This window comes from Aethalodelphis obliquidens, unplaced genomic scaffold, assembly GCF_003676395.1.
Source record: "Aethalodelphis obliquidens isolate GAN/ISIS:26980383/991018 unplaced genomic scaffold, ASM367639v1 scaffold8, whole genome shotgun sequence".
Taxonomy (NCBI): Eukaryota; Metazoa; Chordata; class Mammalia; order Artiodactyla; family Delphinidae; genus Aethalodelphis; species Aethalodelphis obliquidens.
The window spans coordinates 14,301,555-14,526,789 of NW_020837952.1; the positions used below are offsets into that span (position 1 = coordinate 14,301,555).

Here is a 225,235-nt window from a genome sequence, read left to right on the forward strand (position 1 = left end):
AAAAAAAAAAAAAAAAAAAAAAAAAAAATTCAGCCCTATATGTGTGTGTGTATATATATATATATATATACACACAAACATATACATATATATACACATATATATGTATATATATATATATAATTTTTTTTTCTCCTAAAGTATATGAGGCAGGACCAAGATAGCAGATATAGACTTGGAGGCCAATAAGCATGTTCACAACAAGCATTTCTGTTTTGCTGATTCTTACTATGCTGATGATCAAATGTAGCGACCTATGCATCCGGCACGTTAGTTAAATCCTGAATAGTCTCTCAAGCCACTTAAGGCTGGATACATGAAAGTAAGCCATGTCTGCTTATATTGACATCAACAAGTATTTGAGAGAAGGCCATCTACATAATTGTATCATTTTGCTCGTTGGTGTTTGTAAAATATTATTTGTAATATTATTTGAAAACTCCCTCCAGTCAAGGAAGCTTATAACTGTGGGGATGTTTTATTAATTTATTTATTGACCAGCAACCTTATGCACACTGCTACATGAAACAGTAGAGGAAATGTGGTCTCTGCCCTGGAGGACGGCACTGCTCAATCCTTGGACTCTCTTATGTCTCAGGACCTGTTATAATGTTTTGGTTATTTTTCTTAAGGTATTTCCAAGTAATTAAGATGCATGTCTGAAAAATTATGTATAATGTCAGAGGCCCAAATCCTTGGGACCTAATGCTGACTAGATTTCTATATGCATCCCTGGGACCTCTGGCTGCATTTTCATCAGAAAACTCATCTTTTGAAATTACAGTTTTTTTAAGCCTCCTGCATTCTCTGTAGATCATCATTTAGCTCGTTGGTTAGTCACCTGGTCTTTTAAGTTGGGCCATACTTTCTCTGCATACAAGAATGATGTCAAAAGTAGATGTTTACAGACATCTGATCCACGCTGTATTGCTTCAAATCATCACGCACAAATATTTTAAAAAATCTTATCTCGGTATATTTTCAAGTGTCTATGCTAGGAAATATAGACTGAAGTCAATTTTTTTCCAATTGAATTTAGAATCAAAACAGACTTATGTGAGTAAAACAACTGAAAGTGTAAAAGTACCTATTGGGTTGAGAACGATTTGCATGGGGAAAAAATATCTTATGCTTTGAAAATTGGAAAGATGTCTGATCTGGATGGACAAAAAGACATCCTGCCAGAGGAGAGAAGATTTGCTTTCATGTGTGGACACTGGGCCTTGTGGGCATGACCCAAAAGGAGGACAGAGCTGTCTGCACATTACTCTTGTTTAGTGCCATTGTGAACTTGTTGATAAGATGTTTTTTAATTGTTCTCAAGTCAGCCAGTATATGAATATTTTGTTTGTGAGTCAGTAAGAAACAGAATTTTCATCACGTTTCTTTAGGATTTCCTCTCTTTTCTTCACCTATAAGTGTCTAATAAAATATTTTGTTTGGTACTTAAAAAGTATTTATTGATGAATGACTTCACTGTTTCAATTAGCTCATTGGTATATCTACTGAGAATCAAAAAAAATTGCATGAACTTAGGCTTATAAGCAAAAAAATTCTGGAGAGAAAATTTATAGCTTCTAGAATTGTTTAAAAGAGAATTTATATAATGTTCTAGATGAGTCCATTAGCATTTCTTTCACGTAATAACAATCTGTCAAGAAATCAATTGGCCCAGTGATCACTTTGTCCACTTAATGATTCATAACTTTTTAACAAGTAATAAAGTAACAGGAATGTGTGTTTCAGTCAGGCTGCTCAATATACAGCTTACTTAGGGAAGAGACAATTTCTCGGGTTTTTAAAAATTCTGGTATCAGGCAAGATGCTGTCAGCAATCTCAATGATATTTTAAAATTGTACGGGGAGTTTTTATCTTCCAATATGTTTTCATCCCAGTCTACTGCTTTTCCTATTGCTCTTGATTTACAGATTTTCTTTCTTGACCAAGAGGGGAAGGAGTTGGATTACAAGCAATTCACTGGGAATGTTTTTATACATGGATGGGGAGGGATCTTTGTGTGCATGTGATAGTGGGTGTATGCACTGATATAAGGAGAGTGTGAAGATTACAAGTGTGAAGATGCCCAACAGTGTTAAGCTTGGAATTTTTTCAAGCAATTATGCTAATCACTATAAAGCAACAAGTTCTTGGTGAATCGATAATGTTGAAGAATTGGTCTTTTGGCAAACTAGTTCTTTGATGGATTGGTAGTCAATGACTTACTACTTGGTCGATTTTCTGCACACTGGTCTACTTCTTATAAAATCATCTTCTGCCTCCCAAGAGAGACCCACTTGTGTGGAGTGCCAAAAACAGTCTCATCTAGAAGCAGGTGGAGGAAGCTTCTGCCATATTTTCCAGCCATATAGCTTTAGAATAATAAATTGTTGCACTCCACGTAAAAGAAAAATTCTCTTAAAGTGTCTTTTTGGAGAATATGAGAAATCTTTTTAGTTACTGAACATTTCATGTGATGGCATTAAAAAAGAAGCCTTCATTTTAATCACAAAAATGGCTTTGCCACAACTTCCAGTACAGGTATGGGCTAGGACGTGAAGGAGAAGAGAACTTGGATATGCATGACTGGAAGGGAGAGAGAAGAAGAATATATGTAGAAAAATGAACAATGCTTAAGGCTGCAAGGAGTAGAGGAAATATGCCTGAGGAAATAAAACAGCACAGGGCCATTAGACTTCAGTGGGTGCTTACGTACACGATGTGTGTCCTAATGTGAGACAAAGAAGGTTATGTGTATTAAAGAGATAAGGTTCATCCTCCCCAAATAGTCAACCTTCCTGAAATACTCAGCAGCAAATAGTCGGTAACAGATGTAAGCAATTTCCAGGCTTGCTCTGTCAACCTCATCTTGTCCATATATTGATACCTTAGCAACTGAAATGGGACATGGGTCCAACTAAGATAGGACATGGGTTCTGACATTCCAATGACACTGCACAAACCACTCCACTGATGTTTTCAGTGGTGACAGCCACAGACTGATGGTGAGAGGGTACCAGAATTGACTATTCAAATAATGAAAGGTACTAGGTGTCACTGTTGAAATATTGATCTACATTCTTTTCTCTGTTAATAGGATACTGGCATCCATGGAAGAAAGGTCTGTAGAAAAAACTCAAATATTACGTTACCAAGTTTCCCTTTGCAACATGTGTGAGGTGTCCAGGGTTTTAAATAGAACTTTCTGTTCTTTACATAAAAAAGTGTTAGCTCTCTTATTCCAGGTATCACTGCAGAGCCCCAATTTCTCACCAACCTGTCTTCCCAACACAAAGGAACTAAACTTGAGATCCCTGGAAATTCTTGGTATGAGTCTTTGTCTTTCCATTTCTTTTTTCTTTCACCTCCTCTTGCTTTCACTGGATGGAACCCATGCCTCTCTTCACTGAAAAAGGAGTACATCAGGCCTAGGGAATCAGGAAGAAGTTTTTATCACCTCCATGATTTAGGTAGCAAGGCAGACATTGGGCAACAAGGAGTTATAGAAAACTTCTCCACCCTTTCTTTTTTTCTTTTTTTAAGGGAACCATTACTTCAGGTAGAGGATATTAGCTAGCTTATTTCTGCAAGCATTGGGCTCTTTCAAGACCTCCACTGGTGATCAAACCAAATGTTTAAAAGGACATTTGCAGAAACAAAAGCATGGTCTGCATTCACAAACCATTTTCAATAAGATCTCTTTCCAGTCAAGACTCTGACCATCTGCTGCCTTACATTTTTAATATTATATTAAAATTATATATTTTAATATATATTTATATCTTTTAATATTATTCTGTCAAATATATGCTCTGTTAATGCAGGTAAAGGAATACTTGAACAATCTGATCATACACAACTCATTGAGTCCAGATGACATGAATCCTGAAGTCGGGTGGGAATTAGTTACTGCAGCCTTACATATACTACCCCAAAACAGAGCAGCTTCACAGTAATATTTTAGCAAACCACCCTCGTTTCAGGAAGTACACAGGTAGTAAAATAAATACAATCAACTTTCTCTTAGGCTCTCCTGGAATAAACTGTTACCTTGGACAAGTTACTATTTACAAGGCCACACATAGGAGCTTACTCTATCACTAAAGGAAAGAAAAAAGTAGCACATCACCAAGAAAGAGCAAAAGATAAAAACAGATTTGCAGGATGGTATTTTTCTAAAGATTATAGAGGAAATCTGTAACATTATCTACTAAGGGTGGCTTTTCAAGATATAGAAAAGGATAAACCGTATATGTGATGTAGCTGAGGGGGCCTACTCAGGACTGGAAGCCAGAATGACCCAGATTCTTATCCTGTTTGTCATGTGGCTGTATAATTACAGCTGTGGACCTCACATGGGCCAAAGGTAGGGATCTGACTATCTCTTCATTGAATATTGTGGTATATTAAGAAATGGCTTCAAATTCTTTGACATCCCTCTCATTGAACGCTGGGGTCTATTTCCCCTCCCCTTGGATCTGGCTGGCCTCTAACTTCCCTGACCAACAGAATCTGGTAGGAGTAACTCTATATACACCAGCTCCAGGCCTAGCCCTTAAGAAGGTTTCCATCCTGGCCTCCTGAAAGCCATGGACAAGTTGGATTGCTCTAAGGCTGCCATGTTGTGTGGAAGCCCAAGCTCCTGACCCACAGAGCCATGAGCTAAATAAAAGGGTTGTTATTTCACATCACAAACTAAGGATGGTTTGTTACATAGCAAGAGTTAGAAATAGCAGCTCCCCTTTGTACTTCAGGAAACTTTACTCCTTTTCCTTTCTGTGTTTTTCACTTCCTTTTTCCTCTTTTCCTTTTTCTCCCTCTATTCCTATATATTTTCTTATAGCCACCACATGAAGATAATTAAGCATATTTTTATGTTTGTTTGTTTGTAAATGAAGTCGATTTTGGTACTGTTTTTCCTCCTTGTTCATTACTTTAGAAGAAGGTTAGCAGTGCTTAAAACTTTCTCTCAAATAACAAAATTATTGAGGGCAGAGTCAAGATGGCATACTAGGAGCACATGGAATATTCTTCTCCTCACAAATAGGGCACCTACCGGGCACTGGTGGGGGACCATGGTCACCTAAGGGGACAGGAGGAACCCCCAGCCCAGGTAGGACGTGGGGTGTGGGGGGAGTGAAGGGAGAGCAGAAGTGGAGGCGGGAGGGGACTGGCACCCCTGAGGGGCAGCTGGTGGAAGGGAAGGGATCCCACGCCAGAAGGGGTAAATTGGGGAACCATTGGGAGGGCAGACGATCAAAAGGGACTGTGGCCAGGATTCCCCTGCCCACTTGGGCCCCCACGAGCCTGCTGAGATCCCGGGCCTGATCCTCTGCCCACCAAGGCCCCCTCCAGCCATGTGGGTCCTGAGGGAGTGGGAGGGAGAGCAAAAGTAAAGGCCGGACCTCTGGGACCAGCATCCCGGGGGGTGGCTGGGGGAGGGGAGGAGTTCCTACACCCAGTGGGACCCACCCACAGTTAGGGGTCGAGCGGTGACAGGGGAGACCCTGGGGGAGACAGTGGGGGAGGGACGGGAAGGAACGGAAGGGAACAGGGCCAGTGCTTTCCCTGTCCACTTAGGCACCAGGTAGGCTGTTGGGCTCCCAGGCCTAATCATCGGCCCTCGGGGCCTCCCTCATGCCCCGCAGAGCCCAAGCCTCGCCCCTACACCCCCACCCAGGGCCCTACCTCGATACTCGGAGACCCCCACTGAGACCCCCTCCAACGCCCTGAACCTAAACCCCACCCACACACCCTCACTCAGGGCCCTACCTCCAAACTCCCTAACTCCACACTCCAGACGCCCTCCATTCAACGTGCTGCCTCACCCTGTCTGGCAGGTCCTAGGCAGAGGTCCAACCCCATGCTTGAACGTCACCCCACAATTGAACGCCGCCCCACCTAGGGCCCACCCCCAGGGCCTTTTCCGGCTATGTGGGTCCTGAGCTTAGGCCCCGCCCCACACTCAAACGTCCCCCCGCCCACCTGCCTAGGTCCCATCCCACCCTAAACCTCGTCTCTGCCTAAGTTCCACCCAGGCCTAAACTCCACACCCATAGCCTAAGCTTTTTTTCTTTTCTTCCTCTTTTAGATTGGTGTTCTGTTTTACCTTGTTGATTCATTGCTATTGATTCTTCTATATTTTCATCTCTCCTAATAAATCGTTTATTTTTCTAATTTTATTTTATTCTTTATACTTTGTTATTGTTCTCTCCTTTTGGCTCGTTCCCCTCTACCACCCCTCCCACCCCCGCCCTTGTTTTTTCTTTTTTCTTCTTTTTTCTGTTATGGTTTTATTTTACCTTGCTGCAGTTGTTTCCATTATAGTTTTATTTTTCCTAATATATTTTTGATCTTTCTAATTTTATTTTTTTTTTATTCTTTGATATTATAATGCTCCTTTCTTTCTTTCTTTTTTTTTTCTTTTACTGCACCATGAAACTTGCGGGATCTTGGTTCCCAGGCTGGAGGTCGGGCCCAAACTCCTGTGGTGGGAGCTCCAAGTCCAAACTGCTGGACTAACAGAGAACCTCAGACCCCAGGGAATATCAATTGGAGTGAGGCCTCCCAGAGGTCCTCATCTCAGCACCAAGACCCAGCTCTATCCAACTGCCTGCAAACTACAGTGCTGGATGTCTCAGGCCAAACAACCAGTAAGACAGGAATACAGCACTACCAATCAAAAAAAAAAAAGAGAAAGAAACAACAAAAAACTGTGTTACAGACAAAGGAGCAAGGTAAAAACCTACAAGACCAAACAAATGAAGACAAAATAGGCAACCCTCCTGAAAAAGAATTCAGAGTAATGATAGTAAAGATGATACAAAATCTTAGAAATAGAATGGAGGAAATACAAGAAACATTTAACAAGGATCTAGAAGAACTAAAGAGCAAACAAACAGTGATGAACAACACAACTACCAAAACTAAGAATACTCTAGAAGGAGTCAATAGCAGAATAACTGAGGCAGAAGAACAGATAAGTGACCTGGAACATAGAATGGTGGAAATAACTGCCAGGGAGCAGAAAAGAAAAGAGAATGAAAAGAATTGAGGACAGTCTCAGAGACCTCTGGGACAAAATTAAACACACCAACATTCGAATTATAGGGGTCCCAGAAGAAGAAGAGAAAAAGAAAGGGTCTGAGAAAATATATGAAGAGATTAGAGTCTAAAACTTCCCTAACATGGAAAAGGAAATAGTCAATCAAGTCCAGGAAGCACAGAGAGTACCATACAGGATAAACCCAGAAACAAACACACAGAGACACATATTAATCAAACTATCAAAAATTAAACACAAGGGAAAAAATATTAAAAGCAGCAAGGGAAAAGCAAGAAATAACATACAAGGGATTCTACATAAGATTAACAGCTGATTTTTCAGCAGAAACTCTGCAAGGCAGAAGGGAGTGGCAGGACATATTTAAAGTGATGAAAGGGAAAAACCTACAACCAAGATTACTCTACCTAGCAAGGATCTCATTCAGATTTGATGGAGAAATTAAAACCTTTACAGATAAGCAAAAGTTAAGAGAATTCAGCACCACCAAACCAGCTTTACAACAAATGCTAAAGGAATTTCTCTAGGCACGAAACACAAGAGAAGAAAAAGAGCTACAAAAACAAAACAATTAAGAAAATGGTAATAGGAACATACATATCAATAATTACCTTAAATGTAAATGGATTAAATGCTCCAACCAAAAGACACAGACTGGATGAATGGATACAAAAACAAGACCCATACATATGCTGTCTACAAGAGACCCCCTTCAGACCAAAGGACACGTACAGACTGAAAGTGAGGGGATGGAAAAAGATATTCCATGCAAATGGAAATCAAAAGAAAGCTGGAGTAGCAATTCTCATATCAGACAAAATAGACTTTAAATTAAACACTATTACAAGAAACAAAGAAGGACACTACATAATGATCAAGGGATCAATCCAAGGAGAAGATATAACAATTGTAAATATTTATGCACCCAACATAGGAGCACCTCAATACGTAAGGCAAGTGCTAAAAGCCATAAAACGGGAAATCTATAGTAACACAATAATAGTAGGTGACTTTTAACACCCCACTCTCACCAATGGATGGACTGACCAAAATGAAACTAAATAAGGAAACACAGCTTTAAATGACACATTAAACAAGATGGACTTAATTGATATTTATAGGACATTCCATCCAAAAACAACAGAATACACTTTCTTCTCAAGTGCTCATGGAACATTCTCCAGGATAGACCATATCTTGGGTCACAAATCAAGCCTTGTTATATTTAAGAAAATTGAAATCGTATCAAGTATCTTTTTGGACCACAATGCTATGAGACTACATATCAATTACAGGAAAATAACTGTAAAACATGCAAACACATGGAGGCTAAACGATACGCTACTAAATAACCAAGTGATCACTGAGGAGATCAAAAAATACCTAGAAACAAATGACAATGAAAACACGACAACCCAAAACCTATGGGATGCAGCAAAAGCAGTTCTAAGAGGCAAGTTTATAGCAATACAATCCTACCTCAAGAAACAAGAAACATCTCAAATAAACAAACTAACCTTGCACCTAAAGCAATTAGAGAAAGAAGAACAACAACAAAAAAAACCCCAAAGTTAGCAGAAGGAAAGAAATCCTAAAGGTCAGATCACAAATATATGAAAAAGAAATGTAGGAAACAATAGCAAAGATCAATAAAACTAAAAGCTGGTTCTCTGAGAAGATAAACAAAATTGATAAATCATTATCCAGACTCATCAAGAAAAAAAGAAGACTCAAATCAACAGAATTTAGAAATGGTAAAGGAGAACTAACAACTGACACTGCAGAAATACAAACGATCATGGGCGATTACTACAAGCAACTCTATGCCAATAAAATGGACAACCTGGAAGAAATGGACAAATTTGTAGAAAAGCACAACGTCCCAAAACTGAACCAAGAAGAAATAGGAAATATAAACAGACCAATCACAAGCTTTGAAATTGAAACTGTGATTTAAAATGTTCCAACAAACCAAAGCCCAGGACCAGATGATGGCTTCACAGGTGAATTCTATTAAACATTTAGAGAAGAGCTAACATCTATCCTTCTCAAACTCTCCCAAAATCTATCAGAAGGAGGAACACTCCCAAACTCATTCTACGAGGCCAACATCACGCTGATACAAAAACCAGACAAAGATGTCACAAAAAAATAAAACTACAGGTCAATATCTCTGATGAACATAGATGTAAAAATCCTCAACAAAATACCTGCAAAGAGAATCCAACAGCACATTAAAAGGATCATACATCATGATAAAGTGGGGTTTATCCCAGGAATGCAAGTATTCAATATGCAAATCAATCAATGTCATACACCATGCTAACAAACTGAAGGATGAAAACCATATGATAATCTCAAAAGATGTAGAAAAAGCTTTTGAAAAAATTCAAAACCCATTTATGATAAAAACTCTCCAGAAAGTAGGCGTAGAGGGAAACTACCTCAACATAATAAAGGCCATATATGACAAACCCACAGACAACATCATTCGCAATGGTGAAAAACTGAAACCATTTCCTCTAAGATCAGAAACAAGACAAGGTTGCCCACTCTCACCGCTATTATTCAACATAGTTTTGGAAGTATTAGCCACAGCAATCAGAGAAGAAAAAAAATAAAAGGAATCCAAATCGGAAAAGAAGAAGTAAAACTGTCACTCTTTGCAGGTGAATACTATACATAGAGAATCCTAAAGATGTTACCAGAAAACTACTAGAGCTAATCAATGAATTTGGTAGAGTAGCAGGATACAAAATTAATGCACATAAATCTCTCTCTAGTGCATTCCTATACACTAACGATGAAAAATCTGAACAAGAAATTAAGGGAACACTCCCATTTACCACTGCAACAAAAAGAATAAAATATCTAGGAATAAACCTACCCAAGGAGACAAAAGACCTGTATGCAGAAAACTATAAGACACTGATGAAAGAAATTAAAGATGATAGAAACAGATGGAGAGATATACCATGTTGTTTGATTGGAAGAATCAACATTGTGAAAATGACTCTACTACCCAAAGCAATCTACAGATTCAATGCAATCCCTATCAAACTACCAATGGCATTTTTCACAGAAGTAGAACAAAAAATTTCACAATTTGTATGAAAATGCAAAAGACTGCTAATAGCTAAAGCAATCTTGAGAACAAAAAAAGGAGCTGGAGGAATCAGGCTCCCTGAATTCAGACTATAAAGCTACAGTCATCAAGACAATACGGTACTGGCACCGAAACAGAAATATAGATCAATGTAACACGATAGAAAGCCCAGAGATAAACACACACACATACGGTCACCTTATCTTTGATAAAGGAGGCAAAAGTACACAATGAGAAAAGACAGCCTCTTCAATAAGTGGTGCTGGGAAAATGGACAGCTACATGTAAGAGAATGAAATTAGAACACTCCCTAATACCATACACAAAAATAAACTCAAAATGGATTAAAGACCGAAATGTAAGGCCAGACACTATCAAACTCTTAGAGGAAAACATAGGAAGAACATTCTTTGACATAAATCACAGCAAGATCCTTTTTGACCCACCTCCTAGAGAAGTGGAAATAAAAACAAAAATAAACAAATGGGACTTAATGAAACTTAAAAGCTGTTGCACAGTAAAGGAAACCATAAACAAGAAGAAAAGACAACCCTCAGAATGGGAGAAAATATTTGCAAATGAAGCAACTGACAAAGGATTCATCTCCAAAATTTAAAAGCAGCTCATGCAGCTCAATAACAAAAAAACAAACAACCCAATCCAAAGATGGGCAGAAGACCTAAAGAGACATTTCTCCAAAGAAGATTTATAGATTGCCAACAAGCACATGAAAGGATGCTCAACATCACTAATCATTAGAGAAATACAAATCAAAACTACAATGAGGTATCACCTCACGCCAGTCAGAATGGCCAGCATCAAAAAATCTGCAAACAATAAATGCTGGAGAGGGTGTGGAGAAAAGGGAACCCTCCTGCACTGTTGGTGGGAACGTAAATTGATATAGCCACTATGGAGAACCGTATGGAGGTTCCTTAAAAAACTACAAATAGAACTACCATATGACCCAGCAATCCCACTACTGGGCATATACCCAGAGAAAACCATAATTCAAAAAGTGTCATGTACCACAATGTTCATTGCAACTCTATTTACAATAGCCAGGACATGGAAGCAACCTAAGTTTTCATGGACAGATAAATGGATAAAGAAGATGTGGCACATATATACAATGGAATATTACTCAGCCATAAAAAGGAATGAAACAGTTATTTGTTGTGAGGTGGATGGACCTAGAGTCTGTCATACAGAGTGAAGTAAGTCAGAGAGAGAAAAACAGATACCGTATGCTAACACATATATATGGAATTAAAAAAAAAAAGGTTCTGAAGAACCAAGGGGCAGGACAGGAATAAAGACGCAGATGTAGAGAATGGACTTGAGGACACGGGGAGGGGGAAGGGTAAGCTGGGATGAAGTGAGAGAGTGGCATGGACATATATACACTACCAAATGTAAAACAGATAGCTAGTTGGAAGCAGCCACATAACACAGGGAGATCAGCTCAGTGCTTTGTGACCACCTAGAGGGGTGGGATAGGGAGGGTGGGAAGGAGATGCAAGAGGGAGAAGATATGGGAACATAGGTATATGTATAGCTGATTCACTTTTTTATAAAGCAGAAACTAACACACCATTGTAAAGCAATTATACTCCAATAAAGATGTTAAAAAAAAAAAGTATCGGTTTCTTTGTACACTTGAAACTAATAAATTATTATAAATCAACTATACTTCAATTTTAAGAAAAAGAAATACTAGTTGTCATTTCCTAGCTCTAATCTAATGTACGGGAAGTTTCTCTCAGAGAGTTTTATGGTAGTCTTTGGGTCTATCTAGCTTTTGGATAAGTCTATCCTCTCCTCTCTATAGAAATCATGCATCCTAAGTTAAAAAAAAAAAAAAAAGCTACTCCTCATTTTCCCCTTTCAGATCCTTTACTGAATGCAAGCATGATCCAAAGGCCAAAACTCTCTCAAAGTCAACAGTCAACATGGCTGCCATAAAATACCATGAAAGTCTTTAGGGACTGTGATTGTTCTTCCAAGCTGCATCTGCTGACCTTGATAGAACCGGGTGGGAAGTGGTGGACCATACACCAACTCACTGTGTTCTCAAAGAGCAAGAGGTAGCCTAGGCCACAACTTCTCTTTGGAAAACTTATTTCCAGACAGGCAATACCTTTTTACACTCACCATAAACTATTATGATTACTTGTCTGTGCATGGACAACTTATAGGTACCTCTTTGACTTATTCTTTAAATGCCCAGCAGCTAGCCTAGGGTGGGGGGCAGTGGACTTTAAGTAATATTTACTAAATTAATGAATGAATGATCCAGGACCAAATATCTGATTCAAAGGGCTCCTATCTAAAATGCATCAGGGAAAACACAGTGTCATTACTGTGATTATTTTCTGCAAGTCCGTTTTATTTAAAATAATAATTCCCTCCCAGTATAACAGAGGGAGAACTCTTTTTGTACAACAGTTCTGTGTGTCATAGACCTTTGTTTTTTTACCAGACTCCAAAGATATCTGATAACTTCTATTACAGTGAATGCCCTAATCACAAGGATGTCTCAGTTGAATCCGTGTCCTTAAAATAGTATTTTCCCTTTGGTTTGCATTATAACCTCAGGGAGATTTTAGTCTTATTCTAATGAAGCGGCTTTAGTTTTAATATGTTTGTCATTCTCCCAAGAAGATACATTCAGACTCTTTTTGTAATGCAAATTCTCAACCCCTAATTTATATGTTGTCAAGTTTGGGTGTTAGTATCCTGTACTTGACTTCCTTAAAGAAGGGCACACCTGAATTAGCTTTGGGGATAAAAAGAATACAAAGAAAATTGTAAGCAAAACATCTGATATAGTTTTACTTGCAAAGTTCAGATTTTCTGAATGGGATCAAGATGGCATGGCTTGAAATGTGGCTGAAGGGAATAAGAGAAATATGGTAAATATCTACATATCTGAAAGTGGTGGTGGTGAAGATCCTATACCGTATTTCCTGGTATATTTCTCCTTAGATATGTCCACATATGTACACACGCATTGGAGAAAGCAAATGGAGAATTTCCCTGTCTCTTCCCTAGAATCATTACTGTCCCATACATTCTTCTGTTATGTGATAATGGCTACTCTTGCCAGCATTCCCTTTTTAAAGTAGATTTTGCTTAGACTTTACCAAACAAAAAAAAGGATTGAATTTAAAAAGCAATGAAAGTCTGCTTGCTACTGGGGGAGGGACTGTCCTCAAAGCTCACCCCTCTGGTCCTGCAAAGGCCTCTCACTCCGCAGTCCAGTTTTGCTTTGTCTTTTCACCCACATAGCAGACCTTTATCCAGCAACTGCTAGGGGCTGGGGGCGCTGTGGTCAGTCTGAGTGGGATTGGGGATGGGCAATGCTGTCCCTGCCCTCACTGAGCTTATAGTCCAAGGAATGTTTGATTAAATTAACCAGTCATATCAGATAATACAGCCGATGATGGATCCAGATCAGACACTCACCTCAATTAAAAGTGATACTTATAATTTGTCCTATATTTTATCCATATCTGTCTTTCTAGAGTTTTCTTCCTTGGAGCCACACCGAATAAGGCTTATCTCTCTTCTGCAAGAAGTTGAAGGTTTTTAAAAACAGCCACCTTCTCCCTCTGAGTGATCTCTCCTCCAGGCTAAGGAGACCCAGCTCCTTCAATGCCCTGACATGATTATGAATTCCCCAAGCCTTTGTACTAGTTAGGCTTTGCTACAAGTGACTGACAACCTAACCAATAATGGTTTAGACAAGATGTGAGTATGTTTTTATGTCTAAAATTTCAGGGAGGTGATCTATGACTAGTATGACCCTGCACAACACCACAGACCCAGGCTCCTTCCAGCTTGTTCTTTTTTTGTACATAGCTTCCATCTCAAGATCTGAGTGATAGCACCCAACCTCTAAGCAGCAGGATAGAGAAGGGGGCAGAAAGGCCCAAGTGCGCCTGTGTGCTATCCATTAGGAAAGGTGTCCAGAAATCGCCAATCCTGCTTCTATCTCATTGATCCAAACTTAGTTGCATGCCTGCACATCTAAGGAAGAGAGATTGGGAAATGGAATATTTTCTAGAGAGCCATATGCCCTGCTAAACCTTGGAGGTACTGCTGCTTTAGAAAACGAGTTAATGGATACTGGGGACAACCAACTGTATTTAGCATCCCATCCCGTTTTTCCCTTTTGTCACTCACGAAGTGCTGTGGGCAAAGCTAGCTGAGTCACCCATTTCTGCCTTCATTATCCAAGCATATCCTTTGATTTCCCCACGTCTGGATCAGACCAGCATCATATCCCCTCAGGGGCCTTAAGGAAAATAATTTTTGCCTCTTTTGGGGGGCTTGTGGTAGAAGGAAATTTAGGCACCAATTTTTATTGCTGTTGTTCTGTTTTTGTCTTGCTTTGTGTAGTCTTACCCGGGCACAGAATATTTATTAATGCAGTCTCAGATCACCTGGACCATGTTCATAATCACATTGTACTGCTGACCAGTATCAGGGATTGAGTTTCTCTGCTAGTAGCAGATATCCAACTAGCAGGATAACTAGTTAAGGGTTTATTCTTTCATATAAAGGGAGTCCAGAGGTAGTACACTTCAGAGCTGGTATAGAGGTCCATAACAGCATCAGGGACCCAGTGCTACCTTGTTGTTTTTCTCTGACAGGCTTACTCGTGTCCATCATCGGTGATGATGGACACGAGCCACACAATGTGGCTGCTAGAGCCCCAGCCACTACATCTATTCTAGGCAGGAAGAAAGGGTAGGGCAAGAAGCAAAAGAGATATCCCTCCTACATGAGTCAGTACCCTTTAAATAGTTATATTAAAAATTATTTACAAAGAATCCCATTTATATTTCATTGTCCAAAACTTTTTTGGAGGGAAGCTGGAAAATATAGTCTTAGCTAGGCACTTTGTTGCTGCAAATAAAATTCAGGTTTTATTATTAAGGAAGGGAAAATAGAAATAGTTAGGCAACACACACACAGTCCCTGCCTACTGCACATTATTGCTAAGTCATGTGTCTGTCCTCTGTCTCGTACCTACAGTTAAATACTTGTACCCAAGCAGAGGACCCTAAACCTTATCTTATTAGAAAGTGCTCGTTTCAGCCTATGAAAATCTTTTTAGATCCAATATACTCATTATTCTTCAGAGCTAAATCATCTATAAATGAAAGTTAAGTGAGCCAGCTGCTGAAATGCTCTTTCTGACTTTATACCAGTTGGTGAAATGATGAAGAGATGGTAATAATCTATCTCCAAATATTTTTCTCTGATGCCTCAGCTTCAAAGATTTTCATCTCTTATTCCATAACTCTGAGATCTTTTTGAACGATTTTGCTTTTTCTTTTTGCAGAGACTTTTTATTGCTAGGAAGATGCAATTTTTACTTCAAAGAAAACTTTTTTAGTTTATAGTTTATCTTCCCCTTTTTTTCATTTTACCAAGTGTAAATGGCAATGCTATTAAAGTGTTACTGGCATCCACCTCAATACTGCTATGTTCTTAACACCCCCCGCCCCCCGCCTTTTCAGAAAACCTTTAAACTAAAGCAAGAATTTTTTTTTGCAGCATAAACTTTGCCTGGTCAATTATCAAGTCTCTGCTCCTTTCTGAGAGCTTTGGAATAATCTCTCTCAATGAGTATCTTTTTTTTTTCAATTCGAAATTTTAGTTCAGTATATAATCCTCTGGGTAGGGAGTTGTTTCATTTTTTTCTTTTTAATTGAGGGTTAATAATGTCATTGATCTTGTTCCATATTTTGAGGTTTTTTTTAAGATATAGAAATAATGACATTGCAACAATAACCACAAAAACGAATGGATTATTTTGAACCTTAAAAATAGCCCTAAATAGTGGGAGAAACACTGCAATCACTAATTCCAGACCCTCTCTCTGGAGTCCTTATTTACAAAATATTCTTTCAGCTCCTTTTCTCTCACAATAGGAATTGATGGCCCTTTGCAACATTTTAAAATCTGTGTACTCTCTGTTGAGGGTAAAAGGGGCCCAGCCTTCTCCCTGAGGGGAGGGGAAATTCTTTGCATTCCTTCCTGATGAATCACACACACACACACACACACACACACACACACACACACACACAAGGCATAGTTTCTCAGTGGCTCTATGGTGGGATACCCTGTTACAGGCTGAGATCTCCAGTCTTGAACTCTGCCACTTATTCACTGTGTGCACTTGGGCCTTAGTTTCCTTGCCTCTTCAAAGGGGATGGTGATACCTACTGTGCAGGGTTTTTAGGGTTAATAAGATAACATAGGAAGCATCTAAAATACAGGAGATCCTCATTAAAGATGAGCTAAGTAGGATGAGCTACATCTTTTTTTTCTTTCCATGTCCCATTGTCAATGCACCATGTCGAATACCGTAGTTTACAACACACTGCTTTGTAACTATTATAACACAAGAAATATTGAGCTGACCTGGTGTACCTGCATGCAGTGGTGTATGCATGGGCAAGCAGTGGCGGGAGCGGGACAAAGCATTCACTGAATGAGTTTCTTGTGTCAAACACTGTCCAGGTGTTAGCACTTTTATTTCTCACAACCGTCTATGAATAGTATTGCCCTAATCTTGAGGAACAAGAGGCTCCAGGGAGTTAAGTCACAAAGCTAGTTAGTACAGAGTTGACAGTAAATGTCCTCTTTGTGTGTCAGAGGCTTATGCCCTATGGTAGGCAGAATTTTGAGATGGCCCCCAAGATTCCTACTCCTCTGATGTCCACATTCTGTATAATCCCATCCTCTTGAGTGTGGGTGGGACTGTGAATATGAGGGTAGAGTCAGTCCTGTGATTACATTATGGTGGTTAAGACTACTCCATCTTGGCAGAAATCAGGGAGATTCTCCTGCTGGCTTTGAAGAAATAGGCTGTCATGTTATGGCTAAGACCTGAGGGCAATCTCTAGGGCACTCTCAGCTGGCTACCCCTGGCCAACACCTACCAAGAAAAGGGACCTCAGTCCTACAACCTCAAGTTACTGAGTTTTGCCAACAATCTGAAGCTGGGAAGAGGATTCAGATGAGAGCCACAGCATGGTCAACATCTTGACTTCAACCTTGTGAGACACTAAGCAGAGAATCCGGACTTGCCATGTCAGGACTTCTGACCAACAGAAACTGAGTTAACCAATGGGTGTTGTTTTAAGCCTCTAAGTTTGTGGGCATTTATTACACAGCAACAGAAAACCAATACATACTCTTTCTACTAGGCTCTGCTGGACCCACAGTCAGGAAATGGGAGTTTCGGATTCTATCTTCACCTTCACTGGCTAGCAGCCCAGAGAGCTAGGTCAATTTATTTATTTATTTTATTAAATAAATTTATTTATCTTATTTATTTATTTTTGGCTACATTGCGTCTTTGTTGCTGCACTCAGGCTTTCTCTAGTTGCAGAGAGCGGGGGCTACTCTTCACTGCGGTGCACGGCCTTCTCATTGCGGTAGCTTCTCTCGTTGTGGCTCACGGGCTCTAGAGTGCAGGCTCGGTAGTTGTGGCACACGGGCTTAGTCGCTCTGCAGCATGTGGGATCTTCCCGGACTAGGACTCGAACCCGTGTCCCCTGCATTGGATTCTAAAGCACTGCACCACCAGGGAAGCCCCTCAATTGATTTTTAAAGAGGAGCCAGTAATACTTGTCTTGCCTCCTTGATATGTCTTGCCTTCAGTCCTCTGAAATGGTGGACTTTAATGTTCTTGGTGGGATATAAAGGGCTACCCAAAGTGATATTTGAAATGTTTAACAACCAGTCCAGTGCAGAGGGCAACCAATCAGAGAGGATGCTGGCCAGAAGCAAAAGGCTCACACTGGTGCATGCTGGGAAACATACCTCATAGGGCAGGTGGAAAAGGTATTTCCAGGTTCAGATATTGATGTGTGGGAGGGAGGTTGAGCACATAAAGGAGACACCTCCATTCAGCAATTCTCCTGTTCTGTATGTCTCATAGTTTTGCTTTCACATTATTTTCTGTAAAGTCTCTCATATTTTCAACAACCATCATGTCAACATATTCCTCCTAGAATAGACTCCACTATTAGAGAATGAGCATCCCTTACCCTCGCCCCACTCCTGAGAAACGATGGGGTCGTTAGCTCTTCCCTGAGTCTGCTTGAGCAGACGGAAAGATTATTTAATGCTCAAATATATACTATTGAACAAGAAATGAGAGGCTGCTTCTTTTACAGTGTCATTCATTTATTCAATTTGACTGCGTAGATGAAAATTCTAACCTCCAAGTTCCACCTTTTCCCTGTAGATACTTTGCTTTTTTCCTGCAGGTATTTTTGTCTTATTTCCTAGGCTCAAGCTTCCCAAGTATCTCAGTTGCTTTAGTGGCTTAATTGTGCAGTGGCATATTTAAAAGTCATTATTTTCATCATCTATTAAATACAGCCCAGAACTGTTTAAAAAATTGGGTGAGGCATTTTTGCAAAAGCATTTATGATGTGGGCTGCCAAGGAATGTGCAGCTGCAGGAGCTTCTTTCTCTAATCTCAGCCTTTTACTTGAAAAAGTATTAAGGGTGGATACCTGCGAAGAGGACCCAATTTGATCTCCCAAGAGCTAAAAGCACTGGAGAGAGACACACACTTTGTTTGAACACGCTGAATCTATTGATCCCGGGAAGTGTTAGCACTTACAAAGTAACCGTTTTATATTGAAATGAGCTGCCTTAACTTGGACTGCACCTGCTATCTTACTAGTTCTCAACAGCTTTAGAGTATATCCCGAGCAGTGGGGTATTGGCAAATGTTTAACAACAAGATGGGGAGTGGGGGGAGGCGCACCTGATTTGCTACCTTTGCCAATTTCCTTGGTGCGAACACTCCTACCATAGCTGATTTCAACCTGCCAAAGTGAGACTGCTGAACGCAGCACTGGGAAGAAACGTGCAGTGGCACCTCATCGTATAAAAAAAAAAAAATCTCAAGAGCAGAGATAATAGTAAAATGAAGCGAAGTTATTAGGAAATGATGATCTTTAAGTATTTGTTACTTTTTAAAAATATACAGTTTATTTAATTGTAAGTTTATATCATTTACATTTTAATAATGGCCATGGTTAATAACCAGCTCCAGCATACCACTGAGCCAGAGTGAAGAGGATTGACTATGTAACTGGATGATAAAATTGGCATCATTCTGCTTCAGTGTTGGTAGAAGCACCAAACTCCAAGAAAAAAGCAATTGGTTCCAAGGATCCCCTGTTAACATACGAGGTGCTAGACCACCCCTGTGGGATTTGCAAAGGGGCTGACCCCAAGTTGGCTCTGCCAGCATCACACCTTCTAGGTGGGTGGAAGAAGTGGGAGAGAATTTCTTTGGAAAAGTTGTGTGTGTCAGAACAAACAACAGGGACTTCCTGGGGATGTCTCAGAGAACTTATAAACGCCCTTGGAGTTTGGAAACATAAGGACTGATGTCTGACACCCACTAAGAATGGTAAGTGTAAAAGCTGTGGTGGTGGACACACCACTGTGTCTGGTTGCAGAGTAAGGAGGGCTGCAATGGGACAAACTTCACTCCAGGTGATGGTGGGAAAAAGTGAGTGTTTCCTGGAGCTCAGACTGGACCATGTAAAAGGGAGTCAGCCTCAAGTTGCCTTAGAAGGGGTCCTCCCCAAATAGCTAAGTGGCTACCTGGAGGGATGATGTGGCCCTAACAGAGGAGTAGGTGCCCAAATGTCCTCCAAGGGGCAGTGTTAATCAGACTGCTGACTATGGCATGGTGGTGGCAGTCAGAGGTCCCAGTCAAGGATCACTGTGGAGCCAGCAACAACCAGGCCTGAGAGGAAAGAATCAGTTTTGAGCACCTGCCTTGCCTGGGCCACCAATGCCATGTCTCAGCTCTTCCTTTCATCTTCTCTAGCCTTTGATCCAACCCTACCAGGGTCAGAAACAGCAGCTAGAGGGAAGATGAGAGGAGAAAGAAAGCAAGGAAGGGGGATAAAAACAGCGATGTCCATGTCCAAATAAATCTACACAAAAAGCTTTAACTTGGATAAAGATGATTTTTACAGTGCACTGGACTATAGTCATCTAATTATAGACGGGATTGTTTTAAATGCCAAAATGAAGGCACTATTCATTTATTATCCAAGAGCAATAGAAAAAGCTAGACAATATTTTACCTGGTGGAGGGAGGGAAGAAATCCAGAAATTAAATATCAAGAGTGGTGGAAGAACAAAGCTAGAGGTTTAGTGTCTCCTTACAACCTATTAATGTGACATCAGTCTGTCAACCAATTACAATGTATCTTTTTGAAGATTTTATTTACTATGTTAAGATCTTAGATACTATAACCAACTGCTGTTTAAAAGGATGATAAGTTAAGTCACATTTGTCAGTATGGAGCCTTTTTTGAGAACAAACGACAATAAAAACTTAGAGTCACTTTTGGAATTAAATATTGAAGTACTCCACAAAGATGAGTGCCAAACTTGTCATCCTCAATTCCAATTGTAAATCTTAGTCCCAAACGGATAATAGGAAAAGATAAACTGAATTACAAAAGTTAGAGTGAATGTAATTTTCCATAGACTGTCTAAACACTACAGAACAAAGAGTTAAAAAGTGAAAATAAAAATACATAATTATTTTCAATTACAGAACACTAAGTAACTAATTCCTTCTGAATTCCCTAAATTACAGTTTGTTTGGAACTGTACAGAATTACAGAATACACAGCCATAAAATTCTTGCTGAAAGGAATTCAACATTTACTTACTCAGTTTCATGAATGTAAATGTCATTTTAGGGTAAAAGAGTTATTTTGGGGGTATGGGCTGGGAGCAAATGTAAAAACTCCCAGGTTCCATGAAACAGTCTTATGTCTGTTCCACTCACTAGTAGAAATTATATTTGCAACAATGACTAAGCCCAGAAAATTCTGTGAGGTTACTGGTCACAGAGGCCACACATGGTCTTCCCAGGAGAGGTATGTTACCAGGTGAAAGCCTTCACTCAGACCATGTTGTCTAAAGAAGGAAGCAGGTTGGTAGTAACAACTGTGTAGTGACAGAAGCCAAAAGTGGAAGGAGAAAAAGTGATATAACAACACTGTGAGGTCCCTTTCAATTTGCAAATTGATGGGCATGCAAACTGAAATGCCCCCATGGGCTAGGAACATTAAAAGAAAGACAAGCAGGCAGTTATGAGAAAAGACAACAGTACAAATGCTGCAAAAAAATAGCAACTGACACTCTGCTTCAGTGGCAGGGGCAGTAGGAAGTAGGGAGGAGTGTGGGGAACTGAAGACCGTGTGGCAGGGGACACTTGGTGACGGAGCCATAGGAGAAAGTGGATCCAGAAGCCGAGAATCCAAGATTTGTAATGCCCTGATTTTTTCAATGTTACCAACTAATTTTAAGAGTTGAGGGACTTTCCTGGTGTCTCTGTGGTTAAGAATCCGTCTGCCAATGCAGGGGACATGGGTTCGAACCCTGGTCCAGGAAGATCCCACATGCTGCGGAGCAACTAAGCCCGTGCACCACAACTACTGAGTCTGCCCTCTGGAGCCCGCGAGCCACAACTATTGAGCCCGTGCGCCTAGAGCCTGAGCTCCGCAGCAAGAGAAGCCACCACAATGAGAAGCCCACGCACCACAACGAAGAGTAGACCCCGCTTGCCGCAACTAGAGAAAGCCCGCGCACAGTAACGAAGACCCAACGCAGCCAAATAAATAAATTAATCAAAAAAAAAAAGTTGAAGATACCATGTTGACCGAATAAAAAAATGGCTGCTCTATGATCCGTGGTATGTGATCAAAATATTTTTTAGATAACAATAATGCTAATCATAACAATTTGGTATTGTTCAGATTCTTTTATAGTGCTTACTAGTGCCTAGAACTGTGCTTCACATGTTTTAATCTTTTTCATTCAAATTAACACACAGCACCACACTAACAACAAAAGTGTCGAATGTAAATTTCATGGCTTTGTTTTGTGCTTCAAGAGCAAAAATAGTTGACACATAAATAATTCTGAACATCTGTCCTCAGTCCCTGTTCATTATACCCTTAACCATTTGAGGAGGCACCTGGAATGGAGAATAGGTCAAACAGGGCCTTGTCTACCCTGATAAGATGAATATGGAGAACTGGTGAACACTCAGGGAAATACTGTGGAAATCAGACCTATTTATTAGCCGTCAGAACCCCGTGCCTTTCATCAACTTCTGCCAAACACTACATTAGTTGTAGGAAGTACATAGGGATATAAGAAAGATACAATCTGTAATTTCTGAGAATCTTTTTCAATGCAGTATTGTCGTCTTGGTGTTTGAAGCAAAAACTCTTAAGGAACCAAGTTCACTCTTGTAGAAAAGATCTATGGAGACTATTTCACTGAAATATCAAAAATCTTAACCAGTGGGAATTAAAATGTCCCACTAAGTCATCTTTTCCCTAAATTTTGCCCATTTAAAACTCTTTTTACATAAAAACAAAAAGTGATTATTCTTTGAAAAAGATATAGCAAATGCTGAATATTATAATATGGCCTCATTTTTCTGGGTTCTCTGAGATATTATTTAAAACAGGCACATAAAGTTACTGGAGGCAAGTTAGGTTGAGAAAAGAAAAAGTTGAAGAGGTGAAGAGGAGAAGGGGGAGGACAGAGACTGAATGTATGTATTTTACTATTTTCTGTAAAGTCAGCCTTAGATTTCCTATTTTAGGAACTGAGGTCCTTATGGGTCAAAAAATTAATAAACACACACCCAGAGACATACAATGAAAATAGTTTTCTTTTTTTAAATAAAGGGCTTTTGTTTCCCAGCAAACAACTCTATAACTCTTTAATTGAATGCGTTTTCTAAGAGTACCCACAGAGATAGCATACAGAGGCAAAATTCTATTTTAAAAGTTTTTGTGGATTTTTCAAATCAGTTAGTCATAATGGAATTGGGTTTAATGGCTATAATGGAATCATCACTAGAAATAATTGTTTTCAATTTAGAGGCCTTGGAGATGAATTAGACTTGATGTCCAGTTGCTGAAGTGAGCTAGCTGGGAAGTATATTGATCTCAGTAGGAAATATACAAAGAATTCAAACATTCTTGCCCTCCCTAATTTCTGTCATTTCCCTGGGATACAATATTGCTTTTGATTTAATATTTTGGCTGGGGGGAGGGGCAGTTTCAGAGACTTCTACTTGGCCTTTCTCTGGACTCTTTGATAGCTCTGACCACACGGGCCAATGCAGAAATCAGCCAGCTACCAAGTATATATCTATTCCAGTTACATTTGGGGACCAGGAAATGACCACTGGATGGGTCCATGGTCCCAGTGGGCTCACCGGTGGCCAGGACTCCATTTCTTACCTGGCCTGCATGTGACCACATGCTAAAAGGGAGCTAAGGGCAATGCTTTGGTCCCTGGGTATCAGTGTCCCTTCTCCATAGTAACTGGCCACAGATTTCTTTAGGGAAGGACGGAGGAGTCATTAGTGTGTTCACTTGCTGTGGTGGTGTAGGGTTTTTCTTCCTGGGGACCGAGCCTCTTCTTTAGCCACTGGGTTCCAGATTTGAAAACTGGCTCAGGTTCAGACACATTTTATTGGGATGACTGCCCTTAGCTTCCTGATTATCCATCCTGGATTTCTTTTGACTTTATGGATTGAGTTGTACCCTCCTTGGCTGCCCATCTATTTTTCCATCAGAGATACTGTATTCTAACAGTATCCATAATACACTGAGCACAGACCCCTCTGTCTGCCTTTATGACTTTGCCTCTCATTACAATAATTGTGTCTACTTGGGGGGCCTATCACACCCATGGCTACCAGAGATGGTCTCTCCTACCATCAGTTCTGGCCTACAGGGGGCAGCCACCACTGAAGTTCTTAGGGGTGCTGGTGCCCCTCTCACCATCATATCCCTCTTGCTTGGCAAATGATGCTCTTCCCTTGTTCCTGTGGAACAAAGGCCTCTGGTGGTTTCCTGGTGTTACATAGCACACCCACTGCAGCATGCCCATTTCCCCGAGCTTTTAAACTCCTTCTCCCCCGTCACAGCAATTCTGGCACACCTATCTCACTTAATGTGCTTCATTGCATTTTCCAAGAGGCATCCAGGAGCCATCTCGCGGGGGCCTTGCCAGGGTGTTAATCTCTATCCTGGGTAAACACTCCCTTATTCAACCTTCCATTCCGCTACCCTTCAACAAGCACTCACAACATCCAGGCACGTGCACCTCTATCGGCCCCAGCCCGTTCACCTGCTCTTTGGGGGTCTAGTCCCTTTCCTCCCTCATCAGGTCCAATATGCCCTTGGCAGGGTTATGTTGTGACTGAATTCTACCTACTGACCTCGTAGAAAGCCAGGGGAAGGGCTACCCTTAAATAAGAAGAGTGGGCCCCTTGTGGAGGCTCAGTGGGTTCAGGGGAATCTGGGAATTCATGATTCTCAAGCAAATCAATCCAGATGTCCTGTCCATGTGCCAAGGTCACTCCCCTCCTTCCCCCTCTATCCAGGGCCCTGACCTTGGCATAACAGATCTGCCTTGTTTGGGAGCTTAACCTCCTTTTGAGCTCTGCTACTGTCATGATTAAGTACTCTGGTCCTCAGCTTTCTCTGCCCTCCCTCCAAAAGATGAGAGCCACTTTAGGCTGCCAAGGAGGCTGTCTCTGGCTTTCATTCTCAGCTTTTAAATGTCAGTCACTCTTGGTGTTTTGTCCTAATTGTTTTTTTCGAGAGTGTCAGTTGAGTTTGGGTATAGCCAACCAATTCCACCACCCTCATTGTTACCCTTTCTCACACATTTCTCAAACTCCTACTACACCACACCAATTAGTCACCAGTTTACCATCCTAGTTCACCACTGGCAAAGGTGTTAACAATTGCAGTGCTGCCTTGTACCAGAGGTTCCCTGGGTACCACCTACCCCGGTGATGGAATTCGAATTGCCAGCCAAGCACTCCAAAATTCCATCCCAGCCTCTGCTCTCCCGACAGTTCCTGGTACGAACCGGCAATGGTTGGGTTCTCCAGGACACAAACTCTGAGATGGAGATTAGAATTCGAGCGTTTTACCATGGAGCCTCTTGGGATCACCTCGCAGAAGAGGAGAGATGAAAGCAGGATTGAGCAGGGAGAGAAGTCAAGCAACCAAGTCTGCAGCTGACTCTACAGGGCTCTCTAGAGCTAGGATGACCTTTCTACGTTGTCCTGAGTCGACAGGAGAGGCCAGCCTTTATATCCCAACACTGATCAGTCATTGCACGCAGGCATCCCGGAAAAGGGCCTTGACCTTGGGTGAGGCAGCTCTCTTCAGCCCATGCAATCCCCAAAGGGGGCTGACCGTTGAGGGCTCTCTGCTGGAAGCACTCCCAGCATCTGGGAGAGTTAAGCCCTTCATCCCTGAAAGGGGTTCTGGGTGGTACATCAAAGTGTCCACCACACCCCATATTCGAGACTATCTTAAGACAGATATTCCTGGCTCAACGGATCACTCTTTGCAAAGGTGGATATTCACATGAAACATTTGCAGATAGGAGCCAAATAACACTGTGGTTCTGAAGTTTACTTCCCAGGTAATTGCCATTGACTTTTTAGCTTCCTTTCCCAGAACCCTCTATCATCTGCGGTGCTCTCGATTCACACCAGCATTCTCTAAACCCACAATTCAGGGGCAAGACTCTGTGCCTTTAGGCACACTAGGTCCTAAGGCTGAAACTGCCTTTCTTCCTTCTCCAACTGGTTACTCTTTAAGACCTAGCTCAAATGTCACCTCCACGGTGACACTTTCCTCTAGTCCCCTAGACCAGAGCTATTGGCAATCTTCTTTTCTACAAGAAAAGAAGCGATAGTATAGTACTTAGCGGGCCGTATTCATAATGCAAAGAGCTAAACTTGAGAGCCAGACTCCCCCTCAATTTGAATCCTAGCTCTGACATTTAGTAGCTGTGTAACCTTGAGCAAGTTATTTAACCTCTCCCTGTCTCCGTTTTCTCATCTGTAAAAGAGGACTCTGCCTGATAGGGTTATTGTGGAGTTTAATGAGGTATAGGCACAAAGCACTTAGAACCGTACAAGGCACATAACTCAGGCTCTATGTCTCTGCTGTTACCTCACTGTAACTACTCTAGACTGTGCTTCATTTGTGGGCTCATCGGGGCCCAGGACCATTTCTTATTTGCCCTTTAGTAGACAACTCTTAGACAGCGCCTGGCACACAGAAGACAGCAATAAACACCGTTGACTACAGGTGACTATCTAAGGCCTAGAAATCTGTATCTAGCACCAGGAAGATAATGAATTGTCATCACTAAAAGCTAACAATATCATACATCACAAACTCAAAGAAATACATTTACCTTGTGATGGCAGTGTTAAACCAGTGTCTCCCAAAGGGTCTTTAATGAAACACCAGTCCTGCAAAATAATCCACAAAAATGAATTCAGTGGGCAAATAAGCTTGGGAAATGGTACACACACAATTGGATTCACATCAGAATAATAAAGGCTCTGAGAAGTTCTGTAGGGATGTGGAGTGCTAATAGACAGGCACAAGTTCTTTGATATTTCTCCCTTTAAGAATTAGAGTTTATCTCCCCTCCTGTTGCATAAAGGTTGAACTTAGTGACCAAATTCTAATGAATAGATTATGGCAGAAGTGACAATGTGTTGCTCCCTGTCATGAGGTGAGATCATAAAAGGTTCTGGAGTCTTCTCCTTGTTTTCTCGCTTGGATCACTCACTCTGGGAGAAGCCAGTTGCTGTGTGTCAAAGAAAAGCCCAGGCAGCAAAGAAGGAATGCCTCCCTCCAACAGCTTCATGAGTGAGCCTTATTGGAAGTGAACCCTTCAGTCCCAGTCAAGCCTTCAGATGACTGCAGCCCTGGGCTGCATCTTGACTGCAACCTATGAGATACTCTGACCCAGAACCACCCAGTGAAGCTGCTAAATGTGGGGGAAGTTTGTTATGTAGCAATAGATAATTAAAGCATAATGAAGCATGTTTAACTGTATATATTCCAGTGTTTGACCCTGGACCCTGTTCCATGCAGTACTCATTAACACTGCAGCCCACACACTTGTTAGAATGTTAAAAATCACTTTACAATTACATACTATCAAGTTTCTCTGAAGCTTGTTTTAAAACTTTTAGAAATAAACTTTTTTGTCTTTTTAAATTGTTCTACAATTGATACTTTAAAAAAAAAACCCACTGTCATACTATTCTCTCTAGGTTTTTCAAAGATCAGATTTAACATCTTTGCTTTGCTAAAATGCCACCTTCTCCTTAAGAATAGTTTACTTTACTTGCATTAACCATAAATTCATGTGTGGCTTTAAAAATACATTGCAAATTTTATTACTGAAGCGCATTTTAATGTGCCTTATTTAAATTATTTTCAATCAGATTCAAATCAAGTATTAAATATTTTATCTAAAATAAAAGAATTTGAGCACTTCCTAGAAGTGATTCTTTCTCAAAAGAAAAAAATCTTTCCAGTTTAATGATATTACTATATCAGCTTTTTAGATGCTCACTTAAAAAGAAATTAATACCTCTAAATAAATAATAACATCAATGGTGCAGGCTTTGTTTTAGTATGTTCAGATCTACGCCTCATAAATATTCAAAGGACCCTGAGGTTAATCAGTATTGTCCTTGGGTGGTTTATCAGTTTTAGGTTGTCTATAATAGGCTTGCTTTCAAGTTCAGTGCAGTCAGTGTGGCAACTGCTTAATTATAGCTTTTTAGACATTTCAATTTCCTCTACTTACTTTGCGTGAAGAGAAGCCCTTTGAAGCTCAAAGACTTAGCCACCTCCCTACTTTATAAAGCAGTTTTGAGAGAGCACAGATTTTCACCAGTTAAGGGAAAGCAGACATTTTCTGCCATTGCATTATGAGAAGAGATGGATAGAGAGGCTGAGTGGGGAGACTGGGCATCTTTCTCTGTTCCTGAACTACATCTCCTCAATTTGTCTTCATCATTGGCTTTGAAATGAATATCTAGACCACCAGACGTATCAATGTTCAAATGTAAGAACCAAACACATCCCAAAGCCAAACGTAAAGAATTTTTAGTTTTACTACTTAATCTCTGATCTTGTGTTTTACATTAACTTAATCTCTGATCTTCCCAAATAGTTTGAATAATTGAGAGGACCTAAATGACAGTTAAAGGGTACAATTTCTTCATAGTTGGTTAACTTTATTGAGCTACTTTTCTTCAGTTCCACAGTGAAACTAATGACAGTATAATATAATATGTATTTCTATTATTTATGGTTGTGGGCCTTAGAATTTTATGGATTATCAGGGAAGAGGGATAAATTAGGAATTTGGGATTAACAGATACACACTACTATATATAAAATAGATGAACAACAAGGACCTACTGTATAGCACAGGGAATATATTCAATATCTTGTAATAACCTATAATGGAAATGAATCTGAAAAAGAATATATATATGTATATATATATGACTGAATCACTCTGCTGTACACCTGAAACACTGTAAATCAACCATACTTCAATTTTTAAAAAATAGATAAATAAATAAATAAGAACTGTACGGATTCTAAGACAGCACTACTAATAGACAGCAATGAGTTAAGCACAGTGTTAGACCATTTACATATATCATCTGTCTTTATCCCCAGCACAGTCCTAGGAGATGAGACATATTTTTAGCTCTGTTTTACAAGAAGGAAACTGAGGCTCAGAGAAGTAGCTTGTATCAGAGCTTATAGTTGAAAATAGATTTGTCTTGACGTCAGAATCACAAATAACTATAGGAGCTATTATAACTTTGTTACAGTAATTTTTGTCCCTTAAATTATAAAAACATCTGTTTATAGGACATCTTTTAATTCAATTGTTACCTATAACCACAGACTCCAATATAAAGACAGAAGGTGCAGCTGGCATTAAAGATTGTATCTGCTTTCCCATTATACCTTTAAGCACATCAGGTATATCAGTTCTACAATCAACTGTGATAACTAGAGAAACAACAAATGCCCCAGAGGAAGCATTTTCTAGTGATTATATCATAGATACATAATAATATCTTTATAAGCTAAGCAGGAAAACATTCTCAGAAGCATATTGTTCAGGTCAGTGATTTTAAAAGAATTCCATAGGATGAATAGCCCCTCTGTCAGAATAAAAGTTGTGGAGCAAATTCCATTATAATTCTCTTTTCTCAGTCACTTGGAACTTTCTCAAAAAGTCTCTTTCCAAGTGAAGCTGTCCCTGGTGGCTGCCTCCCAAATGTGATTTTTTTCTTTAAGTTAAAGGAAAGTTTGTTTCTCCATCCAAGAAGGAAATAGTTATTCAACCACTTTTTTCAAAGGCTTTTAAGTATAAATACCTCAAAACTCCCACTTTTAAATATTTAAGATTTCATGTAAAATTAGGTAGCACTCGATTATTCTTTTTGTTACGTCACATGAGAAATCAGGAAAACAATTCATCTAGAATTGTACAAAGTTCAGTAAATTGTTCCTATATTCAAATCTGGAGTAAAAGTAGGACTGGTTTTATAGAGCTACAGTTGGATTGAACTTCACTAAACATTTGACTGAAGTTTCATTCACAGTGGTTTATCTATATAACCAGTCATGGAGTCAAGATAAAGCATCACAGCTTCCTCTGTTCACATGCCATTAAGGCCTGTGACATAGCTGGCAAATCTATCCCTGTAGTATCAATATTTGCCTCTGTGCCTTTGGTAATATGCCTCTATTGAGAGGTTTTTTTTTTTTTTTTTTTTTAAGGTGATCTCAGCAGCTGCTTAGGAACTCAGATGTCAAGGTCTCCTCTGGGCCTTCAGATTGACCAAGTAAACATCTCTACCCCACCTCCCTAACCAGAGAACGCAGACGCTAGGTCTCTGCATGCAAATGAATTCCCAAGTATCGTTTCAGAAAACTTTGTAAGGTAAGCACACACATGCAGCTATTTCAAAAAGCATTTCACTTGCAAAATCTGTTGAACTGGACATTGTCAGATATTATTCAGAACAAAGTTTAAAAAATCACTTTGTAGCATGTAAAATATAAGAAGTGTAAACCAGCCAGCAAATTCATAAACAATCCAAACTCAGCAATCTCCTGATCACCTGAGCTGTTTGCTTGTGCCTGCTACCAGAACTCTAAAACTAAACCTTGCTGCCATTGTTGCAGCACTTTATAAGCAATACAGATCAAATGGGATTGTAAATTGTATATTGCTTTAGATAAGCTGGTTTGGCTGCAAATTACCAAAAAAAAAAAAAAGTTGATTGAACAAGCTAGAAATATTTCTCTTGTGTTTAAAAAGTCTAAAGGCAATTGATCTTGGTTGGAATGGCATTCCCCAGTGGCAGGAACCACCTCCTTCCAGGTGGCTGCCTGGCTGTGTGAAGCTTCCATTCCAAGATCACTTCATGTTCAAAGATGGCAGCTAACGCTTCGGACATTGTATTTCCATTTCAGTCTGTGGGAAGAAAGCATGAAGAAGGGGCATGCATTGGCTCCTTTCTCCCAGCACTTGGACTAGAACTTACTCACATGGTCACACCTGGCTACAAGGGAAGTTAAGGAATGTAGCCTTTATTCTGGAAAGACATATGTCTAGCTAAGACTCAGGACTTCTCTTTTTGAGAAGAAGGAAAGAATGGTTATTTGAGGTAAAACTGTGATTAACGGATAAAATAAAATAATAAAGTTATAGTGATTACAGAAAATGAGGAGGAGTGGTAGGCTGAGATATTCGAATTGAATTAAGCAGGAACACAAAAATCTATGATTGCGGGCTACTTTCTTTTATCCGTTACTTTCACAAGGTCTTCTAAAGGTCTTGGAAGTCGAACATCTTGAAAGTTAAGATCTAGCTTAAAGATCTGCACATTCCAAAGCAAAGTGGATATTTGTCGATTAATGAGAAATTCAGATTGTGTAGTTAGCAATCTCAAGGTTGAGAAAATTCCACATTAAATCAAGAGTTGTCCTGGTTGCTACTCTATGGTATGTTTATGCTTAAATATTTATGATCTCTCAGAAAGATCTTATTCCTAAGAAAATATGTGTCATGTCATCCTAGCTATTTAGCACTTGGCTTTAGTGTACATTGTTCAAATATTTTAACAACCTAAAATTCTCACTTTCCCTACATTTTTCTATTTAAACAAGAGAAAAGGTATTTTGTTCAATTAAATATAAAAAATAGAGTACATACTATTTAAGAATGCAAGTGATTTCCTTAGAAAATACATAATGAGTAATTTGAATGGTCTTTAGATGGCTGTGGTTAAGAGTGCAGATTCTTCCATTTACTAAAGATGTGATGTCGGGTGATCTAACTTCTCTGAGTTTCAGGTTGTTTGTTTGAAATTTGGAAGAACCTATTTCAGAGGCTTTTCATGAGGATTAATGAGCTTATGTATGTATATTTGGCATACACTAAGAAGTCAATAAAATTTAAGGATGTATTACAGACCAGTATTGTCTGTTTCAATCCAACTACTTATAATTTTATGCTCACGCTCAGCTTTTCCTTTCAAAAATTTCCAAGAAGTTGTCAGATTAAGAGGTTTCAAACTAGGCTTATGTTTTAAAATTTGTTTAATATTTATGAAATATTATATAATTATATATAAAAGCACACATTACTATGCTCTAGTAACAAAGTAAACAGGTGGAGGTTAGAGATACATAATTATGGGGAGTGAGCGCTATCATTCCCAGAGCAACTAAAATATAAAAAGTCAAAATCAATATGCCTTTTTCTTTTAACGTTCATTTAATTTTTTAGAATTACATGTTTATAATTTTCTCTTTGCTGCAAAGGATGTTCTCTTCAAAGATACTTTAGTAGTTAGTGCATTGAAATATATCTATGTCTACATCGATATTTACATCCACGTATTTTAAAGATTTTGCCACTTGCATGGAAATTATGTCTTTTAATAACTCATCTGTGGTCCAAGACCTACAAAAGAGCCTTGTTCAAGATATAATGAACACAGGTACCAAGACTGCTTTAGCTTCCAGTTCCTAAGCCCAAGTTGTAACCGCATTTGCTATAATGGAGCAATATATTATCTTGGAATGAACTGTGGAAGCACTTTTCTTTGTTGCACTAACATAAAATTTTAGAGAATAAATATATCACAGCGAAGAAAAGGAAAATGTGAGACATTGCATCATTTGTTTGCATTTTATATAAACATCAATATTGCTTTTTCCAAAGAAAATATGGAAGAATATTAATTCTGAAAAAAATAAGTATTGTTAGGGAGCCAAGCACATGAGATATTTGTCTTACAGTTTTATTAAATAAAAAACTCCACTAATAAAGAATATGGTGTTACCTTTGGTTTCTATTCTGCAATTTTTTACATAGGCAAAACCTCCTCTGCTTTCCTGGAAACATGTTTCAATTAAGCACGATGAGCATATTTCAATTAAGGTTTATATTTCGTATGTAATTTCACAGATGTTAATGCCTACAACCATAAATACACTCAAGAGTCACATGGCTGTAAAAGAGGGTTCCATTCTCTGTTTCTGATAGTGCATATATGTAACCCCAAATGTGTACATAGCTAGCACTTACAATTGACAAGTATTTCTTGTTGAAGTCATGTCAACATAATGCCAAACCACTAAATGTTCTTGTCAAATTGTTGCCAGCTTTCCAGTCCAAAAATCTAAGCACTGCCTCATCTTAAAAGTCCCTTTACATAAGAATTAACATTAAAAATCCCACTCCTGGGCATATATCCGGAGAAAACTCTTAATTCGAAAAGATACATGCACCCCAATGTTCACAGAAGCACTATTTACAATAGCCAAGACACGGAAGCAACCTAAATGTCCATCAGCAGATGAATGGATAAAGATGTGGTACATATATACAATGGAATACTACTCAGCCATAAAAAAGAATAAAATAATGCTATTTGCAGCAACATGGATGGACCTAGAGATTATCACACTAAGTGAAGTCAGAGAAAGACAAATATCATATGATATCACTTATATGTAGAATCTAAAATATGATACAAGTGAACTTACTTACAAAACAGAAACAGACTCACAGACACAGAAAACAAACTATGGTTACCAAAGGGGATAGCATGGGGAGGGATAAACAAGGACCTACTGTATAGCACAGGGAACTATATTCACTATCTTGTAATAACCTATAATGAAAAAGAAGATATATATGTATAACTGAATGACTTTGCTGTAACTAACACAACATTGTAAATCAACTGTATTTCAGTTAAAAAAAAGAATTAACATTACAGCATCAATTTTAACCATTTTCTGGCTAATGGTTGTAGGTTGAAATGCTCCTAGAGATAAATGCAGAGAGAGGTAAAGTCAGCTCTTAATGATCCACTCTGTTGGAGGGATGCAGAGGCATAGGTCATCCCAAATGACAGACATTGGGAAAACCACTTCAGCAGCAGGCATTGTTGTGGTCATATTTGAATATGGGCTCTAAGAATCAAATTCCAAGTTAAGGTCCTATTAATACTACTTGCCCCAGGAACTTGAAGTAGTTGCCCAATGTCCCCAGGTTTCAGGCTGATGCTCACTCAATCATCTTCTTAAGTATTTGCTTTTCAAAGGACCTATTGGGACTTCACTGCATACAAAGTCAACAGCTGAGATGTTGACAAATATATTGGGAGGAAGATGTGGGTTTTCACTTGAAAGTAGCAAATGTGTTCCACTGGGTAATTGAATAGAAATGTCAACAACACAGGAGTCTGCAAAGACTGAGCCATCCACAGTCATAAGAGTGTGCTGGCTGGCCTGTCCACAGAAAGGCTAATCTATTAGAGCTACTGGCTTATTTTCTTTTCACTCTGAGGCAGGGGTATAGCATGATCATAACATTAGAAGCATGAAAAAGTTATGGTCTAGCAAAAGCTTTCTGGTGATTGAATGAAACCTATCATTTGATTTTAGTTTAGGATTAAAACAATGAAGTTGACAGGTTTCTTTTTTTCCAAACTGACCATTTGACTTTTGTGTATTAAAACTGCTAAACTGATTTCATCACTACTACTCTTGACCTTCCTCTGAATGGTGTCTCTTTAGTGAAGCCACCCACATGATTTTTCTCGTGCCGTCTTTTTTTTTTAGTAAAACTTTTGGAAGCAACACAACAACCTTGTTTTCTTTTATTTGGTTTCCAAATGATTGTAAACATGACATCAGTGTTTAAGGAGAACACCCTTTACAAAACTCAACGGAAATCCTTGTAGACAAAAAGATTGTGGCAAAAGAAGTATGTTTTCTCTTTTGTTCAGTAACAAGCTCAAAATTTCTTTCTCACTGGCTTAAATGTTGATTTGGTTTGCAGTCACTTTACAGATTTTAATCTTTGATATTTTTGTTTTAAGGTACCAGTGTGTAGTGGGTTGTATGTCCCCAAAAAGATATGTTCCAGTCCTAACCCCTGGAACCTGTAAATGTGACTTGATCTGGAAATAGTGTCACTGCTCATGTAATTAATTTAAGGATCTCATGATGAGATCATCCTACATTCAGTGTAGGCTCTAAATACAATGACGGCTGTCTTTATAAGAGAAAGGAGAGGGAGATTTGAGACACAGATACACAGAGGGGAAGATGGAGGCAAAGACTGACATGATGAGTCTGAAAGCCAAGGATTGCTAGTAGTCACCGGAAACTAGGAGAGAGGTATAGAACAGATTCTCCCAGAGTCTCCAGAAGAAACCTTCCCTGCCAATTTCTTGATTTCATACTTCTGGTCTCCAGAGCTGTGAGATAACAAATTTCTGTTGTTTAAAGTCCCCCAGTTTGTGCTCATTTTTTATGGCAGCCCCAGGAAACTAACACACAGTGTATGCCTATACAGATCTTGGTCCAGGTCTTTCTTTCCAGATGCTGTCAGAATATGTTAACTATTACAGCCACAGGAGGCAGAACAACTGATGCTTCACCACCAGCTGCTTTATCACAGAGATGAGTACCCATACAACCATTTGTTGGCATCAGTTGGTGGAAACACGTAGCCAGATAAAAAGCCAACGGTAATGAGGGGGATGGACCTAGAGTCTGTCATACAGAGTGCAGTAAGTCAGAAAGAGAAAGACAAATACCGTATGCTAACACATATATATGGAATTTAAGAAAAAAAAATGTCATGATGAACCTAAGGGTAAGACAGGAATAAAGACACAGACCTACTAGAGAATGGACTTGAGGATATGGGGAGGGGGAAGGGTAAGCTGTGACAAGGCGAGAGAGAGGCATGGATATATATACGCTACCAAACGTAAGGTAGTAGCTAGTGGGAAGCAGCCGCATAGCACAGGGAGATCAGCTCGGTGCTTTGTGACAGCCTGGAGGGGTGGGATAGGGAGGGTGGGAGGGAGGGAGACGCAAGAGGGAAGACATATGGGAACATATGTATATGTATAACTGATTCACTTTGTTATAAAGCAGAAACTAACACACCATTGTAAAGCAATTATACTCCAATAAAGATGTAAAAAAAAAAAAAAAAGAAAAGCCAATGGTTTCCCTGAAAATATCATTGTTGAGGACTAACAGCATGATTTCTCCTATGCCTTCGAAGTACAGATTTCCTTGACCAGGTAAGGCCAACACTAACTACTACAGTTACCAACATGACTTATGACAAACCCTTGTTCTCTGTGACAATGTAAGTCAGATAACAACATCTACCATGTCCTGAAGGCAGCACGTTGTTTGCCGAGCATAATATAATTCTTCTTTCAATTGTTCTTAACTTGCACGCTATGAAATGACTTACCGCCCCTGGAAAAGAAGAATAAAGTTGAAAGGAAGGAAAGAGAGAAAGGAAGAAAGAAAGAACGGAGAAGAGGGAGGGAGGGGGAGAAGAAGGGAAGAATGCACAGAAAAAAGAAGAAAATCCGAGGGAGAGGAGGGAAAAGGAAGAGTCCTACTGATATGTGGAATGTGGAAGATACCTCATTAAGCATTAAAATCACATTGCTTTGAATATGTTGTTAAACCAAACCTCTGCTGTCTTCTTAGTTGACTGCCAAATGAATTGGCACAGTTGGCCAATGCAAGATACAGGAGCCCCAAAGACAGCATTGGGAGGGAGGCCAGCAGCCCAGCCTCTTAAGAGAAGCAGCAAGTCATCACAGACTTTAACTCAGACTCAGTCCTGGGTAGCAAGGCAGGTGGGCCCCTTCCATCAGCACATTAGGCTGAGATTTAGTGCCATCACAAAGCACTTCAACGTGCTGTTGAAATTCACGCAGTCTATATTTCTCCTTGCATAGAAGAAGTGAACCAGTGCCAGCTACCACACTGCAAGCTTCTGGCTAATCAGAAATTGTCTTTGTAGTGGTATTTACACTAACATATTTTTCTTTTATTTTTGGATGAGGTCTTTAGTAAAACAGAGGAACTTCCTCTGCCTTTTTCCTCTTCTCCCTCTACGCCGCCCGCCCCCTTCCCTCTTAATCTCATGAGTAGGGGAGGGGAAACCACAGGACAGGATATCTGGCTTTAGGCCACTATGTCCTGCAATTGAACAGTCAGCAGATGAGTCGAATGACGGTACTTAAGAACAAACAAAAGGAAAATATAAATCCTTTAGGCAGCAGATATGTGTAATTTACTCTAGTTTTCTGTTTCAACTTTTGCAAGAATGCAAGATCTTAGACAATAGCAAGTCAGAAATAGACCAGCACTAAATCTCCCTCAATTAGGGTCATAACAAAAACACTATTTATAAACATATGGTGCAACTTGATAGGATGAAAAGAATCGTGGATCCAATTTGCCATCTTCATCTACAACGTCCCAGGAGTAGTAAAAACCCTCTTCCTTGCAGAGTGAGCCATCTGAAACATTTTCAGCAAAATGTTCGGAATCCCTGAGTTCCCCAGAATGACTAGATTTGCGGCTATTAACTTGGGCTTCAGACTCCCTCTCTTCATTCTCCATCAGCCCCAATATTTATGCCTGCAAAAATGTCATTTAATGGCGCACCGGCGTTGGTGAAAACCGTAGGTATCTAAGGAAAATTAAATATCTGACATAACACCGTCAGTTATAGTGCCTCTGGTTTGTAAGCATTTGTATTCCATTCTGAGCAAATCTGCAAGATTAAAACCCCCCAAACCCAGATTTGATCCTTTGAGTCCCCATAAATAACCTTTGCCTTTGTCAACCGTGAAACGGTTAGGTGTGGCCCAGCCTACTCTATGCCCTCACCTGCCACTGCTCCTTTCCTTACAGCCTTCTAGACGGAAGAATTCAAGTCACACACAGGCACCCGGCTTTCCTACTTTCCTCTTTGACTAACTGTTCCTTGTTTGGCCTGGGCTTCTTCTCTCTCCCTGCCCCATATTTAGTCTCTTTACATTATATTTTAGAGTTATTTGTACATTGGGTCTGCTCCTAATCAACTGTAAGCTCTTTAGGGGAAGGGGCTTACTCACTTTTGTTCCCTTCTCTCCCCCTTAGCGGCACCTAGCACGCTGCTTTGCACATAGCAGACACGCCACAGTTATTTTTTGACTGCATACACAAGCAAATAAATGATGAGTAGATTAAAAGTCAGAAGATGAACATTAAATAATTGAAATAATGATTTGGGAAAGCAAAAGCAGGGAAAAGTAAATTTGAATCGTAAGTAGTTAGTACTTCGTGAGAAAAATACTTGTCCTGTGAATCATTCTACATCTTTATCCTGCGTTAAAATTTAAACTGGAGTGTTCCCACTTAAAATGTCTGTGTACATTACATGTTCCAAGGGAAGTCAAATTCATAATCAAGACTGTATTGTATTCATAAAAGGATATTTTATTATATCAGTATTAATGTCATTTTATGCTGTCTCTTGGAGAAATGTACATTTTAAGGCTAAGACTATACCACAGAAGAAATTCTACCCTACGAGACTTCCCTGGTGGTCCAGTGGGTAAGACTCTGCTCTCCCAATGCAGGGGGCCCAGGTTCAATCCCTGGTCGGGGAACTAGATCCCGCACGTATGCCACAACTAAGAGTCCACATGCCATAGCTAAAGATCTGGCAGGCTGCCACAAAGATCCCATGTGCCACAACTAAGACCCGGCACAGCCAAAAATAAATAAATAAATTTAAAAAAAATAAAGAAATTCTACCCTAAAGTTCTGATGCCAAGCCACTAAAAATTCAGTTGTCTCTACTGTGAAGCGACCCAAACACCTCAATGAATTTGTTTTCCTTGTACTACATGGTTGCTCATCTGAACAAAGAGGAATGCTTACACATTATAAACACTTGATGGAAAGATTTATTGGAAAAGGGAAGTACAGAAGAAAGTGTAAAATAGTATAGAGTCCTTGGTAAATAACTGAATCAAAAGGAAGAGTGATCTGCCTTTCTACTAGATGTCTTTTCAGGGAGTATGGGAGCCCTTGCATGCTTTCCCAAATAATGTGGTAAAACATGATGTTAACTTTTGATTTTTATTTGCTTATTAACAACAAAGGCTTTGGGTATCATGCCTCTCAGTACCAAGAAGGAAGAGAGAGAAATTGAGTATGAGACAAAAAGAGATCCAGCTTAAAAAGGCACTGAAAGCACTTTCATCACCTCCCAGAGCTTCTCTCCCTGATTCTAAATTCTGCATCCACAAACCACTTCAAGTTTCAGGAAGGGAGAGAAGGTGAGAAAGATGAAATGATGGGGGAGAGGACAGGAAAATGGGAAGAAAGTGGGATGAGGATGAAGTGGGGATATTCAAGAGTGGTTAGAATCACACAGAAACGGGGAATGAAATAAAAGCTGCTGGGACCACCAGAGACGAACAAGATACACGGAAGATTTGTGTGTCATGTATGACAGACTATGCCTACTACTTCTGCAGCCATAATCTAGTGGATGCCACGTACAGCACAATTCTAAGCATTTTACATATATTAAATCATTTAACCTATGACAGACCTACAGGGAGAGAAGCACAGAAAGCCTGACCTAAACTATCTCAAACAAAACAGGGAATATATTGGGTCGTACAAATGAACGGTCCTTCAGGCAAGGCTTTATCCAGGGCTCAAAAAATGTGTCCCTCTCTCCATTTCTTTGCTCTACTGCCACTACATTGACCCCAACCCCTGGCAGGCTGCTCCTTCCTAATACCCCAAAAGCTGCCTACAGCTGTAAGTTTAGGTGCATATTTCTTGCTCAGTCCTGGGTGGGGGCAATACAGTTCGAACAAAAGTCCCATAATTTGTTGCCCTGATTCGCCAGATTTGGTCTCGTGATTATCCCGTGAACCAAACCCAGTTCTGAGGAATGTGCTGATTGTTTTAAGCCAAGTATAGATTAACCCTGAAAGCTGGGTGCGCCCAATTCCACCCGAACTAGATTGATGAGAAATTCATGGAACCATTAGAAAGGGGGCAAGAAAGGAATATTCAGAAAGATAGACTCCAAAGATGGTAAAAATGGACATGAAAATAAATAAGTAGCTATTCAAAAAAGCAAAGACTCAGAATCTAAAATATTTTTATGATTCAATTTTTGTTAAAAGTATACATGGGGCTTCCCTGGTGGCGCAGTGGTTGGGAGTCCGCCTGCCGATGCAAGGGACACAGGTTCGTGCCCCGGTCCGGGAAGATCCCACATGCTGCGGAACATCTGGGCCCGTGAGCCATGGCTGCTGAGCCTGCGCGTCCGGAGCCTGTGCTCCGCAACAGGAGAGGCCACAACAGTGAGAGGCCCGCGTACCGCAAAAAAAAAAAAAAAAAAAAAAGTATACATGTATTTAAAAAAAAGTATACATGTATTTTAACATATGTATATATGCATGTGCTTGTATCTATCTATACTGAATTGCAAGCAAGAGAAACCATCCCAGGCTAATTTAGGCAGAAAGGGGGAATCTTTAAAAAGGGTTTTGACTGGTTCAGAATCTCCAGGAAGTTGGTTGTCTCGGGTCAGACTGCTGAGAAGTGGACCCTGGAAGATTCGTATGCTGGTGATTTATTCAGTGATACCAGGAGATGCCCACTGGGAGTTGGGGAAGCAGGACAGGGAAGGGGGGAAAGCCCAGCAAAGGTGCAGTCTCAAGCCAAGGGACCCAGAGTAGCTATAGCCTGATCCCACAGAGAAACTCTGTAGTGGAAGTTACACCTCAGTATGGCCCCAACCCAAGGCCTAGGGTTGGGCTTTCCAACTGTGCACCTCTAAGTCACTGGATAAGGGCTGTTCCAGGAAGGCAAACTCCCAGGACTTCTGGCTTTCCACGCATTCTGGCAAAAGCTAATTCCAGGAGCTGCAGGACAGCCCTTGAGAAAAAGATGTAGGTGCTGCTTTTTGGAAGTGAAAGAGCCTCAAGATGCTGGGGAGGAGAAGCACACAAAACAGTAAAAAGGGATCCAGTGAGATCTGGGCAAAGCACAAACACAGTGCACTCCTTTGGCAGAACCAGCTTTGAGCTACGCAGACAGTTACAATGCTGCAGACCACACCGTGCAGCTGCCCTGGGAAATCTTGAATGCTGCTGGTGCCCTGCCATTAACCCACTGCTGCTTCCAACTGCTGACTGCAGCCACTGCCCCCGTCCTCATCAGCATGGATTCCTTGTGGTTCCTGCTCTTTGAGTTCCTAACTTCTAAAGTCTAGGGGGCTAAGTGATGGAGGCTAGAATGTGTGTTTATACCTCTGCTGCAAGAGATACCAGAAAAGGGAATAGCTGGCATTTTTACCTTCTATATTGAGAGGCAAGATGTGCCCCACTAAGTATTAAGTGGGAGTTCCCAAAGCACAGGGAGAGGATGCTCACCTTGTGTAGCCAAAAAGAGTAAGAGGTGTTCTCTACACATAGACTCACAAAAGCATAAAACATTTAGAATTAACAAGACACTATTAACAGACATTACCTCTAGAGAATGAAATTAGAACATTTTATATCTTTCTGCAGTATTTGAGAATTGTATAAGGGACTTGTTTTTTTTTTTTAATTTTAAAGAAGTGGTTTGCTTCTTAAAAGATCTGTCCCTTTATTAAGAACGGCTGGGCTTCCCTGGTGGCGCAGTGGTTGAGAGCCCGCCTGCCAATGCAGGGGACAGGGGTTCGAGCCCTGGTCCGGGAGGATCCCACATGCCACGGAGCAACTAAACCCGTGCACCACAACTACTGAGCCTGCGCTCTAGAGCCCGTGAGCCGCAACTACTGAGTTACATTTACTGAAGCCCGCATGCCTGGAGCCCGTGCTCCGCAGCGGGAGAGGCCACTGCAGTGAGAGGCTCACGCAACGCAAAGAAGAGTAGCCCCCACTCGCTGTAGCTAGAGAAAGCCCGCGAGCAGCAACGAAGACCCAACTCAGCCAAAAGTAAATAAATAAAATAAATAAATTTATATAAAAAAAAAGAATGGCTTTTAGGAGGCCAGAATGTTTTAATTAAATTATGTACTTTCTCCTTTCAGATTTGGTGGCAACCAATCATTTTTTTTTCATTCATTTATTGAAGATTTACTGAATCTTATGCAAGGCCATGGGACATAAAGGTAAAAGACACAGCCTCTGCTCTCAATGAGGGAATGAACGGCTGTGACAAGGAGTGGGAATGACATGTCTTTGAATATTGGGGCTTTATTCTGTTTTATTTTCTCAAATATCAGCCAGACTTTAGCTTCAGATAATGTGTCTCAACTACGCAGCTTTAACTAGCTTTGTTTTTTTAATTTTTAAAATTTATTTTTGGCTGCATTGGGTCTTTGTTGCTGCACACGGGCTTTCTCTAGTTGCGGTGAGCAGGGGCTACTCTTCCTTGCGGTGGACGGGCTTCTTATTGCAGTGGCTTCTCTTGTTGCAGAGCACGGGCTCTAGGCGCATGGACTTCAGTAGTTGCGGCGCGTGGGCTCACTAGTTGCGGTTCGCGGGCTCTAGGCGCGCAGGCTTCAGTAGTTGCGGCGCATGGGCTCAGTTGCTCTGCGGCATGTGGCCTCTTCCCGGACCAGGGCTCAAACCCATGTTCCCTGCATTGGCAAGTGGATTCTTAACCACGGAGCCACCAGGGAGGTCCTTAGCTAGCTTTACTTATTTTTTTCCCTATAAAATGGAATTGGGGACTGTAAGTTGTATGTCTTCATGATGATTTCCAATCTAAATGCTGTTGGTATATTTGAAAGGAGTTGCTATGGAAGTATTTACACTCTCGAACTTCATTTTTTAAAGATTTCATAAGAATTAGGTAACATCACCTTACATTTTGTGTTGGATTGCAAAAGACTTATTGCTATCCAGATGTATTCCTTTAGCTGATGGTAATATAAGCATTCTCAAAGCTCCTATTTCTAAGCCTGGGATTTAACACAGAACCATAGGTAATAAAGATGTATAAAATCTAGCATCTGAATTATTCTGTCTTCCTGACATCTCGTTTTGATTTATGAAATGTTTATGATATGGTCAAGCCAGTGGTAGCTTGAAGGGAGGTGCTTTATGCTACCACTCACTCTCAGCTCCCCAAAGCCAGCTTAGGCAGGCAGCTTGCCATGTGAATGCAGCAGCAGTACCCAGCCCCTTCCTGTAATCAGCTTACCTCCCCTAAGTCTCTCCTCTCTAGAAACTCTGAAACTCCATTGCTTTCAAAAGTCATCCTGGTTGACAATGGTCCAGCTGGTTGACATAAAATAATACACTACTCTTATAGGTTGCTAAAACTATATGATTTGGAATTAATTTGTTATAAAAACCACGCTTGAAATCCATCCTTACAGTCTGAAATATTACATGTCAATTCAGTTGACTAAAGCAATGGTTTCCAATCTGTACTCTGTGGAACCCTAGGGTTCCATGAAGGTGCCTTGAGGCAATGAAAACCAGAGGCTGAGAGTGAGGCCGAGGGGTTAGAGCTTCAGAGCTCTGCTTCCCTGCCCAAGATCAATGCATTTTCTCTCTTAATTTTCTACATATTCGGCTTCCATGTAAAGGTTTATTTGGAAAAAAGGTTTCTACTAATTTTTTTTAAGCGACTTTAAATTTAAGATGTGCATTCTCTTCCACTCAGAAATGTAACTTTTAAAAACTACCCTGCAGAAAAAATCGCACACATGCTCAAAGATGTATATATCAAGAACTCTGTTACCATTGCTTTGTAATAGCCGTACATTGGGAACAATCTAACATTTTTCAATAGGGGAATAGATAATCAAGCTATGATATAACCATACTATAGAAAAACACTGTACAGCTGATAAAAATGAATGGAAAGATCTTCAAGACATGTTAAGTTTTTTAAAAGCAAGTTTCAGTACAATGTGCTTAGTATGGTCCAATTTATGTAAAAATAAGGCTGTATACTTGCCTATATATTTAAGCAAATGCTTAGAACAAAGGACTAGAAGGTTATAGTATGTCAATTTTTTCCAGTGATTATCTCTGGGAGGAGAATATGTAGCGTTGGTAGGCTGGTAAAGAAAGATTGTCACACTTTCATATTTTCCTCCAAATTTTTCTGAATTGTTTGAATGTTCTACACTTAGATTTTATTCCAGTATAGCTTGTGAACATTATTAAAGGAAATATTTTTTACAGAGCTTGAAACCAACTGGGTGAGATCATCATGGTGCTAATGAAACCACGAATATCTGCCTTTTTCCTACATAGGCAAGTTAGCGCCACATACAGAATATCTCCATTTGGCAAAGACTGCACCTACTAACCCCAGACCAGCTTTCACAACCACATATGCCATTGTCACAGTCAGATCAGGTGAGAGAGTGTGACTGGTTTATTGCCCTCAGCTTACAGCATGTATCTTATTGACAGGTTTGTGGCTTTGTCCTTTGTTCTTTGTTTTAAACCATACCGTACCATTTATCCATTTACAGTACACAACTCTAGTGTACTCACAGAGTTGTGACACCATCACCACAATCGATTTTAGAATACCTTTATAACCCCCAAAAGACACCCCTTACCCATTAGCAATCATTCCTTATCCCCCTCCCCATCCTCTGTAAACCACAGGTCTATTTTCTGTCTCTATAGATTACCTATTCTGGAAGTTTCATATAAATGAAATCATAAAACATGTGACCGTTAGAATCTGGCTTCTTTCAGTTACCATAATGTTGTCAGGGGTCATCCATGCTGTAGCATGTGTCAGTATGTCATTCCTTTTTATTGCTGAGTAATATTCCCTTATGTGAATATACCACATTTTGTTTATTCAGTCACCAATGATGAACATTTGTGTTGTTCCCACTTTTTGGTTATTGTGAATAATGCTGCTCTCCACCTTCATGCATAAGTTTTTGTATGGACCTATGCTTTCATTTCCCTTGGTAATACATCTAGGAGTGGAATTGCTGCATCATATGATAATTCTACTTTTAACATTTTGAGGAACAACCAGACTTTTCCAAAGAGGGTGTACCTATTTACATTCCCACTAGCGTATCCTTGCCCAAACTCGTTTTACCTGTCTTTTTGATCAGGGTCTTCCTAGTAAGGGAGAAGTAGTTCCCATATGTTCTTGTGTATTTGAGAATGACCACATGTATTAATTAGGTTTCTGCTACAATAGCATTTCATAATAAAAACAACCTCAAACTTCAGTGGTTTTAACCACAGGCATCTATTTCTCCCTCATGAGTTCACACGTTGCCTGTGGCTCTATTGGGCTTGGCTGGGCATTGGTTCTGATCCATTTCATGAGTCCTTATCGTAGGACCAGGGAGTGCTCTTCTCATAAGGGAGCTGAGAATCTCAAACAGCAAACAGAAATACCTCATGGCCTAAAACTGGCACATGTCACTTCTGCTCTCAAACCACTGTTGAAAAAATTCATGTCACCAAACCCAGCTTCAGTGGAGCTGATAAGTAAACTTGGTTTCCAATGGCAAAGGGTATGAATGTATAATTCTATTAAGTATAGAGGTAAAATGTTGGGAACAATAATCCAATCTACCTTACCACTCAACTCTCTATCTCCAGTTCTCTCCCCTTTCTTGTTTTCTAACATGGCTTAGCCATAATGTGTTATATGTTGCTGTCACTCAAAATTTAGTATGTCTCAAATCTCAGAAACCCTTTTCATTTCCCCAAAGAACTCCTCCTCCCAACCTCTCCATCTAGGCAAGAACACCCAAATTTGGAATTACTGGAAGCTCAAATAATTAAGAATTAGAGTGCCCTCGTCTCATCAGGCTTTCTTCTCTTTTATATCAAACGCTGCTAGCTTCTACCCAATATTTCATTTTCTCTTCTTTCTTAAAAAAAAAAAAACTGATTTTATTCAGAGTAGCAATGTGCCTTTTTCACAGCCTCCCTCATTTTGTAGCTGAGGTTGATCCTGGGACGAAAATCTGCTGTGGATTTCTGGAAACCTTTGGTTTCGTTGTCATTTTCTCCTTATCGCTGTTGTCTAGGACATGGATGTGAGACTAGAGGCAGAGTGGCAAAATTTTAGCCATGAGGGTGACCATAGATGAAAGCCACATGCTAAGAATCGGGGTGCAGAATGGAAGAAGGAACATGGAACACTGATAACCATCACAGAGTTCCGCCTCGCCTGGCCTGCCCACTTCTGGAATGTTTGTTATGTCATTCTCTTGTTGATCAAGCTTCAGTGTCTCTACATGGACTACCAAATAATTTAGAAATTTTTAAAGTGGTAAGATTTCCAAAATTCTCTCTCAACTTCTAATCTTTCATGTCATGCTTATTCCTTGTTCTTTCGACCAACCACCCACCCAATTTCCATTTTTTGTCCTTCTCAGGCTTGCTGGTGCCCCACCTACCTGGAGGTCCATGCTGGTGGCTTAAGTCCTCCAAGTTCCCTTGCTTGTTGGCTTCTTGTTGAGTTTGGCCACGGGAAGCACTGATATAAGAAAGCAGAGCAGAAGGAGAAAGAGGTCAGGGTATTTCTTCCCGTCTATTCGCTGCTTTGGTGCCTCTTCTCTGGCAGGGGTCACGGGCCTCTGCGACCTCAGCTCCCACCAGATAGCCCTTCCCCCAGGGCTCCAATGTTCAGTAGGGTCTTAATGTTTTTTCCTTTGCTTGCTTTGCTTAACCCTTCAGTCCTAGGGTGGTAATGGCTCCCCAATATTGCTAGTGTCTGGGGGCCTCAACATTCCTTGTTCGTTCCTATAACTCTGCCCAATCTCTATATGTGGTCCTTCCAGTCCAGTGCCTTCCCAAGAACCATCTGCAGTGAATTGTTTCCAGCTGGCCTCTGACTAATGCAGTAAAACCTCTCTTGGTATAAGTGCTTCAGTTTGCATTTCAGCAATATTTTCCATAATCTTCCCTTTGCTTGAAATCCCTTTCCTCCCATCTCTATCTAGCTGTCCTTCCAGGCCCTCTCAAACACCACTGCTCCCATGTAGCCTCCCTTAATTCCCATACCATGGAAATCTCTTCTTTCCTTGAACTCACTCAGCACATACTTGAAAGTGATTATCTTTTTTTCTGCTTTAAATTATAGTGATTTTTGTACATGTAACTCTGGCCAGTTTGTAAATTCTTTGAAGACTGAACCTACACCTAGGTCTGATTGTTTTTGTTTTTCTCTCTCTCCTTAATGTTCCTCCTTGAACTCTGCCTCCCTCCCCCCAAAGCACCTGAAACAAAGCTTGGTACCAAATGGGTGTTCTATCATTCATTTTTATTACTATTTATTACTACTTATTACTATTATAATAGATACTAGTTACTAATTTATTACAATGTACACTTTACAAAAACTTATGGACATGATGGCACAGACTATAATTTCCCTTAGGTGGTAATGCAGTTGTTACATTTAAAATGCACAATAATCATTCACCTATGATACATATACGACAGGGAATTTTATTTTTATTTAAAAGTTTTCTGATGATAAATCTGGTTTTCTCCCAATACTTTTCTTGGGTATCAAAGACAAAAATCATGTATGGGCAAATATTCATTGGTAATTGAGGTTTTTTAACATTATGAGTTGGAATTGGAGTTACAGAGTTATCTTCTAATCCAGTCTTTTAAAGCTGTGTCCTGGGAAGTGCCAGAGAATCTTTCCAGGAGTGGGGTTATACTGAGAAGGCTTCAGTAGGCTTTCACTTGAAGAAGGATTCTGGTCTTCAAAAGGAGTGAAAACAATTTCTCTAATCTCACCTCCTACTCCAAATATTCCCACAATGTACTTTGTTTAGTCGCTAAGTCTCTGCGTATAAACATCTCCATAACTCGGAGTTCACTGACTGTGCATTAAGATAATACAGTGTGGATTCAAACAAGCCTAAATTTGGAAAGATCTAGCTTATATTTGGCTGAAATCTGATGACCCATCCTTCTTCTGCTTGAAGCAATAAAGAATATATCTAAAGTTACTTCCTCAAAATGGCAGTACTTTACAAGGGTGATCATCTTACCACAAGTCTTTCTTTAGGCTAAAAAACCCATTTCCTTCAAATGGTCTTTGTATGACTTATTTGGAATACCTACCTGGGTCACATGTTATTAGTCAAAATCGCTCTTAAAACACAATGCCTAGAACTAAATATAATTTTCCTGATGTACACTGACAAGGGCAAAACATAGTGATATTATTATCTTCTCTATTCTGAGTATTTAAAAGCCAGTTTTAGGAACTCTCGGTTTCTGAACTGGCATGTAAGGAGCTTATAAGTTGCTATTCTGTCCTAACAAGTAAAAAGCTGAACAAACTAAGAAAAAATTATTCTTAGATGCATAAGAGCAGTAAGATCACATGGCAATCACTACCTCAAAAACTGGAGACAGGTGAATATAGAGAATGACAACTTCCCAGAGCAGAAACCTCTGCAGAACCAGTACTGGGGTAAGAAAATCTGAAATGTAGTTGATGAAGTGCTAAAACAATAAGACAAGAAAAGGAAATTAAAGTATACAGATTGGGAAGGAAAAAAATAAAACTGTTTTTGTTCATAGATGATGTGATTATGCAGAAAATCTAAAACAACTGACAAAAAAACTCCAGGAACTAATAAGTGACTAGGGCAAGGTTGTAAAAACAAGGTTAATATATAAAAGTCATCTCTTTGGGGCTTCCCTGGTGGCGCAGTGGTTGAGAGTCTGCCTGCCAATGCAGGGGACACGGGTTCGAGCCCTGGTCTCGGAAAATCCCACATGCCGCAGAGCAGCTAGGCCCGTGAGCCACAACTACTGAGCCTGCGCGTCTGGAGCCTGTGCTCCGCAACAAGAGAGGCCGCGATAGTGAGAGGCCCGCGCACCGCAATGAAGAGTGGCCCCTGCTCGCTGCAACTAGAGAAAGCCCTTGCACAGAAACGAAGACCCAACACCATCAAAAATAAAAAAATAAATAAATTAAAAAAAAAAAAAGTCATCTCTTTGTTATATACCAGCAGTGAACAAGTGGAATTTGAAGTTAAAACCATTTTACCGTTCATATTAGCACCCCCCAAAATGAAATACTTTGGTATAAATCTAATGAAATATGTACAAAATCTACATAAGGAAAGCTACAAAACTCTTCTGAAAGATATGAAAGAACTAAATAAATGGAGAGATATTCCATGTTCATGATTAGGAAGACTCAATATAGTCAAGATGTTAGTTCTTTGTAACTTGATCTATAGATTCAGCACAATCCCTATCAAAATCTCAGCAAGTTATTTTGTGGACTTCAACAAGCTGATCCGAAGTTTATATGGAGAGTCAAAAGATGTAGAGTAGGGCTTCCCTGGTGGCGCAGTGGTTGAGAGTCCGCCTGCTGATGCAGGGGACACGGCTTCGTGCCCCGGTCCGGGAAGATCCCACATGCCGCGGAGCGGCTGGGCCCGTGAGCCATGGCCGCTGAGCCTGCGCGTCCGGAGCCTGTGTTCCGCAACGGGAGAGGCCACAACAGTGAGAGGCCCGCGTAACGCAAAAAAAAAAAAAAAAGGTAGAGTAGCCAGCTCAGTATTGAAGGAGGACTCAAAGTCAGAGGACCGACACTATTCTACTTCAAGATTACTGTGAAGTTACAGTTATCAAGACAGTATGGTGTTCACAAAAGAAAAGACAAGTAGATCAATGGAACAGAATAGGGAGCACAGAAATAGATCCACACAAATATAGTCAACTGATCTTTGACAAAGAAGCAAAGAAAATAAAATGGATCTAAAAAACAAAACAAAACAAACAAAAACAGACTTACAGATACAGAGAACAGATGGGTGGTTGCCAGAAGAGAGGAGGTGGGGGATGCAAAATAGCTGAAGGGGTTTAAGAAGTACAAACCTTCACTTATAAAATAAATAAGCCATCAGGATGTAATATACAGCATACGGAATATGGTCAGTAATATTATAATAACTTTGTATAGGGACAGATGTTTACTAGAGTTATCGTGGTGATCATTTCATAATGTATGCAAGTGTCAAATGATTGTGTAGTATGCCTGAAACTGATATAATATTGTACGTCAGCTATATTTCAATTAAAAAAAAGAAGTACAACGGAGCAAAGACAGTTCTTTCCAATAAATGGTGTTGGAACAACTGGACATCCAAATGGAGAAACCTCTCAGTTGAGTCAGTCCCCTTTAAAGAGCTTTCCCAGAAGTACTTCTGAAGACTTCTGCTTATATTTCATTGAGCACCACACTCTAGAAGGGAGGCTGGGAAATGTAGTTTCATGGTTGGGCATGTTGCCATACTCAACACTGTAAGTGTTCTTTTACAAATTAGAAGGGCAGAATGAACATTAGGTGGGAAACTAGCAATATCTGTTTCTTAGTCTGATATGTAATCCAAAGAATTGTTTTTAAATCACTGTTTCCACCCTATACTGATATGGCTGATTTTTCCTCCTTTTGAGACTAATTCCCCTCATGAATACTTCATATTCATCATCTCAAATTATAGTATGGGTTGTTGAGACCTTTTTCAATCTTAAATTTGGGCATCAGTAGAGTTAGCTATCCCTTCTACCTTTAGGATATCTGAAAATCTGTAAATTATGCCAGGATGCTGATAGAAAAGACTACCTTGGAAGTTGATGTCAGCACAAAGGAATACACAACATCCAAGCCATTTCTTCATCTTTTCACAAGGATGTCATAAAGATTTTTATCAAGTGCTTACTTAATTCCAGGTATTCTATTTTAATATATATATACAGTAGAATACAGTGAAGCCATTAGAAGTGGTCTTGTAGAACATTCATTGACATGGAAAAAAATTCTTGATATATTATTTACATAAAAAATAGGTTATGAAACAGAATGTGCAACATGAACCTATAGTAGTTCATTTAAAGTCTAGAAGGATTCAAATGTTACAGGGTTATCTATGAGTTGTGGGATAATTGGCAATTTTTTTTCTTTGCTTTTCTGTCACCTCCATTTTCTAATATAATAAATATAACTGATCCAAAAAAGAAATAGATCCTTCTAGAAGCATTGTAGAAAATGGATTTTTTAAATGTAAGACTGACCGTCAGGAGACCAGAAAAAAAGACATTGGAGTTGTCCAAATGAGAAATGGAGAAAGTTCTAGCTAGGGTAGAGACAGTGGAAGTACAGAGTAGACAGATTGAAGGAACATTTAGAAGGCAGAACTGGAGGGACTTGGTGATCTTTTAATGTGCAAAGAGGAGGGTTTAAAGTGAGTCCCAGCTAACAGTGATTTCTAGCTAAGAAAATCACTCATTTAAAGTTATTAATTGGTAAATAAAAAAGAAATTAGCTTTAGGGGAAAAATCATGGGCCAGTTTCTATGGTTATATAACAAACCACCTCAAAATTTAGTGGTTTAAGAATAAAAACATTTATTTGATACTAATAAAATGCAATTGGGGCAGTGCTCAGCAGGGGTCTCTCCTCTCTGAACAGCTTCACATTAGTTTGGGGTGGCTTAGAGGCAGGGGTTGGGGGGGGCCTAGAATTATCTGAATGTGTGACCTCTCCCCATGTCTCTCCAGTATGGTGGCTTCAGGAATTTCAAGGTACTGAGAAGAGACAGAGATAGAGGTAGAGACAGAGATGGAGTGGGGGTGGAGAGAGGGAAAGAGGAAAGGATGGAAAGCAACACAGATGATGTGTTTCCATGCTGGACATTACTTCACTGTCAGCCCAAAAAGTTACAGCAGGTGGGTGGCTTGGTAGGTGTAGTGCAAACACTTAGGACATACAGAGAAACTGTATGAGTAATTGTGTTTTTGAAGCAATCCATGGAATGGAGGAAGGGAAGTTTACCTGACCTGATCCCTCTTGTATCAGTTTTCTATTGCTGCACAACAGATTACCACAAACTTAATGACTTAACAGACCATTAAAATACCCACATACTAGCTCACAGTTTTGTAGGTCAGAAGGCAGGTATAGCTGGGTTATCTGCTTGGGGGCATCACAAGGATGGAATCAAGGTGTTGGCCTGGCTGAGTTCTCAGTGGAGGCTCTGGGGAAGGTTCACTTCCAAGCTCATTCTTGTTGGCAGAATTCAGCTCCTGGTGGTTTTACAAAGGAGGTCCCTGTTTCCTGGCTGGCTGTTAGCCTGAGGCTGCCTTCAGCTCTTAGAGGCTCCCCACATCCCTTGCCATGTGTCCTCTCCATCTTTGACAGACAATGGACAGTCAAATCATTCTTGAGCTCCAAATCTCTAACTTCCTCCCCTAAAGTCAACTAGAGAACATGCTCTGCTTTAAAAGCACACATATGATGAGGTCATGCTCATCAGGATAATTTCCTTATCTTAAGGTCAACTGTACCATCTAACAGAATCTAATCTTGGGAGTAAAATCCATCAAATTATATTCCCAGGGATTATGCACAGCACGTACACCAGGAGGGCAACCATTCCTATATCTGACTTTAAAGCTGCTGGGTTGTATACCTAGACCAAGATTGTTTGGGGCTGACAGTACAATGTCAACAGATGAGACATGGAAATGAAACTATGCCACTTCTGTTCCACTTCCATGACTTTTGTCAAAAAGAATGTTCTGTGAATCCTAGCGCTTTTAGGTATTCAATAAATGTTTGTTGAAGACACTATGTATTAGACGGAAGAGGATCAATGTTTGTAAGGGTAAATGAAAGGCTTAATGTAAACAGGTAAATAGATTTTAAATGAGCACCTAGCTGTTTCCAAAGAGATTCTCTCCAGTTCTGAATGAATCACAATCCTGAGTCCTGAGAGAATAATAGGTGAGATTACTGCAAAACCAATTCAACATATGTTTGTAGAGTGAACGAGGGGACAAATTTATTTTGTTTGGTGACCCTTTGTCTATGGGACTAGAAGGCCAGTCCAAAACCACCATCCCGCCCTCCCCTACCAAAATGTTAACTTGGCCCTGTATATTCTTTCTTGGTGATTCCGTAGGGAAACTCCTAGAGATTATCATTCCTGCATTTCGTTAAATACTAAGCATCTTTTAAAAAACAAAATCACTAAAACTGTGAGTTTGAGCAGTACAAATGAGTTCATGTTAAAATACTGGAAATATTTTTCAGAAATATGTGTTTGCCTTGTGCTATACTGAGCTGCTATATGCTGAACATATATATGTGTGTGTGTGTGTGTGTGTGTGTATGCTATTTCTGTTCAATAAACATTAGTTATATTTTTTCTGTGACCCTATATAGATTCACTTCCAAAGTATCTGGTTTTAATAAATCTCTGTTTAATTATCCATGATTAATTCAATCAGTTATAATTGAGAAATTCCTTTAATCATTCTTTAACTCATGAATATATTAAAGGTTAAATATGATAAAGTACAATGTGGGAACCCCAATATTTTCATCACAGATGCATTTTCTTTTAATCAAAATAATTCTGAAGTTATTTTAATATATGTAATGCTTTTCTCATCCTGTGGTACATTTGTAAAATAGTAACTTATTAAGAGTAACAGTTGGGCTTCCCTGGTGGCGCAGTGGTTGAGAGTCTGCCTGCCGGTGCAAGGGACACGGGTTCGTGCCCCGGTCCGCGAAGATCCCACATGCCGCGGAGCGGCTGGGCCTCCGTGAGCCATGGCCGCTGAGCCTGCCCGTCCGGAGCCTGTGCTCCGCAACGGGAGAGGCCACAACAGTGAAAGGCCCGTGTACCGCAAAACAAAACAAACAAAAAAAAAGAGTAACAGTCACAGCAGTAAATTAGTAAGTACCGAAAATCTATTATGAACTGAACACTACCTACACACAACTGGTGCAGAAAAGAGGTGTTAGAAATACTACCTGCTTCCATGGAATTTACATGCAGTTTACATCCAAACAGGACACAGAGAGCAAGATATTATACATTTTTTAAAGTCTATTAGAACTGGAAGAACTCAGAGATGATAGTGATCTTTCAGTTGAGAAATGAGGACAGAAAACATACAGTAACTAGAAAACAAATAAATATAGCTTCCAGGAATGAAAATATATAAAACTGATATAGACAAAACCTGCTGCAATATTTGTTTCCTATCCTTCTGGTTATAAATTCAAAAAGGGTCGAAGAGTCTGATAGCAAAGTGACAGTAGTCTGAAAACAAGTGGCTCTCACCCCCCTTTTTTTCTGTGCTGTTCTTCCAGTCAAGGATTAATGCAAAAATAAAATTCTGAAATCCCTTCCTTGCCGGCCTCTGCATATTTTAGAAAAATCCGAGGATATAAGGTATCCCAATTTCTAATTGGCTGGCTGAAATCTTCGGTGATTTCTCCTACATTCACCCTCAGAATTTTATCTCTAGTCCTTGCAAAAACAAGCAAACAAAAACAAACGAGAAGCCCGTTTTGTATGTGTATGTAAAATGTGCACACCACTGTGCGAATGTGATCACATTAAAGCATGTGCAAACTTGGCAGTTAGGAAACATCCCTGCAATCGTTAGTACGTGAAATTTCAATCTCTTTGATGAAGATACCATCTTTCAGCCAAGTCCTGGCAGAAAACCTTTGGTTCCTGTGAGACCCCTCCCTCCCCAGTCAGCGCAGGGCTCCATCCGGAGGGATGGGGGCTTTCCTTCTCCATCACTGTTAGGCTTTCCCAGACCCAGGAGAAACCCTGGGTTTCTGCAGGGCACTCGACGCGCAGCTAAGTGTCCCAGCTCTGCAAAGGGCAACTGGAAATGGATTTAAAATGGCAACGCGGACCAATCAGCGCTGCCGCGCCTGAGGCGGACGTTTACATGCGCCTCCTCCCTCCACAGGCACAGAGGAACCTGGCGGTGCCGAACGCCTTACTTAGGACTGTAAAGTAGGCGGTTTTTATTCCACGGTGGTCTGTATTTGGGGGAAGGAAAAAAATTCTTCCTCGGGTGAAAGTTTTTATTTTGGAATTGGTCCAAAATAATTTTGGGTGTGATGTGTGAAAATCTCAACCTAATTTTTTCAGAGCTTTTTGTTATTCAAGGATGAAAAGAGGTACATTTTAAAATGTACTCCACCTTTTTAAAACGGACTGTGGTCATTATGGTGTTCACATAACTCAGAAACAGTCCAGGCTATAAAATTAGGACTTGGCAGAAAGGGAGTTCCTAGGGAGAAGGTTAAATCGAGGTAAATTGAAGGGAGAGTTGGACAGTTGGCTCAACTGTGGAGTTAGGAAGCTATGGGGTCCCCGCGTTGGGCAACCCCTCTACCCTGCGAGCGTTGGAACCCGGGTGCATAGCGCCAGCCAAAGGGAGACTTCGCGTCGCCTCCAGTTTTTCCCGGAGAAAAAAAGCTCAGGAAAGAGGCTTGGCGCGCTCCGTGTGCCTGTGTGCATATTGTTTGCACGTGTGCCTGTGTCTGTGAAAGTGCATGTGTTTCTGCGTGCATGTGTGCATGTAAGTGCGCGCGTGTTTGTTTACATGTGTGTTTATGCCTGCATGTGCTGTGGGAGTGTGCACGTGTGTCTAAGTGCACGTGTGTGTGTGGATCTGCGAGCATGTCTGTGTATGAGTGTGTGTGTGTATGTGTGTGTGTGCGCGTGTGTGTGTGTGTGCGCGCGCGCGCGCGCGACGGGTCGTGCGATCTGCGAGGAAGGCATTCCAACGCAGAACAGGGCGGCGGGGGCCTGCTTCTACTCCTCTTCAGTCGATCCCCACTCCTAGGAAACGAGAACTCTGCCGCGCGTGCAGCCAGACGCTTCCTGCAGAGTGTTGGCTCCGCATCGTGGAGGTGCAGGTAAAGGCCAAGCCCGTAAACGCGGCTCCGGGGGCAGCCACATTTCCGCGCCTTCCTAGGACAGCCGGCCAGGGGCGACCTCGGGCGGCGGGTGGGGCGAGGCCGGTGGCGAGCCGGCCCGGCATCCCCGGCCTGTCCCTTTAACCCCGCCGCCGGGCGAGAGCACGTGAGCGGGGCTCCGGGTGGCACCCGGGCGCCGCCGCCGCGGAGGCAGCTGTATTTCGAACGCTGCCTCTGGCCCATGGCCAGGCGCCTTGGCTCGGCGGTCCGCCTGGCCTCCCTCCTCCTCATACTTTTCCTAGGGCGCAGCCCCCTCCCCTTTATCCGCCCACGATTAGAGGTGGGCACTCCCCCCCATCCCGCCGCCCCCTCCCCAAGCGCGCGCGCGCACACACACACACATACACGCACACGCACACACACACACACATACATACACACTCTCATCCCGCTTGAATCCTGGGGCAGGAACTCAGAAAACTTCCAGCCCGGGCAGCGCGCGCTTGGTGCAGGACGCAAGAGCAATCAGCCCGTCCCCCTCCGACTCCCCGGTGCCGCTGCCGCCCGCTCCCGCCACCCGAGGAGGCGCGGTGCCACCCACCGCTCCGTCCCCTGCCCGCGCTCAGTGCCCGACCCGATCCCGGCAGAATCTCCCCATCCTCCCTCTGCTTTCCGACTGCCCAAGGCGCTATTTGTTTTCTCTCTCTTTCTCTTTCTTGCTCTGCGAGCGCAGAGCGAGGGGGAAGAGGAGGAGGAATTCTTTCCCCGCCTAACGTTTCAAGGGACACAATTCACTCCAAGTCTCTTCCCTTTCCAAGCCGCTTCCGAAGTGCTCCCGGTGACCGCAACTTCTGATCCCAAACTGAGAGGGTAGCCTCCCAACTTGAAACCCTCTTTTCCTTCTCCTTCGCTCTCCGCCTCCTCTCGCTACCTCCACCGTCACCTCCACCTCCGGCACCCACCCACCCTGCCGCCGCCACCAGCAGCGCCTCCTTCTCTCCTCCTCCTCCCCTCTTCTCTCTTGTTGGCAGCCGCTGGACGTCCGGTGTTGATGGTGGCAGCGGCGGCAGCCTAAGCAGCAGCAGCCCTCGCCGCACGCCAGCTCTCGCCCAACCCGCCTCGTTCTCCAGCCCTACCTCGCAGTCTCCCGAAAGGTGCTGGGCAGATTCCGGGCGTCAGAGGCGAAGCGGCTGCAGCGGCGGTAGGAGCGGCGGCGGCAGCGGTAGCGGCGGCGGGAGGCAGGATGAGCGCACGCGGTGAAGGCGCCGGGCAGCCGTCCACTTCAGCCCAGGGACAACCTGCCGCCCCGGCGCCTCAGAAGAGAGGACGCGGCCGACCCAGGAAGCAGCAGCAAGTCAGTACGCGGGCGGGGTGCGGGCAGCAGCCCACCTCCGCTCCCTCCGCGAGGGCCCCGCGACCCGCGGCCACCCGAGCGCGGGAGTCCAGCCGCCGCGGCCGCCGCACGCCGCCGCGGGGGCGAGCTACGGAGTCCCGGCGCGAGTGCGCGGCAGAGCCCCGGGCGCCCGCGCCCCTCTGGGCCGGGAGGTGGGAGCCACGGCGGGCGGGCGGCCGGGTGCGGGCTGGAGGCGGGGTCGGGCGAAGCGCGTCTTCGGACTTTCGCTATTGTGCCCGGCCCGAGTGGCGCGGTGTCTCCTGGTGACGGGAAGCGGCCGGGTCCGACAAGCCGGGGCTCGCCAGGCACTTTCCGAGCCGCTTTGCAGTGGCCCGGGGCTTAGGGGTACTCTGGCGGGTCAGGGTTGGAGGGGCTGAAGCCTCGGGGGCCGGAGGCTCTTTCTCCCGCCAACTGGGGCTGCTCGCTGGCCGGGGACTGGCGCGCCGCAGCCGCCCCCTTGGCGCCCTCCCCAAGTTCTCGGTGGCCTGAGACTCGCGCCCTCCCGACAAAGAACTCGTGGGCCCGCCCGGTTCTCCTAGGGCTCTTTAAATGCGGCCGCTGCTGAGGTGTCCCAGGAAAGGGGCTGGCTACAGGAGACCCTGGGTCCCCACGGGATAGGATTAAGTAGTTCAGCCAAGGGCGCGGTGGCAAGCAGTGTCCGAGAGGGTGCACGGTAGCTAGGGTCACTTCCTCGCCAGGCGCCCAGTCCCCCTTTTGCCTTGGGTGCCGCGCCTCAGAGCTGCAGACCTGAAACGTCCTTCTCCAGAGCGAGTGACTGGGGGTTGGGAGGGGACGATCGAGGGGCGCCCGGGACCCCGCGGAGTGGAGGGTTTTGTCTGCGGATGCAACCAATTAAGCGTGTAGCCTGCGCTTGCGGAGCTGCGCGCAGCGCCCGGGGTGGAGGGGTTTTGTTCGCAGCAATTTCCAAGACTCCGCGGGCAAGGATGGAGCGGGACTTGTCTATTGAGAACATTTAAACTCCGCTTCCGTGGGGTTTAAAGCTACTTCTTCGTTCTTTAGCCTTAAAGCGCTTCCTTCATGGCAAATAGGCCTATTAGAAAATAATCCTAGAGTCCCAAAGCTGCCCGAGAGCAAGGTGGGGAAGGCGAACAATGTTTGCTTGCCAGTGCGTTTTAGAAAAACTGCTGTACCTTTTTGAAATCATCAAAGGAAACAAGCCAATCTAGAGGCCCCTGAGTTTTCCCGCTCTGCCCGGGCGACACTTTACATCGCGTTAGGATCCTGTTTTACACCTCCCAGGAAGTCAGTGCCCTTCCCCCCGCTCTTGTTTCCCACACGCCACCCGGCTCACTCTAACTACTAATTGCCCCCCACCTCCAAAAAATAATCCAAAAGAAATTGCAGTGGGGTCTGGAGGTGATTGGAGGTTTTTACCTTTGAGTTAAGGCAGAGTTCACAAAGAAAGAAAAATGTGTCTCCTATGTGTTTGCTCCGGATGTGCCCACTGGAGCTAGTGGTCCCACAGAAGCTTGCAGGAAACCTTCCTCAGAATCTCTAAATAGGATGCGAATTTTCATTGAAGACTTTTATGCATTTTAAGCTAATTCTCATTTAATAACCGAATCTGAATGAGATGTAAATTGATGATTCACTGGATAAATATTTAGAATCTGGAATATTAATCATCGCATTCTCTTAACCACTTGAGTATTTACTACTTGGCACAGACGCCGTTTAAAGTTTTGCTAAACCTATTGATAGTTTCAATTTCTCCTTCCCAGACACTCCCATTCCTCCTTACTACCCACCCCCCATCCCTTTTATTAGTTTTCTTCGGTACACCCCCATAAGGGTTTTCTCAAAAGAAAGTTTTGGAGAAAATATTTATTTTTATCAAAAGACATTTAAATCTAGACTGGAGACCATTCCTACATCTCCAATTGGCAGTGAAGAATTGAAGCAATTACCTAGATAATTCAAGCAAAGCCTCCCACGACAGATTTACCATAATTATTTGGAAATTTCAGGAGGAATGGAGTTATTTTAAGTTGAAGAACTTGGATAATTGCTCCAGTATTTCACTCAGTGTGTTGATTGAGTTATAACTGACCTACAATATAGATATACAGAATGATCAAAAGCCACCTTTTTCAATATGGGAGATTGTTGAAATATTTCTGATGTTAGCTTCATATTTCTGTTGTTTAAAATGCTGGTATAGTGGAGAGTAGTATTTGTGTAAAATGCTTATTATTTCTATGCGTTGCCAAATACACAGCCTTGCATATTTTACACCTTAAAATGTATAACTTTCTTTCTAGAACAAGCAACCTTTGAACAGTCAGCCTTTGTTACCTTTTTCGGGTTGAAATAGAATCTAGCTTTCATATGCGAAATAGAATTTCCTCTATGAATTCTTGGATTACAAGTATAGTTATTTCCCCTTTCTGTAAACTCTGTACCATCATCATCCGTTTATGCTTGAACTGAATGTGTTCCAACAGTTCTGTTGAGCAGCACAGGCAGAAAATACAACTATAGAGTCAGGGTCAATTTCTTTCAGCCATTCTTGCCACAGCAGCATTTTTTTTCCCCCCGAAACTAGGAGCCAACCGGTGAGCCCTCTCCTAAGAGACCAAGGGGAAGACCCAAAGGCAGCAAAAACAAGAGTCCCTCCAAAGCAGCTCAAAAGGTGAGATTTCTTACGTCCTCCCAACTTTCTCAACGCCCAGAGGAACCTCCCTGTAATTTTCCCATTCTAGATCCGCACCTAAGGATTTCTCCCAAGTGGGTAACCCAAGACTCATTTCCTACCTTTAATATTGGTGAGATTTTCAAGCAGATACTTAGTATAAAAAGTTCATGAAGATGCTTACAGTGCTGTTTTTAAACAATCACCAAATAATAAGAAACTTAAAACGGAGATGGGAGGGGGAGGTGGGGGAGTGGAGAATGAACAATTAAGATTTGCACCAGTTGTGAAATAGTTAAAAACAAATCAGAGCTATAGATTTTGTCTGGTGGCGAAGTTTTTGCAATTTCCTTAAAAAATAATAAAGATTAATTTACTTTGTGCTTATTTACATGATTATTGGAAAACCAAATCCCACTATTAAAGTTAAGTACTTTGCCAAATAGATGATAATTAGAAGTAAATCCAATTATGGGATTCTGGAAAAAAATTTTCACTAATTTTACTGCTTTAAATGTGCTGATAAAGTACCTTGTTTGTTTACAATAAACCTACAATATAATATATCATAATCTCTCAAAAGGCTTTCCACCTCAGGTGATAGAGAAATGTTCCGAATAGGACAATGAGAAATATTTTAAACAAGTATTTGACTCATTTATTGTATATTTTTGGGCAGGATAGAACCCAACCAAGTGTAATTTCCAGTGTTTTTCTTTATAAATTTTAAATTGCAGTTTAAAAACTTCATGTTTGGTGGTATTTGAGCTAACAAAGAAGAAATATCTCAGGATCAATGCGTAGACAGAGAAGGGAAGGTGAAGATAAAATTCACATTTTTTAAACTTTACAAATAAATCAGAAAAAAAGTTTCTGTATTTTATTTGTGGGTTTGTATGCTCGTTAAAAACAAAGGTTCAAAATTCAGAAGTAAGTTTTGATATATCTTTACAGTCGATTTGAGTACACCATGTACAGTATTTGTTGAAAATGACTGTATGCTCATCTCTTGAGGATTAATGTTTTGTGTGGTTTTCTCTGTGAGTGTGAGCACCTACCATATTATATTTGATAGTTTTCAGTGTTGTAGACTTCCATAGCAACCAGTGATACATATAAAGTTATTTAGGGAGCAACTATGAGTTCTTCTCTGTTTTGTTTTAACAGTCTTGAACAGAGTTGAAAGGGCAGATTTCTGATATATTTAAATAGAACTGCTTCTCAGAGTGAAGATTTAATTGTACTCATATTTAATCACTAAACATTGAAGTAGCTCTAAATTATCTTGTCATTTAAAAGTGCCTGTGTAATCTGATATTACTAATATGAATACTTACTATTTGTTTTTTTACCTGCTTTATTCAATTTTAAAAAAGGGCCAATTTAACATAGGGTTTTTTTTTGTTGCATTAAGTTAATTTTATCTTACTTTTACTCTAATGGAATGGCAAAGAAATATCTTGGTAGCTAGCTGACAAACATTTAAACTATGATGTAATTGCTCTGAAAAATGCATCATAACATCTCCCAGGAAGAAATCTGTAAATCTCATCATAAATAAATTATTTAAAATTCAATACAAAAAAAGGGAAAATGAATTACCTCTCATATTTTACTGTATTACTCTTTTTTTGGAACGAGTAAAAAGGTGCTTCCATCACCTTCTCTTCAGTTTGAAAAGTTTGCCACTGACTAGCAAAATCTTTATTGACAAAAGGAAAGCTGAGACTTGTGCCTAATTTACCACCTAAAGCAAAATAACAAAAAGTTGGTTTCTTCCCAAGTAAGGTTTGACTTATTTTTAGTTACTTTGGTGATAGGCATTTATAAATGACCCTTAGGCTATTCATCTTTCTGATAATTCTTCATGTGTATGCACATAGTATTACAACTTCCAAAACAGAAGTAGGCTTTCTTTTTCCGAAAGAAATTTTTCTCTGAAATCTTTCATTCTTCCAGACAAAATTATTTCACACAATTCTGTTATAAAAGTCCCCTTTCTAATAAAAATGGATACGTATTTTTGCTCAGAACCTGACTGTTACATTTCTTCAGTTTTATAAATTACGCTTCATCTGGAGAAGATAACACTTTGCAAAATAATGAATGACACTGATGAATTGTTCATGGCATGTGTAAACTTAAGGTATTTTCACTTTCGAATTGGTATTTATTGAGTTTGCTACTACCCTATGTAAACATGATTATCAAACATATATTTGTTTATTAAACATATGTTGTATTCTAACAAAACATATTTTTGTTAGGACTTTGAAAAGTTATCTTTTTTAGAAAAAGTTACATTGTTCATAACATGCTAGACTGACCAGAGTAGAGATGAGAAGTCTTCTATGATTAATAAATTGGGAATTCTCCTGCAAACTGAGACTCACCAAAATGGAAACTATATAACAAAACCTGGTAAGTATATAAGAGAACAGAACTCTAAAATTAGAGGAGATACAGTGTACACTGGGATACTGATGATGTTGTATGTTTAAAATTTCTTGCTGCTTGGAGTTTCTTTACTTACAAAGTTTGTGTTTGGACCCAGTAACTGGCCTTGGGGCATTTGAAAACAAAACTGCTTGTTGGAAAATTAGCAGTGTGACACTTGACAATGCATGAGGAAAGTTGCAAGACCAAGTGGAGGACTACTAAATTAGCAATCACTTTAATTTCAGGTCATATTCAATATAAACTTGATTTGTGTAATATATAAAACAAACATTTATAAAAACATAATTTGTTATGCCTGGAACTTTTGGAAGAGAAGATAATTATTCTTCACTTTGCTTCTATTCCGTTATGACAAATTCCCATGGATAACCATTATGTAGAAATTCTAGTTATTCCTAAGAACACCAATCTGAGTGCTCAAAGTTCATCCCTGAACCAGTTTCATATTGTTATCTTAATAAAAGAAATCAGAAGTTAATGTTTTCCTGAATAAATAATTTATTCGTGTGAGTATGTGTGTGTCTGTGTGTGTGTCTTGACCCTTTTATTTATGTCTTAGTTTGAGGTATACCTGTGACCAGTTGGCTCTTAATTTCCTTTTTGTTTTATTTTGTTTTCCTCTCCTGTTTGTGCTGGATGGAAATACTTTGTATTTTCACATTTCTCATGTTTGGAGAGAAGAAAGATACCATCTCCTTTATGTTTAGTTTAGGGTTTTTGTTGTGCCTGTTTAATGAGAGAACACTGGAGGGGTTTCTTTCACTAATTCTCCAGTTTTTAAGGTCACAAGTCAAATTCATCTGTAAGTCAGGCCAATTGTCATTCAGGTACTTTTAGGGAAAAAAAAAATTCTGAGATTGAATTAATTTTAATAGGAAGAATTGCGTATAAAAAAGATCTCAGGTGTGAGATAGCCCTACTTCATGATATCACAGATTTGCTTGAACTTCCTTTTGACTTTAGGTTGTAGTGAAGAGAAATAAAGAGCAAAGTACAAAATGAAAATACCATCTAGGTAAAGTATACTTCAAATAATGTGTTCAGGCAGACACCTAATTTATATTTTCCACTTGCCTAAACAAAGAAGACTTGATACGAATTGGATACTATAGAGGAAGATTTGTGCTCCTTTTCTAATCATGTTCCTAGGAGGTTGGTTGATTTTTCACAAATGATTACTAACACCAAGCACAGATATTTTAGGATGAGAGAATGGGTTTTCCTCACCATTTCAGTTAAATATTAGCGCATAGATGCGGAGCAAGGACATGATTTTTTACGGGATATAGTAGGTCGAGCTGAAGAGGGGAACCAAAGGCATCGTTATAGGTAAGTCAGGGAAAGATGGTATAGGCAGTTGTCATACAATTCCAGCCTATGGCGTCTATGTTACTAGTACGAGTTATTTTGAGTTCCTCTGTGTTTTTATGGGCAAGTAACTTCCACTGGGACTCAGGGCTCTATCTAAGCATACAGATAAATCCAGTCAGGTGGAATTATGTAAAGCCCAACTGTTGTCTCCATTATCTTGGTATTTTAGGCTGTCTTACCTAAACAGTTGACTCTTTTTTTTTTTTCACTTAACTTTGCCAGAGAGGACCGAGCCTTAATGTATATCAGTAAATTCTCTCTCACAATGCCTTTGAGTCATCGTAGATTATGATCCAAATATGGAAGATTCAAATACATTTGAGTTATTTTCTGAAATCACTTTACTTCAAGGAACCCAGAGATCTCATTCTTTGCCAGTTATTCTTCTGAACTTTTTCATCGAAAGCCCCTCATTACTTTGACTGACTTCCAGCTCTGGTTCATTTTTATCTCAAGGTCTCAACAGATCATTTTGCTCAAGAGAACATAACAGATTGGTATTCTGTTGCATTTCAGTTCTTTTTTGAGACTAGATGGATGCTGAAGAGCATTTTATGTCAGTTAAATCATTCAGACCCATCTTATCTTGTTAGCTGACTTTCTGCAGTTTCCAGAGCTTGCTCTGGAACCATATAGCTTGGCACAAGGGTGGAACAATGAATTTTATATCCTAGATGCTGAGAATTTTAGCTCTGAATTTTTATAGTGCCAACCAGGAGAAAAAGGTGAATGGAGAACTGATTCCATTTTAGGCTGCTGCTTTATTATTCTATATTGCTTTAATCCACTGAACAACGCTGAATGGCATCTTCTAAATGATTTAGCAAGGAGTAGTCACAGCCATTTTTTTCTCCAGGATGATGTAGGGAGTAGTTTGCTCGGAAGGTCGCCCTTATGAACTCTCATATCATTGCTATTGATTTTTCTGATTACAAAGGAGGGAGAGGAACAGTTAAAGAGGAGAATCCTAAACTTTGAAAATAACTTTTCCTGTTATTTTGGCCTTGGCTTTAATTTCATGTTTGTATAGGTGAAGACAGGCATGTGTAAATAATGACATGGGAGTTGACAACAAGGACTTCCTTGGGGAAAATGAGCATGAACTACAATGGATGACAGAATTCACTTTTATTTCTTTTTTGGAAAATATGTAGCGATGGCAAACTTGTAATGTCTTTTAAAGACTAAAAATAGTTGCATGTACAGTTTGGAAACCCATAGAACTAGATGAGCAAAAAGGTGAAGTGACAATTACTTAACATTTAATGTGACTGATTAGTCCAGTTGATTTTGATGCCAGTGCACATTGATTTACACTCTTTATATTTTTGAAAGAGCTACTAAAAGAAATAAAATGTGACTCTACACTGTTTTTCGATGGCTCCCTATGCTCTAAAGTCAGCAGGTCTTAGTCATATATACATATACATGGAAAGATACATGAAAACAAAGCCAGGTACTACTAAGCCCAAATCTTTTTCTAGCTCTTTTGTGTGTGTGTGTATACAGATGCACTGATTGATTTGGAGTGGGGCATTCTGGTTTTTATGCATTATCACAGTATGATGTGAGCATTTAGAATAGCAAAAAATTAATAGCTATCTAAATTTGACCCAGAAGTCAGAACTGGCTAATGCGCTTGGTTCCCAATCTCAGCTCTTGTCTATGTCTTTATAGGAAACTTGGAAATATTTTACTTTTAACTACTCATTTGATTTCCACCCTAGAAGTTTTTTAAAAAATTTCCCCATGGCTACTTCATTTTGTACGGGACTGTCTCCCAGAAGAACAGACCCTTTATTGCCTTGAAATCAGATGGGGTCTCAGTTCCACCACTTAAGAACATGGGCAGATTGCTTAATCGCCCATATAAACAGGGGTAGTAATAGCTGCCCTACTTAAATAAGATAATGCTCAGAAAATCACTCAGTACTTTGACTGGAAACTTACAAAATTGGGAGGTACTCCTTTTAAGGGTAACATTTTAAAATATGGAGGGAGTTAAGAAATTACATTTGACTACCTACTAAATGCTGTAGCTTTTGTCAGGCTTACCTTCCATATACATTAGCTCCTTTAATCCTTTGATGTAGGCATTATGGTCTTCATTTCACAAATGAGAAAACTGTGATTCAGAGATGTAAACTGTGACATGTCTAATGTTCAGCTCCAGTAAATGGGAGTACCTGGGCTTGAGTTCAAATCTAATTCTAAAGCTTATGATCTTTCCACTGTTATGCGGTGTCAAATATCTCATAAAGTATTTGCTACAAGGTAGATTATGTTTTCTCCAGTAACCAGAAATGTAGGTTGTAAGTTAGGTTTTGAGAAATCTTCGGAGGGGAGTTCACTACAAGCTTATAAAGGGATTGGCAATATGTGCTTACTGCAACCCATTCCTGGCCCCCAAATAAACCAGAAGGCTATGACGTTGGAGATCATGGCACACCCAGAAGTTGTTTTATTTGTTAAACGAAGGGGCTGGATGAAATGTCTTCTAAAGCCCTACCAAGCTGTAGAATTCTAAAGGTGAGAGGGAAACAACAGGGAAACACACAGGTGATATAAACACCAGTGTTTCTTTCTTTCCTTCCTTCATGCAATAATTATGCAGTGAGCACATCTTATGCACCAGACACTAATGCTAAGCACTGTTTCCAAGATCAAGAGTTCTATTTGCTAGATGAATTTCCTTTTTTAATTAATTTTTTAGTGCTCATACATTTAAGAGCCTGGAGTACCAAAACTTCTTAGAGAAAGATATAATTACATTTCCCATTTAATAGTCTCCCCAATCCTCATGAACTTGCTTCTAAAGCATCTTATAAAATTAAATACACAGTTCTGAACTTACACTTTTTTTAAAAGGCAAAAATAAGAATGAAGACAAGCCAGGAGGGAATAATACTTTTAACATATGATCGTTGCAGACGTTAGTATAACAGGGCTGATAATAGTCTGAAATTCAGTTCTTACAAATGCAGAATTCCCACCCTCTCTCCCTACTCCCCCGCCCTGAGATAAGCAGTAAGTACTCAGAATAAGTTATTGTCTGAATTATACATGGGTTTGTAGTGTGGAACCAAATTCCACTCTGGCGAAGGAAAACCAAATATACACTTACACAGTATTGCATATGTTAACATATTAAAAACAAAACAAGCCCCCGAAATGTTTTGTTTTCTATTGAAAAATAATATTCCGAAGAGCATTAAACACAGGGAAAAAAGTTAAAGCCAGTGTTTTCCAATATGTAAAATTCCTGGATCTATGCTGGTTCACGAAGGAAAATCCTAACTGGTTTTGCAGCTTTTGTGAAGTTTGATCAGAATGATTAAATAATGTGGGTTTTAAGGAACAATGAAAACCTCCCAGATCGACGACACACAGCACAGCTAATGTGTTTCTTCTAGATGTCGTCTCAGAAGAGGGTTTCAGTTTACATGTAATACTGGCCCCAAGACCAAGGAGCAAGTTTGCTTTTAACAAGTCCAAGTGATAATCGTGATATTTTGCCCTTTAGTTAATGGTGCGAATTTTATTTTTGAATAGACTTTTTGTAAATGGGAGGCTCGTTTTTAAGTCCTCTTGTTTGCAGGGCTTTCTCTCTCTTATGAGAGGTTTGCTTTCTCTAACTTTAAAATGCAGTGAAACCCTCTTAGAAGACAACCCTCTTTTTAACAGACTTTAGATACACCCGGATCACGTCATGGCCCCGGTACATAACCACCATACAGAAAAGCCTGGTGTAGCACTGTTAGCTTTTAAGATCAGCAGTCTCCTACTCTCAACCCCACCTACAATCCCCATGCCCATTAGAAAGGATTTCTATCTTCCATGTTTGTATTATTTACTACTGAGTAAACTGTGCAACCTTACAGTTGCTCCTAAAGGGTAAATCAGACACTACTTCTGTATTAGGGAATTTTGTACTCATATAACTCGTGATGTACTAGCCAGAGGGTCTCTTAAGAGCTTCATTCTTAAGGTGATCTATGGGTGTAATGGAATATTTGCATTGATTGAACCTTCTATGAGATTGGACTAATTTAAAGGAAAACTTCCCCTTTAAGAGTTCCATCTGGTTAGGAGTGAAAGAACATTTATTGAGCACCTCATTTACGGCAGCCACTTCACTCCTCACTCCTCACCGGAGGTGTTATCTCCATTTCACGCCTGAAACCAAATTAAGGTTTTCAGGGACCTGCCCAAAGTCATAAAGCTAACATGGCGGAGCAGGGATTTGAATCTAAGCTTTCCAAAGTGGAATCTGTGTTCCTTTTGAGATCTCCCTCTCTCCCTGAGACAACACTCAGAAAGAGGGTGTGATTCACTGGGCCCTCCTGGCTTTCACTTAATTTAACTCATGCCCTTATGACCGAAGGTAAGACAGGACCACTAACCCTTGACAAGGAATGATTCCTTTGTGGAGCCATTCAAAGTAGTAACCCCTACTACTATGATTCAGAGTGCCCAAATCTGACTCTTAGGTGGAGCTGAGGCAGTGACAATTTTCGTTAACTAAAATATCTCCTCATAGCAGCAAATGCATGTAACCTAAAGGGAGGTAGCGTTGTCAGGACAGTGAGAGCCCTGGCTTCAGAGTCCAACAGAACTGGGTTCCAATCCCAGGCTTGCCATTTACCAGCTTTGTGTGTGACCTGAGTTATTCAGCTAGCCTTTCTAAGACTTAATTGCCCGTTTGCAAACTAAGAGAAATAATAACAGCTACCTTACATGGAGGGCTGTTGTAAAGATTAAAATAACACATGCGAATGACTTAGCCCAGTGCCTAGGGTATTTTAAATGCTCAATAAATGTGAACTAACATTATAATCATACAAAGTTTGGGTTAATTCATGGAACCTGTTAGATAGGTCAGGAAGATATTTGGTGAGAAATCTTGTGACATAAAAATCTTATTTTGTCTATGTACCTGTGTATCTTTGTATCTCTCTGTGTATCTATCAATCTGTCACCTATCTCCATCTATTTTTACCAGATTGAAGGGAGAAAAGAGAGTCATTTGGCAGTGTAGACAGTTATAATAGGTAATTTTAGTATCGTTGTACCAAGTACTTGCTGCTAACCCAGGTAACAAAAGTAAAATGCAAAATGAGTTATCCTGGCTCAGGTTACCTGTATTTTTGTGTTTATATAGCCTTGAGATGATTCTCATACACAGAAGAGGATGTACTAAGTTTTCTTTACTCTGAAAATGGAAATTATAAACATGTATTTTTTTTTTTTTGGCTGTGTTGGGTCTTTGTTGCTGTGCGTAGGCTTTCTCTAGTTGCAGTGAGAGGGGGCTACTCTTCGTTGCGGTGTGTGGTCTTTTCATTGCAGTGGCTTCTCTTGTTGCAGAGCACAGGCTCTAGGTGCGTGGGCTTCAGTAGCTGTGGCACACGGGCTCAGTAGTTGTGGCACACGGGCTTAGTTGCTCCGCGGCATGTGGGATCTTCCCAGACCAGGGATCAAACCCGTGTCCCCTGCATTGGCAGGCGGATTCTCAACCACTGCGCCACCAGGGAAGTCCCTATAAACGTGTATTTTTATAGAAAGTGCATGTGATATGTGTGTGTTGGTGTATTTGGGGATTGGAGTAGGCGTGATAAACACAGGGAAATTATAATATTAAAATTTTACTCAAAAGGGAAAAAAACAACTGTGATACCAGAAAAATCTTCTGTGAAGTAAAGCAATGAACAAACTGTTAAGATAGTTAGAAATATATTCATGTCAGGTTTGTGTTGAGTGTGGAATTGTTAATTGTTAATAATATACATTGTTTATTAATTATTATTTTTAGCATCCCTTGTTTCCATCTCAGAGAAAAACATTGATGATTTCAGCTAGCTTTTTTTTTCTCTCTCTGCTTTGGGTGAACTGATTGACAGGTGTTTGTTTGGGGCAAGGAATAGGAAATTAACTATGTAGAAGTGTGCTAATATTTGTTTTTTTGAGTTAGAAGCCTATATATTTTCACTCACATTTAGATTTGCTTTGCCTAACAATGTGGGTAGAAGTGGTTTGTAAATTGTACAGTAATATATCAATGTTAATTTTGGTAATTTTAGTTGTGATATGGAAAGAAAAATCATCATTTAAGAAACATTAATTTTCTAAAAGTCTCCTTTACATAATTATGGATATGTGGGAATAATTTTTTTTAATTACAGGTAGAAATAAGGGCAAAATGGCTTTTAAAAAGCATTTTCATGCATTTCAGAGATTACTCCAGGGGAGTCTGTTAGGGTGAGGGCTGCATAGATCTCTCTCTGCATCATGCAATGAAAAATGGAGAAGATGAACCTTCAAGGAGAAAGAGATTCTTAAAGCAATCTTAATACCTTATCTGCAAACCAGAACATTCTTACTTGAAATGTGTCCCTTGGTGCAGCACTGATAAGAAATGTCAGGTAGGAAACGATATAACTTCCTTTTTCATTTTGCAGAAAGCAGAAGCCACTGGAGAAAAACGGCCAAGAGGCAGACCTAGGAAATGGGTGAGTAGTAAGATAAAATTTCTGTTCTTTTTTAGTACTGAAAAATTTCTGTTTTTTTTTTTAATAAATGACTTTTATTTTATCGATTCCATGAATTTCTAGCTTCTGATATGACGCATCTTTGAAAGGGTTAAGGCAAGAAGCATATTATCACCACCTCTTACCCTCAGGCTCCAGGAGTTTCCTCAAAACACTTTTCTTTCCTGGGAGTGTCTCCTTTTTCTATCTCTTATCAACATGAAAAGAGTCTCCACTCTTCCTTCAAATGGGGTAACAATGAGATGACTTGTTCCCTGGGTTGAGTAACTAAGGTTAAAGGGTATTATGAAACATTGGAAGTTGATTACAAATGGTGATAAAATTCAGATGAAATGTGTATGAGGTAACTTTTTAACTCTTTCTTTTCATTTCTTTTTGTTGTTGTTGCCGGGATGGTTTGGCCTTGGAAATACCTCATTTTCTAGGTGGTTTGTGTTTTCCTTTTCCCGTTGCCTTTGTTAGGAAACCAGGTTTTACGCACCGGTTTTTCTTGCTTCCCTTAGTAGTGATTCTTACATACTGACGGTGGCTTCCATGCAGGTGTACCTGACCCCATAGGCACACAGATCCTGTATCTTTCTGAGGCCAGAAATTCACTGACCACTGAAGAGCTTTGTTAATTTTACCACTTGAACCTGGTTCTTTATGCTGCTACATTACCATGTTCTTCTGGTCTGTCTTTCCCACTGACCGAGGAAAAAAGTCTTAAAAACGAATAAAACCATTTCTCAAGAAAGATGAGGGCATCCTCTCTACCCTGGGTCATCTATGATGGCATCTTTGGCCTTGCTTTTCTCTCTTCCATGGTTCCATCTTCATGCTTCATCTTTTTCTGAAGTCCCTTTGCTGCTCTGCTGGATTGTATTTTCCTGTTAGTTTCCATTCTTCTCTCCTCCAGAGTTCTGCATCCCTTTCTATTTATACTTTGGTATTGCCTTTCATTCAATTTATTCATCTTGTATTTTTTTCCCTCTGCTCAACATGTGTTGGGATTAGATTTCTTAGCACAAGGAAATGGGGATGATCTTTAGATTAAAAACATCTCAGTGTTACAGTGTGACCTTAAAGTAAGAGCATTTTATTCAACCTTCTGGTCAATAAATGAATTCTCTCCAAACTTACCCACCAGGTGGTGATCATCTAGACTGCTTGATTACCTTTAATGTTAGGAAACTCACGTCCTCTTAAGGCTGCCTCTTCTTTCCTGGAAAGCTCTGAACTTTAGAAAACACTTCCATCTGACTCCCTGTAACTTCTGTTCACTGTTCCTAGGCCTCCCTCCTGGGAATATACAGAGTAATTGTTATTACTTTTACTTGTGATAGCTCTTCAGATATTTGAAGGCAATTAACATATACCATTTGTTCTCTTTTCTGATTTGAATATCTCTAAGCCTTTCAGCTTTTTCCCACGAAGGAACATTCTTCTTCTTCTCCTCTGAGTATGCTTGTTTTTTTTTTTGTCTTTTGTAATATGTCACCCAGAACTAAGTATCATATTCCAGGTGTGGGCTCCATAACCAATGGGTTTATTACCTCTCTTGTTAGACATATGGTTCCAGTTACCTATTACTGTTTCATCAACCACCCCAAAACTTAATAATGTAAAAAAACAAAACAACAAAAAAGCTCAGATTCTTTGGGTCAGGAATATGGACAGGGCACAACGGAAAGGCTTGTTTCTGCTTCAGGATGTCCTAGGGCCTCAGCTGGGAGGACTCAAGCAGCTGGGCGTTACCTCTCATGCTTGGGGTAGAATTTGGAGGCGTCTTTACTCACAGGTGCTTTTGCAGAATTGGCTGGAAGTCTGGGTGCATCTGGGGGTGTCCTGTGGAGCACCCACACACATGGCCTTTCTAACTTGGTGGTCTCAGGGTGGGAAGTCAGCCTTCTGACATACACTCAGGGCTCCCAGAGAGGGTGTTTTCCCAAATGAGGAGAAAACTGCAAGCAAGGCCTTTTTTGACCTAGTGTCAGAAGTCAAAAAGTCCTATTCCATTATACTCTAGTGAGCACAGTGTTGACTAAATTGGTATTGGCATACATATCAAATATAGGTCTGCCATTTTCTAAGCATCACAACTAAAAGGACATCGTATCCCATTGAACTCATCATTAAGAGAAACCTATATAAACTTTCTTATAGGCAACAGAATAGGAAATAGGTAAGTTCTTTGAAGTCATGAGATTAATGTTGCTAAAATGAAATGAAACGCATTGTAAGCAAATACAGTGAGATTTAACCAGCACTCAGCTTCCATCAATTGTCCCCCAACCCAGCTTTATTGAGATGTAATTGACATATAACCTTGTGTAAGTTTAAGGAATACAGCGTGTTGATTTGACTTATGTATTGCAAAATGATTACCACAGTGGCATTAGTTAATACCTCCATCATCTCACATAATTACCATTTCTTTTTTTGTGGTGAGAACATCTAAGATCTATTCTCTTAGCAACTTTCAGGTAAATAATACTGCATTGTAAACTATAATCACCATGCGAGATCCCCAGAGCTTACTTTATGACTGGGAGTTTGCACCCTTTGACCAATATTTCCTCATTCCCTCCGCCCACCCCAACTCCCCCCAAGCCCCTGGCAACCACCATTCTACTGTCTGTTTCTATACATTTAGTATTTATAGATTCCACATATTAAGTGATAGACAGTATTTGTCTTTGTCTGACTTATTTCACTTAGCATAATGTCCTCAAATTTCATCATGCAAATGGCAGGACTTCCTTTTTTCTCTGGCTGAGTAATATTCCATGGTATATGTCCACCACATTCCCTTCAGGCACTTATCCGTAAATGGACTCTTAAGTTCCATATCTTGCCTCTTAACTGGTCTTCCTACCTTTCACCTTTTCTACCTTTGGCTCTCCTATGTTTGCCAGTTAACCTGCATAGGGTACAGTCACATCACTGCTCTTCCTAGAAACTTTCTATGGATCCACAGCTGGCCACTGAATTGATTACAACCTTCCCTAGCTCTTCGAAGTCCCCACAGTTTATACCCACCTCCCTTTATGCCTTTATTTCCCACCACTCATCCTCACACAGCCGATGTTTCAGCCAAGCTGGAATAAAATATGTAGTAGTTAAAGGATCTCTATGTGTTTAATTTTCTCAATGGATTCTTGCTCATTTGGGGGATATCTGGATTCCAGGCACCTGATCTTCATGCTGAATAAGAAGCCCACGTGAAGCACCCACCACAAATCCCTTGCCTTTCTGGGAATAATTGGGCCATCTTCATTGACCCTCATGATTTCTAGTTTTTACTGGCTGTGAGAATGGAAAATATTGTGTAGCTAATTGTTATAAGACCCCGATTTGTTCCCCAAAGAAGAGTTGTTCTACTTAGAAAAGGAAATAGAAGGAAATTGTGTATTTTTTTTCTAGACAGCGTGTTTCCTTTTTGCTTATATATATTCTGTTGGGTAGAGTGTGCGGCCAGTCACAGCAAGGCATTCAGTTCAAGGGCATTCTTTACTGGAAAGCTTGTACTAAAGAAATAAATTATTGCATTTTCCATAGGAAATGAGCCTTGTACTTTACAGTAAGTTCAATTCTTTCCAACAGTGTCATTCACTGATTTCCTTATATTAGAGATATATTTTTGAACTGACAGGATTTACTAGGTACAGGGCCTACAAGCCAAACTGGTCCCCTTTTATTCTTCTAGGTGGTTTTGTTTTATAAAGTTCTTTTGCTTTTAAAAAGAAGTCTTGTACATTTTATGGTGTCATGTAATAGGGCTGGAAGAAGATATCTACCTTGTAACCCTCTCATCTGATGTGACTGGGATCAGTACTTGGTAGGTTACTCCAAAGTTGATTAACCAAAAGTATGTGGACATAGGAAAGAAGTTTGTGCCAGTCTTGCTTCTGCAGGGGATGGAGTGTTGACTAATCCAGTGAGGACATTAACTAGATTTTGGTTAAGAACACTTCTCTTATTTACTTTATTCCCCTTTGTTTTTTTGGTTTTTTTCTGAGTTTGAATCAGATTTCAGATCTATTATTTTGATGAGTTGCTTTGGACTTTCACATTTTTTTGGTCTGGACGAGGTGAGAGGTAAAGGAAGGAGAGAGAAGAGGGACGTAACTTTTCTACTGGTCTTAGAGTCGGGAGCTCAGGATCTGGATTCAGGTGGCTTGGGTTCAAATTCTGGCCCATCACTTGACTAACTAGAATCTTCAGCAAATTACATGACCTTTTTAAAAGCACTTTTAAAAATTATTTTAACTGAGGTATAGTTGATGTACAATATTATATAAGTTTTAGGTGTATAACATAATGATTCAAAATTTTTAAAGGTTATACGCCATTTATAGTTATTATAAGATATTGGCTATATTCCCTATGTTGTACTATCTATCCTTGTAGCTTATTTATTTTATTCACAGTAGTTTGTACCTCTTAATCCCCTACCCCTATCTTGCCCCTCCCCCCTTCCCTCTTCCCACTGGTAACCACTATTTTGTTCTCTATATCTGTGAGTCTATTTCTTTTTTGTTATATTCACTAGTTTTATTTTTTAGATTCCACATATAAGTGATATCGTACAGTATTTGTCTGTCTTTATTTCACTTAGCACAATACCCTCTAAAACTTCATTCATTTTTATGACTGAGTGATGTTCCATTGTGTATATATAGGGGTGTGTGTGTGTGTGTGTGTGTGTGTGTATACACCATGTCTTCTTAATCCATTCATCTGTTGATGGGCACCTAGGTTGCTTCTATATCTTGGCTATAATAAATAATGCTGCTCTGAACATCGGGGTGCATGTATCTTTCTGAATTAGTGTTTTCATTTTTTTTTTGGATAAATACCCAGGAGTGGAAATGCTGGGTCATACAGTAGTAATGTTTTCAGTTTTAAAGGTCCAATTTCCTCCTCTTTAAGAAGGTGGTAAGAGTGGTACATTTCTAATAGCATCGTGTGAGGATTAAATAAGGCAGTGATGCAAAGGGCTTAATAGAAGGCCTGGCACATAGTAAGTGCTCAAGAAATGTTTAACATTATTATTAATTCCACTGTACAATTTCATGTAGATATCACTGACAGCCTAAACCCTAATAGCTTATAGCTACCTGTAGCTACACATGGAGTGAGGTGACAGTTGTGCATCAAACTCACCGAGTACCCTTGGCGGTATCATTATATCTTCACTATATCTATGCTGAATATCATCAAGTTTAAGACTTGCTTATAAATAATACGAAGGTACATTTTAAATCTATTTGTAGTTAAGGAAAATTATTTATTTATTTATGGCTGCACTGCGCAGATCGAACCTGTGCCCCCTACAGTGAAAGCGTGGAATCTTAACCACTGGAGCTTCAGGGAAGTTCCCAAGGAAGAAAATTTAAATTGCAACTTATAAGCTTTCTAACTGTAGAGGTTCATGCCATGTGTTGTTCATCAATTTGGAAAGTAGTATTTCTGGTGTGTGCCTCAATAGGCACATGCAGAGATGTTCTGGCCTCTTAGAACCTATATAGATTTCAGTTAGTCAGTCCTTCTGCCAGTTGAAACTAGGCATTTCATATTTATTTGCATTTCTCGATTTTGGCTTTAGAATGGAGCCCATCACGTAACTGATTTAGCGATGGAAAATATTTGGAAAAAGTTTTAGAGAGTAGAGCTAAGGCTCAAGAAAATACAGTGCAGTAATAACAATGTTAACCTTGTGTATGAAATGCTCCATCCAGATGTTGCTTAGTGAAGCAGCCAGTGCTTCTGGAGGAAAAGAAGGAAGGACAGAATAATAAAGAATAAATCAGTGGGAACCAGAGATGTTTTTAGGTGTTTTGTTTTCAGAATATCTTTATGAGAAAGGAAATTAACAACAGAAGGGAAATACTCCCCAATATAAATTAATGGTTTGTAAAGAAAAAAAAAAGAAATCATTCTGGAGATACTGAAATTGACCTAGAAATTGATCCAAGGACTAGATGCTGAAGCTTAACTTCAATGGGTCACTAGAAAGTTACTAACAAACCCCAGCTGTTTTCTGGGGTTGCTGATTCTCTTCATTTGTAATGGGGTGTGTGCGGTCTGTTGATTTAAAAATATGCATTTCTATTCCATATCTTTTGGGGGACAGTTCCTTTATTAAAGAACTTGTGATACACAGGAAAGTGATGTAATTTCATTTGTTAGTCAAACATTCTAGATAGGCAACAAGAGCTTTTTGTTTTTCTAAGTTTGTAGAAATCTAGAAACTTACATGATGATTTTAAAATCAAGTAGGAGGAACTAAATCGGAATAAAACCTGTTACAACTAGACTGGTTGAAACTCTTTGGATTTCTTCTAAAGCTCTCAAGCATTAATGTATTGAGGAACCTGGAAATCTAATGTTGAAGTTAAAACATTAGGTTTTCATTTCCATTACTTTTCCCTTCCAGATGTTTGTTACTTTTTTTTTAAACTTTTAGCCATTTGTAATTTAACACTTGCTTTGTTTAAACTGAAAATATTTCTTTGATGTTTAGAGAGGAATATCCAATAATGCATATTGCAGATAATTGTAACTTTTTACTGGAGTCAGAGGGAAAGAAATGACTTTGATAGAATATCAGAAACTGTCTACTAATGGAGTGTGTGAAGACAAAACCATTTTCACTTAGAAACTTGGAAAAATAACATGCTTTAAAAACCGGGAGATGCTTCCTCTAAAGCACATGAGCTTTTGACATATGCTTAATAATTAAGATATAAATCTTCTGATGCTTATAATGTGCTCAATATCGGTAAGCTATATTTTCTGAAACTATCTCCTTTGCAATATTTTGTGATAAAAATGGAGTTTTTTGCAAACCCTAATAGAACTCTGTGGGGAAAAGTGACTTAAGTTGATTTTCTTTTTTTAATAGCTCACTGCAAAATTCCCTAAAATGCTTATATAAAATTGCAAAATTAAATATGAAAACACTAATAACTATATCATACTCAGAAGGCAAGAATTGGATTTGATCATTAGCATTTTGATTTAGTCTCTTTTTTTCCGCTTGTTTCAGTATTGAAGTCCTGTTCTTAATTATTCGGTTAATGATGTCTTTAACAAAGAGACTGATAACCAGCTCTACTTGGTCATCCAGTTCAGTTTGGTATTACCAGCTTCTACCAGATCCTGACCATTCAGGATTATTCAGACATCGACCTTGGGGTCCACTGCTCAAGTGATGCTACCACAATACCACAATAGCCAGGTGGTCTTATTAAACTATAATCAAGGAAGAATATGTTTTTCTCCCACTTGTGGATGAGTGGCAGATTATAGACAGGAGGCAGATCAAATAAATGTCCTGTTTCTCGACCCAAATAATCAAATCAGTAAAATCCTGGCCAAGACAGTTATCTCAGTTTCACTCTAATTAAATGACAAGTACTATGAAATTCAGTGACCATTTTATATGACAGTAAATGTATTTAAGACTTTATCCATGCTACCATACACATATTTACCTATGTTCCCCCAAATCTGAGTATTTATGGATGGCAGTAAATATTTCTAAAACACTGGAAACCCTCGTATCATATATAAATAAAACTAATATGCCATATATATATATGTTTTTAACTAGGTAAGATAGGTAAAACTATTACTCCATATTTCAAGAGAACATTTTTGTTCTGTTTTTAAGAGTGGAATCTGTTTTTATTTTAAGATTTTTTTTTTAACCAAGGAATTCTTGATTCTAAACTCTTCCATATTTGACACAGATATTTCACTATTTTTTGGCAAAATTTCAATCCAGCGGGATTTAATCAAGCCTACCGTTTCTTCTCTGGACCGAGATAAAGACTGTTTTGATGAGCTGTGTACCTTTGGGCAGGTCGCTCAGTGTGCCCACACTTTTTCTCCTGATAGGAACATTCTTTCTATAACTAATGGCTGTCAAGCATTTCGAGTTGTAAAATACAAAAACCTTTATTGCTACCACCAGCTCTATTGTCCAGGGACTGATTGTTGAGTTTGTAAAGGATCCAGCCTCCTGTCTCCTTTTTTGTGTTGTTTTCCCTGCTCCCCCCTGCTGCCTGCCCTTTGGCCATTTCACTGCTCATTAGCGCCTCTGCCAGATGGGGGGGCAGGCCCAGGAACAGGGGTCAACTCTGGTAAAAGGCTTGGTGGGAAGGAGGCTGAGAGTAATGGCATACATAAGGTTTTCAGATTATCTGTCGACTTGATACATCCAAGCCACCCCCAAACCCTGTCCTTAGGGGTAAATTAGTGCAGCCATGACACTGAAATTTGTTTTTTAATTCATTATTTATTCATTCTTATAATCAATGTGATTTTAGAAGTAAGGCATCTTTTTCAGGATGCTATAGGAAGCAAAGTCTCTTTTTTATATTTCCTTAGTATTAATGAGTGGCTGCAGATCAGGCTTGATTTAGCAAGGCTTTGACCTTGTTCAAAGCCAGAAGAATTGCGCTGTCTGCTCTTCCGTTAGACTCAGGTTGGGGAATGACAGTTCTTTAAATTCTGGCAAATGGAGATTGCCTTATGAAGCGGAAAGTGCCCTGTTGGGGTGTTAAAAGATCATAAAGCTCACCCTAGTTGTACGACCAAGGGAAGCCGTGTCATCACTTTGTGCTGTGGTTTCAATGCATTAACCCAGAAAAGGCACTTCGAGTGTCTCTTTGAACATAATATTGTGCAGAAGGCTCAGCGTGTACGATGGACACTGTGGATATAGAAGAAACTTAAGCACTTTGGTTCACTTGTTTGTTTGCTTGTCTCTTGCTTGGCCGGACCATTTAAACCCTAGGGCTCCAATTCCGAGACCTTTGATTCTGTGATTTTCCATTTGTCTAAACATTTTGCTAAAGTCTTCTGGCAATATTATGGATCAAGCCCTGTGCTAGGTCCTGGGAATGTAGAGGCCAACAAAATAGGTGGAGGCTGCCTTTGAGGTGCTCACAACCAAACAGGAAACCTGATGCCAGCCTGTTGGATTAACTACTCTGTGCTTCAGATGTTGGTGAGGGTAAATTAAATTCCATTTCAAGTATTTTGAGCTCTTCAGAATTTGAGTCCTTCTATAGAAGTGATTATGTTGCTTTCCCAATCCTAATAACTCTCTATATTATTATTTGAATTTAGCTGTATGTATAATTTATGAATTAGTTGTACTAGTGGGCCTAGAGTTATATCCTCTCATTATCACCATAGCAAATATCCAGGCTAATATCACATATAGACATGTTTGATTTATCAGCATAGTTCAGTTTTATCCAGTTAAGGTAGACTTAAAAAGATAGGTATTAAATTATTAGATACAGGCTCCAAAAAGCGGAGGAGAAATGGAATCAGAACGACGAGGATAATTCTCTTGAGCCACCATATCAGCATATGTTGATCTTGTTTTTCTCTTTGTTCATGCTGTGTGTGTCAAATAATTTAAAAATCACTAGGTGTTAAAACAACTTGATTGTATGCTTTAATGTTTCTGAATCGTGCTACCATTTGTATTTAAAAATTATCTCTGTGAGGTTAGAGAGCACATTGCATTTATCTTTTTTACCCTCAGCACCTAGGATATAGGAAGGAATTCAGCAAAGTGATTAAGAGTTCAGACTGCCTGGGTTCCCTTATCAGCTTATCAAGGCAAGTTGCTCCTTGTTACCAGCCCAGCCTCCCTGTGTGTAAAACAAAGGATAATAATAGTTCTCATCTCATAGGATTATTTTGTAAGCATTAAATGAGAAGCCATCCAAAATTTTTATTCGTCGAGAGGCAAGCACTCAATAGATCATCGTCATTGATGTTAGTATAGTTTCAGACCCGTAGCTGGACTTAATAAATGTTTGGTGAATAGAATGACAGTATTTCATTAGTGTGTATAAAGCATGGCCTTTCAGTTTTTGTTTCCAGTAGCGAATGTGGATTTGAATTGCATTCTTTGGCCTTTTTTTTTTCAATTGGATGATTTGTATTTTCAAAGAGGCCACACAAGGGTTAAAAGTACAACCTGTAGGCATCAAAGCAGTGTTTATAATAATTTTGAATTCCAGCCTATGCCTTTCCACTTAAGAAGTATGCTGTGAGCCACTATCACCCAGGCCCAATGCAGACTTTGAATGCCTTGCCCTATGTTAATGTTTCCATTCCCTCACTCCTGGAAATAGCATTCTGCTTTCCAAAATAGACTCTAGTGCTGTACCTTAGAAGAATTTTTGTCACAGCTTTGGATCATCAGAAACACAGAAGAGAGCTTTGTTGGCAAAACGTCACAGGATAATTTTGAAAAGGTAGTTTCTCATTTTTTTGTATAAAAACTCATTTTAACTGCCTGTCTCCCATTTCCTTTGGTCCTAATTTTTAGTACTAACATGCAAATAAAGACAGAGGAAAATCCGTTAATAACTATTTGTTTCTTTGACTTCTTTCAAGGATATTCTGAAGCACTTAAAGTGACACATAAAGCCGTGGGGTTTATAGCTAGGGACTCATTGGGGGAAAATCTAATACCCTAGGTTTACGTCATTATAGGAATAAGGACTTTACAGTCAGAATAACATAGGTAGCAATGTCACATCAGAGAAGTTTAAGCACTAACATTACCAATAAAGGAAGTGCAGGTCGGCCAAGTTTCCAGACAATGCAAATATTTTCAGTCTTGAGGGAGCACCCTATTACAGGAAGCACCAAAGCCCAGGGAGGTGTGGAGGAGCAGGGAATCAGAAGATTATAACTAATAATGTTCTATAAAATACCATTTGTTTTGCAGTCTTTTCTCATTCCCTGTTCCAAATGATTCTAATATCAGAGAAGACATCCATCACCCAGTTTGTGTCAGAAGCTGATCCCGGAGTCTAATTTCCTAATTACAGAATCTCAGTTTCAGCATTTTCTTTCCTGTCATTATTCTCTCAGACAACCCAAAAGTTCTTTAAATTCCCTAATGGATTTTGATGAAGGATTTGCAGGCCTGGGCCCCCTTCTCAGTTGGTAGATCTGGGGTGGAGCTGGAAAGTATGAACATGACCATCTCGGTGGTCTCCGATCCTCTCGAGAGACTGACATTTGGTGAGTAGTACTGTTCATGCCACTGAACTAACTGTCCATCCTATTACATTTTCATTCTTCTGTGCTCTTACTCAATTTTACATTTCTTTTCTGGGAATAAGTAATGTTTGATTTTTTTTACAGCCTTGGTTCTCCTTTCTTAACTTTGGAATGTATATTTCCCACATGTATTGGATGAAAATGAACTCATTCCCAATCTTATTCTCTTCCTTATAATTCTTTTCAGAGCAATGGTATAGAGTTTACTGACGTTCCGTTTAGATTTGTCATTTAGAGTGCTCATTTCCAGCCTATCAAACCAAAACAATGGCTTGTTAAACCTGTGTTTTTATTTCGTCATGCTCCTCCTCCAGTGGTGACCTACTTCTTTTGTGGACATTAAAATCGATCAGTGAATCAGCCAGGCTTAGGGTTTTGTGCATTGCTTTGCATGCTGTTTAGACAACTGATGAGCTACACAAAATTGTTTAAACTCTGTAATTTTATAAACAATAAAATGGTGACTTTGTCTAATACATAATCTTAATCTGCTTTGCTGTTAAATCACTAATCTCAGTGGAGATCAATTGGGACCCTTTTTAGTAGTTATAGGAAGAAATTTTCTCTATTTTCTTACTTGCATTGTAGAAAACTTCTTAGGGTTTCCTTAGTATTCACAGGGAACTAATTCATGTCTTACTCATTGGCACCATATGGTTTCCTGCTGTGGTAAAGCGAGTGGGCTTACGTACATTATAGGATTAATAGGATACATGCATCCTGTTAATACATAGATTGTATAGTGTGAGAGGGTTTGGCTGTACATGGTCACGGTATGAAGAATTCCCTTGTGACTGACATTTGTTTTTTTGCTAAAAAAAGTTTTCTGCCCGAGATTATTAAAATGTGGTATGTATTCAGCACTACTATTTGCTGTTGGGTTTTTCTTTTTTTTTAAGATTTTTTGATGTGGACCTTTTTTTTAGCAATGCAGTTGGAAATTTAATTTTTTTAAATATCATTTCCAATATCACCAAAAATGAAATACTTGTGTATAAATTTAACAAAATATATACAAGATCTGTACATATGTTGAAAACTACAAAACACCAATGAAAGAAATCAAAGAAGACCTAAATAAATACAGATATACATATTTAATGATTGGAAGATTCAATATTCTTAATGTGTCAATTCCTATCAAATAGATTTTTTTTAGCTTTATTTTTATTTATTTTTTTAACTACTTTATTGGAGTATAATTGTTTCACAATAGTGTGTTAGTTTCTGCTTTATAACAAAGTGAATCAGCTATACATATACATATATTCCCATATCTCCTCCCTCTTGCGTCTCCCTCCCACCCTCCCTATCCCACCCCTCTAGGTGGTCACAAAGCACCGAGCTGATCTCCCTGTGCTATGCGGCTGCTTCCCACTAGCTATCTATTTGACATTTGGTAGTGTATATATATCCATGCCACTCTCTCACTTCGTCCCAGCTTACCCTTCCCCCTCCCCATGTCCTCAAGTCCATTCTCTACGTGTCTGCGTCTTTATTCCTGTCCTGCCCCTAGGTTCTTCAGAACCTTTTTTTTTTGAGATTCCGTATATATGTGTTAGCATACGGTATTTGTTTTTCTCTTTCTGACTTACTTCACTCTGTATGACAGACTCTAGGTCCATCCACCTCACTGCAAATAACTCAATTTTGTTTCTTTTTATGGCTAATATTCCATTGTATGCATATGTGCCACAACTTCTTTATCCATTCGTCTGTCAATGGACACTTAGGTTGCTTCCATGTCCTGGCTATTGTAAATAGTGCTGCAATGAACACTGTGGTACATGACTCTTTTTGAATTATGGTTTTCTCAGGGTATATGCCCAGTAGTGGGATTGCTCAGTCGTATGGTAGTTCTATGTTTAGTTTTTTAAGGCCCCTCCATACTGTTCTCTAGTGACTGTATCAATTTACACTCCCACCAACAGTGCAAGAGGGTTCCCTTTTCTCCACACCCTCTCCAGCATTTATTGTTTGTAGATTTTTTGACGATGGCCATTCTGACTAGTGTGAGGTGATTGTAGTTTTAATTTGCATTTCTCTAATGATTAGTGATGTTGAGCATCCTTTCATGTGTTTGTTTGCAGTCTGTATATCTTCTTTGGAGAAATATCTGTTGGGCCATTTTTTAAAGTCGTTCTTGAATTTGTTACAATATTGCTTCTGTTTTATGGTTTGGTTTTTTGGCCCCGAGGCATGTGGGATCTCAGCTCCCTGACCAGGGATCGAACCCATACCCCCTGCATTGCAAGGCGAAGTCTTAACCACTGGACTGGCCAGGGAAGTCCCTGCTGTTGTTTTAAGTAATATGTTATGATAAGATTTTAGACCCCCATGTGAGAAGCTGACATTTTATATCCATAAGGCAAACACAGCTTTTTGAATCTGTGTGAAAATTTAGGTGTCTCTATTTTGTGGTTTTATCTTTTTAGGAATTTTTTGAGTCCGAGAAAACGTTTAGACTGATTTACTTACAGTATTGAAAGTCTCTTTGGGAGCAAATTTTTATATATGTGAAAAAGCCATCTAGAAAGGAGGTTTCATGAGTACCCTTGGTAATGGTGCAAGTTTAATCACTCTGCCTGTGACAGGAGGGTCTTAAGACATTCAACCTAAATTACTCCTTATACGGTTTTCAGTTCATTTCCTCTTGTCTTGTTCTTAATGGTGATAGAGAACATCTGGTATGTCCCTTTTCAAAATAAACCTTCCTACTTGGGGTAGCAGAAAGTATACACATGTTGGGTCCTAGCAGATCTGGGTTTGACTCTGGGCCTTATCACTTACTAACCTTAGGCCATTGTTACCTCTCTGAGCCTAAATTTCTTCTTTTGTAAAATGAGGCTGATAATCTTTCCCTTGCAGTTTTAGCTAATGTGTCCCGTTCCCGGTAAAGGCTCACAGTATGGTATCTTGTATCATTATTGTTCAAACCTGTGAAAATTTATTGTCAGCTTTTCATTTTTCCATAATAACATTCCCAGATCTTTCTGACTAGGTTCTTTTTTTCCAACCCACTGATCATGGTTCTAAACGAGACTTCTGATGGTATGGTAGATGGAACACTATGTTTGCGATGAAAGGCCTCTCTGACTTGTTTTCTGACTTAATGAATTTCTAGCTATATGACCTTGGACAAGTCACTTACATCCTTGAGCCTGTTTGCTCATAGGTAAGATGGGGATAATAATTATCATGTCTTCTGTGCCTTCCTCTCTGAGTTGGACTGAGGATAACATAAAGAAGTAATTTATAAGTCAGAAAGCACCACACAATCTTAAAGTGATAATAGTAAGGGTAATCAGCAATTAAAATTTAATACTTTACAATAGGGTGAATGAAATTGGTCTTGTCATTTATGTAACTTTAAAAAGGTAGGTCACTCTCCTCAGCCTCACCGTTACCCTACATAGCAGTTACAGGGCATTTACTCTTTTTTCATTTCCGCTTTCATCAGCTCTTATGGTTGGAAGGCTAAAACTGACAACTTTCAGATGTATGACAGACACAGATTAAAACAGTTCCAGCATTACAGGGATTGAGTTTGTGTGCAGAGAGGCTGAATCAGTAAGCAGAGTTAGGTGAGTAAAGAGAGGGCCGGGTGGTCTAAGTGGGAATAAAGAGGTGATGTGACCCAGGAGGGGTCAATGAGCAGCAGAGATCTCTCCAGTGATGGACATTAAAGGAGAGGATTGTTAGACTTAAGATAGTCACTGCCAAGTTCCAAACAAAAGAATGGCACGGTCAAGCACATCTGAATAGGAAGAGAACTCTGACTGGGGTTTTGGGGATTGCTTGGAGTGGAAGTGACCTTGGAGAGTACAGCGATCCCAGACCGTAGAGGACATAGCAATGTTGAAATGAAGATTTACATGTTCTGTTAGTTTGTTAAACGTCTTGAATATAAGGGTTTGCAGACACAAGAAGCCTTCCTCCATACTTGGATTCCTCTTTTTGTTTTGTTGCCTCAATTTAGTTTGGTTTCAAGTTTAATTATGGGGCTGAAAGTACTTAAGTTTGGGTAGTAGAGAGTGGAATTTGGTTAACTATCCTGTTGATTACTTTACCTGTTTCTATATTCTAATAAAACTAGCCATAGTGATCCAGCTGTCCACTTAGGATTTGTGGATGCTGCCCTCCTGGAGCCCTTTCCTCCATGGCTGTCTGTGACCTTAGCCATTGAATCATGTAATCGTTTTTGGCCTCCGAAGTCAGTGCTTCTGACTAGGCAGAGTGGTGGTGTGATGTCATGTCTGGGGTGTGAGCCTGTACCCTCACCACACAGGGGTTCCACCCTTCCTGGTCTCGGCAGCTCAATACACAGTGCTTGGCGCATCTTGAGCGCTCAATAAATTTAGTTACTTTTCCTGTCTCTCTCTGGATCTCAAATAGGAATGTCCACATTTGAGAACACCACCATAGTATTCGACTCTCCATTTAAAATCCATAAGAGAAAGCTGAGGCAGATGTGTGGGAATGTAGTTCCAGACCCTTTCGTTAGTCTAGGAAAGATGATCACCCTGGTTTACAGTGAGGCTTCCCGTGTTCGTGAATCACAAAAAGACCTCTTCCAGGTTAACTTAATGCAAAATTGATAAGCTATGCATAATATTGTGACATCTGAAAGTAGTCGGTATGAAAAATAGCTGATGGGCGTACATAGTTTGAGATGCTTGGTGTTCTACCAACGTTGTCAGGATTTTTATTGACCTCCCTCTGCCCCCCAAAAAAAGGTCAGAAGGAAGGCCCTCCACATTGTTTCCAAATTTCTAAATAGGAAAAACTTCGAACTAGAAAGGGAGCTTTTGATAGCCTTACACATTTATATATTTTTTAAGTAAAAAATCTCTTTCTTGCGCTTTCTCTGGTAGAGAGAAAAATTAGACCCCTTTTCGTCTTCTTTCCTCCTTTACCTCAAACTCCACAAACTATATCCTTAGTTTCCTTTTAAATTTAATTTTTAATTTCAGATTCACATGCCCTTATAAGAAATTCTACAGAAAATCCCTTTCACACTTTGCCCAGTTTCTCCTAAGTAGTGGCATTTTGTGAAACTGTAGTACAGTATCTCAACTAGGATATTGTATGAGTACAGTCCACCCATCATATTCAATTTCCCCACTTCTGTGTGTACACATTTGTGTGTGTATGTGTGTATTTTAAGCTCTGTACAATTTTACCACCTGTGTAGATTCATGTATCCACCACTGAAGACTGTAGGTTGCTTGAGAGTGTCAGCACATCCCGTGATGACAGACATCAAGATGTGTCTTCTCTTCTAAATACACAGGGACTTTGTGTGGCTGTAGGGAGGTGGAGAGTGGAAATCTGGCCCGTGGCTCCTGTCTGTGGCTGTGCAGTCACTCTTTCACGTTCCCTCATTAGAAAGGGCTGGCTGGCCCAGGCAGCATCATAGGTGGGCTAGTCGCACAGCTAACCGCTTGCCTGGAGGAGCTTATGCTTTTGTACTGTGTTAAGAGTTCTGCCAGTTTCAGAGGCCAGGAAGCAAAGAGTTGGCCTAGGGCTGTAACACACCTGCTTTTCCCGAGGCCACATGCAACAGGCTGATTTGAATACCTGTTTGCCCTCTTTGGGATATATTGAAACGTGTCTCCAGAGACCCGAGGTTGTGGATAAATGCTTTTCTCCCCTCCTAGAAATTTGTTTCACACAGATTTTAAATGTCCATGAGGACAGATATTCATTGGGGGAACTGTCCTGTTAATTGTTCTTTGGCTATCTGGCTCAGACTCTAGAATGAACTATAGTAGAATCCTGTTATCTTGAGACCTTTAGGAATATCCACGTTTGAGAATGCCACAATAGCATTACATTCCCTAATTTTAAAAAAGATTGCAACCATCTGTCACACACACACACACACACACACACACACACACACACACAGAGCAAAGCTATACTGAGATGCAAACACTAGGCAGATGGCCAGGCTGCCTCACCAGCTAAGTATCCTGTACTCCAGTCTGAGAAAAAACTGGATTTGCAAAGAGCTCCAACTGTGAATATTAAAACTGAGAATGACAAAGGCCTGTCGTGCTCTACTAGTCACTCCTGGAATCTGAGTGTTTGATCAGATGACCAAAATTTATGATTATGATGATGGTGGTGGTGATGATGATGTTTGGGCATGATAACCAATGAGCAAAAAGCTGTAAACTTGATCACTGTGGCAACCATTTGGAGGATAAATTTACTATATTTGTTGCCACCGTCCTATTGGGTCCTAAACCCCAGCTATGGCACGGCATATAAAGTGCTTCTTTTCCTCTTTGGATGAACGCTTTTCCTATTGGCAAAATAAAATTTAAAAAATCATGATTTGCAAGTGACATCCTTTGTTTTTGGTGGTAACAATGATCTTATCTAAACAAAAGCTTACTTTTGAATCATTTTGAAAATCTTGAAAGGGCAGAAAAAACTATATATCAAAAGAAAGCATTATAAAAGAATATCAGGTCAGGCTGCAATTACTTCCATAGCAAACTTTGGGCCTGACTTGATCCAAATAAATGTGGTCAAATTGCTGGTGTGACCATGGAAGTGGCAAATGGGAGCCTGCGGTTCTGATTCCTGTGTCCTGTTGTCTGTCACTGAGCCCTTTTCGAAGCAATGCCAGCAGAGTGATTTCTGTAAGTATGAAAATGTTCGTCTGTTTGGTGCTTGATCTGCCCATCAGTAACCCTAGACTTAGTTTAGAGATTAAGTAGTTGAATTTTCTCGTATTCTGCAGGTGACAAAATGAAAGCTAAGAACAGTTAAGTGTCCAGCTCAGGGTCAGACAACCTCATTAGCTGGGACGAGAATCAGGTTTCCTGACTCCTAGTCCATTGCTTTTTCATTGTAGGGGGGCGCTTCCTGTCACCCACCAGTCTTTTCTTGGTTTTCCATTTGTAATGTTGACGGTTCTTCTGACGCACCTCTTCCTTCAGGTCCTGTGTTCGTTTCCTAGGGCTGCCGTAACAAAGTACCATGAACTTGGGTGCCTTAACACAACACAAATTTATTCTGTAACGGTTCTGGAAACCAAAAGTTTAAAATCAGGGTGTCAGTAGAGCCATGCTGTCTCTGAAGGCTCTAGGGGTGAGTCTGTTCCACGCCTTTTCCTTGGCTTCTGGTGTGGCTGGTAACCCTTTATGTTCCTTGGCTTTAGCTGCATGGCTGCAATCTCTTCCTCTGTTGTCAGATGATATTCTTACTGTGTGTCCGCATGTCTCTTCTCCTCTTAAAAGGACACCAGTCATGTTTGATTAGGGCCTACCCTAACGACCTCAGCTTCACCTGATCACATCTGCAAGGACCCTATTTCCACATAAGGTCACATTCATAGGTGCACAAGGGGTTAGGGCTCCAACATCTTCGGGGGGAACGCAGTTCATAACAGGTCTCGTTAGCTTCCAGATCATACTTAGAACCAGGCAGGTATTTGTAACACCCAATGAGAACTTGCAGTGAGTTTCATTAAGTGTAAAGCATCATATCCAACATTTGTAGTTTGTTACAGTAACACACTGAAAAAATTTATAGACTGTTTTGGGTGTGATTTTTTGGATTGATTCCCTGCTTTGAAACCATTTGTTGGGTCCTGTTTATTTAAAAGAGGGAATGAATAGACCTGAAAACACCTAATTTTCATTTGTTTTTTAGCCTGGAAGCCAGTAAAAAATTTTTTAGAGAACTGAAAACTATGTTGCAGAACATTAGCACTATATTTGTGTATTATTTCGATCTTATCTTCAGTTATTAGATGCTTATTTGCATGTGCTAAAGCCTCCAGCTAAGATAAAAAAATCAAAATTTAAAAAAATTGTTTCGTGGTAGTAAAGTCTAGAACAAAATGTTTGCTGGATAATATTTCATGGTGTGTGTACAATTTTTAAGTAAAAATTAAAAAGAAAGAAATCCTACACGCAGTCAGCACTCTCAACTGTATGCATTTCCCTAAACTTTCCTAGTTGAATACAGTCATCTGTGTTCCTAAACATTCTTCCTGACCTCATTCTCTGTAGCATTATTTGATCAATTTGGGAGGAAATGTCCATATAACCATAACTTGTACCTTTTTAAAAAAATATTTTTTTAAATCAAGTAATGGGAGTGGATGCTGTGTCTTTTATTAACTTTTATATATGTGATTCTAAATCTCCCTTTAAATTAATATCTTTTAGCTTCGAATCTACTTCTTCCCATAAGGCTAGTCCCCATTTCCTATAATCTTACAGACCTAGGAGAACAACATTTTCCCTTCTGTCGTTTTGATAATTATGTCTTCTGTGCTCAGTGGTGACCTATTAACTAACATGAATACCATGGGCTTGCAAAATAGCCTCAAATTTCCATATATTAGAACTGTGAGAATTTTCTATAATGGTGCTTTAGCAATAATGGTGGAGGTGCAGGCATTTCCTGAGGATTAATGACCAGCTGGGAGGAACCAGTGGCCCTTGGCGCTGCCTCCCAGCCAGCCATTAATTCCAAGGAAATGTCTTTTGCTGAGGTCGTTATTGCTATTACAAGCTTAAAATGGAAAAACATGATAGGCGTATGAGTTATTTTTATGGGTTGATGCAGTTTCCAATGGTATGTACTAATTCGAGAAAATGAATGTGTGTACATACAATAGTAAGTCAGATTGTTTGAATCATCTTTCAGTATTCCATATGTTTTATAACTGACTTTACAGTTCCCTACCTTTCCCACTCAAAAAAAAAAAAAATTGATTCAGTAATTTCTACATTGGTTCAAGGCTTAAAAGTGTTGTATTCACTGACATATTTAGAAACACCAGTTTCTGTTATCAATTTCAAATAATATTCAGGTTTCACATATGGGCTGAAAGGAAAGAAGTTTAATCTCCATTTTTGTGATAATACTTCTTTTAGAATAAAACACTGCAAGAAAAGTTTTTAAACCATGTAATAATTTACTGTGCTTCTTTGAGTTTTTTGTGTCATTTGTATAAGAGACAGCCTTATTTATACTTTTACATAGTGAATCTACCAGAGAGCAATGCACAACTTAGTTTTTCAGGATTGCAGGGTTTTTTTTTTTTAGTGTATATTAAATACTGCAATCATGGGAAAACCTTTAACACAAAACACACACGAAAAACTCTTAAAAATGAAGCCAAAGTGTCAAAATGTTGCTCACCGTGCTCCTTTCTGATTCTTTTAAAAAGGCGGCACAATACCTGGCCAGTATTGTTATTTTTATCTCAATTATTAACAAATCTAACCTAGAAATATCCTGAAAAGTCATAATCGGGAAAACCTGGACAATTCTGGAATACTGTCATCCTTGCCCTGATGCAGAAGTGTGGACAGCATCACCCAGGCATGATGCCTGTGCACCAGTTTTATCTGTCTCACCAGTTAGTGACTCTCCACGTTTATCAAGCTTCAGATATAGGCCAGGCTCGGTGGGGCATCTGAAAAATTGCAGAACGTACAGATCTGCACTAAAAGCAATAGGAAGCAAGCTAAGAAATCTTGTCCTGTTTGGCTCTCAAGTTCCTGTCCCACTTCTCTTCTTTACCAAATTCACTTACAGCCTTCAAGTGGTTGTTCACGTCGGTGAACTCATTTGCAATCAAACTTTCTTGAACCGTCTTTGTCAAAAGTGTCCCCATTCTGCTTCTCTCCATCTCCTCGGCTTTCGACATCCACGAAAAGTTTAGATGCCACTCTGGTTCTCAGACCTACCCCTCTGCTTTCTTTCACTTTTGTTGAAGGTGCTAGGATTCTCCCAGTTCTTCTGGAGTAGCGCTGCCCAACAGAACTCGCTGTAGTGATGGAAGTGTATTTGTGCCATCCAATATGGTAGCCACTAGCCACATGTGGCTACTTGGACACTTGCAGTGTGGCTCGTGCGTTTGAAGAACTGAATATTTGGTTTTATTTCATTATAACGAATTAAAGTTTAAATAGCTACACATGGCTGGTAGCTACTGTATTGGGCAGCACAGTCACCTTGGGTCCATTATGTCTTTGCCTTGCCTCCATATCTGTCCTTTTCACCTTCATGATACCTTGTATCAATTCTATTCTAACTGCCTGTTTCCCCTGGAGGAGACCTTAATTCCCTTCAACTCAAGTTTTGCCATATTCTGCCTTTGGTCTCTTGCCTAGTTCGATATGACAAAAAATCAAGTAGCTATTCTATGCAAGCCACTGTGCTTGGACCTGAAGAAGTAGAGAGATCAAGAAAACATAGTACGTTCCATTTCCTCAAAGGGCTTACCGGGTAAAAAGAACCAGGGTTTTCCATGTGACAGTGAACAGACAGTTTATGATTTAGCATTAACCCTGAGTAAGCCATCTGTGGATTTTCCTGAGTTTATGTCTTTGAGCTGGGAGGTATAGCAAAAAAGTGTGATTTTATTTCTATAAAGGTTGACTTTCAAACCATTTTTAAATGAGGTACTTTGTAAAGTATAACACTATTATCTCTATTTATTTATTTATATTTATTTATTTTTGGCTGCGTTGGGTCTTCGTTGCTGCACGCGGGCTTTCTCTAGTTGCGGCGAGTGGGGGCTACTCGTCATTGCAGTGCGTGGGCTTCTTATTGCAGTGGCTTCTCTTATTGTGGAACATGGGCTCTAGGTGCGTTGGTTTCAGTAGTTGTGGCATGTGGGCTCAGTAGTTGTGGCTCGTGGGCTCTGGAGCACAGACTCGGTAGTCGTGGCGCATGGGCTTAGTTGCTCTGCGGCATGTGGGATCTTCCCAGGCCAGGGCACAAACGTGTGTCCCCTGCATTGACAGGTGGATTCTTAACCATTGCGCCACCAATACCACGCTATTGGTGGGAATGCCAGTTGGTAACAGCCACTATGGAGCACAGAATGGAGGTTACCAGGGGTAAGGGGAGGTGGAAGGGATAAATTGGAAATTAGGATTGACATATACATACTACTATATATAAAAGTGATAACAAATAAGGGCCTACTGTATAGCACAGGGAACTCTATTCAATACTCTGTAATGACCTGTATGGGAAAGGAATCTAAAAAGGATTGGATATATGTATAACTGATTAACTCTGCTGTGCAGCAGAAAGTGACACAACATTGCAAATCAACCATACTCCAAAAAAATTGAAATTGAAATGAAATGAAATAAAATAGAGCTACCAGATGATCCAGCAAGTTCACTCCTGTGCACATATCTAGAGGAAAGCATAAATCGAAAAGACACATCTTCCCCAGTGTTCACTGCAGCACTATTTACAATAGCGAAGACATGGAAGCAATGAAAGTGTCCATCAACATATGAATAGGTAAAGAATATGTGTCTTTTCGACACATAAAATAAAATAGAAGAAAATAATGCCATTTGCAGTAACATGGATGGACCCAGAGATGATCATACCAAGTGAAGCAAGTCAGACATAGCAAGACAAACACTGTATGACACCACCTATAGGTGGAACCCAGAAATTGTTGCAAATGAACTAACTTACAAAACAGAGAGAGACTCACAGACTTGGAAAACAAACTTACGGTTACCAAAGGGGAAAGGTGGGGGGGTAGGGATAAATCAGGAACTTGGGGTAAACATACGAATAGTGCTATAGATAAGCAACAAGGACCTACTGTATAGCACAGGGGACTCTACTCAATATTCTGGGAATACCTTTATCAGAAAAGAATCTGAAAAAGAATGAATGTATGCATATGTGTAACTGAATCACTTGCTGTGCATCTGAAATTAACACAACATTGTAAATCAACTATACTCCAATAAAATTTAAATTAAAAAATAAAGAAAATCACCTGTATTTCAAAAGAAAAAAAGAATTCCCATATATTTTTATAGCTTGGTAGCTTACTTTTTTAGTGCTCAATATTATTCCATTCCCAGAATATATTAGTACTATATTGTTGCATTCACCTGTTGGAGGACACCTTAGTTTCATTCACATTTTGGCAATATTGAATAAGGTGCTATAAATGTCCATATGCAGGTTTTTGTCTGAACGTATGTTTTAAACTACTTTCAGTATATATCCATGAGAACACTTGCTGGATTGTATGGTAAGGGAGTGTTCAATATTAGAGCAAGTGTCAATCAGACTACCAAAGTAGCTGTAATTATTTTTCATTTCCACCAATAACAAATGAGATTTCCTATTGTTCCACATCCCCTACAGGATTTGTTCCTGTCATTGTTCACATTTCGGCCATTCTAAGTGTTATGTAGCGGTATGTAATTGTATTTTTAATTTGCTTTTTCATGACAGCATGTAATCTGGATTATTCTTCTGTATACTTATATGCAAAGTGTCTGTTTTCTTTGGTGAGGTGTCCATAACGTATATTGGTCCACATTTTATTTAGGCTGCTTTCATTTTTTTCTACCCAATCGGTATTTATTTTATTTATTTTTGTGCCTTACTGCATTAGCAAGGACTTGGAGTAAAATATGGAGAAGGAGTCATGAAAGGGGACATCCTTGCTTTTACCTGAACTTAGTGGAAAAGCTTCATGTTTTTTACCATTAATCATGGTGTAAGATAAAACTTTCTTGTAGATTTTTGTTATCAACTTGAGAAAGCCTCAGTCTGTTTCTTTAACTGAGAGTTTTTATGAAGAATGGTTGTTAGATTTTTTCAAAGGTCTTCTGAATCTATTGCTATGCTAATGATTGTCTTCTTTAGGGTGTTGATATGATGGATATAATGTCTGATTTTAGAATGTCGAACCAGCCTTGCATACCTGGGATTATTCCCTCTCATTCATGATATAAAATTCTCTCAAAATATTGTTGGATTCGATTTGTTAATATTTTGTTGAGGATTTTTGCATTGATGTTCCTGAGAGATATTGGTCAGTTTTCTTTACTATTCATATGTTCCTCTGAGTTTGGATGTTGTGGTTTTGGTGTCAGACGTTCATTTGGGGAAATTCTCAGTCATCTTTTTAAAATATTTTCTGTTTTTTGTTATCTTGATTCCCCTCTTGCTATACCCATTACGTATACGTCATAGCATTTTTCATTGTTCCACAATTACTGATTACTCTGTTCTGTTGATTTTGTTCCTGCCCATTTTCTCTTTTCTTTTGAGATTTGAAGGTTTCTCCTGATATGTCTTCAAGCTCACAGATATTTCTCCTCAGCCCAGCTCTTTACTGCAGCTGACTTAGTGTCTGGTGAGGGACCAATTTCTCGTTCATAATGTGGGTCTTCTGGCTCTTTTTTTTTTTTTTAAGATTCCACATATAAGCAACATCACACGATATCTGTCCCCCTATGTCTGACCCACCTCACTTAGCACAACAATCTCCAGGTCCATCCGTGTTGTCGCAAAACCCCTAATGGTTAAGGATAACTCTCAATGTTTTCCAGTGTCATCAGCAATTCTTTCTGGCAGACGTGTGATAACACTTTTTAAGCAGGGATATCGAGACCAAGGCTCCTGACCTATTCTGTTTCATGAAGTCGTATCTCTCACGGCATCTCATCCAAAACAACCAGAAAGTTCAAATGAACATGACAGGTATTATCAAGTTTGACAAGAATGTGTATAATCCTTGAATCTCATTCACTGCTGCTGAGGATGAAAATCCGTACAAACGTTTTGAAAATATTTAGAAGTCTGTGGCTGTAAGTCGGAGGCCTCAGTTCCTTGCCACGTGGATCTCTCCTTAGGGCTGCTTGAGTGTCTTCATGACATGGCAGCAGGCTTACCCCGGGATGAGCGATCTGCCACAAGGTGGCCATCCCTGGTTTCACATCAACATGATCTCAGGCACAAACCTCCTTGTTTTTCCATTTTGTCTTTAAGTTACTTGTTGAAACAACTGGCCCGTGGTCCCAAGGACTGTCTTGGCCTTGGCTGCTGGGGCCCTTCCAGAGCCGGCAGCCTCAGTGAGGCCGCCCTCCCCTTGGGCTCCGGAGCAGTTCAGTGACGGCTGAGGGAAGAGACCCCGAGCCAGGAGTTCCAGCTCTATGGAAATGCAGGCTCCATTCTGGGCACAGAGGGTAACACTATTATCTCTTAAAATGTCACATTAGTGCCTCATAAGTAAAATGATGATATATCACGTTTATTTCAGTACAGTTGCAGTTTACGCCTGTTGTTCCAATGTAACTACCAAGAGCACCCCTGCCAGTCCCCAGAGTGTCCAGCTTGGGAGGGTAAATCCTATAATCCCCCTACCTACAGTCTACCTAAATTTTCCACACACACACACACACACACATGCACACACACACACACACACACACACACCCCTTGTACCCGCCCTCATCTTGTTGCATTTGTGTTCTTAGGTTACTTCCAGATTATTCTTTCAGGTCATTTCTGTATCAGGTCATTCCTCTGTTCGGAAACTGCCAGTAGCTCCTAATTAGTGACTGAATCAATTATAAATTTTTCAGGTCTCATAAATAGAACTGTTGAGCTCTCTGTTTACCATTTTCCTCACATACATGTAGCCAAGTGAATAAGCTTCCTATTCCACGAACAAGACAGACACCTTCTCACCTTCACTTTGACTGGAATCTCTTTCTCCCACACCCAACTGCTGAAAATCTTCTCCAGTCTTCCACGTCCGGTCTAGACACCACTCTTTTATGAAGTAGTCTCCTGGTCAGAAGAGGGCTGTCTCACCCCTGAATATGAACATACATTGTTAGTGCCTTGCTTAGAGCATGATCCATGTTCTCTTGTACTGAGACTTTTTGAACAAATCCCATCTTTGTTTACCAGTTTTGTAAACTCCTTGAGAAGAGGTACCCCATGTTTTGCATTTTCTTCAAAACCTAGGACAGTGGTATACAGTAGTTGCTTAATACACATTTGTGGAATGAAATTTAAAAAGCATATGGCTAGGCTACTTAGGTCATTCCCACAAGATGATTTCTTAAAACTGTGTAATTGGAAGCTTTTTTTTTTTTTTAAGTATTTCCACAGTATTATGTCATTAATTACAGCACCCTGAGGAATTACTGCTGCTGTTAATCTCTTGGATCCAATATTAAGAGACATAAATATAAGTGACATTAGCTCCACTACTGCGTTCAGTGAGATTACAAAATAGAAAGTGGACTTAGAAGCAGATATTGGAAAAATACCTGCAAGGATAACAAAATGTAGACAGTCTTGCTAAGTTTAGTTCAGGGCCTCAATCTAAGATGAAGCTGCCCAACAGGATTGATAACATGGTGGCGTGCTCTTCTGCACTGTTGGAAAGAGTTGCGTCTATTTGGGAGAGTTTTCCTCCAAATAAAAACAAACAAACAAAAGTGTCTGTGATTGATTTTTTTAACAAGAATATTTAAAGAAATAACACTTGTTGATTGGGATGGACAAAACAGAGTTCCATGTGGCAAAACTTATATGTGAATGTTTATTATTTTTAATCCTCATTCTATATATATGATACACTGAATTCAGAAGAAAATTTATTTTTTAAATTTTTTTAGGTATAGTTGATATAAAACATTATATTATGTTTATATAATATGTATATTATATATTAGGTTTCTATTATGTTTCAGGTGCACAACATAATGATTCAGTATTTATGTGTATTGCAAAATGATCGCCATAATAAATCTAGTTAATATCTATCACCCCCCCATAGTTACAGATTTTTTTCCTTGTCCCGAGAACTTTTAAGGCTTACTTTCTTAGCGACTTTCAAGTATGCAATACAGTTTCATTAACTATAGTCGCTGTGCTGTACAGTACCTCCTCATGACTTATTTATCTTATAACTGGAAGTTCGTACCTTTTGACTTCCTTCTAGATATTCCGTATATTTAATTTAAACATCTTATATGTCCATGGTAAACAAAATGATAAAATCTTAAGAGTAAATTCAGTAAAGAAATATTGCAATTATTTTCTGAATAGACAATTCTTTAAAATTTAATATGTTGGCATATTTTTTTAAATCGATTTATGCATGGGCATGTTCCTAACTCCACAGTGAGACTTTAGATTTTAAAGGAGGGCAACAAAAGAATAAGCATTGGATATGTTTACTTTTTCTCAGGCTCTTACAACAAACTTACCAACACACACACACACACACACACACACACACACACACACACACACCCTACACAACTTCAAACAACAGCAAATGGCTTTTTCTCTACCCACTTATCTCCCTGCTTCCCACAATCAGTAATACCAACAGGCTTAAATATTTTAAATACTTTCACATTTTTCTATTACACGAGAGGTGAGGAAAAACTGTTTCTGAAAGTACATTTAAAAATACTATGTTAGAACAGTTAATCTGCTGGGTGTACAAAATGGAAGGCAGTGGCTAGAAATCTCTTGGGCTCCAAATATTTAAAAAGTGGTAACTGTCAAGGACTAGAAGCACGAGTCACTTGGAGGGTGGCCATGCCCCCAGCTAAGAGAAAAAACCCAGGAAGGAGAAGAATGGGTTTAGAGTTCCAAGTAGAGATGAAATAATCATATCCTTAGTTATGTATGGATGACGTTTGGGAGAGGAAGCTGAGCTGCAGTTAAAGATACGAGGGCCATTCATGGTAGTAGTTGAAGCCATGACTGTGGATAAAGATCTCTAGAAAATGTGGAAAAAGAAAAGTGGTGCCAAAAAAAAAAAAAAAAAAGAAAAGTGACGCAGAAAGTGGAGAAGAAAGGGAATATGGGACCATTGCACACAAAGGAGATAAAATATGCTGTCAGCTGCTAGCTATGGTATGTGGACCAGTGGTCCCACCATACACAGGACCTCTATATGGCTCCCTGGCCCCTTCCTCACCCACGCTCAGTTCATGGTAATCGACTTCTCCACGAGCTCACTAGAATAAGCACAGCACAGACAGCAGTGAGCCCTACATCCTGACGTTGCAATCAGCACTCAAGGACAGCAGGGAGGTGAGACCAAGGAGAATCCTTTTGGGGGCCAGATCATTAACTCCTGTCTGTGACATCACATTTTCCATCTGGAAAAGTTAAAGTTTTCTTATGCACTTAGCTTTACAGAATGGAACATTTTTGTTGGTTTACTGAAGCTGTTTAGCAAAATGGACACAAGTGCAAGTCCTGGCCCCAGCAGTTGACTTGCACCGTCCTTTCTGAGGTATGATGTGAACAACTGTAAAGAAGAGTGAAATGTCCCTGGGGTGTTGATTAAACTGACAGCCTTGGCTTTAAAGATCATTAGATTTCAGAGACCAAAAAAAAAACCCACCAAGATGATACCCTTTGCATGAATCAGATGATGAGGAACTGAGCTGTAATTTGGGACTCACTCACAAGAAAAGGTCTGAAAGGTTTTCACATGAATAGGACCATACGGGTCAGGGATGCTAGGGTCGGTGCCCACTGCAATCCCTCTGACCTGCTAGTGGACTTTCACTTTCATCCAAGATTGGCCGAGCAGTTTCAGTAATGCAACGAAAATGCTGTATTCTGTAAAGCTAATTGCAAAATTAACCTCTCCAGATGGAAAACGAGATACACAAATACACTGAAGGAAAGAAACGCACTGCTTCCCGCACCGCAGCTCTGCAGTCTTAGTTCCATGATTCTTATGTATGTGCAGTAAACATTTATGATCACATTTAGGTCCAGGCAACATGTGGGATTTTGTGCTAGTAGCTGCTGATGAGTCCCTCGAATAGGAATCCTTTATATCTGAGGTATCCATGGTAACTAAGTAGAGCCCATTTCCATTGTGCTTATTAGCTTCCAACCTGCTGGCCATGCTTTGACTCGATGGGCTCCAGGATTCCTAATTCCTATAACACCCCAGAGAGGTGGGTAAGTGCTTTTCAGAAAAGCAAACTTAAGCAAGGGATCTGAAGACATTTGAAGAATACCAGCCGCGATGATAATTTTTGACTCCTGGGTTAACTTAATCGAGTAGTGCTCTAAAGTCAAAAATTCCATAGCTAGCGACAAAAGTATGATTATTAGGAAGATAATAGCATTTTCTTGCACCTCTTTGAAATCTTCTGTGATGTTACGGGCTCCATCGATGGCTATTTTGTAGGTAGCTTGTGTTCACCTTGCACTTGGCAGAAATCACTAACTTTGCTATATTAATAGCAATGTTCATTTTTTTAAATACAGGGAAGTATTTAACATACTAGAAAAAATGCTTTAAACTAAAGACATTAGCGTTAATATTGTAATGTTCATGTACAGTAAGTCCCCTACATACAAACAAGTTCTGTTCTGAGAGCGTGTTCATAAGTCCAATTTGTTCGTAAGTCCAACAAAGTTAGCCTAGGTACCCAACTCACGCAGTCGCCTATATACCGCTGATTTTACACTTGCTTCCGGACATCCTGGCTTTGAAATAAAGATACTGTACTACTGTACCCTATTCAATACTGTACAGTAAAGTACACAAAAGCACAACCACTTGTAGAGGATGCACGCACGTGACAATGTGCGCCAGACACATGAACTAACTTACGTGATGGGACATGCAAACGCATGTTCACATCTTTGAAAGTTTGCAACTCAAAGGTTCGTATGTAGGGGACTTACTGTATCCTCTTTCTTCCCTAAGACACCCTACAAATGATTCTATGCTGTTTACATTTAACACACATAGTAGATTTTCCTTTCATTTACATGTGCAATGGCCACTTGAGCACAGCATAAAATTTTCAGTGGCCTTATTTCTTATCTCACTTAACTGCGATTAGAAATAGTGGGATGTGTTTTATTCATTTCAGGTCTTTTGCACATTAGTGTATTTTTGTTTGATTTCATGAGGGTGAACTTTTTATACTAAACATTTGCAAATAGAAATGAAAGCGCTCTCTATTAATGAAATGCATGTGTGCTTTTCACACACCTACAAAATAGTTATATTAAATTTAAATCTAAGTTAGTCCTCAGATTTTCTAAAGTTTTCCAGTTTGAATGGAAATACAATATGGAATTCACCGGAGTGACATTTTTCCATTTCTTCATTATCAAGTTGGGAAGACACTCGTTGTAAGCATCTGTGTCCACATATATCTTTCACTAATATTCAAACTGTCATTATTGGCTAAAATGGTGATGGATCAAATGTGCGAACCCTAGGGAATCACATAAAATATGTAATTCCTTTGGGTCTAAGGAGGGTGGGCCTCTATGTCGGAGAGAAAAAACGTTCACAAACATAGGAGAAAGACTGGAAACTGAGAATCCTCCCTAAGGAGATGTGCTCACTCACTTAGCTGACCTTTCCCACACCAGTGCTAATCCCAGGCAACGCGCCAGATATTGGAGATACACTAGTGAGCACTTCAAGGCCCCTGCTCTCATAGATCTTACATTCGAAAGAGGGGCTATGAATAGTGGTCTAGCTACTCAAAAATAAAGGTGATCGTTTCCAACACTGATGAGAATTATGGGGAAAAGTGAACCAAGTTCACGTAATGGAGGGCACTGGAGTGAGGGAGGCTCCTTTAGATTAGGCAGTCTGGGTGGACGTTGTGGAGGAGGTGCTGTGTGAACTTAGAAACCCAAATGACAAGAAGCCAGCCTCACAGCTGGTAGATCGGCTGGCCTGGCCTGCGTTAGCGGCAGATGGGAGCGGGGAGTTAGACGGGGCTACCTGAGCATTCAACTTTGTTTTTCTTCTCCTCTGGGTACTGAAGAATGCCACAGGCGGAACACCCAAGAATATGTCACAGGTATCATAAGAGGCAGGAAAACAGTGAGAGGATTCATTATATCTATTCCACCTATGTGACTATTTGTAAGCTTCAAAGTGAAATAAATATTACCTCTCCCACCTTAGCCCACCTTTCATTTTTCAGCACAGATCTAAGAAAGCAGTCATTAATTAAAATAGTCGTTCTTCTTTTTAGCAGTGATAACTCAGGCACTTAGCTGAGATGCAGCCGACGTGTATCCACGCTGCTTAGCCTTGTGCTCCCTTAACCCATCTGAGTCAAATTGTTCTTTCTGCTGCTGTTCCCCCTGTAGAAGTGAGAGACAGAAAGAGAGAGAGAGAGAAAGTGTGTGTGTAGGGATGGGGGAGGAGAAATCTGTTCCGGTTTTCTGGTTTCTAAACACTGCAGAAGAACATAGTAGAGGACGAAACAGAATTTGTGAGGAAAGAGGTAGAATGAGGTGCAGGAGACTCCTTAGTTGATGGGTTAAATTACTAGCTTGTATAACAGCAAAAAGTGTGGACACTGTGAGCTGAGGACCTGCCCTTGTTCTTAGCTGGTGCTGCTTATGTAGTTAATGGCACAAACTGTGTAGAAGCAACCACTGGTCCTGTTTTGATGATGAGGAAAGGTCTAGCCCCTGAAGCACTGGATTCTTTTCCAACTTCTTCCTCTGTTGAGAACATCTTTGCATTTGGATACAAAGGTAACATGAAAACCCGGAGACCTTCTCAGGAAGGGGAACCTCTAGGAACTCAGTCTGTTATGGGGAGAGCCAGGACGCAGCACACTTGGAATGATATCTGAGCAGGAAGCGTCGGAATTGGCTGGCCAGTCCTCCCTGAGTGAGTGTTTATTATGCTTAAGCTACAGAGCTAATTACTGTGAACGGACACAAAGGAAAGAGAAGACCAAAACCCTATCCTCATGATACTGACAAATCAGTTGGACCGAGCACACAGAAATCAACTAAAGAACACTTCTGCCAAGTTCCAGTTGTGTAAAAGGGGAGGATATGAGTCTTGTGGGGAACGCAGGGTTGAGGCGTGAGCGATTAGTCAGTAAAGCTGCCTGCTGGAGAAGAATTTTGGGTGGAGTTTTGGAGGGAGTGAGGAAAAGATTTGAGTCAGCATACATAAAGCTTGTCACCTGAACAAGACTGGAACCACCTGGAGGGTGAGGACGTGGTATCTCTTTCTTCTATGTTCCCTGAAGCCCCTTGTTACTCCTCAGCAGTGTTTACCAAGAGCTTGAATGAGGGACTGGAGTGCCATGTTGCTAAATTGATGAAGGATTGGCCTTCTCCTCTGCCACTGGTCACAGAAACAGATGTCACAGGCACCTGTAGGCCTGTCCCTTTTGTCTCCCTGTGTCCACTCCCTGTTGAGCTCTTTCTCCCTCCAACGTTGCTCACAAAAGAATCTCCGCGTCCGAGAAGGAACAAATATCCAGTAAACCTTCTGCCGCTGGCCTTACTGAAAGGGAAGAATTCTGTTGAATGCCATTAGAAATGTAAGGATCTCTTGTGACAGTCAACTCTCAGGAGAAAACTAGTGGTTAAATTGCTAAGTTCTTTGAGTCTGAAGCTGTTTTCACTTGCAGTGCAGATAAGTGCCTGATTTTACATATCATGTTTCTGACTTCTTTGTGCTGGCTTCATTTTTCTTCAAAATGCCGTTTTTATTTGTTCTCAGAGTTAAGAACATGTGAAAGAGCTTCTCTAGCGGTAGGTGGTTTTACAGAGCCCATGAAGAATGAAAACTAAATTATCATCCTGGAAGAAGCAGTCCACCAGGATCAGGGAGGTGTCCGATTTCCAGCCTTGGCTGTGTCTGAACGTGAAACAGGAAAGGGAGAACTGAGGCAATGTCACATCATTTGGGCCCCAAACACCATTTACCTTGAGTATGGAGAAAAATTGAAGCAGAAGTTTCTTTGCTGTTTTCTCCATGGTTCTTGTGTAATTCAGTCATCCAGCCTCCAACCAGCATCTTAAATGATGGCTTATGGAATGCTGATATGGCAGAAAAACCCAGGTAGCACCATTCTTGTTCTCACCTAACTCTTTTACCTGAATCCTCATTCGAATCTATGGGAATGCTAGCATCAATTTTAATGTTATCAACTAGGTGATTAGTGGGTTTTATTGCTTATTCTTGGTAGAATAATAGAATTGTGGCATAGAAAGTAAAAAGTAAATCAAGAATTTGTGCCAAAGCTCAGATTATAGTACTATCATTTTTAAAATGCTAATGCTACCCCAAACCACCAACACATTGTGTACAAGGGAGTCTAATAGATTACCATTGATTGATTTCCCCTACCGTATATTTTAAGAGATTGGCATTAGTAAGCTGCTTACACTTCCTGAATCAAAGAGTCAGAAACCTTTGCAAAACATTCAGTTGATGAAATGGTTCGCTAAAATAAGTCCAGGAAACTGTTAGAAAACTGTTAACTTGTTTTCTAACGGTCCTACTCAGTTCAACTCAATACCAAGTAGACTTTGATTCATTTTTGTGTAGGGTTCCCTGGGCCAGTTTAGTTTGGATATATATCATCAAATAGGGACTGCCACTCCCATAATCATGTATCTACAGAAATCAAAGCAAGACTGGAGGAGGAACGTGGTAGATCACAGAGCAACTCAGAAAGATGACAGCAATGACTAGAAAATGAAACACAATAGTTGTATTTCAGGGAGCTTACCAAGCAGATGGTAGTTATCATAGCTCTTAAACTTCCATCTGATAGGTTGATGGATCCTCAAGTCTAATCTGACATCATGGTCCACACTCCCCTCTTGCTATCCACTGAGGTCATAAGGGAGAAGTCAAAGAATGTACTGTCAATAGGGTGACTCCTCATGGATCACAGTAAGCTACCCTCCATTGCACCACTCCCCTCCCCCAACCCAAAATGGGCTAGAGATTGCTGCTGTATTTCTGTATTTAAGAAAGAATGGTCAAACTCTATTTCGAAAAGATACATGCACCCCAGTGTTCATAGCAGCACTATTTTCAATGACTAAGACATGGAAGCAACCTAAATGTCCATGGACAGGTGAATGGATAAAGAAGATGTGGCATATATATATGGAATGTTACTCAGCCATAAAAAAGAATGAAATAATGCCATTTGCAACAGCGTAGATGGACCTAGAGATTATCATATTAAGTGAAGTAAGTCAGATAAGGAAAGACAAATACCATATGATATCACTTATATGTGGAATCTAAAATATGATACAAAGGAACTTATTTACAAAACAGAAACAGACTCACAGACACAGAAAACAAACTCATGGTTACCAAAGGGGAAAGGGAGTTGGGGAGGGATAAATTAGTAGGAGTTTGGGATTAGCAGATACAAACTACTAAATATAAAATAGATAAACAGCAAGGTCCTACTGTATAGCACAGGGAACTGTATTCAATATCCCGTAATAAACCATAATGGAAAAGACTATGAAAAAGAATATATATATCATATATATATATATATATATACACACACACACACACACTAAATCATTTTGCTGTACACCAGAAACTACCAACATTGTAAATCAACTATACTTCAATTAAAAAAAAAAAAAAGGAAAGCAAGAAAGGTTAAGAAATACAGTTCACATTTCATTCTGGTATATACTGTTTTGAACATCTTTTCTCAATGGAGGTAACATAAATGGGGCATCTAAACAGTCCCACTTAATATTCATAATCAATACTTATTAAATGCCTACCAAATACCAGGCATTATTCTAGAGACCTCAAAACAAACCTTCAAAGGACACCTGATTGACATAATTTTATAAATGAAGAAACTGAGTTTCAGAAAATTTGAGTAATTTGTACGGATACACAGTTAGGGAGTAACAAAACCAAGTCTAGAGTCCAGATATATCATACTCCCAAACCCATGATTTTTCAACACCATGTGGCCAAAACAATTAGAAAAATATGGACATCTTACAATTTTCAGTCCTTCCCAGATTTAGCTTTAGGATTAAAAGCATTGGTTATGCTTTGCAAAAATGTAGTGCTCAATATTCCAATTATATTTAATAAACACTTATTGAGCACTTAATAGGTTTGTGAGTAAGAAAATAAACTATGGTTCTTAGCCTTTAGAACTTACAGCCTAAGGGTAGATATGCATACGCTTGGAACTTCTGTTTATTTGGAACCCCAGTTATGGGCCAGGAGCGATGCTAGGTGCATTCTAAACATTATCTTGCTTTATTATTATATCTTTCTAAGAGCCTTGTGAAGTAGGTATTTTATAAATAGTTTTGCCAAGATGTAAATCATAAACAAAGATCAATGAGGCCTTTATTCCAACTAGGTAAAATAAGGAAGGTTTTTTGAAGATGAAAGGCACTTCAAGCTGAGCCCTAAAGAATAAATGGGATTTTAATAGGATGGCTGGAAGATGAAGCTCCGTTCCTGGTGAGAGCCTTCCATGCTGTGTGAAAAGTAGGAACGAATCAAGGGAGGCAGGAAACTGTCGGGCGTGTTCAAGTGAGAGCAGATAGGTTGGGTTGTATAGTGTAAATTAGGGCCATAGCACGGGTAGGAGATGATGTGGGCAATAAGCCTAAACAATAAGTGATAATATAGGTCATGAAGGCCGTGTACCACGTGCCCGAGGAGATTGGGCATCATAGGAAATGGGAAACTGTTAAAGACTTCTGTGTAAGGGAATGATCAGATGTGAATTGATTCAGAAAAAAAGTAGGCTTACTCAGAAGCCTTCATCATAGCCATAGATCATCTCATGACCAATGCATTAGAATTATTTGCTGCAATCATTTTCTTTAAACCATCAGTTTTTAAAAGAGGTATTTATAATACAGGTAATTAGCATTTTATGAGATGATTTTTACAGTTTTCTAATGTCAGGAGCTGGTAGTCAGGTGCTTTGATTAACTTGAAAGTCAAAGGACTTACCTCCTTCTAGCCACCTGGTGTAAGTATTAGCGATCTCAGACCTCTCCCTTTAATTCTGTGAACTTGCATTGAAATTATTGTACCATTATTTCAATGCATGAGTCTATTTTCTCTAATAGATGTAGACTTTGGAGGACTTGGACCCCGTTTTTGCCTTCAGTAATATCTCCCACAGCACTGGAGAAACCATTATCACTCAATGAATGCTTGTTGGATGAATGAAAAATTGAATGTATAGCCCAGGTTAACTGTAATTTGCATTCTTAGCATCAGGGTGATTAACCCAGGGCCACAGTGAGAAAGGCTTTGGGACTTCTGAAGAACCAGATTTCTGTAAATTGTGAAACAGATCAATTCCATGGTCTCTACAGATCAGTGGGTTCCACACCCAGAAGTTCTAATTCACCGAGTCTAGGCTGATGGAAGTGGTTGACCTGGATGAGGGTTTTCTAGCACGAGAGTCAACATACGGTGAATTACAGTCCAAATCCAGCCCATCGCCTATTTTTGCATGACCTGCAGTCTAAGAATGGTTTGTGTATTTTTAAATGGTTGAGAAAAGGGATAGTAATATGTTGTGATGTATGAAAATCAGGTGAGATGGAAATTTCAGTATCCAGAAACCAAGTTTTATTGGGACACAGCCACTCATGTATTCACGTCCTGTGTCCTGCATATGGCGGCTTTCCCACTGCAGTAGTTGCCACAGAGACCACCTGTCCCCCAAAGCCTAAAATATTTACTACCTGGCCCTTCACAGAAAAAGTTTGCTGACCCCACAGCTGGATTGTGTCTTTCTGGCCTTCTTAATCCGTTTATATGGGTTTCTTACTTGCGGGTACAAATGGAAGATGAGTTGAAGTTCATTAGTAGAAGCAAGGAACCTTTAGCTTTGCCTTCAGATATTTTTTTTCCTCCTTCTCTTGAGAATCTTGAATGTTCTCCATATATCTAGATTCTCAAAGCTAAAGAATAATGAGGTAGAATATGTTTTATCCATTAGTATATCCCTTTACTATGGGGACCCTTAAAGTACGGTTTTCTCTTTAGGTTAGAGCCCTACATTCCTTTTCTAATCATACCCCATTTGTAGTTCATACTCAGGCTGTCAGCTTCACAGAACAATGCCAAATGAACTTCTTAGCATCTCTTCAAAATCTCTTCCGGTTTGGTTTCTGCCCGTGTCTTACCCGGGTAGTTTTCCTCAGAAAGGCTCAGGAATAGTGGAATAACCTTGGATTATGAACAATATATTTAACCTCCCTCTTTGGTGTGTTACTGGTCACGGTACCTACCAATGGCCGTCTGGGCTCTGCAGTTTTGTTTGTGCTTCTCAGCATCATAGCTTTCTGGGGTTTCAGGCCCTTAGGCTGAAACCATTCTGAAATATCAGGGAGACAACAGGATGCAAAGTGAAAAATACTCTCACTTCTTCACGACTATCCTTCACTCCTGAGGCCAATGTGACCTGGCTTCCACCCCCTTCATCCCACAGAAAGCGCTCCACGTCAGGTCACCGACAACCTCTCGACTGCCAGATCCTAGGGGTGCATCTCAGTCCTCATCCTGATGTCTCTTCTGAAGAATCTGAACTTTGACCACTCTTCCTTATATCACACTCTCCCTCCTTGGATCCCAGAACAAAACCTGGGCCTGACGTTTCTTCTCTGATCTGAAAGCTCCTCGGCGCAGGCAGACGCTTCTCTTTCTACCTGCCCTTCTCACGTTGCTTGCTTGTCTCCAGGGGGATAAGCGAAGCCCACTATGTTTCATTCCGTGTGTCCATTCTGAGGAAACTCATGACATCTATGGTTTGGTTATTACCTCCATGTCAAGGACTGTATTCCTAGCTTACGTGAGCGTGCCGTCACTCATCCGGTCACCCTGAACTCCCTTCTTCCTCCATTTCAACACTTACAGAGTCCTGTCATTTATTTACTGTGCCATATGGTTTGAGTTTGCTTTTCCTCCATTCCCTCTGATGCTTCCTTTGTACAGGCCCTTATCATCCCTCCCTTGAACTATTTGCACTCGTCTCCTGCTAGCTTCCTTGCTGTCTCTAGTCTTCTGTCTCCAGCCCACCCTCAATACTCCCACAAGTGCTATCTCCAAGAGCAAACGCCTTCAATGGCTTCCATTCGCCCAAGGGAGAAAGTTTACATTTCTTAGCTTGATTCTCACATTAGGCCTAGTTTCTAATCCTGCCTCTTATCGTCCTCCAGTTGTAATCTTCCCTCCATTAGTACAGAAAGGCTAGTCTGTCCGAAACCTCTATTGGTTATTTCACTCCTCTCCTCTCCTTGTTGTATTCTTTACCTTTGTCTCCATCTGGACAAATCTCAACACATCTCCCAAGCCCCATTTCACATTTGGTTCTCCCCCTCCCAAAATGAGTACCCCCTCCTCTTTTTTAAAAAAAATATTTATATATTTATTTTGGCTGTACTGGGTCTTAGTTGTGGCACCGGGATCTTCGTCGCAGCATGCGAACTCTTAGTTGCGGCATGCGTGTGGGATCTAGTTCCCCGACCAGGGATCAAACCCAGGCCCCCCGCATTGGTAGCACGGAGTCTTACCCACTGGACCACAAGGGAAGTCCCCGTACGCCCTCCTCTTTGCCGTGATAGGATTTTGCACACACCCTGAGGAGAGCACAGTTCACAGTGTACTGTAATTGTTTGTTTACATTTTTCACACAGTGGACTGTATCTCCTTCCTCATTGTATTTTTGGTCCATAGCACACTGCCTGTCTCATAAAAAGCATCCAAGGAAAGAATGTGTCCAAGCTATATGTCTGTATCTACACCATGAGCCCTCAGGATGCAGTTACCAGGCATGTTAGAAATGAATGGTGCTATGAAAACCCAGTAGGGCAGTTATTGGCAAAAAGGTTTTATTTCCTTCTCTCAATATTTTATTTGTGTTGAATTTAGGCTGAGTGTACGTGGCTATACATAGTCACTCTAGAAGTCAAGTGTGGGAAGATTAGTATTTATTTTAACAGAACAGGGTGGAAGAGAATAGGAGAGACTTCCAGTGTCATTATTAGTGAGTCATATTCATTAGAGATAAAGTGTAACTTCCCATACTAATACAGAGAGAGCTTGGTAGAAAGTTAGGGTCTTATTAGTCATATAAAGTATGTAATACATATTTGTGTAATATGAAATATATATGTACATATATATTTAAATATCACCATTATAACATTACTGAGTTACATTTTAGTATATTCATCCTCAGAAAATTATCATTGTAAGTCCAATAATAAAGACAGAGGACTATATAGGGTTAACCCATGGGGTTTAACATGTAGTCCCTGCCTTATGGAACTCAAAAATCACATACATAAAAGGATAAGTAATAACATAAGGTAGTTTGAGGTACGCCGATTAATGGCAAACAATAAGTGAGCTTCCATTTTGTATCTCTCTATACCTTACTATAGCTCTTTGCACACAGTGGGTGTTTAATAAGTACTTGCTGAGTGAGTGAAGTGACAATGGGACAGAGGCAAATTTGTAATAATTTTTCAATTGTTCTTTCTTCACTGTGTGCATTTAACTGGAGTTGGGTCTTGGTCTGTGTTTATTGACACTAGCCAGATGTGGATAAGAGTAAGAATTTATTCTTAATACTCTTCATAGATCTCAGATAAAACTTACTTTTATTTTGCACATTGAAAATCAAAATTAATAAATATGTAATGTGAATACTACGTGTATGTAAAACATATAAGTAATAAAGATATAAAAATGTATATCATTTAAAACTATGTAAAGTCTGCTACTTCCTTGAAGGCTTTGTCAGTCTTGCTGAGACACGTTGGGTGAAAGTGTAGATAAGTCTTTAACGACATGAGGCGAATATTCAGGAAACTTGAACTGTCATCTTTTCAATGGGAGAAAATTGCTTTCAGACAACAAAGCCATAGGTTTCCAATAGAAGGGAAACCAGCTGAAGATGTGGTTCTTTCTAGTAGTTGTTTCAGTCTTTTTCAGAAGGAGGTGTAGGGTGATTCCAGGTGCCTCGCCAGCTTCACTGGAGTGGAGTACAGGTAACCCACGTGTACTTGATCTTTGCCAATTTGTGAGATGTACCAGGCTGCCCAGATTTACCCATGGAACCTCCTTGAGGCTTAGCAAGAGATCTTTTTTTTTTTTTTTTTACAAAAGGATGGATGATCATGTTCTAATTCATCTGTTCTTCTGTATCTATATATGAAGGTTAATATTTTCACAAGTATGCTTAAAAATATGAGAGACAATTTCAAATGGTCATCCCCAGTGCCCTCTTCCTTGCCTTTTCCAGTTTGGAGCTCCGTTTTGGGAAAATAGTCACATTTTGAAGCAGGTGTAGCTCTTTCTACAAGTTTCTCCAATGCCAGAAAATTGGAATCTCACAGATCTGCATGTACTCATTCTATCTTCTCTTTTTCCTTTATTCAACCAGAAAGAGGGTTTTTTTCCCCAGTAATAGTCATGTAGAAGTTCCGTGGAGTTTGATGCTATTGCCATGGTGAGTTTTATTTTTCAAAACCACACATGTGTAAAAATGAAACGTTTATATTTAAAGAGTTAATGCAACAGGTAATTCTTCCAAAGTAACCCCAAATTGGATTTTCTCCATTCTTAGAAGGCAACTGACAGTGGCTCAGCCCATACTTTCTTTGGTTGTCTTACTGGCAATAATACCAGATGGACTTCATTTAATTGAGTAGCTGCGTTCCTGAATGAATAATTTATATTATTCCAAGTTGACCTATTTACATGCTCTAGAAGAACACGTCATTTATAACAACCTCAGTTTGTTATTTCAACCATCATACTGGATTGCAGAGAATTCTTTATTTAAATTTTCATATATTTTGTTTTTTTTAAATACCAAGGCTTACATCAATCATAAGTCCTCTCTTTATGAGTTTGAACTACCAACGTGATAGAGGTTACTTTCCTTTTTTAAATTTGCTTTTCTTTTGAATTATTTTTACTATCGTTGAGAGAATGAGCAAGGATAGTCAGTAGAGAATGAGCTCACCCTGGCCCCTCTAGCTATTTTGAAACGCTTTAATTTTTAAAAAGTGTTTGGATGGAAGCAATAGAACTACATTCAACTAGGCTGCCCCTGACTTCTGTTAGTGTGGGCATTGGTAAGTTTATTCTCTTTTGTTATTGCTTCTCATTTTTTCGTAACACTGTTTCTTTAGAAGTTCCTTCTTTTTCCCCTAAACTACTTGTTATATAAGAATGTAGCAGCTGCCAATCAGTCTACATTTTAATACGTTTGTAAATGATTTACCTTAGCTGATCTGAACTCTTAAGTATGTACTTAAGACACTTTTTTTTCAAAAAAAAAAATAGAAGTTCTGTATTATGTTTTTCATAGAATGAATTCTAATTTCTGCAAAATTCATCAAACACTTGTATGTAAATATTTTCAGGAGTCTTTACACTGGGAGTTTACACTGTATACTCTCTCCCAAATCATGGTGTCAAGTATAAATCGGTTAGGTATGTTAAAACAGTGACGGAAAATATCTTCTTTGGTTATTCTATATTGGCCAGTATGTTACTTTGCATAAGGCAATGTTAAATAGTCCCATTCCCTTCCTAATTTTGGTCTGTACACAACTATTTGTCCAGTTTTTCTTTCAAGAAAGCCACATCCTAGGATCCCAGAAAGGGATGCTGGATGGGTAATTCTCAATTTCTCTTTGTGTCATTTACAAAGCAGGCAAAACAATTTCTGGCATCCGACTTTTGAAAACCATAAAATCATTTCACCACTGAAGCCCAAACTTTCTAAATCAAATTTTGACCGAAGAACAAATACTTCTGTCATTTATAAACCTTTAAAATTGGGGTTTCGTGTAGAACTTTCCAGACAGCCTTCAACAAAGCCACATCAACGCATGTCTCTAAAGCACATTAAATTATACGGTGCTCCCCATGTACGAACAGTATTTGCCACAGAAGGAAAAGAACTTAACCCTTGAGCAGGCCAGTTTGTTGGTGCAGGGGTGACAGGTGCACTCCAGGGAGGGCACTGGGAGAGGCTGGGTGTGGTGTGTGCCTGTTTGAGGGTGCAGGGAGCTGGCCCTCTGCACTCTGCTTGCAAGGCTCATTCTTTGCAGCTCTGGTTTGTGAAGTGATTTATGGGAGCTGCAGCCCAGGGGCCATACATCACCTTCCTGGTCGGCTTTGTTGACACCTTGTCACATTCTTGTGGGCTTGAGGAATTCATTGTTCTTATTTGAACTGATAAGAACCCAAAAAAAAGAAAACGGAAAAAAAAAAGTTTTCTCACTGAGACCTTGGGAAAGGCCGAGGGGGTGGAATGTTGACGTGGAGCACGGGGACTGTGCTTTCCCAAGCAATGCAGCCTTGCATCGCCCCGTTCTCTGGTCCCAGGGAAGCCTCACCCTTAGGTGCGCAGCTCTAGTTGCCCCCTGGAAGTCGGTTTCTGGTTGTGAAGAGTTTCTTTTTGCCGGGATGGGACTGGAGAGGGGCTTTGGGAGGAGTAAAGAAGGGGAGGGAGTTGTCCTTCAAGAAATGGGAGCTAGATTGGCTGAGAGGAGCTGCCAGTGGAAGGTAAAATGACCCCGGGCACTGGAGGAATGTAAAACACGCGGTGACTTTTGATGTGAGCCGGTCTCTTCGAAGTTCATCCTTTGTACAGCGTGCTTTTCGGGCAAGCTGCCATGCCGACCTCTCCCCTTTGATGTGTAGCGCCCCATGCCTCACTTAGTATTTTGGCAGCCTGCACGCACGGGCTGGCATCTGACCCCAGCACTTGAAGACAGCAGAACGTTTCAGAATAGAAACTCATGGAGCCACTGATGTATACATAGGGTATTACCTCCTGCTTCCAAAGAGCAAGGGAGTGATCTGCCTGCTGTTTTTTTTTTTTTAAGATCTTTGCCGAATAATCTCTCTGATAGCTTTGCTTCAAAAAAATATATAATGGATTAAACTTCTTTTCATCTAAGAAAAGTAACAAGTCAGATCATATAGACCACCTCATGGGATCGTTAACGCTCATACTTCCTAAGTGAAAATAGATGTTTTCTTTGAGAGCAGCTTACTACAGACATAGTCCATTCACTAATATCCTCTGTCATCAGCTTTTGCTGATTGGAAGAAGAACCCATTCGCACCCCAGCCAAGGACTGGGTGTCCAGGGAGTTGTACATTTTTGTGTTATACTGTTAACAAGTTCACATGTCCTGTTGTAAATCACTTCACCTGGAAGCATCGTTCACACATCCCCACTAGGAACCTCATTTTGAACTGGAGCCACAGCTTCTTAAAACGGCTCTCACGACCACGTTTCCTGTAGAATGCATGTGTACAAACTCCTTCCGGCACTTGATTTACCAAGCAGTTACTGTGCTGCAAAGAAGGAATGCTTGAAGAACTGCCAAGGTAGGTGGCCGGAGAATGGGATTCAAGAGTTGACATTGTGATAATACCGGAAGCAGATGAAAGTGACCTAATAAATGTATAATAATACAGTGATTGCGCGATTAAAATAAGAGACCAGTTTTGGAAGGCATACACTTTTTTTGTGGCTCCTCTATTTCGCTCTAAAGTGCTATTTTGACTAACATTTAAGTGTGTAAATATATGCAGTGCTGTCACCATCGGCACCAAACCTCTACACACATCCAGCTCTGAAAATCTACAAGCCCAGTTTGCCCCATTCCTCACAACTCCGATGAGCTTGCCAGTTCTGCCTTTGCCTTCCTTTTAGCTTGGAAGCTACTCTGGTTTCCAGAATTAAGTTTATTGACAGTGTTTCACTGCTCTCTGCTGGAGAAGCCCAAAGCTAGGCCAGGCTTCTAGGGCTCCAATCACTTTCAAGGAATGCAGGTGAGATGGCTCAGCTGATAAACTCGCAGCCTCTGAAATTAAACTCAACACAAGACTTATTCATGCTTGTCATAGATCACAGTTGAAGAGGCGAGGCGTGCAGACTAGGGATGGGATTCTCAGAGAGGAGAATGGGTAAGATGAAAATAGATCACTGCCCACACTCCAGCTTCTTACCTCCAACTTCTTACCTATATAAAGCTATCGCATGTAGTGGTACACGGAAACTGCACTATTCTCAAGTTAACTCCCATCCTTCCGTTTTGACACACAGATATATACCTTATTCTGTCATATATTACATCTGAGACGATTATCCCCCAGCGCCACTGCCCCCCACACAAAAAAATAAAGTTCTTTTGACCAAACTATATATTTCTTCTAAACTCCTTCTTTAGTGTGTACCTGACTGGAGAAAAGGGATCAAGAGTGTTTAACCAAATAAGCCAAGAGTGTGTTAGGACATTTTTTCTAAAACTTTTCTAGGCAGGAATAAATGTTAATTTCCACCTTCATCTGCATGAACACAATCATACCTTAACTTGGATGTTACACTTCTCAAGCATGAAACCAAAGTACAAGTGCAAAAAAACAAAAACAGCCAGCGCTTTCGATGAATATTGTTTTTCATATACATTTTGACTGTGTACATGCACATCAATTTATGCACGTGTGCATGTGTGGTTATTGCGTATATTGTACGCATGTGTATTTTGAAGGGATGGGGGAGAAGAGATAAGCATAGCACATCTCCAGATTGTTTTATGTTCTTTTCAGTCTGGCATCTTTTAACTTAAAAACAACTTGATGAATAGAAATCATAAAAAGCCAGCCTTACAAAAGCATTAAAGTGCTATTCTGTTCTACAGCATTCCAAGTGAATTATTGCTGTGCTGTCAAAGAAAACAAAAACATTTGAGAAGGACTGTTTATTTTACAGTGGTTGACCAAAAGTATGCAAGCGGTTATAAAAAAATGTAGACAGCTAATGATGGGAGGTGCCACTTGCACATTCTGAAATCCATTCACAAACCTTTGACACTAACTCCCGATCACGAGAGATAATATTAGCGGCAAACACATTTTTCATGGGGAAAATCCTAGCACTTTCAGAGCATTGCCATTCAGAGCAAATAAATGAAACCACTATCCTCCATCCTGTATCACTGGCCTCTTCTCACAGAGCCTGATGGCGTGATATTTTTTTTCCAAGAAGAGCAAGGAAAATTTTGCAAAAATATTTCTGCGGGAGGTTATGGCAAAACCATCTTTTTTGTGCTATGTGGCCTTTGTAGTTAAAGATTAAAATTAAAACTGCCATTGACAGTGTTAATAGATTCTTTCATTAAACAAATATGTGATTTTAGAGCTAGATGGGAAATTAGAAATCCCTGACCCAGTCCCTTCGTATCAAAGATAATAAAATGCATACTCAGAGAAGATAAATGACTTGTTTTAAAGTTGCGTAGCTAGGCAGTGTGAAGGGATGAGAGTTAGAAATAGAAGGTCACTGTTTGTGTTATAGTAGGTTTTGCCTGAGAGTCAGCCTATATATAGTCAAGACCTCATTGATAAATGCTTATCAAGACCTCCTGGTAAATGCTTATTTTAATGTTTAAGGATTTCTCATTCACGAACAGATCCTTATCCCAGGAGTCTAGGTCTTGGGGTTTAAGTTTCTTTTACTTCTTTAAAAATTTCACTGATTAGTCAGGATCGATTTAACCTTCTGGTAGATCATCAGATATATTTTTGCGGAATGGATATGATCATAACTGGCTCTAATTACCTTTATCATGGGGTGAAAGATAAGAAAATTCTTTCACTTCAAGCCGCTCAATAAATATTGATTGAAAGAGTTCCTTTCTGTCAAGGCCAATGCAGCTTGTTTTTTGGGTGGTGTGTACATTGTAGGAATACACCACATTGTAAGTGTATCATTGTGGTAAACAGACAGAGAGCTTGCCACCATTCACGTGTATTAGATGCTGTGGGCATCCGGCTCTCCTCAAGCTTTGCCCCCAGAGTGGAGAGAGTGAAAGAGAGAGAAGGAGACGGAAAGCAGAATCACTTGCATCTGGGTCCCTACCTCAGCAGCTCCTTCTTGTTTCTGAGGGTCTCCAGAGTCGGAGAGTTTTGTGTAGTGTTGGCCCAAGAGACGGTTGTCCTTTCGACAGCTCAGCTGTGTGTGTCTCCTCACCGAAACAGCATCGGCTTTTGTTCAGACGTAGCATTTGCCTTCCCTCCGTGACATCCTTGGGTTAATCACGTGCTTGCTGGCCAGGATATGTAAATAAAACTTGGCTGAAAAACACTTAAAGGATTATGAAGCAATCTTGCTTAATAGTAGCGAAACAAAACAAAACAAAACACCACTCCAGCAAATCCTCATGTGTGCTCCTAAGTGATGGAAAGATCCAGTTATGACTGGAACTGTCCTGGCCTGAGTATTGTCCTAGACCCAGAGAGAGAGAGAGAGGATGACAGGGAGAGGAGAAGTTGTGCTGCAGACAGCCCAGCACACGATCCCTGCAGGCAGATTCTAATGAGGACGCAGTGCTGGCGAAGGAAGGCTGCTAATCCAGGGAACCCACCTTTCTCGCAAGTGCAGGGATGGCTGAGTCACTGCGGTTTACACATCCTTGAACTGCACACCTTTGCCCACAGGCTCAGAGGTGGCCTGGGCCCGGGGAGATCCCCCAGGAAGTTGCAGGCTACAGAATAAGAGATTCAGATTGGGGGGAAGGTGTTCCTGTGTGGCTTTGCAGTTGAAGGTCTCCATCTCTTGTCCCTGGCCCGTCAGTTGCTAGCACGGGACCGTGGAGCATCACCTCCGAATTGTCTATCAGCAAAGCTGTCTACTCCTACCAGAAGGAAATAAGCGTGGAAACCCCTGGTGCCTGTGCGTGCCAAAAGCAACCTTAGTCAGTGAAAGAGCTCAGCAGATGGCGGGGTCCTGCGTGCCGACCTTTCTCCTGCTCATAGGAGAATCATGCGCTGCTATTTCTGTGGCTTCTGCCAGTTGGCCCCTGCCCACCTTTTCTGTTCATACTAAAGAGGCCAGGAACCGAGCGAAAGAGGAAGCCTCCTCGGCTGCGCTCTGGGCTGCGCTGCCAGGAGTGCGTCTGTAGTAGGTCCAGCCGCAAAAACAAAACAGGGCAGAGCCGGGGGAGGCCCGGCCAGAGCAGCTGAGCGTGGAAACAAAGAAGCCCGCCAGAAGCAGCAGCAGCAGCAGCAGGCTGTGGAATGTCAGGCTGGAAAGGAACTTCGAGAGTGGCTGCATTCTCTCCAAGACTGGAAACTGAGGCCAGAGAGAATGTAGCCTACCTGGGCAGTGGCTGAGCCAGGTCTGCTGAGGACCTGTCCACACCACTGTTGGATTTTTAGTAGCTCTGGAGGTGATGATGTAGCCCTGGACAACTTACTTAGTCTCCCTGGCCTCAGTGATCTCATCTGTAAAATGGGGATGAGAATAGTACCTCCCTCCCTCTAAGGGTTGTGAGAGTTAAACGAGGAAGTGTAAGCAAAAGTGCTTGGCACTGTGCCTGGCCCTTAGGAAGTGCTCAGTGCGCGTTGGCTGGTCTCATATGAACGGGGACTTGACATGCCAGCGAAGCAGGAGAGATGGGGAATTGTTCCTACATATCTGATCTGTTAGGGAAGTGTTTTTTAATTTGAATGCTTTTCCCAAGGAGAGGTAAGCACACTTGATTAAGATCAGGCCGATTATATGATTTTGTTCAGTGTTGATGTTACTGGAATGTTTAATCAAACAGCAGACTCCCCTTTCCAGGAAGAGCCCAACTGGAATAACGAGGAAGCGGGTAATGTGAGCCCTGGAATTGTTGCCGGTCAGACTTCCTGAATCCATGTTTATCCCCTTTGTGAAATGAATTCTGAACCTTCCTGACTGAGAGTTTAGAATATTCAACTTCGAAGTTATATTCTGATGGAAAAACACCTCCTAAAAGCTGAAGAACTGTTTTAGGGGGTAAAAGAAGGGAGGAGGTGGTGAATAATACTATGTTTGCGGAAAAGACTAAAGATAGATGATTTCGCCTCCTTAGGCCCAGGTATATGGAAGGAATTAGGAACCAGCTTATAACAACACTTACTCCCAAAGTGCTTTACATCAAGTTCTGACACCAGCTGGTTGGAAATCATTGAAAGATAACAGTACAAGAACAGTGACCATTTTCTGAGCCTTCACAGGGTGTCAGCTATTACGCAAAGCACACTATATTTGTAATCCTGCTTAATTTCCACAACAACTGCATGAAATATTTCCCTCTTTTGTGATGAGGAAAGTGAGGCTTAGAGAAGTTAAATAACTTGCCCAAGATCATTCAGCTAGTAAACGCTCCTATGCTCTTAGCCAGCGTATCTTGCCCTTCTTTCCTCTTAATGGTAGCCTTTATTCACCTGAATCTCTATGGGTCGCTGTCTTTTCCTCGGTAAATTGAGGGCTGCACTACATTCTTGCCAAATCTACTTCTTTCAAAATTCTAAATGTCTCCAGGAAGAGGCACAGTTTATAATAAGGAATCTTACTTTCCAAATAAATTGTACCCTATTAAAATTAAAGCACCAGTTGCCTTTTTTTGGTTTGTATAATATGTCTCATTCAAGTTAGAGAATTCAGGAAGGGATTAAAAACTGGGAAAGAAATTTCATGGGGTATTTTGATACATGGGCAAGCCCAGTGGCTCTTGGGAAAAATTAGCATTTTTACCAAATTATGCCTGCTCAGTTGATACTGACTAAACAGTATTAACGCACAGGTGTATCTCCTTTTGCTGTCAAAGGCAAATTTTGAACTTTATTTGTGCTGGCCTTTATTTCTAAGAAAGATTGTGTATTTATGGATACAATTTATATCCTCAGGTTAAGCTATCTGGATAGCTCGGCATTATTACTTTACTAAGTGAAATTTCTCAAAAAAATTTTTTTATATTCTAATGGAATTATGCTTCTAAGTTCTCAATATTTGTTAGTATCTTTGAAATTTTGTTAGTTAGCCTCATCTAGAATAATCTGTGCTAATAATCACTACCTGTATGGTCTTGGACACGTTTCTTAAGCTCTCTGAGCCTTAGTTGCTTCAGCCACAAAATGGGAATTTTTATGGAATCATCATATTATTATAATGGATGGTTGAGAGCATTAAATGAGTTAATGTCATAAAGTGCTTCAGATTGTGCCTGGCACACAGTGCTATATGTGTGTTTACTAATATTATTAATCACTGATGATTTCCAAACCGAAATTTGCTAATAATTGTATCCATTAAGGTTTTTTTATATAAATTATTTATTTATTTATATATGTATTTATTTATTTTTGGCTGCGTTGGTTCTTCGTTGCCGCACTCGGGCTTTCTCTAGTTGCGACAAGCGACGGCTACTCTTCGTTGCGGTGCGTGGGCTTCTTACTGCGGTGGCTTCTCTTGTTGCAGAGCACAGGCTCTAGGCGCACCAGGCTTCAGTAGTTGTGGCTCGCGGGCTCTAGAGCGCGGGCTCAGTAGCTGTGGTTCGCGGGCTTTGTTGCTCTGCGGCATGTGGGATCTTCCTGGAGCAGGGCTGGAAACTGTGTCTCCTGCATTGGCAGGTGGATTGTTAACCCCTGGGCCACCAGGGAAGCCCCAAGCCTTCCAATTTATTCTATTTTTAATTGGTATTCAGCACTATGAAGTTTGCTTTTTTCATTTCTCACTGGTGTCTATAAATTGCATTTACACAGAAAGTCTCGTAAGAAACTTTCATATTCTTTTACTTCATCCTCTCTTTAGTAAGTGGTGACTTACTGTTTATTTTTTCCTTCGAATTTTATCTAGAGTAGCTTTTGACTTTAAGCTGTGATAAATAATGCATCAGATTACACTCACTGAATTGATTTACTCTGAACTGAAGATGATTTTAGGTAGAATTTGCCCTCAATTTTTTTCTTGGTTTCCGAGTTTCAGAGAAACATGTTTTCAGTCCTAGTCACGGTAAATAGTGGGTTTTTAAATGACATCATGAGATACATATTTCTCAGATACAAAAGTTTGTTGTTATGTTCTGTTGGCCAGAAAAGATTCCTCTTCCTGGGAAACGTAGCCACAGAATGCTGGGTTTGAGTTTTATTAATATCCTTGTAGATTGAAAACAAAATGTTTTCCCTCCCCATTTCTGTTCTTTTCCATTTGGCAAAGCCAGTGATTTGCCACATGAGCCAATGTGTATCTCATTTGCTTATTTTCTTGTGCACCAGCAGCCCTGGTGATGTCATCTGGAATGTGTACAATCCCTAGGAATAAATAACGTGCTGGAAACACTTTGCTTTGAGGCAACAAGAGCATTCCTGCACCTTACAGTACACTCTAAATATCTCAACCCAATTTCCTTGTTAAAAAATAATATCAAGGCCAGCCTCCTTTCCCATATTTCTTGGTTCAAATAATATTAATCACAACAATGATGTGAAAAGATTTTACACCTATAAATTATAGTTTGAGAGCCACATTTAAAAAATTATCTTAAAAGTTGATCTGATGATAGCAAATATCTATGCCATGACAATGTCTTTAAAAAAAGCAAATTGCTAGTTAAAAGATCAGACTACTTAAACTTGGCTTACATAAATATCTTTGTTGCTGTATTGTAACCATTCTTAAAAATGGTTCATTGACTAAAAGAAGTGCAGTTTTAAGAGTGACAATGCTGAGTGGAATTTAAACCGGACTGTTCTCAAACTGTTTTCCAGCTGACAGTTCAATTAAGGTTCAAGATTCTCTAGCATCCTTAGTCCCTGTTTCCTCCTCCTGGTGGGGAGATTCTTTGGATTCATCATTTTTGCAGGGAATTACTGAGAAGTACATTGGCTAAAAGACAACACAGAGGTGTTTGGGGAAGGAGGCAGAAATCCAACCAGGGCACACCATTGAATTCAAGAGAAATGTCCAGACAAAGCTTACCAATTTGCCAACCAAGAGGCAACTGACAGTGGTCACTTTCACTCTCTGTCTTATCTTGAACACACTCTCGCTCTTTGAAGGCACAGTCCACTGAATTCCTCATTTCCGGGTTTATTCATTGCCTTCCTCCTGTGCCCCTTAATAAGTAAGCCAGACTCTCTTGAACTATAGGTTAGGTTATGAGATTCTTGTGATTTTTAATGACTTTGAGCTCATTTAGAAAGTAATGCATGTTTCTCATGGCCCAGAATTATAGAAGGCCAGTTACCTCACTCTACTTATTTGGCAATTTAAGTGACGCCTTTTCTGTAAAGAGCTCATTACACAAATGGCCCCTGTGCAATCAATGTTATTTTAGTGGGGAGTTTCAAAGACAGAAGTTTGATGACTTCTTCTAAGGCCAGTTCGAGGAAGGCAATGAAAATCTTAACTCTTCTTTTTGAAGTTGACATTCCAGTGAATCACCATATGGAAGAATATTAAGAAAAATATTTGATACTTAAAATCTGTGAAACTGTAAAAATCTTAAAGAACCATAGATCTTAACTTTTATAATTAAAATAAATAAACAGTGAAGATTCCTTGGAGTTTGATCCCTAGGACCTCTATAGTAAGATACCTGTATGCAACAAAACCTGACATAGATAAGCTTTAAAAAAAAAAGCTTGAATTTATTATTCTCACTGCGCCTTCCTTGCATTTGACCCCAAGGTGTTATGTGACTTTTGGATCACACATTAGGTTTTAGAGCTTCTTCTTGATCTCTCCCACAGACACAGACACAGACACACCCACCTACACACACCCCTTCACAAAGACTACTAGAAATAGCAGCTGTTTTTCTGAGGTTATTAATGCCCTTTTCCTTAGCGGTTTAGGGGCATAAGATGTTATTTGTGAGTTAGGGAGGCACAGATATTTTGTAAAAAAAAAACCTTTGAATAAAACTTTGTTTACATCTTTCACTCATTGATTCCTTCACCAATATATAGCGAGAGTGCCTCAGCACGCTAGACATTTTGATCAGATTATCTCACGCAATTCTTATAACAAAGATGACTCAGGGACACAGAGACCATCATCCCCTTTTAGATGCACTCACCCCAGCTTATCTGACTTCAGAGCCTGTGCTCTTTCTACCAGTAGTGAGCTGCCCTCCACGTGCATCCTAGCAAGGAGGACTACACACCTGGTATCTTGTTTTATTACACTTCTGAATTCTTCTGGCACTCTCCTCCAATCTACACCAAAATATCCAAAGTATTAAACATTTTTTACAAGAAACATTAAATGTGCACATTTTAATCTCCTCAACTTTTATTTTTATTCTTGTTGCATAAACTCCAGTATCCCAACTAGATATCTAAGGCTTCTTTAATTTGGACTTTGGCAAAACTGATTGTTGTAATTAATGTAGTATCACCCTTGTTCTTTCCCCTCAAGTTCCAAGAAAGAAAAAGGGCTTTTTTCCTATAGATCAAACAATCCTCAGTGCACCACGAGCTGCCAGTGTTACCTGGCATTTGTTCCCTCTCTTTCCCAGCAAAGTAATCTTAGATGCACTGGCGATGTCCAGACAACCCGTTCTAGTAAATACATGGGTAGTAAATAACAATCTATACACACAGATAAAAACAGATGAGTACTCAAGAAGGTTTCCATTCCAAGAATGCTACCTGAAAACCCAGTGCACAAGGCCATAAAAGCGTAGGACAGAACATTCTAGCTTTGCAGAATGGTGAATGAATCGGAGTATGACTTTAAATAGGTTTGTGGGTAGTTGTTGACAAACCTTAGTTTGGAAGTGGTTTAGGTCGTGGGAAAGTCCGTATCGGGGTTGTAAGGATTATCTCATCGTTTTTCTCACAATTCAATGAGGTAGTACTATTATCATCCCCTTTTTACTAATGAAGAAACCAAGGCACAGATGAGTAAAGTAATCTGCTGGAGAATTCAACCGCTAAGTAAATAAGTGATGGAGCCACAGGCAGAACAGGTTGGCTTCAGAGCCATCCTATTTGACTACCTATTTCTTTCTACACCTTTGTCCCACTTATATGGCATATCACTCTGAAAAATTCTTCTGTTTTCTTCACTAAAGAAAATCCAGGCTCTCTTCCCACCAGTTCTTACCCACTTTCATTTCCTCCACAATCACTACAAAAGTGAATCCATACAACGACATCACCAACTCACAGAGTAGTTAAGTGGTAAAAAATCATACAAATTCCTCTGGTTTAATTTAATCAGCAAAAACACTAAGCAAGATAAGAGTTGCCCAAATCTTGGAAGTTATTATACCACAAAGTTAGTGTTACGAGGACAAGCCACTGTTTAAGTATAGCACTTAAAAAGCACTGTATTATCCCACTGTGTTCAACTCCAGTAGGGCAGAGAACATGTCTTATTTATCTTTCTATGTCCAGGCCTTAGCACAGTGCCTGAGACATAATACCTGCACAATTAAATAAGTGATGGACTGATTCAAGTAATAGGTCTTGGTTTGGAGTCCTTTCAATTTCCTACTTAATCTTTCATTAATAGATTCTTGGGATTTGATCAGTGCAAAGAAGAGTGAGACCATCACCTGGTATTATTCTAAATATTATGTTTCTTAAGATGAAAATCTTGGACTTCCCTGGTGGTCCAGTGGCTAAGACTCTGCGCTCCCAATACAAGGGGCCCAGGTTCAATCCCTAGTCAGGGAACTAGATCCCACATGCTGCTACCAAGAGTTCGCATGCGGCAACTAAAGATCCTGCCCGCCACAACTAAGACCTGGTGCAGCCAAATAAATAAATATTTTTTAAGAAAAGATGAGGGCTTCCCCGGTGGCGTAGTGGTTGGGAGTCCACCTGCCGATGCAGGGGACACGGGTTCGTGCCCCGGTCCGGGAGGATCCCACATGCCGCGGAGCGGCTGGGCCCGTGAGCCGTGGTCGCTGGGCCTGCGCGTCCGGAGCCTGTGCTCCGCGACGGGAGGGCCACAGCAGTGAGAGGCTCGTGTACCGCAAAAAAAAAAAAAAAAAAAAAAAGAAAAGATGAAACTTTTTTTGACAGACTTATTCTACTACCCACCCAAGCTAGCTAGCTAGATGGGCTGTGAACATCCACATTCCCTTCCCCCCTGCCACTGTGATTTCAGGTAGACCAGAACTCCAGGAAGGACTGTCCTTGGATTAGGATGTCCACTTTACTGTTTCTCCTGTAGACCCTTGCATGCAAATTGGGCCTTTCTCTCCTTCCTCTCCCTCCTCTTCTGTATCTTCCTCTTCCCAGCCATTGGGACAAGTTGTCTTTTTAATAATGCAAAGCATAGAAACTTCCTCCAACCCTGTTTTTGATTCCAAACCTTTATATGTAACAGGCCATTTAGAAGCATTGTCACTCCAGGGAGCATCCTGGTTTCACAGTCCATTTCTGCCTCTTAGAGGCCAAACCATGCTAGGTTCACAGGAGACTCAGCCAGAAAACTGGCAAGTCAATTAATCTGTAGTTAACCACAACAATAAATGAACACAAAGGAAATGCAGATGTAAGTAAGGGATAAACTTTGAGTGGTTCCATCAGTAGTGATTCATGATGTTGAACCCAGTTCCCTCTGTGACCCTGGAGCAGAATTTGGGGTTGACTGGTGGGCTTGGGGTGAGTTCTGTGGTCATGGCTGTGAAGATTGGTCCAATGGATGTTAATCTGGCTGATACAGATTTTAATAAACATGTATGGTTGAAAGTGGCATTATGTTCATTTAGAGAACAGCGGTAGTTAGGAGAGTGGCTTAAATAGTAAGAAGCCCAAGACTGGGAATTCCCTAGCGGTCCCTAGTGGTTAGGACTCCGTGCTTTCACTGCTGAGGGCAGAGGTTCAATCCCAGGTCGGGGAACTAAAATCCCGCAAGCCACATGGCACAGCCAAAAAAAAAAACCAAACAAACACAAAATTAAAAAGTCCAAGACGGCAAAAAAGTTCCTGGCTTCTCCCAGTTTCAGCTGAAGAATCAGAGAAGCAGGGTAAAGAGAGGGAAGAGGGCAGGGCTGCTAGGTTGGGTTCCAGCCTAAGCTCTGCTTTCCTTGGCTGTATAATGCAGGAAGCCACTTCTCTGATACCCGTTGGTCTCTTGTTGCCTCACCCATGGTGTGGGCGATCATATCTCAGGAGTATTCCTTGAGAGCGTGAGTTTAAAGAGCCCAGCCCCACGCCTGACCCAGAGGCTACCCTCCAGGAGCATCCGCCCCTCTTCCGTATGGCTCATCCGTTCCCTCCAGCCTCTTTGCCTCGTCCCTCAGCTGACTTTTGTCCCCTCCTGCCCACTCGGTCCATTCAGCAATTCCGATTTTTACAAGAATGTGCCTCCTTGTGTCCTGGTTGCTGAGTGTGGAGTGAAGTGCCCCGCCTCTGCACCGCCGCTCGCACTGATGCTCTTGGCTGGACGACAGAGGCTGCTGGCAGGAGCCTGAGAGGGAACGCACCGTGGTAGCAGCATGAAAGAATTTGGCAAGGAGGTACTCGCCACATGATCGTGATTCATACTGTACTCTCAGAGTGTGGCAAGAGGGCTAGGAAAGGCTTTTAATGCCAGCGCACAGAGAGCAGAGACACTCATTTTCAAACATCACATTCTTTTTATAGTACAGGCATGCCTCATAGGGAAAATATTGAACTTGGCCTGCCAGCACCACGAGAGTCGTCCCAACTGTGATTTTATTGCTTGAGTCACTCCCTGAATCAGATACTGGCTGCATGGAGGAAGTCTTCTATTAGGGATGCTTTGAAATTGTGTTTTTCATTAATTAACACCAACTCGGGGCTGGTTTTTAATTTACTTCTAGCTGACTCCTTTTTTTTTTTTTCTTTTCTTGCCTGCAACTTTTTTAGACATTTCCTCACGGTCTCCGCCAGATCCTCTCTGAGTATCTTGGTGAAAGAGTCATCTGTGTCAGCCGAACAATGGGAGGGAACTCTTCAAAGTAGAGTTCACCATCTCTGAATGACTCTGCTACATGGGAACAGCATAGTTGGGGAAAGGGTCTCTAGAAAGTCTGGCATCATGCTTTTTGATCCCTTCAGTCGTCCTCAATTCATTCATGCTGTTGTTAAAACTTAAAACTAGAGCTGGCCAGCTGTTGGGGAAAGTCCTCCGTTTTATTTCAACCAAATGCTGCTGCCTCCTGGGGCTGGAAGGGGGCTGACTCCGAGCACAATTATAAATGTGTAGCTTTTTCAGGCGGCGGAAACCTACAAAACGGCCTTGATTCACGGGGCCCCTTTGCCTCAAAGGCTTTCTGCTTCCCGTGGGCCATAAATCTGTATCTGCATTAAAAAGTGTAAAGGCTGCAGTGTGTGGAAGTCCCTCTTCCTCTGTGAGTGTGTCTATGACAGATTTATACTGATGGCTACCCCACTCCAGTCACAGATTCCTATTATAGTCATGCCCCACTAACTCAGCCCCCATTTCCTGGAGACAGGGAGACAGGGTCCTGCGTGAAGGAAGGAGGGCTGAAATTACAGCCCCACTCTCTAATTTCTGTTAGTACGGGAGGACGTTTAAGGGCCGCATTCTGTTCATAGCCCCATCTACCGTGTCCTCCCGCTGGTGTGGTCACAGCCTGAGATCCCAGGCGTTTACTGTCATGACATGATCTGCCAGGACAGGGCACTCCAGAACCCAGCGTTGCCTGAGGACAGGCCAAACATGCCTTTGCAAAGAACTAACCTCTTTTGTTATTGCTTTTTATATCTTCGGCGTGATGTCATTTTCTTCCGGAGAGCACAAGTGTAAAACGTGAAAGAAAAAAAAAAGGGGGGGGGAGCATTGAGTCCACTTAGAGGTTTTGTGTATTAGTATTTGTAAATGGATGCAGAACTGCGGTTCCTTCAGCAGCCACCTCCTTGTTTGAGCTGTTCGTCCTTAGCGAACACTGTAGATCTCAGAGCGATGTCTGCTTAGGACCAGCTTCTGTTCTGCCTGCACCTTCGTGGTGTACAGCTGGCCTGACAGTCCCTGCTGACAAAGAGCTAACTCAGAGCTGTAATTCCAAGTGTTAAGCAACTAAGCAGCAGAGAGTTTAATTGGTCTAATTTGGGGGGGCGGGGACTGGGATCAAAAGGGAAAGATATTAGAACAGTTTGAGTCTTCTAAGGAAGAAGTCTAAAAGGCAAGACTGATGTCTGACTTTCTGGCTCCATGTAGAGTCTGGTCTGCATAGAATAGCTGTTCCTCAGCATTGTGTAATCATTGTTTTTGCTCAGAGTACCCAAATATATCACTAGCTGAAGTAGAAAGTTGCTACGGAAATTTTTTAATTCACTTTTAAAAAAAAATTGTAGTACTAGAAAGAAATGATATAGAAAAGTATAAAGTTACATAGCTAACGATTGTCATGTTTTTTGAATTTCCATTTCTTATTCATTTTTCTTCTCTTCCTCTGGCCAACTTAACATGAGCACGGTTATGTACCCCTGGTGTTTGTATTGTATCCACCACATTTTTTTTTTTAACATACTGAAGATTCTGGTTTAAATAGGAAGTCAGATTGTCGTTTGAAAACTGAGTTTTAAAACTCCACCATCTGCTAGATTTGTGAAAGAGGATCTGGTAAATGAAAATTGTGTGTGTATGTGTGTGGTTTATTTTATAGGCACTGCATATTTCTTTCATGATCTATTTTCCAAGCTCATTCTTATCTTTTAGAAGATGTTTCCAGGATTTATGCATTTGGCAGGATTTCAGAGGAATCTACAGTGGTGGAGAGGTACACTCCATTTATAGGGGATCCTGAATCAGGGTCGTTGAGAGCATTTATTTGGTTCTGTGCTTAAATTTATTTCTGCTTTATATATTTCTTTCAAATGGATCTTATTTTTTATTACATTGGCAAAACAAAGCATTTTATTCATAAGCACTCTAACGATAAAGCTTTTTCAGTCCAGACGTAGGAGGAAATATGCAAAATGCATCAGAAAGGTGCGCCAATTGTTTTTCAAGCCATCGTGTATGTTGAGAAAGTATTGTATTCATTAGTGCTTGCCAAACTATATATTTAATGATGGACAAGTAAAATTGACCCTCTCCCCTTTGGTGCACAGAGGTATAAACTTTGAGAGTACACCCTAAGGTAGAGAGTTAATTGGAGTAACTCTTAGGAAGGACAGGGTTGGTCATAAACAGTGATGCAATAACCTCACAATTATGTATGCTCAATTATTTGGAAGGGAAGTCAGGGAAAAGTGTTATATATGGTTACATGGGCGAACAGAAGTGAGCATGGAAAAGCACAATACAAAGGCTTGAATTTGTTGTGTATACCCCAAATAACATCCTAATACAGGCTTTATAATGCAAACCCACTGGTACCAGTAAAATGGCATTTAAAACAAATAATTAAATGAACAACATTTGCAAAGCAATAAAGGCTTTGCAACCACTTTACTAGAGTTTTGGAAAATGTTAGTGAATGGCCCCCTAAAGATGCAAATAAATAATAGTTTATTATATTTCAGCCCGGGAGAAAGGGGAGGAAAACCTTCCACTAGAATTACATGATTATTACTTTGCTCCTCCCTCAACCCTGCAGACTGTTAAAATGGAACATAAAATAAGTCTACAACAAGATTTATGAGGGAAGGTATTACACTTAGGGGCACACTGTGCAGAAAAGTCATTAAAATTGTTTGGGTCTGAAGAAGCATGGGGGTGGGGCGCTTTTTAAAAAAATGAGAAATTCAGATGTACCAAATGCCTTTCTGACGTCTACCTCAGGTTGAAGGTTTAAAATACCCCTGTAACCAAAGGTTCAGATCCATCTTCTATTAGGCCAGCTTCTTTGCACCAAACGAAACTGAAAGATTCTGTTTTCTCCAGGAAAACATGCTAAAAGAAGTGTAGTTGGCTTCGCATTCCTTCTGCCTGCTCTGGTATAACCAAGCTATTGAGTGGTAGCAACGATATAAGGCTGTGATTTCTGCCATCCTTTAGTTCGTTAGGGGGCTTCAGTAAAATTTCGCTGCTGTGTACAGAATAAATGAGAATGACTGACGTCCAGGGTGCTTGTGCCTTAACGTCCCTTCTTCGTCCTATTTAGTCAGCCTGGCAGATTTTCTTTCTGGTTGGTTGTCTGCATGTTTTCGTAACGGTGATAGCTCAGCATATCCTTTATGTTTTGTTCTGGTCTGAGTTTGGTTGATATCCTCGATTCAGTGTTACACACTATCCTCTTTCCTTGCCTGATGCTTTTATGTTATGCTAAATCTCAGTGGATTCTGTCAGTAAATGTGAAGGGAGTGAGGGAATGTGTGTGTTTTCTTATCTGTAAAGTTTTAACGTTGACTTACTGTTTAACCAGGAAACGCAGGAGGACAAAGGAGATCTAATGAAAACACTATTCCTGTTGAGAATCTCCAAGGTTATGCAGTCCTGTAAAATGGCGGTTTGGGTTGAAGTTCTGTAGTTCATCTTTATCAGAGTGATAGTTGGAGGGGTTTTTTTTTTTTAAAGGAGTGTTTCAAGGAGGTCTTTGAAAAACATTTTCTTCAAATGTTCATTGCATCTAAGATCCCATTTTTGTCCCTTTATTTGCTCCAGAATACCGCCAGACTGCCAACAAAGGAAGGCCTGTGCTCCCAGGAATTTTCTGCATTCCTCTCTGGAGTAGGCATTTTTCTCAGCTACAAAGGCCCTTTGGCGAATTCCCTCTAATCATTGGATTTACCCTGGGCTCTGATAGGTGCCATTCATGGACTTGGTCTGCTGTTTGATGGAGCTGAGGCATTAATGGGATCTTTTCATGATAAAAAAAAAACTGGGTAGCATTTCCAGAGGGGTCACGAAGCCGTTGTTGGAGGTGTACTGCTTTCTTTCTCTTTCTCTTTCTCCTTCTGTGTTTTTCCTCCTTCCTCTTAGTCTTTTCCTCCCCTTTCTTTTTATGAACGTACATTTCTGCCTGTGTGCAGCGTGGCCACTTCTAGAAGCAGATCTTCCGACCTTCGCTGCTGCTCGCAAGTCAGTGGCCAACTGCAGGTCTTTGTTTGACATAAGATGATTCTATAAACTGATCTACAGTAGCCCCGAAGCCTGCGGGGAGGTCTGTATTTTCCTAATTGAATAAACATTGGAGGAACACCGCATGAAGAATCTGGTTTCAAGATCTTTCTTACTCTCTGAAATTTACGTCCTGAAAATATATCTGGGACTTGTGCTGAGTGAGTCTGTGGGAACCAGCACTTAACGTAAGAATCTGACTCCAGGTGGTTGCTTTACTTGGTACGTCTCTAGCTGAGTTGTCAGTGTCACACTTTATAGGACAGTTTCTTTTCTGCACTAAGAGGAGTGTAGAAAAATTTAAAAAAAAACGTCTTATTTTGAATGGGAATTTTTGTGATGTAACTTGGGACTAAGTTGAGTTTTAGGCATCCTAATAGAGGTATTCTACTATACTTATTTTCAATGCATTGTCTTACGTTACGTCTTCATACTGGGGCCCAGGAAAAAGGACACACACACACAAAAAACGGTCAGGGAGAGCACGGAGTGAGGAAGTGTACCAAACAGTGTTTTAAAATTCAGACCGGGGGACTTCCCTGGTGGTCCAGTGGTTAGGACTCTGTGCTTCCACTGCAGGGGCCATGGGTTCGATCCCTGGTCAGGGAACTAAGATCCCACGTTCCATTTTAAAATAAAAAGTAAAATTCAAAAGGGATGTGAGGGCGAGGGATGGTAGGTAAGGAACGATGCTTGCCACTTCTCCTGGAGAAATAAGAAAGGTAAATGATTCATCCATAGAAAAGGACAGCACAGTGGTTTCATGTTTCCACAAGCCATTGATGTTAATTCTTTATTTTAATTCTGATGTGACCTGGTTAAGTGTGGATGTTGCATTATGAGCCTCAGTCCCTACTAGGTAACAAACATGATACCAGGCTGCTTTCTAACTAAGATATGGTCATGCTCTTTCATAGCCCCCCAAAATCCCTCCCTCAGTAAGTTTTTAATATACAGGTGCTACAGGTCGGGTGGGGAAAAGGTTTGCCAGCCTGCACAACGGGGTAGAAAATCATTATCGGCGGCAGAGCAGTGTTTTATTCATTTTCTTTCAGGTTTTGTTCTTTGATTAGTGCTATTCGTTACAGTCAGTTCAGTATAATCTATTGAAATGGTAAACCAGTGTTCAGATCTCTTTTCTGTGACTTTCTCAACTCTCCCAAAGTGGAGCTTCCCAGTCTCAACAGAAACCTACAGCGGCTGGTGTTTCCTGCTGAGCCCTGTTACACCAGTGCCCAAAAGGCTAACTAGGTATCATTTTTTTTTTTTTTTATTAAGAAAGCTTCATGCGTTTTTAAATATCTGTTATTTAATACTCTGTTGTTTTATACATATGGCTATTGAATATATTCAACATACTTTAAGGGCATAAATTGCATTTATATCTACCAGGATCCCAGCCATAGCAGCTATATTTTGAGCATCAACTGTATCAAGCACTTGATTAACATTATCCTTAATCCTCCTCGCAAGCCCTGCAAAACTTGTGGCACAGTTACTCCCATTTTACAGGTGAGGAAACTGAGGTTCAGTGAGGTGACAGAGTTAGAGGATACAGAACCAGATTCCAACTACATCTGGCAAACTGCAGTGGCTGTGTTTTTCCTCATCTGCCCTCTTGTCCATTTATAACTCATGCTTCCAAACAGATGAAAACCTAACGGTTTGGTCAAATATCTAAATGTTTCCAAATATCCTTATATTTCATAGGCAGTAGTTTATGACACGTTGGGGAACAAGTCCTTTTCAATGTTTATTTATTTTCTATAGTACCTACATTTAACTCCCCCTCCCCCGCCATAATGGCTCACATCCTACTTTCCCCTGCTTCAGAATTCACCCCATTACTTCATTGGCTTTCTTCCTTATCATCACAGGACATGCACGCTTGGGAAAATCTGCCTTATGATGTGATAATCACAAGATATTTTCTGAATTGCAAAAGGTTTAAGTAGAGGGGGATGAGGGTTTGAATCAAGTTTATCTCTGGATGACAAGAATTCTGGTCTAGGGAATTAAATGGAAGTGTTCTGGCCAAGTTTCTGAATGCTTATGGAAGAAAAGCCTAATTCACTATCTATAGCAAATTCTCTACATTCTAGACATTTTACCACGGTCTGTATACCCTTTAGGATTCTGTAGTTCTGGGGAAGAAAGTGATTATTTCCCAGATCGTGTTATTTTTATGATGAGAATTGAAGACTTTTTATCTCTGGATCGTTTTCATTGTAATTTACAAACACCCCACTGCATCTTAGGAAAGCTGGCATTTCTAGTTCCATCATGAACGATCACATTTCACCTTCAGCATTTTTGCCATCAAAGTAACTCGTTTCCTGACACTCGGGTTTTTCTACCTCTCACAAAGTCAGACATTGAGGCAGCTATGTGAGGACTTCAATAAAATGATAAATAAATAACACAATCCGAGGAGAGGGGTAAACCTTTTGTCTCAGTCATCTGGCTATTCTGTGTTTCCAAAAACCCTGACTTACAGGATAATTATTTAGTCATTGTAGATTATTTTGTTTATGCAGTTTAGATTATTTTGCTAACTCTTGGTAGCAAATTAGGGCATATTTGCTCTGTTGACAATGAAAATGATTTGTTTGAATTGAGGTCCCTTTGTGTTATTTCAGTCATTGCTACCTCTGAATAAGAGAGAAAAAGCAGTCAATACTGCTACATTGAGCAGTCAATACTGCTACAAAGAGCAGTCTACATTCTCTAGTAGGGCTTTACTGCATTCCAAATTTTATATGGTGAGATTTTGCTGTGAAAGTACTAGATCTTCAGTTGTGAAATGGCTGAGCATTTCCCACACTACGATTCCGAGGACTTGTTTTTGTGCCCAGGGTAGGCTCAGGCTCTTCTCATCAAGATTCCTTCGCAGGGTGTTATCAAACTAGGTAGAATCTGTTCCTTGTTCAGAGCGTAGCTGAGCGCCAGAGATCAGAGCTTATCAGATGGGAATCTTGCGCGCCACTCAGGTAGGAACCAGACGCGCGTGGCGTTAACATTTACACAGCGAGCTCACATCAGCTGTCAGTCAAGGACCAACTGTGTCACAGGAGACTGACTAACTCTGTGAACTGTAATGAATACACAGAACAGGGCATGGAGACCAAAGTCACAAATGTATGGCTTCAAAAATTAGCCCCATTTTTGTAGTAGAAGCTCCACTCATTTCTGAGACTAATTTCAAGCTGCTTACAGATAAAGCTGGATAGATTCGAACTAGCCAGGGCTTTTGAGGGAGATTTTGTGGTGTGCTGGAGCAGATTATCAAATTTTCAGGAATTTCGTGAGCTGGTTGTTACACATAGCGATTATTAAAAAGTTAAGGTATATACACATATAATTAAATAAATTATGTTAAAAAGAAAGGTAGTACACAAAGCTCATCATTTCCAAATGATTTTTACTAAGTTTTGCTATTATTTATGCGCTTGAGGTTATTTATGTTTATTGCATTCGTCCAGAGAAAATAGTATGTAACGCATGTATCTCTTCCCAACTCTATGTTCAGTGATGACAGCTTGGTAGCTTGAAACTGACCGTAGTGGGAACATTTATGCTACAGAAATTGAAAAATGCTACAAATAGGGCTTGACATATTGTTTTGATGATTGTCCAGATTTAAGATTCAGTTATTGAGAACATTTTAACAGTTCAGGTTAAATTTAAGAATGATATGTCTGTGGCCTTTATTGTGAATAGCAAGAAAAAAATTGAGGAAATGTTCTTCAACTCTTCAGAAACTATTACCTAATTCAGCAAAGAAATTACATTATTGATGACTGAGTGAAGTTCTGACTTCATTGTTTCACTTTGTCTTAACTTGTTAATATAAATGAAAATATCAACCTATATTTGTGTTGGAACTGCATTCGTTTGTTAACAGCATGGCTCTTTCTTTGCTAAATTGAATAGGAATCAAGCATTTCTTTGTAGCCCAATTTTGTGACACTGTATTTGGTGATATAATTATAAAAAGTGATTATGAATTTTGCAAGAAATAGCAAGTCAAACTGCAGTTACAGGTGTTTGGAATTAACAAATAGAGTATTGTATGTCTTATTAATATTCGAGATTGTTTGCAATACATTTTGTTTGTTTGTTTTTGTTTGTTTTTTTGCGATACGATACGCGGGCCTCTCACTGTTGTGGCCTCTCCCGTTGCGGAGCACAGGCTCCGGACGCGCAGGCTCAGCGGCCGTGGCTCACGGGCCCAGCCACTCCGCGGCATGTGGGATCTTCCCGGACCGGGGCACGAACCCGTGTCCCCTGCATCGGCAGGCGGACTCTCAACCACTGCGCCACCAGGGAAGCCCTGCAATACATTTTTTATATCACAAAATTTATAATCAACTTGTGTAAGTGTAGATGTGCACACAGTTTTTTCTCCTGGAGAGCCTGGTGTTAATCATTTACTAGATAATGGAAGACAATAGAAGCCTTATGACCCAAGTTCATTAATCCTCCACAAATTTCTCTTGAGTCCTGTTTTTAGGTCCTTGTTATTTCAAGGACACCAGCATAAAAATTGAAACAAAAGTAAAACTCACACACACACACACACACACACACACGCCTGGGGGGAAAAGCTATCACCAATAACCTACTTTGTCTTTGAAAATCTAATCCAAGTACTTACATCTGAAATATACTTTATTTCAGAAAACTAAGTGTTTTGTGTTAGGCCCATAGAATTGTATTTCAAGAACAGTAAAAATCGATGACGTATATAAACCTAATTTTTATATTCATTGAATAACTGAAACTTAATTTCAGTTTCTTTTTTGAGAACCAGATGCCAAACTTTGTCTATGGCTCCACAGAGAGATAAGTTAAGACTCGGTCCCTGTTCTCTAGGTCAAGCTCAAATGTTTGTTCACAATATGGATCACCCCGCTTTAAAGATGTTTTTTCCATTCCAAATAAATAGTAAAATTAAAAAGCCAGTCTCAGTGTCTTTAGGAGAATTGGTATGAATTTGTGAAGGCCGATGATAATCTGAATTTGTTTTCCGTAGACTGGTAATACTAAGTCAACACTACTGACCATCTGTTAGGTGCTGCATTCTATACCAGGCACATTCCTCAAAACTAATCTTTTAATGAACTCTGTGATCTAAGTTCTGATATCTCCATTTTATGCCAAAATGAGGCATTTTACACGAAATTTGATGGAGGTGGGATTTGAGTACAGGTCTCTCTGATCAAAAATTGTCTGTCTTTTCTGAAAAGGTTTTTACCCCGAGGTCCTAAAAAAAACCAGAAAACAAACAAAAAATATATTCTTTCTTATATCATCACTGAACACCCACTGAGCCCGGGGAAGTGCTTTTCAACAAGTGCGAGGATAAAACTAAGTGACTTCCGGATGACCAGATCCGTTTTCTTCAGTAGATAGCATAGCATGAGAAAACAGCTGTCTGGGAGTGAGAGAATGGAACAGGCAACAGAGTCTTGTGGTATCTTTTCTATTGAGAGGAAAGTAGAGAACCATATTCTGATCTTGTTGTTCATCTCTGATAACAACCAAGTCTTTGACCCACTGATACCACAGGATATAATTATTCAGCTCACAGTGTGGCCTAAGTAATCCCCCCCTTCCTCACTCTCCTTCCTGTCCCATGTAAAATGGCAATGTGCTACTTATCAGTATTAACCCAATATTTTATATCTCAGTTGTTTAGAGTAAAATGATCAGATAAACCAGGTAGTGCGATTAGAAAGAAAATAAAGCAAGCTGAGGTGTGATATAAAAGGGAGAGAGAATATGTTATTTATAAATATAGATCCAAGATATTAGTGTATACATATATTTTTTTAAAGAAACAAACATCAGGACATGAGATGTCACTGGAAATACCATCTCTCTTTAGTTGCTTTATATTTTATTGTGTATTGATCTAGGATTTTTTTTATTTATGTCTTTTCCACAAAACACACAGTTTGGAATCAGTGGCTTTGCTGATGAGAAAGGCCGAAACTTGGGACACTTCACTAAAGAAATGCCTGGAAAATCGTGCCATAAAGTTAAATGCATAAATAGTCAATGTACCCTAAGAAATGAAGGGAAATGTAGGATTGTTGGTCTTTTTAAATTATGATTATTAATTGGTTTAAGTCATCAGTTTGAGGCAATATAAATTGCAATCTATTAGGAAACTTTGGAGAAATGCTGAAACACACAGGAAAGTGATGGGGGGAGGGCCACCTTCTGGGGAAAGCTGAAAAGACTGTGGTCACAAGAGCAGACTGAGACTTTGGCGGGGAGGGGGGGGCGGGGGGGCGGGTCGGGGCAGAGCAAGGATCCCCGGTTAACGGGAGTCCCTGTAAAAAAAGAGCGAGTATAACAGGTTCGAAGTGTCACAGTGAATATTTATTTAGGTCAAATGTTAGCAAAATGTTTCTGACAGCCCTGTCAAACACTGCATCGGTGGGCCTAGAGAGGCTGTTTGTGTTCCGAGGGCAGTGCTCCTTCATCTTGAAAATGAATACGGATTAAATGACAGAATGTCTGAACCCAAAGTTATGCCATGTCCTGTGGCTTCTGGATTGGTGAGGTGCAGCTTCTGTGGATAATTAGCAGAAAACAGATAACGTTCATTTCAGTTGCTGGAATGAAACAAGACTCACACTGACAAATTTACATTCCTGATAACTGCCTAGAGCACCTTGGTTTCCTAGTGGAAGTAAAGGGGAAATGTTTCATTTGAGGGGGGTGGTGTTAGACCTGCCAGTAATAGTAAATAACAAAACCAAGCATATCCCATTGTGATTATCATGAATAGTAATTATAATATCTTGAATGTGTTGCGTAACTTGGCAAAGCACCACTTAATCCAACAGATAAATCATTAGTTTCATTTTGCAGGGGACCCTGGGAGGTTTGGGAGATTTGTCCAAGGTCATTGTCTAGGACTAGAATCTGGATTTACTGCTTCCGCCCATTACTGTCCTTTGGCTGAGTGATCAAAGCATTGCAGTCACTATATCTGCTTCTAGATTATAAACTCATCTAATAAATGCAAGTTGCAGAGCAATTCATTTTAACACTGCTTCTAATATCAAACACGGTACAATTATCAGGTAATCTCTTTCAAATAATTGTGGTTTATCCTATTTTTCCACAGTAGAAAGCATTCCAAATTAAGATGACAGTGCAAGCCACCCCTGACCTTCAATTTCTTAGCAATTGTTCCTTAACTAAATTTTGTTGCAGCCTTATATATAGGTAAAGTATTGCTATTTTATAAATGAATAAAGCAAGGTGCACAGAGAATGATTCCTATATGTTCAATTGGTTGGTCTGATGATTCTGAATGATATTGTTTATTAATCGATTCAAACAATTATTTGGCTATCTGGGGGATTACACTGCCTGCTAATTTGACTACTCTTAAGCATCTTGTATATACGTATAGCTTTATACCAAGGCATCTTCCGATTAGGTGAATTGTGGAGTGAAACAGCATTTTTTTTTAATTTAAAACTTGCAGATAAATAGAAAATCATTTACATCAGGTTCTGAAGTGCACGTCCTAATTTTTTTTTTTTAGAGGTTTGGCTTTCTGATTATTTGGGGAGGTGCTAACAAATTGACTTTATCACTTAAATACATATATGTGTACAGATGACTGGGGAATAAGGATAAATACTAAAAATTATACATTTATTATCATGTGTAATTAGTGATGTTGACATATTCAGTTAAACCAAATGAAATTGCTGTTTTTGCAAGACAAAAACGATTGTATACTTTCTATTTCTTATGCGTCAGCCTATTGATTTTGTTTAAGTCTTTATCAAGCTTCTTGCATGTCATTTCACCAGCTTTTGAAACTAACTCCTTTTCCAGAGGAAAAAAAAGAAAAAGAAAAAAAATTACCATTATTCTATTACTTTGCTCTTCCTACTATGGACTTCCTCTTTGCTTGTTCATTATTACTGTCTTCTACGTTGGGGAATAGAAAGAAAAACTAACAAAAAGGTAAATAAAATACTTCATGTCAAAACCTGTCCGGTGCGTGGGCACCGCCTTTATCACATGGGCAGATAAGCCCTCGACTGCACTTGATCTGAGAAGAACCACACAAAGCCAATAATATGCATGTAAAGGCTTGTCTCTGTATATGCTCACTATTTTTTGCATGTTTCTTCTTACATAAGGAATATTTTTCTTTAAAAATGTATTTTGAAAACATATTTTTGATTATCAAAGTAATACATTTTCTTTAGAAATTTTGGACAGTTCATAAAAGTACAAGAAATCAAATAAAATTGTTCCCTTAATCTTACTATCCAGAGGGAGTCAGCATTAATATTTTGGTATAATTCTTTCAGAGACGAAGGTAATAATTTTTTTAAAAAAAACTGAATATAATACGGAGCCTATCTTACTTAGAAAATTTGGATTATACTTTACATATAGTTTGTATTTGGCTTTTTACACTTCACAGTATATTGTGAGCATTTCCCACATCGTTAAATATTCTTCTGAGTAACCAGAGTAGATCAGCAATAGTTCACTTAAAACAGTGAACAAGCTGCATTAAAAATCAGCCAGAGCCTTACCAAAGAGCTGATGCTATGAATACCAATCATAGCTTAGTTGCTGTTCCATATGTTAATTTAATTTGACAGAGTAAGAGTCTTTGAAGTCCTAATTCTCTTTTGCACCCAATAAACCAGTTTTTATAGTGCCTGAACTTTTAGACATCAGCCTGCAGCTAAACTCATGTCGGGAAGTTGCCATGAGGTCACGTGTAACAATGGATGGAGGGGGAGTTCCTCTGGAAGTCTTGTGAGAGAGGTGAGGGAGACTGGGAGGGATTACTCTGGGCGGGGGAGGGGGGGTCAGTGCCTCTGGCAAGAGCATCTTATAGGCATACAGATTTGTTGCCATCACTCGTGAGCCCTTGAAGGGTGATTCCGACAGAAGTGGGTCCTCAGTAGCCCCGCAACATTCATTAATAAGTATTTATGTACATCTTTGTGTTTATTTGTGGGCTCCGTGGCTTTAGAAGGGAAAAGCTAAGCAGAAGTCTCAATGGTGTGTGGGTTTTGCTTCCCATACTTGAGCGAGAAGAAAATTCTAGAGTCTTCCCCACCGTCGACACTTAGAATTCAAATTGTCACAGAATGTTTGGAGGAATATTTTTGTTTGAGTGCTGACTAGAGTTGGTGGAACTGATTAGAGAGGTGGAGGAGAAAAGGGCATTAAAGAAGAGGATGAAAATGAAAGAGCTTAAGAATAAATGATGCTGAACATTAAGTCCTATGGGGAAAGGATTTTGAGTTTTCTTTTATTATTCTTTGTTTAGATTGTAAGTTCTTTGAGGGCAAAAGAGCATGTTTATAAGGTTTTATATGCTTAGGAGTTGACTGTTAGAGTCTTAATAGTCATTCCAGAGGCTCAGCATTAAATATAGTGTTGTAATTGCTGCAAACATTAAAGATTGGTACCTTTTCAAATCAGGCTTCACTCACAATGACTGCTCGTCTCCAACGTGCCGCACCCATGCTAGCGACTTGTTCCAGTGGTGAATGGGCAGTCCCGGAGGCTTAAGACGTTGGAAATCAAGCATGTGAACTGTGCACTTCAATTAAACGGGGTCAGTCCTCTGGTGGAGTCTTGTGCTGAGTGTTCTGGGCCTCCCAGCATTTGTGTGAAGTTAGATCACTCAGCGATTAACGAGCATGAGGGAAAATGACGGAGAGATTCAAATAGGAGTCTGTGCTCCTTTTGGAAGCACCTGGAAGGCCTACTCTGTGGGGAGTTCGTTAATGACAGCAATTTGGGAATAGGGAGCAGAAAGATAGAGTGGCCCCTGAGGAGACACACAAGCCAGCGTTTAGGGAAATTGGTCATTAACAGGAAATTATTGGACAAGTGCTTAATTTTTCCAGTAAGGATGTTTCTAGGTAACATTTCTGTTGTGGCTGAGTGGTTCTGGGATGTGGTAGACATGGGATTAGGCAGCTGCACTGGAGAGTCATGATGTCATTGGGTTTCCGACATAATTTCCGGTCCTCCTTCTGCCCCTGGGTGGTATCGACTACCACTGTGACTAAGTTCCATTTTGGCCGTCCCTTTCAGCTCCTACCACTGCTTCCCAGTCTTTACAAATGTAGCTTGACTACCTCTTGACACTAAATTACTCAATTTTTACTCCTTTAAATGACGTTGACACCATACCTGTCTTAAACCCTGATATAACACAATACCACTGATATAACAGTGCTGTGCTGATATAAGACGATACCACAGACTGGGTCGCTTATAAACATCAAGACATTTATTTTTCACAGTTCTGGAGGTTGGAAGTCTCAGATCACGGTGCCAGCATGGTCAGGTGAGGGCCCTCCTCCAGGCTGCAGACTTCTCGCTGTGTCTTCACATGGTGGAAGCGGCAAGCCAACTCTGGGGCCTCTTTCATAAAAGCACCAGTCCCATTCATGAGGGCTCTGCCTCATGACCTAGGCACCTCACAAAGGCCTCCCTCCTAAAACCATTACTCTGGGGGTTAGGGTTTCAACGTATGTATTTGGGGTCGGGGGACACATTCAGACCATAGCAATGTCTACAGAGTCTTCCAATTAAGCATTTAGAAGAAACTGCATTCTCTCCCTGTGGAGGAAGAAGGTCACATTAGACAATCAAGTGGACCAAGAATTTGCCTAAGACTTGGTATAAATACATATGTGGGAGCTTACCTGACTGTAATGGTGAGTTACGGTACAGTATAAAGGGCACTCTGGAGTGCCCATGCCTGACTTTGCAACAGCCATTACATACAAATGGCAGCCTGTATATGACATGGACTTCCTCTTCCCCCTCAAGAACAGGTCCAGGAAACTGTTGGCCTGAGCCGTGAGCTGTTCCCCCAACCTGGATTATCTCACGCACCACTGTAGTTCTATTCTTAAGTCTGTCTGTTCTCTTCTGTGCAACTCTTGTTCATACATTCCAGTACTTTTCCTCATGTCATTAAAGTCTTGTTCTCTTGGCTTCTCCATGTTTCCCTTCTCCACATCTCTTCTTCTTTTATGTCCATTGTCTTTCTCTTTATTCTTTCCCTCTTTGCATTCTCACTGTGAGGTGACTGATCCCCGTTGCTGCTGGGAAGCGGAGTTAGACGGTCCTCTCTCGGCTCATCCACAGCACCTCCTACAGGTCAGGGTCACTGCATTGCAGCTATTTGATTATGCACCTGTCTCTGCCTTGAAGGGACTTTCATCTTTAGCAACTTACCTGGCATCTAATGGGAACTTAATAAATGCTTCTGTTTTTAAGCATCATAATTTCAGTAAGAAAGTTTATTCTGCTTTCCAGATAGTTTACAAACAGACTTTTGGAACCCAACTCCTGTGCAGGTTGAGGACTTCCTGCAACATAGTCAAACTACAGCAAAAGGTTTTTTGTTACAGAACTATAATCTTGATGTACTTTGGCCCCACCTGAATTCTACTGTAATTGCCTTTACAACATATATCATGCTATCATTTTTTAACACCTTTATTGGAGTATAATTGCTTTACAATGGTGTGTTAGTTTCTGCTTTATAACAAAGTGAATCAGCTATAGTATACTTATATCCCCCTATCCCCTCCCTCTTGCGTCTCCCTCCCACCCTCCCTATCCCACCCCTCTAGGTGGTCACAGAGCACCGAGCTGATCTCCCTGTGCTATGTGGCTGCTTCCCACTAGCTATCTGTCTTACATTTGGTAGTGTATATATGTCCATGCCACTCTCTCACTTCGTCTCAGCTTACCCTTCCCCCTCCCCGTGTCCTCAAGTCCATTCTCTATGTCTGCGTCTTTATTCCTGTCCTGCCCTTAGATTCTTCAGAACCATTTTCTTTTTTTTTTTAGATTCCGTGTATATGTGTTAGCATACAGTATCTGTTTTTCTCTTTCTGACTTACTTCACTCTGTATGACAGACTCTAGGTCCATCCACCTCACTACAAATAACTCAATTTCGTTTCTTTTTATGGCTGAGTAATATTCCACTGTATATATGTGCCACATCTTCTTTATCCATTCATCTGTCCATGGACACTTAGGTTGCTTCCATGTCCTGGCTATTGTAAATAGAACTGCAATGAACATTGTGGTACATGACTCTTTTTGAATTATGGTTTTCTCTGGGTATATGCCCAGTAGTGGGATTGCTGGGTCATATGGTAGTTCTATTTTTAGTTTTTTAAGGAACCTCCATACTGTTCTCCATAGTGGCTGTATCAATTTACATTCCCACCAACAATGCAAGAGGGTTCCCTTTTCTCCACACCCTCTCCAGCATTTATTGTTTGTAGATTTTTTGATGATGGCCATTCTGACCGGTGTGAAGTGATACCTCATTGTAGTTTTGATTTGCATTTCTCTAATGATTAGTGATGTTGAGCATCCTTTCATGTGTTTGCTGGCAATCTGTATATCTTCTTTGGAGAAATGTCTATTTAGGTCTTCTGCCCATTTTTGGATTGGGTTGTTTGTTTTTTTGTTATTGAGCTGAGTGAGCTGCTTGTATATTTTGGAGATTAATCCTTTGTCAGTTGCTTCATTTGCAAATACTTTCTCCCATTCTGAGGGTTGTCTTTTCGTCTTGTTTATGGTTTCCTTTTCTGTGCAAAAGCTTTGAAGTTTCATTAGGTCCCATTTGTTTATTTTTGTTTTTATTTCCATTTCTCTAGGAGGTGGGTTAAAAAGGATCTTGCTGTGATTTATGTCATAGAGTGTTCTGCCTATGTTTTTCTCTAAGAGTTTGATAGTGTCTGGCCTTACATTTAGGTCTTTAATCCATTTTGAGTTTTTTTTTGTATACAGTGTTAGGGAGTGTTCTAATTTCATTCTTTTACATGTAGCTGTCCAGTTTTCCCAGCACCACTTATTGAAGAGGCTGTCTTTTCTCCACTGTATATTCTTGCCTCCTTTATCAAAGATAAGGTGACCATATGTGTGTGGGTTTATCTCTGGGCTTTCTATCCTGTTCCATTGATCTATATTTCTGTTTTTGTGCCAGTACCATACTGTCTTGATTACTGTAGCTCTGTAGTATAGTCTGAAGTCAGGGAGCCTGGTTCCTCCAGCTCTCTTTTTCTTTCTCAAGATTGCTTTGGCTATTTGGGGTCTTTGTGTTTCCATACAAATCCTGCTATCATTTTAAAAAGGTTTAGTTCTGAACACAACCGCTGGCAGAGGATTTGTTTTGCTTTCTTTTCTAGGAAACTGTAGCTTAGCAAACTCTTAGACTGTCTGACTTTTTCTTACTTTTAACTGTTGATTAATTTTTTACAAAAACAAGTAAATAGATTAGTTTTGTTTGTATATTATACTCAATAATTACATGTTAGCAATTTAATAATTTTAATAGCAGAGAGTACTTATAAATCTTCTACTCTTTGTTTGCATGTAAACCCTGTACCTAGGAGCTGCAATACTTTCAAAAGAGCACATCAAAGTAATTGTTTTGCCTGGCGCCTGTACAAATTTCTGCTGGGACCTGTCCCATTTAATATAAATTATATTACCTGTGGCATTTAAGAGGATGTAAGGTGTAGCATGCCCTGCAGGCAGGAAATTTAAACTCTGGATTGTCCTTTTTAGGAAACTTTGGTTTGTTCCTGTAATATGGGATACTTAGCATCCCTAATTTCTCTTTAATCTTTTTACGGGCATATTTTGAATTTTGCATTCATGTGGAAGACAAGTTCAAAAATCCTGTTATTCTCTCAGGTTAATCTGAAAATGAAAACAGTCTAAAGCTAGTGGTACTAAGGCTGTACCTGACTTGCTGATGTGGGGAAGAGATGCCATTATCTGAATAAACAGACCCCCCCCCAAAAAAAATGAAAATAGGGGCCTTAGACCTAATTTAACCAAATCGTCATGCTTCAAGCCTGATGGCATGCCTCTGTTTTGCCTACAGAGACATGAATTTAGGGGTAGAACATCTGTGGGCAGGAATTATGGAGACATAAACCCCATATTCGTAAATCCATTGCACGTAATTTTATACCCTGCTTACAGGACCAAAATGTTAGACTCACACCATGTGGCAGGAACACATGCCCGCCCAGATATGCGCATGGAGAGCTCTGGCCTTCCAAATGCATTCACCTCTTCGGAGACTCCCTGACTGGCCTCCCTAGTGCCCTGTAGTCAGCCTTTTGGGCCCATGTGGTCCTAGAATGTGAGAGTGCTGCATATATATTGTCTTGGGTGTTGAATGTGTAGAAGAAACACTTTCACTAGGACAAAAAAAAAGGGGGGATCGATAAAAGTTAATAGTACAAAAGATAATATATTGAGAAGATGTAGAGAGGCAGAAAGGAGAGAGAGAGACAGAGAGAAACAGAGAAGGAGGGAGGGAGGGAAGACTAGAGAAGCTAAGAGCAAAGCTCTAAAAGTACTAGGCTCCTATCCCCTCCCCTCTTTGTGCCCCAGATGGTTCTTACATTCGGTCATACTCAGCTCACAGTCTGGCCTTGAGCACTTATCCATGGGACACCATAGCTGAAAAAATTCTCCTTTCCTTCCGCCAGTGGGAGGAAGGGGCTCTGTTCAATCTTTTAATTCAGTCACTGTCTTACCATTCTCGTAAAACAGGTCTCCATCACCAGGAACAGAGACTTTCTTCAAATCTTTTTTCTCCAATAATCCAAGTATTCTCTCTAGAAGTCAGATATTACAGTTATGAACGACAGTTACCACATACTCAAGTACTGTGTTAAATCTTTTATCTCTTACTTAAAAATCTTGACGTTTTAGTCTTCACTCCTGTAAAATAGATACTGTTGTCGCAACTTTATTGATTACTGAATAAGATACGATATGGCTTTAGGCACGAATATAAACACATATAGTTATAATTCTACATAAAGCCTGATGTTTTCCCTTTGCTCCTGTCTGCATCTCTCTCTGTCCTGCTTCTGTGGGCTCTGATTTTCCTTCAGGTAGGAACTTTGGGTACTGGATCCGGGGCCACTTGTTACAGTTTCCTCCTTTTTTCCTTTTTACAATCGCTCCTTATGAGTTCTCGGAGCACTTTCCAACTTAAACTGAAATGCATACCTCCATTTCTTTTGGTTTCTTACATGCGTCCCCTTTCCTCAAAAAACAACTAAGTACCGTTTGTTCCCTGGGTTGACTGAATTCAGGGGGCCCAAATCCAACTCTTAAGTTTTTGAACTGTATAGACTAAGAAGTAGCAATTACTAGTCACTGCATGTCAGTGGTTAAGAGACTTGATTTTCAGCCTCTCAGAGACCCCAAACCCCACTTAAGTTTATTCCTTGCAGCATTGGAGTCCCTGCCAGACTCTGCAACAATGGTCAAGATCCTCATGAGTAACAGCATTAGGAAATAAGGCTTCGGAAGTATGACAGACATTTTCTCATCCTAAAAACTGATGTATATCTAATAGAAATTCCACTCTTCATTTCAACAGAAGACTTTGTATATCCAGCTCACTTGGAATACTATGATAACTTAGGCACAAGCAAGTTTAGAAGATGCCTCTGTGCTCAAATGTTGGGTCTGGGAAAGAGCTAGCTGGGTTTTGTTGTTAGAAAAACAGATAGTCAAAGGTTGGAGTAGCAGACACACTATCTCTATCACTTCACTTTCAAGTTAGTTTTAGATAAAAGGATAACTTAATAATGGGGCTGGTTGTTGGGAAGATCAGGCTTCTAAAAACCTTAATATGCTTTCAACTTTCCCCGGAAGCAGGTGACAGGGTAGTTACCGTCCACATCCTCTGCTCAACAGAGCAGCTTCTCTGTTGGCACATTGCTTGGCAGAGCTCCAAGGAAAGCTGTGTGATGACAGCGGGATTAGGATGCAGGAAGCAGGGCTGGGTCAGAGGCTCTAAGCTGCCTATTTCTCCTAGTCCCTTAGTATGGTCAGTTCCACTAATGCAGCTTATCCCTAAAGCCAAACCTGCTAATGAGCACTTGGGCGTTTGAATTCCCATCATTATCAAACAATTTCATTTGAGACCCTTTTCCATCTCTGTCATACTTGTAATGATGGGATCCCTTACACTGTAGCTTCCTTGCCTCCCTTAAAGACCAGAGCATCTGTGTAGAAATAATACCATACATGGTGAAGGCTCCATCTTGTTGAATATCCAAGATGTGGAATTCATCACATTGAGCTCTATGTTTATCAATGATTTCATGCTTGAAATTGTGTTATAAGCATGGCCCAATAGGAATGAGGCTCTTGTGGTGGCATCTCTATGCTAAATTCTGCTCTCTGTGGATCTGCGTATATTTACAGTTACAGATACTCTATTATATAGAGTTTCTAGTGTGAATCAGGGCTTCAGACTGTGATTCCTGACTTAGACACCGTAGCTCTCTTCAAATTTATTATCTATAACTATGTTTTCTTCCCATTAGTTTTTCTGTGTATGTTCTCTTTATAATCCCAAAACACCCAATAATTGCAATCCTTAGCACATTTCCCAGAATGATTCTTAAGGTAAATAATAAATGTTTTAAAATCTCTTTAAATTTCTCCATATTATTTTGGAAAACTAAACAATGAAAAGTTTTCTAAATGTTAAAGTGAACTTGATATTTTATATTTTGTCATTTACTTCTCCAGAGGACACACTACTTTAAAATTTTTCAGTGCTGTGAAAAAAGAGATAAAGTATTATGATCTTCTCTGTTTCAAATGTGGATAAATGAATGAATAAACAAATGGAGGAAAGAGCATTCTCTGGGTTCAGCCTTCATAGTGGGCTTCCACAACATAAAGAACAAAAGCTTTTAGACATTGCTTCCCACTCTCTAGAACCATGAGGAAGCCAGTCTCATCAGCGTGTCTGTAGAGGGACATGGGTGTCCTAGACACGTTGGTCCTTTTAATTGTTCTCTTACTCTGAATGATCAGTTTTGTTTAGCAATTCTTCTGCCCCACCTTGCAAGCAGTCTCTGGAGTTTACAGGTGGGTCACATCAAAGTTAAGGGAACAACCGGAGGTGGTATGGTTCACAGCCAATGCTCAGAATGTGGCTGAAAATGCAGGTTAAGATTCTGGAAAGAATCCTGGACTGGAGATTCATTCAGAGACTTAAGTGTCGAGTCTTAGCTCTGTCAGTTAGGAACAAGATAAGTTCCTTAGACTCTCTGGGCCACAGCTTTCATAACTCTAAAAATACAAATTGCAATAGGATGATAAAGGCTAATACATAGGGGAATTTGAAAAGTAAATGAGGCATTAAATTTTCTAAAATGAGATTACTGTTAAATCCATATAAATATAAGGTTAAAAAAAAAAACAAAAAACTGCTCTGGGGATTACCAAAGCCCCTAAAGTGGTCATATAGCACTTATGTATTCCTGCTCTGAGGCAGGATCACACTTAAATTCTTCTCTTCAGATAAAATTCTAATATATTGCTTGAAAATACCTTCAGAGAAGGTGAGGCTGGAGAACTTGGCTCCACAGAAATGGTTACACTAGACATTGAAACAAAAGTGTTTTCAATATTTGTAATCATGATTCTCTTGTTTTTTATTTTTTTCCCCATCCAACATTTCTTTCCTTCTCCCATTCCTTCTGCCATTTTGTGCTGCTTTTTTTTTTTTTTTCTTTTTTTGTCTGCCTTGGGCCTTTGTTGCTGCGTGCGGGCTTTCACTAGTTGCGGCAAGTGGGGGCTACTCTTCGTTGCGGTGCGCGGGCTTCTCATTGTGGTTGCTTCTCTTGCTGCGGAGCACGGGCTCTAGGCACGTGGGCTTCAGTAGCTGTGGCTCGCGAACTCTAGAGAGTAGTTGTGGCGCACGGGCTTAGCTGCTCCGCGGCATGTGGGATCTTCCCGGACCAGGGCTCGAACCCGTGTCCCCTGCATTGGCAGGCGGATTCTTAACCAGTGCACCACCAGGGAAGCCCTTTTGTGCTGTTTTGTAGCATGCCATTCCATGGCAGTTCTTCTTTTCCTTCTCTCCGGTGAGTTCCTCCAGCGGTTTCCTTCATTTTAAGCAAACCCCACTTTTCGTCTTCTCCCCAGAGTCGGCCGTCTTGACTTCTGCACAGGAAGAAGATTCCACAGTGTTCCGCAGCCACTAACTCCAACGCATGTAACATTCTGAGAAGGAAGCTTTCCTTCGTGTTGCAGTTGAAGCCCATTTCCTATTCTTATTTCTTCAGAATAAGTTTCAAAACAGCTGGCTGCCATCCTTTAGGTCTACCCTTCCCAGACATTACTTCACAAACATCTCACTTTTCAGTCTGTTTTGTCAAGCGTGAGTTCTAGAAGTTCCTTTAACTTTTTCTCATCAGGTATATTGTTCAGCCTTTTGATAAGCAGCACGATGCGATTGAAAGAATATGGGCTTTGCAGTTAGACCTGGGTTTGAATCTGTGCCATGGGACTTGGAGTCCCTAACTTCTCTGAACTGCAGTTTCCTCAGCTGTCAGGTGCGGTTAATGGGACCTGTGTCACATGGTCCTTGTCGGAATTGATGTAATGTTTCTAGTGTATAATCGATGCTGTGATAAATATTAGTTCCCTCTCCCTGTGACTCTCCTCTACATCAGGTCACTATTTCCTACTAGTTTGGAGCCTAGGATTGATCGGAATTTGAAATAATTCTGCCTACCCATCCCCCCAAGACATTCTTTTTATTCCATCCATTATACTGTTTCATCACTAGATCTCCTCTGAGGTATTCATGCCATTTCCATATGCCCTCTGATGCTATGTTCACACGGACAAGCTACTTACAAGAATCAGCTCTGAAAAGAGAACACCCCGAGGAAACAATATGCAAAAAAGTCACTTAATTGGCTTTGGAGGAGTCCAGGATAGCTCTCTCTCTTTTTTTTTGCCATGGTTTCCTTTTTTTTTTTTTTTTTAACATCTTTATTGGAGTATAATTGCTTTACAGTGGTGTGTTAGTTTCTGCTTTATAACAAAGTGAATCAGTTATACATATAAATATGTAGCTTCTGACCTCATTTTCACCTCAAAGAGTTGCCCAAGTTACCTCTGTGTGGCTTCTTGGTGGCTCTCTCCTACATAGGACCTGTCAGATGTCCTTCAGATCCTTTTCAGAACTGAGTTACTCATTCCTGGGTTTCCACCTGAGGTCTAGATGAATCCCAGGATGCATTTTCACTGCTGCTCTGTGTGGCACCCTTGTGCAAATTATAAAAGGCACCCATTCTCAGCAGGTGCACCGCCATGCCTGGGAGGATAGCCTGAGGGTTAAAGGGTGGACTGAACCGTCAGCACCCTTGTACGGATTTAACCTATTTGTAGAAACCAGAGTGTTGGCTCTGATGTGGTTTAACGTCAGAAAACAGATGCTGAAGAAGTACTCCCTGTCTTTGTCTCTGGTGTCATCCAACGTTAACCTTCCTTTCTCGTTCCGTTGGCCTTCTTTTCTTGTATCTGTTATTCCCAATACAGTGTGTAATAACATTTCATTCCCTGCTTCAGTTGGCCCCAGTTACTTCTGCTGATTCTAGCTGTTTCATTACACGCACTTTTGAATACCTGCCTTGATTTTTACTTTGTGTAGAGTTACTCTGTGTTTAAATGCTAGGCAATTTGGGATTACGCCAAATAGATTTTCCTGAAATTTCCAACATTCTATTCACAGATTCTTTTTAAAAGCAAATTGGCAAAATCGATATAGTTAATTCCTTTCAGGGTTGTTTCTGCCTCTTCTCCACTCTTTCTCTGGAGATGACTCTAACGAGCATCTAAAATGGCCTAAACTGAGGTAATAGAAGGACAATGGGGAGGGGTTGCCAAGAGAATTCCATAATCCACACACTGAAAACTTTCCCAGGGAGTGGGAGTTCAGTGGTTCTGAGAGGAGTCCTCTGCTCTCTTCTTTAGCAGGAAAGAAGATCCTTTTCCACTAAGCTCACAACTTTGCATAAGTCCCACATAGAACAATAAGGAGGTGCTTTGAACACTGAAATTGTCCAAAACTTAGTCAAACCAGTTCTGGCAATCAGTGAAGTTATAAGTCTCAGGCAGCTTGTTCTCATATCCAGTAACTGATGGTTCTTCTTAAATTCATCTCAAGAAGGTAGAAGAAAATTTTAATGCAAAAAAAGGGATCAAAATTAAGAAATGAGCAACCAGAGACGAACTTTTCTGACAGTTTGACGTACTGCACTGCAGATAAGTCTTGTGACGGATATGCTTGGGAATGCCATTATTAAATTTACCTTGCTTCTATCTTTCTTCATCTATTTCTAATGTGCCCGTTAGGCCAGTGCCTCCCTGGGAACATAATAATAAAACAACTACTGAGTGAAGGAAATAGAAAAACCTAATAAGTATTCGTATAACTTCAGCTTGAAGCATTTCTTTCATGCTCTACAAATCACCAGAAGACATGTGACGGGAACCTGATCCGTTTTAGGATGTGCAGGGCATCCCAAGAAAGTTTTCCTGTTTATTACTTCTCTGAGTGTGTTAATACGTATATATTTTTACTTTGAGATCGTTAATATCTGGAATAGTTCTTCGGCAGGGAAAATAGTGGTGAAAGATTGGATCTGAGGAGATGCTGCAGAAAGAGAGTTAGTAGGGCTCAGTAGAAGACTTGAGGGAAGGGTGCCGGGCAAGGGGGGACCATGAATGCAGAGGGGGCTGGTGGAAGATAGATCTGAGGAACTGGGGGCACCAGTGCTTCTGTGGCTGATGGGGAGATAGCCAGCAGCCGGGCCTGGGGAGGGGGTGGAGGGATGATACAGTCTGGTTTTGACATGTTGGTTTTAGATGGCAGTGAAATATCTAGTCTGTGTATTTTTTAGACACTGGGAAATAAGGGACTGCAGAGAAAGTGAAAGGTCACGGCTGAAGCTGGGGATCTGGGGCTCCTCTGAGTACAGGTTCTGATTGAAGCCTCGTGGGTACCTCAAGGGAGTGAGCAGAGAAGGAGGAGAAGAGCCGGGAGCCTGGGGCTGAGCCCTCGGGGCACTAAGTGGTGGTGCGTGGAGGGAGGAGGGGGGAGTTGAAGAAGAAAGAAAAAGTAAGTGGAGGTATTTGAGAGTCCTGTGGCCTCAGTCCCATGCCGCTGAGTCCATGAAGAGGTTGGGAAGCCCATCGAGGTGTGGAAGGCAGCTGGATCCCTAGAACGGGGATGCTGCTAAGACGTTCAGTAAAGTGCCGTGGTGGTGTTTGATGACTCTTAAAAGGGACAAACAAAAGCTGGGACTTCGAGAAAGAGGCACACTCGGGGCAGAATCTGGGTCTGATCATCTTGAATGAATGAGTGAGTGAATGAATGAATGAATCAGTCACATAAGCAGATATAGGTAATCATGGGGTTTTGTCCATAAAAAAGAGGATAATAGCATTAGTACTAAACTGTGCCTATAAAGTCGCTGACAGGCCTAACACGTACGACAGGCAGAAGGGAGAAGAGGAGTTGAGAAAAGAAAGGAGAAGCATCACTGAGGAGGAGAGGAGAAGACAGGGGTGATGAGCAAAGATGACCAGGGGTTCCTGGAGTGTGAAGTCGGAGAGATAAACAGCCTCAGTGTACGGGGTTTGGGCTTTAATTTGTTTGACTCTCTAGCTGTTTCCCGAACATTCATCTTGTCCCTCGGATGGAATTTTAAGCTTCTTGGCAGAGACAGAAAACCTCTTTTGTATATCTCTTTGGTACCTAATGCAGTTCTACAGCATTTATTCTACACGTAATGACAGATTGAGAGAAAGAGAGGCACGTTTTCAGTCATTTCTACAAGTGTATAATTATCCAGAAATTTAGTCGGCGGAAGCCTCCTTTTTTTTTCTTAATTGAAGTATAGTTGATTTACAATGTTGTGTTAGTTTCAGGTGTACTGTAAAGTGATTCAGTTGTATATATATGTGTGTGTGTGTGTGTGTGTGTGTGTGTGTGTGTGTGTATTCTTTTTCAGATTCTTTTCCATTACAGTTATTACAAAATATTGAGTATACAGTACTATATAGTACTATACAGTGCTATACAGTACATTGTTGTTGGTTATCTATTTTATACATGAAACCTCCAGTTTTGATAAATCAAACTAAAACATCCCTAATCGTCCCTTCTCCACTCAAAGGAGACTTTTAACTTGGATTTTCTAAATCATTTACCCCAACCTCTTCCTCTAAAAGAATGTCTAGATGCATTGCTTGTGACATGTCCTTCAGAGCCAGCTATCCAAACATCCTTCCTAATCTTAGCAAAATGCAGACACACGGGCCTCAAGGATTTGAAATATGCTTCTCTCACTTCCCTCACTCTGATTTTTGTTCCATTTTCATAAGAATACCTGTAAGTATTTGCAGATGAATTAAAGACAGCGTTGTTCTGCAGGGAAATCTGATGTCCATGTAATTTTGTGATAGGAGGACTTAAAAAGAGAGCTCAGGCTTGTTGATGTTGAGTGTACACGTGGGAAACAAAAGCAGGGCTGGTGAGAAAATTTGGTGGAGGTGGTTAATTAATTTTGAACCTGGGAAATGCCTCTATAATTAGTCTACTAGATCTCCTTTAAAGAATCCCAGACACCTGGAAAAATCACCGTTTTTATTTTCTACCAGTTTATGTGCGGCAATGATCTGAATAAGAAAATGGTTTTGAAAGCATCAAAATGTAATTTTCTTATCATTTAAAAATGTCTGCACACATTTTTCTCAAACTTTTAAGAAAAGAAGTAAAATTCACCTGTAGGTAGAGATCAAGATGGAAGTGTTGACAGATATCCAGAGGCTGGAGACTCGGGACATACTCTTAGGAATGGCAGCTGTATGTACCCTTAGTATGTTCTACCACCAGTGTTCCTAGAAGGGCAATGAATAGGCTGTTGAAAAGGCACCAGTGTTACTTGTTTTATTAAATCTATAAGGGTTGCTGGTATCCATTTCCTGGCAGTCATTCCTGTTTTTAGGGGTGATGTCAGTGATATTGCAGAGCAAGAGATACCAGTGGGTCAACCATAACAAAGTGCCTCTAGATGTAAAAAACATGTAGAACTACCATATGACCCAGCAGTCCCACTCCCGGGTGTATACCTGAAAGAAACAAAAACACTGATTTGAAAAGATACATGCACCCCAACAGTCATAGCGGCATCATTTACAATTGCCAAAATATGGAAGCAACCCAAGTGTCCATCAACAGATGAGTGGATAAAGAAGATGTGGTATATATATATACAATGGAATACTATTCAGCCATAAAAAAGAATGGAATTTTGTCATTTGTAGCAGCATATAGATGGATTTGGAGGGTATTATGCTAAGTGAAATAAGTCAGACAGAGAAAGACAAATACTGTATGATATCACTTACATGTGGAATCTAAAAAATATAACAAACTAGCGGATAAAACAAAAAAGAAGCAGCCTCACAGATACAGAGAAGAAACTAGTGGTTACTAGTGGAAATGGGAGGGGAGGGGGGCAAGATAGTGGTAGGGGATTAAAAAAAGCATTATTATGGGATTATATGAAGTCACGTGTGTGAAACCTTTGAAAATTGTAAAGCACCTTCGAATTTAAAGAATCTTTCATTCGATTAAAAAAAAAAAGTTTCTGCAGGAACGAAAGGGTACCACTCTGGTAAATCTCTCAGGAGGATAAGAAAGAAAAGGGAGGTCCAGACAGTCTTGGTTCATGCGATAGAACTTTCCCACAGAAAATGGGTGAATATCAGATGAGAACTTTTATCAGACCTCATGGATTTTACAGCCATATCTCTGTGGGAACAGTATGCAGCATAGACTCGCTAAATCCCAAGCATGGATGACGGAAAGCACTATAAAAATATAGACTGGCACCCTGAGAAGAACAATAGCCAGTCTTTGTTAATCACACTGGTATAAACACTAGACATTGTGGCGTGCTTGTTAAATGACACATAAGATAGTATGACTAATGAAAGTAGAGCAGTAGCCCAAGAGCTCCTGGCCCAAAAGGAAGCTCAAATGAATTAGGCAAGATATCCAATAAAGACATGGTAGTGGTCCTAATGGAAAGCCAAATATATGCTAATCCACTTTTCTATGTCCGCTTTTGTCAGACTTTCTTAAGACTGTGGAGGAGCCTTGAGTATGACTGCAGAAGACAGGTACCTATAGTCAGTTAATTCCCAGCTTTAGAAGCAAGAGAACGTTGGCAACCGAGGAGATGCTTTCACTGATAAGGGCAGTGTTTCCAGCACAGGTCTTTGCAGATGAAATAAAATGTATGAAACAGAAACTAAACACTATTCAAAAGCTACTGCAATAATCCTTCAACATGTATGTAAATCAGCTGTTTTCCCAACTCTGGAAGACAGAGAACAATGTGGAAGGGTGTGGCGTGTTCTATTACTTGCCATTAAATTGATGAGAATTAGAACATCTGAGAATCCATCCACACCACTGAAAGACATGTCATAGAATCAAGTAAGGGGTAGAGTATGTATATAAATGACAAAATAGGACCAAAACATGTCACCGGGAGGTGTTCAGATCTGCTCTGTTTATCTGTGGCCTTAGTTAACCTGTTTTACTCAATCTTTAAAGGATTCAGGCCATAAAAAAGAACACGAAGGACCTCGGACAACCCACGTTTTCAGTGACCAGAGGTGGACGCTAAGATCTGAAACATTGAGTGGTTGCTATTTTTCTTAGGCACAAAGTTGAATCCTGGCTCCTGGAAGCTGATGTTTGGGAGGAAACCTTTCAGTCTGTGGATGAAGGGAGGCAACACAAAGCCAGCAGTCCCAGCACAATGCGACCTGCTCGCCCCCTAGTTGAGGTTTACGTAGACACTCTCTGTAGGAGACTAAACAGTTGTTTTGGCTTCTCTGTGAAAAAAGCCATCGCACGAGGGATGACTCCTGGGGAAAAGTTGGAAAGGCAGTTAACCTCTCCCACGGGAAAGGCTTGCCTCTCAACAGGAATACAGTTTTAGGAGCCATCTCCAAACCTGGGCAAAATATTTCCTGGATTTAGAGACTGAATTTGGGGGTTGCCAAATCCTCGTAAAACATCAAGGGTCTACTAAAATATAATAGGTAATGATCGAGAAAAGAAAGAAAGACAAGGAAAAGGTAGAAGATTTTACAGAATGTGTATTTTAGATCTAATTCTCCTACTGCTAACCACGTGGCCTTGGGAGAATCTGACCATTTCTTTGGTGTCTCCAATTGGAATGGGGGGAAATTGCCCCTCCTCAGTAATTGGCGTGCCCTGGAGGAGGCTGGCTTGCTCCTCTGGCTGAATTAATTGTAAATTCGGGTCCAGTAAAAGAAGCAAAAATTCCCTACAGCCGTATGTATATGTATATATAGGAACCATAAGGAGGCTCCTCAGGGAATAAGAGGACGAGATTCTAGGTCCTTTCCCACTCCCAGACCACAGCACCTCTGTCCTTATCATTTATACAAATTGCTGTTCTAAGACTGTGTGTGGGAAGAAGGGGAAGTGGAAGGGTTCTTTGATGAAGGAACACTGGTCACCCACGATGGGCTTCCCTGTATTATATGCAGGCCACTGTCAGTTCTCTGCTTTCGGGGAATAAGCTGGTACCGTCATGGGCTCCGCATGCCAGCTCTGGCCCTGAACTAGGCAAACAGAATATGTTAGGATGCTGAAGAGCAAACAAGTGTCTGACTTGCCTGGTGAGTACCTTAAGCTCCTGTAGGTTCCTGTACCCAGGGGGAACCGAGAATAGCGTGTTAGGACACCAATAGAAGTGCTATTTTATGGCTTCAAATGGGAGCTCTAGAGGTTGTCTGATCAGAGATGCCAAACTTTCGCACCCCTCAGAAAGCTTTCCCCAATGGCAACCCCAGCCTGCCTGGGAAGGTACTACCTAAGAGTAGCTAAAATTTCTCCTGCTGTTACCAAGATTCCTTTTGTCATGGTTTATTCAGGGCCGTGGAAGCTTTGCCTACTACCTACTGTCCTGCATGTTATTGAAGCTAGGTTTTAAATTCTTCACTTCAAATTAAGGTGTAAAATTATTTTCCTCTATCTTCATCTGACCTGCTTCTAATCCCATTGTTCTTTTTGCTGTCTGAAGATACTCTCCAATTTCTCCAACATGTTAATTCCTGGGCTGTAATTTGGACAGAGGGCAGGTACTCAAATTCTGTAAATGCCCTGTGGTTACAAATCCCAGGTGTCCTCTGTCTTGGCTCAGCCTATACAGGACATGAACACACACACACACACACACACACACACACACACACACACACACACAGTTCAGAGGTCACTCTAAACAGCAGTATCTATGAGGTCTCTGGCAGAGGGTACTTTGCTGTGCACTGGAATAGAGTACTGTGTGGCTCAGAGGTTCCTCCTGCCTTTACATCTCAAGATAATGTTCTCAAGTATATTTTCATATACACAAGCATCCAATTTACTTTCCCATTCCTTCTCTCTTCCAACTCTTACAGAGTTTCAAATATTTATTTATTTATTTATGGTTACCTTGGGTCTTCGTTGCTGCACGCGGGCTTTCTCTGGTTGCGGCGAGTGGGGGCTACTCTTTGTTGCGGTGCGTGGGCTCAGTAGTTGTGGCTCGCGGGCTCTAGAGCACAGGCTCAGTAGTTGTGGTGCACGGGCTTAGTTGCTCCACGGCACGTGGGATCTTCCTGGACCAGGGCTCAATCCCGCGTTCCCTGCATTGGCAGGCGGATTCTTAACCACTGCGCCACCAGGGAAGTCCCTCACGTTCTTTCAGAACATGTCTTCCCACTTTATTCCATGCCTCTTCTACCATTTTGTCCCATTGCTAGAGTGGCCCAGGCAATATGTGTATCAGAGAAGAGAGAAACCATATGTTTTGAGGTAAAACTTAAGAGAATGAAGCAAGAATGCCATTAATCTCCAACCCTTGAAAATGCCTAGAAGCTCCCATTCAGACCCTCCTTCAAGGTTTCCATCTACTGTCTTTTATTAAAATCCGGTATTCCTCAAATGTCAGGTTCCAAAATGAATTTCGAAATTATTTCTTAGGAACTTTTAACTCCTTTAATTAACTGTGAATAGCTCAAGTGTTTCTTTCTGTCATTTCTGTTATAAATGTGCTACATTTTAGGTTGTAGATTTTTGTCCCCAGCCTGAGAATCTAACCACCATTTATACCTTCGTTCACTCAAGGCAAAGTATCTTACACATTTGAAAAAAATTGACAGCCAACTCAACTGTTGGACTGCTTCTGTTCTAATGAGGGTTTGGTTAGCCCTGAGCAGGAGGAAATAGTCCTCTAGCTTGTGAAATACAGCTAAGGAAAACATCACAGGTATAGCAAGGAAATTTCATTTCTGAGACCTTGGAAAGTAATTGGACTTGCAATTTAGGGGTGTGTTTAGGATCGATAATCAGTAGTCTGGATCCAGCGTTCCGATTCTGCTCCTGAGGCCACCTTTATCTTTAGGGAAGTGTACTGCTTACAGCTCATCATATTTCGTAAACCCTTATTTGCCTTTGAGTCTAATACAAGACTTCATAGTAGGGCACTTAGTAATTGCTCCTTGAACTGAATTTCACCCGAAGCTAAATTAATGGTTCTTCACCATCAGATTTGGAGTAAAAATGAAATTAAATGAAAATCATTCTAAAGTACTCAGGTTAAATCGTCTCAAATAATGATTTAAATTTTCAGTGAGTGTGAGGATGCAGATCTTGGGGGCATTTTCAGTGGCGTGTGCGGGAGACGGGAATGTGTGTGTCCACACGTGCATTCTTACATAGTAGAAGGAAGGAAGTTGTGAAAGGGAAGAAAATAGAGCCATTGACTGAAGAGCCATAAAGCTGTTTTTAGAATGACTGCTTCTGTTGTATTGGGGGACGCTTCCTTTGAGAAGGGGTATATTATGCATCCTCTTTCCATTAAGTCTATTTTGGGAAGAAATTACAGAGGATAATATATTACCAACTCCCAGGGTTCTCTTATCAACACAGCCTCTATTCTCATTACACACCTGCTTAGAGCAAAATGAATTAAAGCTTCTGCTGTCAGGGACACCATCGCAAGACCATCAAAATCTCCACTAAATCACTGTATTTATTAAAGCTTCTGCTCTCGGGGACGCCAAAACGCAAGACCATCAAAATCTCCACTAAATCACTGGAGCTTTTTATAAGGGAAGCCACTGATTTTTTGAAAAGTGTTAACTCCACCCCTAAAAGCCATGTGTGAGAGCAAGCACAGGGGTGCCGGTGGTTTGAGCATTCAGTAAGTTTCAACCTTGGCAAAGTCTAGGAATTGTTTTCTAAACAGTGTAGGGCTTCCTACTCCGGGTGAAGATTTATCTGCACTTGGCAACTCCTCCCGGTTACTGTGGAACCAGAAGTTTACTTCTCAATAGTTTTACAAATTCTGTGTTTAACTCTGTCTCTATAGAATTAATTCATGGGAGGTGGGAGGAGGGGGCGGGGCAGAGGCTTTCAAGGCGGGTTTACAGAGTTGAGTTTTTAAAGGAATAGAAGCCATTTTCCCCCTGACCACAACAGTGTGGTGAAGTTCTGTTTCAGCCTGAACGCAGTTTGCATCGGCATGTACATTGATGAAAACATGAAAATAAAACAACTTCAGTGTTGAGCAATTTTTTTTTAAAAAAAGTCGTTTAATCATTAGACAACCACCGTTTTCTTTTGCCCTTTAAACCTGCATTCAATCAGCTCGGATGCTGGTTTACAGCCTCGTTAACTGCTGAGATTACAAAGGAAAGGTTAGCAGGATCACCAGCAGCAGCAGGAAGCTCTGAAACGCACCCGTTGTCACATGAAACATTCAGCAAGGCGCGCCTTCAGCTGTTTCCCAACACACATGCGGCTCTGAGGGAGGTATGTGGCGAGAAAAATGCAACCTCCAACCCCAGAAGCATCCCTGTGTTCATTCAAGGAAAGAAAAAAATGTGTTCTTGCATTTAATCTTCTGCATGGCTCTGTTGAACATTGTTAACGGTGAAACACGCAGGGTTCTTCTTGCTGCTGAAATGTCATGTTGGGAGAGTGTGCCATTGCAGGCTTCTAGGGAAAGGCCTAGATGTTCCTTTTTTTTTTTTTTGTAAAGGGAGGAGTTGCAGTGTTTTATGGCCTTCTTTCAACACATGGGAGTTTTGTTTTTTGGGGTTTTTTTTTTTGCGGTACGCGGGCCTCTCACTGTTGCGGCCTCTTCCGCTGCGGAGCACAGGCTCCGGACGCGCAGGCTCAGCGGCCATGGCTCAGGGGCCCAGCCGCCGCGCGGCATGTGGGATCTCCCCAGACCGGGGCACGAACCCGCGTCTCCTGCATCGGCAGGCGGACTCTCAACCACCGCGCCACCAGGGAAGCCCAACACATGCGAGTTTTATTACTCATTTTAAAAGGACAGCGTAACACCATTTTCAAACCAGCCAGAGTTCCAGCCCTGGATTGTTTGCACAAAATGGCTCCTTTCTGCCTCCGAGCAGGATGGTCACAGGTGCCTGTTAATTGCTATACTTGTAGGTACTGAATCCATTCCCTTCATGGTAGGAAAACCAAGAGCGTTTTCTGAAATGTAATTCTCTGAGCTACCATCCGTGGTCACGCCAGGCTGTGGGAAGGAATCACAACTTTCTGAAAAGACGAATTGCTCCTTCACTACAGACCATCTGCCTTTTGATTTCTCATTCTACCTCTGCCGGGGGTTCATTTTTGCTGCCAAATATATTAACCACACTGGAAAAGACATTCCTTCACTTTTAAGTGGCCGGGTCATTATTTCAGTTTTGAAGAAGGCAAAGACAAACAGTGCTTTATGCATTATAGAATTGTGACATTAGACGTTTGAGATGGAAATAATGGAAATCTTGAGAGTTCAAGAGACTGGCCCAAGGTCTCATAGCCAGCTAGAAGCAGAAAACGAGTTAGAAGCCAGAGTCTTGATGTATATAGTTTGTCATGCTTCCGGCTATCCAGATGCCTTTCCTAAATTAATACAAATATTTCCTGGTTTGCGCTCAGGGAAGAGAGAGGCTTATTCGTCCCTATCCTATATACATATCCCCAAGACAGCTCTTTTCTTTAAAAAATATTTATTTATTTATTTTGGCTGCCCCGGGTCTTAGTTGCGGCATGCATGCAGTATCCAGTTCCCCGACCAGGATTGAACCTGGGCCCCTGCATTGGGAGCACAGAGTCTTACCCACTGGACCACCAGGGAGGTCCCCCCAAGACAGCTCTTAAGTTACCAGCATCCTCATCTTCTTCGAACTAAACAATCCCAATTCTTTTTCATTTCCTTTGATATTTCCATTTCTTAATCTTTTCACCATTTTAACACCGTCTGTGCACAGCAGACTTTCAGATTCTGAACTAAAATATTCAGGGAATTGGCCAAGGTTTTGTATAGGTATTTGGATATTGTGTCTACGTTCATGTATATGAGTTCTGTATATGTATATAAGAGCGGTTTTCTCTGCTCTCAAAACTGCTTCTTAGGTAAAGACTGGGTAACCTTTCGGCCAGTTTGTTGAACCATTTCTCTCAATAGCAAAACCCTCTGTTTTCCGTTCTTGTATTGCAGCGTTGTATCTTTAACAACGCTAATTTTTTGAGCCATATGCATTGTGACCACAAAATTTAAATAATTTTCATCTCTGAAGATGAAAGGAAGCTCTTGCTAATTTTAAAGACCTATATAAACTCACCTTTGTTTTAAAAGTTAAAAAAAGAAGCTTACGAACTTGATCTTTCCTGAGGACATACATATTTAAGTAGTTAATTTGCACAGGTAGATAACCAACTAAACCTTACATCAGTTCTTCAAGTACCTTACATCAGTGACTTCAAAGAATACACCTTTACTCAATTTTAGACTAAATTCAACTGAAAATCACTCTATACTTTAAAGAGGATAGTCAGTCAACTCAGTGGGGAGAAACAGTTGATCAAACTAGTTGTTTGCCCTTACCCAGATCGAATCACTGATCCACTGAACAGATCTTTGTAATGTGTCAAGATACAGGTTTCTTTAACCACCATACACGTTAAGTATGGGGTATATGACAGGGAATAGCAGGTTTTTGTAAATGGTGATAAGAACTGTAGAAGGAGGAAAACCATGAAAAATAGAAAAGGATGAGAGGGAAGAAGAGAGAAATGATACCCTCAAGAAAAGCTGAAAAATTATGGATTACTTTCAGAGTAAAATATATTGGACACCTCAATATAGTTGAATGCTTTCTGCATTCTGATTCAATTCAAGAGGAGACGCTTTCTGCAATGCCTTTGTTCCTTCATGTATATCCTATACCTGAGCAAAATGCTTCTTCCCTGTGAGCTGGACAGTAGGAAGTCATCTATCTTCAACCTTGTTTGGTTTGTAAATAGCTCTGTAGAAAAGATCTGTTGCACTCTGGAAAGACCTTTTCCATGTGTTCCCTCTCACTCTCAGGGGCCAGATAAAGGGCACAGCTGTGACCACCACCTTATTCCTTCAAGGATTGTTTACAAAAGATTGAAAAATGTGCCCAGGGCCCATCCCCTCCCCTCTGTGGAACTAGCCCCACTCAGGTGGGCTGGCTTTAACAGAAACAGAAGAGAGTGTGTGGGTGGGCCTGACATCTTTCAACACATGCTTTTTGCTTTCTCCTACTGAATTTTTAATTTCCATGAAGTGTCAGTGGAAAAATGGACACTGGTCTTCTTTCTTTTTTTCTGCTCCTTTGCAGGGATTGGGATTCCGTGCTTTGGGATAATGAAGTAGGTTGTCATTTCCTCCCCTAAATAATACACTGCAAAGTGGAAATGCAAATTTCCTATGGAAGCTCTTAGTAGCAGGTGGTATTTCCTTAATATATTGTTTTTGACCTTTGGGGAAATTGGCATTATGAGCTGACTTTGGAAAATTAAAATAGCATCAAAGTCCTACATTTTAAATGAAACAATGTCTTAGTTAATTTGAAAACATTAGACTGGAGTACTACACCAGGAAAAGACGTAACATGTTTCGCTTTTCTGTGTTATTTTAAGGTTTGAATTCATGGAGGACAAGAAAAGGGATATGGCAGAACTGCATTTACTAATTCATTAAGAGATTTTTTAAAAGAAGGAAAAATATGTACTTTTAAGTTTTGCTTGAAACCTTTGCTGTTGACTAATGCTGTGATACATTTAGTCAGTTGTACAAAGAGTTAGGCGTGGGACGATTCAGATGGCGACTCTGAGTTGAGCTGAAGGTAAAGACATCTGTATTTTTCATTCATTTGCTCAGCAGCACTAAACTTCAAGCTTGTTTTTTGTTCAGCATCAAAGAAAAAGTTGCTTTATGGTTATTGAATATTTTTTTAACTTACATATTTCATGAAAGGGACTCAAGTCACTAGATCTTTGTATTCCTTACAGTTATTTTTCTGCCCAACAGCCCTTCTGCATGCCATCTTGTCGAATAACGAAAACATAATTTTATTCTTTTTCTTTGCCTTTGAAGAAAAAAATTTAAGAAGTCTAAATACCATTCACATTTTGGAATTTCCTACTTTACTCCCTCCCAAAACCATCATCTTACAACCGTGTAAAGCGATCCAATGTTGAAAGACTTAAGAGATTCTCGCTCCTATAAATATCCTTTATATGGTTATAACTTCATTGTTTATCAAGGGCAACAAGAATGAAATCCAGGAGCTAACAAAGTTTATAGATAGATGTATGTGTGTGCACACGCGTGTGTAGGCAGATTGATATATATCCAAGGCTTTGTGTATCCAAATATGCATGGTATTTTCAGCATACAAGTTGCCGATCAGGCATCTGTATTCTTTTCCCTCTAAAAATTCTGAGTGTGTGGACCTATTAGTAGCTAGAGGCCAGATCACCGCAACCAATGGAGGACGAAAATATTTATCAAATCCAAGAAATGGGAGTGCTTGAATAGTTTAAACTAATAAATTTGGCTAGTTTAAATAGTTATCTTTGTTCTTCAGTTGTACACAGTTTGTAGCACAATTTGACTTCAAGGTCCAGGTTTTTGAATGCAAGAAATCTACGTTTTCATCCTATGAAGCGTAAGGCAAGATACTTAGATTTTTTCACTGAAGGTTCACATTCATCGTCATTGCACGACTCTTTCCCAGAAGAAAGGGAAAGTGAGAGCTGGGGTCAAAACCAGATACTGTAGAAGTTCAGCTAATCTTTGGACTCTCAGAAAATATTAATTTTCCAGATAGTTGAATATTAACATCTTTAACTTTTTAACTTGAAATTTTGATAATGTTGTATGTGAAAATCTGGCTAATGGATATGGTTCGTGTGTCTCTGGCTACATCTATAAATGCACTGAATGTCATTGTTTGTGTTTCTTGATGACACTCGGTCATTATCGTGAGCATCACTAGACTTGCCAAGTGGCAAAGATCATATTCTTTCATCCTTTCTTCCTTTCTCATTTCTTGAGACGAACCTATGTGCTGCCCTGATCCTAGAAGGCACTCAATGAATGTATGTTGAAGGAATGAAAAAAATGAATGAACAAACAAGCTCAATGGGAAGTTAGAAGGATAGATTCAGTTCATCAAACCTCGTTTTGGGTGGAGGACCAAGCACAGTGCTAGCTGAGACTATAGAGACGCTTATATGATCATAAATAGTATGGTATATAGGGGTGAATGTATTCCCCACCAGACGTGGTGCCCTGTTCCATGTTTGAAAACTACTCCTAACCTGAGAGCAACCACTTTCTCATGAAATGAGAAGAAACCTGTGCATCTGCTGGACTCTCTGGGCATTGTGACATGGCTACTATCTGCTAAATCCTAAAGCAGCCGTCTCCTCCAAGGGTTTCCTCACTTTCTAGAAAACAGTTCTTGTAACAACTACAGTCAATGAACTTTTCTTTGCCACTGCCCTTCAAAACAAACATGATTTTAGCATCCTCAGTGCACATCACAGACACCAACTTGCCAGTTTATTTCCCGGGCTTCTGTCCCATGTAGGCTAAGTCTGTTCTTGGGCTGTGACAGAGGAACATTCCTCACCACTTTGAGAATTGGGGCTAGGGTGTTTGGGGAGATGAATTGTATTTGTACAAATACTTTGTCATCATTACACGCCTATGCAGCATACGTGGAGGGCAAGTGTGCCCTTTGGAATAGACTAGCATAGATTTCAGTGTCTGTCTCATCCATTATTAGCTGCTTGGGTGACCTTGGGGACCCGAGGTCCACTGGTCAGTCCTCATAAACACGGTGATATATATAGGAAAGACCTTTGCAGAGCTCCACAAAAGCTTGTTCCTTTATTATTGTCACCTTTATCAGATTATATATACCCGACCAGACACAACTCCGAGCTAGATGTCTTTTTTTTTTAATAAATTTATTTATTTGTTTATCTATTTTTGTCTGCTTTGGGTCTTCGTTGCGGTGCGCAGGCTTCTCATTGTGGTGGCTTCTGTTGTTGCGGAGCATAGGCTTTAGGCGCACAGGCTCAGTAGTTGTGGCGCACGGGCTTAGGTGCTCCGCGGCATGTGGGATCTTCCTGGACCAGGGCTCGAACTCGTGTCCCCTGCATTGGCAGGCGGATTCTTAACCACCGTGCCACCAGGGAAGCCCCTGGACGTCTTTTTTAAACTTTCCTTGATGTTTGTTCTTTAAGCATAAGCAGTACTGCAGAGTTGCCCTTTAGTTTACCCCTGTCCCCACTGCTGGAAGCAGTGGCTCAACTGCTGGTCAATAGTAGGGGACTTTCAGAGTGTGCACAGCTTAGCATCCTGAAGATGCTACTGTAGTTGTTGAGTCTGGGGGGAAACATTAGGAAAAGTAGATTGTGCACATAGCCAAGCTTTCACATCAGTTCTGCATTCTATTGATGTCGAACAATAGGTTGGAAACTTAGCTTGATTTTAAGAATATACAGGGAATATTATCAATTATTAGAACCATTAGAAGAGTTACTAAGCAGTAAACGTGTAGTGGAATGTCCTCTTTTGGATGCTTGCTTAGCAGTTGTTTGAGAATAGTCTGGTAGTCATCTTAGCACAAAGTAGCTACTCAAAATTTTGTCCAATAAATGAAATCTCTTTGACAGAAATATCTGCGTAATGGCAGTGTGGTATATATGATCGTTATAGCCTAAGGGCATCTGTTTGATTTGGGGTTTTTTTTTCTGTCTGTGTAACACTCATGCAGATGTAACGTGAATAATGCTGCTGTGTCCTAAAGAAAAGTGTTATCTCTTGACTCTTTTTAACAGCCTAACCATTCTAAAGGTAGTTTTCAAGCAACACATAACTTTGAAAAAGGAGAATTAAATTTGAATTTAATTGAAATTCTAATTTTGTAACTTGCTGAAAGTTATTTTTGGAGAGAGGTAATTTTTGAAGAAAATAAAGCGTTGGGTTTTTTTTTTTTTTTAATCCTGCAGTCTAATTGGTAGTCACTAATTAAATTTAATAAAATATAGGTTCCTCTCAAAAGAAATGCCTGACAATAGTACATTTTAAAGCCCGGCTGTCTTTCCCAGCAGCCCAGGGTGTTCTGAAGACAGGAGAACAAGAGAAGTACTTTAAGCCGTGAAGTCTTGCAGGGTTGCAGTTAAGTGCTTTAGGTGCTGCATTTCTGATGCAGCGTCATATTACAGTAATATTATGAAAAAAAGCTACAGGGAATTCTCATACATGCCTGACACATATAGCTTAAATGTTCACATGGCTGGATCCATTCAACAAATGGGATTTGTGGGTCAGATGCAGTTTGCAAGCCACTATTATTAAGCTGTTTTACCATTAAGTAATGGTTCCTGGTTAATATTGTGAATGTGTGTGTTCTTTGCTCCTCTCTGTAAATCTTTTGTTCCATTCCTTTTTTTTTGGCCTTATAAGAACGTGGGGGGAGGACATCCCAATCCACAAATCAAGTGCTTTAAATAGCCAGGAGAGAGCCAAATGAAGGAAATCAGGCTAGATAACATCTTTGTAAAATGTATGCCAGTGAACTCTGCATCACACAATACAAAGGAAATTACCATTGTCCTGTGCAAGTTAGGTGAACAAAGCACATAAAAAATCCTGCTCTGGTTGCCATGCATATTCCTGTGCAGGCAAAATCGGAATCTTGAAGGCCACAGAAGTGACACATGAGGGGGGGGGGATTTTAAATTTATATTGCAGAGACTCCAGTAATCGTTCACCAGAGTGAAACCCAGTTCTTTGATGTTGCACGATGCAAATCACCAGCCAGGAGGGATGCTGCCCTTGCTGCCGCGGCTGCTATTGCTGTTACTATTACTACTACGCCACCCCTACCCACCTAGTGCTATTAAATAATGATTAGGAAGTTTTTACAGCCAGCAGTGTGCCACATGCGTTAGAGATGGTAATCATTTTTAATCACCGCAACAGCCCCGCGAGGTATCCACATTATCCGAATTAGGAAATTGAAGTTTAATTTGCTACCAAGTCACAGGGCTTGTGCATAACTGGTCTAGACCTGAGTTTAGAAGCCATTCTGGTTCTAAAGCTTGTTCTCCACCACTGCCTTAAACTTCCTTTGTGTGTGTGTGTGTGTGTGTGTGTGTGTGTGTGTGTGTGTGTGTGTGTGTGAAGGGACCAAAACTCTGCAGGTACCAAGACGTCGCCTGCAAACCTTGACAAGGTAAATGGAGTTTCTTCCGGGAGAATTTCCTCAAGGCCGAATAGCTGCCTCTGTAGTACTCCAAAGCAGTTTCCACATCCTGGAAAAAGCAGCTACAATCAAAGATAGCACCTTACAAACATCCTTCCTTTATTTAAAAAAAACTACTACCACCAACAGTCCCTCCTAAGATCAGAGGTGCACACACGGATCTGGCAATAAGCCCAGACATACCAAGACATATATTATCTAGAGCTCTAGGCAAGTCATTCACAGAGTAGGGACAGCCTAAGGTCTAAGCCTGGGCAGCCGAAGGCCCCAAGCACACTCACAAGAACCCTAGCCCAGGTTCTGCTCTTCTACAATTTAGCAAAGCAGAACTCCCGGTTGACTCCCGTTAAAAGTCAATCGACATTCAGTTGACTTCCAGACGATGGGCAGAAGCTCCTGTTAGTTATTTCCTGCCCATCTCTGGAATCCCTTTTGGACATGACCAATGAGTTACAGCTGGATTCCAGGGAGCATGGCACACTCATTTAACTAACTGTCAGGAACAGCTACACCCTTCGGTCCACGATGAAGTGAACTCAAATCTGGATTCACCAAAGGAAAATTCCAAACAGTCCGGGACAGCAAAACCCCCATACGACCAGCTCCATAATAATCATAACACTGCAATGCGTACATTCTACGAAGAGGCCTGTTCTTCTACCTCCTGTGAAACAGCTTGACAGAGACCAAAGCTTTATGCCCTAGTGCGGGACAAACAAGGCAGAGAAAAATCTTGTGCAGGTGATCTCAGAGTCAAGTGCTCAAAGACAGAAGGAATGGCACAGGGAAGAGTATCAAAGCCAACTGATTGCTATTCTAGATCCATCCCCTCTTTTGCTTTGTTCACAGAAAGTGAACAGCCCAGGGGTAAGTCTGATTTGTCTGCGCCAGTCATGGTGATCCCATTCTTCTTGCAGGGAGAGGAGAGCAGAGCAGTCTGCTTGGGACCAGAGGAAGTGACAGATAGTCTCTCCTCCCGGAGACATTGACTTTCCTGGAGGCGCCACCAGGAACAGCCATACCCACTTTGTGACTCTGGGGAAGATAGGGGGAGAACAAATGTAAGATGGCAGAGCAGAGAGATAGAAAGAATCTGAAACCCCAAGGATGTAACCAACTGCATTTAACCTGCTGAATTAACCAGTTCTGGAGCGGCATCATCTCCAGGCTTTCTGTTTGTTTTTTGTGGGGTTTTTTAAATTCATAATAATAATATCCGTATTAAGACAGTTTGAGTTGGGGTTCCCTATGGTACCCAAAAGCATACAAGAGGAATTTTCTTTGGTGGGATACTTGAGACTCATCAGAATTCATTACCCACATTTTTATAAACTGGTTAAATTTCTGTTACCCATCCCCACATACACTGATCTACAGGAAATAGAGGGAGATAAAGTCGTATTTAATATGTCTTCGCATGTTTTAAAAATATACCCGTGTCCCTCTCCCCACTCTTGGATCCCTGGGGAAAATACCTCCCTCGTGTCAACTACAGTCTTGCTGGTTTTCCTATGACGATGTTCCTCAGAGTAACATCCAGAGGCCCAGCTGCTTATTTATAAGGCGGGTTACTGGTCCCTCCTGAATCAAGGAGTGGACTCAGGAATCTGCATTTCTTCAGCGTCCTTTTATGAAGTCTATGAAAGGGTATCACCACCACCTGAGGAAAAGGAACTGGAAGAAGAGGAGGACTTCCTCCAGGCACGAAGAGGGTGTAGAAATCAGCTGAAAACCTTTTTTGAATATTTACTCTATGGAGAAGACAGGAAGTGTGCTAGGAGCTGAGTCAGGTGGGTGGGCAATTTCCCTGGGAATTTTCCATTGGTGGCGCGGTCTGCTTAGGGTTTGCAGATACAGCTTCTCTGAGACTGGAGCATGGAGTGGTCCACGTCCGTAGCTTTGACTAGTAATTGTGCCTTAATGTAAATATATATATATATTACATATATATATATATATATATGCAGGCTTTAAATGGAGTGTTTTAAACGACTCCCTCTCTATGGCAGTGTGTATTTATATATATCGTGGGTAAAAAATAAGTGTCATGGGTGGTCACATTCCAAAGAAATGAACACATTCACAAAAGCACCAGCCAGTGAATGCAGAGGCCATACAGGACAAGGGATTAAAGGCAAGAGACGTACAGATTTCTTGAGTAGAAAGACACAGGGAATGAGGAGAGATGTCTGATGATGTAGATGAAGGGTCTGTATGGAAGGATCTGTATGGCATCTGATGGGAAGCAGGCATCGTTATTTCCTCACGTTGTGCTCACAGACAATAATATATATAATACATGAAATTATAAGCACCACAGATACGGGAACTGTGTCTACTATTTCCTATGTCATAAACACCATGGAATTTATAGCTAACATTTTTTAACACCGTCACATGTTAGAGCAAGTGATAAACAGGGAAAAAAACAAAAATAATTTATTAGCATTTATCACAGAAATCTTAGCCTTCACGGACTTGCCTGAATTTTTTTCCATAAACTTTTCAAAGGGAATAAGGGAAATAAAAGAATAAAGGAAAGCATATATATACATAGCAGCACAGGATTTCTACTTCTATAGAAATCTAGTGTGAAAGAAGATGCTATTTATATTTCTTGACAAGAAAACTTTTTCCAGAGAAAGCTGTTACTATGAAAATAGTTTCCTAATACTGATTTTTCCTTTAAATATATTAGAAGCCTTCGTCTGAACTAAGATCTTTTAATATCATTACATTAAAATGCAGTTTTTCTTATTTGATCATTTTTCTTCTTAGTGAAGTCATAATCCTAGAAAGCTAGACTTTTATTATCTTTTTAAACAGATGCTCTTTTTATGGAGGAGAGGAGATGCTGCATATAGCACTGATTTTTAAAAAGAAAATAAGCACAGAATAAGCTGTTCACTGCAGCAGTGTGGCATAGTAGAGAGAGCAAAAGATGTGGAACCATGTGACCTGGGCTGCAGTTGTAGCTTTGCTGTATACTGGCCTTGTAATCCCTTGTAAGCCATTTACTGTCTTTAGGGTTCCGCTTGCTTGTGTGTAAATCTGAACAGCAGATGGCTGTTGTGGGGTAAATCAGACAGTACACGTTAAATCACTTTGTAAATGGTACCTTGCTCTGTTACTCATATATGATCAACAGAAATACAAAATGAAGAGTCATGTCACCTTATCCTGAATTGTAGTTAAAGAATGTTTGATTCCATGGGTGTGATCACGAAACAGAGTTCAGAGAGACGCTTCTGGAATGGTCTAAACAAAGACATGTAGTTTTTAGGATGACAGTATACCGATGCTAGAATCATCAGTTTTAGAGCAGTTGAGCTGAGTTAGAGCTGAGTTAGGTAGTGCAGGGGGTTGGTTGCCTCAATCTCCGCTTGAGTTTGAAATAGAGATTTCGGAGACAAGCCTAATGAAATGTGAGGTTCTTCTGAAGAAGGAAGGGAGATGTTTTAATTTACGGATTCTGAAGAAAGGGACATTAATCCAGAGAAAACCTCCAGGGAGGGTCCAGGAAGAAAGTATTCTCTGGAAAGACAGGCGTGCTGGGTACACTCTGGAAGTTTGAGAACGTGCAAGGAAGAGAGCCTACTTCTACAACTGTTTAAAACGTTCAAGGACATAAGCTAATGTTCAGGAATAGTTAACATTTCTCAGATTGAATATTAAACCTCCTCCAAGAAAAACAACTCAACTGCTAAAGTCAGTCCCAGGCTAAGGCCAAGAAAATACTGCTAACTTAGGGTTCTAGGAGAGATATGACTCAGTTAAGTACCATAGAGCTCTCAACCCATAAACTATCCCTTTGTAGTCCTTAACAGTGTAAGAGATTACAAATAAATTTACTGACTCTTTCCTTAAGGAAAGGAAATGCCTAAAATCATGATTTAGCTTTTTAAATTCGGTTTCCATGTGTAACTAGTATAGCTGCTGGGAAATACTGGCTCCTCAAATCATTTTGTAAAACCATTTAAAAAAATTTTATTGGAGTATAGCTGATTTACAACATTGTGTTAGTTTCTGCTGTATAGCAAAGTGATTCAGTTATACATATATCCACTCTTTTTTAGATTCTTTTCCCATATAGGTCATTACAGAGTATTAAGGAGAGTTCCGTGTGCTATACAGTAGGTCCTTATTAGTTATCTATTTTATATATAGTAGTGGTAAAACCATTTTTAAGTGTTTTAGTCTACGACCCAGACAGATGTTCTCAGCATCAAAGAAGTTTTCTAAGTATTGATTCTAAATCTCTTTCGTTAACATAAAAGTAATTAGAACTACTGAAAAAATCACACGATTTCTATCCCATGCAAATGGACAAACACACAAAAAAGGGTATTACATGTGATACGAAAAATTGTGTCTCTAGTTCATCAAGTCCAAATCCAGTTTCATATAACCACTCTGAATAACCCATCAAATGTTAAGAAGACGTTGTGTCTTAAATGGACTTCCAAGTATGTCCCCAACAAATATGGAGTATTAATTATTGCTCATCTCCTATAGTATACAACTTAATTTCCATTATCTTATAGATTTCTCCTTTTATCCATCATTGACCATTAGTCTTTCTCTCTGGCTAAAGTTGGCATGAGCTAAAGTTTGAGTTTAGTCCATAGCATCTATGCACATGTGTTTGATTTGTCAAAACCCAAAGCATAGTGTTCCACATATTTATTCATTTCACTTTGGTGCCGTTAGCCACGTGTGCATTTGCAAAGTGAACTAGCTTTGTGAATGGTCACATACAGAAAAAAGAAATATGTAAAGAGAATAAACAAATAATTTGCATCTTTAAAAAATACCCAAAAAATGCATAGTGTTTCTGTTTAAAGACCTGTAGGATGAGTACATAGGTCTGAAACAAGATTAATTCTTTTTCTATGGAGTAACACTAATCTCACAATTTTTACTCAGCTCCTTTGCCTAAGGGTGAATTCTTCCCCCCAAATCTTGGAGATGAAATTTTTTCATAAAAATTGAGGTGAAGTCTACTCGTGAGACAACGTATTCTTTACCCGACCTGTGTGTGACTGTTTACTTCGGAATGCTTTATATCCCCAAAGTACAGCCATCTTCCGTAAGATAAAAATCCCTATTAAATGCTGTAGCTCAGGAGCTGCAGCTCAGGAGCACAATTTTAAGTTTAAAATTAACCATGGTAGGGCTTCCCTGGTGGTGCAGTGGTTGAGAGTCCACCTGCCGATGCAGGGGACACAGGTTCGTGCCCCAGTCCGGGAAGACCCCACGTGCCGCGGAGCGGGGGAAAAAAAAAATTAACCATGGTTTTAGCAACACTACTGCCATAGCTGCATTTTTGTTTTGTTTCATTTTCTGACTTTTTTAAACTTAATTCTAATCTTTAACTTTCCAAAGTGAAAAAGAAAATTTCTTTCTACCTGTATTTTTCGTGATAGGGATGAATGATACTTTTCCTCTATATCAAGTCTTCAAATTTCTTGTATTTTTTTTCTTCAGTGAACTTACCTCTACCTCCTCATGTTCCCTATTAGAGGGAAAATAGCTCTTCTTTCTTATGATTATTCTTTTTTTACTTTGATGAGCATGCCTCTCTACACATAAGATTACATTGAACATAGGAAAAAATTAATCTAAAATTGCACGTTATACTTTTTAAATATTTTATTTATTTATTTATTTTGTCTGCGTCAGGTCTTAGTAGTGGCATGAGGGATCTTCCATTGCGACGCACGGGCTCTTTGTTGCAGCACTGGGCTTCTCTCTAGTTGTGGCGTGCGGGTTTTCTCTTCTCTAGTTGTGGCGCACAGGCTCCAGAGTGCGTGGGCTCTGTAGTTTGTGGATGCAGGCTCTCTAGTTGAGGCACGTAAGCTCAGTAGTTGTGGCATGCGGGCTTAGTTGCCCTGCGGCATGTGGGATCTTAGTTCCCCAACTAGGGATTGAACCTGCATCCCCTGCATTGGAAGGCAGATTCTTTACCACTGGACCACCAGGGAAGTCTCACATTATATTCTTAATATCCTCATTTGTCTCCCCCATTAGACTCTAGGATCCTTGAGACTAGGAAACATTTTATATTCATTTTGTATGCCCAGTGCCCATCTGATGTGTAGTTTATCAAATATCAACAAATTTAATGAGCCAGTGAATAACTTCAGCAGGTCAAATTGTAGAAGCTTGGCTTTGGAAACTAATCAGGACGCTGAGGGTTTTTTTTAAGGATTTCTCGTTGATCTTTCTCCTCCATTCTGAAGGTGTCTGAAAGGTACCAGAGGGAAGGCAAAAACTCCAAAATATTGGCTCTCAAATCTGTTTTCATGAGAACTACTGTGGCTCGTTGCCATACACATTCAGGCTGATGTTAATAAACACTAACTAGAGTAGATTGTGACTATTCTCATCCTTGAACAGATTAAACAAGGTCAGCTGCAGCGAGGGCACTTTACTATAATAATCCAATAAATACTTTTGAAATGATGCTTACTTTTGTCTTTTGCGATAAGTCCAAGAGTAAAGCCAAGTTGAGTAGAAAATAAAGAACACCTCCCCTTCTCCCCAATACCGAGCAAAAATTCCAGAGATTTTGCCAAAACTCCCCATAGATTTATCACTTGATAGGAGACATTGTACAGAGAACTACAAAATCTCCTTTACTCTCTAAGGGCCAGATGTTACTGTCAAATTGTAACCATTTGAGGCTCCACGTGAACACACGTTGCACAGTCAACTCTAAGTGCACACAGAAGGCGCAAAATATAGAAGTTGTGACCCAACCCAGGCTTTTTCTAAGCTGGAGAAAAATTAGCACTAGCTACTTACTTACGATGGATGGTTTCTCCTCTTTACTAAGGCCTCCCACCACAAGGGGGCAGGATCATTCTCAACTGAGGAAGCCATTAAAACAGGAAGACTCTCAGCCCAGTAAGAGTGGTATATGCAATAGGCGTGAGATTTGTATATAGCTACAGCTGAGTCTCATCCTCACATTGTTGAACCAACATTTGATCTGAAATTCTTCAAACTTCAGACACACCTTCCTATCTAATTACCAAAAACATTCCTTAGGGAGATCAAATAATTTTTTGACCACTTGGTGTTAGAGAATGCTCTGAACTCAACTTCCGTATAGGTATGTCACTAACTGAGAGTTGACGGTTCATTTTAAATTGAACTAGAAGTCACAGTTTTCATAGAAAGCCACCCTGAATAACCACCAAGAATTGTTATATGCCAGTCACTCCAGCCATTCAGTTTCAATGAAGAGGTCGAGTTGAGAAGGGCTTGGAGTGGGTATGAGAAGTTACCTAGATGGTCACAAAGACAGACATGGTGCTCTAGAAGAAAGGCTGCAGAATAAATGAGAACACCAGAACATCACACCTGGTAAAGGCAAATCCCTCCTCTCACCACAGAGTCTGGCAGAAAACTTTGGCAAAATAACTTTAAACGTCAGGACGCGGGGTGGAGAGTCATAAGCAGGGAGATGGAGTGCAGGATCTAGGTTCATAAAAAGTACAGAAATCTGCTGGCTGATAACAGCCTAATGTCAAATCACAAAAATTATATAGTTGTTAGTGAGAACGGCCACCTTTCCTTGATTCTATTAGGTTAAACCATATGAAATTGTTGCTATTTGACTCGTTTTGACTGACAAAAACTCAAGTCCATATGGTTCAACCTAACAGTATACACCACACTGAGTGAACGCTATGAAGATGCTCTGACTCCAGCTATCCTGGTGATACGGGTATGATGGAGGATTTGCATCTAGAGATCAGAGACTGTTATTTTACATTCCCTGGAGCTCTTGGTGTTGCATCGAGGAGCCTCAGGGACATCCTGGGAAGACAGGGAGTGGGTTGGGAGGCCATGTGAATGAGGCATCGGCACTCCGGTCAGAAGTACCATTTTGTCTGCTTCCTGTTGTAGGATTCCACGTGGATAAGATCTGATTTGTAAAAGAAGAGGGAGAGGGTCTTAGGCTTTTTTTTTTAAAGGTTCAAAACCTATAGCACATACAGTTCATTTTTTAAAGGGACCAAATATAAATCTTGACATTCTGAAATACTGAAGTTTTAAGACTAAATCTAGAGCACCATGAACAAGTGTGTTGATTACCTCATTTCATGAAATGCAAGAAAGAATTTTCATTCTTGATGATGGTAGTCTCCCTCCAGTTGGGTTAATGTCATATTCAAATATATATATATATATATTCAGAACTGCACTGTGAAATTTCAGAGACTGAAAATGAAAAGCATATTTCTCAGCACATAAATGAAAGTGAATCTTGGTAAATGGTTATATACAGAGAAAAAGGTCATCTTTTGAGACTTTAAACTACTAGGGACAAAGGGTCAAAAAGGATATCGTTCAAATCACAAGTAAAAAGAATTCCTGTCAGTTTGTACAGTACATGACATGAAGTTGCTGCTGGCCTTCCTGGTTCATGGCTGTATTTGGAGTGTTTACATAGAGACTGGACAGTTTATATAATCTGAGTTGTGTCTACTTATTCAATTTGATACTTTTTAATGAATTTGGTTCAGAAAGCAGTTGAGGTAATAGAGCAATAGGTTGATTTGTTTATTGAAATTTTCTCCAGATGGTGGGGGAAATTCATCAGTCAGCTCTGGCAGAAGATGGACCTGGTTGCACTTGTATGGATACAAGCATAAACATAAGCGCCCCTATCTCCATGAGCTGACTTAGGCCATAAAGGACTCTTTGGGAAGTTTAAAAACAAATATCTTTTTAGCAGGATACCATATTTAATTCTAAATTTTAAATGACTGAGCTTATCCTGTGAGCTGTTATTTTGTGAGCTGTGAAATGCCCCTAAAATGTTAACTTTCATTTAGAAATGAGAGTTAACATTTTAGGGGCCTTTCGTGCCTCACAAAAGAAATGAGGGTTTTAAAATTCTTTTTTAGTAAACAGCTAGGAGATCTGTCTTGCCCTGTACTGCTATGAGAATGCAAAAACGATCTACATGAAGTTTGTGCTAGGGAACAGAAGTACCTCTTGACTCAACAGTGGTCTTATGATTTTAAAACCAAGGGGACAAAACCACCTATTGCTAGCTGGCAGTAAAACAAAAAATATAATTAGATTAAAAGTCTACTACTTACATAAAACCAAAAGACCCATCTGCACGGAGATCCAATGAAGGACTATTTTCTTTCAAAGGTCAACCAACGTAAGACCCTTTGCATAATGATCATCCTTACTTTACTATACATTGTGCCTCATTTTTTTTTTTTAAGTTGAGTGGTTAAGCCCAGTTCAAGCCTCTTTTCATTTAATGTTTAAATTAGTATTAAAATGAACTACTAATGTTCAGGTTCTTTGTTATGAAGGATTTTCTTTCAGTACCTACTAGAAGGGGTAGCTTAGCTGTCTAGGCATCAGCTTTGAAGTACCTAGACTCCCTGGAACCATAGGCTGGATTCTCAGGAGGGCTGGGGAGCCCCTTAATTATACTGAAATAAATTTCCTACACCAGTGTCTTTCTACAAAATCTTAAAAACCAAAATACTCTGTGGACATTAAAAATTCAGTAATTTCTTCCCTTTCATTGGGAGAAATACTGGTTTGCTGTATGATCTCAGAAATCCCAAAATAGGTTCTTTCCTTTTTCATATCCTTTGCACTTTCTTAGCATGCTGTATCCTAAGCTATTTACAGACTTTAACAATAATATTTATTTGTTCAAAGATTGTACTTTCAATTTGTCTGAGCTAGTCCAATATAAGGGTTAACCTGCAGAAAACTGCACATTGAAGTCCCCGTGGTTAGAGAGCGCCCTTCTTAATCTTTTCATGATTCATTCAGCTGATGGGTTTTTTAATTCTCTTCACAGTTTTATTTTAACATTATATTAATTCAAAGCATTTCTTCAAAGTCCTTTGTTGTTGATGTTCTTTTGTTCTGGGAGGAAGCTCTCTTCCACCCATTGGATTTTAGAAGTTAAAATGCAACCGCGGAATGAGAGATTTTCATTACAAGCTATTTGAAAAGTGTAACAATCTTATAAGGAACTCAAAATCTGAGTGCTTGGAAAGGTTGGCATGCCAGGTCTACAGAGCACCTAAACTGTATCAATTCCCCGTATGCACAGACTTAACTAGAAATGGAACCATCAGAAGTGTCTAAATCAGGGGGCTTCCCTGGTGGCACAGTGGTTAAGAATCCACCTGCCAATGCAGGGGACACGGGTTCGATCCCTGGTCCAGGAAGATCCCACATGCCGCAGGGCAACTAAGCCCGTGTGTCACAACTTCTGAGCCTGCGCCCTAGAGCCCGCACACCACACCTACTGAGCCTGCGAGCCACAGCTACTGAGCCCACAAGCCACAAATACTGGGCCCTCATATCACAACTACTGAAGCCCACGTGTCTAGACCCCGTGCTCCGCAACAAGAGAAGCCACTGCAATGAGAAGCCCCGCGCACCGCAATGAAGAGTAGTTCCCGCTCGCCGCAACTAGAGAAAGCCCGCGCGCAGCAACAAAGACCCAACGCAGCCAAAAATAAATTTTAAAAAAAAATGTCTAAATCAGGAGCTTGGAGGGCTTTGCTATCTGTTCAATAGAACAGTCGTTGTGAAACCCATGCCTTTAAAAGGGATGTCCTCAGACACTCCACAGCAGATAATAAAGGCAGAATCTCCAGGCGGGGAGGGGGAACAGCTGGGCCTTGCAGGCCTGCCTCTTGCCCCCCAGGGTTCACTCTCCATCAGCAGCCTAGGAGAATCAGAGCTAGCCCTGCTGACAAAACCATGAGGCTTCCTGGCTGTGGTAGGAGTGGGGTGGGGAGGGGAACCCTGAGACATCCCAAGGAGAAGACTGAATCTGGAGGTGGAAACCAAGGCTGTGAAGTATAGCTTATCCTCCTGGGTTGAATCGGATTTGACTGTTTTTAAAAGGTTGAGAATGGGTTTCCTCAGAGCATTATATGGGATATTAAGAGAATGAGGAGACCCTGGTCGTTTCAGCTTTAGAAAATGATCTCATGGAAGTTATTTAAATTCCCTCTGCCTTAGTTTCCCTGTGAGCAAATGAAAATAACAAGACCTGGGTCCTTCCAGTCACAAAGGGGCAGATGTTGAAAACAGAAAAGATTTTAGCTTCCATATGGGAGATGCATGTGTAAACTATTACTCATTTATTAAGGCACAGGCAAATATACAGCTAACCACACTCAAGATTAATATGCACAGTTGATATTATCCGTTTTTTCTTAGAAAAATGTAGTGGTCGACCATGCTTCTAATGACAAGAACCCAGGGGGGCAACTGGTTTCTAGGTATCTAAGCTAGCAGATGCCCCAAGGAAGATAAGAGATTTGCAGTTTGTTTGGTGTCCCCCCAAAATTTCCAGACAGCAGTTTGTTTCGTTTCCCATTTTATGAATGGCAGTAGTATTGTGCTTCCATCTGCATTTTCTACCAAAGCCATTCATAAGAATAAAAGCAACACAAAAGAACAACAACAGAAAACGTTCTCGGCACAGTCTGGAGCCATTGGGTGCCAGGGGCTGGGAAAACATCCTGGCAGCCAGAACCCCAACCAGCATTGAAAGTCCTCAAGGGTCTGTTTGTTTGGTGGTCGGAAAAGTATGAAGTGCTGTGTGGAAGGGCAGCTGGTAGAAGTTCTGTGACACGAACTAGGCCGGGAGCCAGGGCTGGCAGGGTTTCAGACATTGTCTTTCCCCTCATTGAAGTGTCAGGACCTAATTCATGGAAAATTGGGTGAGCTGGCAGCCCTTTCAGAGGATTTCATTGAGACCCGCAGTGTGCAGGAGTCACATGAATGTGGGCTCCTAGGCCAAAAAGGGAGGGGGACTTCTGAGCAGTAGGAACCAGTCAGCCTGCAAGAATGTGTGAGGATTTGAAATGGTTTGGGAGTAAACATGTGTACAGGTGTAATCAGCAGGAAAAAAGAGAGGGGAGAAGAGTGGTCTGTTCTTACAAATGACTCTTTTGAAATGAATACTCTCTTAGCACACACATTTGAATCCTAAGAGGCAAGGAGTCCTAATCATCCTTGGTTGGCTTCCACCTGGAGAAAACATCATCTCAAAACCTGGGCTTTTATGATGTCATCTCTACTGTGGTTTAAACTCAAACTTTTTTTTTTCAGTAAACAAAAGTATTTTGCCATTTCTTTTATTTTTATCTTGTTCATTTAAAAAAAAAAAGCTCTGATGATTTTTATAAAACACGTTTACTATAGTGGCAATAAGACATCACACCATCACTGAAATTCTGAAAGAAAATGAATAGAAGCTCTACCCCTTCACAATATAGTGAATTTACCTTAACTTCTGTAGCAATTTTATTTCTTTCATTTGTACCACAGAAGCATGTCACTGCCCCCATCAAAGTGGTTCAGTTGTATTTGCAAATCTCAGGGATGTGTAGATAGAATAAATAAGGCTTATATTCAGACATGAGAGTGAGTACTGGAAGTAATCCATTAAAAAACTTGGGCTTCAGATCCACCTTTTACAACACCAAAGAATAACTTAAATATTTTTCTAATACTCTAAATATTGGACAGTTAATTTAGACTGAGTAGAAAAAAGTTTCCTCAGGTATTTTACTCAAAAGAGGGGAGTTGCACTACATCCAGAATTAAATACATATAGATGATAAAGATACACAGATATAGGTGTAACAAAATATCCTGCAAATGGTAACATCAAGAAGGTGAACAAACCCACAGAATGGAAAAAAATACTTGCAAATCATATTCTGATAAGGGATATGTATCCAGAACATATAAAGAACTCTTATAACTCAATAATGAAAAGCCAAATACATTTTGAAAAGATTTGAATAGACATTTCTCTAAAGAAGATATACCTATGGCCAGAAAGTACATGAAAAGATATTCAACATCACTAGCCATTAGGAATATTCAAATTGGAACCACAATGACATTCACCTTCACACCCAGTAGGATGTCTATCATTAAAAAGACAGACAATAACAAGTGTTGGCACATATGGGGAGAAATTGGAATCCTCATACATTGCTGGTGGGAATGTAAAATGGTGAGGCTGCTTTGAAAAACTGTCTGGCAGCACCTCAAAAAGTTTACCGTACAGTTACCTTTGTGACTCAGAAATGCCACTCCTAGCTATGTACCTAAGGGAAATGAAAACATGTACACACTAAAACTTATACATGAAGTTTTCTTATACAGAAGGTTCATAACAGCATTATTCATGATAGCCAAAAGTTGGAAACAACCCAGACGTTCATGAACTGATGGATGGGTAAACAAAATGTAGCATATCCGTACAATGGAATATTATTTGGCCGTAAAAAGGAATGAATTACTGATGCATGCTATAACAGAATGATCCTAGAAAACATTATGCTAAGTGAAAGAAGCCCATATATTGTATGATTACAAAAGATACAAAAGACCATATATTTACATGACATGTCCAGAATAGGCAAATTTATAGAAAAAGAAAGTAGATTAGTGATTGGTTAGGGATGGGAGGTTGGCTAGGGAAGCAGGAAGGAATGGAGAGTGGGTGATAATGGATACAGGGTCTTTCACAAGAGGTGAAATTATTCTAAAATTAGATTGTGGTGATGTTTGTACTACCCTCTGAATATACTAAAATACTTTGATGTTTACACTTCATATGGGTGAATTTTATGGAATATAAATTATATCTCAGTAAAGGTGGTTTTTTTAAAAACCAAAATATTAATAAATTAGGCCCTTTCACTTCCTAAGTTTTGTGATATACAGGCTAAAACAAAGTGAATAGAAGAGCAAGTTTATTTTGATGTAATTGGTATGTATTGCAGAACCTTAGTTGGGAATTGTTTTAATGGAGATAACCTGCATTGTATTTCTTTAACATGTGAAGATAATGAATAAACACCCTTTAACCTGAAATAAACCATCTGAACCTTGAAATTTTTGTCTTTGCAGACAAGTGTCTATGTTTAAAACATGTATACTTGATTATTTTCATTATGTGTGTTTCCTTTTAAATTATAATGATTCTTTTCTTTCTTTCTTAGCCTCAACAAGTTGTTCAGAAGAAGCCTGCTCAGGTAAGAGATGCTCATTATGCTTTTTTTCCCCAGTTAATATAAATAGTGAAAAAAATATGACCCCAAATTAAATCTTTAATTAGTATTTTTCTAGTCTTGTGTCAGCATTGTAGTATTCTTGAAAATTGGTTGTATCCTTCAGACAAAGTCAAGAATACATAGACTGAGATTTTTAAAAATTCTAAAAGATCAAGGCCTGAAGTATACAGAACAAATAAAAATACTTAAAAAAATAAAACCTTTTAGTGCCTCATATAAAACAAATACTTAATCTTATCATGTGTTTTGCCAACTCTTAAACATCAAGTTTTGTCCTTTCCATCTCCCTATCCATATTCCGTTGACCTGATACAGGACTTATTAGCCACAAAATATATCATGATCCATGACTGGAAACATATCTATTCATTGAATTATTCCATAACATTTGGTGATCCCAAAACACTCCCAAAGAAGACTGGGAAATTGGGAAATGGTTATACTAATTTTGCTATTGACGAACTCTCAGGTCTCACTTCAGTTAGGCTGAATCACAGTTTCTGACATCTTTGGCAACATCAAAATTAGGAACCAGCTTTACTTCTCTTGTTCCGTATGCCTGGAGTTCCTTGTCCCAACTATAATCTGTACATAGAAGCATAAGAATCATGCTTATTGAGGAAGTATATCTTGAAGAATAAATTAACCATGATTGCTAAGTACGTGATCTTTATTAAAATGTGAAAATATCTTGCTGTTCTCCCTTTCTGGGTTGAAAGAGATGCCCGGGAGATCTAGGTGCGTCATGCAGAACCTGCCGAAGTTATTAAGCAGTGTCATGGGTTACCAAGTTCTTTGCAGATTTTTCATATAATTTATCCCTGGGATCTTTTCCTTAGAGGTCTCTAAAACTGTACCTTGCACCCTGTTCTCTTGGGACAATGTTGCCTTGCCTGGGAAAGACCATTCAGACAATCTCCTGTGTCTACTATTCTTTACAAATGCAGCTTGAAAGAGAAATGAAGCTTCTAAACAGATATAAAAGCACACAGGGGAAATGCATCTGAATAATTACACATGTGCTTTAAATAGAATACAAACAGAGTTTCCATGAAAAAAAATCATCCTCATAGCTGTTCCCTTTCCCAAAAGCCAAGAGTGTTGGGGGCACTAAAAATAAGTACACTGTGTTCAAGTGTTTCTATGCAATATTAAACAAAACAAAATGTAAACCAAACTTGACATTTTTAAGTAGGAGATCCCAAATATATTTAGCTTCTCATGCTTCATCAGTAAGGAAATCAGTAAGGAATTTTTTTAAAAAAGAGCAAATGAATTTATAAATCTGTGCATTGGGGTCAAAGGAGACTGCAGTGTTCGCTGTTGCATCATGGGCTGTGAACAGTAGATTAATAACCTTATGTGGTCTGTTAACAACTTTGATTCAGTCTCTGTTCTTGGGGTTTAGGGAAGATAAGGCGAACGAAAACTTAGTCACGTGCATCTGAGAAATGTGTAGTCTGGTTCAGAGGTTCTTACCCTTGGCTGCATATGAGAATCACCTACAGATAATATAAATATAATTTTATATATATATATATATACACACATATACATATATATATATATATATATATATATATACAGTTGTATATTATATGCCATATACAGTTGACCCTTGAACAACATGGGTTTGAACTGTGATGGTCAACTTATACGTGGATTTTTTTCAAAAAATACTACAGTACTACACAATCGATCCATAGTTGGTTGAATTGGTGAATGCAAAATCACAGTTACGGAGTAAAGGCCAACTGTGAGACTTGAGTGTCTGAAGAGTTTGGTATCTGAGGAAGGTCCTGGAACCAATGCCCCTTGGATACTGAAGGACAGACAACTCTGTGTGTGTGTGTGTGTGTGTGTGTGTGTGTGTGTGTGTGTGTGTCTGTGCCCATGCGTGTGTATGGACCCTACCCAGTGATGATTTTGGTATCTGTGGTGGGTCCAGGAACCAATCCCCCACAGATGCTGAATTGACTGACAGCTCTGTGCGTGTGTGCGTGTGTGCGTGTGTGCGTGTGTGTGTGTGTGTGTGTGTGTGTGTGTGTGTGTGTACATCCTGAACCCTACCCAGTGGTATGTGCTGGAACCAGCCCTCGTAAGGCAGCTGTGAGTATCTCTTCCAAATTTTATATTTACTGATGGCAAGTAGGTAACTTGAAATCCACTATGGTAGGAGTATTTACACCATGGAACTTGGAAAATACTACAAATCAGGACGTTTTTTTTTACTGGAGAGCAAGTTGTTGAACATTTACCTACACACCACTAGCCCCACCCTTCAGTGATTCTGATTATTTGGTCTGGAAACCCAAGCATTAGTATTTTTTATGAACTCCTCAAGTGAGTGTAATGCAGAGCCAGGGATGAAGATACTCAGTGAACACACATGAGAAGACATTTGAACATTTGTTGAGCAAATGAGCACAGAATATCAATCTATATGACGCACAATGGGATACAGATGAATGAGTGGAATGCCATGTGTTGCTTAAAGGGATGATCCCCAGAAGAGTTTCAATTTTGTTGTTGTTGTTTAGCTACAGAAGAAAAAATAAAGACATAGATTAGGGAAAGAGGGGAAGATGTTACAGATGAGATGAATGGCATATTCAAAAGTAAAGAGCCAGAGACAGATAAATCATTGGTGGAGATTATGAATGTGGCTGAAACTGACTGCAAATTGGGCAGTAATATACCAAGAAATGATGTGACATCATAAATTTTTGTCCTAAGAGAATCAATCATATCAAAGAAACCACAGATGGATTGGGTTGGTTCTCACTGATCAATCTGGCTGTGTTACAGACCTACAGACCCTGCTCCAGATTTGCCCTTGAAAGGAGAGTTCAGACTCAGAAAAAAGAACATGAGCTCATTGGGCTTCCTAATCTATATTGTCTAAGGACACAGTGATGAATTATATAAACATGGGGACTACACAGAAGTTCATGGAGGATAATGTAAATTTTACATCACATTCAAAAGAATCTCTTCCTTTTCCATCTGTTTCTTTCAAAATACCCTCCCAGATGGCTTTTCCGTGTAGCAGTCTGGATTAACTCAGGCTCATATCCTTTCTTCATCAACACTACTTTGAAGGGTTACATTCAGGTCCTGTTTTGAGGTGCTGAAAATTTTAGCACGATTAAATATTTTACATCCCAAGAAAAGGACTCAGCAGTGTCTAAGCAGACCTAGGTTTTGCTTTCTGGCCCCATCAATGGGTGAATTAATCTCTCTGTTCCCTATGTATCCATCTATGAACTGGGATAAAAACAATGCATCTTACCTTACTCCCAAGAACATTTTGAAGAGACTTGTATACATTCCAGGGAGTATCATTACATTCTGACTTATTTTTGTATGCTAGGTTTTTTATTTCCAGAGATTTGTATTCTCAAAAACGTTAGAATTCTAATTAGTTCAAAACTACTATCTTTTTGACCTCAAGTGTTTTTCACTGCACGTTTTTAAAATAAGGATTTTTTTAACTTAGGGGTAATTTTACGGTGATCGCTACATCCTATCATTAGGACTAAAGCAGTTAGAATCACTTGGCTTGTATGTAATTCCATATGTGTGGAAGTACAAAGACTCTCTTCTCAAGTATCCTCATGCCATCAAATTCTGAAAGCTCAGAACTTCAAGGATGCCACTTCTCGAAACTGGGTTACAGAAAGTCACAGTTCATTCTAAGGAGACAAATTCAGGATTATGATAAATCTTATTCATGTGCATTTGTGTATATAAGTACATGCATCTTGTGAGGAATAAAAATTTAAGGAAAACCCTACCACAGGGGTTTGTGCTTGGGAAGTCCACCAGGTACCATCAGCTGCAAACCTTAATAATCTTAAAAATCTAAAGGGGAAAATCTCTAATATTTATGTTAACTGTTTTTTTTTAATTCCCAAACCAGTGAAAACAAAGCTTACTGGAGAACTCTACTATATTTTCATTTAAAGTGATAAAGTAAGAAATTAGCTAATTTCCTAGTTTTTTAGCAATTTGAAAGTTGATTTCTCAGCCACATGGATTACATTCTCAACTTGAGTAGGCAACAGTGGTAGGTTTTGTTTCTGCTACTGTTGTTTTTATAAGAGAAATCCCATAGTGTATCAGGTTATTATTATTGGTAGAGGGGGCTTTGTTTCTCAAGTTTTCATTTTGATAAGAAAAAAAATCTCACTCCATCTCAGACTTCTGAAAAGATCTTGCTGGTTTATTAGATATCTTATTGTCTCTTGATTTCCCCCTTTTAAGGCTTTAAACTGAGATTAGAAGTGAGTCCTTATATATAATTCAGACATATTTTCTCACCTGAGCCCTACCCAAAGGGTAAAAACAGCTTTTAAAAATCCTAAGTTCTCCTTCCTTTCAACCCAATTTCCTCATTGTTGTACAGCCCTGGCAAGCTACACCTCTAGCAATTAAGACAGGTAGAAACCTGCTCCTTTTCAACTTCCCAGTGAGAGAACTGGAAAGTTTTCAGTTTCTAAAAGACTGGAAACAAAGCTTTCTGTTTCGAAATAGAGCTTTTACCTGGGAGTAACATCTTCTGTGGGTGGTGTGTATCGGAGCAAAGAAATTTCAGTAAGCCTTGGTTATCATGGGATTTTCCCCCCTTAAAAAAAAAAAAAAAAAAAAAAAAAGCTGAATGTTTTTACAGAGACTTCAAGGGCAGTTTTAAGGATGTTTATATTTCAGACAACCTAAACATTGTTTAGAGCAAAATGAGAGATTTCATTTTGGGACAAGAAGGTTGATGAATTGCAGTCAACATCTTGTTCTCAAAGAAGGCATTTTTCCTGGGGGCTTTCAGTCTAGACGTACAAGAGAGGAAGGAGGAAGAAGGGAGAGTTCTCACTCTCACACTCATCCTTTACGTGGTATCTTGGCCAGTACAGTCAATAGTTCATCATAAATCAGACTTGAAGAAAAGAGGCACTCTCTACTCACTCAGGGAGAATAGTGATTTATACCGCTTAAGTCATAAAGAGTACTGATTTAGTTATTTTCCAACTTACGCCCTTTCAAGCTGGTAAAACATTTTGTGGGCCAGTAAATGTTTGGTACCAACTGGCAAAACATGAAGAATTGTATCAAAGCCTGCCCTGAGTGGGACTGTTTTGTTGTATAGGAAATACTTTTTGATTTAACCTCTGACATTGCAAAGGTCAAGGGAGGAGGAGAGCCAAGTAGAAAGCAACATTTAACCCCTGTAATAAAGTAGCTCAAGGATCTAGCAGCACGGGGGTAGGGCAGAGGAAGCATATCAAAATGATTATTAACCGTAAACATATGAAGTCATTAGCTTAGTTGTAATAAAGGAATATTGGCAAGATGAAGTCAGCTGTTTCTTGGCAGGGAATGTCTTACAGAGATGACATAAACTTCTAACGGAAGTGAAAGGACATCACTCAATTTGGGGCAAGATATAAAACTCCAAAAGGCAAAATATAGTATTTCTGGACTTGACGGATTTCCTATAGGAGTTTTTTGTTGTTTTTTTTTTTAAGTGTGATTGTTTTTAACCGTGTGGTAAAGCCTGTGGATTAGGCTAAAAATAAAATGGCCATGTCTGCCTGCTTTTCTAGGCATGTTGCAGAATGCTTTTCCTGTGCATTTTGATGTGAATTCGATAAAAAAAAAAACGATTATTTATTCAATATGTAAGCTTTCTTCTTATTATCCAAACTTGCTGACCAAAATTAATATGAATAAATAGTAACGGATTTAAAACATGGCCTTTCTAAGAAATTCCTTAATGTTTGAATAGAAATATGTTGCTTTATCCAAGAAACTTTCTGTACCTTCAGAGAATGTTTGCTGGACACTGAAATGTCTTACTGAAGAATTATTTGTTAGCTTAGTATTATTACTGATATTTTCATAATCTTATTCAAAAGTCCTATCTCAGGATAATGAAAAATGTTGGGCGCAATAAGGATTAAAATCCAGAAATCTTCTGTTCCCTGGCAACAAATACAAGTTAGGAAAATTTTTTTACACATGGAAAACAAAGAGAAAAGGTTCTCCTAATCTGTGCCATTCATAAACATATCCAGAATATAACCACTAAGCAGCCTTTAATCTAGCCACTTTTATTTAAAACTACTCTGCATAAAAGGAAGGACATTCCTCAACAATTTGGGAAGTGTTGAAATGAATTTCCTTCTTCTGAGTGCTTCCTTCATGCGAAAATCTTTAGCTATTTTTTAAACATGAGACTTCTCAGCACGAATTAGATCTGGCATGGAAAATTGATCAAGCTTGTGATCCTCAGAAATCATGACTTCCAGGATCCTGAGACTTGCAGTTAGTTTATACAGAAAATGAATTCCCCATCTGAAAACTGAGACTCCCTCCTGAAGATATTTTTAAATAGCCTTTCATCCCAGGAAAGAAATTCGTACTATCCCAGGGATAAATATTACCTCTGTTTACAATATTTTCAGTAATGGAACTCTGACCAGAGGCATGAATGAGACCAACAGGAGTGTATTTTACAAATCTAAGATGTCTTATTTTGTTTTATTGAGGAGGCATTGTTTAATAATAGGGTTTTTTTTTTTTTCCTTTCTTTCTCAACAATCTATCATTGAATCACAGGTAAAGAAAGAAACACAGAATGAGTAGCTATAATTAATCAGCATAGCTCCACACCGTAGCCTTACAGGATTTTTACTCTTTTTTTCAAAGTTTTCCCATTTGGTTGTCACATTTTTTCTCACACCCTGCTGGGCAGCGAGATGAGTATTCTCATTACCGGTCTGACACAGTGAGAATAAGGCACAAGTTATACACCCATTAATGCCAGGGTTGGTGCCTGTGGTCAGTGACATCTAGGATCAACCTTCTTTACTTCAAATATCCCCCAATAAGACCTTATACTGGCTTTATTACATTGATGGTAGCACATGCAAGGTAGATGCTTGTATATTTGTATACATTGGGTTGGCCAAAAAGTTTGTTCGGGTTTTTTCCGTAACATCTTACAAAAAACCTGGGCGAACTTTTTGGCCAATCCGATACATAAAACTAAAATAAAAAAAAAACAAAAAAAAGATCAGGTACAAATACCGTAAATATCCCAACTTCTAAAGTCTCCTTTTGAAAAACATATTTCCCCCCTACCGTTTCTACCAGAATCCCTTGCACTTGCCTGATCATGGGGTTTACGTAGGTTCCAGTGGATATGTTTTTTAAAATGCAATATAAAGTTTTCCTAGTTGGAGGAAATAATCACTTTCCATTAAGTTAAACAGCCCCAGTCCATTTAAAATTAAAATATCTGACCCAGAAATAGAAAGAGTCCGCTTTGTGGTCTTGAGGGTCACTTAGCTGCAGATGGAACTTGAAAACTTGTTTCTGGTCACTGCTGCTGAGGAGAGCCCGTAATTTCTGTTCCGGCGGGATTGGCTCGAGATAGTCACGACGAACATGAAACACTCGTGAGTGTGGCATTCCAAGTGCTTAAGGAACTGGACATACTAAGATGACAAAAAGAACGTCATTAAACCATAACTACGCTTTCTAAATTACCAGGTATTGGTAGGTTTACTGGCAAGACAGCTTAAATTACAGATGTATTTGTAGCCTGCAGCATTTTATGATAAGAGAGTTACAGAATTCTTTGCAACCAAGGGGAAAAAATAAGGATTTATTAAAGCTGGCGTGGATGTCTATGACTTTGCACTCCTTCTACACACAAAGAGGGGCATCATGGTGACAGCACTCCTAAAGTTTGAGGGGAGAGTATTTCCACTTCTCGGTTCCATTTAAAATTCACTGGCCTCCTTTCCACTGCAGATCTGCTGTTTAGTCTGCATCTGAAAATTAAACCCAGAGCTTCAGCTGTCACATTAAACACTGAACCTTCCTCCAGCGCACACCCTCACCCGTGCCTGTGTGGTAACATCTATGGTTAAACGCCTAAGACATTGAAAAATTCCATCCAACATTAGGGGATCGGGGTGGCTATTGGGATGTCTTCTTCCTCCTTTTGAATAAGTTAGCAGAAGTGTACCCAAGGGTATACGCCACATGCAATGTGCTGAACCAAATTAAAAGGATGGAGATAGGTGCAAACTATATATCTAGGTTTCAGTGGGGGTTTTCTTCCACAAGCGTAATGAAAGCAATGAAAGAGTTACACTTATTAAATTCCTTTTTGGGGGCAACAAAAGAAAGACTAAGGCAAAATGAGTGCAATTTTTCCATAGTAGTAATAAAAATATAGTTCTCCAACTCTGCCCATTTTCTTTTCCTTCTCTTCAGTTTTCTGCCCAAAAAATCCATGTTTCACCCCAGTGTGGTACAGCCTCAGCGGTCTTTGTAAGGTAACTGAGTGGATGGCTGGGGGCTGTTCTGTGTTTAGAGGCCTTAGTGGCTGGTACTCATAAAAATGTCACTATGCACTTTCACTTTGAAAAGTCCTTTTATCCTACATTCGTGAAGCCCCATTCCAACGGTAAGCCTCCTTACCAGACTGTGGCTTCTTGGCCTTCCCATCTCACCAGCCAGTGCCTAATGAGATGTGGAGGATGCTTGGCTATGGTCTCTCCACCTCCTTAGTGCCTCAGAGCTGCTCTTGGGGGGCTACCCAAGGTCAAAGATCCTTTGGGCGTATGTTGCGAACATGAAGCAATTTAAATAAATATCTCAAGTTGCAAGCTATCACCTGCAGTAATGGCAGTGTCTTCTAAGTTAACTGCAGAGGATTGAATCTCAAGGGTCCCTACCGACTACTCTGCTATGAAAGTAAGATCCCTGGGGGACGTCAGAACCTGCCGCTTATTCCCTCCGTCACCGGGTCCTGTCCACTCTTTGCACCGCAGAAGGGCCCCGTGTGAAGTCTGGTCAGCCGTGACAGGGCAGCTGAAGGTGGATTTCCCGACTCCATCTTCATGCATCCGTGACCCACATGGCTCCTGGGAGGGAAAGCAAAAACTCTTCTCTCCCAGCCTTATCTCGCAATCTGCTGTCAAATCACCTGCCCCAGTTCAGTAAATGAATCGTGGAACCAAAACAAAACAACGAAGAGGGTTTTTCTTCTCTTAATTACACGCACACTTTTGTCACAGCAACCATACGTGTAGCAAAAGGCCAAGTCACTGGGTCTTGCAGAGGTGAGAGGTGCCACGTGCCCCGCCAACACCATCCACTTGGCAGCCATGCCGTCCTTTGGAGGATGGCCAGTCAGGGCTATGCCAGGAAGAGAGAGCTCTCCAAGAACCAAACACTGAGAAAACCATCGTTCTGAGCGTGTGAGAGCTGCATGACCTCCAGAAGTTTGACGGAGTGAGGCTCCCACCCTCTGACATCCTACTTATGTACCCAGTACTAACTGACAGCTACTAGTAGAAGCATTTCAGTGTCGGTGGAAATAAAACAACTCTCCATGTTGTGTTAAGAACCATTAAATAAAGGAAACAATATGAGGATGAGGGACCATCATTTTCAGCTGAGTTGTGTCTAAGGGATTTGAATAAACCACTTACATATCAGGAGTTGCAAGAGCTCAAATCAAGCAGAGTTTCTGGGAAGGTTTTGAAAAGCTGATCACATTCCATCTACTACAAGGTCTTTGTAAGTTCATGGCCTGAAAATTGGACTTCCTTCCGGATTTGGAAGTACTTTGGTTTCCAGATAGTCTAGAAAAATCGAGCAGTTAGAAATGGAATAATTACAGTTCCATCCAGGGGGGTTTCCAGCTTGACTGCGTTCTATTAATTTGTTAACCAGGAGAAGAAGGAATCACATATATCTGCCGGCGTGTAATCTGTGGTCTGTTTCAGGGTAGTTACCTAAGTCCACACCTCCTGTCATAATGAGAAGTGAGTCATTTGGGGACGGTGACGAGCGTATCTGCCGAACAGCTTAATGACTTTCTGGAATTTAAATATTAAGTGAAAAAACAAGGTCAGAGGGCAGCTGAACCTTGGCTTGTCTCTCTCACGTCCGTCCGTGGCTTTGATCCTGCTACATCCTCCTTTGTGGCCGGGACTCCATAGAGAATCTCAGGGTCATGGCCTGTTGCCTGTCAAGAGGTATAAACGTGCTGCTTAAATATGTGAAGCCTGCCGTTTGGGGGTTGGGAGCAGATGCGAGGTAGCTTCAAACGTTCCACGTTTCCCACATAACCCAAAGCAGACTAAACAAAACCGGTGTGAAATCTCATGACTTGATGCTGCGGTGGTTATATTTTTTAAGCTGTAATCCATTCATTTGTGTGTGTGTTTATTCCCAGGATTTACAGCTCCTTCAGTCTTGGGGGAAGAGAACGTTTGAAACCTTTTGCAAAGGGTTTGCAGTAAGCAGTGGCCTGTGGTTAAAGCCCAGGATAGAGTGTGTGTGTGTGTGTGTGTGTGTGTGTGTGTGTGTCCGCGTGTGTGTGTGTGTCCACGTGTGCGCATTCATGTGAGCATGTGAGTACCCGTTCACGTGGGTTTTTTTCCCTCCCGTTTGCTGCTTTTACGCAAAGGCGTCACACATGGTAGCATTTAGGAGTTCCTTCACAGCTGAAGTGTTTCAAACACTAATGAATGGAAGTTTGGTCATATAATGCAGACAAGCTTTAAGGCATGCTTTACTGAATGGTGTACTGTAGTGACCTGGGAAAGGAAGAGAGGTATAAATTGTGTCAGTTAGCCACCCAGACAAAATGAAGCCATGTGGAAAATCAAATCTATTAAAGTATGAAGACTGTTATAAGCTGTTTTAAGCTGGCCATTCTTAAAGTTTGCTGCAGGAGTGAATGTTTACCTCTTCTCCCAGATCTTTTTCACATGCCGTCTTATGAGACAATGTACAGCATTTGATAAAAATCATCCTCTCACTAAGGACGCTTTTATCAGAAATGTTTATTGTCTCCGCTTTACCACCCATGTCCTGAAAGGTACTGCACGTTTGTTAAACAAGCAGAAGGAAGGAGAACTTTGCAGCTCAAGCCGGCTTGCAGAAATTCCAACAAATTCCAGAGCCATACGGAATCAGAAAAAGGAAAAGAGAAGGAGAAATTAGATTTATAGGAAGAGGAGGCCCTGCAAAAACATATATATTAGATTTTCTCTGCTTGGCCAAACCACCATTAAATGTTTGGTCAGTGTGGATTCAGTATTGAGATTGAGCAGTTAATGCCAAGCTTTGGCCATTGTCTTAAAATGCGCTTTAATAAATACAAGAAGAAGGAAATCCATTTGGAAAGGAAGTGAGTCGTCAGCTCGTGCAGCCCTTTCTCAGGCTCGAGTCTGCCCTCACGCTGCCTCTGGTACATGGCAGTGGCATCCTGGTTACACACAGCTGCCAACACCCGTCTGACTCTGCCCAAAGCCTGGCTCGACTTGCTCTGCGACTTCGGGTATACGACTTACTGTGCCTTGATTTTCTCACCTGTAAAATGGGAATAATAACAGCCAGTCCCTAAGAGCATCGGCTATGATGACCAATGTCTGCAGGACGCATTTTCTTTGTCCATTAAGAACAGATCCCCTGCACTTGATTTGCTGGTTTTTAAAACTGATGACTGGGATGCTGTCGGGAAAAATTTATCCATTTCTTTTTCCCTCTGATTGGTGAGTAAGCTCACACGGGCCTGACATTCTCTGGACGGCAGACAATTGAATTTGCTGAGCAGCCGCCATGATGTCAAGCCTTAAGTCAACAGTGGCTAATGACTGCTCTGGGAAAAAACAACACCTTGATTCCTCAATTACGGTTTAAGAAGCCCTGGGAACGAGGGGGCTTGCCAATCATCCGCATCCTCTTTTGAAGCCAGCATAATGTGCTGTGGAAACAGGTCACCTCTGAACTGTTTGTCTGAACAGCCCACACAGTGTAATGGTTGTGCCCTTTGTGTGTTCCAGGAGGAGACTGAAGAGACATCCTCACAAGAGTCTGCGGAAGAGGATTAGGGGGCGCCAGCATTCAATTTCTACCTCAGCAGCAGTTGGATCTTTTGAAGGGAGAAGACACTGCAGTGACCACTTACTCTCTGTCGCCATGGTCTTTCCACTTTCATCTGGGGTTAGGGGGCGGGGCGGGGCGGGGGAGGGCGGGGGTGGGGGGAGAAGTCACGTAACCTTAAAAAGGACTATATTAATCACCTTCTTTGTAATCCCTTCACGGTCCCAGGTTTAGTGAAAAACTGCTGTAAACACAGGGGACACAGTTTAACAATGCAACTTTTAATTACTGTTCTCTTTTTCCTTAACCTACTAATAGTTTGTGGATCTGATAAGCAGGAGTGGGTGGGTGAGAAGAACCTCTGAATCGGGTTTAGTCAATCACTGCACTGCATCCAAACCAGAAACGTGTCACCCGCGTGACGCTGGGCATTCCGAACGCTAGGAGAGGCGCGGTGGGAAACACTGACTGCCTCAGACACCACCCAACCCGCTCGCAGTAGTGAAGCTTCTGTTTAGAACACCAAAGATAGGACTAGATACTACTTCTCTCTTTTTCATATAACCTTGTAGACACTTACTTGATGATTTTTTTTTAATTTTTACTTTTATTTCTAAATGAGACGAAATGCTGATGTATCCTTTCATCCAGCTTAACAAACCAGAAAAGGTGATGTTCACTTTTCAAAAAGGGAAGTAAGCAAACTCAGATTGCCAACTCCTTTATTTATGGATGCCACCCATATCAGCAGGAGTAATAAATTTACTCACGGCCCTCATTTTTTTTTTCAGGAACCCTCATCCGGGTAGAATCTACTTCCTACAGAGCCAAATGCCATTTAGCAATAAATCACACTTGTCAGCCTCAAAGCATTTTAAGGAACCTAGACAAGTAAAATTATCCTCTTTGTAATTTAATGAAAAGGTACAACAGAATAACGCATGATGAGCTCACCTGGATTATGAGGTGAGAGGGGCGAAATCCAAATTTCTTTTGCTATAGTTGATACTACAATTTAAAGAACAACGGCAACAAAAAAGCAGGCTCTCTCTCTCTCTCTCCATTGTGTATCAGTTTCTGTGAAAGACCTAAATACCACTTACCTCAAATGAAGCTTATGTGTTACTTCAAGTAACACGTTTTGACATAGGATGGTTGGCTGAGGTGCTTTACTTTGATTTCAGCTCACCATCTCTTCACTCAAACTGCACTTTTAGCCAGAGATGCAATACAACCCCACTGCTCAATACTACCTCTGAATATTACAGTTAATTTACAGTTTAGTACTTACTACATGCTGCTATACACAAGCAATGCAAGAAAAAGAAAAGTAATGGGTAGGTGATGCTAATCGCCTACAGTTCTTTGTGTACACTTAATTACAGTTGAAGAAGCAGTCTCCTTACTGTGTTTCAGCATGGCTATGTATTTTTCTATGGGATTTTTTTTTAATTAAGATTTTACAAATACTTGTTTCAGCTTCTCTGCTAGATTCTCCACATTAACTTGAATATTTTTTAACCAAGTCGCTCCTAGGTTCTTAAGGATATTTTTCCTCCTTACACTACACGTCACACAAAATCTGACTGTAATGTTTAAATATCACCCTCCAAGTTTGTACCTCACATGAATTGTTTAAGGAAATGGACTCATTGACTTGCAAAGACCTACCTCCAGACTTCAAAAGGAATGAACTTGTTACTTGCAGCATTCATTTTTGTCAATGTTTGAAATAGTTCAGACTGCAGCTAACCCTCCTCAAAACTATTTTTGTAAAAGGCTTTTGATAGAAAGGAACATGTTTTTACATACTTTTTTGCAAATAAATAAAATAAAGCCAACCTTCAAAGAAACTTGAAGCTTTGTAGGTGAGATGCAACAAGCTCAGCTTTTGCATGATGCAATCAAAAATATGTGTTTTGAAGATTAGTTGAATATGAGAAAATGCTTGACAGATATTTTCATGTATTTTACACAAATGTGATTTTTGTAATATGTCTCAACCAGATTTATTTTGAACGCTTCTTATGTAGAGTTTTTATTCCTTTCTCTCCTAGTGAGTGTGCTGACTTTTTAACATGGTATTATCAACTGGGCCAAGAGGTAGCTTCTCATGACGGCTTGTGTCAGTCTGGCTTTTAGTACTGATGCCAAATGAAACTCAAAACCATCTCTCTTCCAGCCGCTTCAGGGAGGTAGTTTCAAAGGCCACATACCTCTCTGAGACTGGCAGATTGCTCACTGTTGTGAATCACCAAAGGAGCTATGGAGAGAATTAAAACTCAACATTACTGTTAACTGTGCATTAAATAAGCAACTAAACAGTGGCTCATAAGAAGCCCCGTTCCGTATCTTGGGTTGGGCCTTTTGAAACCTCACTGGCCAGCTCAAAACTAAAGCAGTTGCTCGTGTTGGCCAAACTCGGAGCACCCGGCAGTTTCCATCTCTGATGAAATTACTCTCTTATTTCCTATACGTTGTACAATCAAAACACACTACTACCTCTTAAGCCCCAGTATACCTCATTTTTCATACTGAAAAAAGCTTGTGGCCGATGGAACAGTAAGAACATCATAAAATTTTTATATATATAGTTTATTTTTGTGGGAGATAAATTTTATAGGACTGTTCTTTGCTGTTGTTGGTCTCAGGCTAAGTAAGACTGGACATTTAACTTTTCTACCATTTCTGCAAGTTAGGTATGTGTGCAGGAGAAAAGTATCAAGACGTTGAACTGCAGTTGACTTTCTCCCTGTTTCTTTGAGCGTCTTCTAACTTTGTTCTTCATGTAGAGTTGCTGTCTATGATTGTACTTTGAATCGCTTGCTTGTTGAAAGTATTTCTCTAGTGGATTATCACTGTCTGTTCTGCACAATAAACATAACAGCCTCTGTGATCCCCATGTGTTTTGATTCCTACTCTTTGTCATGACTCCATTAAATGAGTAATAAAGTTTGGTCAAAACAGGTCAAGGAGAGAGACATTCACAAGTCGTTTTGTTGTGTGCACCCACACCTCTACACACACGAACATGAAGTTTTAAAGTACAGAAGGCCCTCTGCGGGTTCCGAATCCGTGGATTCGACCAACCACGGATTCCCTAGAGCCGACTGTACTGAGTCATTTCATATAAGGGACTTGAGCATCCTTGGGTTTTTGTATTGGCAGGGGCTCCTGGAACCAATGCCCCGTGGATTCTGAGCGAAGGCTGTATCATACTTCTTAAATCAACTGCCCTAAATTCACCTTTCGTAGCCTGACATTTAACGCTACAAAGATGACCTTAAAGAAATGTAAAGGAAGAATGGTCTACAGTTTAAAACTAGAGAATTTCCATTGAAGGCCTGCATCTACAAAGTTTGTAATGGGAGTAACTGATATGTCAGTTATCTTTGACTTAATATCTGTAGAGGTCCAACCGTTTGGTGAAAAGAATAAGAAATGAAAGTCACAAAGTGTCTACTGAATAGGAATCTTTTTACTCTGTAAAACCTATAAGCAGAGTCAGAATCATTCCACCAAGTTCAAGATCATCTTTATAACTCTGCTGGTGGTTAGGAGTAGATCCAGGATTTTTTAAAGCCAAATCCTCTGGGTTGTGCTGCCACCACTGTCACTAAAACTCTGTGTTTAGTTCTTAGGAAGCACTTGTTCGTTTTAAGAAATCTCCTGTCAGGAAATTTACTTCATTCCTTCATTTATTTATTTTCACAGCCTATATTTTGTGAGTGCCTACTTTATGCTTTAAGTCCCAGACCAAGAGGGCTTTCAAAATATTATCTCCTTGGAAAAAAAGTATGCAGGTGCAAAAATACAGGCAGCATGCAAAAAGAACCGAGTAAACCATTGAGACAACAAGTTGTAAGAATTTAGAGGAGGGAAATCTGTTTCCTGCTGGGGTGGATCATTAGTTCAGTCTAATAACAGACAGGCCAAATGTATTTAATGTAACCCATATTTGGTCTCTTCATTTTCATTAATATAGAAAAGCACATGAGAAGAAATTACTTCTTGAAAACAAAGAAACCAAGAGAGAATCTTTGGCTTGAAAAAGAAAGACTAAGAAAGGACATACTATGTCCAGAATAGGATAAGTAGATAAATGGGATAAAAGAACTTCCCGTATTTTAGAGTTAATGCTCATTAAATGATCTCTGAGTAAGCTTTTCTTTCCTTTTCTTCTTAGAAAAGTTAAAGCATTGCTTTCAAACAGTAAGTAGTACACTTGTGAAAGTTATTAAGAAATCTCTTAAGTTTAAACCTAAGTTCAAGGAGGGTGTCCAAATGCATTCAAATATCAGAGGAGCCTCTAATATGTACTGGATATCATTTGGGGCAATAAAGGGAAATGAGACTTCCTACCTACAGAGAGTCAAAACTTCTCCTGAGGGAGCTGAACTCAAGAGAGAGTTCTGTAAATAGAACCTTATTGAGTTACCCTGAAAGTGGCTCGACGCATCTTGAACTCTCTGCCAATATCAGAGGCAAATCGCAGATCCTCTCACACAAGGGCTGTAGCGCCGTCATCAGAGAAGGATCCTGGGGCTGCAGGGACACCGAGTCTCAGCCAGTGTAGCATTTCATAAGCGGGGGCCGGCGGTGGAGGGGAATGTTCTAACAGGGCTAGGGGTGCTCGACTCTGGTGAATTCAGGGATGGTAAGTGGTTTAGGTGTCTGGGCAGCAATAAAAACAGTACTGCAGAATGAATAACAATCTAGTCAGTTGGACGTGATGCAAGCTGAGATTAGAGACCAGTGAATGAAACTTCAGAAAAGGGAAACAAGAAGCCCAAGAGAGGGGACCAGGGCAGCATGGATGCACTTCTTATCAAGTTTTATTTACATAAGATTAATGTTTTATTGAACAAGTAATGCTTCAAGTTAGGCAAGGTCATCCTTGAGCAATTGCTCTTCAGCTCTAAGAAATCTGGCCTAAAAGAGGAAGAGAAGTTGAAAAGAATAAAAATTACTTGTGAAATAGGGAATGCAGATAGATAACGACCAGAGTCAGAAGGCAACAACAGAGGTCTACACCCACAGTCTGAGCTTAGCCATCTGTAAAACTTGGCCATCTGGTCTCTTCCTCAAGGAGGTGTGAAGTAGCTGCAGAACGACCCTCTGCCCCCCGCTTCCTCCTCTGCGTTCGGGACTCCATCCACGCTGAGGCAGCCATGCCTCCGTCCTACTCTCATACCCAGTCCCGGTAGAGCCTATGGGAAAGGCCTCATGTCAGTGAGCAGCACCCCACTTTGTGTCCACTTTATAATACTTGGGTTCTTGTCTCCCGCCTCTGAGCCTGATTCACAACCTTAATACCCGCCTCTACCCTCATTCATCCAGGGGTCGTCCCTGCCTCACTCCTACCAGCCTTCCAGGACCCTAATCCTACCCCTGTACTTGATCCAACCCCTTGTGATCTGTTAGTCCCATCTCCCCTTCTCTCATCTGATTATTTTCTCACTTGCGATTCCACCTGTTTTGCGGCTGCCCTAATCCTAGATTAAGCAGACATTCTTGGAAACATGGAGTAACAACATTTGAAAATGCTTCACTGCCAGAACCTCGATGTGGAGGGCGGGTGGTGGAGGGAGGGCGGGGTACCTACCTAGGAAGAAACTTGCTGCAGGAGAAAAAATAGAAGATGCAGATCTAGCCCTAGTGGTCTGCTTCCTCTGAGAAGCCAGAGAGGCAGGAGGAAAGAGGAGTCCTGTAACTCCCGGCCACAACTTCTCCCTGAATATTTGAGATCCCAGGAGCTCTACTGACCTCCCAAGCCATGTCACTGACTGGCGTTTGCTGGTTCTGCAGGCCATGTCAGCTATGTCACAGAGGACTCTAAGGAAGAGAGTTGCCATTTAAGTGGCATCACTCCAAAAGATGCAGGTCGTTCAACCCCCTTGCAAAGGTGGTGATGACCAGGGACACAGGACAAGACATCCCGTTGCCCCATATGGTGCAAAAGGTGTGGACTCTGGAACTAGACTGCCTGGGTTTGAATCCTGGCTCTCCCACTAACTCGCAAGTCACATAACTATTCTGGGATCGTTTTCTTTTTCATCTTTAAATAGAAATAATAACAGCATCTATCTACAATCGTTGTTGCAGGAGTTCCCTGGCAGTCCGGTGGTTAGGACTGCCGTGGCCCCGGGGTTCAACCCCTGGCCAGGGAACTGAGATCCTGCTACAAGGTGCATAGCGCGGCCAAAAAAATAAAAAAAAAAAAAAAAAAAAAGGCGTTGTTGTGAGGATTAAAGAAATCAATATAGGTGAAATGCTGAAAAGCATTCAGCATATAGAAGGTGCTATACAGGGTTGGTTGTTATTTCTGTTATCTGGACTCCGGCTGCAGGGTGGGCTTAAAGCTAGCATGTTTTCCTCTAGTTTCTACCATTATTTGATCTTTGCACACAGGGATAGCCACAGACGTGGTCCAAAAGGTATCAAGGTTTTCAAACCTGATTTTGGTTGTACATTCCATGCATGGAAATCATTAATATAGGTACAGACTCCTTTTTCCCACTGTGGTTTGCATTGTGTTTGATCTCAATGGATTTGGTTACTAAAAGGAATCACCCCTGAAAAATCAGCAAAATGCACATCACCTCCATTACAGCAATGGTCTTAGGGGTCCCTGATGCCCCACAGCTTCATTTGCTTGTGGGGTCTCTTCCTTTCTGCCATTCAGTCCAGCCCTCAGCCCCGGCCGCTCCAGGCTCCTGACTTTGTTCTTGGTTCAATGTATCACAGTGTTGGAGAAGGGGGGTTTCTCGGGGGTCTTCCTCCTCCCAGATCCTAGCACCTAACTCCAGTTCTCCCTCCAAATTCCAGCCTCCAGCTCTAGCCCCCCGGCCTAACGAGGCTAAGCTAAATGCACTTCTACCGCCAGTCTTTGCCCCTCACCTTCTCATTAGCATTCTTCAGGCCACCTGATAGTTCTCTTCTGCCCAGTCCTCTTCCACTGAACTCTGCACCCCCTTTAGATTTCCCTTTGGTCACCTAAGGATACTAGTCTCCTTGGACCAGTCAGGAATAAGTGACTGCTTATTCCAGAAGAGAAAAAGAGAGGAAACAAGGAGATTCTCCCGTGTGCAATTTCCCCTGGTGACTGAACTGGTGGTGTGGAGAAGAGCCAGCCCCGTGTAAAACATGAAATGGGGGCTTCCCTGGTGGCACAGTGGTTGAGAAGCCGCCTGCCGATGCAGGGGACGCGGGTTCGTGTCCCGGTCCGGGAAGATCCCACGCCGCGGAGAGGCTGGGCCCGTGAGCCATGGCCGCTGAGCCTGCGCGTCTGGAGCCTGTGCTCCGCAGCGGGAGAGGCCACAACAGTGAGAGGCCCGCGTACCGCAAACAAACAAGAAAAAAAAAAGCATGAAATGGCTGATGGCCCAAAGAAAAATCCAAACGCACTTGCAGAAGAGAAAACAAACCCAGGAGAGGGGGAAAAGCAGCAGCTGCTTTTTACAGTGGTCCAGCCAGTGGGGCCCACTGCATAACCAGAAAGTGAGGTGAGGTCAATGTGAGCAAGGGTCCCTAAAAACATGAATGGAAGAGTGATACCCTAAGAGTTGCCAAGCGGGCAGTGGACTTTGCTGGAAGGAGCAAGAAAGAGACCTTGTTTTAAGGCAAGATGTTGCTATTTCTGACCATGGTACAATTTGGCCTATCTTGACTGGAACAAATAATGACAATTCTTTTAGCATCTTCATTTTTCGCTTACAAAGCACTTTCACAAATTTCGTTTCTTTTCATCTTCATTTCGTCATCTTCATCTTCAGCACCATGCTGGGTGACATAGCAGGTATTATTATTATTGTTATATTTACTTTAAAAATAGGTTAACTGAGGCTCGGAAACCATTAGTGACTGGCTTGGGAGGCAGAGCTGGTAAGTGGCAGAGCCGTAAGTCCCTGACTCTGGTTCCACACTCTGTTCTCTAGACTATCGTACAACCGTAGACTATCCTATCAGTCACTGCTCAGGATACACTTTCCTTCGGGTGCACATCCCTAACATATTTAATTCTAGCTTCCCAGGCTCAAATTCATTTTGGCAAAGCTGGTTTTCCAGAAGACCACCATCATTACGGCACACCCAGTCTTGGAGTCTTTGCCCCACATCAACTGGAATTCTTCCATGGCACTGCAGAGCATCTGAACCTGGCTATTCATCCCATTCATCAGTCCAAGTAGTCTACATATATGAACTCTTACAGATTTAAGGGATTATCTAAACTGTAGCAAGCAAGACCGTTAAGACCCAGGACATTCTGCGGGGCTGCCAGAGTTTAAGGTCCCATTCCTTTATCTTTAGTCAGCAAATCTGTAGACTCAGAGAAGTTCCCTGTGGCCTTGTACTCTTAAATCAGGCACTTGGCAGGCTGATATATGGTCACTATTACAATGGGATCCATTTGGCCATAAAACAATTACATTCAGCCTAATCCCCAGCCAATTTAATACTGTCATGGAAAATAAAACCTGCTCTTCAACCAGCTAACAAAAATGTGAAACTTTCACAAACCCATGGGTATATTGCACTGCCTGTCCAACTATTGCTGAAGTCACCTTTCCAATACTAAGAAATTCAAAGACCTCTTTTTGTTTTGTTTTGTTTCAGATGTTTTTCTATTTTATTATTTTGTTTTAATAGATCTTTATTGGGTATAATTGCTTCACAGTACTGTGTTAGTTTCTGTTGCACAACAAAGCGAATCAGCATATGCATACACACGTCCCCATATCCGCTCCCTCTTGCGTCTCCCTCCCGCCCTCCCTATCCCACCCCTCTAGGTCATCGCACAGCACTGAGCTGATCTCCCTGTGCTATGCGGCTGCTTCCCACCAGCCAGCTATTTTACATTCAGTAGTGCATATATGGCAATGCTACTCTCACTTCGCCCCAGCTTCGCCCTCACACCCCACGTCCTCAAGTCACCTCTTGACTGTGATTGCTTTCTCTCCAACTCTGTTGCCACTTCTACACTATCCCCTCTTTAAGCCCTGGCTGTGTAGTCTCACCCGCCCCCCTCAATCCTTTCTCCACCCTCAGCAAGTGGGATCTTTCTAAAAACACAAATCTGATCACAGGCCGAATGTCTGCAAATAAATTTCAAAGTCTTTCCAGTGGCCCGAAGCGAGTGGCATGGTCTGGCTCTTATTCCTCTTCCAGCCTGAGCAGTCACTGGCCTTCCCCACTGTTCCCCAACAACGTTGAACCCCTTTGCACAGGCTGCAGTACCCTCTGCCTGGAATTCCTTCTCTTCTCCCGGTCTCTCTTCCGCCCTAGCAAGCCTCCTCCAGTTCTTCAGTATTACTCTAGGGGACCTTCTCTGCCTTTCTCCCTGCCCACATCCTGCACACAGTCAGGTCCTCTGTATATTCTCTTGGAACACTCTGGACTTCTCCCTGGTAGCAATTCCTGCAGTTGTCACAAAGCTTTGTGTAACATGCCCCCGGGGGATGATGAGGGAAGATCCGTCTTACCACCTCTGCCTCCCTAGCACCTGGCACAGCAGCTGGCCACAGAAGGCCTTCCCAAAATGCGTGCGCAAATGAATGAATCAACCGCGCCGCATCTCCACGGGGTTATCTGCTCAGGGAGCAGAGCTGAGACCGAGCAGATAGCCCAGTGGAGACCGGCAGCCTCTCATAGGCCTTTTCCAAGGTCTCTCCTGTACTCTGGACCCCCGCTGACCTTCATTCAGACCTCACTTTTCCTCCCCTGTGCAGGATTCTGCACCCCAAACCTCTCCCCTTTGTCTCCCCATCACCCCCTCAACACATCCAATGTAATCTCTCCTTGACTCCATTACTGTCAGTTCAGCTTTCGGCCAGCATGTTCATTTTTAAAAAAAAACAACCGGTAGGCAAATGAACGAACAACAGATGCTACCCAGACAAACACGTAGCACGGTGTCTGAGATACAGTATGGACTTGAAGCTGATAGTGGTTGCTTTAAACGGCTTGGTCTCTATTTTACTTTCCTCTGCCACAGCACTCCGATTTTTATTTGCTTTTTAATTTTTTGGAGGAAGTTCCTCTCCCTCACTCTCAGCCTATGAGATTCCCCTGGTGGCAGGGGAGAGCATGTGACTTAAGCTAGGCCAGTTGCTCTATTCTGACCCCCTGATAGGTTCAGGCACATGACCCAAGGCAAACCCGTGAGATTTCATGTCACCACTTTTCCGGGACTAACTAGGAGAATGAGCCTTTCTCACTCTGGTGGAATGAAAGCTGGTAGGATGCATGCCTGCAACTTCTGAGGGGAGGGTGGTGAAGAGGAAGGCGTGTTGCCACAGCAACGAGATGAGCTTGCCTGAGGATGAAGCCCACACAGACAGGAGGCAAGATTTGGAGACAGTCCAAGTGTGGAAGACATTATTTGAGCCTATCGTGCCCAGAGGCTAATAACGTTTCTTCTTTCCTTGAAGTATGTCAGATTTGGGTTTTTCTCACTTTCACCCGGAAGAATCCTGACTATGCCGTAAATTAAAGAGCAAAGAAATGAATGAACACAGTGAGAGTCAGCAGAAGTAACCTTCAGAAGGCCTTGATTCTAGTGGTTCTACCACCCTCAGAGTGTAAAACCTTGGACAAAATTCTGAATTTCAGTTTCCTTATCTACAGGCTTAGGAAGGTGGTTGGATCAGATCTTTAATATTCCTTCTAGGTTTAAAATTCTAGGATTCTGTGATACCAAGATGCCCACAAAACCTAAACACAAAGGAATCAGTTCCAAGTGATGAGAATTTAGAATAAGGAAAGAGTAACGGATGGGGGGAACCCTTCCTGGCTCTCCCATAGCTCACGTGTACATGGCTTCCTATTATATTTCCAGGTAAGAGAAACAAGGAACTTCCTGGACTGATAACAGAAGCTACTGGAGTCTGAAACCAACAGATGGCAAAATAGCAACCTGATAGTCAGCAGTGGAGTTTCACGAGAGAGCTTGTCTATTTCACAACCACTGCAGTTATATGTGTATATATATATGTAACACATATACATACAGGTATGTATGTATAAAATATATATATATTTATATATTTAACTTAATATAATTTAAGTTAAATAAATTTAACTTAATTTAATATTTATATTTTAATTTATATATTAATATATTTATATATATATACTTAACTTTAAATATGTGTGGGAGATATGTCCTTCCTCAAATTTAAGATAACATAAAAAGTAATTCATAATTAAGCATAAATAATAATAATAACAATATACAATGGCAACTAGGGTCTAGTAAACAAAGTAGAGCTAGTGAAGAAAGTAACTGAAACATCACATATTATCACCCATAGATGAATGAGAGATAATGTGACTATTATTCTGGTAATAGATTTGGGACCAACACTGTTTCAACTTGTAACTAAATATGTCTCTGGAACACCATTCAGGTCAATGATACACTCTGTTTAACCAAAGTACTTTTCTTACAAAAGAAAAAACTGCCGAATGAAAAGAGACAATGGGCCAGAGTCTGATCTCACATAAATCAATGAAAAATTTCCCACAATTATTATTAATAGCATCCTGATGTATACATTTTCCCTCAGAGTTACATAAACTGAAAATCTAGCATCACAGATAAAACACATAAGCCATCAAAGTAGAATAATTTTGTTCTTCTATTTTTCTCTTTGATTTGCTATTTCTTCGCCTGTCACATACTTGAACTAAAAAATGAAATCTTGCCCAATTTCCCAATAATCACAGAACGACCTTAAACAATCATCTTTCAACTAGCCTTAGATTAAAATTTTAAAATCACCTTTAAAGTTCTCTTTCAACTTTTTCCTGTCATTTGGAAGGGCATTCAGCGCATATTAGCTCTGGTCAAATGAAGAGCAGCAGTAGAAAAGGCATGAAGTAACTACGATGCTTCTCTCATGCCAGCTGAGGGGATGGAGGGATTGGTGGCGGAGGGGACTGTATTGGAAACTTTTTTGCTTCACATAATTCAGAAGCTGATCTCATGAGTGATAAGTTCAATTTTCAGTGTGGTCTTTGTTAACTATTATTCAAAGGCTCTGAAGAAATAGGAATATATAACAACTTTCCCTCACCTATTTTTCAAGCCATAAATAAGAGGCTAGGTTACAGCATGTGGCACAAACCATTTTGAAAGCATTTTACTTTCTTCTTTCATGGGGCTATAAAATTATATGGTGCATTCTCAACTTCGGAAATTGCTGGAGGAAAAGAGCTTAGGAAATATTTATTTCCTACAGAACACAGGAAGTAGGCACAGCCTTCTCGTTATCTCTTTTTCCCTTAACTTCTGGATTTAGGCCAAGATTATTTAACTCATTAGCCTTTCACTCAGAAATTGTTAAGCACAGCTGTCCAGTTGTTTTGGTTGTTATTTTTCATACATACTCAGTATGTGAAACTAAAGTGGAACTGTACACAGTGACAGTGGCTTTCATTCATTCATTCATTCATTCATTCAAATGGTTACTGAGCACCTACTACATACCAGGGCACCACACCGTGTGCTGGAGGTAGCAAGGCGAAGAGTTCAGTCTCTGTGCCCAGGGATCATGAGGTCCAGCACAGGAGACTGAAAATAAATGGCAGCAACAAGTCAGTCTATGAAGTCAATGTCAGAGGGATACTCCGGGAGCTGCAGGATCCAATTCAGGTGGGGTCATTGTCGAGAAAGGCTTCTCCAGGGGCACATCTCAGCTGAAGCCTGAGAAATGAGGAGGAGTTTAGTCAAGCAAAAAGGAAAGGGAAGAAGGGGCTGCTCCCAACAGATCCAGAGCACAGTCTAAACCCCAGAAGCGTCCAAACGACAGAACTGTGCTAAAAGGATTTTTGTTAACAGCTATCAATGTTTCAATTTCACCTCTGCAATGATGGAAGAATGATTTGCCGCGGTGACGGCACCATGTGTTCCTGAACCAGTGATGGATGGCGTCACAGCAGAATATCGGGGCACAGACAGGAGGAAGCAGATCAGAGCTGAGGCCCAAAAATGACTCTGTCAGAAGCCATTTCATGTTGTGAAAATCCCATAAATTTCCTGAAACAAAGGTCAATTACACTTCAGATGAACCGACTGAAAGAGAAATGTGGAAAGAAGGGTGGTGGGAAAGCAAGCAGATGACACAGACAGATGTCTCCAAAAGAGCTTACGCACAATTTTTCCTTCAGTTTCTATAGTTCCTGTTGACAGGTGCTTTTGCAGTTCTATGAGGATTTCCTAATAAATAAAAACTTTAAAAAATATGGCATGATGCTTTGTTTCTTGCATTTTAAGGAGAGGAAGAGGCATATCAAATTCATATCTTTGTTATGAAGATTGAGAAGCAGAATTTATTCGATTGAGTTTAAGCTTACTAAATATTTACATTTGGGGATTGAGCGAGTTTTTTTTTTTCTATTTTTAAGTTAAATCCAGATGTTTTCAATCCATGTAAAATGACAACAGATATGTAATACATTCCTCAAGAATCCATATAAAGCTTAGCACAATGCCTAGCATGTAATAAGTGCTCAATAAATGTTAGCTATTATTATTGTTGATATATATTTACAGAAAATAAATACAAAATGTTTTCTAAGACATATACACTCTTAAAAAAAACAGTGCACGGCTTCCCTGGTAGCGCAGTGGTTGAGAGTCCGCCTGCCGATGCAGGGGACACAGGTTCGTGTCCCGGTCCGGGAAGATCCCACATGCTGCGGAGCGGCTGGGCCCGTGAGCCATGACCGCTAAGCCCGCGCGTCCAGAGCCTGTGCTCCGCAATGGGAGAGGCCACAACAGTGATAGGCCCGCGTACGGCAAAAAAAACCCAAAAAACAAAACAAACAAACAAAAAAGTACAGTCACATGGTGAAAAAAGCAAATAGTTTGCAATAACTTACGATGAAAATCAACAGCGACTTGCCCCCTCCCACTCCTACGCTCCCATCTTATTCCTCAGATGCAGTTAAGTGCCTTTGACTGTTTTAGTAATTGCTTCAGGGGGTTGTCTCATATTTCTAAATTATAGGCCTATATATCATTTTATTGAGAAACCAGTTTGAGGCGTTATCAACTGAATTCTTTCCACAGCAGATGAGGGTTTAGATCTCTTGAGTCATTCTATTATTCATTCAGTCAACAAATAATTATTGAACACCGACTGTACCAAGCACTGAGTAGGCGCTGAGGATGCCCCAGTGAATAAAACTGACCGAATGCCTTACCTGCAGGGAGCTTACATTCTAATGGGAAGAGAGACATTAAACAAACAAGTAAAATACATTGTATGCCAGGTGGTTATAAGTTGAAAAGAGAACAATTAAGTAAGGAGGGGCTAGGTGGAGGGACTACAGTTTTAATGGGCTAGTCTGGGAATGCTTCACTGAGAAGTTGATTATTTGACTCTAATCTTGGGAAATTTTCTTATATTGTTCCTTTGATAATTTATTCACCTTTGTTTTCTCTATTCTATCTTCTGGATGCCCTGTTGATCAGATAGGGCTGGTTTAATCCTCTACACTGCTTGGATATTTTAAATATATATTTTTAAATTTCTCTGTGTTTTGTTTTCTGGGGATTTTCTTGATTTTATCTTTTCAACTCTTCATACCACAGGTATATGGAGGTCTTCTTTTTTTCTTTCTTTCTTTCTTTTTTTTTTTTGAGACACTTGAGGTCTCCTGGGAAGTCACCTCTGACTTCTAGGCTCAGGAGAGAAAGTAAATTGATGACATTTTATGCCCAGAGAAATGGATGGCAGTCCACTGACCCATGTAATCACCCGGATTTCAGCCCTAAGCCTAAATACCACCCACTACTCTACTTGGACTTCCAGAATCCTAAGTCTTTCTGGGATTCCTCTGGGCAAATCTGATTTCTCTTGTCTCTGTCTTCCTCTGTGTGCAGTGGAAGAGGCAGCTTCTTCTGCTCTGCAAAATTTGCTGAATCTGTATTCCAGAAATATGTGGAAATCTCTTATTTTTTAATGATTCCAATCACATTCTTTGTGTACTCATGGATTTATCGCTTTTACATGCCTTTACTATGATTCTGATGGAATCTAGGGAAGAAGAGAAAATTAATGTATTGTGTAACCTGCTGTCTATAACTGAATATCCATGTACAATTTTTAAAAGCATTTATTGATTGCTAATTTCCATCATATATGCATACACTTATGTACATTTTCCATTTGTTTATCCAAAATATATATTAATATATGTGTCTATATACACAAATGTATGTGTATATCTGTATGTATTTGTGTGTGTGCGTGTGTGTGTGTTAATCTTTTTTCCATCATTCCACTCTTTTGGAGTTAAGATGTGTAAACTCAAGAAAGATCATCAATCTCAAAGACATAAAGTCCTATACATTATGTTTCAAGGTGAACAAGCATAGCATATTTTAGGGCCTGTAAGAATGGCTAGAGTGTAGGTTTGTTTTAGGAAGAGGGAAATGATCACACAAGACTCTGGAGAGAAATTTTTTAAAACAGAGCCAGATCCTGAAGGACCATGTAAACAAAGTTAAGAAGTTTGAAGTTTATTCTATGATCTATAGGGAACCACTGAATGAGTTGAGCAGAGAATGATGTAATCAGATTTATACTTTAGAAAAATCACTGGCTACAGCAGAAAGAATTAAGTAGGGTGCAAAGTGGAGATGGGGATCTGCTCTCAGGTGATTGCAATGATGGAAGCAAGCGATAAAGGTGGTCTGAACAGAGGCAGCAGCAGCAGAAATGGAAAGAACTGAACCAATTTGAGACATATTTGGGAAGCAGAGTTGATGACTCTCGGTGTTTGTTAGAAATAGGAGTGGAAATGGGAAGAGGAGTCCGGGAAAATTGCCAGTTCTGACCTAGGCAGTGGGTGCTGGTGCCATTCACTAAGATAGGAAGCTTAGACACACAGAGCAGCAGCTTAAGAAGAAGCCGATGGGGGAGAGAGAAGAGGCTAGGATCCAGAAGCCAGCCGTATCCCCCGAGGAAGCCCACAGCCATCCACATGCAGGGAGGTACCATCTCACCTGAATGCAGATTGAAGCACTGATTGATATATCCTGCCAGACACTCACCAGAGATGGTGATTTGGGGACCAAAGTGAGAACAGGACTGTTTATTACTTCAGAGTCCGCAGAAAAGACACCACAATTTCCAGAATTTATCCCCAGGGACAGAGGAAGTCTACTCCCACTGAAAAACTTTTAAATTGTGTTTTTGTGGCAGGCCATGCATCGTGGATTCAACATGCTAATTACAGCTATATGAAAGTGTACTCTCCAAATCGAAGATACACGTTCTATTCAAGCACACATACAACACTTATCCAAATCGATCCCATACCAGTCACAAAGACAGCACGAAATTTTTCAAAAATCTGATGTCATAGAATACATTTTAACCACATTATCACTAGGTTAGACAACAACAGCAATATAGAAAAGGAGGAATACCACATTTTGATTAAAAGCACCTCCAAACAATTCATGAGTTAAAAAGGAAATGATAACGGAAATTACGAAATATCTAGACCTGAACAACCATCAAGGTATTACATATCAGAACGTATGGGGAACAGTTAAAGTGGTTCTTAGGTATAAGTTTGTAGCCTCAAATATTTCTTTAAAAGAGAATTGAAATGAATAAGCATTCACTTCAAGAAAGTGCATTAACTCACTCAAAAAAATTTAGACACCAAAGTCTCATCTTTTTTAATACAAGACATTATTGGGTATATTTTACCATAATAAAAAACGGGGGGAAGGGGAACATTATTGGGTAAATAAACAAACACCTATTGGTCCAAGTAAAATTTATATCAGCCAAGTAATAAAAATGCTGATTTCATTCAATCTGCCTTATTTGCTTTTTTACATCTATATTGATCAAAAACTTCAATGGGTTAGTAGGCATTTGGCTTTTTCATATGTATTAGTATATATGATATCTATATGTACATGCAATATGATTCTCCGTATGTATATATCATAGTCCAACTCGGACATTTTGCCTCTAAATAGAAAACAGCTCTGAGAGAAGTAAGATGAAGGAATAAATAAGGACACGGGCCCAGGGTCAGAGAGCACTGAATTCTGTCTCCACCTTAATCTTGCATCATCTGAGTGACTTTGGCACATCTACGTAACCTCCGAAAACTTCAATTTCCTTCTGTGTAGATTAGAGTTGCTGTGACACCGGTACCAGCCACAAATGATTGTTACAGGTTACTGAATACACAGTGCCGGTATCGTCAGGGCAGGGGGGTGGGGAGGCACTTGTGGGTGTTTTTGTTTGTTTGTTTGTTTACCATTCTAACAAGTATTAAGTGACATTATGTTTTACTAAGAGACTGCTATAAACTGAAAGTTTGTATCCTGCAAAATTCATCTGTTGAAAATACTAACTCACAATATGATGATATTTGGAGTTGGGGCCCTTGGGGGTGATTACGAAGGTGTAGCCCTCGTGAATGGACTAGTGCCATTATAAAACAGACCTTAGAGAGACACTTCACCCCTTCCTGGAAGTTCACAGCGAGATGGCCGTTTATGAACCAGGAAGCGAGTTCTCGTCAGACACTACGAATCTGCCAGCACCTTGATCTTGGATTTCCCGACCTCCATAATTGTAAGAAATACATTTCTGTTGTTTACAAGCTACCCAGTCTATGGTATTATGTTATAGCAGCCCAAATGCGCTAAGACAGAGACATTCATCTCTGTCTTAGGATCCCTATTCTAGTTGACAAGGGAATAAATATAAACAAGTCCCTAATCAATGCCTTCACTAGTTGTTTTTCTTTCTTATCCAACTGGGTGAATTGCTGAAATATAGGTATGGGTGCACAAATATACACAGACACACAAGCAAGTCTCGCCACTTTTGTCAAGCGCACCCTTTTGGACTATCACGGGAGACTTTCTTCTAGGACTTGAGGAGTAGCGTGTACCCTTTTACACTTTTCCAAAGAGGAATAAGCAAGACTTGTAAGGTTTGGTCGGCAGAATAATGACTCCCAAAGATGCCCATGTCCTAATCTACTGAACCTGTGAATTTGTGACAATACATTTCATGGCAAGGGGGATTTAATGCTGCAGATGGAAGTAAAGCGGCTGATCAGCAGGTCCTGAGATGAGGACGGCATCCTTGGTTATCCCAGTGAGCCCAATGGAATCACAAGGCATCTTTAGAAATAAAAGAGGGAGAGAGGAGACTCAGAGTCACAGGGACGCAGCAAGAGAAAAACTCCACCTGTCATTTGCTGGCTTTGAAGATGGAAGCAGGTCACATACCAAGGAATGTGGGCAGCCTCTAGAAGCCAGAAAAAAGCCAGGGAACAGATTTTCCCCTAAGCCTTCAGAAGGAACGCAGCCTTGCCAATGCCTTAATTTTAGTGAGACCAATTTTGGACTTCTGACCTCCAGAAGCTGAAGAGAATAAATCTGTATTGTTTTAAGCCACTGAGTTTGAGATAATTTGTTACAGTGGTAGCAGGAAACTAATACATAAGAGTTCCTTACAAGGAAAGAAAGATGAGGTGGCCCCTCACTGGATACATTTCTGAAAGGACTTTCTTCCCATTAATCCACAAAATCAGACTATGTTTGTGATCCCTGCCTTGGTTACAGTTTCTCAGAATTCAGTCCTGGGACATCTCATCCCTCTGTGTTCTCCCTGACTCTGTAACTTCATCCACATTCATGGTTTTAGATGCCTTTTTTTTTTTTTTTTTTTTGGCGATACGCGGGCCTCTCACTGTTGTGGCCTCTCCCGTTGCGGAGCACAGGCTCCGGACGCGCAGGCTCAGTGGCCATGGCTCATGGGCCCAGCCGCTCCGCGGCATGTGGCTTCTTCCCGGACCGGGGCACAAACCCGTGTCCCCTGCATCGGCAGGTGGACTCTCAACCACTGCGCCACCAGGGAAGCCCCTAGATGCCATTTTTATATAGGGCTGATCCACAAGTTTGAATCTCTCACTCAGCCCTCCTTTCAGAGCTCCAGGCCAGAATATCTTCACTTGGGTATCTCACAGGGATCTCAAGCTACAGGGATCCAACACTGAACTTTTCATTTTCTACTCTCCACTCTCCATCCTCACACCCCCAGCCTGTCTTTCCCTAGACTTCCCCAATTGCTCATGATAGAAAGTAGTCAGAAAACATTTGACACCTTTTCTCAACCTCCGATTACCGAGTCTTGCCAAGTCTGTCCTCAAATATGTTTCTAATTCACTCAGTTCTTGCCACGTTTTGTCACCACCCTAGTCCAAGCTATCATCGTCTTTTCCCTGAACTACTGTAACAGCCTCCTAACACCCCTGCTTCCCCCAATAGCCCTCCAGTTCATTCTCCACACTGCAGCCAGAGTGATTTTTTTTTTTTTTTTGGCCCGCCTCGCGGCTTGTGGGATCTTAGTTCCCTGACCAGGGATCGAACCTAGGCCCTCAGCAGTGAAAGTGCAGAGTTCTAACCACTGGACCACCAGGGAACTCCCAGAGTGATCTTCCAAAATATGAATAAGATGATCCATGCCTCTGCTTAAGACCCTTTCAGGGCTTCCCGTTGCTTGTACAAGAATATCCAAACCTGCTCTTTTCTGGCTGGAACCATGGAGGGTGCAGAAGAGGAAAAAAAGAAGTTCCTGCTGTACCAGAAACCGTTCAGAAAAAGCAAATAAATTTCACAGAGCTGAAGATCAAGCTCCTGAGAAGTTACCCAAAAGATGCTTTGAAAGGCAAGGAGGAAGTTTATCAATGAAGAGGCTAAGCACTGTTACAAGGAGTACAGGCAGATGTACAGAAGCAATATTCGAATGGCTAGGAGGGCAAGAAAAGCTGGCGACTTCTATGTGCCTGAGGAACTCAGATTGGCACTTGTCATCAGGATCAGAGGTAGCAATGGTGTGAGCTCAAAGGTCCGAAAGGTGCTGCAGCTTCTTCGCCTCCTCCAGGTCTTCAGTGACACCTTTGTGAAGCTCAACGAGGCTTCAGTCAACATGCTGAAGATTGTGGAACCACGTATTGCATTGGGGGTACCCAAACCTGAAGTCAGAGAATGAACTGATCTACAAGTTTGGCTACGGCAAAATCAACAAGAAGTGAATTGCCCTGACAGATAACACATGGATTGCTCCATCACTTAGTAAATGTGGCGCCATCTGCATGGAGGATCTGATTCATGAGATCTGCTCTGTTGGAAAACGTCTCAGAGAAGCAAACAACTTCCCGTGACCCTTCAAATTGTCTTCTCCACTAGGTGTAATGAAGAAAAAGGCCACCCATCTTCTAGAAGGTGGAGACGCTGACACCAGATCAATAGGCTTATTAGAAGGATGAACTAAGGCATCTACCTTGATTATTTCTGTAATCTGGTCAGTTAATAAACGGGGACTGCTTTCAAATTGGAAGAAAAAGACAATCCAAACCCTTGAGCATGGCTTAAAAGGCCCCGCATGATCCTCATTCACCTCTCCAAACCTACCTCATGCCACTACCCCTGTGCAGCTGCTACCCCTGTGCAGCCGCTACCCCTGTGCAGCTGCTACCCCTGTGCAGCCGCACTGACCTGCTTTTAATTCCTCGAAGATTCCCACCCCCCTCCAACCTCAGGGCCTTCATACAAGCTATTCCTTCTGCCTGGAACACGTGTCTCCTAACTTTCCACATGACTCTTCAACCATCAGGTTTCATCAGAGAGATCTCCTCCAACTTAAAGCAGTTCTCATAACATCCTGTTATTTTCTTCCATAGCTCTTATCAAAATCATTAATTACACACACACTTAATTGTTTAATGCCTGTAACCCTTACTGGTCTGTACACTCCCCAGACCATGTCCGCTGTGTTCATCTCTGCATTGCTCACCCCAGGCACAGAGTCTGACACATAGTAAGCGCTCAGCAATGTTTGATAAAGGAATAAGTTAATAAATGAATGATGAACTTGGATGGAGTAAACAGAATTTTTAAAATCTTATGTCACCTTTTAGAAATTATTTCTTCCTCTGTCTCCCACCAAATTCTCTTTGCCACTTACTCTTCCCTTCCCTAGCCAGTGCCTATGCTCCAAAACCTTTCTGCAATATCAAAATACATCTATCCTGCCACATTCCCACAGGGACTCTGCCCTCTTCTGGCCAATATGGGAACTGATTCCACTTTACTGGAGCTTAAGGATTTATTTTCCTTCTCGGATATTTTTATCTTAATCAGCAACTTCTGGAAAACCAAGAGCTTGGCCCAAAATAAAGTCTTCAAATCCATTTGTTTAGTAATGTGTATAAATAAAGTCCATTAACATATTCACGAGTGATGAATCCTAAATATAACCATGGCAGATGTCACTCGTTAACCCAGCACCTGTTTATTAACTATCTACTCTGGCTGTGAAACTTAGAACTTTTCAAGGAGCCCCAGACCCAACAGGGGAGAAAGATATTGTAACTAAGTTAATGAAACTGTCCCCTCTGTAGACCACTTCCCATCTCACTTGCCCCAGACCAGGACACTGGGGAGGAAGATGATCCCTGGGCTAAAAATTTCATCAGCTCCTATACATTATGGCACATGTAAGACCTTCTCATGCTCCCATCATGACTGAGAGAGTATCATTTCTAATAAAGGTTAGAGGTAGGATCAAGAAAAAGAACTGACACAACTCTGCAAGACTCCAGGAGGGTGCTTAGAAAATCGTTGCTTTCTAGACGACATTGCCTTTGAGAATTGTTAGTGCTTGTATGTGTGTGATCCAACAGTTAATTGTGGGACCAGAGGAAATACTTGTTGGACAAAATGTCTGCCACTCCCCTTGGAAGGGAGACCTGAAAAGCAGTCTGGATTTGGGACACCCACGGCCGCCCTGGGCTACTCTGAGGTACTTGAAATTCCAGAGGCCACCTTGGATTGGCCTGCTGGTGCCACCCCTTCCCACCACTCTCCCTCATTCCACTCCCAGCCCTGGGCATTATTATAGGCTGAAAAACTCAGACTTCGGGAAATGCAGTGCTAGGGAAGAGGGATGGACCCGGGAATAAAACCAAATCCTGTGTATAAGGGTAGGATTTCCCAAAAGGTGGGTGGAGTTTCTCCCATGGGAGTTTAGAAACAAGAGGCATTTTTTTAAGAAAGGCACATATATGAGGACAGAGGTGTAAGGCTGGGTATGGAACACTGATGAGAAAACACCCTGTGAATTGTTCAACTTCTTGGGTTGTTTTCTCTTAGACTATGGGAAATGCTGTATTTAGTGTATAACATTTAGAGTATTTATTTTTATATTATAGATTATTTATAATTATATTAGATTATTATTAGATTAGATTATTATTATTATATAACTGGTATGTTATATTAAGATAATAATATTAATATACTATATATTATTATTACAACCCTCCATGTGGTAATTCTTTTTAGATACACCAACCCTTCAATAAAATCTGATTTACCCAGAAATCATTGTATGAGAATGTTGAGGTAAATATAGGTATAATGCGGTGTAATTATATTCGTCAGAATCTTTTGGTGGCTGCAAATCAAATTGGCTTAAGTGAAAAGATGAATTCATTGGATCATTGAACTAAAAATCCAGGTGCTCAAAGTAAACATTCAAGAATCTCTCTCTCCTTCTCTTAAGCGTAGTTTCCTCTGTGTTGTCTTTATTTTCAAGTGGTTACTCCCATAGATGGGTGGAATGGCTACTAGCAGCTCCAATTTAGCAACTCCAACAAAATCAGAGCTTCTATTTCCAAAATGTTTCAGAAACTGTATTAGGCAGATACCTATTTGCTCCACGTGTCCAATCTCAAACCAATCACTGTGGACAGGAATGGCCAAACCTGGGTAAAATGTCCATCTCCAGAGCAAGGGGATTAAGTCAGGTCCTTGAACCACATAAACCAAATCTAAAATGACACATCCGGATGAAAGATACATAACATTTTAAAATAGATATGTTATATCAGGTACTGATAAGTCTTCTAAATAAAAATTTATATTTTTATTTAGTTTCAATATAAAAATATAGCAAAGTAAAAGAATAGAGGAGTGATCCAGCAATCCCACTCCTGGGCATATACCCAGACAAAACTATAATTCAAACAAATACATGCACTTAAATTCACAGCAGCACTATTCACAATAGCCAAGACATGGAAACAACCTAAATGTCCATTGACAGATGAATGGATAAAGAAGATGTGGTACATATATACAATGGAATACTACTCAGCCATAAAAAAGAATGAAATAATGCCATTTGCAGCAACATGGATGCAACTAGAGATTATCATACTAAGTGTAAGTCAGAAAGAGAAAGACAAATACCATAAGTGAACCTATCTACAAAACAGAAACATGGAGAACAGACTGGTGGTCGCCAAGGAGAAAGGGGTTGGGAGAGGGATGGAGTGGAAGGTTGGGTTACCAGATGTAAGCTTTTATATATAGAATGGATAAACAACAAGATCCTACTGTATAGCACAGAGAACTATATTCAGTATGCTACGATAAACCATAATGGAAAAGGATATTAAAAAACGTATACATGTATAACTGAATCATTTTGCTGTACAGCAGTAATTAACACCATATTGTAAATCAACTATACTTTAATTTTAAAAATTGCTAAAGAAAAAAAAGTAATAGAGGAGGACAAAGTTTGCTTTTTAGAAAGAGTCAGCAGGGAATGAGGTCAGGACTAGTGGTTGACTCTGACATAGAGGGTTTCAGTTATGGGCAATGAGAAGGACAAAAGCTCCGAGGGTGACATGTGCTGGGAGTATCTGACAGTGGAAGGCCCCTGTGGCTGAAATACAGCAAGCAAAGAGTAAACGGCAGGCAATGAAGAAAGAGAGGGGGAGAGGGGGCAAATGAGGGACCGCCTTGTAGACCATGGCAAAGACCGTAACCTTTATTCTAAATGGAGCAGGAAGGCATTGAAGTAATTTGAGCTCAGGATCAACATGTTGCTACTTATGTTTTAAGAGGATGACTGCCTACTGTTATAGACTTTAGGAGGCATCAGGGGAGGGAAGAGTGGAACCAGATGACTGAGGAGGCACAGAGCACCAACAAAAGATGAAAGATAACAGTGGCTTTGGTTACGATAGTGGTGGTAGAAGCTGGATACATGGTCAAATTCAAGAATTATCTTTGAAGTCAATGCCAATAGGATTAGGAGATGGATTTGATAGAGGATGTGAAAGAAAGGGGTCCAGGATGATTTCAAGGATTCTTGCTGGAGGAAGCAAGGGCTCCATGGAGGTAACACTATGTAAAGAATACTGGCAGCATGTCACACCACCACACACACACATTTTATTGAAGAGCTCATGAACTCTATTACTTACGATCTGGCACTCAAGGCCTGCACGTGTCTGGTAATCCCAAACACTGCTCTCAAGGCTAACATCCTTCAGGCCTGCAGGGAAACACCTCTTGCCTCATATCCTTGAACTATACGCATATGACTGTCCTGAAGGTATACAGGTTATGCTATTCCCAGTGCTGGAGGTGAAACACTGCTTTGAGCGAGAAGAGGATTGGAGCAGTGGAAGTTCTCAGGTAAGAGAGACAAATAACCTTGTCATACCTTTCCTCTTACATAAATAGCATCATTTCCCAGCAGTACTGAGCATCAATTTTTTTGCTTCTCTTGATGCTCCAATTTGTGGCCTGGAAGATACCCACCAACTATCTCATTATTCAAAACTGTTGCATATGGTTTCTGAAAAAACAACTGGCAATATTTTAAACATTGTCATTACTCTTAAACTTACAGATGTAGACCTAGATCTAACTAATGCATGAACTATGATACTGATTATTTACATTGGTAATTAGATGAACATTGAACTCTAGATTTGCAAATGGTTTTACTTTTATGAAAATACCTAGTAAGATTTAATTAACTTTTCCAAAACATTAAAATTTAAATATATGTAAATTAGGCACAGAGCCCTGCAGAGGTAAGCCTTGAACTTTAGCTCTGTGAAGGGATCAGCCGCATTTCTTTATCCCATGGTCAAACTGCCATGGGTATCCCAGCACCAGTCCACTGGTATGAACATTTTTTGGAGATGGACTAGTTTTAGTTTAATAATTTTGATTTAAAATTTTGATATGCATTAATTATCATATGTATTTTTGCCTTTAAATTTTGTAGACAATTTAAACTACTTAGAAGAAATAACTTTCGTGAAAAGACAGAAATAATTTTAACTTTTTGACTTTATATTTACTCTAATATGCACTCATGAATAGATCCAATTTTGTATCCACTGAATACACCCACATTTTATTGTTTAATCCTTTAGAGTCTAACTGCCAATATGACACAAATTAAATGAAAACCTTTATTACAACGTGATAAATGACTTTGCTAAAGTCAAGAAAAATCTGTTTTATGGAATAACTATATAAAAATATACACAATAATATGTACTGATAATAACATGTGAATGATGCATATCTTTTATTTATTTATTTATTTTTATAAGCAGGTTCTTATTAGTTATCCATTTTATACATATTAGTTATATATGTCAATCCCAATCTCCCAGTTCATCCCATCACCTCCACCACCACCCCCACCACTTTCCCCCCTTGGTGTCCATACGTTTGTTCTCTACATCTGTGTCTCTATTTCTGCCTTGCAAACCGGTTCATCTGTACCATTTTTCTAGATTCCACATATATGTGTTAATATATGACATTTGTTTTTCTCTTTCTGACTAACTTCACTCTGTATGACAGTCTCTAGGCCCATCCACATCTCGACAAATGACCCAATTTCTTTCCTTTTTATGGCTGAGTAATATTCCATTGTATATGTGTACCACACCTTCTTTATCCATTCATCTGTCGATGGGCATTTAGGTTGCTTCCATGCCCTGGCTATTGTAAATAGCATTGCAATGAACATTGGGGTACATGTGTCTCTTTGAATTATGGTTTTCTGTGGGTATATGCCCAGTAGCGGGATTGCTGGGTCATATGGTAATTCTATTTTTAGTTTTTTTAAGGAACCTCCATACTGTTCTCCATAGTGGCTGTATCAATTTACATTCCCACCAACAGTGCAAGGGGTTCCCTTTTCTCCACACCCTCTCCAGCATTTGTTGTTTGTAGATTTTCTGATGATATCCATTCTAACTGGTGTGAGGTGATACCTCATTGTAGTTTTGATTTGCATTTCTCTAATAATTAGCGATGTTGAGCAGCTTTTCATGTGCATCTTGGCCATCTGTATGCCTTCTTTGGAGAAATGTCTATTTAGGTCTTCTGCCCATTTTTTGACTGGGTTATTTGTCTTTTTAATATTGAGCTGCATGAGCTGTTTATATATTTTGGAGATTAATCCTTTGTCCGTTGCTTTATTTGCAAATATTTTCTCCCATTCTGAGGGTTGTCTTTTCGTCTTGTTTATAGTTTCCTTTTCTGTGCAAAAGCTTTTAAGTTTCACTAGGTCTCATTTGTTTATTTTTGTTTTTATTTCCATTACCCTAGGAGGTGGGTCAAAAAGGATCTTGCTGTGATTTACGTCAAAGAGTGTTCTTCCTATATTTTCCTCTAGAATTTTATAGTGTCTGGTCTTACATTTAGGTCTTTAATCCATTTTGAGTTTATTTTTGTGTATGGTGTGAGGGAGTGTTCCAATTTCATTCTTTTACATGTAGCTGTCCAGTTTTCCCAGCACCACTTGTTGAAGAGACTGTCTTTTCTCCATTGTGTACCCTTGCTTCCTTTGTCATAGATTAGTTGACCACAGGTGCAAGGGTTTATCTCTGCATTTTCTATCCTGTTCCATTGATCTATATTTCTGTTTTTGTGCCAGTACCATATTGTCTTGATTACTGTAGCTTTATAGTATACTCTGAAGGCAGGGAGTCTGATTCCTCCAGCTCCGTTTTTTTCCCTCAAGACTGCTTTTGTTATTCGGGGTCTTTTGTGTTGTCATACAAATTTTAAGATTTTTTGTTCTAGCTCTGTAAAAAATGCCATTGGTAATTTGATAGGGATTGCAATGAATCTGTAGATTGCTTTGGGTAGTATCGTCATTTTCACAATATTGATTCTTCCAATTCAAGAACATGGCATATCTCTCCATCTGTTTATGTCATCTTTGATTTCTTTCATCAGTGTCTTATAGTTTCCTGAGTACAGGTCTTTTACCTCCTTAGGTAGGTTTATTCCTAGGTATTTTATTCTTTTTCATGCAATGGTGAATGGGATTGTTTCCTTAATTTTTCTTTCTGATCTTTTGTTGTTAGTATATAGGAATGCAAGAGATTTCTGTGCATTAATTTTGTATCCTGCAACTTTACCAAATTCATTGATTAGTTCTAGTAGTTTTCTGGTGGCATCTTTAGGAATCTCTATGTATAGTATAATGTCATCTGAAAACAGTGACAGTTTTACTTCTTCTTTTCCAATTTGTATTCCTTTTATTTCTTTTTCTTCTCTGATTGCCATGGCTAGTACTTCCGAAACTATGTTGAATAATAGTGGCAAGAGTGGACATCCTTGTCTTGTTCCTGATCTCAGAGGAGATGCTTTCAGTTTTTCACCACTGAGAATGATGTTTGCTGTGGGTTTGTCGTATATGGGCTTTATTATGTTGAGGTAGGTTCCTCAACATAATATGCCCACTTTCTGGAGAGTTTTTATCATAAATGGGTGCTGAATTTTGTCAAAAGCGTTTTCTGCATCTACTGAGATGATCATATAGTTTTTATTCTTCAATTTGTTAATATGGTGTATCTCACTGATTGATTTGCAAATATTGAAGAATCCTTGCATCCTTGTGATAAGTCCCACTTGATCATGGTGTATGATCCTTTTAATGTGTTGTTGGATTCTGTTTGCTACTATTTTTTGGAGGGTTTTTGCATCTATATTCATCAGTGATATTGGTCTGTGATTTTTTTTTGTAGTATCTTTGTCTGGTTTTGGTGTCAGGGTGACGGTGGCTTCATAGAATGAATGTGGGAGTGTTCCTTCCTCTGCTGTTTTTTGGAAGAGTTTGAGAGAGATGTGTGTTAGCTCTTCTCTAGATGTTTGATAGAATTCACCTGTGAAGCCAGATGGTCCTGGATTTTGTTTGTTGGAAGATTTTTAACCACAGTTTCAACTGCATTACTTGTGATTGGTCTGTTCATATTTTCTATTTCTTCCTGGTTCAGTCTTGGAAGGTTATACCTTTCTATTTGTCCATTTCTTCCAGATTGTCCATTTTATTGGCATAGAGTTTCTTGTAATAGTCTCTTAAGATGTTTTGCATTTTTGTGATGTCCATTGTAACTTCTCCTTTTTCATTTCTAATTTTATTGATTTGAGTCCTCTCCATCTTTTTCTTGATGAGTCTTTAGGTTTATTAATTTTGTTTATCTTCTCAAAGAACAAGCTTTTAGTTTTATTGATCATTGCTATTGTTTCCTTTGTTTCTATCTCATTTATTTCTGCTCTGATTTTAAGATATCTTTCCTTCTACTAACTTTGGGTTTTGTTTGCTCTTCTTTCTCTAGTTCCCTCAGGTATAAGGTTAGATTGTTTATTTGAGATTCTTTTCTTGTTTCTTGAGGTAGGATTGTATTGCTTTTGCTGCATCCCATGGGTTTTGGATCACCGTGTTTTTGTTGTCATTTGTCTCTAGGTTTGCTTTTATTTCCTCTTTGATTTCTTCAGTGATCTCTTGGTTGTTAAGTAGTGTATTGTTTAGCCTCCATGTGTTTGTGCTTTTTACGTTTTTTTCCCTGTAATTTATTTCTAATCTCATAGCATTGTGGTTGGAAAAGATGCTTGATATGATTTCAATTTTCTTAAATTTACCAAGGCTTGATCTGTGACCCAAGGTATGATCTATCCTGGAGAATGTTCCAGGTGTACGTGAGAAGAAAGTGTAATCTGCTGTTTTTGGATGGAATGTCCTATAAATATCAATTAAATCTATCTCGTCTATGGTGTCATTTAAAGCTTGTGTTTCCTTATTAATTTTCTGTCTGGATGATCTGTCCATTGGTGTAAGTGAGGTGTTAAAAATCCCCCACTATTATTGTATTACTGTCGATTTCATCTTTTATAGCTGTTAGCATTTGCCTTATGTATTGTGGTGCTCTTATGTTGGATGCATATATATTTATAATTGTTATATCTTCTTCTTGGATTCATCCCTTGATCATTATGTAGTGTCCTTCCTTGTCTCTTGTAACATTCTTTATTTTAAAGTCTATTTTATCTGATATGAGTATTGCTACTCCAGCTTTCTTTTGATTTCCATTTGCATGGAATATCTTTTTCCATTCCCTCACTCTCAGTCTGTATGTGTCCCTAGGTCTGAAGTGGGTCTCTTGTAAACAGCATATATACAGGTCTTGTTTTTGTATCCATTCAGTGAGCCTGTGTCTTTTGGTTGGATCATTTAATCCATTCATATTTAAGGTAATTATCAATATGTATGTTTCTATTACCATTTTCTTAATTATTTTGGGTTTGCTTATGTAGGTCCATTTCTTCTCTTGTGTTTCCCACTTAGAGAAGTTCCCTTAGCATTTGTTGTAGAGCTGGTTTGGTGGTGCTGAATTCTCTTAGCTTTTGCTTGTCTTTAAAGCTTTTGATTTCTCTGTCGAATCTGAAAGAGATCCTTTCCAGGTAGAGTAATCTTGGTTGTAGGTTCTTCCCTTTCATCACTTTAAATATATTGTGCCACTCTCTTCTGGTTTGTAGAGTTTATGCTCAGAAATCAGCTGTTAACCATATGGGAGTTCCCTTGTATGTCATTTGTCATTTTCCCCTTGTTGCTTTTAATAATTTTTCTTTGTTTTTAATTTTGTCAATTTCATTATTATGTGTCTCAGCGTGTCTCTCCTTGGGTTTATCCTGCCTGGGACTCTCTGTGCTTCCTGGACTTGGGTGGCTATTTCCTTTCCCATCTTAGGGAAGTTTTTGACTATAATCTCTTCAAATATTTTCTAGGGTCCTTTCTCTCTCTCTTCTCCTTCTGGGACTCCTATAATGTGAACGTTGGTGTATTTAATGTTGTCCCAGAAGTCTCTTAGGCTGTCTTCATTTCTTTTCATTCTTTTTTCTTTATTCTGTTGCGCGGCAGTGAATTCCACCATTCTGTCTTCCAGGTCACTTATCTGTTCTTCTGTCACAGTTATTCTGCTATTGATTCCTTCTAGTGTATTTTTCATTTCAGTTATTGTATTATTCATCTCTGTTTGTTTGTTCTTTAATTCTTCTAGGTGCTTGTTCTTTAATTCTTCTAGGTCTTTGTTAAACATTTCTTGCATCTTCTCGATCTTTGCCTCCATTCTTTTTTTTCTTTTAACATCTTTATTGAAGTATAATTGCTTTACAATGGTGTGTTAGTTTCTGCCTTATAACAAAGTGAATCGGCTATACATATACATATATGTCCATATTGCCTCCCTCTTGCGTCTCCCTCCAGGTGGTCGCACCTCTTGGTGGTCACAAAGTACCGAGCTGATCTCCCTGTGCTATGTGGCTGCTTCCCACTAGCTATCTATTTTATATTTGGCAGTGTATATATGTCCATGCCAGTCTCTCACTGCATCCCAGCTTATCCTTCCCACTCCCCGTGTCCTCAAGTACATTCTTTGTCTGCATCTTTATTCCTATACTGCCCCTAGGTTCTACGGAACCTTTTTTTTTTTTTTTTTTTTTTAGATTCCATATATATGTGTTAGCATACGGTATTTGTTTTCCTCTTTCTGACTTACTTCACTCTGTATGACAGACTCTAGGTCCATCCTTTGCCTCCATTCTTTTTCCGAGGTCCTGGATCATCTTCACTATCATTATTCTGAATTCTTTTTCTGGAAAGTTATCTATCTGCAGTTCATTTAGTTGTTTTCCTGGGGTTTTATCTTGTTCCTTCATCTGGTACATTTTCTTCTGCCTTTTCATTTTGTCTAACTTTCTGTGAATGTGGTTTTTGTTCCACAGGCTGCAGGAGTGTAGCTCTTCTTGCTTCTGCTGTCTGCCCTCTGGTGGATGAGGCTTTCTAAGAGGCTTGTGCAAGCTTCCTGATGGGAGGGACTGGTAGTGGGTAGAGCTGGGTGTTGCTCTGGTGGGCTGAGCTCAGTAAAACTTTAATCTGCTTGTCTGCTGATAGGTGGGGCTGAGTTCCCTCCCTGTTGGTTCTTTGGCCTGAGGAGACCCAGCACTGGAACCTACAGGCTCTTTGGTGGGGCTAATGGTGGACTCCAGGAGGGCTCATGCCAAGGAGTACTTCCCAGAACTTCTGCTGCCAGTGTCCTTGTCCCCATGGTGAGCCACAGCCACCCCCCACCTCTGCAGGAGACCCTCCAACACTAGCAGGTAAGTCTGGTTCAGTCTTCTATGGGGTCACTGCTCCTTCCCCCGGGTCCTGGTGCACACACTACTTAGTGTGTGTCCTCCAAGAGTGGAGTCTCTCTTTCCCCCAGTCCTATCGAAGTCCTGCGATCAAATCCTGCTAGCCTTCAAAGTCTGATTCTCTGGGAATTCCTCCTCCCGTTGCTGGACCCCCATGTTGGGAAGCCTGACGTGGGGCTCAGAACATTCACTCCAGTGGGTGGACTTCTGTGGTATAATTGTTCTCCAATTTGTGAATCACCCACCCTGCGGTTATGAGATTTGATTTCATTGTGATTTTGCCCCTCGTACCATGTCATTGCAGCTTCTCCTTTGTCTTTGGATGTGGGGTATCTTTTTTGGTGAGTTCCAGTGTCCTCCTGTCAATGACTGTTCAGCAGTTAGTTGTGATTCCGGTGCTCTCACAGGAGAAAGTGAGCTCATGTCCTTCTACTCCGCCATCTTGAACCAATCTTTCTGCATATCTTTTTTTACTACTCATCTAAATATTTCCAGCCTATAAATTAAATGGTGCTTAGTAATGATGGTTAAATTAAATTCAGCCATCTTCAATATTTTGCCAAATTTCAGTCTTATAAAACTAATGTCTCATATTTTTTATTCTGTTACTGTATACCTTTGACAAGGGAAGAAGATAGAACATATTTTATTCAACCATTGATTGGTTTGATTTATAACTTAAACATTTGGACATGTGGTATGTGGATGTCCATTTGTGCTCTTGCCTGAGCCCTGCAAATGACAGGGGCAGCCTCGTTCAAAATATCAAGAGAGTACCAAGAAGAGTGTGATTAACTCTGGAAGGTCAAGGAAGGTTCCACTGAGGAGCTGGTGTTTGACTGGATCATCAAGGATGGTTAGAAGCTCAACAGGCAGAGGAAGGAAGGGCATTCAGAGAGTAGGAACAGCACATGCAAAGCTGAGTGATCATGCACTGTGAAATGCAGTATGTGTGACACATTTGGGCATAAAGTTGTGTGGAGATAAGAGAATGGTTGGGCATGGAGCTAGAGATAAGACTTGGAGAAAGACATCTAGAGCAGATATACATCATCTACTGCTTTTATTCATTCAGAAATATCTGTTTTGAGTACTTGCCACTTGCCAGGCACTAGGCTAGACGCTGGAGGTACAACCACAAACCAGGCAGCAATTTTGCTCTCTAGGAGTTTATGTGGAGAGTGTAGTGGAGAAAGATGTTGTGTCACAGTCACTGTGCATGTCTTAGGAAGTACCTGGAGGAAGGGATCCTGGGACAAATATCTTTGCAGTTCTAACCAGCCCAGCATCTTAAACCAAGAAAGTACTCTACAAATTCAACTGCTGAATTAAAGTGAAAAAATTACTACTGGCATATTTGAATTTATCCTTAAGGCTATATTGCAGGAAGCACAATTGTGAACTATTCCCGAAGGTCTCAAGTCTGAGGGATGCAGGGAATCCATTAGCTCAGTGTTAGAAATGCTTTGAGGGAGTTGAAGCCTTGCAAACAATAAACTATTAATGAAAATTAAAATAATAACAAATTATTATTACCACAAGGGGGGAAAGCAGGGCGTGGGATGAACCAGGAGATTGGGATGGACATATATACACTAATATGTATAAAATAGATAACTAATAAGAACCCGCTGTATAGCACAGGGAACTCCACTTCACTTCGCTGTACAGTAAAAATTAATATTGTAAAAAAACTATACCCCAATTTAAAAAATATTGTGAGTATACAACCCAAGGGTGTTTAATTCCTATTTGAAAAAAATATTATTACCAATAATAACAGCTGCCATTTATCAGTCATTTAATATGTGCTGATCACTATGTTAAGTGCTCTTCATGAATGGTCTCTACAATCTCTTGCTTCTCACACCAACTCTTTGACATAGATGGAGATACTGAAGGACAGCAACATGAATTAACCAGCCCTGATACAGCTAATAAGCAATAGATCAGAAGTTCAAATCCAGGTCTGCCTGGATCTAGAGAGACCTGGAAGGTGTCCTTTACACACACACACACACACACACACACACACACACACACACACACACA

General features: G+C 40.4%; 1 protein-coding gene and 1 pseudogene across 1 annotated transcript; both read left to right on the forward strand.

Annotated features, from left to right (window-relative positions):
* The first annotated feature begins 55,686 nt into the window (after window positions 1-55,686).
* HMGA2 (high mobility group AT-hook 2) lies at window positions 55,687-194,787 on the forward strand. The gene is made up of 5 exons (XM_027106941.1): window positions 55,687-56,589; window positions 59,195-59,281; window positions 69,568-69,618; window positions 179,839-179,871; window positions 191,781-194,787. Exons 1-5 carry the CDS (start codon window positions 56,479-56,481, stop codon window positions 191,826-191,828), a joined length of 330 nt encoding a protein of 109 aa, XP_026962742.1. The 5' UTR covers window positions 55,687-56,478; the 3' UTR covers window positions 191,829-194,787.
* A 15,925-nt stretch (window positions 194,788-210,712) lies between these two features.
* LOC113620700 (60S ribosomal protein L7-like) lies at window positions 210,713-213,683 on the forward strand (annotated as a pseudogene).
* The last annotated feature ends 11,552 nt before the right edge of the window (window positions 213,684-225,235 follow it).

Bases quoted from the DNA above. Each gene is read 5' to 3' on its own strand.
- HMGA2 (XM_027106941.1), top strand. From the start codon at position 56,479: ATGAGCGCACGCGGTGAAGGCGCCGGGCAGCCGTCCACTTCAGCCCAG. The intron at 59,282-69,567 runs GTGAGATTTCTT...TTCATTTTGCAG, and splicing joins CCTCCAAAGCAGCTCAAAAG to AAAGCAGAAGCCACTGGAGA. The intron at 69,619-179,838 runs GTGAGTAGTAAG...TTTCTTTCTTAG, and splicing joins GAGGCAGACCTAGGAAATGG to CCTCAACAAGTTGTTCAGAA.